Source organism: Theropithecus gelada, chromosome 18 (assembly GCF_003255815.1).
Source record: "Theropithecus gelada isolate Dixy chromosome 18, Tgel_1.0, whole genome shotgun sequence".
NCBI classification, from domain to species: domain Eukaryota; kingdom Metazoa; phylum Chordata; class Mammalia; order Primates; family Cercopithecidae; genus Theropithecus; species Theropithecus gelada.
This window is the reverse complement of record NC_037686.1, coordinates 62873433-63161790: the sequence shown is the minus strand read 5'-3', so window position 1 is coordinate 63161790 and position 288358 is coordinate 62873433. Positions and strand designations below refer to the sequence as shown.

The following is a 288358-nucleotide window of genomic DNA, read 5'->3' as shown; positions in this document are numbered from 1 at the left end:
AATGATAGATAAACGCTAGTTAGAAAAGCTTCTTCATGTAGATTCCTCTTATACCATCTCCAGATGGTTCAGTTCAGTGGTTCATCTTCATTCTCCCTGGTAGAAAGGAAGGCGGGATACCTTTGTCCTCGTAAGCCTATGTCCTGCTTTTAGGTGAATATGGGTGGCATAGGGAGCTTTGCTACATGGGCTTCTTTTTAATGGCCTTTAGCTCAACAATCTTTCATATTTTGGGGTGTCATATTCCACTCTCCCACATTGCTAATAATTATTTTAAAGTAGTTGTCCTACAATTTGCTATTCAGGCACATTCTTTTTTTTTTTTTTTCTTTTTTTTTTCTTTTTTTTTGAGACAGAATCTCTCTCTGTTGCCCAGGCTGGAGTGCAGTGACATGATCTCGGCTCGCTGCAACCTCTGCTTCCTGGGTTCAAGTGATTCTCCTGCCTCAGCCTCCTGAGTAGCTGGGACTATAGGTGTGTGCCACCATGCCGGGCTAATTTTTTTGGTATTTTTAGTAAAGACGGGGTTTCACCGTGTTAGCCAGGATGGTCTCGATCTCCTGACCTCATGATCTAGCCACCTTGGCCTCCCAAAGTGCTGGGATTACAGGCATGAGCCACTGCACCCAGCCTCAGACACATTCTTGAGAATGAAACTAGTCAGTCATAGATTATGAAATACTTTAAATCCAATGAAAGTCAGATTTATTTCATTAAAGAAGAACTATTGAAAGGAGCAGATATTGAAAATGGAACAATGTGATGTTATTTCGCTTAGTGAGCAACCCAGAATAAACATATAAGATGTAAGTAGTGATACACAGGCCAATCAATGATTACTGAGGCACTTAGATTAATAGTATAATTTATGTAGAAGTAACTTTACTCTCTTCAATTAATAGCATACATATCTAAGAAGTATGACATTTGTGCTAGGTCAGGCAAAAGTGCTGGTCATTTCAATGTCTTGTACAATAATAAACATACCTTAGAAATTGGTATGTATAAATTTCCCATCCTGAGTCACATTTTAGTAGTGGCTGACCAAATGACTTAAGATCAAAAGGTACTGTCTTTGAACTAAGTACTGCACAAGTGGTTTCAGTGTGTGAGACTTTCCCCTGCCAGGACCCATTTTACTGTCAGAGTTGGCTCAGAGTTTTGGCTGAGGTTGGGCGTAATAGGTGCTAAGTACCTTTATATTAAGTGCTTGGCTATCTTTGCCAGATTTGCAGAAGGCTTGCTCCACAAGCTATTCTGCTTGAATTGGCCCACCCACCTAACTTCCCATAGAAAACCGAAGTTGTGTGTCTCATTCTGTAATGAGGGAGAGGTGGAACTGTTTCCTCCCCATTTTAAGGCAAGTGACAAGAAGGCTAGAGAAAACAAATTTGAGAGCTTGACCTATGCCCATAGTGTCTGAGTGGTGCAGAGACTGATGTCAGACATATAAATCCATTGTAATAGTTGGTCTCCCGTGGTGCAGTAGTCACTCCCCCATTAGAGTAGGCAGATAGTTAGACATGAACAGGAAAGGAAGCCGTTGGGGGAGGAAGCTCTGGAAAATCTCAAGCCCCAGAGACCACCTGAAACCTGCATACTAAGTATGAGCAGAGATGAGGGGAGATATCTACAAAGAGAGAAACACCCTGAAACACCCCTTAGGATGTCCAGTCAATGCTCATTCTGCAGATAAAATTGTCAGAATCTAGCTAGCTACATGTTGATAAGAAGGGCAAAAGGGCAAAAGAGAAATTAATGAGATACGTGGGCGCAGTAAGTACAGACCTGACCACTATACGACCTTCCTGGGGTGGTGGTAATGAGCAATACCACCAGTAGGTAGGATTAGTGTTGATCACATGGTCCCACACATGTGCATCAACTGACAGGAAGGGAGAATCCCACAAACCTGAGCAGGGAATTAGGTGGGGTCAAAGGCGGAGACTTAATACAGAAGCAGGAAACTAGACAAAGACTTAAGACAGAGACTTAAGACAGAGGCAGGAACTTAAGGGAAAAGTCTGACCTCATGAAAACCGCAACACAGAACTCTCAGGGTTGTTCCTGGGAAGGTTAGCCCACTTCTCTCTTGGAGTGTACTTTTTTTTCCTTAATACACCTTTTTGCTTACTTTACTAATTGGTCTCTTGATTGAATTCTTTCCTTCAAGAAGGTAAGAATCAAAGATCCCCACACTTTCCAGTAATACCCCTATATTTGCAATAATGTTTTTGAATGAAGTCTTTCTTCACTAAGTCTGGATCTCTTTTTTATTTGCCAGGACTTGAAATAGCTGTATAAGATGGGGAGCAGTTCAGTGCATGTCTGGAAAGACAGGAGCTGATTGCAATTCTGAAGGTCAGTTGGTAGAGACATGCCCTGAATGAATCAAGAGAACTGTAGACAAGAGAACCCAGTTGAGTGAGGGAAGAGGAAGGAAGAAATATCTCTAAAGAACCACAAATGTAACCACCCAATGAGTTCATTTAACTTGCTGCCCAGATAGAGCCAATTTATCACGACAGAGTAATTGCAATAGAGAGAGTTTAATTCTTGCAGAGCCAGGTGAATGGGAGACTGGAGTTTTATTATTACTCAACTCAGTCTCCCCCAAAGTTGAAAATTTGGAGACTGGAGTTTTTTGAGGATAATTTGGGGGGCCAGGGGGACCAAGGAGTGGGGAGTGCTGATTGGTCAGGTCAGAGATGATCTTAGGAAGTTAAGCCTGTCCTCTTGTGTTGAGTTGGTTCCTGGGTAAGGGCTGTAAGACCAGATGAGCTAGTTTATCTATCTGGGTGGTGCCAGCTGATCCATCAGGTGCAGGGTCTCAAAAATATCTTAAGCACCAATCTTATTTTTACAATAGTGATGTTATCCCTAGGAGCAACTGGGGAGATTTAGAAACTTGTGGCCTCTGGCTGCATGACTTTTAAACCATAACGTCTAATCTTGTGGCTAGTTTGTTATTCCTACAAAGGCAGTCTGGTCCCCAGACAAGTAGGGGATTTATTTAGGGAAAGGGCCATTATTATCTTTGCTTCAAAATTAAACTTTAAACTAAGTTCCTCTCAAAGATAGTTTGGCCTATGCCCAGGAATGAACAAGGACGGCTTGGAGGTTAGAAGCAAGATGAAGGCAGTTCGGTCAGATCTCTTTCATGGTCATAATTTTCTCATTGTCATAATTTTTGCAAAGGCAGTTTTACAAAGGTACCTCATGAGAAAAAAATCAGCACTGGAGATCTGCTACATTGAGCTCACTAATGGCAGGTGACAACTTTATCTCTGGCAAGACCTTTCTGTCAATAATAATAACTATTATTATTTTTTCTTATACTAGTATGTCTCAAGACAGTAGCTAGAAAATGTGGGTTGACATGGAGGGAGGAAATGACCCAGAAGCTGACCACAATCCTGCCCTCCAAACCTGAAGCTCTGAGTGCTAGAGGAGTAGAGAGACATTTTACATTGGATAATGGTTCTGAGTTTTGATATTACCATGGACTGGCTTTTTTATTTTTAAGTCTAGAAGTGATTCAATAATTTTTTACTATCTGATAATGCCTGGAGTCAGGAGTGGGAACATTTATGTCCACTGAATGGTTTTGATGAGACAGCATTGGAAAAGAATAATGTCTTCTTTCTTAACAAATGCCTAAGTTTACATACAGGAATTCCTTAGTACCACACATTGTCAACTATGTTTTTTTGTGGTTAAAATGAGAAAAAAAGAAAAGTGAATGATCTGGTTTGGCTGTGTCCCCACACAAATCTCATCTTGAATTGTAGCTGCCATAATTCCCACGTGCCACGAGAGGGACCTGATGGGAAGTAATTGAGTCATGGGGGCAGGTCTTTCCTGTGCTGTTCTCATGATAGTGAATAAGTATTACAAGATCTGATGGTTTTATAAAGGGGAGTTCCCCTGCACACTCTGTCTTGCCTGTCACCATGTAATATGTGACTTTGCTCTTCCTTCATATTCCACCATGATTGTGAAGGCCTCCCCAGCCATGTGGAACTGGGACTCCATGAAACCTCTTTCCTTTGTAAGTTACCCAGCCTTGGGTATGTCTTTATTAGCAGCATGAGAACAGACTAATACAATGCATATATTACAGATGATGAAAATAAAGCTTTCCCCCATTGATCAGATATGTATTGATGGTCTATTTTGTGTTAGGCACTGGGAATACACAGCCATGTTTTCCTGGACTTCATGGGAGATGACTGTGATGATTAATTGTATGTATCAACTTGTACTGGAACAAGTGGTGCAAACATTATTCTATGTCTGTGAAGGTGTTCCTGGGTGAGATGTACTTTTGACTTGGTTGGCTGAGTAAAGCAGATTGCTCTCTCTATGTGCGTAGGCATCATCCAACCAAGTGATGTATTAGTCAGGGTTCTCTTAGAGGGACAGAACTAATAGGATATATATATATCCTTTATATATATATTTGTATATATAAAGGTGAGTTTATTAGGTATTAACTTGCATGATCACAAGGCCCTACAATAAGCCATCTGTCTGCTGAGGAGTAAGGACAGCCAGTCCGAGTCCCAAAACTGAAGAACCTGGAGTCTGATGTTGGAGGGCAGGAGGTATCCAGCATGGGAGAAAGATGTAGGCTGGGAGACTAAGCCCACCTCTCCTTTTCATGTTTTTCTGCCTGCTTTATATTCGCTGGAAGCTAATTAGATTGTACCCACCAGATTAAGGGTGAATCTGCCTTCCCCAGCCCACTGACTCAAATGTTAATCTCTTTTGGCGACACCCTCACAGACACATCCAGGATTAATACTTTGTATCCCTGATCCAATCAAGATGACACTCAGTAATAACCATCACAAGTGAAGACCTGCATAAAACAAAAAAGTTAAGACAACCACTATTGATGCCCGAATGCTTGAGCTAGGAGCTAGGATATCTTTTATTTTTTATTTATTTATTTATTTTTTTACTTCCTGACTTTAAAGTTGGACTCAAACTGAAACAGTGACCCCTTTTGGGTCTTGAGCCTGCCATCCTGGAACTTACACCATCAGCTCTCCTGGGTCTACTGATTGTGCATCTTGGGATTTTCCAGCCTCCATAATTGTGTGAGTAAACTCTTTATAATACTCTTTACAAATATACACAAATATATGCACCTATGTACACATATCCTATTGGTTCTATTTCTCTGGAGAATCCTAACTAATAAAATGTCACTATCGTAGAAAAATCACACAAATAAATGTGGGTGGTAGGTACTAAGAGAGCACATAATAAGCAGATTTAACCTAGTCAAGGAAAGCTAGAGTAAAGAAATATTGTGCTGCTTTCAGACTGAAAAATGGAGTAAGAGGAGGCAAAAGCAGAAGCAGAAAGTTAAAAGTTACTGCATTAGTACAAATGAGATGATTATTACATGAACAAAGGGAGTTACGGGTTTGGAAGAAGATGGGTTACACATGTAACTGGGTAGATGGATGGTGGTCCCTTTTGCTGAGAAAGGAGACAACTGGCTTATCAGGGATAATATCATGATCTTCGTTTGGTTGAGTTTAAGTTCTTTTGCCATTTCTAGGTAAAATGTTAAATATGCAGTTGATTAGATGCAAATAAAATATATAAGGGTGTAGCATGCTCTTTTGTTCTAATAACACCAATTAATGGGAAAGATAGTTGATTTTCTCACTGAACAGGCTTAGTTACGAAAAAGGAAAAGCAAGAATGAAGGAAGGTTAAAATTATAATAATATATAATAGTTGCTGAGTGCTTTACGTATTAGGTAAGCCCTAAATGCCTTACATACTAAATTAGTGAATATGTTACACATCACACTATGAGGTCTAAATACTATTGTCCCCATTTGGTAGACTGACTTTAAGATAGATGATCCTCAATGATCCCCATCTTCTGGTATTTGTGCTCTTGTGTCATCCTCTCTCACAGTGAGGAGAGCTGACTTGTGTAACCAATAGGATACTGCAGAAGTGATTGAGTGTCCTGACTTCTGAGGCCAGATCATAAGAAACATTGTGGTTTCCATCTTGTTCTTTTGAATTACTTGCTCTGGAAGAAGCCAGTCACCATTTTGTGAGGAAACTCAAGCAGCTCATGGAATAGCTCCTGTGGATAGAAACTCACCACATGAGTGAGAGATTTACCACGAGTTTTCACCACATAAAAGTTTGAAAAATTTGCAGCCCGACAATGTAGTAGAAAAGAAAACCTCATTTTCTGGGGAGAAATTCAAGGTGATAGCAGCCACCATGGAAACCCTGGCCCCAGACAAGGCTTTAAATGACTGAAGCCCAGCCCACATTTTGACTGCAACCTCAGAAGAGAATCCAAATCGGAACTACCCAGATAAGACTCTTCTGAATTCATGACCCAAAGAAACTGTGGGACAATACATATATATTGTTTTTGACCACGTTTTGGGGTGATTTGTTATGCAGTAGTAGACAATACATTTCATTTTATAAAGAAAATAAGTCCCAGAGAGGTTAATTAACTTGCCCAGTATCATACAGCTAAAAGTGGCAAAACCAGGATTTGAACTCACATTGTCTGGTTTGGCTCCCGTCCTGAACCATCACACCCTATGCCTCTGACGCTTAAAGAGAGTGAGGCAAGATGTTCAGCATGAGGAATGAAGAGGATTTCTAAGTGGCCAATAGGTACATAAGTATGCTCATCTGCAGAATTTTATTTTATTATTTTGTTTTCCAGAATTTTATATAGAGTTTATTCTTTAGAGCAGTTTTAGGCTCATAGCAAAATTGGGCAGAATTTCCATATTATTTTTAGTCATCAAGTCTTTGTATATACTTGAATTTACACAGAAGCTGATAATAATTTTTTTTTTTTTTTTTTTTTTGAGTTGGAGTCTTGCTCTGTCACCCAGGCTGGAGTGCAGTGGTGGGATCTCAGCTCACTGCAACCTCTGCCTCCTGGATTCAAGTGATTCTCCTGCCCCAGCCTCCCACGTAGCTGGGATTACAGGTGCTTGCCACCACGGCCAGCTAATTTTTATATTTTTAGTAGAGACGGGGTTTCAGCTTCACAGCAAAGGGGATGTTTTCTCTTTGCCCCTACATTCTAATATATCTCCTTGGTTTTCTCTTTACTTCTGACATCAAAATAATCATCTTTCCATGTCTATATTTTGTAGGGAAGAAGTGACCCACCAATTACATGAGAAAGGGGAACTAAACCAGTTTTTACTGCTGTCTCATCCCTAAACTTTATGCCTCACAATCATGGAGGAAGGTGAAGGAGGAATGAGGCATGTCTTACATGGTGGCAGGCAAGAGAGTTTTAGAGTAGAATTAACTTTTAATTTTTTGTTAATAATTGTCACAACAATCAATGCTAAGTCAGCCACCTATGCACCTCCTTCTTCTCTCTTCATTATCCCTGCATTGTCATTATGAAAAAGTTGACTTCAGATAAGACCCAGACACAGAATAGGCTGTGCACCAACTTAAGAAAAGTACTTGGCAAAAGACAAGTCTTCATTTCCTAAGGGAATAAGGAAATACCTATTGGAAGATTATATTTTATTGGCATATAGTATATAGTTCATTATAATGGCAAATTAACATCTATCAAAAATGGCCAATGAGCAATTTTTGACCAGTACCTTCTGGAATAGTCTTCTAGAAGATTCCTCTTTAAAAATATTGCTGCATCTGCATAAACTCAGGAAAAATCTGGCAACCCCAGGATTTAACTCGAAAAGATAAAACAACAAAGAGAGACCTGGGGAGCTATTTAGGAAACATCAGTGTGATTCAGATTTCCTTCTGTCATTAGCTATTTGCAGATTCAGTTTTGTGTGAAAACAATTTTAGGGTTGGGGCAAGGGGGATCTTGGAGGAAACAACTGTAGTCCAATTAGTTAACTTTTCAGAGGACTACCTCACTGGGTTTCAGACAGGTTATCTCTGTAAAGATACTGTCTCTCAACTGAGTTGCTGATAAATATTGAGTGGCAGCCAGATAAATCCCTTGATTCCTGACAAATGGCTGGCATATAAAATATTTAGTCTTTATTGCTGGCTGATGCAGAGCAATAGGTTTAAATTTTAGGCAGGCCAAGGATAGGCCACCAAGTTTGTAGATGCTGAGGAACCAGACAAGGATAGATCTGAATAGAAGATTCTCAGCTTGTCCCAGGGTGTTTCTGAGAGCAAGGCTAAGATACCTTCAAACATTTTACTTCTGTTCTGTCATACCAACAAGTAACACGAGTCTCAAAGTTCAAAGCCATGCCTGAATGTGCAAAAATGTTTACCCTCCAAATTTTAAAGCAGATGTAATATAAAACAGGGACGTTTTCTGTGAGATGAAATCAATTCCCTTTATGTTTTCTAGAACTTAATGCTTCTTAGTTAGTATACACTTTGGTTATTGTTATTTTGAAAGAAGAGATGAGGATTCATAAAGTAAAATTAATAAATAGAAAGCAGGTTTAAATTACAGTTAATCTTCAGAAATACTGGTATCAAACATTTTAATGTTAATACTACCGATTTAATCTCAACAAAAAGAGTCAAACTCTGTAAAATATTTGAAGAGATTTATTCTGAGCCACATACAAGTGACCAATGGCCTGTAACATAGTCTTCAGGAGATCCTGAGAACATGCGCCCAAGGCAGTTGAGCTACAACTTGGTTTTATACATTTTAGGGAGACATAACACATCAATCAATATATGTAAGATGTACATTGGTTCAGTCCAGAAAGCTGGGACAACTGAAAGTTGGGAGATTTTCCAGGTCATAGGCATATTCAAAGATTTTTCTTCTGGGTGCAATGACTAATACCTGTAATCCCAGCACTTTGGGAGACCAAGACAGGCAGATCACATGAGGCCAGGAGTTCAAGACCAGCCTGGCCAACATGGCGAAACCCCATCTCTAATAAAAATACAAAAATTAGCCAAGTGTGGTGGTGCACACCTGTAATCCTAGCTGCTTGGGTAGCTGAGGCAGGAGAATCATTTGAATGCAGGAGGCAGAGGTTGTAGTGAGCCAAGATAGCACCACTGCACTCCATCCTGGGCGACAGAGCAAGACTCCATCTCAAAAAAAAAAAAAGAAAAAAAAATTTTTTCTGGTTGACGATTGGTTGAGTTATTGTCTAAAGACACAGAATCAATAAAAAGGAATGTCTGGGTTACCATAAGGGTTTGTGGAGACCAAGGTTTCATCATGCATATGAAGCTTCCAGGTAACATGCTTCAGAGAGACTAGATTATAAATGTTTCTTACCAGATTTAAAGAGTCTGTTCTATCAGTCTTAAGTTCTGTGTTGATGTTAATGCTGGTAAGCTGGGCCTGAGCTCTAAGAGGGAGAAAGGTATAATGAGGCATGCCCAACTCCCCCTGTCCCATCATGGCCTGACCTAGTTTTTTCAGGTTAACTTTGGAATGCTGTTGGCTGAAAGGAGGGGTCCATTTGGATGATTGAGAGGCTTAGAATTTTATTTTTGGTTTACATCAGAATGACACATTGTCTCAAAATATTTTGGCTGAATTTTTGTTTTTATTTTTTTCAAATCAGGGAATAGAAGAATCCCAACATTATTTTCCTCCCAAATCGTATTTGTATCTTTCAGTTTCTCCTTTTAAGTCAATTACCTGATTAAAAAAAAAAAAAATCCATCTTGTAAATCAGGACTATTAAAAGAATGACGTATTTCCTAAGTAACTGCTCCAAGGGAAGAAAGAAAATTTTCAAATTATTTTATGTTAGTTAATACTTTTAAGCCAAGATCAGAGCTTTCCTGTTAATTTTTAACTAACCAAAAATTTTTAAAAATTTTATTACCAGGCAAAATTTTGTTGACTTTCAGTTTCTCAAACCAATGGAAATAGACACATTCAAATTGACATTCAGTTCTAATTAAATTAATTGGTACCAATAGCTCAGCTATGAGAAACATAGGTAGGTTGTAAAAATGCTTATATGAGTTCTTCTACTTTTAATTTTTTTTTCTTTTTTTTATTATACTTTATGTTCTAGGGTACATGTGCACAAAGTGCAGGTTTGTTACATATGTATACATGTGCCATGTTGGTGTGCTGCACCCATTAACTCATCATTTACATTAGGTATATCTCCTAATGCTATCCCTCCCCACTTCCCCCACCCCACAACAGGCCCCAGTGTGAGATGTTCCCCTTCCTGTGTCCAAGTGTTCTCATTGTTCAATTCCCACCTATTAGTGAGAACATGCAGTGTTTGGTTTTCTATTCTTGCAATAGTTTGCTGAGAATGATGGTTTCCAGCTTCATCCATGTCACTACAAAGGACATGAACTCATCCTTTTTTATGGCTGCATAGTATCCCATGGTGTATATGTGCCACATTTTCTTAATCTAGTCTGTCATTGATGGACATTGGGGTTGGTTCCAAGTCTTTGCTATTGTGAATAGTGCTGCAATTTTTTTTTCTTCTTTTTAAAGATTGGCTCCACACGGTGGCTCACACCTAGAATACCAGCACTTTTTGGGAGACACAGGTGAGAAGATGGCTTGAGCCCAGTAGTTCGAGACTAGCCTGGGAAACATGGCAAGACCTCATCTTTACAAATAATAATAAAAAAAATTAACTGGGCATGGTAGTGCACACTTGTGGTCCCAGCTACTCAGGAGTCTCAGGTGGGAGGATCGCTTGAGCCTGGGCAGTTGAGGCTGCAGGGAGCTGCAATGGCACCCCTGCACTCCAGCCTGGATAACAGAGCGAGACCCCATCCCTCCAAAAAAGGCAAGGGAGTTAATATTTGTCTAAGATCAATTCACATTATCAGCGTCACAATAAAATTCCAAACCTTAACATCTGGAAACATGTGAAATAGTGGCTTTTTTAGAGAACAGGAATTAAAACTTTAACTCTATAAAATATCTTCCAACTTTTTATCAGAACCAGGTTTGGTTCACAAGAATCCTTGTCACCCTATGACAATATTAGACGTATCTTGTTACTGGAAATATAGTCAGAAGAAAACATCATTTAATGCCTAATTAACAAATAGAAAATCCTGTCACCAAATTAGAGAAAAATAAAAGCAAACCAAAAACAATCCTTATCTCAAGGCCTATGACATTCAATAACTATGTTCCATTTCATGAATATTCACAAAAATTTCCAGTAACAAGGGGTAGCATCTCTTCAGGAAGTTGACCTCATTTTACTTACAGTTAAAATCCCTGAGAGAATTTTTAGGAAAAAAACAACAACAACTCTAAAGCCCTACCCTGGGCTGTCACAGTTGCCCATAGGCCCAACACCACATGTAAGCCGCCAAGGCTTGGGACTTGCACTCTCTGCAGCCACGGCCTGAGATATACTTTGGCCTCTTTTAACCACGGATGGAGCTGAAACAGCTGGGATGCAGGGCACTATGTCCCAAGGCTGCACAGAGCAGGGGACCCTGGGACTATTGCATGAAACCATTTTTCCCTCCTAGGCCTGCAGGCCTGTGATGGGAGGGGCTGCTGTGAAGGTCTCTGACATGTCCTGGAGACATTTTCCCCATTGTCTTGGTGATTTGCATTTGGTTTCTATTTACTTATGCAAATTTCTGCAGCTGGCTTGAATTTCTCCCCAGAAAATGGTTTTTCCTTTTCTACTGAATCGTCAGGCTGCAAATTTTCCAAACTTTTATGCTCTCTCACCTCTTGAATGCTTTGCTGCTTAGAAATTTCTTCCAACAGATACCCTGAATAATCTCTCTCAAGTTCAAAGTTCCACATATCTCTGGGCAGAGTCAAAATGTTGCTAATCTTTTTGCACAGCAAGAGTGACTTTTATTCCAGTTCCCAACAAGTTCCTCAGCCTGAGACTACCTCAGCTGGGACTTTGTTGTCCATATCACTATCAGCATTTTAGTCAAAGTCATTCAATAAGTCTCAAGAAAGTTTCAAATTTTTCCACATCTTCCTGTTTCCTGAGCCTTCCAAATCTCTAGGAAGTTCCGAACTTTCTCACATTTTTCCATCTTCTGCTGAGCACTCCAAACTGTTCCACCCTCTGTCTGTTACACAGTTCCAAAGTTGCTTGTGCATTTTTAGGTATCTTTACAGCAATACCCCACTACCTAGTACCAATTTACTGTATGAGTCTGTTCCCATGCTGCTGATAAAGATATACCTGACACTGGGTAATTTATAAATGAAAGAGGTTTAATGGACTCACAATTCCATAAGGCTGGGAGGCCTCACAATCATGGCTAAAGGCAAATGAGGAGCAAAGTCATATCCTACATGGTGGCAGGCAAGAGCACATGTACAGGAGAGCTCCCCTTTATAAAACCATCAGATGTCATGAGATTTATTCACTATCGTGAGAATAGCATGAGAAAGACCTGCCCCATGATGCAATTACCTCCCGCTGGGTCCCTCCCATGACACATGGGAATTATGGGAGTTGCAATTCAAGATGAGATTTGGGTGGGGACACAGCCAAACCATATCGTGCCCCTATGTTGGACTGTCAGCCTCGTGGTTCATTCATGGTGACAGGAGGGGAGGGAAGATCTGCCCACCCTCTTTCCAGGTATCTCGCTTGTTCCTGAATGGAAGTTGCAATAGCCTCCGGGATCACCGGTCTACTGTGGATGGTGTCACCAGGCCCGTGGGAAGAGGAGATGTTGACTCAACTTAACATCATTAGCTAGGGCAGAGGCATTGGTTTGGTGGGTGGAGGACCAGAGAGTGGGAAAGGGAGCTGGGACCCTACAGCTGGTGAGTTGCAAGCCTATCAAGCAGTGGGGAGGGTGCACTTGTAGAGTCTGCACTTGCTCACAAGTATTATCCTGGTGCCTGAGAGAGAATGACATTAAACAGCAAAGAAAAAACAATGAAACTGGTGGAGTGCAGACACTTTGGAACAACACTACATTTTGAGTGATTTAGTATTTCCTAGAAATTTGTCACCCTAAATAACGTTTACAAAATTGCATCATTGACTAGTAAGTTTTTCAGTAGAAGCAGCAAATGTCACTAAAAACCGTGTGTGCTTATGAAAGGAGGTCATTTTACTTGAGACCGATTGCCTGTGCTGCTTACTCTCAGTTTCTCACTCAAATCCACCCTTCACTCATCTCCCTCTACTCTGTGGTCTAGGAGGCTGCTGTCTACGGATGGCATTGTCTGGGGCTTCCTTGCCTGCTGGCGTCCGTGTGGGTTTAGCAATGATGGTAAACAGTACGTGATGGAAGATCCAGAGCAGAAAGAATTTGGGGTGTTTGATTCCCTTTGCCGCCTCTTTGTTAGGTGTAGTTGGACAGAGACTGCCTTCCTCCACTCTAGGCTTTGCTGAGATCTCCCTCTGTCACCCTCCATGGCTCACTGGAGCTGCTCTTTCCTCTTGTCGCCTGGAGCCTGTGAGTGGTAATGGCTTCCCACTGTTGCCAGTTCACGGGTGCTTTGTTATCCCTAGTTAGTTTCCTTATTTTGGCTCACCTCTGTGGTCGGCTGCTTTCCCAAACTTCTTTGGTTAAACACTTTGGGACTGCCTTCCATTTCTGCCAGCGCTCTGATTGACACAGCACCATTTCTTCATACAGCACGCAAGTGGATGCAATGCAAGTCTGTAGCTTGGAGTCATTTAATTGGAGTTTACATCTTAGAACCATGCTGTCATCTCATTTCCTGCTTAATCCCTAAGCATACTCTGATGGCCTGGCAATATGCTAACTTGGCTAGGCTGGACGACATTTTCCAAAATTCTTGTCCCTGTATGTTTCTAGCTAGGGTTGGTCACGGAGATATTTGAAAAGGGGAAGTAGAGTAACTTTTAGGCTCAAGGATCTGTGAAGAGGCACCAGATATTGTGGCAACTCGTGCCCATTGGCGTTTGCCTGCTGGCTGCCCTCACTGGTGTGGGCAGTACCTGGGCCTGCAGCTGTTGTGTTAACCCCAGATCCTCCCATAGCTTCTCTGATGCTTGGGCCACGTGTGTGTTCGGCTCCAAAACAAAAATGCCAGCTTCCCCTGCAGGACACCCACGTCATCGGCATTGGCAGAGACAAGACTCACCAGGCTCCAGGCTGTCTTTGTGGGCTCCAGCTTATGCCCATGGGTTCCAGTTTCCTTTATTCTTTTCCACTTTCCATCTGTTTTCCCTTCCTGCCTGTGGCCCCGCAGACTGAAGGTCAAACACCAGACAGAAAGACTATAGTCCTACAGCGACTGCCCAACCCTTTCCCATGGTGGTGTGAGGTCAATTCTTGTAATACACAATATTTGTATAATAAAGAATATGTAGAGTGGTTCTGTGTCTCCCATCAAACTCTGACATACTTACTTATACCATCATTCTTTTATCTTCCCATATGTACATTAGATGTTTTAATACTTTCTGCCATTGGTTTTTCTTCTTTATTAATGCCATTTGAGCTATAATTTCAGAGCCTCATTACCTTCTACAATATCTTAGAAGTAACACTCTGAAATTGTATTCCTTTGAGAACATAATTAACTAATTAACATCAATCTGGATGCCTGCTTTGAGGCCATTAGCATCCCACAGAGGCTATGATTTGTAAATTAAACTAAAATCAAATTGGCTTTTCTGTTATTTCTCAAACTATTGTATAATAATTACTAGGTTTCTGTGAAAATATTTAGAAAATATTTAAAAATCGTTTAACTTATAATTTTAAATGACCTGTACATTTCACTGATCCACATGAATTCCATTCTTTCTCTCCTTTTTTTTCTAACTACTCTTTCTCTTTCTTCTTTTTTCTTTCTAGTTAAATGAATGTCTAAATTGGTCAGAAAACTTCTTCTCTTATCTATTCTTCTGATAAACTACTCCTAGTAAGCAACTTCCTTTCTTTCCATTGTTTATCAGTGGAAAGTAATGACCTTCTTTCATTGGGCCAATAAAAATCCCCTCCACCTGACCCCATTTTTTATTGTAACATTTATTGCAAATAGAAATTTTTTCCATATTGTCTTTATATAAATTTTTTCCATAATTTGAAATCCATTATTATGCCATTTATTGTACGTGTGTGTGTGTGTGTATGTGTATGTGAAAGGATACTAATTAATCTAAATGTTTTTATATTCCAGAAATGGCTACATTCCTATTTTCTTTCTTACTTTGGAATGTACTTGTCAAAGCTAAGACTGTAATTCATGGAGTACATGCATTATTTGATATCTATTTCTGATAGAAATTGTGACATAATGTTAGATGTTAACATTCAGAACAAATTAGATCAGGATTTTCTTTTCCAGAAATATCTTTACTTTTATGGATCATTTAATATTGTGAATTATACACAAATATGTTTATATTAAAAAGGGGGGAAGTTTATTTTTGTAAAGGTAAGTAAAATAAACATGACCAGCATATCTAAGAATCAAAGACCTTCTGTTTATCTAAAAACAGATTAGAAAAAAAACTAGAATCTTAATTTGTGAAATTAATTTAGAACAAAATAATTATTTAGAGAGCAATTACATTTCAAAAGCCTTTTGTATTCACCAGCCTGAAAAATATTTTAACGTAACCATTAAAATCTGACTTTCTGTACTATGTGAACTCCCTCATATAAGATAAATAAGAACATTCATATTAATAAGAACATGCATTACCTTATTTAATTAAATGCCATCCACAGTGGAACTCATCAATCTGAGGAAGATAATGGACTTGGATTGTTAGGGCATTATAAAAGCTAAGCCAAGATTTTCTTCTAATTTTACAAATCATTTTCTAAATCAAATGCACATATTAGCACAGTGTTCATTTTAAAAGAGGTTTATTTTAAAAGTAATTGGCATGGAAACTGGACAGTGTTCTATTCCACTAATTTTATAGTCCTGGGTAACTCACTACAAATAGATAAAAAGCAGGATCAGTAATTTACTGAGCCAGAGCTCAGTTTGTAATTAACATAGAGTTTATTTAGACGGAGTGAAAGAAGGGAGGAGAAATAAATAAATTCATAGGAAGGTCAACTGAAATTAATGTTAAACTCTCCATAATAAAATAGATTTTGTGTAGTTTACTATTAACCAATTGGTTTCATTTGTATAATATATATCCCATAATTCCCTAAAATATAGGTTAGCATGATAAACAATAATACTAAATTATCTTGATTTTAAAATATATAGTGATTATCTAGGTTTTTAAAAATCACTGAAAAGAAGCAGACAATTTATATTCTGTTTTCAATGTGAAGAGAAGGAAATCATTTGCCTTCTGAGTTTTATTTCTTGATTAATGTAACAATTACAGTATTGGACATTTTAGAAAAAAGATTGATATTTCAACATAAGATGAAAATTACCAAGTAATATTTAGATTCTGAATCCCTCATGGAATTCCATGAAATAAATAAAAGGTAAAGTGCTCATTTCCTCTCGAGGAAACAAAGTAATTAAATTATCCTCTTTTAAATAGGGTTGAGGCTATTAGTTCTTGAATTGATGTAAGTTGATTTCAATGTTTTCTACTTTGTAACATTGAAATTATGCTTCCACATTTTGTGATAATACTAAGCATATTCTTTTTCTTGGATTAGATGCCTGACATTCTACTATTAAAGGATTATGTATTTTATATATATGATATATTACACTACTACGTGATTTACATAGTCACATTATGTCTCAAGATCCTTAAGCATGGGTGTTAGCTCTTTAACTGTCTTAACATCTTAAAATAAACAGAACAAACACTTCACTGCATCAGAATGAGGACATACACATGTCTCTAAAATTTTAATCACAAAACTTCTGTTGGGTTTCAGCAGCATTAACTCACCAGAGAAATCTGAGAATTGTGCTACAGACTGATTTTCCTACATAAATTCAAAGGCAAAGATAGTCTTGTCGTAGGTCTAGTAAAATGTATTGCCAAAAACACTTCTTTAGAGTTCTACGTTTATACAAAAATAGTCATCACACTTTTTCTCACTCGTATTTTAGTTTTATGAAATAATGCTACATAGATTCAACTGCATGAATTTCTCTCATAACCTCAATGCTAGAATTTTAACACAGATCAATCCATTTTCAGGATTGTCTGCCATAAAATTACTGATTGATCCCTTTGGTTGAACTCTGTTAACTGATTTCTCCTTTCTCTGTTTAGGTATATTTATAGACCTATCACACATCACATAAAGTTAGTAATGTTGGAATGTTATTTAATGAGGCTTTGTAGGTGGTGTTACAAACTAATGATGTAAAAATGTTAAAAGCAGGTTTGGAGAATAAAACTGACTTCAACACTTTATCCTTTGAAAAAAACTGTAAATCCTTTACAATAATGGGAATTTGTTCAAAATATATTAAAAAATTAAGACAGTGCATCAAAAACTTAAAGGAAAGATCTTCTTTTGGAATCAAGTAGGCATACTGCCATTTATTATATTTTCATAATTCTGTAACATTCATCCATGGTCAAAGCACAGTCGAAATTTTAAAAATTTTAAATAAGCAAGCATTATAAATTCATAGTTTATTCAAATTTTAAGGTAATTCTTCCCAAACATATTTCATTTTCACTTCTTGAAAACAGTTGCTTTTGTTGCCTTGATGAATGAGTTGGTTGATATTCAGCAGTTTGTGGGCTCCTTGAAAGTGAAGCCAGGATCACAAGGCTATGGGATGGCTTCACCAAAACCATGTGACGCCACACTAGCCAGTGTGACTAAAGGGGTAATTAAGAGGCAAAGTGTAGACTCAGGGTATTTGAACTTCAGCAAAGCATTTGACAAAGTCTCTCATATGATATCTTTAAGGATTAAAGGAAGAAATGTTAGCTGGAGGCAAGAACAGTGTGATAGACTGAGCCCTGGGTGAATGATTGTAATCAGGACATGTCAAAATGACCCTAATCAAGGGCAAGCTCTGTCCTTGGCCCTTTGCTGATCAAATTTATTAATGACTTAGATGACAATATGAAGCTCTGTAGATTTATAGCCAGCGTAGAAAACTGACTAACAGAAAGATCTGCACAATTGGGTTGAATTTACTAAGATGAGATTTAACACAGTAAGTTCGTGATATTTGGTCTTAAAAAAAATGAACAAGTGAAATTGAAGGAAATGCAGCTCAGTAATCATAGTGAAAATATGAGTCAACAGCAAGACGTGACTCTTAGCAAAGCTACACTGCCCTTGGGCTGCAAGACAAGAAGGGTAATGTCCAGGGTGAGAAAGGCAGTTTTCTCCATCCTTTCCATCAAATCCCATCTGAAAAATTTTATTGTCTAGGTGCTATCGGAGGTTACTCAAAATAAAGTGATCAGGACAGTGAAATGATTTTACAGCATGTGTTATGAGAAACAGTTAAAGAAATTGGGAGGCAAGAAGACTGAGGGAGTACAAAATCATGACTTTAAAACATTCGAAGGACAACCCCCAAAAGAAGGACTAGACTTGTGCCTAGTACAAAGGGTAATACTGAGATCATCCCCCATACGGAAGAGGAAAGACTGTCTGCAGACCAGTGTCAGCTTATAAATGTAGAAGGATTGATGGAATTAGAAAGTCACCATTTTGCAACTGCTACTGCAGTAATTGACTCAGACAGGGATAATCAATGGATGCTAAAACCAGTAAGAGAAAGGGTGGTGAGAAATAGGATATACATAGGGTGTCAAAGTATTAACCCACAGATTATGTTCTTCTACAGCTTGTTTTAAAACCACAGTTTACTTCTATATAAATATATTAGGGAACAATTTGAACACAATGCAGATTTTGCACTTGCTTATACCTGATTTAATCCAGAAGAGTCATCCTGTCACCTGCTTCTACATGCAAACTTCAGGTCTTTTCAGGGCAAAGTGCCCTATTCATATAGTTTACATGCATTTCTTTACCATTTTACATGTGTAAAACTGTACTGTCATTTTTACTGGGCTCCTGCTTTTTAAAAAAATGTGTCATTGATGAAGCTTTTGTGTGTTGTATCTTTAACCTGATTTTCCCCATAAACCCTGTGGTTTTTATTTTTCAATTTTTCATACCTGATGATTTTTAGTACCACATCTGCTAAATTATAGCTGACTCACTATATTTGCTAATCACAAAGTTTACAAGTACCCACAATAGAATGATCTTGCGGTCTCTGTCTTACATGAAATAATTGTCAATAATCTAACATTACAGCCTCTTGACGGGATGCAATATGATGTAGACACATAACCTATAAAATGGCCAGCAGTGTCTTAGTTGGATCTAATCAAGCCTTTATACATAAACAAAATAGGATATATATTTACATATTCACATAAAAGATTGGCTCAGAATTTTCACTTAGCACGAATATTACATTAAATTTTAAAAGAACTAACATAAAACCGGCGATGAAAAAATTTTGCAGAAAATTAAGGAAATCTGAAAATAGATTGAGCATTAGATGATAATAGGGAATTATTGCTTATTTTCCTAGGTATGATAATGGTATCATCATTATACAGAAGAATATCCTTTTCTTAGGAGATGCTTACTAAAATCAAGGTAAAATATCCTAGTGTGTGCAATGGGGGTGCTCACAATACTGTTCTCTTTTAAAATTAAGTTTTAAAGATTTAGCAATAAACAGTTGAAAAATTAATTAAGATATCATTAAAAAGTGAATGAGAGAGTTGGGAAAGGGATATTAGTAATAATGACATTTTCAGGTTAAATGCAATTTTTGTGGTCTAATCCTACTTGAAATATCTGTGTAAATTTTGTATGAGATATATATCCAGATTTGTTCACTGGAAAAACAATAGACTAATTACTGACAACTCAACATTAAAATGCCTGGTATTAAAAAATATAGCACCACTTCATTGGATAATGAACTTCAGGGAATTGTAATGGAAGACAATGAAGCAAAGAAATGATTTATTTATGTGTAACCTAAGATAATAAAATGACTTATAAAGGTAAGAAGGGTATTCTGGGGAACCACAGCATTGCTGTGAAAAAGCGAGCAAATACTTTTTAAATTTTTTAATGTTATTATTTTTTTGAGATGAAGTCTTGCTCTGTTGCCCAGGCTTGAGTGCAGTGGTGCGATCTCGGCTCACTGCAACCTTCACCTCCTGGGTTCAAGCAATTCTCCTGCCTCAGCCTCCCAAGTAGCTTGGGATTACAGTTGTGCACCACCACGCGTGGCTAATTTTTGTATTTTTGGTAGAGACGGTTTCACCATGTTGGCCAGGCTGGTCTTCAACTCCTGACCTCGTGATCCACCTGCCTTGGCCTCCCAAAGTGCTGGGATTACAGGCATGAGCCACCACACTTGGCTGAGCAAATACTTTTTGATAGAATTTGTTAAAGTAGAACAACCAAAAATCTATAAATGTTTGTATAAAATATCAGTTCTAAGAGAAGCATTGGGAAGTCTTTATGGCTTCTGGTCTTTTCTTAAGTGATAGTATATTAACCTTACCCTTACTTCTTTGCTCCTTAGACACCCTCCTCTCAAATGATTATGTCAAAGAAACTACTCTCATAGAAGTTTAAGTAAAAACAATTTCAAGCTTTTAATTCAACAGTATTTTTGACAGTAAAGAAAAATATCGGTAATGTGGCATCTATTATATGATTTTACATTCGTTTTAGCTTTAGAACCAAGTATGAGAAACTGTAATCACACTGCGGCCACTCATAGTTTTGTTAAACTCTTAACCCCTTGTAGGGTTTTGCTTTTTCTCTGCTTTGGCTTTCCTTCAAATCACTAATCTTTTATGTTTCCTCTGTGAATGAAAAGCACATTTTATTCTCATCAATCTGAGACAATTTAAGTATGATTATCTCTCAAACCTGAGAATTGATGATCAATATATCAAAATTATAAGACAGTTTGTTACATTGAAATGTATTTATTAAGAGCAAAACTTTCATTTAATTCACTTGACCTGTGTTTCATAGAGCCACAGACCTGAGCAAAATGATATTGTTATGGAGAAGAAGAATTTTTAAAAATGCGAATGAGGACTACCTCTAGATTCTCAGTACTAGTGATGGTGAATTGGGAAGTAGTAGGAAGCATGGTTGGGTTTTTAAAAAGCACTCTCCCGAGAAAGGGCTATGACTCGGGCCTGACATGTGCTTGCTGTGTCCAGGGTGCTGAGGGTGAAGGGGGAGAAGGTTAGGAAAGAACATCCAAAAGCACACGAAAACAAGTGCATTTTGTGAATTGATGCTTGAAAACATCTTGGAATAATTCTTTTGAACATTGTTGATGGTCAAGATACATCTATTATTTGCAAATTACCAACTGACTGGTCTCTTGCTCCCTAAAATCTACAACTACCGGAACCCTGACATCTGTTAAAGATTACAGCTGGTCATACTTTACAGTTTCCTGATTTCATGTTTGAGGTCATCTCTAGACCATAGATGGCATCAGTCATTTGTCTTAGAGGGGCTTGTTGTTGGAGAAATGCAAGAGAAAATAAAGAGGTTTATTTGATTTTTTTCTCTTCCTCTCCCTATTGGTTATTGCTACACTGGACAGCAATACCCTCACTCTACATTCTCTTCCCCAAATTTCTAAAGGAAATGAGGAGGCTATTCTTCCTTTGCCTTTTTGTGACCTTTCTTTTTTCCCCAGAGAGCCTTGGAAATTTATTTAACTAGATTTCAGCTGTATAAAATGGATTGTTAGGAAGAGAAGGAAGCATATAATGTGGTTATGTGTGCCCCAATACTTCCTAGAAATGACGCTGTGTGCCAAATTCCCCTAAGGAGATGCCTTGTTGTTTTATAATCCATGGAGCATCTTATAATTATACAACCATTAATTCCTTTTCCTGCTTCAGATTTCACTGATTTACTTATGTAACAGTGTCATTAAAACCCATATATCATTTTTCACCATTAATCCATTATTCATGAGTTTTATCCATCTCTGAAGTATGTTCATCAGGAAAAATAGCCTCAATTTGCATTTTAATTGACCAAATGTACAGTGGTATCTGATAATATAAATGGTCATTTCTGGTTAAGCAAAAGCTTATGTTTAGTGGGATTAAAGTGATCTTTATTTTACAGTTCTCTCTTCTGATGTGATTTTCATAAATGTGCTAAAGTAAATAAATAGAGATTGCTTGTATATTAACTGGTTTTACCAATAGCTATACAGCTAGAGTTGCCAGATAAAATATAAGAAGCCCCATTAAATTTGAACTTCAGATAAACTACTATTTTTCCTTAGTATAAATATTCTGCAAATATATGCATACTTATATATTAAATTATATGGTTTTTTTTGAAATTCAAATGTAACTGTGTGCTCTGTGTTTTTATTTACTAAATCTGGCAACCATACCTACATAGTAACAAAGTCAAAACAGCTAGATAAATCCCTACTATCGACATAGGTCTCCTTTATTACCATGAATAATTTAAAAAAACATGTTTTTGATGATTTTGATACTCTTAAATAACTATATTGTTAGGTACCAGGAAACAATATTGATTTGTATTTTTGACCTTGTGTTGAGATAATCAGGTTATATCTATTCAAATTCCCACTGTATAAAAATGTGTAATATTTGCTGTCCAATTTTATTTCTACCAGATAGTATTTTACACAAAATTTTGCATAGACTAAGTCTTCAACAAATATCTATTTTGCAACTCCTTTCTTTCTTTTTAAATTTATTTTTAAATAAATTTTTAATTTACTTAAAATTAAACTCCTTTTTAATTTATTTTAAACTCCTTTTTAATTTATTTTGCAACTCTTTTCTTGGAAGAATTAAACACTAAAAATCCATTCAATCAATTTATGTCTCTACTTCAGAAAAAAAATAAATACCAGTAAATAAAGGTCATGAACATATTGTGCCCCAAAGCAGTCAGCAGGTCAACCATCTTGACTTTTACTTCTCATTTTCCTTGACTTCAAGGGAAATATATTCGTTTCCTATTGCTGTTTGTAACAAAGTACACAAACTTAGTGGCTTAAAAGAACACAAATTTATTCTCTTATGGTTCTAGATGTCAGAAGTCTTAAATGATTTGCTAAAATCAAAGTGTTGGCAGGGCTGGTTCTTTCTGGAGGTTTCAGGGAGAATTCATTTCTTGGCCTTTTTCACCTTGTAGAGGCCATTTGTATTCCTTGGCTCAAAGCCCCTTCCTCATTCCAATTCAACTTTTTTTTTTTTTTTTTTGAGACGGAGTCTCGCTCTGTCGCCCAGGCTGGAGTGCAGTGGCCGGATCTCAGCTCACTGCAAGCTCCGCCTCCCGGGTTTATGCCATTCTCCTGCCTCAGCCTCCCGAGTAGCTGGGACTACAGGCATCCGCCACTTCACCGGGCTAGTTTTTTGTATTTTTTAGTAGAGACGGGGTTTCACCCTGTTAGCCAGGATGGTCTCGATCTCCTGACCTCGTGATCCGCCCATCTCGGCCTCCCAAAGTGCTGGGATTACAGGCTTGAGCCACCGCGCCTGGCCTCCAATTCAGCTTTGTGCTCCATCATCACGTCTACTACTACTTACTCTGATCACACTGTCTCCTTCCTACAGTGACCCCTATGATTATATTGGATTCACCCAGATAATCCAGAGTAATCTCACCATCTCCTTTACCACACCTGAAAAGTTTCCTTTACTATATAAAGTGACGTACACTCAGGTTCTGGGAATTAGGATGTGAACCTTTGGGGAAACATTCAACCTACCATAGAAAGGGATTGGCAAAGTGAACCTCATAATACATGTCTACATCTGTATTAGAAATAAATTATATACGTACACACATACCTTACGTTTTTTTAAACAGCAGTGCTTTTCACTTCCAAGAACTAATTTGAGTATTACTCTTAGAGTAGGTGGTGAGGCAGACGTGAACAGGCCAGGAGACAGCCCCTCACCACCAAGGGCGTCAGGCAACCATCAGGAGATGGTCAGGAGGTTATTAAACTGTCTTTCTAGAATAACAATTGGTCACAGCCAGCGCCAGGGAAAGGCAATCTCCCAATAGATAGAAAAAACCCTGCAACTGGTGATCAGCAGGTTCTCGATCAGATCTTGGGCGAGTGGGCTCAAGCACGCATAGTACCAGAAAAATGGCAGAGTTTAATTTGTACATAATCTTCCTCTAGGAACATTCGGTAAGAGAAGAACGCCTCAAGAGAGCATGTGCAAAGCTGCGCAAACACACTGCGCCTGTGGCCCCTCCCAGGGGTTGGCAGATCACAGCGCATGTGGACAGCCCATCCCAAAGGAAGAATCAGGGGAGAAGGGATGCAACCCCCTGGAAGTACTCCAAGCTATCAACCCCAAGTCAAAGGTCCAGCTGCACGCATTCTCTCAAGCTGCCTGCTTGGCCCTTTTCCAAGTGTACGTCACTTCCTTTTGTTCCTGCTCTAAAGTGTGTTTATAAACTTTCACTCCTGCTCTGAAACTTGCCGAGGTCTCTCTCTCTGCCTTATGCCCCTCCGTCGAATTCTTTCTTCCGAGGAGGCAAGGACTGAGGTTGCTGCAGACCCGCCGCCTGTCACATCACAACACCACGGTGGTGTAGACCAGACGGGTATTGTTTTGCTGCTTTTCTTTCTAAAATTTTTTTTTTTTTTTTTTTTAGACGGAGTTTTGGTCTTTCGCCCAGGCTGGAGTGCACTGGCAGAATCTCGGCTCACTGCAACCTCTGCCTCCTGGGTTCACGCCATTCTCCTGCCTCAGCCTCCCGAGTAGCTGGGACTGCAGGCGCCCGCCACCACGCCTGGTTAATTTTTTTGTATTTTTAGTAGAGACGGGGTTTCACCATGTTAGCTAGGATGGTCTCGATCTCCTGACCTCGTGATCCGCCCGCCTTGGCCTTCCAAAGTGCTGGGATTACAGGCGTGAGCCACCGCGCCCGGCCTTGTTTTGCTGCTTTTCATATGCTAATTAGTAATCACAACTGCAACCTTTTGAGTGTTTCCTATGCTGCAGTATGGGCTATAGGTATAATGCTGGGAATCTTTCATTTCCTTTAATTTTTGGAACCACCCTATGAGGTAGGTTTTATTATTATTCTCATTTCCAGGTGAAAATAATGGAGGATAGAGAGATTAAGTAAATGAGCAACAATTATTAAGACGTTTTTAACATTTAGTGTTTACTCAGGCACTGTAGTACTTCACGTACATTTTCCCATTAAATCCTTTCAAAGCTTCAACGAGTAGATAATGTTATTAATGCTCACAGTTCGGAAGAGGTTAAATAACGTGCCCAAGGTCACGCAGCTTGTAAATGGCAGAGCCTGGATGCACACCGGGTTGATTGGATTCTGGGAATCATATTAACCAGTCCACTCTATTGAGCTTGTCTACCGTTGCATGGCTCATACACAGCAGAACTAAAGTTACAACAAATAATGCCCATTTCCTAGGGTGTTGTTCTTTCAATCACAAAGCCATCAGGATGATGGTCTGTCTGGCATTCTAGTGCAGCCACAGCCCTCGGAGATACCAATTCTCTTAGTCTGAGGTGAGGCCCAAGCACTGGTATACTTTAAAAGCTGCCTGGGTGATTAAAATGTGCAGGCGGGATTGTGACCCACTGCACAAAGGGTAGATCCTAAGCTTCCAGGAAGCAGCAGGCTATGATGCATAGAAAAAAACCAGAAAAAATATAAATTGGGTTGGGCTCGGTGGCTCAAGCCTGTAATCCCAGCATTTTGGGAGGCTGAGGCAGTGGATCAGGTGAGGTCAGGAGTTCAAGACCAGCCTAGCCAACATGGTTGAAAACCTGCCTCTACTAAAAATACAAAAATTAGCCAGGCGTGGTCGTGCACGCCTGTAATCCCAGCTACTCAGGAGGCTGAGGCATGAGAATCGCTTGACCTGGGGAGGCAAAAGTTGCAGTGAGCCGAGATCATGCCACTGCACTCTACCCTGGGTGACAGAGTGAGACCCTGTCTCAATAAATAAATATAATTTTTTAAAAAAACTTGTTCTGGAGGTCAATTACGTGCCCTTGTCACCAGCCTTCAGGAGGTTTGCTGCATCCTACAGCCTGCATGAGGTGACAGAGAGCCTGCAGAGAGCTATTAACCATTTCTTTGTTCCTACTTCTGCTGACAAATACAGTGAATGGGAACCTCTCAGAAGCCAGAATTACATCAATGTAATCATTAGTGATTCTGATAAAAGAATAGCCAGAAGTACCCCAAACTGTGAATGTGCTTTCAGTGAGCTCACATTTTAAAAGCATGAATATAAAACAAATTTAAAAAAGGAAACCTAATCAAAAATAGATTTAGAAGGATAGCCCAGACCTGTAAAAATATTGTTAGAAAGGCCAATATTCAGAATGTGCTAAATTGCAGTAAGTCTGAAAACAAAACAGAACAAAAAAACAAAAACATTTTTAGAGATATGAGAAGCAAGGCCAGGCATGAGGCTCATGCCTGTAATCCCAGCACTTTGGGAGGCTGAAGCAGATGTATCACTTCAGCCCAGGAGTTCGAGACCAGCCTGGGCAACATGGCAACATCTCATCTCTACAAAAGAATACAAAAATTAGCCGTCGTGTTGGCACGTGCCGGTGGCCCCCGTGGAGGTTACAGTGAGCCAAGATCACGCCACTGCATTCCAGCATGGGCGACAGAGAGAGAGACTGTCGCAAACAATCAGAAGCCCACTCCCCGCAAAAAAAAAAAAAAAAAAAAAAAAAAGAGAGAGAGAGATACAAGGAGGAAGGATTTTAAAGAGCATAGGCCAAGATATCAGGAAACCCTCCTTTTAAAAAATCCACTGAAGTTTGTATGTTTTCCCTATCATTTAAATGATTCTCAGACTAGAAAAGATAAGACAAATATACCTTATTAAATCAGAATTTTAGAGCAAATTTAGAGAATCTAGCTTGTGCTCACTTCACAGCCCTTACCAAGCTGAAGTCTTTTTAAATTTCTTTTTTGAGAAGGAGTCCCGCTCTGTCGCCAGGCTGGAGTGCAGTGGCGCGGTCTCAGCTCACCGCAACCTGCGCCTCCTGGGTTCAAGCAATTCTCCTGCCTCAGCCTCCTGAGTAGAAGTCTTTTGAATATGTTATTAACTTGGCCGGTCAATAGACTTTTTTTTTTTTTCCTGTTTTCTTTCTTTCTTTCTTTCTTTCTTTCTTTCTTTCTTTCTTTCTTTCTTTCTTTCTTTCTTTCTTTCTTTCTTTCTTTCTTTCTTTCTTTCCTTCCCTCTCTCTCTCTTTCTCTCTTTCTCTCCTTCTTTCCTTCTTTCCTTTTGAGACAGGATCTCGCTCTGTCACCCGGACTGGAGTGCAGTGGCTCGATCTCGGCTCACTGCAACCTCTGCCTCCCAGGTTCGAGTGATTCTTGTGCTTCAGCCTCCCAAGTAGCTGGGATTACAGGCATGCACCATCATGCCTGGCTAATTTTTGTATTTTTAGTAGAGACAGCGTTTCACCACGTTGGCCAGCCTGGTCTCCACCTCCTGGCCTCAAGCGATCCACCTGCCTCGGTCTCCCAAAGTGCTGAGATTACAGGCGTGAGCCACCACACCTGGCCCAAAAGGCGTTTTTTGAGTGAGTGAGACTCCGTCCTGGGTTCCTGTGAAGGAGCACTCTCCCCTTGCCACATCTTCCCGTCTCCTCTGGGGCTTGGTCTAGTCCTAATGAGTTTATATTTAAGCAGCAATGTTGAGTTACTATTGAGGCAACAGGAGAATACAGAAATAGAAAGCTGGGCATGTATAAATAGTCTCATCTCAAAAATGTAAGGCAACATCTATGCACTCCAGACTTGCAAAGTTGGTGTTGATCTCTAGATAGCTCACAGGGCCTTCTGAGATAACATTTCTGCCATCCTTCTCAGCACATCAAGCAGATCCTAAATCACACAGGGTTTTGCAATTCCAGGTGAGGTTGCAGTGAAAGCCTAGAGAACTCCAGGGGAAGAGTGCATTCAGCTTCTTTTCATTCCTAATTGAATTTCAGACTAGGTTTATATTTCTAGACTGGAAATAATTTGCCCTCAAAAGCATGAAAGCTTTGCCCCATTGTCTTCAAGGTATTTGAATTCTCCTTCTGGAAACATATGACCTATTTTTTCCTTGTAGAAACATTTAGAGTCTTCTTTTTTATCCCTGTTATTTTGAAACGTTATAAAGATATTCTTTGATATTTGCCTTTTCCTATTCATTGTGCTGTGCCCTCAACAGGAAATTTTTGCTCTGAAAATTCTTACCTTTCAGTTTGGAGAGATATTCTTACATTATGCCTTTGATATTTCTCTCTGTTTTCTCTGTTCCTTGTTTCTAGAACTCCTACCAGGAAATTTTTATCTCTTTTCTGACTTTATTTTTGTATCCTTTTTTTCCTATTTTGCATCTCTTTGCTTTTTAACCTTATTCTTTGAGAGATGTCCCCAACTTTATCTTCCAATCCTTCTATTGCATGTTTTATTTTTGCTATCATAACATTAATTTCCCAGAGTAGTTTTAGTTACCTGAATGCTCCTATTTTTTTTAAGATCAGTTGTTTCATGGAGGAAATTCTTTTTGATAACTTTGAGAATATCTATCTATATATGTATATTTCCTTCTGCTTCCTGAGCTTTCTCTGTCCCTGTGAGTTTCTTTGTTTTGTTCTTTCATGTCTGGGTTTCTTCAAATGTTCAGTGATCCCACGTGGTCTGTTCCTATTTTAAAATGAGGCTCTGAAAGACTAATTTGGAAGCTCTGTGTGTTCAGGCAGCGCTTGGTGTATTGTGAGTATCATGTGGGGATATTGTGACAAGGCCTATCTTTACATTTGCTTTTTCTTTTTTGGGTGGTCAGTTTCCTTAGAAAGGAGTGAATACATGGCTGTCTGTGTACTCGGGAGTGAAACTGGGACACATTTGTCATCATGAAGACTTCCAGTTTTCTCCCTCGTTGCAGTTTGAGGAAAGTGTGCCATCTGTTTCCCGCCAAGAACCTGCCTGATAAGCTTTTGGCTATGCCAGAAATCTCTTGTCCAGAGCGCCTCTGGTTCAGTGTATTCAACGAGTAAATCACCAAGTCTTTGCCACAGATTAAATAAGAAAACAAATGTTCCAAAAAAAGTTGCAGAACAGTATATGCATAATATGATTCACGGAATTTAAAATAGTGTGCATGCACTCCACTTCCACATGCCTCCTGTATGCTTTGTGAAATAAAGTTTATGGGACGTCATTGTTTTGGACTGAGCTCATGCGCTAGACCCCAATAGACCAGACCAAACCAGAATGGGTCACTCGTGCCAAGTGCCATGTAATCAAACTAAACTTAGAAATGGGCGTTTCTGAAAAAACAGGAGAATAACAGCAACCAATCCAAAGGGGCCCAGTCTGATGTCCAGCTGCTTCTCCTCTCTGTTGGTTGAGTGTGGGGTGGGAGGTGGGGTGGGCCATGGGTAGTTCAGGAAAAGGCAACATTTGAGCAGGAAAACAAGGATGCAAGTTTTCACTTTGGGCTGCGGTCTTAGGCTTTTTGGCTTGAGTGTGGGGCTTTGCCAGGGACTCACCTTTTTCTGCCTAGAATTTCTCTGCTGCCTGTCCCTATCTGAAGGAGTACACTCTAAAACAATAATAAAAAATACAGTATAGTAAATACATAAACCAGTAACGGTCATTTATTGTCATTATCAAGTATTATGTACCATTCATAATTGCACATGTTATACTTTTGTACAACCGGCAGCACAGTAGGTTTACACCAGCATCACCGTAAACATGAGTCATGCATTGCACTATGACATTAGGACAGCTATGACATCATTAGGCTACAGGAATTTTTCAGCCCCATTATAATCTTATGGGACACCCTGTGCTACATCCATTGCTCACCGAAATGTAGTGATGTAATACATAACTGTACATTCAACTGTTAACAGGATTTAACTCTAGGAAATGGTTGTGGGGTAGAAGAAAGAAACAAAGAACTTCTCATTTTTAATTTTTACAATTCTCTACTCTTCCCCTGAATGACCGTATATAACTTTATAATGTTTTTCACAAACAGCTCCCAATGTAATTCTGATGCTCAGCTAGACTTGCAATCACTGGTTACTATCTATTTCTGTGTTCCCCTCTCAGCAGAATATTGGAATTAAAATGATAGCAAAGACTGAATGGCCAAATGATAGGAATTCTACAGCAGTCTTCCTGTATGAGGTTTGTGGGAATGTGGGTGGTACACAAAGAAAATGGTCAGCTTGGATTTTTTTTTTCATTTAATGCATTTTTGGTATAAAAATGTCTCAGCTTTTGTTGTTGTTGTTTGTTTGTTTGACATAGGGTCTCCCTCTGTCACCCAGGTTCAAGGACAGTGGCAGGATCACAGCTGACTGCACCCTTGAACACCTTGGCCCAAGCGATCCTCCAGCCTCAGCTTCCACAGTAGCTGGGAATACAAGTGCATGCTACCACACCCAGTTTATTTTTTAAATTATCAGTAGAGACAGGCTGGTCTTGAATTCTTGGGCTCAAGTGATCCTTCTGCTTCAGCCTCCCAAAGTACTGGGATTACAGGCATGAGCCACTGTGCCCAATTTGAGTATTTGCTTTATAGAGTAACTATGGACATCTAATAGATATTGATAATTATATCAATACTTTACCTGTGATTCTAAACGAGTAGGACTACATATGGTGCAATATGGCTTTAAGTTAAATGAATGATATTGTCTTAAATGCACTCCCATACTTAAAATATCCATATTAAAAATACTGATTTATATTGTTTCCTTTTCATACACACACATACATTACAGAATTTGTTTGTAAAAGGAAAGCACTAATTACCTAACCACCTTAACACAATGACTATTTAAAAATATTTCTTTACATTAGATTTCAAAAAAAATCTTCTATTGTTCACGTAAATAAATTTTCTTGAGTTTCTGATTTTTATAATTCTGAAAACGAGCAATACATTTCACTTTTCTGTACGCAGATATTTCTATAAACTGCAATGTGTTTGAAAGTATTTTTTTCATTAAATAGAAAAGTAGTATTATGTTTCGAAGTGTCTGCTGTTAGTTTCCACCCACTAAAAAAACATTCCATTGCTACCGAAAAAAAGGTCACTTTTTCCCTGCAAAACATTGTCAGAAATTCAGTGATAGTGTTTTCTTTTTATTTTATTTTTTTAATTCTTTGCTAGGGCGAAGGGGAGGGAATATTATGTTGTAGCTCATAGCCTTATGTACCCTTATAGTTAAATTTTGAGAAAAAATAGTTTTGAGTAAACAGAGAACTAAAGCACCAAATATTTTATTTGTAACCACAGTTTTAAATCGTGTGTGGATCTTTTGTTTCTGGCTATGGGAAAGGTAAATAGGGCAGTTCCTCTTACAATCATGAGCCAGATTCCATTACGTTTTCCTGCTTGCCCAAATTAGCAAACGATGTCATTTGTTGCTGTTCACTGCTAATTATCAGTCTTTCTACAAATTCAAGCAATTGTATTATTTGGAATTCCATGCTCCTTTCAGCCCCAGCAATGTTTTGTCTTGTATTGTAGTGCTCTGCAAATCTGTGTAAAGCAATATATCATTGTTAAATAGAGAAAGAGAAAAAAAGACCTTTCAGAAAGAATTACCTCGAAACTTTTAATAAGACTATTTTTTGTTGTTTGTGCCTGGCTCCAATCTGAATATCAGTGTAAACATCACACTGATTTGTGAGTTTTCCATTGTCTTTGACTGAGGTGCCCTCGGATGCTTGAGTTTTTCTAAGCCTTTGCTTTCACTCCAGCTATGGGTCCTGCCATGCCCTAGCCACATTTCAACAACAAAGGCACGCCTCTGAAAAGTATGCGGCACGCTCTGTCACTTTTTCTCCTTGTACAATCTTACCATTATCTTACCGTTGAGCAAATGATGTACTCGTTGTTTAAGCAATTAGATTAAGCAATGGTGAGTAAACAATAATTTCTTGTTTATTCTAATGAAAGAGTAGTGTTGAAAATGGCTGGAATATTCAAACAGGAGTTGTACGTAGCCAAATACCTTCATTTATTTACCGAATATGCCCTTCAAACAGATTTTTTTTCTTCTTCTTCTTCTTTTTGTTATACTTAAGTTCTAGGATACATGTGCAGAACCTGCAGGTTTCTTACATAGGTATACATGTGCTACGGTGGTTTGCTGCACCCATTAGCCCATCATCTACATTAGGTATTTCTCCTGATGCTCTCCCTCCCTTTGTCCCCCACCCCCCGACAGGCCGCAGTGTGTGATGTTCCCCTCCCTGTGCCCATATGTTCTCACTGTTCAACTCCCACTTATGAGTGAGAACATGCAGTGTTTGGTTTTCTGTTCCTGTGCTAGTTTGCTGAGAATGATGGTTTCCAGCTTCATCCATGTCCCTGCAAAGGACATGAACTCATTCTTTTTTATGGCTGCATAATATTCCATGGTTTATATGTGCCACATTTTCTTTATTCAGTCTATCCTTGATGGGCATTTGCATTGGTTCCAAGACTTTGCTATTGTGAATAGTGCTGCAATAAACATACATGTGCATGTGTCTTTATAGTGGAATGATTTATAATCCTTTGGATATATACTCAGTAATGGGATGGCTGAGTCAAATGGTAATTTTAGTTCTAGATCCTTGAGAAATTGCCACACTGTCTTCCACAATGATTGAACTAATTTACACTCCCACCAACAGTGTAAAAGCATTGCTGGAATACAATGGCGTGATCTCAGCTCACTGCAACCTCTGCCTTCTGGTTTCAAGTGATTCTCCTACCTCAGCCTCCCGAGTAGCTGGAATTACAGGTGTCTGCCACCACATCTGGCTAATTTTTGTATTTTTAGTAGAGACAGGGTTTCACCATGTTGGCCAGGCTGGTCTCGAACTCCTGACCTTGTGATCCACCCGCCTGGGTGGATCCCAAAGTGCTGGGATTACAGACATGAGCCATCGTACCTGGCTGCTTTTTTGTGACAGGATCTCACTCTGTCATCAGGCTGGAATGCAGCGGCATGATCACAGCTCACTGCAGCCTCGACCTCCTGAGTCCTTTTGCCTCGGCCTTCCAAGTAGCTTGGACTACAGATGCATACCACCGCACTTAGCTAACTTTTAATAGAGATAGGGTCTCCCTATGTTTCCCAGGCTGGTCTTGAACTCCTGGGCTCAAGCGCCTGGCCTGTATCCTGACTTTTTAAAGATCACCATTCTAACTGGGGTGAGATGGTATCTCATTGTGGTTTTGATTTGCATTTTTCTAGTGACCAGTGATGATGAACTTTTTTTTCACATGTTTGTTGTCCACATAAAAGTCTTTCTTTGAAAAGTGTCTGTTCATATCCTTTGCCCACTTTTTGATGGGGTTGTTTTTTCCTTGTAAATTTGTTTAAGTTCCTTGTAGATTCTGGATATTAGCCCTTTGTCAGATGGGCAGATTGCAAAAATTTTCTCCCATTCTGTATGTTGCCTGTTTACTCTGATGGTAGTTTCTTTTGCTGTGCAGAAGCTCTTTAGTTTAGTTAGATCCCATTTGTCAATTCTGGCTTTTGTTGCCATTGCTTTTGCTTTTGGTGTTTTAGTCATGAAGTCTTTGCCCATGCCTATGTCCTGAATGGTATTATAGCCTAGGTTTTCTTCTAGGGTTTTGATGGTTTTAGATCTTACATTTAAATCTTTAATTCATCTTGACTTAATTTTTGTATAAGGTGTAAGGAAGGGGTCCAGTTTTAATTTTCTGCATATGGTCAGCCAGTTTTCCCAACACCGTTTATTTATGTAATTAATTTTTTAATTTTCTTTTTCTTTTTTTATGATTATACTTTAAGTTCTATGGTACATGTGCACAATGTGCAGGTTTGTTACATATGGATACATGTGCCACGTTGGTGTGCTGCACCCATTAACTCATCATTTACGTTAGGTATTTCTCCCAATGCTATCCCTCCCCCCTCCTCCCCACCCCATGACAGGCCCGGGTGTGTTATGTACCCTGCCCTGTTTCCAAGTGTTCTCACTGTTCAGTTCCCACCTATGAGTGAGAACATGTGTCGTTTGGTTTTCTGTCCTTGTGATAGTTCTCTCAGAATGATGGTTTCCAGCTTCATCCATGTTGCTACAAAGTACATGAACTCATCTTTTTTTATGGCTGCATAGTATTCCGTGGTATATATGTGCCACATTTTCTTAATCCAGTCTATCATTGATGGACATTTGGGTTGGTTCCAAGTCTTTGCTATTGTGAATACTGCCGCAGTAAACACAGGTGTGCATGTGTCTTTATAGTAGCATGATTTATAATCCTTTGGGTATATACCCAGTAATGGGGTCGCTGGGTCAAATGGTATTTCTAGTTCTAGACCCTTGAGGAATCGCCACACTGTCTTCCACAATGGTTGAACTAGTTTACAGTCCCACCAACAGTGTAAAAGCGTTCCTATTTCTCCACATCCTCTCCAGCACCTGTTGTTTCCTGACTTTTTAATGATCACCATTCTAACTGGCCCAACAGCATTTATTAAATAGGGAATCATTTCCCCATTGCTTGTTTTTGTCAGGTTTTTCAAAGATCAGCTGGTTGCAGATGTGTGGTGTTATTTCTGAGGCCTCTGTTCTGTTCCATTGGTGTATATAACTGTTTTGATATCAGTACCAAGCTGTTTTGGATACTATAGCCTTGTAGTATAGTCTGAAGTCAGGTAACATGATGCCTCCAACTTCAATCTTTTTGCTTAAGATTGTCTTGGCTATACAGGCTCTTTTTTGCTTCCATAGGAAATTTAAAGTAGTTTTTTCTAATTCTGTGAAGAAAGTCAGTGGTAGCTTTATGGGAATAGCATTGAATCTAAAAATTACTTTGGGCAATATAGTCATTTTTGTGATATTGATTCTTCCTATCCATGAGCATGGAACGTTTTTCCATTTGCTTGTGTCCTCTCTTATTTCCTTGAGTGGTGGTTTGTAGTTCTCCTTGAAGAGGTCCTTCACATCCCTTGTAAGTTGTATTCCTAGGTATTTTATTCTCTTCGTAGTAATTGTGAATGGGAGTTCACTCGTGATTTGTCTCTCTGTTTGTCTATTATTGGTGTATAGGAATGCTTGTGATTTTTGCACATTAATTTTGTATACTGAGACTTTGCTAAAGGTGCTTTATCAGCTTAAGGAGTTTTGGGGCTGAGGCGATGGGGTTTTCTAAATATACAATCATGTCATCTGCAAACAGAGATAATTTGACTTCCTCTCTTCCTATTTGAACGTGCTTTATTTTTTTTCTTGCCTGATTGCCCTGCCAGAACTTCCAACACTATGTTGAATAGGAGTGATGACAGAGGGCCGGCTTTGTCTTCGGCCGGTTTTCAAAGGGAATGCTTCCAGCTTTTGCCCATTCGGTATGATATTGTTTGTGGATTTGTCATAAATAGCTCTTATAATTTTGAGATATGTTCCATCAATACCTGGTTTACTGAAAGTTTGTAGAATGAAGACGTGTTGAATTTTATCGAAGGCCTTTTCTGCATCTATTGAGATAATCATCTGGTTTTTGTCATTGGTTCTGTTTATGTGATGGATTACATTTATTGATTTGCATATGTTGAACCAGCCTTGTATTTCAGGGATGAAGCCAACTTGATCATGGTGGATAAGCTTTTTACTGTGCTGCTGGATTTGGCTTGCCAGTATTTTATTGAGGATTTTCGCATCGATGTTCATTGGGGATACTGGCCTGAAATTTTCTTTTCTTTGTTGTGTCTCTGCCAGGTTTTGGTATCAGGATGATGCTGGCTTCATAAAATGAGTTAGGGAGGAGTTCCTCTTTTTCCAGTGTTTGGAATAGTTTCTGCAGGAGTGATACCAACTCCCCTTTGTACCTCTGGTAGAATTCAGCTGTGAATCCGCCTGGTCCTGGGCTTTTATTAGTTGGTAGGCTATTAATTACTGCCTCAATTTCAGAACTTGTTATTGGTTTCTTCAGGGATTCGACGTCTTCCTGGTTTAGTCTTGGGAGGGTGTATGTGTCCAGGAATGTATCCATTTCTTCTAGATTTTTGTAGAGGTGTTTATAGTATTCTCTGATGGTAGTTTATATTTCTGTGGGATCAGTGATGATCTCAGTGATTATCATTTTTTATTGTGTCTATTTGATTCTTCTCTGTTTTCTTCATTAGTCTGGCTAGCAATCTATCTATTTTGTTAATATTTCCAAAAAAACCAGCTCCTGGATTCATTGATTTTTTTGAAGGGGTTTTAGTGTCTCTATCTCCTTCAGTTCTGCTCTGATCTTAGTTATTTCTTGTCTTCTGCTAGTTTTTGAATTTGTTTGCTCTTGCTTCTCCAGTTCTTTTAATTGTGATGTTATTATGTCAATTTTAGATCTTTCCAGCTTTTTCCCGTGGGCATTTAGTGAGATAAATTTCCCTCCAAACACTGCTTTAGCTGTGTTCCAGAGATTCTGGTATGTTGTGTCTTTGTTCTCATTGGTTTCAAAGAACTTATTTATTTCTGCCTTAATTTCATTATTTACCCAGTAGTCATTCAGGAGCAGGTTATTCAGTTTCCATGTAGTTGTGTGGTTTTAACTGAGTTTCTTAATCCTGAGTTCTAATTTGATTGCACTGTGGTTTGAGAGACTGTTTTTATGATTTCCATTCTTTTGCATTTGCTGAGGAGTGTTTTACTTCCAATTATGTGGTCAATTTTAGAATAAGTGCAATATGGTACTGAGAAGAATGTATATGCTGTTGATTTGGGGTAGAGAGTTCTGTAGATGTCTATTAGGTCTGCTTGGTCCAGAGCTGAGTTCAAGTCCTGAACATCCTTGTCAATTTTCTGTCTCATTGTTCCGTCTAATATTGACAGTGGGGCGCTAAAGTTTCCACTATTATTGTGTGGAAGTCTAAGTCTCTTTGTAAGTCTCTAAGAACTTGCTTTATGAATCTGGGTGCTCCTGTATTGGGGGCATATGTATTTAGGGTGGTTAGCTCTTCTTGTTGAATTGATCCCTTTACTATTATGTAATGCTTTTCTTTGTCTTTTTTGATCTTTGTTGGTTAAAAGTCTGTTTTATCAGAGACTAAGATTGCAACCCCTGCCTTTTTTTGCTTTCCATTTGCTTGGTAAATCTTTCTCCAGCCCTTTGTTTTGAGCCTATGTGTGTCTTTGCACGTGAGATGTGTCTCCTGAATACAGCACACCAATACATCTTGACTCTTTATCTTATTTGTCAGTCTGTGTTTTTTAATGGGGGCATTTAACCCATTTACATTTAAGACTAATATTGTTATGTATGAATTTGAGCCTGTCATTATGATACTAGCTGGTTATTTTGCCCATTAGTTGATGCAGTTTCTTCATAGTGTTGATGGTCTTTACATTTTGGTATGTTTTTGCAGTGGCTGGTACCAGTTTTTCGCTTCCATATTTAGTGCTTCCTTCAGGAGCTCTTGTATGGCAGGCCTGGTGGTGACAAAATCCCTCAGTATTTGCTTGTCTGTAATAGATTTTATTTTTCCTTCACTTATGAAGCTTAGTTTGACTGGATATGAAATTCTGGGCTGAAAATTCTTTCCTTTAAGAATGTTGGATGTTGGTCCCCACTCTCTTCTGGCTTGTAGGGTTTCTGCAGAGAGATCCATTGTTAGTCTGATGGGCTTCCCTTTGTGGGTAACCCAACCTTTTCTCCCTGGCTGCCCTTAACAGTTTTCCCTTCATTTTAACCTTGGTAAATTTGATGATTATGTGTCTTGGGGTTGCTCTTGTCGAGGAGCATCTTTGTGGTGTTCTCTGTATTTCCTGAATTGGAATGTTGGCCTGTCTTGCTAGGTTGGGGAAGTTCTCCTGGATAATGTCCTGAAGAATGTTTTCCAGCTTGATTCCATTCTCCCCATGACTTGCTGGTACACCAATCAAACATAGGTTTGGTCTCTTCACATTGTCCCATATTTCTTGGAGGCTTTGTTTGTTCCTTTTCATTCTTTTTTCTATAATCTTGTCTTCATGCTTTATTTTATTAAGTTGATTTTCAGTCTCTGATATCCTTTCTTCTGCTTGATCAATTTGGCTATTGGTACTTGTTTATGCTTCACAAAGTTCTTGTGCTGTGTTTTCCAGCTCCATCAGGTCATTTATGTTCTTGTTTAAACTTGATTATTGTAGTTAGCATTTCCTGTAACCTTTTGTCAAGGTTCTTAGCTTCCTTGCATTGGGTTAGAACATGCTTCTTTAGCTTGGAGGATTTTATTACCCATCTTCTGAAGCCTACTTCTGTCACTTCATCAAACTCATTCTCCATCCAGTTTTGCTCCCTTGCTGGCAAAGAGCTGTGAGCCTTTGGAGGAGAAGAGTTGTTCTGCTTTTTGGAAATTTCAGCCTTTTTCTGCTAGTTTTTCCTCATCTTCATGGATTTGTCTACCTTTGGTCTTTGATGTTGGTGACTTTCAGATGGAGTTTTTGAGTGGTAATCCTTTTTGTTGATATCGATGCTATTGCTTCCTGTTTGTTAGTTTGCCTTCTAACAGTCAGGCCCCTCTTCTTCAGGTCTGCTGGAGTTTGCAGGTGGTCCGCTCCAGACCCTGTTTGCCTGGGTATCACCAGCAGAGCCTGCATAACAGCAAAGATTGCTGCCTGCTCCTTCCTCTGAAAGCTTCATCACAGAGAGGCACCTGCCAGATGCCAGCTGGAGTGCTCCTGCTGGGAGGTGTCTCCCCATCAGGAGGCACAGGGGTCAGGGACCCACTTGAGGAGGCAGTCTGTCCCTTAGCAGAGCTCAGGCACTGTGCTGGGAGATCTGCTGCTGTCTTCAGAGCCAGCAGGAGGAAACGTTTAAGTCTCCTGAAGCTGCGCCCACAGCCACCCTTTCCCCCAAGTGTTCTGTCCCAGAGAGATGGGACTTCTATCTATAAGCCCCTGACTGGAGCTACTGCCTTTATTTCAGTGATGCCTTGCCCAGAGAGAAGGAATCTAGAGAAGCAGTCTGGCTACAGCGGTTTTGTGGCCCTGCAGTGGGCTCTGCCCAATCTGAACTTCCAGGAGGCTTTGTTTACACTGTGAGGGGAAAACTGCCCACTCAAGCCTCAGTAATGGTGGACACCCTCCCCGCACCGAGCTAGAGTGTCCCAGGTCGACTTCAGACTGCTGTGCTGGCAGCGAGAATTTCGAGCCAGTGGATCTTAGCTTGTTGAGCTCCATGGGGGTGGGATCCACTGAGCAAGACCACTTGGCTCCCTGGCTTCAGCCCCCTTTTCAGGGGAGCCAACGGTTCTGTCTCTCTGGCATTCCAGGTGCCACTGGGGTACGAAAAAAAACTCCTGCAACTAGCTGGGTGTCTACCCAAATGGCCGCCCAGCTTTGTACTTGAAACCCAGGGCCCTGTTGGTGTAGGCACCCAAGGGAATCTCCTGGTCTGCGAGTTGCGAAGACCATGGGAAAAGCACAGTATCTGGGCTGGAATGCACCGTCTCTCATGGCTCAGTCCCTTGTGGCTTCCCTTGGCTAGGGGAGGGAGTTCCCTGTCCCCTGCACTTCCAGGATGAGGTGGCGGCCCGCCTTGCTTCTGCTCATGCCCTGTGGACTGCACCCACTGTCTAACCAGTCCCAATGAGATGAGCCAGGTACCTCAGTTGGAAATGCAGAAATCACATGTCTTCTGCATTGATCTCGCTGGGAGCTGCAGATTGGAGCTGTTCCTATTCGGCCATCTTGCCCAGGAATCCTGAGATATATTTTTTTAATCTCAGATTCAGTTTTGTTTCTCATGAACTAACAAGTTGGGGTTATTTAAGATGGCCGAGTTGAATGGTTTAAAATTGAACTTACAAAGTTTTACCCTCTTTTAGATTTTGAGAAATGTGCTACACTGTCGTTCCTTTAACCCGGAGAGGGCAGGCAGGATACATGTTGTTGCCCATTGGGAGACATCTCAGGATTCAGGTGGTTCCCTCGCACCAGCAAAATACCCACTCACCTAAGATTCAGGCAGAGAGAGCCACCCCCTAGTTCTCCTTCATCATTTTATGAATTCCACCCAAAGGCCATTGTCACTTACACACAAACACACAGCAGAAGAAAGACAAAGCTACCCTCAAAGACAGTTTCCACAATTGGGAAAAATTAATGAGACAGCTACTAACTGGATGACCCAGCTGGGATCAGGAGTTTCTCCAGGATTTGCTTCTGAATTAAACTGTACTCTTCATCAGGAAGTCATGCCTTTTTTGATCACTGCTGGTATGTTTTTTCCTTTCAACTAATTTCCCCACTCACTTTTTATTGGGAATTCTGTGATTTGGTTTCCTTCCTCTGCCTACACTTCCTTTTCATCCCCATGTGGCCTAAATGGGGACTGTGAGTGAAAGGCATTCTGTAATTTTGCCCAGGGTACTACTGCTGGTGTGCTGTAGCGTGAGCGTTTGATTTGACCCTGGTGTGACTGCCCAGGCCTTCTTGTCACGGGGAGTCAGAAACTCCAAGGCATGGAGGCCCTGGTCAGGTAAAGGATGGAAGCAGCTGGCTGGGGAGTGCAAAGCCCTGGAAATCAACGGCTCCTCTGGCCTGGGTCTCCTGTTGAAAACCACCAGTGGCTTTTCACTCCATGAAGATTAAACCCAAACTCCTTCACCTACATCGGTAGGTTCAGTTATCAGGGTCAGAACAGAAAGCCAATCCAGATAAAGGAGGTGAAACTGGAGAGTGAAAACTGTGTGTCCACCAGATGCTAGGTGAGCCAGGATTCCCACTGGAAACAGACAAAGATGAATCAAAACGTCAGGACTAGCGCTGTGAGGTGTGTGCCTGGGGAGTCCACACCCAGCAGGAGGCCTCGCTCAGGGGACAGAGGCCTGCAGTTCCCCTTCTCTAGGACTGGGGCTATCAGTAGCACATCAGTTGCCCAATTACCTGCATGAAGGACTGACGTGGTTTGGAGGGGATACCTGGAAGGCTACGGAAGAGAAACACCCATTTCTACTTCCACTGCGTGGTAAAGGTTCCTGGTGTCTGTCTGTCTAGACTGGGTTCCAGAAAGAAGAAAATAATTTGCATAATGTCAGTTTGATGTTGTTAGAACTCGGACTGGCATAGGGTAATGATTTATCATTAAATTTGACTCTGAGCATTCTGGCAGTCAACTCCAAAAATCATGACAGTCAACTCCAAAAATCCATCAACTAATTGTGGTCTGTGTCAGTTATCAGCGATGATACTTTAGCTTGAAAATAACAGAACACGCAGCTTGAAAGGTCGGGGGAAACTCTTCTACAACAAGCAGTCTAGAAGGGAGGTTGATTCTGTGGGTCATCAAGTCAGAGGCTCAAGACATTATCAGGAGAAAAGATTTCCCATTCTTTCTGCTCCACCTCTCTCAGAGCATGTGAGACACCTCCTTCCTCCTCCCTATGGTCACAAGTTGACTGTGGCAGCTTCAGACATCATGTGCTCACACGAAAATATCCAGAGGCAGGATGGACAGTGAGGAGCACATTCCTGCTCATGCCCCAGTTTTAGAATCAGTGCCCTATGGATTCCTTCCTCCTCCTGTCTCATGGGCTGGAGCTGCATGCACATTCCACCAGTCTCCGGCCAGTAGAATGACTACCAAGGTTCAAGCCCCACTCACCTAGGACCGTGGAGGACTCATCTCACTGAGAACCAAACATAACCCCAGGACGGGCAGCAAGATGTGAATGGGGGAGGGGGCAGCCTGAACACCATTTGCCACAGTGGTTTATGCAATTCTTCTATCCGGTAAAAAGAATATATCAATATTTTTAACAGAGACTAATCAGCGTTGATATTCATTCAACAAACATATATGGGATATGTCCTTTTAGGTAAACACTGTAGTGCTAAGGTCCCACAGTAGACAAAATATACCAGGTCATTAAAATATACAGTTATTAAGTCTTATACAGCATGCATAAACCTAGCCAGCTCCACACAATGAACTTACTTTATTTTTACCATGTGTTCCCAAATTTAACTTACTACTGCAAAAAGGTTAACAATTTCCAAGTGAAAAATGTGTTTTCCTGCAGTAAAATAAACACACTACCACAAAAGTTTCCCCGCCCAAACTGATAAATATTTCCAAGTGGAAAACCTACTTTAGTGAAACAAATAGAATCACTGAAACTTAAAAAAGAAGATCATTACCCATCAACAAATACTTAATTGCAATTGAATTCAATACTGTTTTGAGAGACTTTTCAATTAAGAATAACACTTGTTCATTACCTTATGACTCTGTGTGCAGAAATGTGAATAAGCCAGGAAAAGTTTATCTGAAAATAGCCACAGGATTTTAGTGACTGTGAGTAGAAAATGCATGGGTTTCAGTTCTTTAATGTAAAATGACGCTGAGCAAACTATAGATGTTGCCATGAAAAAATTTATGCATTATTCAGTACATATTTACTCAGAGTTTAAAAAATGTTAAAGTCAATTTTTCGTTCTTGAGATATTTTCTGTGATTTAAAAAAAATCTGAAACTATAATATTGTGGAGAAAGCAGTAAATTAATCACATTGTCAAAACAATGCAATTTTTCATAAACTTATTTTCTTAAGATCTTTGGGAAGTCCAGAAGCATCTAAGAAGGTTACAACCATTTGCCTATATATGACAAAATCAGAATGAATCGGTCTAATGTTGATCATAGACTCAGACACATATATCATATTTTGCTCATCTTCTCTGTGATGATGAATTCTCAAAACTGGAAATTAGTATACTTCGCAAGCAGATTATCAACAAAACTGTCTTGACTTGTTCTTTCTACTGGTCTATTTTAAACATATTACTCTTCCTCTCTGGAAGATACACTGATAAATACTGAAGCACTATGTTTACCAGGCCTATTCTCATGCATCAGCCCTTTTGAGTACTGGAAAGCAAGGGGAGTTTGTTTTCATATCATTTTCACTCTACAGATGGATATGGAGGCACAGAGATGTGCTGTTTCTCAGCCCAAAGGTGGAATCTTGAATTCAGATCTCCTGACTTCAGCAGTTGGAGTGCTGAGGTGTGATCTTGGCTCACTGCAACCTCTACCTCCTGGATTCAAACGATTCTCCTGCCTCAGCCTCCCGAGTAGCTGGGATTACAGGTGCCTATCACCATGCCTGGCTAATTTTTGTATTTTCAGTAGGGACAGGTTTCACCATGTTGGCCAGGCTGATCTTGAACTGCAGACCTTCTGATCCACCTTCCTCGGTCTCCCAAAGAGCTGGGATTACAGGCATGAGCCACCAAGCCTGGATTCTGGTCTTTTTAAATAAGCAGCTGTGCTTCTGACAAGAAGGAATGTCAACAAAGAGAACAACAGTGGGTATATGGGTTTCTTTCTTAATCTGTAAATAATTGGCAGGGAAGGCAATGAGAGAACTTCTGGAACTTAGATACCTACCTTTGCTGGTCCGAAGGAGTTCAGGACATACCACCCAAAAATATGCCTCTTTGGCATAAGAATTATTTTGAGCTAAAGATACTTGAAAAAGCAGCAGGTGCAAGAGGGTCACTGTGACCCCCTTTTTCTTCCTGTGAGCAGGAGACAAAATTCTCATATGGAAAATGTTTCCCTATACCAGGAGGAAATCCCTACACCAGGAGGAAAGTAAGGTTCTTATTATCAAGGATGGGAAGGCAAAGCCAAGAGAAATCCACGGGAACAAACCTTGTTCAAGTAACTAACCCTTACCTTCCCAGTGACTTCACCGCCCAGTTAATTACCTTGCCCGAAGCCCCTTTGCCTTGTCATGTTTTTACAATCTACTACCCTTTGTCCAACTCAGTATTAAATGTTTGACTCTCACTGCTTTGTTGAGTCTTCATTTCCTTTGTCCCCATGTCATGCAAACCTTTTACTAAATAAATGTGTATGCTTTTCTTCTGTTAATCAGTTTTATGTCAGTTTAATTCTCAGACTTAGCCAAAAACCCTACAATGGTAGAGGTAAAATTTTGTCTCCCCTGCAGATCCTTATCTTCTCTGGTGAAGGCCTAAAAACTATCTTAGAGTTTTAAAAACTATCATACCTGCTGGGGACTGTGACTCATGCCTTTAATCCCAACACTCTTTGAGGCCAAGGTGGAAGGAAAAATTTACTGGGGGCAGGAGGTTGAGACCAGCCTGGGCAACACAGGGAGTCACTATCTCTACAACAACAATGGCAACAAAGTACCAGGTGTGGGCCTACTTTTAGATGAGTTAAAGTCAAAGAAAGTTATGGTTATCAGGAAAAGAATATTTTTATTCTTTTTGCGCCTTGGCAGTTGATTTTCCTCTCAGCCATTGTATTGGCTTTAATTAGAAGAATAATGACAGGCATGGTACATGATGGTGTGGATTAGACTATTCTCCAATGTGAAAGGAATGGGACATTTTAATTTTATGTTATTCACGAGGGGAAGAAGTCCTAAATAAGTTAAAATAACTAAACACACTTACTTCTTTTATAGTATGCTGTATGCGTTAGTCTGTTTTCATGCTGTTGATAAAGACAGACCCAAGACTGGGCAATTTCCAAGGGGAAAAGGTTTAGTGGATTTATAGTTCCACATGACTGGGGAAGCCTCACGATCATGGCGGAAGGCAAAGAGTAACAAGTCACGTCTTACATGGATGGCAGCAGGCAAAGAGAGCTTGTGCAGAGAAACTCCCATTTTTAAAATGATCAGATCTCATGAAACTCATTCACTATCATGAGAAAAGTCCGGGAAAGACTCACCCCCGTAATTCAATCACTTCCAACTGGGTCCCTCCCACAACCTGTGAAAATTGTGGGAGTTATAATTCAAGATGATATTTGAGTGGGGACACAGCCAAACCATATCAATGTCGAAAGATAACTCCTATGTAAAATACCCACAGACCAACCTTTGGGAACCACCAATAAAGAGAAGGCATGAGGAGATCTGGTTTCTAGTCCTAGCTCTGCCACTAACTCTATGACCTAAAGGAGTCACTTCTTGCTGGATCTCAGGTTCTTCTTGTAAGACACAGAAAGTACTGGATAAGTAATTCCCACAGGTATTTAGTTCTGAAATTTTAGGCTCTTCTATTCCTGCAGGAGTCTTCCTCAGTCTACACCAGCCCTCACTATGCCTTTACGACTCCCTGCCAGTTGTTAAGCATTTTCTAGCCATCACTGGTTAGAAGTGATTTGCTGAGTTTTTGTACTAACTCCCTGCTATGGACTGAGTCGTGTCCTCCACAAAATTCCTATGTTGAAACCCTAACCCCCCAGTGTGGCTGTATATGGAATAAGGACGTAATTAAAGTTAAATGAGGTTACAAGGCTGGAGCGGTGATTTGATTGGATCGGTGTCTTTGTAGGAAGAGACCCTACAGAGCTCACTCTCTCTGCTGTGTGAGGACACAGTGAAAAGGTGGCCATCCATTAAATAGCTCCCATCAGAAACCAAATTGGCTGGCACTTTGATCTTGGACTTCTAGACTCCAGAATTTGAGAAATGAATTCCTGTTGTTTAAGCCACCCAGCCTATGGTATTTTGTTATGTCAGCCAGATCAAACTAAGACACTCCCTAAATACTAGAAGCATATGTCTGTGGGGATAAGTAGGCAAAAAAGAGAGAGTTGGAGATGATTTCTTTGTCTTAGGGCCCCCAGCAGAACACTGAGCAGATGACCAAAAGGAGGTGAATAGTAATAGTGAAACCACCTTTGCAAAAGTATGACTGAGACAGTGAAAGAGGTCCAACTTAAACGACTCCATCTTGCCTCTAACCTCCAAGCTGTCCTTGTTCATTCCTGGGCATAGGCTGAGCTAACTTTGGGAGGAACTTAGTTTATAGTTTATAGTTTAAAACAAAGATGATAACAGCCTTTTCCCAAGACAAACCTCCTTCTTGCCTAGGGACTAGACTACTAACATTGGCCACAAGTTTAGATATTATGGTTTAGGAGTCACGAAGCTGGAGGTTACAAGATTCTGACCCTCCCTAAACTGCTCCTAAGATCAATGCTTGAGATGCTTTGCAGACCCTGCACTTGATGGATCAACCGGCACCATCCAGATGGAGAAACTGGCACATCTGACTTGTGACCTGCACCCAGGAACTGACAGCGCAAGAAGACAGGGATGCCCCATGATTTCTCCGACCCAACCAATGGGCACTCCCCGACTCACTGCCCCTCACTTCCCACCAGATTGTCTTTAAAAACTCTGATCCCCAAATGCTCGGGGAGACTGATTTCAGTAATAATAAAACTCCAGTCTCCCACGCAGCCAGTTCTGCGTAAATTACTCTTTCTCTATTGCAATTCTCCTGTCTTGAGAACTCAGCTCCGTCTAGGCAGCAAGTAAGGTGAACCCATTGGGCAGTTACAACAATGCAATAGAAATGGTGTTTCCCTTCTCTCTGACTTGTTTGTTTGTTTTGAGACAGGATCTTTCTCTGTTGCCCAGGCTGGACTGCAGGGGCGGGATCATGGCTCCCTGCAGCAGCAACCTCCTGGGCTCAAGTGATCCTCTCACCTTTGCCTCCCAAGTAGCTGGGACCACAGGCCTGCAGCATGGTTATTATTATTATTATTATTTTTGGTAGAGATGGGGGTCTCCTTATGGCTGGTCTCAAACTCCTGGGCTCAAGCAATCCTCCCACCTTCACATCCTAAAGTGTTGTGATTACAGGAGTGAGCCACTGTGCCCGTCCCTCCCTGTCATTTAACATATATATATTTACACACACACACACACACACACACACACACACACACACACACACTTTAAATATTTTTCTAGTCTTGATTGCCAGGGAAAACTTAGAGTAAATTTACAAATATCAACATCTCCTCTGTCATTGTAACACACTTTCTTTTATTCATTTATTTATTCATTAACACATTCTGCTTTGTCTCAGGTGCCAGTGGTTGACACTGAGGATACATCTAAAGCTTATCCAGTTTCTAGATTTTTGAGAAATAATAAAATTCACAGCCCCTAAATGACTGATGGGACCCTGTCTTGGCCACAGGGACCCCGGAAATGCCTTAGAAGCTGCATTTCCAGCCATGACAGGATGGAGGTCAGACATGCTTTGTTATACCCATTCCCTCAAAAATTGCCATTAGGATCTCTTCCCTAAGGCAAAACAGAAGTCAGACTTTTCAAAAGATTTCACGTTGATAACGTCAATTACCAGCTTATCTTCCCAGGCACAGAACAAAGACAAGGTGAGATTAATTGCTCCTTCACCCTCAGCTGAGACACCTGCTTCTTCTATTCTCTTTTTCTTCAAATGTTCATCTATATAAAATACAGATTTATTGGGGACTAACTAAAGTCTCACTAGTATGTAACCATTTGTCTCATTTCCCCGTTAAGGAAAATGCATATATACTAAACGTTCTAAGAAGCTCTTTGGAAAAAACAGCCACAGAGGACATCTGTGACTCATGCTTTTCCTGGGCGCACCCTCAAGATGGTTCAATAAACCTCAATTGATTGAGACACCTGCCTTCATCAGTCATTTTGGTTGTAACTTTCTGGATCTCTGAATGAGTTCATTTCATGAGCCAATAATAACTAATACTAGACAATATAGTTGAAACCCTAGCAGAGATTATATTGGCAGATGAAAGGGAAATTGGACATACAAGAGTTAGCTTCAGAATTTAAGAAGAATAAAAGGGAACATCTAAATGGAAAGGCCTTTAGTGTCAGCCTGAATTGAACATCTCAGGAGGTTATGGGTAGAAATGAATGGAGTTTTCTTGTCACTGGAAATGCCACATCAAATACATGAATTATTTTGGTCTTGCAAGTTATTGACTTTAGACTCACCAGCTTTAAATCAAGAGATTCTCTTGCTCCTTCAGTTTCTAGATTTTTACACAGTTTTAACTTTATGCAATGTCCCCTTGATACTGTGGGAAAATAAAATTATTCTCAGGAAAATCAGGTCTTTGGTAACTCAATGGGAGGAATGAAACTCTGTCATTTATTAGTTGTGAGATCTTACACAAATGCCTTTAGCCTTTTCATTCATTCTCCTCATTTGTAAATGGAGATTAATAACAATCTCCTTATAACATTCTGGCAATTAAGTGAGAGATTAAAAGATCTGCCTGACACATATACTAAATTTAAGTCATAATAGTTATTAAAAATAAGCATTTTCAAAATGGATATTCTTTTTTGCAAATTTAATAATCATTTCATAATCTTGAAATCCTAATGCCCCACTACTGAATAGAATATATTTTATGTATTCACTGTGCTATTATGATTAACTTGCACAACAATCAGCTGTCTAAAAGTTGCAAGAAATTTCTGATTGTAAGAGAAATACACTCTTTAAAGTATTCAAAATGAATCTTTCTCTACTGCTGGTACAATTATTGTGTATGCTTATGTCTTTAAACCAAAACTTAATTAGACTCAGTTACTGCAACCAGCAGTAATACATTCCTAGAAGTTCCTAGAAATAATGTAATTGCCCAGTGTGGTGCTTCTTGCCCATTGCACAGATAAAGCCAATGCACTGAGACAGTGGTGTTGCAGCAGAGAAAGAGTTTAGTTATTGCAAGGCAGCCAAGTGAGAAGATGGGAAATATTTCTTAAATTCACCTCCTTGAGAGCTCAGAGGCTATGGTTTTTAAGGATAATTTGGCAGGTGACAGTTTCTTGTGGGTGATGTCACAAGACTGATTGAGTCATGGGTCTGGGTGGGTCCTGGTGGTGTTCGTGGGTCTGCACCAATGCAATGGTCTGAAAAATATCTCAAAGATCAATCATAGGTTTGACAATAGTGACGTTATTTATAGGAGAAACTGAGGAGGTTACTAATCCTGTGACCTCTGGCTATGTGATTCTCAAGCAGTAAGCAATTACAGAAAGGCAAGCTATGGAACAATGGCTGATTTTTGTTTAACTGTGCCTACATCTTAGCAGAATTCAGGCCCCTCCCATAATCCTAACCTTGTGGGCTTTCATGAGACTTACAAAGGCAGTTTCAGTCCCTGAGCAAGGAAGGAGTTAGTTTCAGGAAGGAACTGTTATCATCTTTAATAAAGTCAGTTAGTTTGTGCTATTGAAAGCAAGATGGGGGTATTTATGTCAGATTTCTCTCAATTTCATAAATTTTGCAAAGGTGGTTTTGATAACCAAAAGCTAATTTAAATGAATGGATAAAAGAAAAGAGAAAAGTTTTCTTTCCTTCCATGGCTCAGTAGTATTATCAAGTAAATTATCTGGTAGATGTGATCTGATGAATTTGATCAATGATAGAGTCTCATCAAGAGATTCTTCTTTGGTTTTACTTGCCTGAAAAAGTGCTTTCACTTTTTATATAACCGTGTGTATATTCCATAAATTGTGGTTAAACAAGTCATTTAAATAGATAACATATTGTAGCTAAAACCAGATGAGTGCCATTGTAAAAAAAAAATTGCAAATATTACATTTCCATTTGAAATCAAGGACTTTCTCAGGCCAATAATTGTTTTCAAGGATTGCATTAAAAAAAGGAATTCACAAAAGGCACAGAACTAAAATCCTAAATTTTACTAAACTCTATGTTCCATTAGGGCAGGGGCAATAACCTATTTATTTTTGTATATCTTCAAAAAGATGTCTTGAATGGATGAGCTAATAAGTGCAGAGTGATCGTTAATTCAAATACACAAAATAGTTAAAATCTGGACAGGCAGATGTATCATTAAAATATTTTAACAAATGAAATTACCATTATTGGCTGGGCGGGGTGGCTCACACTTGTAATCCCAGCACTTTGGGAGGCCGAGGCAGGTGGATCACGAGGTTAGGAGTTTGAGACCAGCCTTGCCAACACAGTGAAACCCCATCTCTACTAAAAATACAAAAATTAGCTGGGTGTGGTAGTGGGTGCCTGTAATCTCAGCTACTCGGGAGACTGAGGCAGAAGCATCACTTGAACCCGGGAGGCAGAGGTTGCAGTGAGCCAAGATCATACCACTGCACTCTAGCCTGGGTGACAGAACTAGACTCTGTCAAAAAAAAAAAAAAAGAAATTACCATTATTTAATATCATTATTAAAACTATGTTCTTCATGAAAAAAACTCTTCCTGTGACTAACATTCTTGCATATTTTCTATTACCAAAAACGTTTTTAATTTTTTTTGTTAGCAGATATATAAAATTAATTAATGTAATTATTGATATTAATAATATTACTTTGGTTGCATTTTATAAAAACTGGAGTATCACGTTAATATCTCTTTGTGTTCAATCCCATGTGTGATTTTTACTTTGCTTTTCATAATATGATGCAAACCTGCTTAAAATTAAAACAGGGAAGATGCAACTTCAAGGAGTAGTGGGTGTTCCTCAACTCTGTTCTTATTTAGGTATATGCTTTTCTATACCCATGCTGTGTTATTACAAGTCACACAGAATATATTGGGTTTCATTAATATTGCATATTTCTGATTAATTATTAAAATTTCAATATAGACTTGAATTTCTACTGATGTTTAAAAACAATTCAAGTTGTATATCTGTGATTAATGATATGGGGATAATTCTCTTGATAGTTAAACTGAGATTTGTTCTTCAGAAATAACTAAACATAACCAGTATAATAGATGTTGAATTGAGCTCATTTTCATTTATAGTTTAAGTTCAGTAGGGGATGGGACTGATGAAAGAATTTCCAGCCAAATTTTACATCCTATGGAAAGGTTCACATGACAACTGAGTCATGCTTCATAGATTTGTAGGGAAATGGGGCAGTTATCCGAGGTCTGTGCTTATAAATATTGTATTATTGTACCCTAGCAGGAACCACCAAGTAGTAAACCATTCTGAAAGGCCGAAAGACGTATGAGTGATAAATTAAACATTTGGAAGAATAAAGTATTGACCATTTGCTGAAAATTCAGAATAGATTCCCCATTCAAGAGAGAAAAGATATGCTAGTCTTTTGGGGATATCCTCTTAGGCTTCACCTAGAATAGAATGCCACTTTGTCGCATATAGAAATAAAAATTGGCCCTCATGGCTTCGGTTCATACTGGAGCTTTGATGCCGGTGAGGAGTTGCCACCCATTTGTCAGTAATAATAGCACATACAAAAGGTGTCACTGCATTTGTCAGGGTTGCTGTGCCAGTTACTAAGCCACTGCCCCTCTACTTCTAACCACCCTTTGTACTGGACTTGGTGATGTTGGGGCCAAGTGTCTACAACCCACACCTACAACCCACACTTCTGGTCTACCAGCTGTTGGTCCTGTCCTTGTGAAGTCTTGGAGGGAGGCTCTGTGGCTGGGCAAGGAAAGGGCTTCTCCTTCGTGTCTGCCCCTGTGACTGTGAGTGTCACCTCAGCAATAACGCTGTACTTCATTAGCAGCAGCTGATTCCTATGGCACAGTTGAATCCAGTTTGCAGTTTTTCTTCTCTTAGAAGAACTAGACTCGATGTACCTCCTCAGGAACCACCAGTATCAGCCAGCTTTCAGAAGTCCAGATTCCAGTGCCATGAAGCCCAACTCTGAGCTCAGAGTCACCAGCACCAAGCAGCATCCACTTCTCAGAGGTCTGGGCTTCAAGCTTTCCTTAATTTCTTTCTCCTTCCTTCCTTCCTTCCTTCCTTCCTTCCTTCCTTCCTTCCTTCCTTCCTTCCTTCCTTCCTTCCTTCCTTCCTCTTTCTTTCCTTCTTTCTTTTCTTTCTTTCTTTTCTTTTTCTTTCTTTCTTTTCTTTCTTTCTTTCCTTTCTTTCTTTCCTTCCTTCCTTCCTTTCTCTCTCTCTTTCTCTCTCTTTCCTTCCTTCCTTCCTTCCCTCCCTCCCTCCCTCCCTCCTTTCTTTCTTTCTTTCTTTCTTTCTTTCTTTCTTTCTTTCTTTCGTTCTTTCTTTCGTTCTTTCTTTCATTCTTTCTTTCTTTCGTCTTTCTCTGTTGCCAAGGATGGAGTGCAGTGGCACAATCATAGCTCACTGCAGCCTCCAACTCTGGGGCTCAAGCAATCCTATGGCCTCAGCCTCCTGAGTATCTTGAACTACAGGTGCATGCAACCATGACTAGCTTTTTTTTTTCCATAGAGACAGTGTGTTGCTATGTTACCCAGGATGATCTTGACCTCCTGGGCTCAAGCAATCCTGCCACCTCAGCCTTCTGAGTAGCTGGAACTACAGGTTCGCACCACCACACCCCACTCCAATCTTCACTTTAATCCCCAAAGAGGAGGGCCCTCTGCTTCCCATAGTTTCTAGGGCGGTGGTTGCTTAATGTTCTATTTATCTTTTTGGCACTTTGAAATGTACTTACCAATTTCACATACCTAGTCATTTATTGTTTTTATTAAATTGTCTCTGTTAAAATAACTCATGATTTCTGTCTACTGGCTGATACACTTATAATAGGAGAAAAGGGATCAAAACAACTCAACTACAAAAATTAGTCAAATAATAGGGTTAGAATTTTACAAAGAACCATATTGATTTAGAAGATCAAATGGCTGTTTATAATATTTCAAGAAGAGGGAGTAATGTGAAAGTACTTTAAAATTGGCTGAATACAACAGCTTTTCTCAGTTCTTGTAATGTGAGTTTGCTGTATTATTTACAAATATTCAATTCTGCTACAGAAGGCAAGAGAGACAAATGGGTGGATGAAACACGTAAGTGTTAAAGTAGTAGCTAATGAGTTACAGGCAAAACTCACAGTTTGTGTTAAAGAATTAAAGCAAAACTGTGAGTAAGGGGGGACTACCATATTTTCCATTTTTTATAGACCTCATAGTGAGTGTGAAGTGATACCTCATTGTGTTTTGTGTCTTATTTTAAGAGACAGGCTCTCGCTATGTTTTCCAGGCTGGACTTGAACTCCTGGGCTCAAGTGATCCTCTCATCTCAGCCTCCAGAGTAGCTAGGACTACAAGTGTTCATTGTGGTTTTGATTTGCATTTCCGTAAACACTAATGATACTGGGTATCTTTTCACGTGTTTATTAGTCATTTGTATATTTTCTTTTGAGAAGTGTCTATTCAAATATGTTGCCATTTTTCAGACGGTTTATTTATCTTTCTATTGCTGAGTTGTAAAAATTCTTTATGTATTATGGATTCTAGATCTTTATTTAATTTGCAAATTTTTTTTTCCATTCTGTGGGTTGCCTTTTCATTTCTTGAAGGTGTCCTTTGACACAAAAGAAGTTTTAAATTTTGATGAAGTCCAATTTTTCCCATTTATTTTTTTCTTTGGATGCTTGTGCTTTTGGTGTCATATCTAAGAAACCATGGCTTCAGCCATGGTCACAAAGATTCACATCTATGTTGTCTTCTAAGGGTTTTATGTTTTTGATTTTTATTTCATATTTTGATATTTTGATATTTACGTCTTTGATTCCTCCCCGCCATGGAGTTAATTTTTGTATATGGCATGAGGTATGGACCAACTTCATTCTTTCCATGTGGATATCCACTAGTCTTCACATCATTTGTTGAAATGACTAATTTTATTCCCCATTGAATGGTCTTGGCAGCCTGTCAAAGATCAATTGAGGACATATTTATGTATTCATTTCTAGACTCTGAATACTATTTGATTAATCTATATTCGTCTATTCCTTATGCCAGCACCACACTATCTTGATGACGGTAGCTTTGGGGTAAGTTTTGAAATCAGAAAGTGTGAGTCCCTCAACTTTGTTCTTCTTTTTCTTTTCTTTTTTTTTTTTTTGAGACGGAGTCTCGCTCTGTCGCCCAGGCTGGAGTGCAGTGGCCGGATCTCGGCTCACTGCAAGCTCCGGTTCCCGGGTTCCCGCCATTCTCCTGCCTCAGCCTCCCGAGTAGCTGGGACTACAGGCGCCCGCCACCTCGCCCGGCTAGTTTTTTGTATTTTTTAGTAGAGACGGGGTTTCACCGTGTTAGGCAGGATGGTCTCGATCTCCTGACGTTGTGATCCACCCGTCTCGGCCTCCCAAAGTGCTGGGATTACAGGCTTGAGCCACCGCGCCCGGCCTTGTTCTTCTTTTTCAAGATTGTTTTGGCTATTATGGTTCTCTTGCATTTCATATGAACTTTAGGATCACCTTTGTCTGTTTCCGTAGAAAGGGCAGTTAGAATTCTGATAGGGGTCGCACTGAATCTGCAGATCTATTTGGGAGTATTGCCATCTTGACAATATTTAGTCTTGTAATCCATGACAGAAGATATCTTTCCATTTATGTATTTAGGTTTTTCAAAGTTTCTTTCACTGAGATTTGTAATTTTCAGTGTACAAGTTTTACATTTATTTTGTTAAGTTTATTCTTAAGAATTTTATGGGCTGGGCATGGTGGCTCATGCCTGTAATCCCAGCACTTTGGGAGGCCGAAACGGGCGGATCACCTGAGGTCAGGAGATGGAGACCATCCTGACTAACACGGTGAAACCCCGTCTCTACTAAAAATACAAATACAAAAATACAAAAATACAAAAAACTAGCCGGGCACGGTGGCGGCGCCTGTAGTCCCAGCTACTCGGGAGGTTGTCTCTCGTGGTCACTGAATTTGTGGAACTGATGCTGTGGAGAGTCTGGAGCACGTGGCATCTAATCTGGTAAATGCTACTGCTAATTAATTGAAAAAGGCTCTTTGCTGCTGACTACTGCTTCAGGCTGGAAGACTATGTGCCACAATTTAATTAGTGGATAATTCTAATCTACTAACCTAACTAACTCTTCTTTTGAGCATTGTGCCACTTAGCACAACATTTTGAGACAACAGAGAAGTGCACAGTTTCTGGGCAGTGTGCCTTAATTTACTGAACAACTATGGTACTTTCATATTTGATTTAAGTACTCTGCTCTTTGGTATTACAAGATTTTCAGCCAAACCTATTGATGTGTGCTCATTAAGACTAGTTGTCGACAAAGCACCTGCTTTCCTGTGAAAAGATCTTATTACTAAAACATAGTTAGTTCTTGCCAAGAAAGGGCTTAAATTTCTTTGGCTGGCTCGATGCTTTATCAGGCTGCCTGTTTGGTCTTTGTAGTCATTGTGCTTAGCCCAAATTTCTTCCTTCTCCTTTTGTTCTGGGAAGGTCCTGCTGTGAATCGCTCTCCATTCTCCCTCCTGGAGGCCAGATCGTGCTGTGCCCAGCCCTGCGTCTAGATTGTGCTGTGATATGAACACAATGGTTCTAGTTCCTGCTACCATCTCAGGGGAGTCGTTTAGGTCCAAGGACATCCAAAGAGTTACAGTCTGCACCTCCCCCTCCACCCGGCCCTGTCAGCAAATCCTGTTCCCTTCCTCTGCTTCTATTCTAGTCACCCTCCTCTTTCCCTTATTAAAGAACTCCCGTTGGAATCACTAAAGGCAGGGCCAGCAGAGAAAGGGGCTGAGATACAATCCCTTCCATTGTTCTAAGGACAGCTAGTTCCAACATCGCTCTCTTAAAAATGGAAATACTCCCGTGGGGGAAGCCACCTGAAACTTAAAATACCTTAATGAAAGGGAGAAGCAGAATTCACTAAAACTAGCTCTGTTCTAGGAATTGAAGCCACGTTTCTTCAGATGTCAGTTTCCACATCTGAAAAAGATGAGAGCAGACTAGATCCGTTTCTTTATTTTGTGCAGGTTGACAGAATGCTTTGGGAATGTGATGAAAGCCATAGACTTTCTCCTTAGAACAGCGCACATGTGCAAATATATGAAACAATTATGAACAGGCTGGGGACTGATTGACACTCTGGAGGTCCATGTGCACTGAGTTACAAACAAAAACAGAAAAGCAAGCAGATCCATGAACACAAACTCTAAATTCATTTTGAAGCCTTATAGTCTGTGATTCCAACTTCCCTGTCAAGGCTCTTGACCTGACTCAGAAAGTCCTCAGCACCAATGAGTCCCTTGTGCCTCATTCCCGTGACATTGTCAAAGTGTTTTGTTTCCTATTAGTTAACTGGAAAACGTCACCTTTGGGCAAAATCATGAAACCGTAATGAGACACTATAGGACTCTACCATTAGGCATTCATTTACACTTTTGAAATTTTTCTCTTATTAAAAATTGTGTTTTAAAAAAATTGTGATAAAATATACATAACATAAAATTTACCATCTTAACTTTCAGAGTTTTGCTTTTGTTGCCCAGGCTGGAGTGCAATGGCGTGATCTCGGCTTACCACAACCTGTGCCTCCCGAGTTCAAGTGATTCTCCCGCCTCAGACTCCCTAGTAGCTGGGATTACAGGCATGCGCCACCGCACCCTGCCCTCTCTCTTTTTAATTAATACATTTACATTTTGCTATGGACTGAATGTTTGTGTTCTTCCAAAATTCATATTTTGAAGCCCGAACCCCCAATGTTACTGTATTTGGAGATGGGCTTTTAGGAGATAAGTAGGGTTAAGTGAAGTCACAAGGGAGGGCTCTAATCCTATAGGATCGGTGGTTTTATAAGAAGACAGGCCAGGCATGGTGGCTCACGCTTGTAACCTTGGAGCTTTGGGAGGCTGAGGGGGATGATCGTTTGAAGCCAGGAGTTTGAGACTAGCCTGGGCAACACAGCAAGACCCTGTCTCTATGAAAAATTAACAGGTTAGTTGGGTATAGTGGTGTATGCCTGTAGCCTTAGCTACTCAGGAAGCTAAGGTAGGAGAATTACTTGAGCCCAGGAGTGTGAGGCTGTAGTGAGCCGTGTTTGTGCCACTTCACTCGAGTCTAGGTGACAGGGTAAGACGCCGTCTCAAAAAAAAGACACCAATGAGTTTTGTCTCTCTGTCTGCCACATGAGGACACAGAGAGAAGATGGCTGGCTTTAAGCCAGAAGAAAGGTCATCCTCAGTCTGGCAGCTTGCTCACACTATTTCCATACTCTCTCTTCTTCCAAGTGGTGTGAAAAAATCATTGATTATTTTTGGGGAAAATACCCTTTAAAATAACTCTCTTATTAGAATACAACCCATTGGTAGCTGATGTAGTTTGGCTCTGTGTCCCCACCCAAATCTCATCCTGTAGCTCCCATAATTCCCATGTGTTGTGGGAGGGACCCGGTGGGAGGTAATTGAATCATGGGGGTGGGTCTTTCCTGAGCTGTTCTAGTGATAGTGAATAAGTCTCATGAGATCTTATGGTTTTATAAATGGGAATTTCTGTGCACAAGCTCTCTTCTCTTGTCTGTCGCCATGTGAAACGTTACTTTTACCTTCCGCCATGATTGTGAGGCCTCCCTAGCCACATGGAACTGTAACTCCAATAAACCTCTTTCTTTTTTTTTTTTTTTTTGTTTTTTGAGACGGAGTCTCGCTCTGTCGCCCAGGCTGGAGCACAGTGGCCAGATCTCAGCTCACTGCAAGCTCCGCCTCCCGAGTTTATGCCATTCTCCTGCCTCAGCCTCCCGAGTAACTGGGACTACAGGCGCCTGCCACCTTGCCCAGCTAGTTTTTTTTTGTATTTTTTAGTAGAGACGGGGTTTCACCGTGTTAGCCAGGATGGTCTCGATCTCCTGACCTCGTGATCCACCCGTCTCGGCCTCCCAAAGTGCTGGGATTACAGGCCAATAAACCTCTTTCTTTTGTAAATTGCCCAGTCTCAGTTATGTCTTTATCAGCAGCGTGAAAACTGACTAATACAGTAAATGGGTACCAGTAGAGTGGGGCACCACGGAAAAGATAACCAAAAATGTGGAAGCGACTTTAGAACTGGGTAATAGGCAGAGGTTAGAACAGTTTGGAGGGTGCAGAAGAAGACAGGAAAATGTGGGAAAGTTTGGAAGTTCCTAGAGACTTGTTGAATGACTTTGTCCAAAATGTTGATAGCGATATGGACAATAAAGTCCAGGCTGAGGTGGTCTCAGATGGGAATAAGGAACTTGTTGGGAACTGGAGCAAAGGTGACTCTTATTATGTTTTAGCAAAGAGACTGGCAGTATTTTGCCCCTGCCCTAGCGATCTCTGGAACTTTGAACTTGAGGGAGATGATTTAGGGTATCTGGCAGGACAGATTTCCAAGCAGCAAAGCATTTAAGTTGTGACTTGGGTGCTGTTAAAGGCATTCAGTTTTAATGGGGAAACAGGGCAAAAACGTTTGGAAAATTTGCAGCCTGACAATGCAATAGAAAAGAAAACCCCATTTTCTGAGGAGAAATTCAAGCTGGTGGCAGAAATGTGCATAAGTAATGAGGAACCAAATGTTAATCCCCAAGAAAATGGGGAAAATTGTCTCCAGGGCATGTTAGAGACCTTTGCAGGAGCACCTTTCATCACAATCCTGGAGGTTTCAGAAGGAAAACTGGTTTTGTGGGCGGGGTCCAGGGTTCCACTGCAGTGTACAGTCTAGGGACTTGGTGCCCTGTGTCCCAGCCACTCTGGCCATGAGTGAAAGGGGCCAAGGTACAGTTTGGGCTGTTGCTTCAGAGGGTGCCAGCCCCAAACTTGGCAGCTTCCACATGGTGTTGAGGCTGTGGGTGCACAGGAGTCAAGAATTGAAGTTTGGGAACCTCTGCCTAGATTTCACGGGCAGTATGGCAACACCTGGATGCCTGGCAGAAATTTGCTGCAGGGGCTGGGCCCTCATGGAGAACCACTGCTAGGGCAGTACAGAAGGAAATTGTGGGGTTTGAGCCCCCACACTGAGTCCCCACTGGGGCACCACCTAGTGGAGCTGTGAGAAGAGGGCCACCATCATCCAGACCCCAGAATATTCAATCCACCTACAGCTTGCACCATGTGCCTGGAAAAGCCACAGACACTCAACACCAGCCTGTGGAAACAGCTGGGAGGGAGGCTGCACCTGCAAAGTCACGGGGCAGAGCTGCCCAGGATGATGGGACTCCACCTCTTGCATCAGCATGACCCGGATGTGAGACATGGAGCCAAAGGAAATCATTTTGGAACTTTAAGATTTGACTGCCCTGCTGGATTTTGGACTTGCATGGGGCCCGTAACCCTTCTGTTTTGGCCAAATTCTCCCATTTGGAAGGGTTGTATTTACCTAACGTCTACACCCCTATTGGATCTAGGAAGTAACTAATTTGCTTTTGATTTTACAGGGTCATTGGTGGAAGGGACTTGCTTTGTCTTAGATGAGACGTTGGACTGTGAGTTAATGCTGAAATGAGTTAAGACTTTGGGGGAACGTTAGGAAGGCATGATTGGTTTTAAAATATGAAGACATGAGATTTGGGAGGGGCCAGGGGTGGAGTGATATGGTTTGGCTCTGTGTCCCCACCCAAATCTCATCTTGTAGCTCTCATAATTCCCATGTGTTGTGGGACGGACCCGGTAAGAGAAAATTGAATCATGGGGGTGGATCTTCCCTGTGCTGTTCTCATGATAGTGAAAAGTCTCACAAGATCTGATGGTTTTATAAACGGGAGTTTCCTGCACAAGCCCTCTTCTCTTTCCTGCTGCCATGTGAAACGTGACTTCTATCTTCCGCCGTGATTGTGAGGCCTCCCCAGCCACGTGGAACTGTTAGGTCCAATAAACCTCCTTCTTTTGTAAATCACCCAGTCTCAGGTACATCTTTATCCCAGCTGTGTGAAAACAGACTAATACAGTAGCCATGCACTCTTACAGGACAATAGCGTTCAGTTTCTTCATTCTCACACTAAATATACTTATCCTTGCCTCCTATGAGTTCTGAATTTGGCTACCCTCTAGGTATAAAGTAGCAAACAAAAACAGAGAACTTCCTCTCATAGAATCTGCATTCTAGAAGAGATGCGGGACACTAATCAAATACATTTAAAATTGGAATTATAATATGTCACAAAGGTGAAGAATACTGCGCTTCAGGAGTGTATAACAGAGGTTTTTGAACTTAGTTGAAGAAGGCCTTTCTAACGAGGTTATGCTTGAGCCTATGAAAATATAAAGGGTAGAGAGGAGTTTATGAGTCAAATAAGGGAGAATAAAACATTTCAAGCAGAAATAAAACTCTATTCAAAAGCCCTGTGACTTAAAGGAACACAGAAAAACATCAGAGCTGTGAATCTGGCCAGAGTGAGTGGAGCACTGAGAGTGAGTGGAGCACGGAGAGTGAGTGGAGCACGGAGAGTGAGTGGAGCACGGAGAGTGAGTGGGAGCATGGCGTGAGATGAGATGGAGAGATGATTTGTTCCACACCCTGAACGTTGTGTTTAGTGCTTTCTTTACACTGAAAGTAATTGGAAGCCACAGAGTATATCAAGAAGTGAAGTGGGGAGGGGTGATGTTATCAGATTTACATTTTGAAAAGATTGCTCTAGCTGCCTGAGGAAAATCGATTTGAGGGGACATACATATGTATTTACGTAAATCGACAGTTTAGAAGGATAGATCGTCCCTGAAATAGTCCCTAAATGTTTGGCACCAGAAGTGTTTCAAATTTCAGATTTTTTTCAGATTTTGGAATGTTTGCATCCCAAATCTAAAATTCCCCAATCCAAAATGGTCCAGTGAGCATTTCCTTCGGGCAAAAACCTTTGAGTGTCGTGTTGGCACCCGAAACGTTTCAGGTTTTTGGAGCATTTTAGTTTCTGATTTTTGGATTAGGTATGTTCAACCTGTGTTGGGTTTGGAGATATTTTCTATATAGGAGTAAGGAAGGAGAAGCATGAGGGTCCTCCAGTGTCTGGCTTGCAGAAATAGGGAGCCGGCACAGCTGTTGACTGAAATAGGGAACACTGAAGGAATATGAGGTTTGGGAGAGAAGACCATGTGTTTAGATTTTTGTGTGTTGAGTCTGAGATTCCTCTGAGATGTCAGACTGAAGATGCTGAGCAGGCAGTTGAGTACCCTGGTCTGGATCTCAAAGGAAACAAATGGAGATATAAATAAATGTGTAAGTTGCTTGTGTTTGTGTTTAACTGTAACAAAAAATGTGAATGAGATTAGGGAGTGAGAGCAAATAGCAGGGGCCCAGGCTTGAGAATTTCAGAACTTCCAAGATTACTAGTTTGTGAAGGAGATTTACCCTTAGTGCTAGGATTTAGAGAAAACGCACATTAAAACAATTCAACTTTTTTTCCAGTTTCATAAAATCTCTTTTAAAAAGATTAAGTCTCTTCTGATTCATGACTTAATAACTCACTTCCCAACAGAAATGATCTTAAGCATCACCTGGAAGTTCGTTCATGTATTCAATCAGAATACTAATTAAGCAGGGCTGGGCACAGTGGCTCACACCTGTAATCACAGCACTTTGGTGGCCGAGGTGGGCAGATCACCTGAGGTAAGAAGTTCAAGACCAGCCTGGCCAACATGGCAAAACCCTGTCTCTACTAAAAATACCTAAGTTAGCTGGGTGTGGTGGTGTGCACCTGTTATCCCAGCTACTACTCCAGAGGCTGAGGTAGGAGAATCGCTTGAACCTGGGAGGCAGAGGTTGCAGGGAGCCGAGATGGTGCCACTGCACTCCCGTCTGGGAAACAGAGCGAGACTCTGTCTAAAAAAAAAAAAAAAAAAAAAAATTATGAAGCGGATGACATGGGTGGAGTCTCACAGAAAAGCAAAGATGGAGAGGTCTTCAAGTGACCAGCCGTAGGCCCCTTCGAGGGCCAGCCTGTCCTGGGCCCCATGAGGTGTGCAAAATTGCTCTAAATAAAAAGCATTATTATTAGGTTGTGGAGACTGGCCCCATAAGAAGAGATACTTTGGAATCCAAGGCTTGTGTTTTCATTTGACAGTTAACATGACACAACGTTTAAATCTGAGTGCTGTGCTGGGTTACCTTCCCGAATTAAGGAGGACTTCAGACGCTTTTATAAAAAAATGACCAGTGTTAGGCCTTCACTGCTTTTTTACATTAACTGTAACTGATTAACTGCCTTTTCCCCTTGGTGATAACTGGCTTTAAAATGGAGCTGGCACTGAAAAGTATCCACAGTATCAAAATACATTCTGCAGAAGTGACTAAAATCAGTATTTTATTTACGGACCTGACACACATTCAGCACAGATGTAGATAGAGCTGAGATCTAAGTTAGAGCTGAGAGTCAAGATAGAGCTGAAAGTCAAGGTCAGATTCTGAACTTCACCTAAATAGATCTGACTCAGTTGGAGCCCCAAAGGAGGCCATTATTGTTCAAGTTGGGTGGAGAGGGGCTGCTGGCAGGAGCTACCTGAAGATCACAAGAAACTGGATCTTTGTGTTCTGTATCTAAAGAGCTGCTTTTTTCTTTCTTTCTTTTTCCTGGAAATATGTCCTGCCCAGAATCGTATATATGACTGTAATAATGAAGTTATACGTCTTTATCTGTTGAAAAAATGTCTTAACATTATAATAATCTCACCTTGAACTTATAATGCACTCTTCACAGAAGGACTTTCCCATCTAGCTAATCGAATCTCACAGTTTGGAAATCAAAGTGCATACTTACCTCATTTTATCATAAAAGAAGGTTTGTGAGAGGTTAAATGGTAGAGTGATCAGTAACCCCAACTTGAAGGACAAAGGGAAATGGGGCAGAAACATCCTGCATTTGCTAAATAACGTAGATAACTGGCAATGGTGCTCGAAGGTTCACAAAAGGGCCAGCCATCTGATCTATCACTGTAGGAGGACTACATCTAAACGTCATCAGTAAATGGAAAATAATGCCCTCATAAATTCCCAGGAAAAGATACCGATTTTCCTTTGCAAACTTTTTGTGTCTTTACAAAATAAATTCTTTATGAAATAAATTCTTCTGTTTAACTTAATATCAGCCTGTTGCTTTTTTTTTTTTTTTTTTTTTTGGTACTACTTTATTAAGATATAATTCAGGTACTACAAGATTCACTAATTTAAAGTGTGCAATTCAGGCCGGGCGCGGTGGCTCACGCCTGTAATCCCAGCACTTTGGGAGGCCGAGGCGGGCGGATCACAAGATTAGGAGATTGAGACCATCCTGGCTAACACAGTGAAACCCCGTCTCTACTGAAAATACAAAAAATTAGCTGGGCGTGGTGGCGGCGCCTGTAGTCCCAGCTACTCGGGAGGCTGAGGCAGGAGAATGGCGGGAACCTGGGAGGCGGAGCTTGCAGTGAGCTGAGATCCAGCCACTGCACTCCAGCCTGGGCGACAGAGCGAGACTCTGTCTCAAAAAAAAAAAAAAAAAAAAAAAAAAATTAAGTGTAGAATTCAGTAGGTTTTAATATATTCACAGATATGTGTAACAATCACCACAGGCAGTTTCAGAACATTTTCGTTACCTCAAAAAGAAATCCCTTATGCTTCAGATATTACCACTCTATTTCCCCAATGACCCTCAAATCTAAGCAACCACTAAACTACTTCCTGTCTCTGTAGATTTGCCTTCTCTGGACATTTCATATGAATGGAACCATATACTGTAATATGTGTACTTTCATGGCTAGCTTTCAGTTAGCACAATGTTTTCAAAGTTCATCCACATTGCAGTATATATCAGTACTTCATTCCATTTTTAGCTATATAATATTTCACTGTATAGATATGGTTTATTTATTCCATAAGTCTATTTTTTATTCATGAATCGATGACCATTTGGCTTGTTTCTAACTTTCGGCTCTTATGATAATGCTGCTATGAACAGTTGTATGCAGGTTTTTGTGTGTACTTATGTTTTCATTTTGGAGAGCAAGTACCTAGAAGTGAAATTGCTTGGTCATATAGTAACGTTCTGTTAACTTTTGAGAAACTCCCAACTGTCTTCCAAAGTGGTTGTAACATTTTATATTCCTACTAGCAGCCTATGAGGTTTCTGATTTCTTCACATCCTTGTCAACACTTACTATTTTCTATTTTTTTAGAGTTTCATTTTTTTAATTGAGGGAAAATTCACAGAACAAAAAATTAACATTTTAAAGTGTACAGTTCAATAGCATTTAGTACATTCACAATGTAGTACAACCACCACCTCTAACTAGTTCCAAAACATTTTCATCATCCCCAAAAGAAGGCAGCAAAGCCAAGAAGAAGTCACTTCCCATTCCTGGCTTCCACCAATCTCTGTCAACCAATGATCTGCTTTCTCCATCTGTGAATCTACCTATTCTGGCTAGTTCATTTTGTTATAGACTGAATTGTGGTCCTCTCACCCTCCCAAATTCATGTGTTGAAGCCCTACCCCCCAATATGATTGTATTTAGAGATAAGGGTGTTCAGGAATTAATTAAGTTTAAATGAGGTAGGCCGGGCGCGGTGGCTCAAGCCTGTAATCCCAGCACTTTGGGAGGCCGAGACGGGCGGATCACGAGGTCAGGAGATCGAGACCATCCTGGCTAACACGGTGAAACCCCGTCTCTACTAAAAAATACAAAAAACTAGCCGGGCGAGGTGGCGGCGCCTGTAGTCCCAGCTACTCGGGAGGCTGAGGCAGGAGAATGGCGTGAACCCGGGAGGCGGAGCTTGCAGTGAGCTGAGATCCGGCCACTGCACTCCAGCCTGGGTGACAGAGCCAGACTCCGTCTCAAAAAAAAAAAAAAAAAAAAAAAAAGTTTAAATGAGGTAATAAAGGTGAGACTCTCATCTGATAGGTCTGGTGTCCTGAAAAGAAGAAGAGACAACAGAGATCTCTCTCTCTCTGCAGGTGCACAGAGAAAAGACCATGTGACACAGCAAGAAAGTAGCTATTTGAAGGCTACAAAGAGAGGCCTCCCCACACACCGAAACTGCCAGCATCTTAATCTTGAACTTCCCAGCCCCCAGAACTGTCAGAAAATAAATTTCTGTTGTTTAAGCCAACAAGACCATCATATTTTGTTACTGCAGCCCAAGCCGACTAATAGACATATAAATGGAATTATCCAATATGCGGTCTCCTGTGACTTGTTTCTTCACTTAGCATGATGTTTTCAAGGTTTATCCATGTTGTATCATGTCTCACTAATATATTCCTCTATTTATTGACATTTTTGTTGTTTACACCTTTGGCGACTGTAAATAGTGCCTCTATAAACATTCATGGCAATGAATACATTTGTTGGAACATCTGCTTTCATTTCTTTTGAGTATATATCTAGGGGTAGAATAGCTGGGTCATATGATAATTCTATGTTTAACTTTTTGAGGAGCTGCAAGACTATTTTCTTTTTTTTTTTTTTTTTTTTTTTTTTTTTTTTTAAACGGGGTNGCTCACTGCAAGCTCCGCCTCCCGGGTTCACGCCATTCTCCTGCCTCAGCCTCCCGAGTAGCTGGGACTACAGGCGCCCGCCACCACGTCCGGCTAATTTTTTTTTTGTATTTTTAGTAGAGACGGGTTTCACCGTGTTAGCCAGGATGGTCTTGATCTCCTGACCTCTTGATCCGCCCGTCTCGGCCTCCCAAAGTGCTGGGATTATAGGCTTGAGCCACCGCACCCGGCCAGCAAGACTATTTTCCACAGTGGCTACACTATTTTAAATTCTTAGCAGCAATGTATGAGATTTCCAATTTGTCCAAATTGGAAACTTGAAGTTTCTCCAAATCCTCATCAATAATGTTATTTCCCCTATTTTTGACTATAGCTATCCTAGTAGGTATGAAGTGCTATCTTATTCTGGCTTTAGATTTTCTTTTCCTCAATGACCAATAATGTTGAAGACCTTATCATGTGTGTATTGGCCATTTATATAGCTTCTTTGATGAAATGACTACTCAGATCCTTTGCCCATTTTAAAATTGGGCTGTCTTTTGTATTTTTGTATTTTTATTTTTTTGAGACAGGGTCTTACAATGTTGCCTACGCTTGAGTGCAGTGGTGTGAACATGGCTCACTGCAATCTTAACCTCCTGGGTTCAAGCAATCCTCCCACCTTGGTCTCCTGAGTAGCTGGGACTACAGGTTTGCTCCACCACACCCACCTAATTCTTTTATCTTTTATAGAGATGGGGTCTTGCTGTGTTTCCCAGGCTGTAGGTTGTCTTCTTATTTTTGAGTTGTAAGTTCTTTATATATTCTGGATAATAGCCTCTTACTAGAGACATGATTTGCAAATATTTTCTCCCATTCTGTTTACTGGCTTTTAATTTTCTTTTTTTTTTTTTTTTTTTTTTTTTTTGAGACTGAGTCTGGCTCTGTCGCCCAGGCTGGAGTGCAGTGGCCGGATCTCAGCTCACTGCAAGCTCCGCCTCCCGGGTTTACGCCATTCTCCTGCCTCAGCCTCCAGAGTAGCTGGGACCACAGGCGCCCGCCACCTCGCCCGGCTAGTTTTTTGTATTTTTTACTTAGTGAGACGGGGTTTCACCGTGTTAGCCAGGATGGTCTCGATCTCCTGACCTTGTGATCCGCCCGTCTCAGCCTCCCAAAGTGCTGGGATTACTGGCTTTTAATTTTCTTGATCATGTCCTTATGTTCACGGTAGAAGAGACCTCAAGTTACTGGCGACCTACCCTTATGGGTCCATAGCAAACTTCAATCCTTGCCTCCTCAGAACAAACAATTTGACTGAGGGGTGTAAAGGAGAAAAAGAGACTGAGGCAAGTTCCAGAGCAGGAATGGGAGTTTACTGAAAAAGGCCTTAGAACAGGAAAGAAAGGAAGGTGTGCTTGGAAGAGACCCACTGCTAAAACTTAGAAGTACAAAAGTTTTTAATTTTGTTGATGTCCAGTTCATCTATTTTTTTGCTTGTGTTTATGCTGTCAGACATAAGAAATCGTTGCTTAATTCACAAAGATTTATGCCTATGGTTTTTTTTTAAGTTTATAATTTAGCTCTTGCAGTTAGCTCTTTGATCTAGTTTGAATTAATTTTGTATATGGTGTGAGGTGTAGATCCAAATTCCTTCTTTTGCATGTGGATAGCCAGTTATCCCATTTGTTGAAAAGGCTATTCTTTCCCCAAGAGTTGTCTTGGTGCACTAGTTGATAATCAATTGACCACAAGTGTGAGGGTTTATTTCTGGATTTCAATTCTATTCCATTATCTGTCCTTATACCAGTATTGCACTGTTTTGAATACTGTAGCTTTGTAATATATTTTGAAATTCAGAAGTATAAATTACCTAATTTTGTTCCTTTTCAAGATTGTTTTGGTCAGTCTGATTCCCTTGACTTCCACATGAAGACGAGGACAATCTTATAAATTTCTACTAGAAAGGCAGGTGGGTATTTGATAGAAATTGCTTTAATCTGTAGTTCAATTTTGGGGGTATTGCCATCTTAACAATACTAAATCTTCCAATGCATGATACAGGATGTCTTTCAATTTATTTAAATAATATTTAATTGTTTTCCATAATGTTTCATAATTGTCAGTGCAGAAGTCTTTCATTATTGTGTTAAACTTATTCCTAAGTATTTTATTATTTTTGATGTTATTGGAAATTGAATTATTTTCTAAATTGGACTTTTGGATTGTTTATTGCTAGGGTATAGAAAAAGAATTGATTTTGTATATTGATCTTGCATTCTGCAATCTTGCTAAAGTCTTTTCTTTGCTCTAATAGTTTCTTTGTAAATACCTTAGGATTTTTTTTTTCTTTTTTTTGAGATGGAGTCTCACTCTGTCACCCAGGTTGGAGTGCAGTGGTACCATTTCAGCTCACTTCAATCTCTGCCTCCCAGGCTCAAGTAATCCTCCCACCTTCCACCTCAGCCTCCCAAAGAGCTGGGACCACAGGCACATGCCACCACTCCTGGCTAATTTTTTTTTTTTTGTATTTTTGGTAGAGACGAGGTTTCACCATGTTGCCCAGGCTGGTCTTAAACTCCTGAGCTCAGATGATCCACCTGCCTCAGCCTCCCAAAGTGCTGGGATTATAGCATGAATCACCATGCGCAGTCGGATTTTCTATATATAAGGTGATGTCAATTACATATATAAATTTTCTTTTTTTCTAAACTGGATGCTTTTTATTTCTTTTTCTTGTTTAGTTACCCTGGATAACACTTCCAGTACAATGCTGAATAGATGTGGTGAAAGTAGACAACTTTATCTGCTTCTCCCCTTTTATAATTAAGACAACTATTTTTTAAATTGTGAAAAGAAAGCAGGGCTCGAATCATGTTGCTCTAATTGAAATGGAACGTGAATATATCTTGTTTCAATCCTTCCACTTTAAAATGGCATAAAATATGTATTAACTTTCTATTTTGGTGTTGAGAGAATAAATTAGAATTTGATGATACCCTTAAAAATTAAATATGTGAATTCATAGGACAAAGTTATGGGGCATGATTAGGAAAATTCGTAAGTGAGGGATGAAACCTTGGGTCATTTTTCCTTCCTAGAGCTCAGAATTATTAATAAATCATGACCTTTATTCTGAAAGAAGTAAGACTGGGATGCCAGTGACTTTTCCAGAAGACACACAAAACGTATGCCTGCCCTGGGGACAATGAATAACTTCTACACATGTATTGGTTTGAGCCCCCTTTGTTTAGGAATCCTGCTTGCTTGCTCTTTTTTTTTTTTTGAGACAGAGTCTCGCTCTGTCGCCTAGGCTGGAGTGCAGTGGCTGGATCTCAGCTCACTGCAAGCTCCGCCTCCCGGGTTTACGCCCTTCTCCTGCCTCAGCCTCCAGAGTAGCTGAGACTACAGGCGCCCGCCACCTCGCCCGGCTAGTTTTTTGTATTTTTTACTTAGTGAGACGGGGTTTCACCGTGTTAGCCAGGATGGCTTGCTCTTTTTATACGACGTTTTCTTTTCTTTTTTTTTTTTTGAGATGGAGTCTCGCTGTGTGGCCCGGGCTGGAGTGCAGTGGCCGGATCTCAGCTCACTGCAAGCTCCGCCTCCCGGGTTCACGCCATTCTCCTGCCTCAGCCTCCGGAGTAGCTGGGACTACAGGCGCCCGCCACCTCGCCCGGCTAGTTTTTTTTTTTTTTGTATTTTTAGTAGAGACGGGGTTTCACCGTGTTAGCCAGGATGGTCTCGATCTCCTGACCTCGTGATCCGCCCGTCTCGGCCTCCCAAAGTGCTGGGATTACAGGCTTGAGCCACCGCGCCCGGCCTTATACGACGTTTTCATAAATAAATTATGATCCCAGTTAATGTAAAAGTAGGTTGTAAAAAGATTTCCCTCTTGGGCCAATAATCTCTCCCTTCTGAAGAATGAGAAAAAAAGTATCGGAGTGCTGCCTTCCCCCTTTTTCTGTTGCTGGAAATGTTGTTTGGATATGGCTGCACAAATAAATGGCAGTAAGGTTGTGGGCCCCTCTGCTCTGCAAGCCTCCATCACTTAAGTAGCAAAGTTGTGTCTGGGGTGTAAGATCCCTCTGATGAAGGGAGTGTCTACCTTGTAGTTACACTCACAGATAGTACTTGAACATGGTTTGACATTGCATTTGATTCCTAGAAAGGGAGGGACCTCCAAGTTTGACAGGTGTTAAAACAGAGCTATTATTTGTAGTAACTACTTATTACGGGAGGTCTTGGAACACATGCTTTCTCTAAATCATCTCCTTTGGCCCCCAGGCAGTCCTATTAGTAGGTACTATTATTAATCTTAATTTTTACTTGTGGAAGCTGAGGCTTAGCAGGTAAAGGCATATCAGCTTTTTTTTTTCTTCCCTCTGTGCAAGATTCTTTTCCCTCATTTTCGGTGAACAGCATACCTTTTTAACTGGAAGTCTTCTGCCCCACTTTCTGTAACTCTGATATAATTTTAATAATTATAATATCCTGCCCTGCTATTCAGAGAGTGTGAACAAATAACTTAGGATCCGGTAATCTCCTAATGGTGATTCTGATTAGGTTCTTATCATAGATTTTATATCTGGATGTTCAGAGAGAAGCTTTCTTTTTCTTCTAGAGTCGTTATATGGGAAGACGGAAGTCTGGACCACAATCTTCTCTTCCTCTACATTTTGAGGAAATTCTGCTTGTAATAGAAGAGAAAGATACAGACACACTGAAAAAATCAAAGCCGAGAGATGAATAAAAAATATTGGTATTCTTTTGAGTCTCTGAGGCTAGATCCACTTCTAGAGTGAGATAATAAGTAACCCATTTTTGCTTACTTGCTTGACTTACAGCTTTGTTATTTGCAACCGAGAAAGTTAATTAGCTTGCCCACAGTTGTGCGATTAGGGAAGGTGCAACGCTGCTTTTAAATCCATGTCTGTCTACCTCCAAAGCTTGTGCTCCACACAGTATTTTTAGCTTATACTGCTATGAACCAGATATTTCCAGTTGCTCAAATATTAACAGAAAGGGTATAAAATGCACATGATCACAACTGACAGACCCACCAAATATAACCACAAATATGAAAACTCATGTCCAAAGTGTGAGGAAGAGCAAAAATGTATGTCTTTTCCAAGAGAAAAAAAGCATTTCATTTCCCCACAGAATAAATTCCTACAGATAGTAATATGAGTTCTTAGGAGAGTTACTATTTCCTGTGACTCTGGGTATAAATATCTCATCTAATATAAATGATCTGATTCAGCACACTGAGGCAATGACTGTCAGTGATTTTACAGGTATGACCAAGAGGTTGAAGATGAGTCAGATTCAAGTGGAAATAGTGGAATCGGTAGATAACTAGATAGCAGAATTTGACCTCTGCCTTTGGGTTCATGTTTCCTTAATGTCCTGTGGCTTGTGATCATAGTGAATCTCAACATACAACAGCTCTATCCATGACCCCTTTCCCAATCCATGCATATATCACCAGTTGAGTGACCATCATTTATCATCATGTGAAATTCAACATACATTTTTATACATAGCATTTAAATAAATACAACAAAAACCATTGTAAATACAAGAAGAAAATTACATACAGTTTTCTGTACATCCACACAGATATCTATTGCCCTTTTTTTTTTTTAAAGTTCACTTAAAATCTTTGACCTTAACATTCAAATTACAAAAGGCTCAGCTGCTGACTCTGATAAAATAAAAGTTGAAATTAATAACTAAAGTGTATGTGAGAAAGACTTGGTGATTAAAGATCACCTTTCTACAGGGGATCTTGGGTGAAATAGAAAGTATCAACATAGCAGTTTCAGATTGGTTGAGAACAAAACTTTACAAATCGAAACTCATGATACATGATTAAAAGTTTTTTTACATGCAAATTCATGGGCTTAAAATTCTCTATAACTAAAGAAGAAAGAATGTAAAGTAAACAACAAGACCTTTAGCTTAAGAAGTTAAAAAAAGAACAGCAAAACACACTTAAAGAAGGATGCAGGCTGGGCACAGTACGTAATTCCAGCATTTTGGGAGGCCAAGGCAGGAGGATCACTTAAGGTCGGGAGTTTGAGACCAATCTGGCCAACATGGCGAAAACCCGTCTCTACTAAACATACAAAAATTAGCTTGGTGTGGTTGTGCATGCTTATAATCCCAGCTACTCGTGAGGCGGAGGCAGAAAAATCGCTTGATCCTAGGAGGTAGAGGTTGCAGTGAGCGGAAATCACGCCACTACACTCCAGCCTGGGCGACAGAGCGAAGTAATTGGTAAAAAATAATACAGTTAATACACTAGAATATATGTGTGCGTTTTTAAATAGTAGAATTAATAAATTGAAGATTTTTTTTAGGAAAAATTGCCAAATCAAGTCTAATAGGAGAATAATTTATTTGCTTTGAATGTAATGAATAGGATATAATTATTTTTGTCTAATTACAGGAGCAATATATGTTCAACAATGAAAATAAAAGAAAATAAATGTTTATGTTAACCTCGGGTGCAACATAAGTAAAACCCTTTCATAGTTTGATCCCCATTTTACTTGTAACATGATTATTATTATTATTATTATTTTTTTGAGACGGAGTCTTGCTATGTCGCCCAGGCTGGAGTGCAGTGGCCGGATCTCAGCTCGCTGCAAGCTCCGCCTCCCGGGTTTACGCCATTCTCCTGCCTCAGCCTCCTGAGTAGCTGGGACTACAGGCGCCCGCCACCTCGCCCGGCTAGTTTTTTGTATTTTTTAGTAGCGATGGGGTTTCACCGTGTTAGCCAGGATGGTCTCGATCTCCTGACCTCGTGATCCACCCGTCTCAGCCTCCCAAAGTGCTGGGATTACAGGCTTGAGCCACCGCGCCCGGCCGTAACATGCTTATTTTAAGTCAATGGATTTTTTATATTTCTTCCACAGTATTATCACCCCTTACCCACTGCATCTACAGTCTCATCATCTAAGATCATTCATCTCAGAAATATCATTGACAAGTCACTTCTATTATTTTTCTATACTGTTATGTTTTTTGACCTTGACACTTCAAATCTGTAATTAATACCTTCATTCCTGGATAACTACAGACACTTCTGAGCTGGTGTAACTGGTTCCGCAGCGCCCACTGTGGTATGCTATCCATCAGGAGATGTGGTCTTTGGGTCAAGGAATTCAGCCACTGTTACAATCCTGGCTAGGCAGGCTTAGGCATGGGCTAGTGGAATCTTGGTTTAATATCCGTATCTCTTTCCTCCTACTTTCCAATTTCCTGCTGATGTCTCCTATTGGCGGCAGCCAACTGGAAGCCAGAGGGCAAGGCAACCTGGATAGTGCGGTCTTTTGGCCTGTTCAGGTCAGTTGATGAAGAGCTGGAAGAGTTGGAACCACCAGAAAGTGGAATGGAGAATATCCAGCATGCTAGCAGCTCTCTCGCCCTTCCTCTCTTCTTCCTAGAGATAATATGGTCACCTTGAATTTTGTTCTTTTCCCGAATTTGACACACTCCCTCTCAGTTCTTGCATTTGCAAATACAGTTTTCTCTAGCAGGAATTCCCTTACCCAACTTCTTTGTGTGGCAAACTCCTACTTACTCTTTAAGATCCAACTCAAGTACCATCACTCTCTTATCTACACACAAGAGGAGGCAGCAGGGTACTATGAATAGAACAAAGAAACATCAGGTCAGGTCCTCAATCTGTCACTTGCTAGTTAACGTGACTTTGTGTGGGGGCACTTCTGTGATTCCTCTCCGGCAAAATAGGAATGGCAATACAGTAGGCCTTTGCTGTCCACTGGTTGCACACAGAGAATTCAACACACTGGGGATGGAAAATATTCGGGGGAAAAAACCCCACAATTGAAAATAACAATACAAAAATTAAAAAATAGTATGAATAAAAAGTACAGTGTAACAACTATTTACATAGCATTTACATTGTATTAGGTATTGTAAGCAATCTAGAGATGACTTAAAAGTATACAGGAGGATGTGTGTAGGTTATATGCAAATACTACACCATTTTATAAAACAGACTTAAGCATGAGTGGATTTGAGTATTTACGGGGGTCCTAGAACCAATTACCTAGGGATACCGAGGGCCCACTTTACCTGCCTTGACATCCCTTTCCCCGGGAAAGTGAAAGGATCAGAGCGAGAAAATGCTCTCTAAAATGCAAATCATTTTCCAAACGTAATTTTGTTGATCTTACCGCTGCTTAGAATTAAAAAAAAAAAAAAAAAGATTTGCTCAGCTCGATCACTGTGCACGGTGCAAAAAATCAACTTTGGTGGCATTCAGCAAATCATACACCCAAGTCCCGCCTTTATTTCTCTTTTTGCAGCCCGGTTTCTCTCTTCTGCTCACTCATACCCGCCCACCCCGCTTTTGTAGCTTGCTTGTTCATATCTGAACTTGGGTATCCAAAGGCACTGCTTGACTTTGCAGGTACATTTCACAGTTAAAGAGGGTCCGTCATTTAGTAGTCGGGGATGGGAAGAACTGTCACAAAGCAAAAGTCTACATTCTAAATCGTGAAGTTCTGGGAGCTGAGAATCAGACTGGCAGGGCCAAGAACGAATCCGTCGCTGAGCGAGAAGGCGGGGCTCCTGTCGGGGCCTCTTGCAGCCCGCCCTGGGTTCCCGAATTCCCGCGCTGTAAGCCGGAACCCCAGGCCAGCGGGCGCCGCGGCGGGCCCGGAGCTGGGTGCAGGACGCACGACCGAGCCAGAACTACAACTCCCGACGTGCGCGGCGGCCAACGCCGGTTCTACCCCTGCTTATTGCTTTCTTTCTTTTTTTTTTTTTTTCCTCTTCTTGCGACGGAGACTGCTGTCCAGGAAGTGCGCAGTAGTGATTCTAGAAAGGCTGGAAGCTCTCCTGGCGACGCGGGGGCCGCGAACGACTCACGGAATGCCTCCTACTCCTAGTGAGCGCAGGCGTTGCGGAACCCACCGTCCCACAGGACGTGTTTCCGGGAGACATTAATTGTGGCCGGACTCAGTGGGGCGGCAGTTTAATTCTCCGGCGGCTGCAGATTGATGGGACGAGATGGTCCTGGCGGGGCTCATCAGGAAACTCGGTAACTGTCAGGTTGCCCCTCGCCCAAGGCACCCTCCCCTGCCCTGGCCACTTGCTGAGAATGGTCGTGTCACGTTTCCGCGGCCGGCCACTCCGCGACCGCTGCTGCCTCTTTCGCCCCCGCTTTGTCAGGGTAGCCCTGGGGGACCCATCTCGGACTTTGTGTAAACTCCGCGGTTCGCGTCCCGAAGGCACCAGCGGCCTGCTTCTGAAAAAAACTGGTTTATTCCATCTTCACGCCGCTCCTGCTCACAGCATAAGTAACGTAGTTTTAGAATGAAATCTGGGTGGGCGTCTCTTTGCAGTGGGGAACTAAAATAGTTTTGTGCCGTTCGTTGACAGGTCATCAGCTGGCCGAGATCAGGGAGCGCGCTCTCAAGAGTATTCTCTGCAAGATTGAGCACAACTTAATCTGCTACGCTGATCTCATTCAGGAGAGGCAACTTTTTCTTCATTTGCTGGAATGGTTCAATTTCCCGTCCGTTCCAGTAAAGGAAGAGGTTCTGAACCTGTTAAGCAGATTGGTTAAGGTAGGCTCATTTTGAAATAAAATAATCAGACGAGTGACTGTTTCTTAGTCATTTAATTGTAGCGTTTATTGAAAGTTAAATAATTGGGGTTAAAGGTTTTTTTTTCTTTCTTTCTTTTTTTTTTTTAAACAACCAGAGATGTGTAATTCATCTGGGTATATATTGCTCATCTTTTATTTGTGATACTGAATCCCACATGGTCTCTGCTGTGCTCAGAAGTAACACAGAACTTCTTTTGAGTTTTGGTGTATTCTGATTTTTGGAGTTATCTTTGGAGGTTAATATTTGTATTCTGTTTTTATTTTCTGATATTTACATCTTAAAAATTAGATGTGTCAATATGAAAGGGAGCACGTTTAAAAATAATGTTACATAACCGTGATTCATAAATACTAATGTTAAGTTGCTTCCCCGTATGCTTTTAGATTGGTATTCTTATGCCTACCTCAAGAGTAGTTAGCTGTCAGGGTCAGATATCAAAGTGTAAGTTTAACCTTTCAAAACGAAATCACTGTACAACGGTAGAGGAATCTTACTACTTTGACATCCTGGTAACCGGTTGGGGCTGGGACCAGAAGGTGAGCGTCAGTGGAAAAAAGTAACCCATTACAAAAATAAGAGTAGGGATTGATAATGTGCATTTCTAGTGTTCAGTGTGTTGGCTCATCTTTCATAAACGTTATCAAGTGTGGGTTGTATGTCTCTATGAGTATGTACTCCTCATGGAAGTGCCTTACTTCGGGGCAGAGCCATGAAGGATTTGTTTTTCAGAAAAGGAACATCTGATATACCAAAAATGATTTTATGTTTTGATTGCTGTAAGTTAAAGTTTAGAGATTTTGATAGAGTTATTCTCAAGATCATCCTCTTCTTATTTTAGTATCCCCCAGCAGTCCAACATTTGGTTGACCTTGGTGCAGTAGAGTTCTTATCTAAGCTTCGGTCGAATGTGGAGCCGAATCTGCAGGCTGAAATTGATGGCATTCTGGATGGACTTTTCATTCTTCCTTCGGAAGTTCCTGCGCTGTCTTCTGCCTCATACCAAACCAATCAAACTGGTAACTCGTTGGAATCAACTTGAGGGATATCTGTTAAAATATAAATACATTCATTCTAATGGTAAATTTTAAGGAAAGCAACGTTAGATTTTTTTAAAAAGGATTTCTCCCACCTCCCTCAAACTTATTTTTCTTGTATTAACTTACATGATTTTGCCCTTTTTCCCCTCTATTGTTAGTCAAAGGATGGTACATTTGCATTAATTGCTTTTTTGGTCAGGCCTAAAGGATGCCAGTGACTTTGCTTTTATGAGACCAGTTTGACAGCTTATTTCTTTGACAGTAACAACGTATTTTTATTGAGCACAGGAGTGCTCAGACATTGTTCTTAGTGCTTTATATTTGTATTTTTGACCTTGTTCTTCATATAGGAGTGTAATGATACCTGTCCTAGTTCATGATTTTGTTGTGGGGACCAATCAAAACGACATAATGCAAGTATTTTTCTATGCTGCAGTCCATTATGATATACTAGTTAAAATCCAAGTCAAAGAGACATGGATTTAAGTCCCAGTTCTGCTGCTGGTTGTGTGACCTTGGCTAAGGTAATTAACCCCTGCAGGCTTCAGTTTTCTCATTCAAAAATTGGGATAATAAGAAAGAACACTGGGCCGGGCGTGGTGGCTCGTGCCTCTAATCCCGGCACTTTGGGAGGCTGAGGCAGGTGGATTACCTGAGGTCAGGAGTTCAAGACCAGCCTGACCAACATGGTGAAACCCCGTCTCTACTAAAAATACAATACACAAATTAGCCAGACATGGTGGCAGGCGCCTGTAATCCCAGCTACTGGGGAGGCTGAGGCAGGAAAATCACTTGAACCTGGGAGGCGGAGGTTGCAGTGAGCCGAGATTGCTCCATTGCACTCCAGCCTGGGTGACAGAGCAAGACACTATCTCAGAAACAAAACAAAACACCTTTCTCATAGAATTGTCATGAGATTAAATGAGACAGTGTCTGTAAAGTGCTTAGCACAGGGCCCAGCATGTATTAAATGGAGCGATGTTGGCCGCTGTGCTGCTGCTGTTGTGCTGTTGTTAATGCCTGGTACAGTGCCTTGCACATGGAATGCACTGGAGTTGATTTGAAGAAAAACATCTTCTTGCAATTTATGTAATGAGTAGTAAAAGTAAAAAAAAAAAAGTTTTGATGCTTAACCTGTTAGACCATATTTTCTTCTCTACCATTACCAGTTCTGTTGCACCTTCAGGTTTGGGTACTGCTGTTCACAACAACAATAGCAGCTGTCATTTATTGAGTTACGTTGTGGGGCGTTGAATAAATTGATTTAAATACTTCATCTTGTTAAATCTTAAAACAGCCTTTTGAGATGTTATTAGTCTTACTCTATAGCTGAGAATAAAAATATAAAGTACCTTGCCCCACAGTACCCAGCTCTCTAACCTGTAGCAGATGCAGGATTCTAACACTGCTTTATCTGGCTCCCAAACCTGTGATTTTTAACAATGTATTTCACAGTCTCTAAGCCATCACAAATAGAGTCTGACATTATGAATTTTTAATCTAATTCCTTGCAGGTGAGAGTAGAGGAATGGTTTAGGGCTAATTGTTAGTTTTCTTTATTAGTAGTAGGAACTACTGCCATGAAAACTTAAAATTACAAACTATAGTTTTAGCCTTTTCCTCATTCTCATTGCAGCTGAACTGCTGAACATATATAATCGCATGTTACAGGGAATTGTAAAGGTATTGAAAGATAATGTTTGACGCCTTTGTTTCTGACAACTTTCTTTTTAAGGTATGAATGAAAATTGAAGTGATCAGAAACTATATAATTGGAGTCAAGGGAGAGGGAGATGGATTAGGAAGTATAGAGGGATGGTCCTTGAATACTTTGTAGCAGATTCTTCCTGTACATTCTAACAAATAACTGTGTTTGGCTAACAGTAAAAGTGAGAGGGAAAGAGCTCCTTCACTGGAAGTGGGCTCAATGTGCACATTTTTTCCTCTTTAGGCAGATAGATCATTCAGAAAAAGAACTGGACTTTTTTTTTTTTTAATTTTTAAAATGATTCCAATACTTAAGAGAAAACATTACCATTTAAAGAAAATAAGTTTCACTTTTAGCAAATGAGGAATCGAGAATACAGTAATGTTTATTTTCTTTTCAGAATTGTCAAAAAACCCTGAAATCTTAACAGGATATTTTCCCCAAGACAAAAGTAATTTCCAGCAGATGGAAGTGCTGCCACAACCAGTGGGTGTGTATATGTCGGGAAGTAGATCCTGTTGTCTTGGGAAGTTGAAAATTAATGTGCTTTCTTCATTGTTGTGAGGATGTATTTTTACCAAACTTGAATGTTTCAGCACCAAACTACCATTAAGTGTTTTAGTTGTTTTAAGTTAGTTTAGGATATCGAGTCGAAATGGTAAAATTTTGTGTTATTCTAACCATGTTTGAGCAACTGTGTAGATGGATGGTAGTAATAGCAGTAGTGCGTCGTGCTTACTGAACATGAGTTTTTTGAGGCATTGTGCCCTGCATTACACACATGTCATCTCGTTTGTTCTCCAGCTTACCAATGGTACCATCTATCCAATTACACCAGCCAGAGACTGAAGATCATTTTAGTTTCCTTTTTTCCCATTTCCTCAACACCCAGTTAATTAAAAAGTTCTGATTTAGAGCCCTCTTTCTGGAATCTGGAATCTCATCTCCATCTTTTTGTATCTGGCTGTGTTCAGCCTCAGCTCACATGCCAGCCGCCTCATCAGAGAGACTTCCTGATGATTCTAGCCAGTGATCACTTCCTGTGTGTAGTTTTCTTCCTAACACATTATTTTTTATTATTTTTGTTTTAAGTTTGATAATAGCCGTGAACATTGCTTTATTTTCAGTGTCTGGAACAATGCCAAAAAATGTATTAGGCACGCAGTAGATATTCTTGGAAGGAATGAATGACTCCTCCTGGAGTCTCTCTGAGATTGGTATTATTAGTGACCACATTTTACTGATAAAGATGCTGAGACTAGAAAGGTTGAAAACTTTGTTCTTGGTGAGGCAGTTAGGAAATAGTTAAGTAATCACGTACTTACCATTTTCTTGCCTGCGTGGTTAAGATGAAAAGGCTGTGTTCAAGAGTATATCTGCCGATGTCACATATTCAAATGAACTCCATTTGGAAGCCTCTGTTATTAAAAAGCTTTCATGGAAACTCACAGGTGGAATAACAAGAAAGAATGGAAAACTTGTTAAGCCATTAGAATACTTTACCTTTTCATTCTGGAAAAGTTTTCTTTGGTGAGGCAGTTAGGAAATAGTTAAGTAATCACGTACTTACCATTTTCTTGCCTGCGTAGTTAAGATGAAAAGGCTGTGTTCAAGAGTATATCTGCTGATGTCACATATTTAAATGAACTCCATTTGGAAGCCTTTGTTATTTAAAAGCTTTCATGGAAACTCACAGGTTTCCATGTGCATAACAAAGAATGGAATAACAAGAATAACAAGACAGAATGGAAAACTTGTTAAGCCATTAGAATACTTTACCTTTTCATTCTGGAAAAGTTTTGTTAGGCTTGTAGCAAGCTTTGTTTTTGAGGCCAGATGGCTGAGAGGCTTAATTCCATCAAAATGAGAGACATCTGAAGGGAGGGGGAATCTCTAGGGTTGGTAAAGGATGGGTGTCTGAATGAAGCCGATGAAAACATGAAGGGGGATTGAGATTGTTACACTTTTATGTGAGTTGCAGTTTGTCTTGATTGACGGTCTGACTTATTTTGGTCACATTTTTACTGTGTGGTATAAGCCTGTCCTTCCCTCCACCCACCTCTCCTTATTTCCTTAGAAAGTAAACCCTGCTTTTATGTTAGCACTTTTGAAAGAAGTAACTATGCTATGTTTGGGAATTTAATAATACTGCTATCCACATTTAGCAATTCCATGCTCTTTTCAAAGCATTTGGCAGAAAGACTGCCATTTGGAAGGACTTATCTAGATGCTGTTTCTCAGTGTTGCCACCTTAACTTGTACTATATAAGATCTGTTAAAAATAACTTGCATGGGGATAGTTTAAAACTGTGTTGCTTTCTCAGATTTCTTTTAATCTTGTTTGAACACTGATATTTGTTTTTCGACCTTACGGTCTTCAAGTCATCTTCACAGAGGTTTAAAACACCTGACACCATATAGGATATTTGAACATGGCTAGATGTAGTGTATCATTATGTTTTATCATTTTTAATTTCTAAAAGTTAAGGTTTTCCCTAAATGTCAGTTCCTTTTATGTTGAATTTAAGTTTGATGTTCTGGTCAGCCACAGGGTAAAATAGAAAATTTAATGGAAACTTTATATGTCAGTCTGTACTGGATTGTGTTTAATGCTCTTCTTCTAGTACTTATTTTAATATAATATGAGTTCTGTTTAAATTATGAAATGAGAACTCTCTTATTTATCCTGTGATAGAACAAATTTCCTGCTGACCTTGTTTGGTATATTTTAGGTTACCGAGATGTAGCCTTTATTTTGGGACTTGTTTTAAAGGGAAAACTTACTCTTAACATTGTGAATCTGTCATCTCTTTATTCCTTGATACCTTAAGCTTTGCTATTCCATTGACAGTAAATCAGACTGTGAAGTGCTTGAAGTTTTCTACATTTCCTTGGCTACCCCTGACTACCACAGACAGACATGTCCTCTCCTCTAATGAAAGGTACGAAGCTTGATGTATTTTTCAGGTGTTTTTGTTCACTTATAGTCATTAAGTTTGATAGTTATTACAATATGTTTTACCAGGAAAAGATACTAGTGGCAGTGAAAATTAGTAATGGTCATTTTTGAATGATTTTTGTTTTTAAAAAAGCTAGCCAGAAAAAAATTCTTGTTTGCTTTTAATCAATCTACACATCAAGTTTCTTTTATTTTATTTTTGAGACAGTCTCACTCTGTCACCCTGGCTGGAGTGCAATGGCACGATCTGGCTCAGTGCAACCTCCGCCTCCTGGGTTCAAGTGATTCTCATGCCGGCCACAGCCCCCTGAATAGCTGGAATTACTGGCATGTGCCACCACGCTCAGCTAATTTTTGTATTTTTAGTAGAGACAGGGTTTCCCCATGTTGGCCAAACTGGTCTTGAAGCCTTAATCTCAAGTGATCCGCCCCCCTTGGCCTCTCAAAGTGCTGAGATTACAGGTGTGAGCCACTGCATCCGGCCCAGGTTTCTTTTTGTGGTTGGAATCTCGTGTAGTCCTTGGTAACAGGAGTTTTCTCTTATTGGCCAGATTCTCTTTTTGGCCATTACTTATGCACTTGATTAATAAAAATGGAAAATTAAACATAAATGTAGTCTTTTTGGCAGAATATATTTCAAAATGTGGGCTTCATTAGGAGACAAACTATGCCATGTGGATAAGGTTGGGTACCACGGATCCAATCTAATGTGATGACTACCCACAAGAGTAATTGTTAATTGATTGCTACCCACAAGAGTAAATAGCTGATACGTAGAAATTTGGAGAGTATTTTAATGTCCAGATTCACTTTGCGCAATTTCATAAATGTTACAATACACAAGTTGTCTGCTTTTTTGGGGTATAAATCTGGAAAATAAAGACCAGTTTACTAGGACTAGATCCAGATTACAGGTGGATGCCATTAAATGATTTTTAATGATGACAATTCTAAGAGCATCAGTGAATTCTCTTGGAACGACATATTCAGGAGGCAGAGTGCACATGGGAAAGGGTTAGGAGGTTGTATGATCTCTTAGTTTTGAGTCAGTCCCAAAGGCAGAGATGGTGATAATTTCTTATACATGCCTCTGGATAGTGAATGGTGTATTGTGTAATGGAACTGGGCTGAGAAAAGGGGTGTGATTTTTTGGGGGTGGGGAGTAAACAACTGCCAATCCTAGGTGGGCAGAAGTGGCTGGGTGTCCTCTGTATGGGATAAGAGGGGAGTCCTAATCTGATTCACCTTGAGTAGGGAAGATCAGTAAGGACTTTCATTCTTAGAATTTGCCTCTGTACTTTTGTTCTGTCTCATTTCTTAATTTAATTGGCAGATTTCCTAGAATTCTGTGCTCTTTGACCTCACTGAACTCATTTTGTAGCCTTAGGATAATCTCTGAGGGTACAGTGGTTAGTATGATGTCCTTCCTGCTCTTAAGAGGGTCTAGCGGGGAGTGCAGAATCAACAGGCAGTTATAATATCACAAATAATGGTCAAATGGAAGAAGCACTGCCCTAGAGTTGTTTATTGGTTAGGGAAAAGATCTAGGAAGGCTTTTCTGGAGAAGTGAGATCTCAGCTGAGACCCGAAAGATTGTTAATGGAGTCATTGTGTCAGTAGGCTACTTAGAATTTGGAATAGGTGAACTCTTCTTAAAAATGATTAACACTATGTTTTGTAGCTCTTTAAGAAGTAGTAACCACACTTTAATCTGGAACACCTGTGAACTATTGAAGGACGTTATCATGCAAGATTTTCCTGCTGAGATTTTCCTTCAAAGGCCAAAAATTGTTCAGGTCAGTGCCCTCTATAATTGTTTTAGATTTTGAACCAGAGAACTTTTTGCAATAAAGCAAATTTTGCAGAGTAGGAGTTCTTGGGAAGGAACTTGGTACTCACGTTTTAAAAAAGTGAAGTATTTGGCGATTTAAAACACGTATTCACTAACTTAGGTGGATAGTTATAGTTCTTCCAATAGTAGTAGTTTCATTTGACACTTGCAGTACAGTTCGGCCACCTTGAGTTACCATTTATGGATCACCTAAAGGGTAGAGTAGACTTTGGACATTGAGATTGTGCAGGAGCCCTTATTAAAAGTAAGAATAACATTGCTTCTTGAGTATCTAGTTTATTTAACGCACAGTGCTACATGCTGTAGCATGTATAACGTGAAAATACAGTAGCAGTGAATAACAGATGAATTCTTTTCTTTTTTCTAGTTTATTGCTTATATAGTAGAGAGAGAGGGATCCGGGGTGGGGAATTGTGGCATCTCCAAAGCAGCCAGTAAGGCTTCAGCGTTCTCGCTCCACACTGCCAGGGCTGAAATGGACTCCAGTGGGTGGCAACTGTTAATACATAGGATCAAAGCTGGCAAATGATAGCAGAGGAAAGCTGTTAATTCCCAAAATGTGGTCAAATGATTTAGATGCTTGAGATGAAAAGGGCTTGCTGTGATTTTTAAAGTGTTCTCTGTAATGTAATGTCCTGAGTGGGGAATAATTCCTGTCTTCTCTCAGAATAGTTACTCAACTAACAGATTTTAGAAATTAGGAAACACTGACTATTCTATTTAAATGTTGTCTTATTTTATTTTGACCCATCTACTTGCCTTATTTTGCCCATTTCTGTTTCTTATGTCTTACAGATATTTGGCAACTTATTTTACTTCTCTTGATTCTTCACTTAGGCTTACTTACTTAAGCTCCACATTCTTCTTTGAAGTTGAGCACTTTGTTCCCTTAATCATTTTCATGGCTCTTGTTGATTTCAGAGCCTTTTATCTCTGTTGAAACTGGCCTTTGGAGGAGATGGAAAGCATCGCCTGGCATTACAGTCAGTGTCCTGCCTGCAGCAGCTGTGCATGTATTTAAGAAACAGACTTAACTTTCACCGAGATCCCGGATTTTTCTCCAATAAACAGGGTATTTATTTTTATCTGTTCATTAGCCACTGGTGTTATTTGTAGATTTTTCTGAGAACTTTCCATTATAGTTACTGTTAGGGTTTATTGTGTACGCATTTTCACAACATAAACTCCCCACTCCTAAATGTATTCAAATGATTATCTTTACAGACTGCGTGAATGACAGAAACTGCCATGATCTCTTGAGCCTTTTTTTTTTTTTTTTTTTTTTGGATAACAGATACTTACGAGGTGTTTTTCTTTTTTCTCCCAGACTTGTAGAAATTCTATATAGTGTTGTTAGGATGTCGTGACTAGGATATTGGGTATGACTATTCATGTAGGACTTTGGGCATTTTAGCAAGTTACATATGGTGTTAATAAATTGTTTTGTTTGAAAAATATTGATTTGAATTTTATGAAAAGTATTTACATGCAACTTGCGATGTAGTCAAGTGTTCCAGCAATGCCAGACTTTTCAGAGAAAAAGCGCCACCTAATGGCCAAATAGAGTACCAGACTGGCTTCGACAAAACGGTACAATTGAGGATTTTTGTGTGCTTAGTGCAATCTGCATTGAAAGTCAAATATAGTCATTTGTCATCATGTTTCATAGTTAATCTCTATTTCATTGGGAGTTTCACTGATCTTGTGCTACTTGAATATTTATGATTTACCTTGGTTTTATTCTAGATTTTAGAGTAATGGCATTGTGCAAATGACTGATAATAGAGAACGTTTGGCTATCCCATACTTCAACAGAAAAAGAGTTATAATGTTGATTAAAAATAGTTGATATCTCTGAATAATTGTTAATGTATTTAATAAGTATGTATTTATTATCTATTATATGCTGCTGATAGTCTAGCCTCCAGGGAAGTGTAACACTGAACAAACGAGTAAGATCCATGCCCTTATGAGCTTCTATTTTAAAAGGCTGGGGACAGATGATAAACAAGTAATCAAGTTTGCTTGAGATAAGAAGTACTTGAAGGAAATAAAAAGGGTGATGTGACAGAACGTGGCTGGGTAAACATAGCTTCATTTAGGATAGTCAGGGAAAGCCCCTGAGAGGAGGTGACCTGAAGGGTGACAAGGAACCGTCACTCGAAGAGCTGCAAGAATAGTGTTCCAGGGAAGGCAAGGCCTCAAGGTAGCACTGAGGGTGATGTCCTTGAGCAACTGAAATAAAGCCCATGAGAGTAGAGTGCAGTGAGCTGGGCAAGAGAGGAGAATGAGGTGCCATCAGAGAGGTAGTCAGGGGCCAGAGTATATTGGGGCTTGCAGATCTTTTTAAAGGTTTTATATTTTCTTTGAAGTGTAGTGAGAAACTCTTGGAGGGTTTTTTTTCCCCTCCTCTCTCTGACTGTAAATGCTTTTATTACCTAATTCTTTTTTTAAATTGGGGTAAAATATATATAATATAAAATATGCCATTATAAACATTTTTAAGTGTATAATATGGTGACATTAATTACATTCACATTGTGTGCAACCATCACCACTACCTGGTTCTAAACCTCTTCATTATCTTAAACAGAAACTCTAATCATTAAGCAGTGATTCCTCATTTTTCCTTTCCCCAAAGCTCTTGATAACCTCTAATTTACTTTCTGTCTGATTTTGTCTATTCTAAGTACCCCATCTAAGAGGAATCATACAATATTTATCCTTTTGTGTCTGGTTTATTTATAGTGTTTTCAAGCTTCATCCACATTGTAGCATGTATCAGAACTTCATTCCTTTTTATGGCTGAATGATATTCCATTGCATGTATATCCCACATTTTATTCATCTATGCATTTGTTGATGGACATGTGGGATGTATCCACGTTTGGCTATTGTGAGTAATGCTTCAGTGAACATTGGCATGCAAGTGTCTGTTCAGTGCCTGGTTTCAGTTCTTTTGGGTAATACCTAGGAGTGAAATTGCTGTATCATACGGAAATTGTATCTTTAACTTTTTGAAGAATCGCCAAACTATTTTCCACAGCAGCTGTACCATTTACATTCCCATCAGCAATATATAAAGCTTCCAGTTTTTCCACATCATCACTAACTTGTTCATTTTTTTCTTTTTTAAAAATAATTATAGTCATCCTAGTAGATGTGAAGTGGTATCTCATGGTTTTGATTTGCATTTCTCTAAAGACCTAGTGATTAATGACCAGTGAATCTCTAATGACTTTTCATGTGCTTATTGTTTGCTCATATATCTTCTTTGGAGAAATGTTTAATAAAGTTCTTTGCCCATTTTAAAAATTGGGCTGTTTTCTTTATTGCTGGGTTTCAGGTTACTTAGATATTCTGAAAATTAACACCCTTATCAGATACATGGTTTGCCAATATTTTCTCCCACTCTATGGGTTATCTTGACACTTTCTTGTAATGTTCCTTGGGGTACCAAAGTTTTAAATTTTGATGAAGTCCTGCTTATCTGTGTGTTCTTTGGTTGTTTGTGCTTTCGATGTCATATTTAACAATCCATTGCCAAATTCAAGGTCATGAAGATTTAGACCTACTTTTTCTGCTAAGAGCTTTATGGCTTTAGCTTTTATATTTAGGTTGTTGATCCATTTTGAATTAATTTTTATGTATCGTGTGAAGTAGCCATTCTTGGAGAGTTTTAACAGAGAGTGCATGATCTAGTGTTTTCTCCTTTGGTAGTCTCTAATGTTGTAATTGAGTACCATTGACTAGAAGGTCCCATGTAATCAAATCAGTTAGATATAAACCTAAATGTGCTAAGTGAATACTTATAGAAAAGTTTGATCTTTGCTTTTGTTTTTACCCCTGTAAAAGGATTCCTACTATCTTAATTTGTTAATGTTTTTGGAAGAATGATACATAAATACTACATAGTCAGAAGTCTGTTTCTACTAAAGGATAATTTTATTCTCTCTTTTTTTCCCCAGATACAGTTTCCCAAAATTCTTCTTTATCTTATTGTCATGAAGCAAGAGGTACTCATCATTCCCAGAACCCTTCCCCGGGAAGCAGCAGCCCTCGGCCTTCTGTGGTTGGGCGCACAGGCCAGCGACCCAGAGGAGATGGCCAGGATTGGGATGCAGTGTCCTCTAGGTATGCAGTGTCTCTGGGGAAATTAGAAATGCTGGTTAACTTATGTGTGTTAATTTCAGAAGGAGATAATTATTTTTCTGTCCTTTTTTTTTTTTTTTTTGAAACATTAACACAGGTATAGGCCTTGTGTTAAAACCTGGCTTCATACTTTTTTTGACCATGATCCACAGTAAGGACAGATAAATAATACTACATCCCAACTCAGCAACTCAGTGCTCAGTACGTGAACATATACTCTGTTTATGTATATATGTGTGTGTATGTGTCCCCCAAAACAAAATGTTCACAAAATAGTAGTCTGATACTATATTCGACACACTGAACTATATTTTCAGTTCTGATTTCATTAAAAAATAAATGATTCTGACCCACTAAGTTGTTTTTACCAGCCGCAAATGGAATATGATCTAGTTTGAAAGCATAGCTTTAAATGATAGATACACTTTTGATAGTATTTTAAACACATTTTTGTGTTATGACAAATGCGTAAGTGTTTATTGTTAAAAGGAACGGTTGGAGAATTTTATAAAATAAGGACTCTTTCAAGGTGAACAGTTTATGGTATTTGTGTAAATACAGATTTTTTCTTTTTTCTTTTTTTTTTTAAGACAAGATCTCACTCTCTTGCCTAGGATGGAGTGCAGTGGCCCGATTATAGCCTTGACTTCCGGGCTCAAGTGATCCTCAGCCTCCCAAGTAGCTGGGATCACAGGTGTGCACTACCACACTTGGCTAAGCCTTTTATTTTTTGTAGAGACGAGGTCTCACTATGTTTCCCAGGCTGGTCTCAAACTCCTGGGCTCAAGTGATCTTCCCATCTTGGCCTCATAAAGTGTTGATATTACAGACATGAGTCACCATGCTTGGCCCCCAGTGCTTGGCACCCAGATTTTCATGCACCAACTTTGCTTAAAAGGATTGGTGTGGTATTTGTATGTTACCTTATCCTTGGGCTGCGAACATGTTAAAAACATACTAGCCTCTTCTTTAGTGTCATTCTAAAAAGTGTTCAGTAAGTTGAGCATTAGTCTGTTGGCTTGATTATTTTCTTGCAATACTGCTACTACTGTTAACAAGCTAATACCATTTCATACCTGCTGTGTGCATGGTGTTATGCCCTGTGCTTTGCATACTTTATCTCCTTTAGTTGTCTTAGAATAGGATTGATATTATATAATGGGATTGGTATTATTATTATCATCCTCATTTTACAGAAAAATCTGAGGTTTAGAGAGGTTAAGAGCATGACAGTTGGTAAAGAGCAGAGCTAGGGTTAAATAAAATGATAGGAGAGTCTGTGCTCTTAGTTCTTATATTGTAGTTGGTTGATCAGTCACGTTTTTCTCTTTCTCCTTATAAAGCCTTTCTGCCTCATTCTCTTGTGTGCTTCATGGTTGTAAGTTTTCACTCATGAGTGAACAGCTTCCTCACGTGGCATTTCAGAGTTACACAGAAGCCCTAGTTGTTTCCAGATTTTGGGGTGCTTGGTTTCTTGAAATTGAAGAAACGACAAAGTTGGTATATAATTCGGGCAGATTTAAATGTTCCATAGCATTAATATATCTCTTGTGATTCAGCTTCAATTGTGGATAACATCAAAAGACAAAATTTTGAGGCTCTTTGTAAATGTGAGGCTCTAGCCTTTCTACACTTCTTAAATCCTTACTCCAGCACTTTGCATCCAAGGTAAGAACTTTTTAATGAAGAAAGCCAAGGACGATGGGATGTTCCTTTTTTTGGGGTGCATTTTTGAAGTCACTACATGATGTCGAATGTGCTAAATGAAGTAATACATTTCCCACGATGTTTTTCTGGAAACATCCTTCATTTCCTAACATTGGCTTACTTGGAACAGTGGTGAAACTCAGAAAATCTAGGAAACTGTATGAACTGTTGGTTTGGTCTTTACAAGTTGAATACAGAAGAGCTTTCCTATAAATCTGCTTGTTTTCTTTTAGAAATGAATGGGTTGGCCGGGCGCGGTGGCTCAAGCCTGTAATCCCAGCACTTTGGGAGGCCGAGACGGGCGGATCACGAGGTCAGAAGATCGAGACCATCCTGGCTAACACGGTGAAACCCCGTCTCTACTAAAAAAATACAAAAAACTAGCCGGGCGAGGTGGCGGGCGCCTGTAGTCCCAGCTACTCGGAGGCTGAGGCAGGAGAATGGCGTAAAACCCGGGAGGCGGAGCTTGCAGTGAGCTGAGATCCGGCCACTGCACTCCAGCCTGGGTGACACAGCGAGACTCCGTCTCAAAAAAAAAAAAAAAAAAAGAAATGAATGGGTTATCAGTGCTAATATTGATGGCTACTATAGGAATGTTGACATACTTTGGGATATCAGCCTGAAAAGCAAAATATAGATGCATTTTTGGCTTCATTTACAATTTTGAGTCTTTTTTTTTTTTTTTTTTGAGATGGAGTCTTGCTCTGTCGCCTAGGCTGCAGTGCAGTGGCGCAATCTCAGCTCACTGTAACCTCTACCTCCTGGGCTCAGAAGATTCTCCTGCCTCAGCCTCCCCAGTAGCTGGGGTTATAGGCGTGTGCCACCATGCACAGCTAATTTTTTTTTGTATTTTTAGTAGAGATGGGGTTTCACCATGTTGGCCAGGCTGGTCTTGAACTCCTGACCTCAGGTGATTTGCCCGCCTCAGCCTCCCGAAGTTCTGGGATTACAGACATGAGCCACCACTCCCGGCCTTGAGTCGTCTTTATGGAATTTAATTTCGTAAATTTGTCAAAGTTTCTCCAAATCTGACCAGAGTTGAATGAAGCAATAGAGTTGTGACTTGTATGAGGCTTCTAATATGCCAGGCAGCAGATATGCAGTAAATCTGTTTGGGGATTGTTTCTATATGCAAGGTTTATCATTTGTTTATTTTGCAGTGGAAGTAGTAGTCATGCTCATGTAAACTCTAGGATATCCGTTCATTCACCTTTGGATATGGGACACATAGATCTGCCAGAGCTGGAAACTGAAGACACATTGGAACTACAATTCCAGCAGCTCAGTCTTCCCCAGTTTTGTGTCTCCGTTCTGGAATCAGCTGTTCCTCTCTTAAGAACAGGTTAGTTGTTTTTGAAATCATAATCCTGATACAATTTGTGTTTTTTTGTGTTTCGTTAGGATTTTCCTTTTTTTCTCTTCTGTGTTAGGGCTTTTGCAATCTATATTTACTTATCTTTTGAGATATAAATTTTTAAAAATGTAATAAAGTCTTTATTATTTTTAAATTAAATGTGGATGCCATGGAGGGCTATTCAGCTAGCCCTTCCATTTTATGAGTTTTTATTGACTTTCACGCCTACATTTTTTAGAATTTTTATTTTTTTGCATTTATTCTTGCTGTCATCTTATTTTTTTCTTTTTTTTGGGTTATATGGCTATTTTAAATTTGAACAATGACAACATAGAGCAACTGGAATAAGTTATAAAAGGTGAACTGGCATGAATAGACCAGAATAAAAAAATCTTTGGCTTTTGCTCTTTGGAAACTTTTTGAATAGCTGTCAGTTGTTCACTCTTCCCATTCATTTCTTACTACTTAAGCCACTTAACATGTTAAAAACAAAACTCCAAAACTGGATTCTTCCCTTTGTGGCAATTATTCTTAAAAAAACCCACAAATATTTTCAGATTACATTTTTGTTCAGATGTGCTAGGAAAATTTGAAGAGGTTTACTGAAATATACACTGGTATTTAATTGTAACTGTGCTGAACAACGGTGACAGCAATAACAATATGGCGGATGTCTACTGAGTCTAGAAATGAAACAGTAGTTACCATGTATTGAGTCCTTACTGGGTTCTGCCTTCATACTTTGGTTTTGTGTTCATTATTTCATGCACTCTTCATATCAACCCTTTCTTTCCTTCCAATAGTGGTAGTTACTAATTTTATCTCCATTTTTACAAGTGATGAAGCTGAGTTTTAGAGTGGTTTAGAAACTTGCCTGAAGTCAAACAGCTAAAAGCAGGGACTTGAACCACGATTCTTCTGAATCTAAAGTCCATGCTCTTAAATACTTTAGCATTTTGCAAGGTAAAGAAAGTTTTAGAAAGAAAGCAGTCATGATTTTTATTCTCAAAATCTATACATTTTCAGCATTTGATAAACTCATTAGGATATAAATAAGATAAGATAGTTTTGCCCTTTTTACTTTATACTGGCAAAGTAAAAATATATATTCCAAGTTAATGGTTCTTTAAGTCCTATGTCTATTTTTTGCCACTTGGAGGTGATGGAGGAGAAAGAAGCAGGAAAGTATGTATTTGGAAAACATTTAAAATGTTTTTATCCTGAGGAAAACTGTGTACCCATACTTTTTACTCAGTAAGTGCTTCTACTAGCTGGAACTATATATTAATTCATATACTAATAATCTGAAATGAAGGAAGAACTGAACTGTGGCATCATAAAGTACATATGTTTATCTGTCTGGTAAGCCGAGAAGAACAGTTTTAGACTTTAATGATTTTGCATTTAACCTTTTCTTAATTTGCTTTAAAAAGTCAGATTGATAATTATAAAGCTATATCTTGGTACATAAAAACTTCTAAATGTTCTCCTGCCCTTTTGTGGTAAATTATGGCATGATTTGTAACTGTTCAATATCATAAGAGATTTCTAGGAGAATTTGCTCCAGCTGTTCTAGTAAAAAAATTAATCTAGATCCTTTCAATCTGGTAGTTTGTTTTACTTTGATTCATTAGAACTTAACCTTTGGGATGCGGGGTGGGAAGGTCTAGTGTGAATCTTCGTCTCACATAGGATAATGGAAATGGAGTCTGTTATTCTGTCTCTGCGGAGAAAGGTGGTGTGACTTCGGGAAGATTTTTTTTTTTTTTTTGCTCTGGGGGTGTGACTTTGGGAAGATTTTTTGAGTTTAAGGTGAGTGCAAATAGAGTTTCTTGAAGTTTCTTTAGCAAATGTCAGCATGTTCATTTATTCCTTTAGTTGCTCCAGTCCAAGCTTAGCTTCCCAGGCAACTCCTGTGTGGGAAAATATTAATTTATGAGAAGACTCAAGCCTTCTAGTACTAAGTAGAAATTATTGGAATATGTTTCCTAAATCTTTCTGGTGCTTTGTCACATATTACGTGTAACATGGATGGTCCCTAAATTTGAAAAATTATTTTGATCTATCTCACAGTACCTGTTAGATTATTGCTACTTTCAATATCTTTTCCAATTATAAGTGTATTTGGTGTTGTGACTGGAACAGAAGCCTTCAATGTGATTGTAAATTGTGATTTCTCTACAGTTCTAAGAACATTAGAAAAGAGAAAATGTTGGAGCATGACTAACTAGAAAATTGAGCAATATGATATTCAGCTGATTATTTTAAAGTTAAGTAACTTTTTCTCCTTTACGTTTTTCTGTTTGTATTCCTAGGTAGCAGACAAATGATAATAAGAGTTCTGGAATTGCTTGCAGAGGATATGACACTTATTGGTGAAGCAATTTCAACAGATATCTGGGATGACAGCAGCCTTTTTGGTATAGATATGGTGAGAATCAATGTTTTCTTTGGGATATAGAGAATAGCATATTTTAAAAGATTTTGGTTCTTTTAAGCTGGTTTCATTGTCTCATTAGTGTTCAAAATCTTTTTTCTTTTTGACTCAATATGTCCCATGCTTATTGTATAAATAGCCTGGAACAGGCCTATTTTTCCAAAGGTTCTGGTTACTGCTAATAGGGGAAGGTATATTAAGACCAAAACCAGGCCATTAGAAGTGGTTATAGCTACTGTGATATCATTCTTTCCTTTCAGGAACATTTAAGAAATACATATTTTTAAAGATTATGAATTTATATTGTTATTTTTCTTATTTTAAATTTGTATTTCTTATCCTTGCGCTTGCTTGTAGAAAGTCTTTGTTCCTAGCAGTATCAGCATAATTACTTATTAGCTTTGACCTTAAACATACATAAGATAGTTTTGGAACAGCAGTATTAACATTACTATGAACAACTCTACTAAAAAGTTCAAGATTTCCTGGCAGTTCTTTTTGACATAGACTAATCTCACTAAGGATATACAGTCAAAATACTGTTCCATAAAGCTACCGTTACCAATTCAGCATACAATTAGATTTGTTTTCATTTGTTTCACTATTGGGAATTGTTTTTTCTTCATGAAAATGTAGCTCAGGGATGCCTCCCTCCCATTCAGTTACCTTGAAGATGTTTTCCTTATTGGTAGTCATTTTTATTTTCTGGCTATTTTTTTCTATTTTTTATTTTATTTTTGCAAATGTAAGCAACTAAGTATGTAGATTCTTTTTTTTTTTTTTTTTTTTTTGAGACGGAGTCTCGCGCTGTGTGACCCAGGCTGGAGTGCAGTGGCGTGATCTCGGCTCACTGCAAGCTCCGCCTCCCAGGTTCACGCCATTCTCCTGCCTCAGCCTCCGAGTAGCTGGGACTACAGGCGCCCGCCACCACGCCCGGCTAGTTTTTTGTGTTTTTAGTAGAGACGGGGTTTCACCATGTTAGCCAGGATGGTCTCGATCTCCTGACCTCGTGATCCACCCGCCTCGGCCTCCCAAAGTGCTGGGATTACAGGCTTGAGCCACCGCGCCCGGCCCATATGTAGATTCTTATCCTCTCCCCTTCCTGCATAAAAGGTGGTATATTATGTACACTGTTTTGCACCCTGTTTTTATAACTTAAGAATACGTCTTACGTGCATAGAGTAGTAGGTATGGGGATTATTCCCTATCTATCTAGACGTGAGATTTTCTCATTCTTTTTTATAGGTAGCAAATGCTTCGTTGTGTATTTGTTAACCCAGTCTCTTGATGGATATTGTTAATATAAATTATGTACAATGAATAATGTGTTTATGCTGTTTTATAAATGTACAGGTGTGTCTTTAGGGTAGATTTATTTAAGTGGGCATCCTCTTTTTCTAAAAAACTTTTATTTAGCTTCAGTGGTACATGTGCAGGTTTGTTATATAGGTAAACTGTGTGTCGTGGGGGTTTGGTGTACAGATTATTTTGTCATCCAGGTCATATGCATAGTACCCGATAGGTAATTTTTCTGATCCTCCTCCCACTCTCCACCCTCGAGTAATCCCTGGTGTCTGTTGTTCCCCTCTTTGTGTCCATGTGTTCTCATTGTTTAGCTCCCACTTATGAGTGAGAAAATGCAGTATTTGGTTTTCTGTTCCTGGATTAGTTTGCATAGGATAATGTACCTCCATCCATGTTGCTGCAAAGGATATGATCTCATGCATTTTTTGGCTGCATAGTATTCATTGGTGTATTTGTACCACATTTTCCTTAATCAGTCTGCCATTGACAGGCATTTAGGTTGATTCCATGTCTTTGCTATTGTGAATAGTGCTGCAGTGAACATACACATGCGTGTGTCTTTATGGTAGAATGACCTCAAGTGATCTGCCCGCATCGGCCTCCCAAAGTGCTGGGATTACAGGTGTGAGCCACTGCACCCGGCTGAGCCATGTTGTTTATGTAGCAGAACAGCAGTTCCTCCCTTCGCATCATAGATAGGTTTTCGGAAACTGACTTTAAGCAAACTGACTTATAACAAACCCAGTTATTTTTTCTCGTCAGCACTTAGTTAAATGGCATGGAACTTGTAATGCTGTTTCGTTAAAGTCAGTTTCCAAGAACCTGTTGAACATGTTAAGTGACAACTTACTGTAGTTTATTCATTTTATTTCTGAGTAGTATTACATTGTGTGGACTTGCCACAATTTGTTTATCAATTCACCTATTGGTGGACATTTGGGTTGTTTCTAGATATTACAAATAACATTCCTGTGGACATTCCAGTTGTTCCACATCTTCAACATGTATTATGTTCAGTTTTTTTTTTTTTTTTTTTTTTTGCGGAGGGGGAGGGCATCCTGATAGATGTGCAATGGTGTCTTATTGGGTTTTAATTTGCATTTCCCTAGTGACTGATGATATTGAGCATCTTTTGTCATTTTTAGAGAGCAAGTCTAGGTCTTTTTAAAACACTAATTCTTAAGTATTTTATTCTTTTCAATGTCATTGTGAATGAAAATTTAAAAAATTTTTGAATTGTTCATTGTTAGTATATAGAAATACAATTGAGTTTTGTGTATTGATTGTTTATTTGGTGGCCTTGCTGAACTTACTAGTTCTGCTAGTTTTTTTTTTTTTTTCTTCTTCCTTTTTTTTGTTTTCTGGTAGATCCCTTAGGATTTCCTACCTATAAAATCATGTTATCTGTGAATAAAAACGGTTTTAAGATCATCTTGTCTGTGAATAAAGGCAGTTTTATTTCTTTCTATTCACTCTGGATACCTTTAATTTTTTTAAATTGCTGAATTGCCCTGGCTAGAGCCTTTAGTGTAATGTTGGATGGATGTGGTGAGAGCCTTCTTCATGATGTTAGAGGGGAAGCTTCAGTCTTTCACCATTAAATGTAATATTAGCTCTAGTACGTTTGTATTTTGTAGATGCCTTTATAAAGTTGAGGAAGTTCCCTGTATGTTGATCGTGAATGATTATTGTATTTTGCCAAACCTTTTTTTTGTCTCTATTGAGATGATCATTTAGCTTTTTGAAGAGCAGAAATACTTAATTTTGATGAGGTTCAGTTTCTTAATTTTTCTTTTATGGATCATTACTTTTGATATTTTACCTAACAAATCTTTGCCTAACCTGGGATACAAAGAATGTTTCCTATGCTTTCTTTTAGAATTATTACATAATGTTTTAGGTTTTATATCTTTGATTTTGAGTTGATCTTTGTATATAGTACAAGGTAAGGAATGAACTTTTTTTTTTATGGATATACAATTATTTTCTCAGCACTATTTGTTCAAATGCCTATCCTTTCTTTCCTGAATTCCTTACCAACTAACTCTATACGGGTTTACTTCTGGACTCTATTTGATTGATCAGTTTTCTCTTATGATGCCAATACCCAACTAACTTAATTATTGTAGCTTATAGTGAAGGCCTGTAGTGTAGCTATAGTGAAGCTTACTGTAAGTCTTGAAATAAGGTAATGTAAGTCCTTCAACTTTGTTCTTGTTTTTCAAAGTTGTTTTGGCTATTTTAGGTCCTCTGTATTTTCAACATCAATCAAATTTGTCAATTTCTACAAAAAAAAAAGCCTGTTGTGGTTTTGAATGGAATTGAGTTGAATTTGTAGATCGATTCAGGAAAAATTGACATCTTAATAGTATTGAGTCTTCTGATCCATGAATACCATATATATGCCTTCACTTGTTTAACTTTTTATTTTTATTTTTATTTTTTTTTGACGTGGAGTCTCATTCTGTCACCCAGACTGGAGTGCAGTGGCATGATCTCGGCTCACTGCAATGTCCACCTCCTGGGTTCAAGTGACTCTCGCTACAGCTTCAGCCTCCCAAGTAGCTGAGATTACAGGCATGCGCCACCATGCCCAGCTAATTTTTTTGTATTTTTAGTAGAGACAGGGTTTCACCATATTGGCCAGGCTGGTCTCGAACTCCTGACCTCAAGTGATCGACCTGGCTCGGCCTCCCAGAGTGCTGGGACTACAGGCATGAGCCACTGTGCCCAGCCTTATTTAGCTCTTTAATTTGTCTCTGCAAGGTTTTGAAGTTGTCAGTGTATAGGTCTTCTACGTCTGAGTATTTCAGTTTTGGGTCTTGTCCTCTGGCTGGTTTTTCTCTTTATGGATCTTAATATTGGATATGTGTAGTAATTTCTGATTGGATGCTGGACCTTTTCAATATTACTATGCTGAGTGTCTTGATTTTTTATTTTGCCCTTTTAGAAGCACTTTGGGAGGGTTCGGAAGCACTTTGGGAGACCAACATGGGAGCATTACTTGAAGCCAGGAGCTTGAGATGAGCCTGGGCAACAAAGCAAGACCTTATCTCTTAAAAAATTAGTAACATTAGCTGGGCAGGGAGGTGCATACCTATAGTTCCAGCTATTTGGAAAGCCGAGGCAGGAGGATCACTTGAACCCAGAAGTTTGAGGCTGACAGGTGGTTATGTTACTTGTAGAGCAGTTTCATTTTCTCAAGACTTTAAAAAATTTGGTAGAGTGGGTCTAAAATAGTGGTTTTCTACTGGGGGTAATTTTGCTCCCCAGAGGATGTTTAGCAATGTTGGGAGCCACTTTTGATTGTCACACCTGGAATGGTGCTACTGGCTTCTAGTAAATAGAAACCAGAACAGCTCTCCACAGATAAGAATTTTTTGGCTCAAGATGTCAAAAAACCTTGAGGAAGTGTTGAGATTGAGAAACCCTGATCTAGAAGAACCTTTGCTTGGGGTTAAACTCTGCTCCTGAGGTGTGATCCTTGGGACCTCTATTGAATGTTCAAAGTGATTATTGATGCTGTCTACTCTGCCTGGCTAAAGATTGAGTTTTGTTGTCTTGTGTGAGCCCTGGGACTTGTTCAATTTAAATCTCAGTAATCATCTTTGGCCTATATTTACAGAGTATCTACGTATAATATAAGCCACCTAATGTCAGCATGGACTAGATGGAAACTTGTTTAGGTCTCTGAAACTCTTTCTTTGCATAGCTCTCCCACAATTCCTAACCATGTCAGCTTCCACAAGCATCTTCGTCTCCTAACGTCATTGAGACTGTCAGACTCTTTGGATTTCTCTTGCCTGTGTTTGCTGTACAGTAATTGTTTTCAGGTATAGTAGGACTGTCATTGCTTATTTTCCTTCTCTGTGGCATCATAGTCCTGCACTGTCTACTGTGCCACTTTCTAGTTGATTTCTGGTGAAGGACAGGAGAAGTCCTTGTTATTATTTCATGGCCAGAATTGGAAGTTTTACATAAATTTTTAAATTAGGCCATTTAAGCAACTGGTGTATCTGTGAGTTATTAGGGGCTTAAATGTACATTTATCTAGAGTGAAAATTCTGGATCAACTTTAGAATAATCATTCAACGTGTGGAGAGATCAGGATACCTTGGTTTTTGCTGTTCGTATTTCAGTAGAGTAGATAATTTTAGAAAATATGGCATTAAATTTTATTTTTTTGCAAGCAGTGTTTTGATAAGTAATATTTTGCATGAGTAATCAACACGTGTACAGTAGTAGCCTTAGGAATGTTATATTACAACATAATATTTAAGAGATCTATGGAATACCAGAGTATGTCTCCATGTAACTGGAAACCATATCTTTTTTAACATTTCAAAATATCATAAATCATTTGTCATTTTATATCTTTCATTTTGAAATTGTCATCTGATAACCTTGCCTTCCTTGAAGATTTGGCATTCTGTGTCTTCTGTTAATGTGAATTCCTAATGTCCGGTCTTCCTTCCTCTCCCTTTCTTCCTTCGCCTCTCCCTCCCTCCCTTCCCTTTTGCTGCCTTGTCAGGGCAGTAGAATCAAAATTTGTTACTCATAAAAGTATATATTGAGTCTTACAGTTATCAGGTTTTTTTCTCTTTATGCTATTTTGATGTAAGTCGGTCTGTATTTAATTAAAACATTGTTACAGGCTGTCTGAAATCCTTGTGAATAGAGGTCTGAACATAAAGTACAGATATTTACATAGTAACAATACCCATGTAAGAAAGAAACCCAAACTTGTATTTTTTTCATAACATGAGCCTCTTTTTTTTTTTTTTTTTGAGACGCAGTCTCGCAGTCTCGCTCTGTCACCCAGGATGGAGGGCAATGTCGCAATCTCACTGCAAGCTCCGCTCACTGCAAGCTCCGCCTCCCGGGTTCACACCATTCTTCTGCCTCAGACTCCTGAGTAGCTGGGACTACAGGTGCCCACCACCACGCCCGGCTAATTTTTTTGTATTTTTAATAGAGACGGGGTTTCACCATGTTAGCCAGGATGGTCTCGAGCTCCTGACCTCATGATCCGCCCACCTCGGCCTCCCAAAGTGCTGGGATTACAGGCTTGAGCCACCGTGCCCGGCAAGCCTCTTAAAAAGGGAAACAAATTGCATGTTTTAAAATGGGTATATTTTCAAGTCTTTAGTTTTCAGATAATAGTTCTGAATCTTGGTGTTTCTTTAGTCCTTAAGGTTATCACACTATTTTGTAGTACTTTTAGGAGATTTTTCACATATTGAAGGTTTTCTACAAGTAAATTTTTCCTTTGAAGTGTGAGGAATGCTTTATCAGTTGTTTCTGAAATTAACTTAAATTTTCTTGGCCAGAACATTTATCTGTAAAAGTTAGTCATTCACTTTTAACTTTTGGCTGCTGGTACTTTATGATTCAATGAATTATTTTTACTTTAAAGGTTAATTCTGTTGTACAAGTGCCAGTTGGTATGTTAGAAATGCTAAATAAAACAGAAGTACTTGAGATTATATTTGATTTACTTTTACTTATTTAAAAAGAATAAATGTCTCTTTTCTTTGGCTATATTTTAAAAGAAGCAAACAAATAAAATATCTTAATGTTCATACTTTTGCCAATTTTCAAAAGAAAGACAGAAGCAGTATTTTTGTTGAGTCATTAAAGGAACAAAATAATAAATGTTGCTATCAATTTAGAAATTAAGTACCTGAGGATATATAATCAAATCTCTAGGTGTTTCCACACAGTGCTAATGTCAGTAGCATCAATTGTGTCTGGAACTTTGTAACTCAGCATGGAAGGGAATTTCAATTTCCCCCCTTAATTGAATACTTTTATATTACTTCTTTTTTTTTTTTTTTTTTTTTTTTTTTTTTGAGACGGAGTCTCACTGTGTCTCCCAGGCTGGAGTGCAGTGGCGCGATCTCGGCTCACTGCAAGCTCCGCCCCCCGGGTTCACGCCATTCTCCCGCCTCAGCCTCCCAAGTAGCTGGGACTACAGGCGCCCGCTACCGCGCCCGGCTAGTTTTTTGTATTTTTAGTAGAGACGGGGTTTCACCATGTTAGCCAGGATAGTCTCGATCTCCTGACCTTGTGATCCACCCGCCTCGGCCTCCCAAAGTGCTGGGATTACAGGCTTGAGCCACCGCGCCCGGCCTATATTACTTCAAGTAAATAAAAGAAAAAATATTTTCACCAAAATTAGTTATGCTGACCTAAAGTATGTCATGTGTCATTCCCCCTAGTCCTCCATCATCAAATCAGGTCTGTTTTTTCCTTATTTACATGCTAAGTTAGGTTCAGCATGCAAGGAGGAAGTAGCCTTCACCTCCTACCAGATAACCTAGACTCTTAGGTCTATATTCTGTTTCTTTTCCACATTTCTTCTGTGTCATTCCTGTCATTGCAGTCATTGGAAAGCAGTCTTTTCATCTTTATGACTCACTGCTTCTATATTCCCATCTGACCTGCTGTGAACTGGTAACTTCAACATCAAGGCATGTTGGTAGAATTCTAGAATGTTGGTAGGACTTCAGGATGGGCTAAGAGGATTGTGAAAGAAACCAAAGATAAGGGCTTTGTATCCAGTAAGGGCTCATTAAGGATATTTGGACCAGATTGTGAATTGATAACTGGGGTAATGGGATCTCTAATTACATAGACCTTCCCTGCTGCTGCCACCATTCCAAAGACAGTTATTTTAACTCACATTTCCTGATTGCCTATTATTAATATATGCTAGGCACTTGGGGTATCAAATAAGATGTAGTGCTTTTTATGCCCGTGGGTGATAGATACTTTTAATGTGACATTAGTAAAACAGATAAGCATACAGGAATAACACTTAAACTAAGGTAGTTTAAATAAAACACTTACTATATATCAGACACTAAGCACTATTTATGAAGTCATTTAATTATCATGCCTTCAGAGGAAAGGCAGGACTACTCAGCACCACGTCAAAAAACGCCTACCAGCAGACCCTCATTTATCCCACCAGTCTCTCTCCACTATCTGCACCTCACATTTCATGCTCTAGGTGCTTGTGTTCCATCTACCACCAGCCCCATCCTTTATCTCCGATCAGAACTATCCACGCCTCTTTGTCATGGCTCATGGTTCATTCTCACTCTCCGCCAGATTAAAAAAAAAAAAAAAGTTATTTTATTTGGTTGGCCAAATCCTACTTATAATTTAAAACTTAGTTCATTCAGATCTACAAAAAGCCCTCACTGAGGCCAGGCACAGTGGCTCACGCCTGTAATCCCAGCACTTTGAGAGGCTGAGGCAGGAGGATCTCTTGAGCCCAGGAATTTGAGACCAGCCTGGCCAACATGGCGCAACCCAGCCTCTGCTAAAAATACAAAAATTAGCCGGGAGTGCTGGTACATGCCTGTAATCCTAGCTACTTGGGAGGCTGAGGCACAAGAATTGCTTGAACCTGGGAGGCGGAGGTTGCAGTGAGTCAAGATCACGCCACTGCCCTCCAGCCTGGGCAACACAGTGAGACTCTAAGTCTGGGGAAGAAAAAAAAAAGCCCTCACTGACATCCCAAGTTCATAGCTCATAGTGTTTTCAAAACATCATTGGCAACAAAACATAATGGCTATAAATACAAAACCTCAAGTAACCCTGAAAAAGAAATTGTGCCTCAGTTATATAGTTTTACTTTTGTATTTGGCTTATTTGGCTTATTTTATTTTATGTTTTAAAGATTTACCCATGTTGTAGCATGTGTCAGAATTTAATTCCTTTTGAATGCTCAACACCCTTTTTTTCTTTTCTTTTCTTTTCTTTTTTTTTTGAGATGGAGTCTTGCTCTGTTGCCCAGGCTGGAGTACAGTGGTACAATCTTGGCTCACTGCAACCTCTGCCTCCCGGGTTCAAGTGATTCTCCTGCCTCAGCCTCCTGAGTAGCTGGGATTACAGGCACGTCCCACCACGCCCAGCTACTTTTTGTATTTTTGGTAGAGACGGGGTTTCACCATGTTGGTCAGGCTGGTCTTGAACTCCTGACCTCGTGATGTGCCTGCCTCGGTTTCTCAAAGCGCTGAGATTAGAGGCATGAGCCATTGTGCCCGGTCTCCTTTTCTTGTATGTATATACAACATACCACATTTTGTTTCTGCATTTATTGGTCATTGGCCACTTTGATTGTTTCCACCTTTTGGCAGTTGTGAATGGTGCTGCTGTTAACCTGGGTGTGTATACATCTCTCTTTGAGACCCTGCTTTCAGTTCTTTTGGGTATATACCCAGAAGTGGATCATATGATAATTCTGTGGTTTTTGAGGAACTGCCCATTATGGTTTCCACAGTGGCTGCACCATTTTACATTCCCTCCAGCAATGCACCAGGGTTCCAAGTTTTCCATATCCTTGCCAATGGCTTGTGATTTTTGGGCCTCATACCTTTTAGTTGTTCCCTGTATAGTCATCCTTGAATTGAAAAAATTCTGGTATATTAGATTTTTGTTGTTAGTTTGCAGGTATTTCTCATTCTTATTTTCATATGTTTTCAATGGAAAATTAAAGTAAGTACTTCAGTTTTTTTTTTTTTTTTCCTGTCTTACTGAGGGTGTCCTTTTACCCGCTAGTTTATGGGGGCATATCAGTATATCTGGGATACACTTTGTCTATATTGATGTGACTTACAAGTCAGTCTATTATGCGTAGGTTCTTCTTCATATTTAATGTATACCTTTTTAGTTTAAAAGATACGATTTCTCTTGAAGTAGTAAATTATTTAAATTTATGATGGCATAACATTTTCCACTTGAAACCTTATCTAAAGAGAGTTTATACAATTTGATATTTAATTGCTTTTTAATTATTTGACTTTCCTTGATTCATTTCTTTAGAAATGTTGGTATCAGTTTGAGGACAGGGATTATCATGTCTCTTGTACTAATGCATTTTTTTTTCCATTATGCCTGCCACTGTGTTAGGCGTAAGCATAAGAAATAGTAAGCATAAGAAATACTTGACGAGGGGTTTATGCGTTAATTGTTCCACATTGGAACAATTAAGCACTAGAAACTAGGAGGAATTTATGGTTCATTTACCTTTTGTATTTTATTGTTTATACTTATTCATTGTTAGTTAAGATTCATCATATTAAATACTTACAGATTATTGTATTTTTAAAATGTAGGTGGTTTGCTGATCATTCTTTTGTGCTTTTTAAATTATATCAGCAGGTATTGGTAATTCTCAGAGAGAGGAATAAATTTTGTTTTGGTTTCTTTTCCTATTTAATGATAATGATAATATTTTAATCTGTTCTCCATGGCTTTTGTACACTGGCCCGTAAAATTGGTTGTTTTCTTCTGTTTCGTGTTGTGTAAATGTTTTCAGAAAGAGAAACTGCTCCTGGTGTTGGGAGCCCTTGGAGAAACCATGTGCTACCATAAAAGTAGTATCAGTTTGGAGCAACCAGAGGTGATGCTTGTGCACCACAGAATGGCCTTTATCAGCATTTCCCTGTTTGCAGTTCGATTGCTACAAACGCTTCTCCCTGTTGAAAAGGTAAGGCAGGCAATGCCACTCATTTGGAATTTACTGACTATTCTAAATAAATGCTCTGTTGTAAATTGCTGCTGCTCTTTTCATGGTGTGAAGGTATTGTGCTTTAGGCCATTTTCAAAATAAGTGTAACAGGTTATATGGGAAATGTAGAAATTGAGAAATGGCTAACATTTTGAACAATTTTGACAAAACATTTGATGGGAAATTATTTTTTAATCTTGCTGTTGTTTTTATTGCATATGTTTTACTGCAGTCTGTACATTTGTTTGTTTATTCCTTGTTCATTCAGTGAATAATTTATTGATTGCCCACAGTGGGCTAGCAGTATTACTTGCTGGATGTAAAACTGAATAGGTTAGAATTATTCCCTGGCCTTATAGAACTTAGTTTTGTAAAAGACAAGACTTGCTGTTATCTGTACATATACATATACGTATATGTATTCATATAGAAGACATAATCTCTTCCCTCAAGTGATCCCAAAGTCATTAAAGAAATGAAACCAAATAAGTCAAACAATAACATATAGATGTATATGTTATTTGGTCTCATTTCTTTAATAACTTTGGGATCACTTGAGGGAAGAGATTATGTCTTCTATACGAATACATTTTTCCATACATATATACATATATAATTGGTACACTTGATGTATCTTTTAATTGATTGGAGGGCATTGAAAGCCTACTGATCTTATCTCTGCAGTGTGTGTCTTGGTTCTTACCATTAATATCAAGAGTAGCCTTTCCTTCTCTTCAGCTAGGTACATGTTGTCAGAGTTCTCTACTTATTCACTATTTCCCAAGTTCCTTGACACGTAGAATACAAACAATAGTTCCATTACTGCTTCAGAAATTATTTTGTAGTTAGCATATCTTAATGTCCTGGAACCTTTTCTTTTTCTTGTTTTATCTATTAAAAATAGTGTTAGCAGTGCTTTAGTTTCTAAGTGTTGATGAAGTTGATTTCTGAGGACTCTCCTATTGTATTTGTTGTATTTCATGTAAATTACTGGTGTGTGGTGTATTTTAGTAACTTAAGGGAATTTTTTTTTTTTTTGGTCACATGTGTTTCTCTTTCCTTTCTGCCAGCAACTTAATTGCTTAATATTTTTATTTTAGCACCTGATCAAAAGAATTTCAGAAGATATCTTTGGTAGGATTAAATATCCTGGTTTTTATTTGATTCACCTAGTTAATATTTGGTAACTTGTTTTATGTCTAAACATATTTGTAGTTTGAGTTATGTAATATATGATTTCATACCTTAATATGTCTTTTGAAAGTTGTTTTTTGATTAACATGTTGCTTTAGGTGTCTTTCACAAAGCTGCATTTCTGCCCATGATAGCAATAAACTATCTTTTGTGCTAGTCTTTATTCTAGTACTTTTTTTTTTTCCTACTTTTCTATTTTACCTAGCCCTTTCTTTTCTTTGGTGTTTTCAGTTTTTAACTTTTACTCAGAAAATAAGATGTTGATTTAAAAAACATTTTGATGTATGAAGAATAAAAATTCATTCATAATTTCAAGTTAGTTTTGAGGCTTTTTTCTTTTCTGCTTGAAGTCCAATTGACAGCATCCATAAAAATTATTTATTTTTAATTTTTGGTTTTTGTTTTTGTTTTTGAGACAGTCTCACTCTGTCACCCAGGTTGGGGTGCGGTGGCACTTTTTTGGCTCACTGCAACCTCCACCTTCCAGGTTTAAGTGATTCTCCTTCCTCCGCCTCCCAAGTAGCTGGGTTTACAGGTGTGAACCACCACACTCGGCTAATTTTTGTATTTTTTTAGTAGAGACGGGCTTTTGCCATGTTGGCCAGGCTGATCTTGAACTCCTGACCTCAGGTGATCCACCCACCTCCGCCTCCCAAAGTGCTAGGAGTATTGGCGTGAGCCACTGTACCAGCCTATTGATTCTTTTTTTTTTTTAAAAACCATTTCTTATTATCTAATATATATTTTCTGTGTAACTAAACACTTCATAAATTTTAATGGCTGCTGCTAATATTTTACCAGAAAGATGTTCTATGATTTCCACAGGGACTCCAGAAATTAAGCTTTTATGTTTCTTTTTTTCTTTTTTTGGTATTTTGATAAATAACACTATGTCGAATTGCTACTTACACATGTTTACTCATATTTTGGATTCTCATATTCCTAATAAGGGCATTACTAGATCAAAGGCTGAATGCTTAAACATGTGCTTTTATTATAAGCATAAGTTAAAAATATTATAGTTTCACAAGTTTTATTGTTTTTAGCTAAAGAATGGATAAAAAGAGTAGTACATGGAAAAGATAATTGTGAGAATATATGGCGGGGAAATTATTAAAAAGAAGCACTTTTTGAAAGTGCCCAAGGCTGGTGTCTCTTCTGTGTGTTTGCTAATTGCTGTTTCTGAAATTGTGCACTGTTAGTTTAATCAGAACGCTTAAATTTTTAAATTATTTTTAAAATGCTATCAGGAAAAATACATTAAATCTGTAAAGGCTTTTTTTTTTTTTTAAACTTTCATATACATTCCGAAAAGTACATAGTTCTGTGCTTTTTCTACTTAAGTGAATGTATCTGTCTTTAAAAAGTGACCAACCTCATAACAGAAAATAGAATGTTACCAGCATTCCAAAGGCCCCTTCCCATCTGTTACCTCTCCTTCTTTCTCTGAGCCACACTGCTTTCTGACTTCAGTCACTGTAGATCAGTTGGCCTGTTTTGAATGTTGTTTAAATGAAATTATAAAGTAGGTACTCTCTCAACTCCTTTTCGAGGTTCATAACTATTGTTGCTTATAGCATTAATTTAACTTTTATTACAAAATATTCCATTGTATGAAGTCTGTTAAAGGTGATTTTAATATGTGTAAATATTTCTTTAAAATATTCTGACTGTATTTTTAAATGTGAGGTTATCTCTGAATTTGAATGTTAGTGGTAAAAGTATCTAAGATCATTCAGACATCAGTATTTTGTGGTGTTCTTGTTACAAAGACAAAGGAGTGGCACACTAAAATGCAGGTGTGGGAGAAATTATGAAAACGAGAAAACTATTCCTTATGCCTCTTTGTTGCCCTTAGTTATTAAACATTTGCGGCTTTGTTTCCTAGAATTCTGTAGAGCATATAGTCCAAACTCTATTTTCTTTTATTTTTGAGACAGAGTCTTGCTCTGTTGCCAGGCAGGAGTTCAGTGGCGTGATCTCCGCTCACTGCAGCCTCCGCCTCCTGGGTTCAAGCGATTCTCCTGCCTCAGCCTCCTGAATAGCTGGGATTGCAGGTGCCCTCCACCACTCCCAGCTAATTTTTGTATTTTTAGTAGAGCTGGGGTTTCACCATGTTGGCCAGGATAGTCTCAATCTCTTGACCTCGTGTTCTGCCTGCCTTGGCCTCCCAAAGTGCAGGGATTATAGGCGTAAGCCACGGCGCCTGGCCCAAAGTCCATTTTCTAAGTATCACTTATATACACAATGTATTATCAGGTGATCCAGGAAAACAATACATTTTAAATACAGTATTTTGCTTTAAGGAAAATAACATGACTTGTGTTACTTTTAATTTCTAACTTGTATTCACTAGTCATTATGTTTCTGCAGTCCTTTTTTGTTTTGAAGAGTAACAATTTTTCAAGGCATAAGCATTAAGAATGGAAAAATTCCAGTCTCTTAAGACAGGAGTTGAATTTAAAATATGGGTGTCTTCCTTAATATTATATAACTGAAAAATTAGTGGTGCTACAATTGCTTGTTATTAAGTATTGCAAATGATCAATCTATCTATGGGTTGAAGTATTGATGGAAAACTTATCCTATCAGTTGCATCATGTAGTTTATTTTTGGTTGTATTTTTTCATCAAGTGCTTATTTGGACCGGAACCAAAATAGAAATCAATAATTTTACTTAGTGCTAGAATAATGTAAAGTTAATTTTCCATGCTTTTTTTTTTTTTTTTTAAAGAAAAGGTAGTTATTGTTGTATTGTTTCCATTTTTAAAAACAAATCAATATCTAATTTTTGGTAGTTATTTTAAATATATAGCTTGGAACTTTATTAAAACAACTTTGATCATTGTGGGAGATTGTAATTAAGGTATTTGTTTTTAGATGATTATATTTGTTTTGATTAATTGGCTAAGTACTTTAAAGTGAGATCTAAACAAGAATGTTATTTCATTGCTGTTAAATTTCTTCTTTGGTTTATATAAATGTAAGGTTCTGCTGCCCTCTGTCTGTTGCTAGCCCACTAACAATTGAAGTAGAATTTGGACTCTGCCTTTAAAGTGGTTTTTTTGAGTTGCCACTGACCAAATAGGTAATTTGAATGTTGGAAAATAAATATGAATCTATGTAGAGATTTCCTAAGTTTGACAAAATGTCCTGTTTTGAAACTGGTATTTGTTGATTTTAAATGATTTTGGAGAATGCTCATGTATAGGTTAAAACGATACGTTGGTAATCTTGTGACAAATATTGTGGTTGGTAAAACAAATGAAGGTAATTTCGTTTGGGGAAACATCTGGGAAGTAAGAGGTAAAAGTACTAGCCCTGTTCTGGAAGCAGAAGCACAGAGCATCCTAGGAACTGCTGTTACTCTTCCTTAGCTACTGATGCTCACCGAGGGTAAGGAAGAACGCCATTCTCCTGCCTCAGCCTCCCGAGTAGCTGGGACTACAGGCACCCGCCACCTCACCCGGCTAGTTTTTTGTATTTTTTAGTAGAGACGGGGTTTTACCATGTGAGCCAGGATGGTCTCGATCTCCTGACCTTGTGATCCGCCTGTCTCGGCCTCCCAAAGTACTGGGATTACAGGCTTGAGCCACCGCGCCCGGCCTAACACAAGGTCTTTAGCTTTTCAGGGAGGTGTATAAAAAGATCTAATGACCTGGTGAAGCCAGTTGAGTGACTGAGAGCAGTGCTTTTCAAAGGGTAATGTGCAGACAGATCACTTAGAGATATTCTTAATCACATCTTGCATATTCTGATTCATCAGGTAAAGGGTAGGGCCTGAGAGCTGGCATTTCTAACAAACTCATAGAATTATGCCATGGCTGCTGAGTGGCTAGGTTTAGAGGAAACATTTATAGCCCCTCCTCCCAATGTACATGAGATGATGTTGCTGATTATTTTTTATCTAATGGGGTGATGGATTTAAATTGAAACATCTTCTCTTTTAGTTCCAATGCCATGTGACTAATGCTTATATATGCAGTACAGCTATCTTAGATCGGGGGTGTAAATTGTGATTAGTCCATTGGGCCATGTAAGGATTAGCCAATGACATTAGTATGAGACTTTGAGTTGTTGAGATAGCAAGAGTTTTAAATACGAGTATGCGGGGTGAAATGTTGGAATTCCTTTGTGGTGAAGCGAGAACAGGAAATTAATATTTATTGAGTGCTACATGCCATATACTCTGCTTAATGCTTGTTTAATTCTCACAGCAGCTATTATTTTTCTGACTAGAGTCAGAACTCTCTTAAACTAGAATGCGGTGCCTTTAGAGTTAGATCCACTAGGATTTACTCTCTTAGCACAGTACCCAACTCACTAAATCGCCTTTGCTAATTTCTCCTCATCTTCCTAACTCTTTAGGAGTAGAACCCTGGGACTGACTGTAGCCCTCAAGAAATACATCCCATTTGTGATTATTAAATGCCATCTGTTTGTTGATGCCTTCCAAATTTATACTTCCAGAGCAGACATATAACCTGAACTCTGAACTTGTCTATACCCAGTATCCTTTTTGATGTCTTCACTTGGATGACAATAAATGTCTCCAACTGAACATGTCCCAAACTTCATTCTTTGCTTCCCCTTCCAAATATGTTCTTCCTATAGTCTTGCCTGTCTCAGTAAATGGCAACTTCGTTGTGCAAGTTGATCGTTGATCAGGCAAAAACCTTAGGAGTCAGCCTTGATTCCTTTCTTTTGCTCATATGTAGATATAATCCCTGAGCAAAATTTGTCATTTCTCCCTTGAATACCTATACAGAATCTGAAATACCTGAGTTAAGCCCACCATTCTGTCGTGCCTGGATTGCTGCAGTAAAGTCCTCTGTCTCTTAGCTTCCACTTTTGCACATTATCATCTGTTCTCTACAGACCAATTTTGATACTTGTTTAAAATGTTCCAGTGGCTTCCAGCAGAGGACAAGTCCTTCTGATGACCCAAAGCCTTAACTCATCTGGCCCACCTCTCCTTTCTGACTCCATCCCTCAGAACCAGCTACACTGGCTTCCTTGCTACCAAATATAGCTTTTGTAATTGCTCTTCCCTCTTCTATAAATGCTTTCCCTCAGATAGTCACATGGCTCCTGACCCTTCCGGGGCTCTACTTAAATGTCACCTTATTAGCGAGGCCTTCCCCTACTACTTTGGAGAAGTAGCGTTTCCCTGCCTCCACTCCACATTACTTCTCTGTTCCTCTCCATCTTTCCCATCCTGTTTTAAAACACTTCTCAGCCACACCTAACATCTTAGGAAGTTTATTGATTTACGCTCTACTTTCTTCAGTGGGATGTGAGCTTCATGCAGGCGGAGGTTTTATTTTGCTCTCTCCTGGGTTCCCAGGACTGGAGAGGTGCCTGGTGTATAGTAGAGGAACACAGTAAGGCCCAATTAATATTCGCTGAGTGAGTGAGTCATAGGTGAGCAGGTAACTGAGTTTCTCTTTTTCCTCCTCCCCCCACCCCAAAAAAGGATAGTTCTTCACAGAATAATGAAATTTCTCTTTACTTTCTAATAGCTGCTGTTTTACTAATCTGGAGGTTTGTCGTGTCTGTGTAATCTAAAATTTTGATTTTTGTCGTTTCTGATCTTCATTTAGCAACTATATTCATTTAAAGGTATTATCGTTTAGCTGATTCAGCTTTTAGACTTTCAGGTAGTTAATGATTATCCTTGAAATAGGTTATCCATGAAATAAATCACGACCAAACCCACTTTTGTAAAGGCAGCATTTCAACTGTAATACTGAGCCTTGTCAAGAGATTTTCTCTGAACATCGAATTTTTAGTCCTTTTTATTTCTTTAATTTATATTTATAATCCTGTCACAAAACTAGAACCATTTTTTAAAAAACCATAGTTCTTTCAGTTTTAAATCTATTGATTTAAGGTTATAATGTGTATAATATTTCATTTGGGCAAATTGATTTTATACTAATTAAGGGGCTATCTTCTGTGAATATTTTAGAACTATTTAAAATATTATATTGAATTTCCGCTATCCCCTCTAAAAGACAAAACCAAAGAAAAAAATCCATTTCTGTTCAAATCAATCTGTAGCTATACTTGATTTCATGTTATTAATATGTCATTAATAAGCTCTGTCATGTTCAGCTATGGGATGGCTGAACATCTTCAGTTTAATGGGTTACTGTGGAGATTTGTGTACATGTACAGAAAATACTTAGAGAAAAAGGCCTCATGCCTTAGTTCAATAGCAGAGGTATATACAAGGTGTAGGGCTCAGGGAGAGAAGAAGTTGGTTTGGGGAAGAAGATAGTTAGTATCCTGGTCTTTGAGGAAGAGTTGGTATTTGGACTTCAGACATTTTGTATTGAGCAAAGACAAAGAGGTAGAGGTAAATGATGTGTTGGGAAATGGGATTTTCTTTGGAAAAAGCTTCAGTTTTTTGACAAAGAATTGCAAAAAAAGGAAGTTGGGTTAGATTAAGACTATAACCCACCATGTTTCTCTAAAATAAGTTTTTTTTTAAACAAAGTTTTAATTTTTTTTTTTTAAATTCATCAAGGCAAGCGAGTTTTTACCAGAGCCTATGTCAACAGCATTATTTCTCCTTTCTTTGGACATGCCTGTTTCTTTGGAATATCCAAATATTCATGAAGCTGTTGTGGCCTATTTGGAACAGCTGAATTCTGAAAACTACAGTATTTATAAACGAACTGCAGAGGCTGTTTATTCAATTGAATGCACCTGTAACTTCCTGTCTGATATTGAGAAGGAGGTAAAAATTTTGATTTTGATTAGTATCTCTTTCAAATCCCTTTGACATATTTAGAAAATTTAATCTATGCTTTTCAAATTGATGGACATATAATTGAATTGTCACAGGAGGGATACATTATTCCTGAGTGGGCCAGTTATAAATAACCTGTTATTTAACAGGTTAAAGTAAGGATATGATTTGTATAGAAGTAAAACAAAGACTTTAGATTAATTAATGATGTATATTCCTAATATCAGTGATTTGCAAAAAAGCAGTGGTTATTACAAATGTCTTGATGTTTAATATTGAGTACCTCTATGAAGTGACTTACTGATATGAAATGAATGACAGTTGATGTAACTAGAATTATAAGGGCTATTTTAGTGCTTGTAGACATGTTTTTGCCTTAATATTTTATAGATACTTATATATAAAGCCTGATTTTTAAAAAATATTAAGTACAGTCATGAACTACATTGTTTATAATGTGTTAGGATGACTTTACGGCAGTGTTACAGCAATAATTATGTGTCAGTATTTATCCCTTTTAAAAATACTGTTAGAATATTAGTATGTTATCAATGAAAGGGTTAATGGCTCTTAGAGGCAGACATTGATACAATAGTTGTTTCTTGTTTGAAAATAAGGACATGGATCTTGAAGATCTTGAGGAATTAGGGATAAAATTCTTATTCATTTTGGCGCCTACAGTAGAATGTATCTGAACCTATTTATTTTCTTTGAAATTTTTAAAATTTTTATTTTGACAGCCTCCTCTGTTGCCTAGGCTACAGTCTTGATCTCTTGGGCTCCAGCAATCCATCTGCCTCAGCCTCCCAAGCAGCTAGTACTATAGGCATATGCTACCACACCTGGCTAATTTTTAAACTGTTCTATAGAGATGAGGTCTCATTGTGTTGCCCAGGCTGGTCTTGAACTCCTGGCCTCAAGCCGTTCTCCTACCTTGGTCTCCCAAAATTCTAGGATTAAAGGTGTTAACCACTGTGCCTGGCCTTGAACCTGATATTTATAATTTTTCTTATTTACTGCTATAGTTTAGTTTTTTTCTTTTTCTTTTGCCACATGTTAGTACCCCTGGCTTCTTGTTTTGAATTGTGTCTTTAAGTTGAAGTATTTCTGTGGCTTTTTTTTTTTTTTTGAGATGAAGTCTCACTCTGTTTCCCAGGCTGGAGTGCAGTGGTGCAGTCTTGGCTCACTGCAACCTCCGCCTCCCACCTGAGCCTCCCAAGTAGCTGGGATTACAGGCGCGTGCCACCACAACCAGCTGATTTTTTGTATTTTTAGTAGAGACGGGGTTTCGCCATGTTGGCCAGGCTAGTCTTGAACTCCTGATCTGACTCAAGTGATCTGCCCGCCTCGGCCTCCCCAAGTGCTGGGACTACAGGTGTGACCCACTGTGTCTGGCCTCTGTGGCATTTTGCATGGTCAGTTAATCACACGTGTTGAATGTCCTATATGTTCCTAGTGGTCAGGCTGTTACAAGAGGCAGGTTTATAATAAATACATTAGCCCTACTTTTATTAGGGGAGGTAGAGCTACAAAGAAGTAATCAATGAACCAGGCAGTTTGATTGTAACTTTAAGCTTACTTAGAGTTAAATAATAGAAAGTCTCATGTAGCATTTAGCTAGGGAATTTTCGTACATTTCTCCACCTAGGCTGACATTTTTAGGTTGCTTGATGAGCAAGTGGACATAAACAGATGTAAACAATCTCATGGTCTTGGAATGGTCTAGTTTCTTGAAGCTGCTTAGTTAGCTGTTGAGAATTTTATTGCACATGAACTTGACATTTATTGTTCCATTCTGCTTCTTTTTTAGGGAGAGAAGAATCTCTTAGAATTAGTGGAGCTGGCAGACCAAGCCTTGCGTAGCTTTTCCTATCATCAGCATTTCCCCCTAATAAAGGAAATCATCAGCATTTGTTCAAAGATGTAATATTTTCTTTCTTAATGTGATTATATTATTATTGGACGCTTAGGGTGTGTGTAAACTTAGAAACAGTGAAAGTGAAGCTGACCTTATGTCTTTGTTATTATTATTTTTTAGTTTAATTGCTTTTATACGTGTCTGACTTTTAAAGGGTATATGTACAGCTGCATTAGGAGACGTAACTGTTATTTTCAAGATTAACTTCAAAAATGTCATACCCGCAATCAAAATGAATGATCTTTGGATTTTTATACATTTGTTTTTGGTATCCATCCAGACTATTCACACACATTGTTCATTTATCTTTAAAGTTTTAATTAATAATTTGAGAGTTTTGTAACTTTTATTACTTTGTACTTTTTTCTTGTGTGGATTTTTAGAAAACACTGTGTATTGGTTAATTTATTTTGAGGACATCAGCAAATTTCTATTTAGAACTTAGTGTCTTTATTGCTTTTGGAAAGAATAAATTCTGTGATGTGATAAACATCAACTGAGTAGGGGATTTTAAAGACATTTTGGGTTTTCAAAAATAGTCTTAAAAACAGAATCTCCTCTGCCCTGAAACAAATAAGTGCTTAGGTGGTAAGTACTTGCTAATATCAGTTATTTTTAATAAGATCTCAGTTTGAGGAATTGGAGTAGGAAGAAATCCCTTCCAGTTAGCTTTGCAGTCTTTTGCTTAGTAACTGACTTGCCTCAGATGTCTTGGTGGTTTTACTTTTTCACTAGCTGGAAATCTGCGCAGGCCAGTCCATTACTACAAGGAGAAAGTCAGAAGGCGCTTCTCCATATGTTGTCTCACCCGTTGCCACAAGTGAAAGCCGAAACTTACCACTGCTGTCTGGAAATCACGAAGGTGAGGTTTTGTTTTTTGTGTGTTTTGTTTTTGAGAACAAACAGTAGACTCTCTTGTTATGCCTTCAAACTTAAATTACTTGACCTGTTGTATGAGATATAAGAACTATATCCCATAAAAATAGATGATAATTACTAGTCAGTTCTGGAAAATTTGTACTATTACATTCTCTTAACTTAGTAAGTCCAGCAATTTGAATTGCTTTATTTGAAGTTTTATTAAGAATTACATTTATGCTGTATTAGTGATGGAAAAATTATAAGGAAAATTGATTTCCAGGTATTCAAAAGTGATTTCTACACCCAGGAAACCTTGTAGGTTGTTATTGCCTAGATTTTATGGTTTTATTTCTGTTTTCTTGATGTTATTTTTTATTTTTCTTTTCTTTTGAAACATTTATATTTCTGTCTTCTTAAATGATAAAATATTTAGGCATAGAATATTAAATATTTCAATATTGAAAAGAACACTGTACATAGGGCAGTATTTAAAAGTGTATGTATTCCTATGTACTCTTGAAGGTGTCCTTTTGTATTTAACACTCTCGTAAGTACTGTTTAGTTATAATAAGTATATTTATAAAAATTTATTTATAAATTTATTTTATAAAAATTTATTTATAAATTTATTTTATAAAAATTTATAAAAAATTTTGCCATTTTTACTTCTGATTCATTTTTATTCAAAGAAAAATACCAGTTATAGAGGAAGCTTCTTTGCTTTCTCTTCTCCCACCAACATAGCCTAGCCACTCTTACACAGCTGGTGTGTCTTCTTCCCATCCAGTTGGTGTACGTTATTTATAAAGCTGTATCTTTAATAAATAATATGGAGAATTTTATATACAGCATGATTAGCATATATAGCAGGATTTGAGATTTACCTAGTTCATTCACCTTAATTGCTATTAAGTTTGAATATGCTTCCTTTTATTAATTGATAAATATTTAGGTTCAGTCTCCTTTTAATTGAAGTAAGTTTTTCAATATTTTCAGTGACAGTCTGTGACTGTGTACATATGTTTGCAAATGTCATGATTTCACTTTATTTTGAATAGTAATTTGACTGCATATAAAATACAGGTTGACTGCTAGTTTTTATTAGTACTTTGCCAGTATTGCTTAATTCTTATTAGGCTTCTATCATTGTTGAGAAGTGTGATATCAGTTAATTATAATTTCTTTTAATTTTTTTTCTCTAGTTTGTTTTAAAATATTTTCCTTTTCTATGGTGCCCTGCGGTTTCATTAAAATGTGTCTCCATGCATACATGATTTTCCATTTATCTTGCTTAGGACTTTTTGCTTTGAACACTCAATCTGCCTTTACTTCTGTATAATTCTTGGTGATGCTTATTTTGAATATTGCTTTTCTCTTTATCCTTGCTGTTTTCTCCAAGTGGAACTCTTTTTAGACCTGTGTTAGACCTTCTTAGTTTACCCTTTGTGTCTTTTAAGCCTTCTTTCATATTTTCCATATCTTTTTAGGTTTTATTTGGGTAGAATTTCTCAGTGGTTTCCTTTCAGAACACTAATTCTTTCCTCAGCTTTGTCTAATTTCCTTTTTTTTAATGGTGAGATATATAACGTAAAATTTATTTTAGGCCAGGTGTCGTGGCTCATGCCAGTAATCCCAGCATTTGGGAAGGCCAAGGCAGGAGGATCACTGGAGCCCAGGAGTTTGAGACCAGCCTAGGCAACATAGGGAAATCCTATCTCTGCAAAAAAAAAAAAAAAAAGTAGCTGGGCATGGTGGCATGTGCCTGTAGTCCCAACTACTTGGGAGGCTGAGGCAGGAGAATTGCTTGAGCCTGGGAGGTTGAGGTTACAGTAAGTTGTGATCATGCCACTGCACTCCAGCCTAGGCAACAGGGTGAGACTTCATTTCTGAAAAAAAAAAAAAAAAAAAAAAAAAAAGAAAAAAGAAAAACAATTTACCATTTTAACTATGTTTAAGTGTACAATTCAGTGGCATAAGTACATTCATATTGTTGTACCATCATCACCATTACCCGTCTCCCAAAGTGAAACTTTATAGTCATTAAACAGTAATTCCTCATTTTCCCCTTCTCCCAGCTCCTGACAGCCACCTTTCTACTTTCTGTCTCTATGAATTTGGCGTCCCTGGGCAACTCATATAAGTGGAATCATACAGCGTTTGTCTTTTTGTTACTGGCTTATTTCACTTTATATAATGTTCTCAAAGCTCATCCATTTTGTAACATATATCAACATTTCATTCCTTTTTAAAAATAATAATCTAATGTCTGTATAATTGCACACCCCAATTCTGGAAATCCAAAATCCAAAAGGCTCCGCAATCTGACACTTTTTGAGTGCTGAAATGTCACTTAAAGGAAATGCACATTGGAGCATTTCCGGTTCTGAATTTTCAGATTAGGGATGCTTAACTGGAAATTATAATGCAGATATTAATAAATCTAAATAATTTCAAAATCTGAAAGACGTCTCGTCCCAAGCACTTCAGATAAGGACACTCATCCTATACTACATTTTGTTTATCCATTCATCCATTGATGGGCATTTGGGTTGTTTCCATCTTTTTGTAATTGTGTATATACCCAGGTGGAATTGGTAGATCACATGGTAATTCTGTATTTAATTTTTGAGGAATTGCCATACTGTTGTCCACAGTGGCTGTACTATTTTATGTTCCCACCAGCAGTGTCCAAGGATTCCAGTTTCTCTGCATCCTTGGCTATACTTATTTTCTGGATTTTTTTTTTTTTTTTTGAGATGGAGTTTCGCTCTGTCACCAGGCTGGAGTGCAGTGGCATGATCTTGGCTCACTGCAACCTCCGCCTCCCTGGTTCAAGTGATTCTCCTGCCTCAGCCTCCCGAGTAGCTGGGACTACAGGTGTGCATCACCATGCCCAGCTAATTTTTGTATTTTTAGTAGAGACGGGGTTTTACCATGTTAGCTAGGATGGTCTTGATCTCTTGACCTCATGATCTGCCTGCCTCGGCCTCCCAAAGTGCTGGGATTACAAATGTGAGCCACTGCACCCGGCCTTTTTTTTTTTTTTTTAAATAGTAACCATCCTAATGGGTGCAAAGTCATTTCCTGTCATAGTTTTTTAAAAAATATATTTATCAAGTTTTGATTATCACTTATACTGTTTTTCATGTCTATACCTTTGCTTTCTTTAATTGACTTGTTCCTTTTTCATGTAATCTTTCATTAGTTTCTGGTTTTTTTTTTTTTTCTTTTCAACTTTTATTTTAGGGTTGGGGGTACACGTGCAGGTTTGTTACATGGGTAAATTGTGTGCTGCTGGGGTTTGGTGTACAAGTGATTTTGTTAGCCAGGTAGCGAGCATAGTACCCAATAGGTAGTTTTTTGATTGTCACCCTGTGATATGGTTTGTGTCCCAACCCAAATCTCATCTTGAATTGTAATTCTATGATCCCCACGTGTTGTGGGAGGGACCCAGTGGAAGGAGGTAATTAGAATCATGGGGGCAGTTCCCCCTTCCTGTTCTCCTAACAGTGAGTGAGTTCTTATGAGATCTGATGGTTTAATAAGCATCTGGCCTTGCCTCTGCTGGCATTCAGTCTCTCCCCTGCCGCCCTGTGAAGAGGTACCTTCTGCCATGATTGTTTCCTGAGGCTTCCTCAGCCGTGCAGAACTGTGAGTCAATTAAACTTCTTTCCTTATGTATTACCTAGTCTCGGATATGTCCTTATAGCAGTGTGAGAATAGACTAATACATTCTCTTCCCACCTTCCCTTGTCAAGTAGGCCCCAGTGTCTCTTGTTCCCTTCTTTGTATCCATGTGTATACGCAGTGTTTGTTCCCACTTCTAAGTGAGAATATGCCATATTTGGTTTTCCTGTGTTAATTCACTTAGGATAATGACCTCTGGCTGCATCCATGTTGCTGCAAAAGACATTATTTTATTCTTTTCTATGGCTGAATAGTATTCCATGATGTATATGTACCATATTTTCTTTATCCAATCCACTGTTAATGGGCATCTAGGTTGATCGCATGTCTTTGCTATTGTGAATAGTGCTGCAGTGAATATCTGGGTTCATGTGTCTTTCTGGTAGAATAATTTACATTCTTTTGGGTCTATACCCAGTAAGGGATTGCTAAGTCAAGTGGTAGTTCTATTTTAAGTTCTTTGAGACATCGCCAAACTGCTTTTCACAGTGACTGAATTAATCTACATTCCCACAAGCGATGTATAGGGCTTGGAGTACTATGTTCCCTTTTCTCTCCAACCTTGCCAACACCTGCTATTCTTTCACTTTTTAATAGCCATTCTGACTGGTGTGAGATGATATCTCGTTGTGGCTTTGATTTGAATTTTTCTAATGATTAGTGATACTGAGCATTTTTTTCATGTGCTTGTTGACCGTGTGTATGTGTTCTTTTGAGAAGTGTCCGTTTATGTCCTTTGCCCATTCGTAATGGGGTTGTTTTTTACTTGTTGATTTAAATTCCTTGTAGATTCTGGATATTAGACCTTTGTCACATGCATAGTTTGCAAATATTTTCTCCCATTCTGTAGGCTTTTTACTTAGTTGTTGGTTTCTTTTACTGTGCAGAAGCTTTTTAGTTTCATTAGGTCCCACTTATCTATTTCTGTTTTTGTTACAATTGCTTTTTTTGGAGACTTCATCATGAAATTTTTTCCAAGGCCTGTGTCCAGAATGGTATTTCCTAGGTATTTTTCTAGGTTTTTATAATTTTAAGTCTTACATTTAAGTCTTTAATCCATTTCGAGTTGATTTTTATATATAGTGAGAGGAAGGGGTCCAGTTTCAATCTTTTGAATATGCCTAACCAGTTATTCCAGCACTGTTCACTGAGTAGGGAGTTATTTCTCCATTGTTTGTTATTGTTGTCTTTTCAAAGATCAGATGGTTGTAGGTGTGTGGCTGTATTTTTGTGTTCTCTAACCTGTTCTAGTGGTCTGTGTGTCTGTTTTTGTACCAGTTTTGGTACCAGTTTTGTACTGTTTTGGTTACTGTAGCCTTGTAGTATAGTTTGAAGTCAGGCAGTCTGATGCCTCCAGCTTTGTTCTTTTTGCTTAAGTTTGCTTTGGCTGTTCGGACTCTTTTTTTGGTTCCATATGAATTTTAGAATAGTTTTTTCTATTTCTGTGAAGAATGACATTGATAGTTTGATAAGAATAGTGTTGAATCTGTAAATTGCTTTGGGAAGTATGGCCATTTTAACAATATTGATTCTTCCTATTCATGAGCACAGAATGTTTTTCCATTTATTTGTTTCATCTCTGATATCTTTCTGCCATGTTTTACAATTCTCATTGTGATTTGGCTCTGAGCTTGGACGTTATTAGAGTATAGAAATGCTACTGATTTTTGTACATTGATTTTGTATCTTGGAACTTCACCGAAGTCATTTATCAGTTCTAAGAACCTTGGGGCAGAGAATATGGTTTTTTTTTTTTTCAGGTATAGAATCATCTGTGAAGAGAGATAGTTTGACTTCCTCTTCCTATCTGGATGCCTTTTATTTTTCTTGTCTGATTGATCTGGCTAGGCCTCCGAATAGTATATTGAATAGAAGTGGTGAGAATCGGCATATTTGTCTTGTTCTGGTTCTCAAGGGGACTGCTTCTGGCTTTTGCTTGTTCAGTATGATACTGGCTGTGGGTTTGTCATGGATGACTCTCATTATTTTGAGGCTTCAATGCCTAGTTTGATGAGGCTTTTTAACAAGAAGGAATGTTGGATTTTAGCAAAAGCCTTTTCTGTTTCTATTGAGATGATCATGTGGTTTTTGTTTTTGGTTCTGTTTATGTGATGAATCACATTTATTGATTTACATATGTTGAATCAACCTTGCATCCAGTGGATAAAGCATACTTGATCATGGTGGATTAACTTTTTGCTGTCCTGCTGGTTTCAGTATACCAATATTTTGTTGAGAATTTTTACATTTATGTCCATCAGGGATATTGGCCTGAAGTTTTCCTTTTTTGTTGTGTCTCTGCTAGGGTTTGGTATCAGGATGATGCTGGCCTCATAGAAGGAGTTAGGGAGGAGTCACTCCTTCTTCATTTTTTGGAATAATTTCAGTAGAATTGGTACCAGCTCTTCTTTTTATATTTGGTAGAATTTGGTTGTGTGTTCATCTGGCCCAGGGTTTTTTTTGGTTGGTAGGCTTTTTTTTTTTGGATTACTGATTCCACTTTGGAACACATTACTGTTCTATTCATGGTTTTAATTTCTTTCTGGTTCAATCTTGTAAGTTTGTATATTTCCAGAAATTTATCCATTTCTTCTAGGCTTTCTATTTGGTATGCATAGAGTTGTTCTTAATGGTCTCTGAGGGTCTTTCTGTGGGGTCAGTGATAATGTCACTTTTGTCATTTCTGATTGTGTTTATTTGGATTTTTCTTTATTAATCTAGCTAGTGATATATCAATCTTGTTTATTCTTTTGGAAAACCAAAATTTGGTTTTGTTGATCTTTTGTGTGAATTTTTGTGTCTCAGTTTCATTCAGTTCAGCCATGATTTTGGTTCTTCTGCTAGCTTTCAGGTTGGTTTGCTCTTGCTTTTCTAGTTCCTCTAAGTGTGGTGCCAGGTTGTTAGTTTGCAGTCTTTCTAACTTCTTCATGTAGGCATTTAGCACTATATAGTTTCCTCTTAACACTACCTTAGCTGTGTTCTAAAGACTGATATGTTGTGTTTCTGTTTTTGTTAGTTTCAAAGAATTTTATGATTCCTGCCTTAATTTCATTCTTTACTCAAAAGTCATTCAGGTGCAGGTTGTTTAATTTCCCTGTAATTGTATCATTTTTTGAGAGATCTTCTTGTTAATAATTTCTGTTTTTATTGCACTGTGGCCCGAGAGTGTGGTTGGTATGATTTCCGTTTTCTTGAATTTGTTGAGAATTGCTTTACAGCTGAGTGTGTGGTTGATCTTAGAGTATGTGCTGTGTGCAGATGAGAAGAATGTGTTTTGCTTTTGTTGGGTGGAGTACTCTGTAGAGTCTCCTAGGTCCATTTGGTCGGGTGTTGCGTTTAGGTCCAAACTATCTTTGTTAGTTTTCTGCCTCAGTGATTTGTCTAACACTGTCAGTGGGGTGTTGACGTCTCCCACTATTATTTTGTGGTTGTCTAAAACTCTGTAGGTCTCTAAGAACATGTTTTATGTCTGGGTGCTCCAATGTTAGGTGCATATATATTTAGGATAGTTAAACTTTCTTGTTGAATCGAACCCTTTATCATTATGTGATGCCCTTCTTTATCCTTTTTGATCATTGTTGGTTTAAAGTCTGTTTTGTCTGAAATAAGAACAGCAACCCCTGCTCTTTTTTGTTTTCTGTTTGCTTGATAGATCTTTATCTCCATTCTATTACTTTGAGCCTGTGGGTGTCATTGCATGTGAGATGGGTCTCTTGACAGCGTATGGTTGGGTCTTGGTTCTTTATCCAGCTTGCCACTCTGTGCTTTTTAAGTGGGGTATTTAGCCCGTTTACATTCAAGGTCAGTATTGATACGTGAGGATTTGATTCCGTCGCCGTGTTGCTGGCTGGTTGTTACGTAGACTTGATTGTATTGTTGCATCATAGTGTCAGTGGGAGATGTATTTTAGTGTGTTTTTGTGGAGGCGGATAATGGTCTTTTGCTTCCTTTCTTAGCACTCCATTGAGTAAGTCAGGTCTCATGGTAATGAATTCCCTTAGCGTTTGCTTCTCTGAAAAGAATTTTGTTTTTCCTTTGCTTGTGAAGCTTAGCTTGGCTGGATACGAAATACTTGGTTTGAATTTCTTTAAGCATGCCGATTATAGGTCCTCAGTCTCTTCTGGCTTGTAAGGTTTCTGCCGAAAGGTCCGCTGTTAGCCTGATGGAGTTCTTTTTATATGTGACCTGCCCTTTCTTTCTAGATGCCTTTTAAGATTTCTTCTTTCCTGATGACCTTGGAGAATCTAATGACTATGCATCTTGCGGGTGGTCATCTTGAATAGTATCTCACTGGGGTTCTCTGAGTTTCCTGAATTTGCTTATTGACCTGCCTAGTGAGGTTGGAGACATTTTTGTGGAAAATATCCACAAATATGCTTTCCAAGTGGCTTGCTCTCTCTCTTTCTCTTTCTGGAATGCTGATGGGTGGTAGGTTCGGTTTGTTTACACAATCCCCTATTTCTTGGAGTTTTTTTTTTTTTAATTTTAAAATTCTTTTTTATTTCTGTCTGCCTATGATGATTCTTTGAGCTCTGAGATTTTTTCCTCAGTTATGTTATTAATGCTTCCAATTGCATTATGAAATTCCTGTCGTGCATTTTTTGTTTCCAGAAGTTCAGTTTTGTTCTTACTTAAAATGTTCGTCTCAGATCTGATCATGGATCAAACCACCATTTTACTGGTTTCCTTGGGTGGGGCTTCAGCCTTCTGCTGTATCTTGTCGAGCTTCCTTGCCTTCCAGCTTCTCAATTCTGTCATTTTAGCCATTTCAGTTTGGTTAGGAACGATTGTTGGGGAGCTAGTGCGGTTATATAGAAGTAAGAAGACATTCTGGGTTTTAGGATTGCCAGAATTCTTACACTATTTTTTTCTCATCTGTGTGGGCTGATGTTCCTTTAATCTTTGAAGTTGCTGTACTTTGGATGGGGTCTTTTGCTTTTATATTATTTGATGCCGTTGAGGGGTTTCCTGTGGAATAAGTCGGGATTAGTCAATTGGCTTGGTTTCTGTGTGCTTTCAGGGCCAGAGCTCAGCTCAGCACCCCTGGGCTGTGTGCTCTAACCCTGGGGGTGCACCGAACAGGCCAGTGGCTTTGATTTCTGGTCCTTTGAGGTCAGACACCTGCTGCACTGGAAGAGCTAAGATGTTCCCAGTCTGCTGGCAACAACTTTCCAATGGTAACTGCCCAAAAAAGTGCTCGGGGTGGGGGGCGTGGGGCGGTGCTTTGGGAAAAAGTGCGCTTGTGGTGGGGTGACCATGGCGAGTGGCACCGGCAGGGGAGGCTGCAGGCAAGTGTGCACCAGCAGGGGATGGCTGTGGGTGGCTGTGTGCCTGCAAAAGCGCTCTGACAGGAAGGCAGAGGCTGTTGGCAAAAGACCTATGGTGGTGGCTGTTGGCAAGCATTTCGGCAGGGCAGCTGAGGCTGTGTTGCAAGCTAGTAAGACAGACTAGCTTTTGAGAGGCCAGCAGACAGGGTGGCATTCAGATCAGGTCAGTCCAATCTTGTGGGAAAGATAGCTCTGCTCTTTCTACTTCTGGCAGCCAACTAAGGCTAAAACCACCTAGAGGAGTATGTCAGGCTTTGGGTGATGGGCACCTATGGCCTTGCCTCAGTGCAGCCATTACTGCGCCAGACCCTCTGGGCTCTGCAGACTGGGGTTCTGTCTCTGGCAACTCTTTGGGCAGTTCTCCCTTGCAACTCAAAGGTCTGTGCAGGTCATGGGGTCTCCCATAGCTAGGATCCTAGAGGATCGCTGCAAGAGTGGGCTGCTCCATGCCTGTTGCACTCACCGTTTCCCTAAGAGCTGCTCGAGGCCAGGAACGAGTCCTCTGGTTTCTTCTTTTGTGTTGTTGTGAATTTTAAACATATTTACTTGATAATATTGTTTAGATTATTGTATTAGAATTCTCCCACGTGTTAGGGCTATTGAATCTTCCTTATGTTGTTTATTTTAGCAGATACTGTTAGTTTTGATTTTCAGGTCTTCTTTGGCAGGGTGGCTTTTTCTTGTGATCTCGTATTCTCTAGATTGTGGTTATACGTTTGTTTCTGCATTGCCTTTAGAGATTTGACAGTTAATGGTGACATAGCTTGGAAGGGTAATGAAGGTGTATTTTCATTTGTATATGCTGAAATAATAAAAAGAATCAGAGGAGGAAAGATTGAAGATAGTGGGTAGCAAGTAGCTAATTAAAGGAAGCTAGTGCCTCTGAGAGTTGAAGGCGGTGGGACCTTGAACATGATGGCTAATTGGGGTTAGGTGGGCTTAGATATTACAGGAAGTTGCAGGAGCCTCCTTCTATTGAGTCTGTTTTCTTTGAGATTGAAAGTGAGATGTTCATTGTGTGAAATGGCTAATATGGGTAGATACTTGGTAATATCAAATAGTAGCATTTTGGGGCTGCATACAGAACTTAGTTGATTGTGTCTGTAATCTTAGCAGGGAGACTATTCTACTTTGCATGCTTATCTTTGGCTAGCTGGCGTGGTTTTTGGGAACGTGAACATTGGGATCGATCAAGGGTTGGGATATTTCCTTGCTATTGTGAAGAAGGGAACGCCTGTGGTGCAAGTGAGCTGAGTAGTTGAAATGACAGACTGTAGAACCAAAGGCCATAAAGACTACAGGGAAGAAAGTAGAAGGGTTTATGGACTGGAGGTCAAAGAAGGACTATCTTTCAAGTTGAGTAAGAAGATTAGAAACCTACGTTTATGATTTTAGTGGTAGAACAAGTGAAAAGAGAAGTGTTCCTAAGTTATAGGGCAGGTGAGTATCATTGAGATAAATAGGTCAAGAAACTAAGATACCTGTATTTGGGATAGTTATTATACCCTGAAATTTAAAATGGTGGAATACGATTTGATGTCTTTCTTGAGGCAGATTTTAAGTAATTATTGGAAATAAAAATTTGGCAGATAGGAAAAGATTTGGTGTAAATTGAATTATTGATGTATATGATCATTTTGGTATATAATGAATTTCAAGTAGGAATTATCTGGATGTTAATTTTTTAGAGGAGTTCTAAAAAATTAACATCCAGATAATGTTTCCTGTCATAGAATGATAGGAAAAAAGGAATGTCAGAAATAAATATGTATGTGTCAGTCCCAAATTTGTTTTTTAAAAAATACACTGAATTTGTTAGTAATGTAGAAAATTCTAAATTTTAATATACTACAGTTTTTATAACCAAGTCTCATGCATTTTGTTGCAAAAATTTAAACTGAGAATATTTTTTGTTAGAACTCACTTTATTATCCTAGTTGTAAAAGGGGAGAAAATAGAATGTGAACTTTCATTTAATGTTTTATTTTCTTGTTAACTATTTGGAAATTTATATTAGTTGACAGTGTTCTTGCAAAATATAATTGTGATTTTTCTTTTTCACAAAAAATAGTCATCTGTATAGTGTAATTTCAAAAAATTGATTTTTTAAAAATCAATTTGTGGTTTTAAAAAATTGATACGTATTTATTATCAGGGAGTTATAGTAATCCAAGTCAAAAGCTCCAAATGATGAGATTTCTTGTAGTTAGCCCCTGTGTCATAAAGATATAGTATCTTGGTTTGGATATAAGGATTTGGAAAGGCATTTCACTTTAATTGGCTATGTCTGTCATGTGGTATTATTCCAGTGTCTTCTGGTAAATCTCCAAGGCTTTGCTGCAGCTTTACCTAACCTAAATGTAGGAGCATGCTAGTAATTTGTAGGTTACTTTTCCTGAAGAGGCAAGTTAGCTTTTTATTGTAAGACTTAACTTTGAGGATGGTACGGTGAGGAGTTAAAATAACTTTTAAATTTAGGGATGATTAAATGACCACCACTTCCATGTTACCTACATCTGATATTCATTTAGCAATATTTACTGGACACTTTATGCTAGACTGTAGTGATATAAAGTACAGAAAAGAGCCTTATCAGAGAGCTTACCTTCCGATAGGGGAGAGAGAGAGAAGTATGTAATAATTTAAAAATATTCTTTAAATACATAAAAAGTATATATGTACATGTGTGTGTATATATGTATATATAGTTTTCTTTATAACACTGTATATATGGAATATGTATATATATAGTTTTCTTGACAACACTGCATATACATTCTATGTATATAGTGTTTTAAAGAAAATAGTGTTGTAAATAAAATGAAAGGATAAAAGAATAGAGAATGACTAGTAATGTGGACTAAATTTATGTAGGCTGGCTAGGGAGGGAGGGAGAATTTCCAGCTAGAGGAAACAACAGGTGAAAAGCCTCCGCTTTTCAGGTGATAATGTACTTTGCGTGGTTCACGAACACAGAGAAGAGCGGTATAATGAGATAACAGAAAAATGGTACCAGATTGGGTCTGAAAAGTAGGCAGGGTGTCAAACATTATAAAGCTGTGAATTGTATTCTAAGTACAGTGAGATGCAACTTGATCTGTTGATCTTTCTGAAAAGATCACTCTCGCATTGTGGGGAGTGGATTGTAGGTGGTCAGGATGGAAGCAAGAAGACCAGTTCCACTGTAGTAGCCCTGATGAGGTGTGGTGGTGTAGTGGAGATGAAGAGAAGGAAATGAATTTAGGATGTATTGTGGACATGGAGCTAATTGGTCTTGCTGATAATGGGAGTAGGAGATAGAGAGTGATCAAGGATGAATTTTAAGGTTTTGGATTTAGCAGTTGGATTGATGTCCCAAATATGGGATTGTGGATTGGGTAGAATTCTGTTTTGAACCTAAGTTTGACATGCCTTTTTATATTAAATGCAGGTGTTAAGTAGACTGTTAAATATAATAATGCTAATGCTAATAATTTCAATAACAATGATAGCAGCTAACATTTATGGAGCATTTGCTCTATGTATCAAGTACTTTTATAAGTATATTATCTCACTGAATCCTCCTAACAGCTCTGTGAGCTAGGTACTACCTCTTTCTGAAAATGGAGATACTTTGAATTTGTCCAAGGTCGTTCAACTAAAAGTGGTAAAACTGGGCTTTGAACCCTGATAGGCTCACTCCAAAGCCCACATTCTTAAGCATTGCACCACACTACCTTTGGCATGTGGAGCCCAGATTAGGTATAAAATTTTCAGTCATCCAGCGTAGAGACGATATTAAAGCCACAAGCCTTGATAGGATCAACTACTGAGAGACTAGGGAAGAGAAGGCCGTCTAGGATCTAACCAGTTAGAAGTTGGGAACAGAGGGAGCCAGGAGTGGAGACAGAGGTGAGAAGGAAGAGTCAGATGAGAACAGAGATGAACACGTTGGATTTGGCATCACTGAGGTCATTGGTGTCCTCAACAAGAAGCTCCTGTGGAATGATAGGAACCTAAGTCCTGCTGATGTGCATTGAAGAGGACCTGACAAATGAGGAAGTACTGACTGAGGACAGCGAACTCTTGTAAGGACTTGTGGTGGGAAGGAGAGCTGAAAAATGAATTGTTATCAAGAGGGGGAAGCCAGGGCCAGAGACACATTACAATGTGTCATACGGTGATTTGAATGATCATGTGAAGAAAAATAAAGGCGCTGGAGAAAAATAAGACAATTTTAGGGAGTAAATCTTGATTTCAGAAGGGGATAGTCACAGTTTAGATGGTAGGTAAGTATCTTAAGGAAGTAACTGACAGCTGTTGCTAAACTTTAGGGCTGAGGCTTTAGATCTTTGAAAAGCTTGTGATACGAAGTCGCTGTCTGTGGCATGAAGTTAATAGTTGAAAGAAAAAAAATGTATGCAGATGCGTATATGAGTGTATGTATGTAACTTTTTGGCCTTTGAATTGTTGGTAATAGGAAGTAGAAATTTGCAGAATGAATAAAAGTAGTATTCATGTAACTCGTTATTGTATATTTACCTTCTATATTGTATTTAAATTCTATTAATATTTCAAGTAGCTTTTTTTCCCCTCTCACCTTAAATAGCTGCTAACAAAATATTATTCTCCATCACATATTGAGAAAAAAATTTCTGATAGTTACTCTAAGTGATGCTTCCAAGTAATTGTATTTTAGGTACATAGCTGTATTGATGATAACTTTATATAATCATATATATATCACATATACAGAATACAAATATATAGTATATAAATTATATATAAAATGTATATTATCTATAAAATGTATAAAATATATATTCTATATATAGAATATAAATATATATAGTATATAAAGTATGTCTCTCATAACTTGAAGTCCCTGAAGTCCTTTCATGTTGAATTTTTCTTTCCCAACCTTTGTAAGTAAAATGCAAATACCTTAGGATAAGTTTCTTATTGTGTTTATGTCCTTGGTGTCTATCATGAAGAATAACTTTAAGAGATTATAGTTGTCTCAGCCATTTGTTTACTTCATTTATCATGATTATGCTTGTTGGCAGAAGGTAACATAATATGTATCTCATACAAACTAAGAAACTGTTAGGAGAATCTTTTTCATTCTCTATTGTTAAAAAAAAGTTTCAATGAAGTAAAAACGAAAATAGAAATTGGATTGTAAACAGAAGAAAGATGGATCTTTTGGAAAAATCAGTGTTGCTAATTTAAAAATACTTTTTAATATTATTTTACAGGAATGTTTAGGTGTCCATAATGTCACTAAATCTGTGTCTTCACTTTGCAATGGAATTCATTTTCTACTTCATCCAAAAGTTCTGTATGAAATCTCTGTATTTGGTATGCAAGACCCCAAAAGTGAGGTATGACGTTAAAAATAAGTGAAAATACTCCTGTAATTTAGATACTCAGCTAAATCAAGGTGATATGCTAATACAGTTTAGATAGCATGGTGAGAAACTGAAAAGAAACCTGTCTTTGGTACATTGGTTCACTCGAAGTGTTATTTAAATAAAAATAAGTGTTACATAAAATGTGGCAATAAAAATACAGGACACACATGATTTCAAAAAATTCAGATCAGTTTACTTACATTTTTCATCTAAGATGTAGAGAACCATGCAGTACAGGTAGTAAGCAGATTATTTCAGTTAGGGAAATTTTTACTCAAGGGACAAATGTACATTAAGGTAAGAAAGTAGAAATCATTAAGGAAGAAAAACAGAACAGAATGTAAGATGATGCTATGGAAATATGAACTTTTGAAAGAGATGTTAATTATAGCATCTTTCCAGATGTTATAAAATGTTACAGGTGTGTCAGGTGACCTAGTGGGACATCTCATTTGACTGGTTTGTCGCGTCTGTGTTGTTGAGCAGGTGAACACTGCTGCCAAGGCCATTCTGTTATACCTGCTTCAGGGACGATTGATGATGACAGCCCTGACCTGGAACAAGTTTATTGAGTCTCTGTGTCCTGTCATTCCAATACTACAGGTATTCTGTGAAATTCACTTTTTATGATACCATTTATCTTTGGCTGGGTGTCATTGATTTAAACTCATGCAAACAGCAAAACTGTCATGTTGTGAGAGAAATGAAGAGAAGCTGTGAAGGCGCTGGGGATAAGTGAACAGCAAGTGGGTGGCTGTCTTGTTTCTGGCAGAAAGTTAAACAAGGATAGCCAATTTGTCTGTATATATTTTATATATCTGGGTGGGAGGTTAAAAAGTGAGGTGCATTCACAGCATTGACTGTGAAAAATAGAACTCAACCTTATATAAAGGCCTTTAGGCAGAGCTAACAGTGCTTTTTAAGCAGACCTTACATAACAACTAACTTGCCTCATGAATTCTATCCATGCATATATATGATTAGATTGATACCTTAATTAACATGCTCCTGGAAACAGCTTTTTTTTTTTTTTAAAGCAATCCTTCTGGACGTTAAAGGAGTCAGGTTTCTGTCTCTTTTGGATGAAAAGGTGGAGTTCAGAGGTGCCATCGTAAGCACAGTCCTCTTTTAGAAGAGAGAGCCTGGACCTTGTGCCTTGAGACTCACAGGGTCCTATTCCATGCGTGTAGCCTTTAGAGCACTCCATCTTCTTAGGGTGGGGATGGGCTGAGGATCTGCGAGGTGCTTCACTGAGGAGAGGTGCTGCTGTTAGAATCTTAGAAAATAGAAAGATCAGCAAGTGTCAAGAAGGTTGGCATGTTTTCCTGAAGTTCTCCTGTATGTATGTGTATTTTCTTTTAAATACCGTTTTATTTAGGCTCCTTAGCTCATAGAGGTTATTTTAAAAAATAACTATTCAACTGAATCGACAGACCTTTATGAGTTGCTGATAGGACAATACAATTCTTATTTTCAAGTTGAAAAGTTATGTATATAATTAGACAATAACTTCTCTTTAAAAACAAATATATTAGGGCTATGCCGACACAGAAGATCCTTTGGGTAACTGCATTCTCCTTCTAAGCAAAGCAAGTTCTGACACAGAAGAGATTCTTCCGTGTACTACCCGATTAAAGTCCATGCTGCGACTTTTGCTAGTGAAAAAGCCATCGTGAGTACAACATAATCTTGTGAACATCAAAGATTAATGGAAACATGCTAAGAAAGTATAGTAACTATGTATAATTTGAAACAAAACTAAATAATTTTTAAGGAGGGTGGTACTCCATTACTAGAGGAAACTAATGCATGAAACTAAGCAGATACAAGGTCTTTTTTGTACTTGCTGACTTTCTTCCATTTTACAGCCAAGTTATTCCTTGCCAGATCAGCCTATGTTATAGGACTGCTACTAAGTGCTGCTCAGTAGTGCCCTAGGCAAGTTGGAGAGCCATGGAGATAAATAGATGGTAAAAATTATAGTGCTTTCCCATCTTCTCTTTAGAAATTGTTAGTCTCCCAGAGTGATCCTTTTGTAAAAATCTGTTCTGAATATTAAGTTTTTTGTAAGTGTCTCATATACCAGAGTTATGTAGATATTTTAATCCCATGTAGCTGTGTTCTTACTTGGGAAACTGAAAATGAATCCTTTCTTTGACCGCCATTAATGTAAGCATTGTTTCAGTTAATGAAAAGAAGGAGAATGATACTGTTTTTTTTTTCCTTCTCTGTCATTGCAACATGAATCTTTTCTATTATTATTTTTAGGTAACAGTGGTTAGATTTTCCCTTACTGAAAAAAGAAAAAAATGCTTAGAGTCGAGATGGATAAGCAGGGCTAAAGAGGAATAGTTGGTTGAAAAGGCTAGGAAGAATGGACAGACATTCTTCTGACAATGGATAATTTGTGTTTCCCAAAGCTTACATCAGGAAAATACAGCAGCTTATTTATAGAGAGATCATTGGACTGAAAAATAAGGAAGTAGGTGGAAGTTAACTAAACCATTAAGAGAATAGAAGAAGGAAAATTATAGAGTCTTTAAAATATCTCTGCAGTATAGAGAGTAGTGTTATGGGTGATACAGGAAGAAGTAGGGCAGAGGGAGTTAATGTGCTTGTGTTCTCAGGGGTTGTCTTCTACACGTGCAGAAAGGCTCTTCCCTGTTAATTAACGTGCTAGTGTGGTACTCTTGACTTGAACAAACCCCCAATTTGGAGAATTAACACAATGGGGTCATATCTTGTTTGCTTTTCAAGGAGCTCAAGGTCCTCAGGTTAATAAAGACATTCTAAGGTAGGACATCCCCAGGAGTGTAGTGCAAGGCAAGGCCAGATCTTTCTTTGGGTAAGATAATTCTCTATTATACAGAACTTAAAACAATTCAAATGACATATTTGTTTTCCTTATTGTATTAATTCTGCCCCATCCTACCAACCCATCCATAAACTCCATGAAGACAGGAACCCTGTCCACTGGCTAATCTTGTATTCTTAGAACTTCATAGAGTACCTTATACATAAATACACAGTCATGCGTTGCTTAATGACATGGATGCATCCCGAGAAATGCTTTGTTAGGTGATTTTGTCCTTGTGTGAACATCATAGAACGTACCGTACACAAAACTAAGTAATAATAACTTACTACATACATACCTAAGCTATATCACATAGCCTATTGCTTCTAGGCTGCAAACCTGTACAGCATGTTACTGTACTGAACACCGTAGGCAGTTGTAACACAGTGGCATTTGTGTATCTAAACATAGAAAATGTTTAGAAAAATATAGTAATGTAATCCTATGAGACCACTGTTGTATATGTGATCCACTATTGACTGTAACATTGTTATGCAGGGCATGACTGTACTCAAAAGTATTAAAGAATTATATACATATATAGGAATAACTGAATTCTGGCATCCTGTGCGAAACCTAAAAAGATGCTAAATGTATATACCAGAGAACAAGATGCACAAATACATGCTTTACATACCTCATCTCTAGCCACATTTACTAGGGGTGATACCTGTCTCTCAACTGACAACCCCAGATGTGAATATAGATATCATTGACTTAGAATGTAAGGAACAAAGGAAAACTATTAGGTAGGTGTTTAGCCTTTCTAAGCTCTCTTGAGGTAACTCAGGAAATGGAGAGGGAGAAAGTTTGCCTGACTTATTAGTCCTCTGGAGATGATATCAGTTAACAGTATTGCAGTAAATATCTACTTTGTGTTAGATTCAGGAAGTATTTATTGGGTGTCTTACTATGTATCTATGAGCTGTGGAAAGGTAGCAGCACACCACGCAGACATGGGCCCTGCCCTTTCAGCATTTAGCGTGTAACTGGGAATATAGCTCTTATTAGCAATTATTCTTTATTATTAGTTGTCATAAAGTGAGATAAAAGTTATGATGCAGGGGCTCAGGGTGGCAGGCCTACATCCAGAAGGCAGCCTGCTCTCGTCTGGAGTAGGAGGGCCACTCTAATGATGCGTGTTTTAATCGTTGTCTTATAGGTAGTTCTTAAAACCTGGCAACTTGTATTATTGCTTAAAATTTGTCCAGTTTCTAGGTAGTTCAAGAACCTGTCAGAGGAGTGACGGATACATGGTTGTCTCAATATCTGCCGCCTCAGTGACCTTTGTCCACTCGGTGGTTTTTCTGTTTCTCTATTTCATTGTTCAGTGGCATACAGTATTTAAACTTTTCTTGAAAAGTCTCCCACTTCGCCACTCAGCTGAACTTATTCCTGATCCCTTCCAGATAAGGAAAAGGTGTTTGTATTTTCATTTTTGACAGGAATCTGTTTGACCCCGATGTAAGAAGATTTTGATACATTGTAGTGTTATCACACTTCCGTTATGAGCGTCATTACTCTCCTGAGGGTTCATCTTAACGTTTGGACTCTGGTCGGCAGTCTGTGATACTTTTTATGGTTGAGAATAGATCACTAGATTTGAAGACAGGAGTTATAGATTTAATTCCCAGATGTACTTATTGAAGTTTACTCAATAAGTGAGTCTGTCTCATTTGTAGTTATTGATTATTTTTTGTTTCTGATGTTTATTTTATAACTTGAATAAATCATTATAGTTATATATGCAAGATTTTTTAGAAGTAAGTTATTACTAGTAATGGCAGTATAATTGTGACTACTTATTATACTTTGTTGATATATAATTACTTGTAATTACAAGCCCTTTTACGATAGACATTTGTGTATCACGAAAGTTCGACTTCAGTACTTTGTGTTCTTAGGGTCCGCTCACAAGCGTTAAAGCTTTTAGCGTTCCATCTTACCAGTGAAGAAGGGGCTGACACAAAGCGTCCTCTGATAGACGCCAGAGTTCTCTCCAGAGTTACGAATTTATTCATTGTGAAGAAACCTATCGAACTCAAACTGGATGACAGAAGAGAACTGGTTATTAAGGTGACTATAAATTTTGAGTTTCTTACTGGGTGGTAATTTGGTACATTTTTATATCTTGTATTTTATGTGACATTCTTCAGTTTGTGTATGTCCTGGGGAGGGAGAGAAGTGTGGGGATTCAGGGCTGATTGGAAATTGTGTTCTGGCTGTATCTGGCTTCTGGATATGTTGATTCATTGCAGTGGTCCCAACCTTTTTGGCAGTAGGGACCAGTTTCACAGGACAGTCTTTCCATGGATCGGGGCAGGAGTGTTGTTTTGGGATGATTCAAATGCGTTATATTTATTGTGTACTTTATTTCTATTATTGTTACATTGTAATATACAATGAAATAATTGTATAGCTCACCATAATGTAGAATCAGTGGGAGCTCTGAACTTGTTTTCCTGCAACTAGACAGTCCCATGTGGGGGTGATGGGAGACAGTGACAGGTCATCAGACGTTAGTTAGATTCTCGTAAGGAGCAGACAACCGAGATCCCTCACACACCTAGTTCACAATACGGTTTGCACTCCTATGAGAATCGAATGCCGCCACTGATCTGACAGGAGGTGGAGCTCAGGTGGGAAGGGGAACGATGGGCAGAGGCTGTAAATACATTTCCCTGTCTTTAGCTAGGACTGTACCTATAGCATGCTGGACTGATGCAGAATTCTATAAAGAAAGCTGTCCACTAGTCCACTGTTTTCATAGATTCATTCCTGTGTTTTGTACTTTCTCATTTCACTTCAAGTTTGCAATCTGTCTGTTTTATTTTAGACTAACTCGCCAAGTCCTGTAGTAGTATGGTAGAGCCACTTGTAATACAGTAGGTTTGTTTGTTTGTTTGCTTTTTAATGGAGAAACACATTATGTTCCTCTAAACTGAATGTTCAGGGCTGTATGACAGTGCTGGCGGGAGGATTGGAGAGTCTTCCACTGGCCACATACCAGGTCTAATTGGGACTTCCCTGAGTACCAAGCCATTGGTAGTCACTCCTGTGTCCTGATGTGTGGAGAAAGGCGGGGAGGGGCCTTTCTAACACGTCTTCTGTGAATCCATGTTAGGACTGGAAGATAGCAGTGAGTGGGAGAAAGGAGCTTCATCTTTGTTACTTTCTTGTCCCTTTTTCCTGATGCTGGTTTTGCCACCTCAGACTCTGTTCTAGCATGAAGTGACAGTAAGGGACTTGTCTGGGGTAGCTTTGAAGGGGTGCTGGACAGCAAATCCCAGAGTGCTGTTCGCTCTGGGGTCTTCTAAGGGAAAGAATGGAGAGGTCCATGGGAATACCAGCTAGTGGCTTCTGGGAGCAACAGAGAAATCTTGAGTCACAGGTCTGGGTTGCTTTTCTCAGGTTAGCCTGGTACTACCTATAAAGATGTTAGGGAACATGGATGTTTTCTGTTACCTTTATAAGGTTGCTAATGGATTATTGGGTTATGAGTAACTTCCTAGCAAAAATGTATGTTAAGAAGAGAGGGGCTGGGCACAGTGGCTCATGCCTGTAATCCCAGCACCATGGGAGGCTGAGATGGGTGGACCACTTGAGCCCAGCCTAGGTGATATGGTGAAACCCTGTCTCTACTAAAAATACAAAAAAATTAGCTGGGTTTGGTGGTCCATGCCTGTAGTCCCAGCAACTTGGGAGGCTGAGGTAGGAGAATCACTTGAGCCCAGGAAGTCGAGGCTGCAGTTAGCTGAGATTGCACCACTTCACTCCAGCCTGGGTGACCAGAGTGAGACCCTGTCTCCAAAAAAAAAAGAAAACTTGTTTAACACGATGACTCTTTATTTTAGATCTTAGGTTCCTTCCTGACCTACTGCATCATTGTTGCAAATTTTATTTATTTATGTATTTATTTTAAACTTTTATTTCAGGTTCGGGGTACATGTGCAGTTTTGTTATATAGGTAAACTCGTGTCATGGGGTTTGTTGTACAGATTATTTCATCACCCTGGTACTAAGCCTAGTACCCAATAGTTATTTTTCAGATCCTCTCCCACCTCCTACCCGCCATCCTTAGGTAGGCCCCAGTCTCCGTTGTTCCCCTCTTTGTGTCCTTGTGTTTTCATTATTTAGTTCCCGCATATAAATGAGAACATGCAGTATTTGGTTTTATGTTCTTGTGTTTTTTTTGCTAAGGATAGTGGCCTCCGGCTTCATCCATGTTCCCTCAAAAGACATGATCTCCTTCTTTTTTAAGGTTGCATAGTACTCTATGGTATATATGTACCACATTTTCTTTACCCAATCTGCCATTGATGGGCATGTAGGTTGATTCTGTGTGTTTGCTATTGTGAATAGTGCTGCAGTGAACATACACATGCATGCGTCTTTATGGTAGAATGATTTGTATTTCTTTGGGTATCCAACATCCATAAGGAACTTAAACAAATTTACAAGAAAAAAGCAAACAATTCCATTAAAAAGTGGATAAAGGACAGAACAGACATTTTTCAGAAGAAGACATACCTGTGGCCAAAAGGCATATGGAAAAGAGCTCAATATCACTGATCATTAGAGAAATGCAAGTCAAAGCTGCTATGATGGACCATCTCACACCAGTCAGAATGGCTATTTTTTTTTTTTTTTTTTGTGAGACGGAGTTTCGCTCTTGTTGCCCAGGCTGGAGTGCAGTGGTGCGATCTTGGATCACTGCCACCTCCACCTCCTGGGTTCAAACGATTCTCCTGTCTCAGCCTCCCGAGTAGCTGGGATTACAGGTGTGTACCACCATGCCCAGCTAATTTTTGTATTTTTAGTAGAGACGGAGTTTCACCGTGTTGGCCTTTTGTATTTTTAGTGGAGATGGGGTTTCACCATGTTAGCCAAGCTTGTCTCGAACTCCTGACCTCAGATGATCTGCCCAGCTCAGCTTCCCAGAGTGCTGGGATTGTAGACATGAGTCATCGCGCCCGGCCAGAATGGCTATTATTAAAAGTAAAAAATTAGCAGATACTGGTGAGGTTATGGAGAAAAGGGAATACTTACACACTGTTGATGAGAGTGTAAATTAGTTCAACCATTGTGAAAAGCAGTGTGGCAATTCCTCGAAGATCTGAATACAGAACTACTTACTCAACCCAGCATTGTGTGAATTTACATGTAAATACATTGGTTATTTAAATAAGTTGATTTTTTGAGCTTTTGTTCATAGGGCACAAACTGTAAAATCTTATTGGAGAATTGGAAGCAGAAAAATGTAATTTTGGGTTTTTTTTTTTTTTTTTTTGGTTTGTAGTCGGAGACTGTTGAAAAGGTGTATGAAATCTTCACCTCAGATGATGTTGATCTTGTTTTGAGAAAGTCAGCTGCCGAACAGTTAGCTGTGATTATGCAAGGTAATGCATCCTAAGGAAAATGATTGCTGTACTGCTGATAATAGAATTTTAGATTGCTGTGTGGTACTGGCAGGAGTTGGCAACTATGGTTTATGGGCCAGACCCAGCCTGTGGCCTTTTTTTTTTTTTGACAGCCCTCAAGAATGGTTTTTGCATCTTTAGAGTTGTTAACAAAACCAAACCAAAACCAAAGAATGTGCAAGAGACCATATGTGTCTGTCTAACAAAACCTAACAACATGCTTACTACCTGGTTCTTTATAGAAAAAGTTTGCTAACCCCTTATTATTTGACCTGTAAAATGCCATTCGATAGAATTATCTTCTTTCTAAAATATTAGTATATTTCCAATAGTGAAGTGCATGTTCCTTCCTCAGTTTACTGAGTGCATGCGTCGTATTTTTGATTTGTACCATCTTGCTTAGGGAATTTAATTAAATAATACTTTTGTGGTAGGTAAAATAAAAATAATACACTGTAGCTATGCCTTTTCTTTAAAGGTTTTTTTTTATTTTTTAAATTATACTTTCAGTTCTAGGGTACATGTGCACAATGTACAGGTTTGATACATTGGTATACATGTGCCATGTTGGTTTGCTGCACTCATCAACTCATCATTTACATTAGGTTTTTCTCCTAATGCTATCCTTCCCCCAGCCCCCATCCCCGAGACAGGCCCGGGAGTGTGATGTTCCCTGCCCTGTGTCCAAGTGATTTCATTGTTCAATTCCCACCTATGAGTGAGAACATGTGGTGTTTGGTTTTCTGTCTTCGTGATAGTTTGCGGAGAATGATGGTTTCCAGCTTCATCCATGTGCCTGCAAAGGACATGAACTCATCCTTTTTTATGACTACATAGTATTCCATAGTGTATAAACGTTTATTTTTAAAAACAACTAGTGTAATACACTGTTAGCTTTGTTTGTAGTGTTGTTATTCCATAGGTTTTTCTTCTTTGGGTTAGTTTTGAATTTTTCCCCATATGTGATGTATGTACTTTAATATTTATGAGAAATGAAAACTTTGAGTTTACATAAGAAGATGCTTATGGTTAGCACTTCTTGTCTTGACATTAGTGGAAACTGGGATGAGAGAGTAATTTGAAAAAACATATTCCACGTATTTGTAGTTTTAACAACAATAACACAGACTACAGAAAATAAGACTAGAAAATGAGGAAAGCCCTGGTTAAAAAAAAAAAAAAAAGAAAGACTCATTAAAGAGAATTCCTTCAATATTGTTAACATTTCAAAAGTATGCCTTATAATTTTGGTATGCACTATATTGGGGGGCAAGTAACAGCTAAAGATCATTATAGTGATAGCTACCCCTTCAATATCCGTGTGTGTGTGTGTGTGTGTGTGTGTGTTTTTCCTAATGAGAATATAGGAGAAAATTTGTCTGCAAGTTGTTAAATACTTGTAACGAATATATAAGCAATTATAGTTTTGGTTTCTGGTAACATTTGTGTGTGTGGATGTGCATATCTATACATAAATTTTTTTCATGTGTATACAAAAACTTTTTTATTACAAACATGATATGTGAATATATGCTTATTAAAAAGAAGCTCATGTTCTCCAGAAATATGTAGTGTATTATAATCTTGTTCCTTTTATACTTGCTATTAATAGTTTGAAGTTAGAGATTTTTTATTGATAGAAAAATGTTCATGTTGTAAGTCATATTTTACACATGAGCTTGTGGAGAATTATAAACATTTGAAGGTGATAAATTTGGAAGAGTCAATGAAATAATATAAAGAAGAAAATTTGCCATGTATAAATATAAGCATTCATTTATGCACTCAGAAGTCTCGTAGTTTTCAGAGTCTGAACTAGTTCCATAATTCTTTTTTTATAGTTTTGTTTTTTATGTTACAGAAGTAAGATATGCTTTTTACTTAAACGTTTTCAAATTGGACAAGTGTATATAAAGTAAAAAGTTAAAAGTTTTGTACTCCAATGTTAACCCCAGGTCTAAGTGTTTTTAATAGTTTGGAGGTTGTGTGGATATCAGTTCTGAGTATTTCAAAATATGTTTTTTAAACTACAAAAAAAATTCTTTAACTTTTAGTAACTTTTTTTTTATCTACAGATATTAAAATGCATGCTGTGGTGAAAAAGTTATGCTTAATTGACAAAATAATTGAGTATTTAAATGAATGTGTGAGTCAAGATGGCAAGGTAAGGCTAATGTGCATCTAGACATTGTTTTACAGGCTGTTTTTATTAATCAGATCTGAAATTGAACTGAGCAGAGTTTGGATGAGTACTTGGATTTTAAATCCTAAGTAACACCTCCTATCTCATTCATTTTTTTAAATTCTAAAAGTGGAGTCTCTATAAAGGAAAACTAATTTTAAAATTTGCATAAGATGGGCAAGCAGAAGTATATACAAAACTTACTTTCAGTGGAAAGTAATTCCTAGTATTTCTTTACGTTTCAGTTTCAGGTAATTTGATGAAAAAGCATAAAATTTAGAGTAAGATAATATTATGGTATGTTTGATCTCACCTGATAATTGGTGAAAATAAAATAGCTGTGTTTTTCCTCCTGGCCCAGGTTGTAGAATGTTTGGTACAACCATGCCTCACACTCTTGAGGAAGGTTTTATGTGGCGATCCAGTCATGCGTGTTTCCCTCTCACAACAGCCTTCTCTTTTGACCCTGTTATTCAGAGGTAAATAAAAGAAAATCTGCTAATAATTAGATTGTTCTTAAGTTTTAAGTGTTTCTTCTTTAATTGTAAGTCACATTTACTTTTTATTTTACTCTTAGAACATCAGCATTTATTACTGAACACACTACTAAAAACTAATCACAGTGGAAAATGTTTAATATTTCTGTGGAAATTGCTTTATAATCCTGTTACTGAGTGGAGCCTAGAGCTGAGAAAGGGTGAAACCTCTGATTGTTCTTTGTACCTTGATGTAGATGTCATCTGGTGCTCAGACAGTAAACTATTACCTATAAACTGAGAAAGTTGCAGTTGCTGTTATTACTATCTTTTTTCCAATATCTCTTTCGTCTTTCTTGTTTTGCTTGTACCTTTGGATCTTGGTACATTTTGTCTGATTATTTCATTTGACAGATGTTAAGAGTATAGACTCAACCTGTGTGGGCAGAAACTAGACCATCCTAAATGACTCTGAGCCTAAATTTATTACATTCTACAAAGTGTGGTTTTAAAAACCCATTTTAATTTGATTCTAATTTAGTAAGGTGTTAGATGAACACATTTCGTGTTGTTTTGTCCTGCCTGTCTTCTTTGTTTTTTTTTCCTCAATGGAGACTTTGGTAACATTTTGTACTATTTTCTTTCTTAGAGATTTAGGCCACTGCTTTTTAATATTCTACAGGAGTCATGTAGGCTGAGCATCTGAATGTGCTTCATCTTGTCTGTTATCAGGCATATAGGAGATAAGCGAGATTTATGTTCAAAATATGTTATTGCAATATAGTCCTTTTATTTTAGCATTTTTTCCTCCTGTTGACTTCTGCTTGCCAAGTAAGATGCAGTTTATTGAAGTAGCAGCAGTAAAACCAGGTAAAGCTCTAAACGGATTCAGTGTGTTTAGGCTCATAACATTTTGAGTAGACTATAACGTTTTTATAGGATTGTTGTATAGACTGATCATCTGAAAGAGCAGCAGTTATAGATTTTTAGTTTTCTTTAATCCTGTTAATAATTGTCTTATTAACTTCATTCATTTGAATGTAGTTCCTAGTTTACCTTTTCATTTATAATTTTCATTTAAATTATTCAAGCATGGAGCTTATTATGAACACCTACTGGATTCAAAAGCATGTTCCAAGGCAATATAATCTATACCCTTTTCAGTATTTCAGTTTTTCTATTTCATTGCTGTTTGTGGAAATTACTTTCAATGAGTCTGAGAATGAATATAGTATCCCCCATTAATGGATTTAGTTTCAGGAAAAATTTTACTTATTTATTTATTTATTGAGACAGAGTTTCACTCTTGTTGCCCAGGCTGGAGCGTAGTGGCACGATCTTGGCTCACTGCAACCTCTGCCTCCCGGGTTCAAGCATTTCTCCTGCCTCAGCCTCCCGAGTAGCTGGGATTACAGGTGCTTGCCACCATACCTGGGTAATTTTTGAATTTTTAGTAGAGGCTAGGTTTCTCCATGTTGGCCAGGCTGGTCTCAAACTCTTGACCTCATGTGATCCACCTACCTTTGCCTCCCAAAGTGCTGGAGTTACAGGCATGAGCCACCATGCCTGGCCGAAAAATGGATTTTTAACCTGCTGCTTAACCAAGAAAACCCATTTCTCAGCAAACGTTTATGAAGTACATGCTTTGTGCTAGGTGCAGTGCTAGGCCCTTGGGTTATATTGCTGAGCATGGTAAATGACCCTCTTGGCGCTTACAGTAGAGTTGGAGATGTTGACAAGTAAATATGCAGTACACCACAATAATACTTAGAGTTGGGGATTCCTGGTGCCAGAGGACGTGCTGGCCAGATTGGTTGGTGATAAGTATCAGAGATTGTTTCTAGGGAATGTGGCATCTAAGATGGAATTTCAGAAATGAGTAGGAGTTCAAGTAGGCAAGACTGACTTCTAGATAGAGGGAGCCATGGTTATGTGTATGAGAGACTGATGTGTTTGAGATGGAGCTGGCTGGATTTGGGGAATGTGGAGTGAAGGGGAAATGATGGAATGAGACAGGGAGGGCAGTTCGTGCAGGGCCTGGGAGGTCTTATTAAACAGCAGTGAGGAGCCGTTTAAGGTGGTTAAACAGGGGAGTGTGTTTTAGGAAGATTATTTCTGTAGCATGGATAGTGGATCAAAGGAGTAGAATAAATAACTTCTCAGATAACACTGCTTTGATTATAAACTTTATGTTATGACAGAATTCTATACTGTGTTTCAGGGTTAGAAATTAACTTAGAAATCATTTACTATACCATCTCAGTGTGAGGTCTAGAGAGATTTAGCAGCTTGGCCAAGGTTATAACCAAAAAATGGTTATTGGGTTATTTACTTTGCTACTGAGAGAGAATCTAAACTTCCTTACCTTTGTTTTTGTTTTAAATAATCACAGACCTATACATACTCTGTAAAAATTCAGGCAATATAGAACTATACAAATTCTAAAAGTTTACATTTTCTTCTCTTTCTCAATTTCCCCAAAAAAGACTGTTCTAGTTATGATTAGGAATGTATTATTCCGAATGATTTTTTCTACACACACATGTAGTTTTCATTCTATATATTACAGTATTGTGTTGCTTCCTTTTTTCAACTGGAAATGTAACTTGAATGTCCTTCCATGTTATTTTATGTGAGTATACATTCTTTAAAAAACCCTAAGAACAACTGCATTGGTGTTTCAGAATTTCAGTTTGCTGTGTTACTGGGTATTTGTTTTAGATTTTTCACCATGACAGTAATCATGTTGTGTGATCATCTTTGTGCATTCTGTGTTGCAATTCCTACGTCAAAGAGATTTTATAAGTTAATGGTTAAGTTCCTTTCCAAATCACTCTCACCAAAGGTGTTTAAAAATGCTTATTTTCATTACAACTTTGCTAACACTGAATATGTCTCATTAAAAGTTTTTAATCTTACAGGTAAAAATATATAATTGTTTTATTTTCTTAGTTTTAGTGAAGTTATCTTTTCATATATTTTATATTCAAATTTCATAATCTATGGATTACCTATTTTTGTGTTGTATTTAATTTCCTTTTAGTGACTTGTAGGGTGTTTTAATTATAAGATAGACACAATCCTTATGCTTGATTTTACGTGATTAATATTTTCTTTCAACTTTTCTGTCCTTTAAATTTATTATTTTTAACCTTAAACTTAAATATTTTATGGAAATATATAGAGCTTTTCTGTTATGGCAGTTGGGCAATTTTTCATCATGCTCTTCAAGTAGGACTTTCTCTAGTTTCAGATTGAAAACACTTTTCCTGTGTTTCAAGTGTTGTTTAAAAAAATTAAATTTTAAATCAGGCAAAGACATTGCTGTAATTTCTTATTTATTTGGAAATATTATGGTTCATTCTCTTTATCACTGATGTGAAATGTCTATTTTATTATAAGTTAATTTTTACATGTTCTCTGTTTCTTTACTTTTTTTTCCTATTTTTAATCATGTCAATTACATAAGGATGATTTTCTTTTCAAAAATATCTTCTTTCAAAACTTATTTCTTATTGCTGCTTCCCTGAATTTGCTAACTGTGTATTATGTTGTTATTCCTGTGAGATAACATCATCCTTCTTTGTTTAGAATTTCATAGGTTTCAAGCATTGAGAAATTGTAGCATTGGGATCATTATAGAAGTGGGAACTTATACTTAATGATAAAGAATCGGACCAGGGCACTTAGCTAAGTAGTAAGTAGTAGAGCTAGTGTTAAGTCTATCCGTTCAGAGCACTTCCCTTTTCCATCATCTTGTCATAATTAACAGGAACCAAAACAACGACACAGCCCAAGGATAACATATTAAAGTCAAATCCAAGTTCTATGATCACATGTTTGTAGTAAAGGGCAAAAGTTGTAAATTAAGATCTCTCGGTGAGGAAACTTTAGCTAAAATTACATGACTCGGCATAACCTTTTAGAGGCTGTATCAGTTCATTTCTCTACCTAAAACTAGACAGTGTCTAGTGAGTGTATCTACAAGTGTCACTCCTGGATTGGTAGCGTCTGCGTCCTCTGAGAACATATTAGAAATTCATATTCACAGGCTCCACCCTAAACCTATCCAATCAGAAACTGTTTTTACAAGCCCTCCAGGTGATTCTTGTACATCCACAGGTTTGAGATGAAAGCCTGTGTTTTAGTGTCACCTTATCTGGGTTAATGTTGCATTTCTTTTCTCTTCAAATTAAGATATTTTAAATTCGAAGTTTGTTCTTTCTAGACATACAAATATTTCATAAAGTTGTGCTTCTTTTTATTTAGTTTCCTTAATATTTCATGAAGATTGTACTGTCGTGACTGAAGTTGGAGCACTATTTTGTCTTCTATTATTTGATGAAGTATCAAGAATGGATATGTGGTGAGATAAAATAATTTATAAGTTTTTTACTCTTAACTGTTTGTCTCAGGTATCTGATGCAATCTTACAGCAATGCGTGGAAATTTCTGGTTTATGAAGCTTATGCTGTCCATGCTACACCCATATGTGGTATGAATTTTGATTTGAATAAACAGTATTCAAAAGCCTATTGGCTCAGAAAGTCTATCTCAAATTTTATTTTTAAACATTACTAAGTGTGAAATTTAAAATTACTGCAGTAATTTTTGTCTTTAATGCATTTTTAGTACGTACCTTCAACTATATGTTTTTTTCTTAGTATTTCATTATTTTTTAAAAAACTCGGAAGATGTTTAGGACAATAGTATATGATTAGTACTGATCTTGAGCAGGATCCGTGGGCGGAGACACACAAAGTCCACCTGCCATTACCACCAATGCACTGAATCATTTGTTATGTGGAATTTTTTTTTAAAACATGATTTACTCTTCATAAGCACATCTAGGAAGTAGCAAACATGTTGTTACTGTACTAAATGATAGACTCAATTGCAGCGCTTGCTTTCATTTGCAGTCAGTGAAGTGAGGTAAGTTGTATTTGTTAGACAAAACTTGGTCTACTCAGTTGCTTCTTTGTTTTTGTTTTTCTTTTACGAAACAGGTCTGTTAATCCTTCCAATAAACCTTCTTTGCCGTCAGTCTTCAGTTTGCCTGTTTCAGTTTTTAGAAGGTAAAGGATTTATTTCTCTGATTTTCTTGAAGGATGAAATGTTACAGAAAGGGAAATCAAAATCTACAATTTCTCACAATTTTCATTTAGCATTTAAATCCCATAACTTGGGCTTTCATGGTTCCTTCATGATGGTGCTTTGAAGATTTCAGTAAGTATATCTCCCTACCACCAATTTTTTATTTTGGTATCGTTCAAATTTACAGGAAAGTTGAAAGAACTATACAGTGCATACCTGTATGTCGTTCAGCCTAGAGTCATCAATTATTTACATATGAGTCTCTTTGCTTTCTCTCTCCTAATATGTATTTTTATTTATATTTAGTTCTCCCTCACCCTCCAATTGGGAATAAGTTTCAGACATAAATTCACTCCCTTCCTATATATTCCAGCATGCACATCCTTAGGTTAAGGACATTATTCTATATAACTGCTACAATATGATCACATCTAACAAGATTACAAATAATTCTATAACATGATGTGGTTTCTCCAGTTATCTCCAAGTATCTTTTGTATATATTTTTTCATAATGCAATAACAAGTTAAGGTCCTACATTGTGCTTGGTTTTCATGTCTCCTTAGACTTTTTAAAAAAGTAAATTGTTTTTATTGACATATGTCGTACATAAAGCATACAAGTCATAAGGGTACAGCCCTTGAATTTTTCCAAGTAAACGTACTTATTTATGTCACACAGAAATCTGACATAGAATATTACTAACAGACCAGAACCCCTTTTTGTGCTCTCTCATTACCTTCTACCACCCCAAAATGTAATCCTATTTTAATTTCTATTGCCAAACATTATTTTTGCTGGTTTTTGAACTTTATAAATAGAGTGCATTATTATGTTGGCTTTTTGCTCAACTTGGAGAGATTTGTCCATATTGTTGCATGAAGCAGTAGTTGGTTCATTTTCACTGCTATGTGGTATTCTGTCTAAGAATATACAACACTTTTATTTACCATTCTATTTGTAGATGTTTGATTTGTTTTCTGTTTTGGACTATTATGAATAAATGACTGCTAAGAACATTCTTGAACATGTGTCATTGTTGGAATATAGGATATTTATGTTTAGCTTTAGTAGATGCTATCAAACAGTATTACAAAGCGGTTGTGCTGATTTACATTCCCACCAGCAGTGGAAAAGTACTAGGTGCCCCACATCCTCACCAGCCTTTGGTATTTGCATTACCAGTCTTAATTGTGTGTAGATTTGGCTAAATAATAAAACTCACATGACTGCAGTAGTCGTGCTTAGAATGAGATCGCATTTGTGGGTGCTGGGAGCTGTCTTGGCTTAGAAGCCTTGTGTCCCAAATAGAAAATACATTCTCTAGTGAGCGTGCTGTAGGCATAGTTTCCAGGTTGCTTGTAAGAGCCACAGCACTCAAGATTGCTCAGAGCTGTGCCGTCCCATCATGCGTTTGTAGTTTATTCCTAGATGTCTCAGTCCAGATGTGGGGAGTCATTTTCATCATAAGCAAAGCAGCTTAGTAAATTCTTGACATTCCATATCTATCTGATTTTACTGGGTAAAGGGAGAGAGTTAGCTCAAGATCACGTTTGTCCATAAAGAGGAGAAAGGGTTTTATTTTTCCTTTACTCACAGTAATGTTGTCATTTAAAAAAGTGTTGCCCATCTGATGGATGTATAGTGGTATCTCAAAGTGGTCCTGATGTATTATTCTCTGCTTTTTATTATTTTCTTCCTTCGATGTTCTTCAGACTTAATTTACTGTTCATTTTCTAACTTACTGGAAGATTGGCCATTGATTAGCCGCCCTTTCATTTAAAGCTATCAATGTTTCTAAGTATGGCTTTTGGTATATTCCACGAATTTGATATGCCATATTTTATTATTTAGTTCAAAATATTTTCTAAGTGTTTTGTGATTTTTTTTCTTTGATCCAAGGGTTGTTTAGAGTTATTGGGGGTAACTAGTGAAGATTTAGTTTATTAGGTGTTCTAGTTATTTTATTACTAATATTTAGCTTAATATTGACATTAGAAAATATTTTCTATGATTCTAATTCTTTAGAGTTTGTTGAATTTTACTTCATGGCCCAGCATATGGTCAGCTTTTTAAAATGTTCCATGTGTAGTTGAAAATAATAATGTATATGTAGTAGTTGTTGGATATACTGTTCTGTAAGTATCAAAATATATCAGGTTTATTGATAGTGGTCAGATCTTCCCTGTGTCTACTTTATTGTATGTGTGTGAAGTTCTTTCAGGTAGCAGAGGGGCATGTTAAAATCTCCACTATGACATTGTCAGTTCTGGCTGACAGCGTGTTTTGAGGCCATGTAATTTAGTTTGTAAACATGCTGGTGGGTTGTCTCTATCATTATGAAATTATTTCTTTATCTCTAGCAGTGCTTCAGCATATAGAATTCACTTGATCCGTTATTACTGTAGCTTCACCAGCTTTTATTTGGTTAGTGGTTAGTATGATATGTATTTTTCCATCCTTGTAGTTTTAACTGTTTTGTGTCCTTAAATGTACTTTTTTTTTTTGTAAGAAGTATATAGTTGAGTTTTTTTGGTCCAATCTTACAGTATTTACAGTTTTAATGGAATATTTTAATGAATTTTACATTTACTAGAATTACTTATATTTTTGGATACAGATTATTAGCTTGCTGTTTTCTATTTGTCCAGTGTCATTTTTTTTTCTTTCTTTTTCCTCTCTGGCTTATCTTGATTAATTTTTAAAATTAATCCATGTTTTTCAGCTGTTAACTTGTAGTTATACATACATTAAGTATTCTATTTATTTATTTATTTGTAGCAACTGGGATCTTGCTCTGTTGCCCAGGCTAGTCTTGAACTCCTAGCTTCAAACAATTCTCCCACCTCAGCCTCCCAAAAGTGTTGGGATTACAGGCATGAGTCACTGTGCCCAGCTAAGTATTCTTCTATGTATGTTATTTCTATATATTTTATACAGAGGATTATTTTATAATATAGAGATTATAATTTACTTTCTTGACTGTGAATTAGTATTTTTACCACATCCCAGACAATGGGAGGACCTTAGAACACATTAACTCCATTTAATTGCTCTTCTTTTTTTTTTTCTTTTATTGTCAGGTATTTAAATTCTATAAGATGTTATTATAATTATTTTATGCAGTAAATATTCAGTTAGGTTTGTATACCTTGGTCGTTTCTGTTACTTTTTATTGCTTTTTTGGTTTTTCTGCCTCCATCTGAGAATTTTTTTTTGAAGAGATTTTTATTATTTAATGTAGTACACTTACATTAGCAATGATTTCTGTCAGTTTTTTTTTAATCTAAAAATTCTGTTTTAAAAAATGTTATCACTTGGTATAGAATTCTAGGTTGGCAGTTAGAGTCCATTTTTTGTAGGAACATTACTGTCAGTTTTATTGTTGCTTCTTTGAAGGAACTGTGTTCCCCATTCCCTTAGGAGTTCCTTTAGCTGTATCCCATAGCACTTTGCTTGCTTGCTTATTTATTAGGGAGAGTTTATTTTATTTTTATGGGTACATAATAGTACATATTTATGGAGTACGTGTGATATTTTGATATAAACATATAGTGTATAATGATCAAATCAGAGTAATTAGGATGTCCATCACCTCTAATATTTATTGATTCTCTGTGTTAGGAACATTTTAGATCTGCTCTTCTAATTATTTTGAAATATACAACAAATTGCTGTTGACTATTGTTACTCTATGGTGCTATGGAACACTAGATCTTATTCCTTGTATCTAAATTTTTATGTACCCATTAGCCATCCCTTCTTAATTACCCCCTTTCCCACCATCCTTTACAGCCTGTGGTAATCATCATTCTACTCTTTAGCTCCATGAGCTCATTTAAAAAAAAAAATTTTTTTTTTTTAGCTCCCACATATAAAGGTGAACATGTGATGTTTGTTTTTCTGTGCCTGGATTATTTCAGTTAACATAATGACTTCCAGTTCCATCCATGCTGTTGCAAGTGACAGGATTTCATTCTTTTTTATGTCTGAATGATACGCCATTGTGTATTTATACCACATTTTTAAATCCATTCATCTATTGATGAACACTTAGGTAGATTCCATATCTTGGTTATTGTGAATAGTGCTGCAATAAACATGGGAGTGCAAATATCTCTTTGACATACTGATTTCCTTTCTTTTGGATATATACCCAGCAGTGGGATTGCTGGATCATATGTAGGTTCTGTTTTTAGTTTTTTGAGGAACTCCATAATGTTTCCAATAATAGCTGTACTAATTTACATTCCCACTAACGGTGTATGAGCATTCTCCTTCCTCCACATTCTTGCCAGCATCTGTTGTTTTTTTGTCTTTTTGATAAAAGCCTCTTTAACTGGGGTGAGATATCTCATTGTGGTTTTGATTTGCATTTCTCTGATGATTGATTGATTTGCATTCCTCTGATTATATGAGAATTTTCTCATATACCTGTTGGTCATTTATATGTCTTCTTTTAAGAAGTTTCTATTCAGATCTTTTGCCCAGCTTTTAATTGGATTATTATTATTATTTTGCTGTTAAGTTGTTTGAGTTCTTTATATATTTTGGTGGTTAATCTCTCACCAGTTGAATAGCTTACAGGTGTTTGCTCTCATTCTGTAGGTGGCCTCTTCACTTTGTTGACTGTTTCCTTTGCTACACAGAATCTTTTTAGCTTGATATGATCCCATTTATTTATTTTTGCTTTGCTTGTCTGTGTTTTTGAGGTCTTACTTAATAAATCTTTGCCCAGGCCAATGTCCTGAAGCATTTTTCTGATGTTTGCTTCTAGTAGTTTCATAGTTTCAGGTCTTACATATATGTCTTTAATTCATTTTGATTTGATTTTTGTATGTGGTGAGAGACAGAGATCTAGTTTCGTTTTTCTGCACATGGATATCCAGTTTTCTGAGTACCATTCATTGAAGAGACTGTTCTTTCCCCAAAGTATGTTCTTCGTGCTTTTGTTGAAAGTTGACAAAATATGTGGATTTATTTCTGCATTCTTTATTCTGTTTTGTTGGTCTGTATGTCTGTTTTTATGCTAGTATCATGCTGCTTTGGTTACTATAGCTTTGTAGCATAATTCAAAGTTAGGCAGTGTGATGCCTCCATCTTTATTCTTTTTGCTCAGGATTGTTTTGGCTGTTTAGGATCATGTTTTGTTCCATATACATTTTAGGATTTTTAAATATTTCTTTTTGTTCCTTCTAGGATGCAAATTTACATGCATGTTAGATTATTTCACCATGTTAAAGGAAAAACTTGAGACAAAATATACATGCATGTGTCTTTATGATAGAACAAAATTAACTTTGGTTTAAGAGATATTGCTGTTGAATCTGTTTTTATTTCTAAACATATTTTTGGTTCTTGTTGAATTTATTGATGATGAAACCATGTTCTCAAGTGAAAATAATAAGTTGGAATTCAGTCACTTAGTGACCTCTGTGATCATAGGCAATTCACATATCAGCTTTAAGCCTCATTTTGATCATTTGTAAAATAGGTATCATAGTGCCATACCATCTAATTGTGAATGAATGATACAAAATAAGCAGTGTTTGGCATAAAGTAAATATCAGTGTTTTAGCTGAACACCTTTTATGTTTGGTTCACTATATTATTGGGCCCTGACTTCAACGCATGTTAGTTATCTCCGCAACAACTCTAATATAGCATAGAATGTGGTAAGTCCTCAAGAAAGGATTTAAGTATTCTGGGGAGTTTAGAGGAGATGAAAAGAATAATTGAAATACTGTATAAATTATGATAACTGTTTAAAATAGGGACTAAGAGAAACCTTTGCATTATTGTGGGTTGGGAGGCATTGAACTAGCCCTCATTTGTGACTCTGTTTTTGAGTAGCATTTAAGAATTTGAAAGTTTGTAATTATTTGTACACATTTTCTTTAGGTATCATCTACCTGTTCATGTAATCAGACACCATGCTGTGAGTCCTTACTCCATAGTTTTGCCCTTATCTGCTGATTGTTTGGACTTGAAGCCGGTGTCAGATTTGCTGAGAATAGCTTGGAACCTGTCATGGTATCATGGGAGTGATAATCTGTTGAAGCAAATGAACTCTGAAAGTAAAACGCAAGAGTAAGCTCTTCCTTTGTTGAAAAAGCATTTGCAATTAATTAATTGTAATTAATTAGTTAGGTTTTACTTTTTCCTTAAGTCTGGTAGCTTTTTCCCTTGATATCATCTGATTCTGCTTTTTAGCAGTTATAATTTTCACTTTCTTTTAAAGATTACATGTGTTTATTACTTTTCATCTATTATACAAGAAAATTTTAAGTGAAAAAGCATTTTACTCTGTACTGTTATAGAGGTTATTGTCTGATTTGTTCATAGATATGAATCACTAGGAAATTTTAACTAGAATAAAATCTCAGTAAGTATATGCATGAGCGTTATCATTAGTGTGATGTTGATTACTTTTGAGTATCTTAATATTCTAATATGTCTGTCTTATGTGAATAAAAATTTTTATGAGGAAGAAAAGTCATTATAAACATTTGGGGTGCCAATGTAAAATCCTAATATTGGCAGATATGTGTCAGTTTTTCTTTTGGCTGTAAGTCAATCTTTTGTTAAAAGAAAATGAAGATAAAACAACTTTTGGGAGAGTTTATAATAGAAATAAATGTGAGATTTCATTTAAATAGCTTTATGTTCCTCCTTCTTTTTTTTCTTTTTGTCTAGATTTTTAGATGCATTGAAGTTATCCACAGAGGACGTCCTCACTCTGAAGATAACACACATGGCTAGCGGGCTGCAGGACTGCCTCCATTCCATTGTTCAGGCTGCAACCCACAGGGAAGTTAGGGCTGCTGTCACTAGGATGAGTTTTTATCTTCTGAATGACAGATTGTCTTTAAAGGGTGGCCCTGGTCCCTGTGGGGTTACCTTGAAGTCCTTGGCTTGGCACACAGCACTGAACAGGTCAGTGTAAGGTCAAGGCTGCCAGTTTCAAAGACCTGGATTGTATTGCATTTGTGTTCATCTCCTAACCTTTGAAGATAAGAGTCTATGCCCTTACTGCTGCTATCATAGAAAGAAAAACTCCAGGATTTGTATCATCTGTAAGAATAGCCAAAGAGAAAATTTTAATTTAGGTATTGCATTGTTGAAGGGATTATTAATAAACTTACAACAATTTATTATCGTTAGAAAATTTTACCTCACAAAAGTAAATTATTAGGATAAGACATGGATGAAACAAATTGAATGTTTATTTCTATCCATGTTATAAATGAGTTGAGACATCAGTGAATTGATTAATAGGTGTGGTACACCTGCCACAGGCTGTTTTGTTTTGTTTTGCTTTTATTTTGTTCTTAAGTAAATTATATCATTTTTCTTTTTACTCTCAATTTCATGGAGTTGATTGCCATGTGGAGGTCCTTTATAGCAGTTAATTGGGAAGGCTCTAGCTTGTCAGTTTAACATGCTTAACTTGTAGCAGATGGTTGCATTTGCAAGAAGACTGATAAGCAACTGCTGCAAGCAGGTTTTTATTTTATTCTTCATGCGACTTTAGTATAAAATGTATAACTTTATTATTTAACATAAAATGTGCAGTTTTTAAGCTGCTAGGTTAAATGAGTTCTCAAAATATGAATTCCTTTATTAGTTTAGCTTTAAAGATTAGTTTATCTGATTAGGCTTTCCAGTGGTGTGCTGGTGCCCACTAATACAGCCTTGTGAGAGAGCTGATGTTTGAATTTTCAGGATTTTTGTAAGTTGATTGTTAAACACAGCCATTCTTAACAATCATATAAACTTACAATTAAATAAGTTATATGAAAAATAAAGGTAATGAATATGCAAACATCACTTTCTATTATGTGGCAACATTTTACTGTTATCTTTGTTCTTAGGTTATGCATACATGTACACTACAGGGGTATGTATTTTATGGAAATAACTACAGTGGAATGCCAGTGTGCATCTCTTCACAACTTCATGTTACATGGGTGTCTCCAAATTGTCTGGAGTGGGTTATTTACACCATGGAAATTGACAAACACAATAAGTCAGCACTCTACTTCTGTTAGACAGTTACATATTTATCAGCACGCTCCGGCATTTAAACAGTCTTGCCAGTTGAAGAATGCATAAATCCTTCACTTTAAATAAATGTAATATGTCCCTATTTGTCAAAAGAAATTTTAACATAAAAGCTGATTGTATTCATTGCACTAAGTTTTCTTTCTCTTGTGAATTAAAACCATAGAAATAGTATGCAATACCACATTACAGGAAAGACTCTCAAACTGTGGGTCAAGGAAGCCTTTAGAGTGTTTCAGATTGCCCAGTAGCAATAACTATATGTGAGCATCACATTTTTATTGTTAGTTTCCTCAGGACTAGTGTTAAGTGGAGAGCATAGACTGTGTGTATGTTTTTTATATATATATAATATTCATCTCATATTTGGTTTTTAGGTCTGTGCTTGATCACGGCAACACAGACACTACTGCCTAATTTATAAATATTCATGTGTTTCTGCTGTATTATGTTTCACTAAAGAATGTAGAAAAAATTTATATCACAGAATCCACCTTTTTTCATGAAAGCTTTTTAAAAACTTTACTTCCAGAAATATATGTACTGATGAGGCTTTGGGAAACTTTAGTTTTGCTTTCACTGAGTTTAATGATAGAAAGGAACATCACCTTTTTGACGAATTATCTAAGATGAACCAACAACTTAAATGGTGCTTGGAGATAGAAAATTCCCATAAATTATGGCTGTATAAAGTATTGAGATGTTGAGAACATTTTTATAAGCTTAGTTTAATATTTTTTTAAATACAGTTATTTCAAATTGTATCATTCTAGACAAAACAAAATATAGAGAAGCATGTTCATACCTGTGTGAATGGTTTTTAATTGTATTTTAAAAATAATGTTACTTTTTAGACATTTTCCATGTCAGTAAATATACTTTGAGGCTAATTTTTCAAATATGTGCTATATCCAAATGAATGTTCCCCAAAAGGGGTCCTTTTAGGCGTGAGTGTATATGTTAGAATAATTCTGGCTTTGCTTAGATATTTTGAACTTGTACTCTCAGGTCATTTAAACAACAGATGTAAGGAAGTCTTACTATATTTTGAAGTCATACTTAATTTTTTACCAAAAAATGATATTAGCAAAAACTCAACTATCCAGAGAAGGGTAAAAATGATTTTTACATATATACCGAAATGAACACCACCCTAAACGATGACTATTTATCACTATTAACAAAAGTATATTTTGGTTTGACAACAAAAAATGGTTTCTAAAATCTTTTTACTTATGGTACTATGGCTTCTAAACATAACTTTCCAAGCTGATTATTTTAACAGTCCCACATTAATTTATGCGTATGTTTATATGTGTATGTTAACACACAAGCATACTATTATAATCTAATACCATTTTGGAAACTTATTTTAAGAAAACAGATGATAGTCATGGTTCAGTAGGATTACAAGTTGTTAGAGGTATCTAGATTCTTCTTTCAACTAGTTTCTGTTGAGTTTGCGTGTTTAATGCCTCTCTACTCCTTTCCTACTGAAAGTCCTATTGCTACTGTTTTTCTCCATTTTTCACCAGACTGTAGACTGACTAGCGAATTGATTTTTCTGCTTCTAACCTTATGCCACTCATTTATGTTGCTTCCTCAATGATCCTTCTGAAATACATGTCACCTGTGGGTTCTCTTCCATGGTGTGCTGGATATTGATAGAATTCCAACCCCTTAGCATGCTGTAGAAAGTTCTTTTTGATCTGGCTCTTGCTTACCTTTTCAGCTGCATTTTCCACCTCTGTCTCTAACATATACTGTGTTTCTATGAAGTACAAATATTGGGGTTTTATGAAACTGCTTGATATTTTAGGGCATACACTTCTGTTTTATACCTCCTTGCTTTTACATAGTTAACTCCCTGGCTGCCTTGTGAATATCTACTCCTCCTTGAGCTCCAAGCTCTCCTTCCTCTGTAATGTATGTAGAATTGTAGTTACCATGATTGTCACGTGGCTTTCCTGCATTACTTCTACAGTTGTTTAAATATTTGTCTTCTCATGTGCCTTGGGTTTATTACATTCCTTTTTATGTCCCTCACATATGGCATAAGTCATAGTATACAGTTGGCCATGCAGCCTCAGCATGAACACCTCCTTTGAAGGATATTCATTCTGTTTTTGAGCTGTGATTATTAGTAAGTTTTTTGTTCTTTTGAACTGTACCTGGTCATTTCTACCTATTCTGTCCTTCAGACTCACAGAATTCAATACTGTTCACATGTGACAACTCTTCATTTAAACATAACTATAATTTCTTCTCTATTCCCCCCACCCTGCTTTAAATGATTGTTTTTTTTTTTTTTTTTTAAGATAGACTTTAAAAGCCACAGTGTCCAGACTTCTCATTTGTTCATGCTATTTTACAAGGGTATTGTGTTTCTTAGGACTCTCCCTAAGATCTGGACATGGTGCCTTATATGGGTGTGGTGCTGTGGTGTGGGGTGAATAGGAAGAAAGGGACTACTGCCTTTCTTTTCCTACTGCTTTTCCAGTACTCAACAGACATTTATTGATCACCTACTAGGTGTCACTCTTGAAGGAAATGTAGCCGTGAGCAAAATTGATAGGGTCCTGCTCTCATGAAACTTGCTATTAAGACAGCTAAAAAGTATAATAAAAAGTAGAAATGCTTCCAAGCAGACTATTATGAAACTGTATTAGAGGAGCATCTTATCCCTTTTCAGTAGAGAGAAAGTGGTTCAGAGAATGAAGCTTAAGCCAAGACATAACAGGTAGAAGGATGTTAAAAACCTATGGGATTGGAAGCCGAAAAGATGCCAGGCACACAGAGAAACAAATACCACATGGTCTCTCTCATATATGGAATCTAAAAAAGTCAAATTTAAAGAAGTAGAGAGAGGAATTGTTACCAGAGGCAAGTGGCAGGGGTATGTGGGTAGAGAAAAGGGAGATGTTGCTGAAAGGTTACAGAATTCCAGTTTAGACAAGAGGAGTAAGTTCTGGTGATCTATTATAGCATAGTGACTATAGTTAATAATAATACATGTTTCAAAATAACTAAATTAATGGATGTTAAATGTTCTCACCACAGATAAATAAATATTTGAGGTGATGGGTATGTTAATTAGCCTGAGTGGATCATTCCACAATGTATATGTGTCAGAATACCACATTGTACCCTAAAGATATATACAATTATTACTTGTCAGTTAAAAATAAAACAATAAATGGAATATAGTTTGGAGCATGTTATGTGACAGAAATTTGATACTTTGAATCCATAAGTGGATGATCAGTTGACTCACAACCACTTATATATTATTTCTCCTCTAAACTAAAATGCCATATTCAACCAATATTATAAAAATTAATTTTTTTTTTAAATGCCAGGCATAAGGCCCTGAGTTAGGAAAGAGTATCTTGTGTCTTCAAGGGGAATTGAAAAGAGGATAGTACACTTAGATTTAAGGGATATGAGGGCAGATATAAAGTGGGATTACAGAGGTGATATCATGGAAGACTTCTTATAATCTTTATGTTTATGATTGTTAAATCATTAATCTCCCAAAGATCTATGGTTGTTAGAATCATCATTTCATTCCATCCTTTCAGAGTATTTTTCTAATCTCAATTTTCATAATCCGACACTTGCCATCCTACGCAGCTGAATGTCATTTTGGGGATGTGGGAATTTTAAGTAAGGAAAAATAATAATGAGACAAACACAACATTACTAAGAAATATAGCATTATATATCCCTGGTGTTGGACTGCTTAGTTTAGTATTCATGTTTTAAAACTTGCTAGCCGTATGACTGTGGAAAAATGACTTAACCATATTGTTGCTTGAGTCTTCTTGTCTTTGAAATAGAGGTACTTACTTCACACTGTTGTTATGAAGTTTGACAAAAACCCTGCTCTTAGAGCATAGGCTGGCACAAGGTTGGTGCTCAATAAATGCTGAATATTAAGATTCGTATTATTGTCACTCTTATTAACATTTTGATGCAATTGCTTTAGATTTATAAAAAATAAAACATTACAGATAAAATTGAATCTCATATATCTTCCTGATTGCTTTTTAAAAAAATGATTTTCCAAACTACTTGTCCCTTTTAAATAAACGTTTTATTGTCTACTAATCTTTTAGCTCTCTTAAACCAGTTTTTTTTCTTTTTAAAGAAATCTAAGAAAATTGGCTCATATCCTTTTATTCCAAACTTACATCCTAAGTCTACCTTCTGTGTTTTCCATGCCTCTTACAAACTGGTAGCATCCTTGCAGGACTTTTTTTCCCCCTCACTTTATTACCTTATTTTTTCAAGTTGGTCAGAATTAGGTTTGAAGTACTAATCCTTATCAGTGAAACATGGCATTCCCAGTATGAAAAAGCAAGTTTCATTGGACAGTTAGAGTTAGTATTTTTCCCCTTAGTATTTTTTTGGTACTTTTCCTGAATTTGTTATTTTTCTCTTATGATATTTGTCACTTCTAGTTATTTCAGTTACTTGTCCACATGTTTTTTCCACTATAAACTCATGTTCTTGAAGGCAGATACCCAGTTTGTTTCAACTTTGCATTTTTCAAAGCATTTAGAACAGTGTCTCATAAAATAGCGTCCTCACAAGGCACCTGTTAAGTCCCCATATCTGTGATGAACAGTGGTATTGTGTATTTTAAAGCACTAGAAACCATGATTATTGTCTTTTCATTGTAGGTTTTTACAAGTGCTTCCTGCTTGCATTGAAGATGAGAAACTGCTAATAGATATCGTACATTTTTTAAATAAATTAATAAAAGAACAAAGAAAAAATTCTTCACTAGAACTTCTAAACTGGATTCTCGAATTACTTCTTAGACATGTAAGTGGTGTTATTAAGGAATTTGGATTTTAAGTTTGGGAAGTAACTTATTTGTAGAAATCATTAGCATTATATTATGGAAAAGTTACGGTAATTTTATATTGCCTGCGCTCGGTAAAGTCGTCCTTATGTAACGAATGGCTCATAACAACATGCCTTTCCTGATGCAATTGTGAATGTGTTTATTAAAATTCTGTACAGTGAATGGGACCTACAGTCTTGTGTTTAATCAAACCTGTTCTGCATGTGACCTTTCTGCTGCAACTGTATTTTTAAGTGGGAATTTCAGTTCAGGTGGCAGGGGACAGGGTGGATGTCCAGATAAGCATGTTGAGAGTTGGCTAACAAAGCCAACTGAAGGCAGGAGGGGTATAGTGATGGTGAAGTTGTGAAGAATGAGTAAAGTGTGCTCAGGCTTTAAATAACGGCTGCTGGAGTATTTACTCTTCTAGCCCCCACTGCTCTTAGATTTTTAGCTCTTCTAAAAATTCTAAATTTTTTTTTTAAGACGGAGTCGCACCCTGTCACCCAGGCTGGAATGCAATGGCGCAATCTCGGCTCACTGCAACCTCTGCCTTTTGGGTTCAAGCCATTCTTCTGCCTCAGCCTCCTGAGTAGCTGGGATTACAGGTGCCCGCCACCATGCCTGGCTAATTTTTGTATTTTTAGTAGAGACGGAGTTTCACCATGTTGGCCGGGCTCGTCTTGAACTCCTGACCTTCAGGTGATCCACCCACCTCGGCCTCAAAGTGCTGGGATTACAAGCGTGAGCCACCGCGCCCAGCTCTAAAATTTTTCTAAATAGCTATTCTAAAAATTTTGGCTATTCAGATTTCTTATTCTAAGAAGTCCGCGAAGAACCCAAGAAGCCAGGTCCCTATTGTTGGTCTATCTGTCTGTTTATGTATTTATTTGCAAATACCATATGAATTTACTCAACTTAGGTAAGATAAAGCTTTATACAAATAAAAAAAAAAAGCTAGAAAAGAGGGCCTAAACTGATAGAGGAGATAGTGGATCTTATAAGGCAAATATGTTTCTTTATATATTAATACATTTGCAAAATTTAGAGATAATTTTCTGTAAAAATATGAATTCCTGTTTTGTTAGACATGCTGATATAATGTTTGTGTGTATATAAAACTTATTTAGATGTTTATTATTGCCTTAGGCTATTTTCTGTTGTTTCTAACATAATACCAGAAACTGGGTAATTTGTAAAAAACAGAATTTATTTCTTATGGTTATGGAGTCTAGGAAGTCCAGGTTTAAGGGGACACATCTGGTGAGAGCCTTCTTGCTAATGGGGACTCTCTGAAGAGTCCCGAGGTGATGCAGGGAATATATGGTGAGGGGGCTGAGCGTGCTAATGTGCTATCTCAGGTTTTTCTCTTCCTGCAAAGTCACCAGGTCCCCTTCCATGATAACCCACTAATCCACTGCTCCGTGAATGGATTAGTCTATTCATGAGAGTAGGGCCTTCATGATCCAGTCACCTCCAAAGGCCCCACCTCTCAATACTATTACTTTGCGGATTAAATTTCAACACGAATTTTGGAGGGAACGTTCAAACCATAGTAATTATCTTTTCCTTTATTGTAGACTGGTGAAAATTGGGACTGTTTTGTTCATTATTGCATACTCAGCGTTTACTATAGTGCCTTGCCCATAGTGAACTCTGAATACTCAGTAATAAGCTATGTAGTTAATTACAAGAAGCACAGAAAACCTTAATTTTGTAACTTGTTAAGATTTAACAAAAATGGAAACCATGTATTATGTTCAAGGTTACTTATATATGCAAGTATATTTATAGAGTGAATTTCTAGAATTGTAATTGCTGAGTCAAATTGTAGAGGTGTGTGTGTGCTGAGGTTTTGTGGTTTTATAAATAGATAACTTGTTTTGAATTAGATGGAGGTTTTTTCATATTTGGTCTCTTTGTGAATTGTATCTTGATGTCCTTGCTGGTTCTCCTCCACAATTGGGTTGTTAGTCTCCTTTGATTTCTTCTTTCCTGTCCTCTTTCTTTTCCTCCCTTCCCTTCTCCCTTCCCTTTCTCCTTCGTTTTTTCCTTCCCTTTTCCTCTCCCCTCCCCTCCCCTCTCCTTGGGGCATGATTTCATTCTGGTACCTGCAACTTGGACATTAGTGTAGAGATCTTTCATGTTTTGATTAAATTTATTCCTAAGTATCTTAATTTTTTTTGGTAGCTATTTTAAATGAGGTTTTTTTTTGGGGGGGCGGTTAGTGTATAGAAATGCTACTGATTTTTTATATGTTGATTTTGTATCCTGCAACTTTATTGAATTCATTTTTAAGTTCAAAGTTTTTTGGTGGAGTCTAGGTTTTTCTAGATTTAAGATTATATCATCAGCATAGAGGGACAACTTAACTTGCCTTTTTTCTAGTGTGGATGCCTTTTATTTCTCTATAGACTAATTGCTCTGGCTAGGATTTCTACTACTGTATTGAATAGACATGGTGAGAGTAGACATCCTTATCTTGTTCCTGATCTTAGAGAAAAAGCTTTAAACTTTTCGCCATTGAGTATGATGTTAGCTGTGGGTTTTTCACATATGGCCTTTATTGTGTTGGGATTCCTTTTCTACTTATTGAGAGTTTTTATTATGAAAGGATGTTGAATTTTGTCAGATGCTTTTTCTGCATCTGTTGGTATAATCGTGTGGTTTTTGTTCTTAATTCTGTTAATTTGTTGTATCACATTTACACATTTGTGTATGTTGAACCATCCTTGCATCCCTGGAATGAATTCCACTTGATTATAGTGAATGATCTTTTTATTGTGCTCTTGGTTTCAGTTTGCCAGTATTTGGCAAAGGGTTTTTATATCTGTGTTTATCAGGGATATTAGCCTGTAATTTTCTTTTCCTGTAGTTCTCTTGTCTGGCTTTGGTATCAGTGTAATGCTGCCATCATAAAATGAGTTTGGAGTTTTTAGAAGAGTACAGAGATTAGTATTAATTCTTCTTTAAATGTTTGGTGGAATTCAGCAGTGAAGCCATCAATCAGGTGTTGGGCTTTTCTTTGGTGAAAAACTTTGTATTCCTGCTTTAATCTCCCTGTTATTGATCTGTTGAGATTTTCTGTTTCTTCATGATTCAATCTTGGTAGCTCTATGTGTCTAGGATTTTTTCCATTTGGTTGTCCAATTTGTTGACATGAAATTGTTAATAACAGTCTCTCATGACTTGTATTTCTCTGGTATCGATTGTAATGTCTTCCCTTTCGCTTCTCATTTTGTCTGTCTTCTTTTTTTATTAGTCTAGCTAAAGATTTGTCAATTTTGTTCATCTTTTCAAAATCTCAATTCTTGATTCTGTTGATCTTTTCTATTGTTTTTCCAGTTTCTATTTCATTTGTATCTGCCCTGATCTTCATTGTTTTCTTACTTTTTACTAAGTTTTAGCTTCATTTATTCTTCTTTTTCTAGTTCCTTGAGGTTGTTTACTTGATATCTTTCTTTTTGACATAGATGTTTATTGTTACATATGTCCTTCTTAGACCTGCTTTTACTGCATCCCGTAAGTTTTGGTTGGTTTTGTGTCCATTTTTGTTTGTCTCATGACGTTTTAAAATTTCCCTTTTAGCTTTTTCTTTGACCCATTGATTGTTCAGAAGCATGTTACTTAATTTCTATGTATATGTGAATATTCCAGAATTCCTTCTTTTGTTGACTTCTAGTTTTTTATCATTATGGTCAGAAACAATATTAGATATTATTTCAATCTTGTTATATTTGTTGAGACTTGTAACACCGTACATGTAAATTACTCTTAATTTTGTAGTATGTCGTGTTGATGTATATTTTATAATTTATTCATAGTTATGAAATTAAAATTCCTACAAGAATCTAGATGATTGTACTATAATTTTAATGCAGTTTTTGAAAAGGATTTTTGGTCCAGTTATGTTTACTTATTTGACTTTGTATGGTATTAAACCTTTCTTCGGAAAGCTTCTACTTTATCTCATATATTATCACCACAAGTGTTATAAATAATAATACTTTTAAGAATGCACAAAAGTGAACTTAAGTATCCGCTGTCAGGTGGGTTTACTCCCTAAATATTATGCTACGAGATAAATTAATATGTGTTATATAACTATCGATGTTTAGGATAAAGGGAACCTGGAAATAGAAAATCAAGTACGTTTTAAAGTTTATCCTTTGAAGTGAGTGAAATAAGTGAGAAATGATTTAAGAAGTTCAGTAAAATAACATTTCCAAGTAAATTGCTTTGAATGTATGGACATATGTGAAAAGATATACAAAAGCTGTGGTTGCAAAAACAAAATTAGGCAGATATGAACGCCTGATTAGTCAGAAGAATGCTAAGAGGAAGTGAAAAGAAAAATCAGCTAACTTCCTGAGGGAAGATAGGAACTTTCTCTTTTGAAAATTTTTTCGATGTGTTTTATCAAGACAGTCATTTATTACAAACATACTGTAATTCTCAGGCAATTTAGGAGTTTATTGTACCTCTAATCTGTTTTTAATATGATATTTTGTTTATAATAACCTAGAAGTGCTGAATTTGAATACCTTTCTTTTTGGAATGCATTTTTTTGATGGAAATTCATAAATGTGGGGCTCTTGGTTTTTTTTTTCTTTTGGTGAAGCTCAACAGAACTATATAGCATATATATTTTCCTTGGCTGACTTTCCCATAACAGGCTCATGTGCAATCAGACTTTATTGAGGGTCTTGCACACACTTTTGGCATAGCTTGTTGATGGATGTAAAATTGGATATGAGGAGTGGTAACTGTGTGCATAAAGAAAATGAGCCATCATTATAGCAATTGTTGCCTTTTAGAGGTCAACAGTGACAAAATAATGGCCCAAGTAGTTGGTTTAAAATTAGGATTGAATACTAATGTCTAAAGACAAAAACTTCAGATATGATTAAGCACTTGACATCTGTAGGCATCATTAGAGACATCTTATTCTACTCTGTTGTCCTTGAGAAATGGTAATTCACCCTATATTTTAGAACTGTTACTTGCTGAGGTTCACTGAATTTCAGTGTTAACATGTAAATCAAAGGTAAAAAGAGAAAAAACCCTCAGGAATCTTCAAGTGGAAACAAGTTATTAATAGGATGAGATTCTTTGGGAGAATCTTAATTTTTAGGTGTACACATACCGTATCAGTATATTCATGTATTAATGGTAGCTGCTACTCAATTTTTATCAGCATATCAAAATTAATAATTCCTGATAATGAAAATATGTTTTACAAGATGGAGTTTGCATCTTGGTATAAACAGTTTGTTCATTTTGCCAGTAGTTTTGGGAGTCAGAAGGCATGTTAGTGTGAGTCAGCTTTTGGATCTTTAGGGCTCAAAACACTGTAGAAAATATATTTTTATGGTTTACTAAATGTGTATCTCGATTCTTTTATTCATATATGAAACATAAAAGTTGCAATTATGTCTTACGCAATTTTAATTTATCCAAAGACATATATTGCTTAAGATAAAAGAAAAAGTTGGGAAAAAAACTATTTAGATGTTAAAACACTGTAAAATGAGAGCAAAATGTCTCTACTAAATAGTTTCCAAAAGCTCTCAGTTATATTACTAATAATTGTATGTATCTCTATATACTATAAGAAATTTAGAGGTTTCTTTACATATTTTCATTTCTTTTCCCTAAAGAGAATGCAGTTAATTTTGAATTGAGTTCTTTAGGTGAAGGATTTTATAAGAACAATAGTTACATTTTGATTGTATCTCTTTTTGTATGTTGTTATGTGCACTAGTGATGTGACACTGTGCTGAGGATGGAATATTAACTAGCTTTGGAGTAAGATGCTTCTAGCTCTGCCCTTGTGTGTCTATGACTTAGATAGTTATTTAACCTCTTTATAAATCTGTGTTCCCATCTGTAAAACAGGAATGAAAATGCAAATCTTCTAGTTTAGTCAAAAAGTCAAATGAAATCTTACTATCTTTTTTTTTAGCACAGTGCCTGAGACATCATAGATGATTAATAAATATCCCATCTGTGTATTAATGCTTCTGATTAATGTAACATTTTCTTTTGTCAATATTATTAGAAATAATCCTTTATCTATTTTTTTTTTAGTTGGGAAAAGAGGAAAGATTTTAGAAAGCACTAATATTTGTTTACTAGCCTGTCAAGTTGGCAAAGATTATTGCAGTAATAATTCACATAGCATTGGCTTGGGCTCTCTGGGTCTTTTCACATCCTGTGTAATTGTATGTATTGGTACAGTTTTTACAGGGACAGTTTGGCAATATATATCAAAAAATTAAAACTAATATAATATTTTGATTTAGTAGTTTTATTACAGAATTCATACATAAGATAAAATCCAACTTGAGTACACTGTGTATTGCAGCTTAGTAAATTTATGCATCATTGATTATCCAGGAGTTAGTGTGGTAAATCCTTATTGTTGAAAAACAATCAGATATTAAACTAATGTTTTTGCAGAAATATTGTTAATAGGAAGTAGGAAAAAATGGTTACAGTAATATTTTTTTCACTTGATATAGGTTTGTGAAAAATGTATAGTTTTAATTCTGTTTATATTTTCGGAAACAAAAAGGAGAGTTATATATCCATATATAATAGTGGCAATTTCTGTGTGGCATGATTATGTGTGGTTTTGTTTTTCTCATTCTCCTTTTTTTCTATTTTCCATGATAAATATGTTTTTCTTTTGTTGAGAACATATTAAACATCTTTTGAATTTAGAACATCTCTACTAATGCAGTAGAGGCCCACACCTACTAGTTAGGTAATATAACTCTTAATCTAGAACGTGGTTAGCCACAGAAACCTTTATGGGAAACAATATGTAGTTCAATTAGTAAATATATTTTTTACAAATTTCCTTTTTTAGAATGCAAACCCACTGTTAGACCTCTTGGTTCTGACAGAGTCACAGGCACGAGAAGAAACAGATGATATCCGGACTGCTGTCAGGCAACAACTTCAGAAAGAACTGATGGCTCTTTTTGATACCTTGCTGCTCAATTCCATGGAAGTTACTGACAGGTACCATTTGTAACATTGCAGGTTTAGGTGCATTTATATAGAACCTAATTTTTCTTTGATTTTCAAAGTTTTACTTTGTACTTCTTTAAAATTAAGGAATACTTCTTTCAAATACTTAAGTAATAATCAGTTGTAGTGTTCTGTTTGTTTTTGTTTCAGTTTAATCTGTTACAGCCCGATTGTACATGCTTGGTCTCCTTCACTACATACATGCATGCATGCACTCACACATACGCACACACACAGCGTTTTGTTCTCTAGAGTTTAAATTCTGGTTCTCTCTTAATTATCTACAAATCTACTTGAGCAGTCATACCTATGCCTGTGACCTTATGATTATCCTTACACTGACTTTCAAATACGTAGCTCTACTTATGAATTCTATTTTTAAAAAATAAAAAGTTAAGGTGAAAGTCACTATGTTAACCATTTTAAAATGTGCATTTGAATGGTTTTTAGTATATCCATAATGTTTTGCAACTGTCACTACTACCTAATTCCAGAATGTTATCATCACCCCCAAAAGAAACCTTGTATCCATGAGAAAGCCCCTCCCTATTCACACGTTCCTCTAGGCCCTGGCAGCCACTAGTCTTCTTTCTATGTCTGTGGATTTGCCTATTCTGGATATATCACATAATGTGACCTTTTGCATATAACTTCTTCACTTAGCATCATGTTTCCAAGGCCTTTGCATGCTGTAGCAAATATCACTACTTCTTTCTATGACTGAATAATATTCTATTTATAGATATGCCATGTTTTGTTTATCCATTCATTCCTTGGTGGACATTTGAGCTGTTTCTACTTTTGGCTATTATGAATAGTGTTGCTGTAAACACTCATATACAAATTTTTGTGTGGACATGTGTTTCAGTTCTCTTGAATATATAACTATGAGTGGAATTGCTGGTTCATATGGTAACTGTAATGTTAACTCTATGTTTAACTTTTTAAGGAAATGCCAAGCTGTTTTCCACAGCAGCTATACAATTTTACATTCCCACCAGCAATGTATGAGTGTTTCAGTTACTTCATATCCTCACCAACACTTGTTGTTATAGCCATCCTAATGGGTATAGACTGGTATCATTTTGGTTTTTATTTGCATTTCCCCAGTGAAAAATAATTTTGAGCATCTTTTCATATTCTTATGGCTATTTGTGTATCTTCTTCAGAGAAATGCCTATTCAACATCTTTGAGGATTTAGCATCAATGTCCATCAGGGATATCGGCCTGACATTTTCCTTGGTTTGTCTTGTTTTTTGCTTTAAATATGTCCCAGAGATTCTGGTACATTGTGTCTTCATTCTCATTGGTTTCAAAGAACATCTCTATTTCTGCCTTCATTTCATTATTTACTCAGTAGTCATTTAGGAGCGGGTTGTTCATTTTCCATGTAGTTGTGTGGTTTGGAGTGAGTTTCTTAATCCTGAGTTCTAGTTTGATTGCACTGTGGTATTAGAGACTGTTTATTATGATTTCCGTTCTTTTGGGTTTGCTGAGGAGTGTTTTACTTAAAATTATGTGGTCAATTTTAGAATAAGTGTGATGAGGTGCTGAGAAGAATGTATATTCTGTTGATTTGGGGTGGAGAGTTTTGTGGATGTCTATTAGGTCTGCTGGGTCCAGAGCTGAGTTCAAATCCTGAATATCCTTGTTAATTTTCTGTCTCGTTGATCTAATATTGACAGTGGGGTGTTGAAGTCTCCCACTGTTATTGTGTGGGAGTCTAAGTCTCTTTGTAGGTCTCTAAGAACTTGCTTTATGAATCTGGGTACTCCTGTGTTGGGTGCATATATATTTAGGATAGTTAGCTCTTCTTGCTGCATTGATCCCGTTATCATTATGTAATGCCATTCTTTTTCTCTTTTGATCTTTGTTGGTTTTAAGTCTTTTGTATCAGAGATTAGGACGGTAACTCCTGCCTTTTTTTCTTTGCTTTCCATTTGCTTGGTAAATCATCCTCCATCCCTTTATTTAGAGCCTATGTGTGTCTTTGCATGTGAGATAGATTTCTCGAATGTAGCACACTGATAGGTCTTGACTCTTTATCCAGTTTGCCAGTCTGTCTTTTAATTGGGTCATTTAGCCCATTTACATTTAAGGTTAATATTGTTATGCGTGAATTTGATCCTGTCATTATGATGCTAGCTGGTTGTTTTGCCTGTTAGTTGATGCAGTTTCTTCATAGTGTCGATGTTCTTTACAATTTGGTATGCTTTTGCAGTGGCTGGTACCGGTTGTTCCTTTCCATATTTAGTGCTTCCTTCAAGAGCTCTCGTAAGGCAGGCCTGGTGGTGACAAAATCCCTCAGCATTTGCTTGTCTGTAAAGGATTTTATTTCTCCTTCGCTTATGAAGCTTAGTTTGGCTGGATATGAAATTCTGGGTTGAAAAATATTTTCTTTAGGAATGTTGAATATTGGCCCTGACTCTCTTCTGACTTGCAGGTTTCTGCAGAGAGATCTACTGTTAGTCTGATGGACTTACCTCTGTGGGTAACCCGACCTTTCTCCCTGGCTGCCCTTAACATTTCTTCCTTCATTTCATACTTGGTAACTCTGATGATTATGTGTCTTGGGGTTGCTCTTCTCGAGTATCTTTGTGGTGGTTTCTGTATTTCCTGAATTGGAATGTTGGCCTGTCTTGCTAGGTTGGGGAAGTTCTCCTGGATCATATCCTGAAGAGTGTTTCCAACTTGGTTCCATTCTCCTTGTCACTTTCAGGTGCACCAATCAAACGTAGATTTGGTCTTTTCACATAGTCCTATGTTTCTTGGAGGCTTTGTTCATTCCTTTTTATTCTTTTTTCTCTAATCTTGTCTTCATGTTTTATTTCATTAATTTGATTTTCAATCACTGATATCCTTTATTGGTGACCTTCGGATGGGGCTTTGAGTGGACGTGCTGTTTCTTTCTGTTTGTTACTTTTCCTTCTGACAGTCAGGCCCCTCTGCTGCCGGTCTGCTGAAGTTTGCTAGAGGTCCATTCCCGACCCTGTTTGCCTGGGTATCACCAGCGGAGGCTGCAGAACAGCAAAGATTGCTGCCTGATCTTTCCTCTGGAAACTTTGTTCCAGAGGGGCACCTGCCAGATGCCAGCCAGAGCTCTCCTGTATGAGGTGTCTGTTGGCCGCTACTGGGAAGTGTCTCCCAGTCAGGATACACGGGGGTCAGGGATCCACTTGAGGAGGCAGTCTGACGTTAGCAGAGCTCGATTGGTGTGCTGGGAGGTCTGCTGCTCTCTTCAGAGCCCTCAGGCAGGGACGTTTAAATCTGATGAAGTTGCGCCCACAGCCACCCCTTTCTCCAGGTGCTCTGTCCCAGACAGATGGGGTTTTTTTTAATCTGTAAGTCCCTGTACGGGGCTGCTGCCATTTTTTCAGAGATGCCCTGCCCAGACAAGGGAAATCTGGCAGTCTGGCCACAGCAGCCTTGCAGAGCTGCAGTGGGCTCTGCCCAGTTCGAACTCCCCAGTGGCTTAGTTTACACTGTGAGTGCAAAACCAGCTACTCAGGCCTCAGCAATGGCGGACGCCCCTACCCCCACCAAGCTTGAGCGTCCCAGGTGGATCTCAGACTGCTGCTGTGCTGGCAACGAGAATTTCAAGCCCGTGAATCTTAGTTTGCTGGGCTCGATGGGAGTGGGACCCGCTGAGCCAGACCACTTGGCTCCCTGGCTTCAGCACCCCTTTCCAGCGGAGTGAACGCTTCTGTCTCTCGGCCGTTCCAGGTGCCACTGGGGTATGGAAAAAAAGAACTCCTTTAACTAGTTTGGTGTCTGAAACCCAGGGCTCTGGTGGGGTAGGCAACCCAGGGAATCTCCTGGTTTGTAGGTTGTGAAAACTGTGGGACAAACACAGTATCTGTGCGGGAGTTCCTCAGGCTCAGTCTGTCATGGCTTCCCTTGGGTGGTGGAGAAAATTCCCCGACCCCTTGCACTTCCCAGGTGAGGCAACGCCCCACCCTGCTTTGGCTCGCCCTCTGTGGACTGCACCCACGGTCCAACCAGTCCCAATGAGATGAACAGGGTACCTCAGTTGGAAATGCAGGAATCACCCGCCTTCTGTGTCCATCTTGCTGGGAGCTGCAGACTGGAGCTGTTCCTATTCGGCCGTCATGCGGGCAATCCCCCCTGACCCTTTTTTTTTTTTTTTTTTCTTTTTTTGAGACGGAGTCTTGCTCTGTCGCCCAGGCTGGAGTGCAGTGGCGCGATCTCGACTCACTGCAAGCTCCGCCTCCCGGGTTCACGCCATTCTCCTGCCTCAGCCTCCCGAGTAGCTGGGATTACAGGCGCCCGGCTAATTTTTGTGTGTGTATTTTTGGTAGAGACAGGGTTTCACCTTGTTAGCCAGGATGGTCTTAATCTCCTGACCTCATGATCCGCCTGCCTCGGTCTTCCAGAGTGCTGGGATTACAGACGTGAGCCACCGCACCCGGCCTTTTTTTTTTTTTTTTTTTTTAAAAGAGATGGTAGTCTCACTATCTCACCCAGGCTGGAGTGCAGTGACACATTCTTAGTTCACTGTAACCTCAAGCTCCTGGGCTTAAGAGATCCTCCCGCCTCAGCTTCCTGAGTAGCTGGGACTATAGGCGTGCACCACCACACCTGACTAATTATATTTATTTATTTTTTTATTTTATTTCATTTTTGTAGAAATAAGTTCTCACTGTGTTGTGTTGCCCAAGCTGGCCGCGAGCAATCCTCCCACCTCAGGCTCCCAAGGTGCTGGGATTACAGGCGTGAGCTACTGCCCGCGGCCCAGTGTAATTGTTACTTGTATTGTGTATGACATTCTCTAGTTGGTATTTTATGCTTTCCTTGAAAAGTCTCGTTTTGATAGAGAATATTTTCTGCCATTTTGTCTAGTTCATTTTTTTTCTATTACTGTGAGTTTAAGTAACCTTTTATAGCCAGTAAGATAGCCCATTAAGCCCATTATACTTCCTTGGTGGTTGATTTTCCCTCTTCTGCGTACATAGGAAATGCTCGGAACTTCTTTACGTTTTTCAAACACAGCTGGCTCTGAAACTGCTCCAGTGTCTGAAAGTGACGGATGCGCCTCATTTCTATGGCCTGCCGTCCCTTGAGCGGACCTTACGAGGGATGGCTAACCTCACTGCGTTTCCGGGGTGGAGCTCACACTCCCCTCTCACAGAGCCTCTCGATATCTGTGTGAAGTACTTGTCAGGTCTCCTTGAGGTAAGTAAAAATAACGCCCCCACGCCCATGGTACTTATTTACTATTTATTGATTGCTTTTATTTTGTGTCAGACCACAAGTGCATTTTATGTTACTCTATTCAATGTAGAATATTATGCATTGTTTATATAAGTCATAAATAGTGAAATGTTTTAGTGATTTTTATTAATTGATAAGGAAGGTCACTTTTATAAATACCCTGATTTTCAAAAAAATAAATGGAAACTTTTGACGCTCAAAGGAAGTGTTCACTAGAGCATTTCAGATTTTGGATTTTTGGATTAGGCCTGCCGTCCCTTGATGCTCAACCAGTAAGTATATGATACAGTATTTCAAAATCCAAAGAACACAAAAATTCAAACACTTCTGGTCCCAAGCATTTGGTATACGGCAAACTCAGTCTGTACAATGTTTTTTTTTAATTTATTTTATTTATTTTATTTATTTATTTATTTATTTATTATTTTTTTTTTTTATTTTTTTTTGAGACGGAGTCTCGCTCTGTCGCCCAGGCTGGAGTGCAGTGGCGCGATCTCGGCTCACTGCAAGCTCCGCCTCCCGGGTTCACGCCATTCTCCTGCCTCAGCCTCCCGAGTAGCTGGGACTACAGGCGCCCACAACCGCGCCCGGCTAATTTTTTGTATTTTTAGTAGCGACGGGGTTTCACCGTGGTCTCGATCTCCTGACCTTGTGATCCGCCCGCCTCGGCCTCCCAAAGTGCTGGGATTACAGGCGTGAGCCACCGCGCCCGGCCAGTCTGTACAATGTTAAAGGATATTTGTTGTTTCTTTTTATTCCAGTTTGTGCAGTTTTAGATGCTACCGCTATGAACATTCTTACCTTTTGGTGAAAATGAGCATCTTTTTTGAAATTTTATCTTCTGTTACTGAAATATGTAAATACAGCCAATTTTTATACATTGACCATGTATCCAGCAATTCTTATTTCCAATATCAAAACAAAAACCTTTAATTTTTCACCCTTCAGTATGCTGTTTATAGTTTTTTTTTTGTCAATTAAGAAAAATCAAATAAAGGAAGTTTTCTTTTGTCCTGTTTTGCTAGGAGCTTTGTTTTTTAATTCATAATTATATATTGCTTTTTTCTGTATCTTTTAGGATAATCACACGATTTTTCTCTTATATTCCATTATTGATTGATTTTAAAATGTTAAACCTTGCATTTCTGGAAACATTTCAGTTAGGTTGTGATGTATTATTCTTTTTATATATTAATGGATTTATTTTCTCAATTTTTTTAGAATTCTGAAGTTTTTAGAATTATTCTACCTATTTCCTCATGTAAAAATGTTTTTCGAATTTTGCATCTTTTTTCTCTTACAGAATTTGTTAAGTTTTTAATATCAAAATCATTCCATTCTTATGACTAAAATGGGAGAATGACGAATTAATGCAGCAGGGAGATTCTAAGAACATGACCTTTTCAACCATTTTAACTCTTTTCCTTTATATAACTTTTTTTTTTTTTTTTTTTGGAATAGCTGATTTGCATTAATATGATTTTGTTCTCTAGTGTTAGATAGAATTTGATTGTGAAACAATCTTGGCTTGCAGTTTTCTTTTTGGGAAGATAGTAAATTATGAAATGACTTTTTTTTTTTTTTTTTTTATAAAGACAGAATCTTGCTCTGTCGCCCAGGCTGGAGTGCAATGGCACGATATTGGCTCACTGCAACCTCCGCCTCCCGGGTTCAAGTGATTCTCCTGCCTCAGCCTCCCAAGTAGCTGGGATTACAGGTGCCCACTACCACGCCCAGCTAATTTTTGTATTTTAATAGAGAGTGTTTCTCCAGGTTGGCCAGGCTGATCTCGAACTCCTGACCTCAGGTGATCCATCTGCGTTGGCCTCCCAAAGTGCTGGAATTACAGGTGTGAGCCACCCTGTCCAGCCTGAAATGACTTTTTAAATAGATCTAAAATCATTCAGAGTTCTCCTTGGGGCATAACTACAGGTTATAAAACTGCTTTACTGCAACTTGGCATGGGCTTCTCAGCAACAGAGTGTCCTACATCTGTGTTATAGTCATCTGGCCCCTTTGTTTCAATGTCATCCTGTGCAAGGGATACTAGGAGCTGGCACCTTTGACTATTTTTGCTTTTGCTGTTTATGTAGGTAATAAACTGTCTGAATCTAAAAAGTACTCATTGTTTTCTTCCTGGACAAATCTGTCAGCCTTGTTTTGATTGTTAACCGTGTTAGGACCTCGAGAATAACTCTTGTAGGAAGCATTGTAGAGTTAGATTTTGAAAGATAAGTAAATTGATAGCGATAGGAATAGACATTCTAGACATGGAATTCTCTGATAAAATTGTATCTGTAACCTCCTGTTTTTTTTTTTCATGCTGTGGGTGCCTTCTTGCCATTATATAGTCTCTACCTACTGCCAGATTATTTTTCAGAAACGTAAATTTTTCAGTCCAGACTTCTTTTCAAGAGCGTAAGTCTCAATAATTTTGCATTTTGTGTTTTGTCTCCATTGTAGTTTTTTCCCATGTCTCTGAATTTTCAGTTATATCTGGCTGTTTTTCCAAAATAAAAATGCGTTTTAAAAAGACTACTTCTCTCATATAGTTTCCTCTCTTTTAGGGGTGGCAATCTGTACAAAAAATTTAAGCTCTAACTTATTTATTTCCTTTTTAAGGAAAAGGCTTCCTTTTGTAAACCTTTTCTTATTCTTCCAAAGTTGGATTCTTACCTAATATTGTTTGGCCTTTCCTGTAGGTGATATACCTGTAACAATTTATATGTGGCTATTACTTAATAGATTTTATTTTTATTTATTTTACTTTCTTTCTTTGAGACAGGGTCTTGCCCTGTTGCTTAGGCTGGAGTGCAATGGCACAATCACAGCTCACTACAGCATCAACCTGCTGGGCCCAAGTCATCTTCCCACCTCAGCCTCCTAAGTAGCTGGGGCCACAGGTGTGCACCACTACATCTGCCTGTTTTTAAAATTTTTTTGTAGAGACGGGTCTCACTATGTTGCCCAGGTTTGCCTTGAATTCTTGGGCTCAAAGGTTCTTCCCACTTCGGCTTCCAAAAGTGCTACTATTACAGGCATGAGCCACTGTACCTGGACCTTTATTTTGTTTTCTGCATTGCTCTAGTAGACTGTGAGCTTATAAGTATCATCTTTGGACTATTTCTGCTATCCCATGGCTACTTCATTGACCTAGCATAGTCATTTGCTAGGTCATGTAAAAAAAAAACCATTTTTACATAGTGGTTAATGAATCAGTTAATTAATATAAATGCTACATAATACATATATATTGGGTATAGTTTTTAAATTAAAATACAGTTTGAAAAACGTTTTGGAAATGTGACATAAATGATTATAAAAATGTTTTATTTTTGTATTTTTATTAAATAATGATTTAAATAATTAAATAATAAAAAATTTTATTTTATTAAATAGTGGTTTAAATAATATATATATACACACACACACACACATTCAGTGTAAATCATACTTTGGTCTTATCTAGAACTTTTTTCCAAAAACACATATTGTATTTTAAAACAGATTTAAAGGTTATAAATACTCTTTGCTGTACTATAAAATTTAATATGAATTTTACTGGAGTCCCTTTAATAAAATAAATTTCATTTTTAAAGTATAAATATTGAAAATGGATCAACTCTCAGTATACCAATTAGTTATTTTATGCTGTCTATGATCAGAAATGTATGAATTTTTAAAAACTGGTGTATTAAAGAGTTAATGATAATATTTCTTAGAAAGTCAGCCCCTCTAGTGCATTTAAAATATAATTCAGTTAGTCTAGCTAATGGCCTATCTCATTAGGTTTTTCAAAAAAACAACTCCTGGATCCAGTGACCTTTTGAATGGTATTTCTATCTTGATTTCCTTCAGTTCAGCTCTGATTTTGGTTATTTCTTGTCTTCTGCTAGCTTTGGGGTTGATTTGTTTTTCTCTAATTCTTTTAGTTGTGATGTTAAGTTGTTAATTTGAGATCTTTCTGACTTTTCGATGGAGGCATTTAGTGCTATGAATATCCCTCTTAACACAGCCTTAGCTGTGTCCCAGAGATTCTGATGTGTTGTAACTTTCTTCTCGTGAGTTTACCTGTGTAACAAACAATTCACATGTACCCCTGAACCTAAAAGTTTAAAAATTGAAAAAAATATATAATTCAACCTGTAACTACCTAGTTTATAGCATTTTTTGTAATGTAATTTATAAATACTATACTTACAAACCTTTTAAGGCCGGGCGCGGTGGCTCAAGCCTGTAATCCCAGCACTTTGGGAGGCCGAGACGGGTGGATCACGAGGTCAGGAGATCGAGACCATCCTGGCTAACACGGTGAAACCCCGTCTCTACTATAAAATACAAAAAACTAGCCGGGCGAGGTGGCGGGCGCCTGTAGTCCCAGCTACTCGGGAGGCTGAGGCAGGAGAATGGCGTGAACCCGGGAGGCGGAGCTTGTAGTGAGCTGAGATCCGGCCATTGCACTCCAGCCTGGGCGACAGAGCGAGACTCCGTCTCAAAAAAAAAAAAAAAAAACAAACCTTTTACAGAGTCTGTCTCCTCTAGAAAGTGAGTTTTACTGTTTGAAATCAGGAATAGGTGAGGACTTGCCACAGCGGTAACTAAAGAAGCAGTGAAGTGTTGCCCCATTTATGTTTAGAAACTATCAGAAGTGCTTTTGTTTTAAAATTATGTGCAAAGACTTTAGATCACACCTATGTTTCAAATACCAGAAATTGAGAAAAGGGCTTAGTTCTAAGTAAGAAGTGTAGTCAAAAAGGCAATAGTCCATTCTGTGTTCAGTTGTCTTTGAGGTAATACAACTTAGTAACAGTTTGTTAGCTATAGGATACATAAAAAGCACAGTCCCTGTTATGTAATGTTTCGCAGTTATAAAAATTTTGATTAGCAAATCTTGCTTTGTTTAAAAAGGAGTTTGTTTCATGCTTCATAAACCATGTCGAGCAGAAAATCTTTATGTCTTCATGTTAAATGGCAGTAAAATATTAGGAAGAAATCTGTTGCTTTTGTTAGCAGTTGTAGCAGGGTAACATTTACTCTTGGGACTATCTGCTTAATTTATTAATTACATAAACAGGTATCCCTATTGTACTACTAATGACTAAATTCATCTTTTAAAGAATAGAGTAAGGCTTATTGAGCGAATATTGAAACAAAGTCATTGTCGGTCCAAATGATTTGCTTCATAGTTACGTAGTAATTAAAGCTGTTTCCTTTTTGGGAGGGAGCTGTATTTCTAATAAAAGATTAGCTTGTTTCTGCACAGTGAAATTTGAATATGAGTATTTACTTTTTGTAGCTGTGAAATGAGACTTTTTAACAAAGCATGATTAATTATGATAGGTGAATAAACTATGATAATTAAACCTTTAAATCAGATACATGATGTATAATTCCAGAGGTCTGACAAAAATATCAAGTAGAAAAAAATATTGGCAAAGTTCTTGACTTGTCATTTATAAGCTAGAATTAAAAATCATTACACAGATGACAGATGTTAGATATCTGCAAAGATGACTTGGAAGATAATAAGGACCTGATCATTTAGATATTTTATCTTTAAAATAGTCACTTAAAATTTTAAATTTTTGACCTTGGGGAAGGGGCAGCTGTGGACGCAACTTCATCAAACTTAAATGTTCCTCCTGCCGGCTCTGAAGAGAGCAGTGGATTTCCCAGCACAGCACTCAAGCTCTGCTGAGGGACAGACTGCCTCCTTAAGTGGGTCCCTGAACCCCGTGCCTCCTGACTGGGAGACACCTACCAGCAGGGGTCGACAGACACCTCATACAGGAGAGCTTCCCTGGCATCTGGCAGTGCTCCTCTTGGACAAAGCCTCCAGAGTAAGGAACAGGCAGCAATGTTTGCTGTTCTGCAGCATCTGTTGGTGATACCCAGGCAAACAGGGTCTGGAGTGGACCTCCAGCCAACTCCAGCAGACCGGCAGCAGAGGGGTCTGACTGTTAGAAGGAAAACTGACGAACAGGAATAGCATCAGCGAAAAGGACTTCCACTCAGAGGCCCCATCCGAAGGTCACCAACATCAAAGACCAAAGGTAGATAAATCCATGAAGATGAGGAAAACCCAGTGCAAAAAGGCTGAAAATTCCAAAAATCAGAATGCCTCTTCTCCAAAGGATCACAACTTCTCGCCAGCAAGGGAACAAAACTGGACAGAGAATGAGTTTGATGAATTGACAGAAGTAGGCTTCAGCAGGTGGGTAGTAACAAACTCCTCCGAGCTAAAGGAGCATGTTCTAACCAGATGCAAGGAAGCTAAGAACCTTGAAAAAATGTTAGAGGAATTGCTAACTAGAATAACCAGTTTAGAGAAGAACATAAATGACCTGATGGAGCTGAAAACCACAGCATGAGAACTTCATGACACATACACAAGTATCAATAGCTGAATCGATGAATCAGAAGAAAGGATATCAGAGGTTGAAGATCAACTTAATGAAATAAAGCATGAAGCCAAGATTAGAGAAAAAAGAATAAAAGGGAACGCACAAAGCCTCCAAGAAATATGGGACTATGTGAAAAGACCAAACCTGCATTTGACTGGTGTACTTGAAAGTGACAGGGAGAATGGACCAAGTTGGAAAACACTCTTCAGGGTATTATCCAGGAGAACTTCCCCAACCTATCAAGACAGGGCAACATTCCAATTCAGGAAATACAGTGATCACCACAAAGATGCTCCTCGACAAGAGCAACCCCAAGATATATGATCATCAGATTTACCAAGGCTGAAATGAAGGAAAATATGTTAAGGGCAGCCAGAGAGGTCAGGTTACCCACAAAGGGAAGCCTATCAGACTAATAGCAGATCTCTCTGCAGACACCCTACAAGCCAGAAGAGAGTGGGGGCCTATTCAATATTCTTAAAAGAATTTTCAACCCAGAATTTCATATCCAGCCAAACTAAGCTTCATAAGCGAGGGAGAAATAAAATCCCTTACAGACAAGCAAATGCTGAGAGATTTTGTCACCACCAAGCCTGCCTTGCAAGAGCTCCTGAAGAAAGCACTAAATATGGAAAGGAACAACTGATACCAGCCACTGCAAAAGCATACCAAATTGTAAAGACCATTGACACTATGAAGAAACCGCATCAACTAACGGGCAAAACAACCAGCTAGCATCGTAATGACAGGATCAAATTCATGCTTAACAATATTAATCTTAAATGTAAATGGGCTAAATGCCCCAATTAAAAGACACAGACTGGCAAATTGGATAAAGAGTTAAGACCTGTCAGTGTGTTGTATTCAGGAGACCCATCTCACATGCAGAGACACACATGAGTTCGAAATAAAGGGATGGAGGATGATTTACCAAGCAAATGAAAAGCAAAAAAAAAAAAAAGCAGGGGTTGCAGTTTTCATCACTGATAAAACAGACTTTAAAGCAACAGAGATCAAAAAAGACAAGGGCATTACATAGTGATAAAGGGATCAATGCAGCAAGAAGAGCTTACTATCCTAAATATATATGCACCCAATACAGGAGCACCCGGATTCATAAAGCAAGTGCTTAGAGACCTACAAAGAGACTTAGACTCCCACACAATAACAGTGGGAGACTTTAACACCCCACTGTCAATATTAGATCAATGAGACAGAAAATTAACAAGGATATTCAGGATTTGAACTCAGCTCTGGACCAAGCAGACCTAATAGACATCTACAGAACTCTCCACCCCAAATCAATAGAATATACATTCTTCTCAGCACCACATCACACTTATTCCAAAATTGACCACATAATTGTAAGTAAAACACTCCTCAGCAAAGGCAAAAGAGTGGAAATCATAACAAACAGCCCCTCAGACTACAGTGCAATCAAGTTAGAACTCAGGATTGAGAAACTCACTCCAAACTGCACAACTACATGGAAACTGAGCAACCTGCTTCTGAATGACTACTGGGTAAATAATGAAATTAAGGCAGAAATAAATAAGTTATTTGAAACCAAAGAGAACAAAGACACAGTGTACCAGAATCCCTGGGACACAGCTAAAGCTGTGTTTAGAGGGAAATTTATGCCACGAAATGGCCACAGCAGAAAGGGGAAAGGATCTAAAATCGACACCCTAACATCACAATTAAAAGAACTAAAGAAGCAACAGCAAACAAATTCAAAAGCTAGCAGAAGACAAGAAATAACTTAAGATCAGAGCAGAACTGAAGGCAATATAAACACGAAAAACCCTCCAAAAAAATCAATGAATCCAGGAGTTGGTTTTTTGGAGAAGATCAACAAAATAGTTAGACTGCTAGCCTGAATAATAAAGGAGAGAGAAGAATCAAATAGACACAATAAAAAGTGATAAAAGGGAGATCAGCACTGATCCCACAGAAATACAAACTACCATCAGAGAATGCTATAAACACCTCTATGCAAATAAACTAGAAAATCTAGAAGAAATGGATAAATTCCTGGACACATACACCCTCCCAAGACTAAACCAGGAAGGAGTTGAATCCCTGAATAGACCAATAACAAGTTCTGAAATTGAGGCAATAATTAATAGCCTACCTACCAAAAAAAGGACCAGAGGGATTCACAGGACCAGAGGGATTAATAGCCGAATTCTACCAGAGGTACAAAGGGGAGCTGTTACCATTCCTTCTGAAACTATTCCAAACAGTAGAAAAGAGGGAATCCTCCCTAACTCATTTTTTGAGGCCAGCATCATTCTGATACCAAAACCTGGCATAGGCACAACAACAAAAAAGAAATTTTCAGGCCAGTATCACTGATGAACATCAATGCAAAATCCTCAGTAAAAGACTGGCAAACCAAATCCAGCAGCACATCAAAAAGCTTATCCACCATGATCAAGTTGGCTTCATCCCTGGGATGCAAGGCCTGTTCAACATACACAAATCAATAAATGTAATCCATCATATAAACAGAACGAATGACAAAAACCACATGATTATCTCAATAGATGCAGAAAAGGCCTTCGATAAAATTCGACATCCCTTCATGCTAAAAATTCTCTATAAACTAGGTATTTGATGGAACATATCTCAAAATAATAAGAGCCATTTATGACAAACCCACAGCCAATGTCATACTGAATGGGCAAACCTGGAAGCATTCCCCTTGAAAATGAGCACAAATTATTTATAAACTCTTTAAAAGGATGCTATAACATTTTAAAAAATACTATAAGCATATTCTAAGTTACAACTGTGTACTAAGAGGGCACTGCACATCTTTTTTTTTTTTTTTTACAGACTTTAAAAGGAAAAATATTGAAACTAAGAATTTTTGTTTTTGTTTTGAAGAAGTACAGGATCTCACTCTACAACTTAGGCTGAGTGCAGTGGTGCAATCATAGCTTACTGCAAGCTCCAACTCCCGGGCTCAAATGATCCTCCCTCCTCAGCTTCCCCAGTAGCTGGGACTACAGGTGTCCACTGCCATGCCTGGCTAATGTTTTTTTTTTTGTTTGTTTGTTTTTTTTAAGTAGAGACCTAGGTCTTGCTATGTTATGCAGGCTGAAGAATATTGTCTTTTAACACTGGCAAAATACCTGTAACGTAAAATTTACCATCTTATTCATTTTTAAGTATATAAACTAAAAATATTACAACTTTATAAGATAAGGATTCAATTCATATGAGTCAGTAGACAGTTATATATTTATCTTTATATACCATTAAGAATAAAGCCACCATGAAATTGTTTTCATTTGTTTTTCAGGTCATTACTTCTTTTTATGTGGAACGTGGAGGAAATGCTATGTCGTTCATGGGAAAAGGTGTTACAAAGAGCACAATTCTTTGCTTGCTTCACTTATCCCATGAGATGATGGCCCAGGCTGGGAGCTCGGTGAGCACATTAAAGCTGTCTGTCTTCTGAACAGTTGCTTGAAAGGGAATGTGCTGTGTCCAACACATTTCAAGCATATAAACTTGCTACATGAAAATGTCTCTTTTGACTTTTCTTTTTAGGAAACAAGAATGATTTTTGACTAGACTATTTCTTAGAAGTTGTATATTAGCAAATCTGAATTTTATTTGACATTGATTAAAATCTGCATTCACTGGAAAACTACAGTTTGTGTAAATCATGGGAAAAATAGCTTCAAAAAATTGTTATGTTTAACTTTTTAAGGAGAAACTGAGATTTTTTTTGTTTGCCTTGTTTTGGCTGAATAATGGATTAAAACCAAGTCTAAAATACATTTTTATGTTGTTTTCATTAAAAATTCATAATTGTTTTAACCTTCCTGCGTTTTATTTTTAGAAACTCACCTAGAGTATTTCTGTTTCCCTTTTTTCCCTCTAGGAGTGGGTGTCACTTTGGTTCTTGCCTTTGGGTAGTCATAGTGAAGAACACATTCCTACTCAACAAGGATTGGCTTGGTTGATTCCATTATGGGTTGATCGGGACCCAGAGGTGAGTGTGAAGGAGAAGCAAGTGTATTGTGTTCAGATTAAAACACAAATGACACGGGGCCGGGCGCGGTGGCTCACACCTGTAATCCTAGCACTTTGGGAGGCCGAGGTGGGCAGATCATGAGGTCAGGAGATCGAGACCATCCTGGCTAACACGGTGAAACCCCGTCTCTACTAAAAATACAAAAAAATTAGCTGGGCATGGCGGCGGGCACCTGTAGTCCTAGCTACTCGGGAGGCTGCAGGAGGAGAACGGAGTAAACTCGGGAGGCGGAGCTTGCAGTGAGCCGAGATCACACCACTGCACTCCAGTCTGGATGACAGAGCGAGACTCCATCTCAAAAAAAAAAAACAAAAAACCATGACATAAAACATATATACATATACATGTTTATATTATGGTATTATTGTAGTGACTCTACCTTATGTTTTATTTAAGCCCTGTTTTAGCTTAGGCTGCCATAACAAAATACTACAGATTGGGTGGCTTAGACAACAGAAACTTCTTTTCTCATAGAAGTTTTGGAAGCTGAAAGTCCAAGATCAGGGTGCCGGCATAGTCAAGTTCTGGTGAGGGCTCTCCTTCAGGCTTGTAGATGGCTACCTTCTTGCTGTGTATTCACGTGGCCTTTCCTTGCTCCATGCATGTGGAGCATGGGAGGGAGGGGTGGTGGAGAGACAGATTTGTCTTTTTTTTTTTATTATAAGGTTACCTGTCTTATTGAGATAGGACCACTCCCTTATGACCTCACTAAACCTTAATTATCTCCTAGAAGCCCTATCTTCAAATGTAGTCACTTGAGCATAAAGGCTTCAACATACGAGTTTTGGAGGGATGCTGTTCAGTTCATAGTTTTCTACCCCTGGGCCCCTGAGCTTCATGTTCTTCTTCCATGCAAAATGCTTTTATTCTCCCTCAACAACTTCAACAAAAGTCTTAACTTATTCCAAAATCAACTGTAAAATCTAAAGTCCAAAATCTCATCTAAATATCATCTAAACCACATCTGGGTAAGTCTCCAGATATAAACCTTCCTGAGACAGAATTCTTCTCCAAGTGTGAACTGTGAACCCATGCAAGTTATGTGCTTCCAAAAGATGATGATAGGATAGACTTTCCCATTGCAGAGAGAAATAGGAAAAAAAGAAGAAGTAATGGGTCCCAAGCAAGTCCAAAGCCTAACAAAGCAAATTCCATTAGATGTTAATCCTCAGGGATAGTGTTCTTTGGCTGGATGCTGTGCCTTACAGGCCCACCAGAGTGACAGAATCTAGATGGCTCTATGAGATGACTCCATCCCTTTGGCTCTCTTGAAGAGCCCCACCCATAAAGCTGTCTTCAAGGGCAGCCATGCCCCGGAAGCACTGGGCAGGGTCATCATCCTGGCCCACCGAAATCAGAGAGATCTTTGAAACTAAGGAGGAAAAGCCAACCCCTAGTCCTGTGGTGGGATTGGCAGCCTGGTGTTTTCTGAATAATTTTTTAGGTCATTCTTACTTTTCATTGAAGAATACAGTAGTCTTCCCTTATCAGAGGTTTCATTTTCCAAAAGCAGCCTGAAGATCAGAGTAGCCAAGCACTCCCTCACAATGCCTGCATTATTCACCTCACTTCATCTCTTTATGTAAGCATTTTATCATCTCACATCGTTATAAGAAGGCTGAGTGCAATACAGTAAGATATTTTGAGAGAGAGACCACATTCATATATTTTTTATTATAGCATATTGTTGTAATTGTTCTAATTTATTTTTAGTTATTGTTGCTAATCTCTTACTGTGCCTAATTTGTAAACTTTACCATAGATATGTATGTGTAGGAGAAAAGATAGTAGTTACAGGATTCAGTACTATCTGTGGTTTCAGGCATCCCCTGGGGGTCTTGGAATGTATTCCCCATGGATAAGGGAGGGACCACTGTAACACATATTTGCTTACAGAATCCAGGAAGTCCAACAGCTTTCCTTCATTCTATGCATCTTTCTCTGTCCTCTTTAGTTCAAATTGGCAATGTCTTTGCTGATATAATCCCATCTCTATTCCTGGCTTCTGCTGAGATGTCTGATTAAGTCCATGAATTGCACCCGTGATCTCTTTCTTAAATGGTTATTCAGCCACATCCTCCATGTTCTCTTTAGAACAAGCTCTCATTTTTTTGCACGGATCGGCTGAGAATTTTTCAAATCTTGTTCTTGTTTCTTTTTGCTTACCCATTCTTAATTCCTTCTTTAATTCATCTCTCTCTTTTTGCATTTTGCTATAAGCAATCAGGAGGAACCAAGCCACTTTTTCAACACTTTGCTTAGAAATCTCAGTTAAATATCCAATTTCATTGCTCACAAGTTCTGCCTTCCGCAAAACACTGGAACATGACCACAGCTCAACCAGTTTTCTTGCTACTTTATAACAAGGATTGCCTTTCCTCAAATAACCTTTTTTAAATAACACTGTCCTCATTTTTTTCTGAGATCTCATGAGAATTACCCATGTCTACGTTTCTGGCATCCACCTCAAAACTCTTCTAGTCTCTAACCCATTACCCAGTGCCAAAGTCACTTTCATGTGTTTAGGCATTTGTTTCAGCAGCATCCCCACTCCTTGGTATAAAAATCTGTATTAGTGTGCTCAGGCTTCCATTACAAAATACCATTGTCTGGGTGGCCTAAAAACGGAAATATATTTCTTATGCTTCTGGAGGCTACAGGTCCAAGATCAGAGTGTCAACATGGTTGGTTTCTGGTGAGAGCACTTTTCCTGGTTTACAAAGGGCTACCTTCTCACTGTGTGCTCACATGACCTCTCCTTGGAGCATGCACATGGAGAAAGATTTGTCTCCTTCCTGAGGCCACCATTCCTAGTGCAATAGGGTCCCACCCTTATAATCTCATTAAACTATAATCACCTAATAGCTCTCTCTCCAAATACAGTTTGGGGATTAGGGCTTCAACATATGAGTTTTGAGGAGACACAGTTCAGTGCACAGCACCCTCATTTTCAGTCAAATTTGTTCGAGTATAGATTGAAAATATAAAAGAGAAAAGGTTATAGTATCTATTACCTTCAGAAGAGTGGAAAATTATTGGAGAGGCTTAGCCATTTTGAAACAGTTGAAAAGGATCTGGAAATTATAGACATGCAAATTTAAGTGTCATGTAATGAAATTAAATTAAATGCAAAAAATTGCATTTGCATTACAATACAAAAATTTGTATTATTTATTTCCAGTTTTAGCCAATTGTTTACTTTTTTCAAGCAAAGTGTGCTATTATAATAAAACCTTATTTATAGAAACATTTGAAATATATTTTTTAGTCACATTGAACTTGAACTTACTACTTGACTTTTATGACTGCATTTTTTTTTTAAAACTCCATAGCTGTCGTTGAAACTATATTTTTGGGTTAGAATTCAGAAATTTACCAAAACGTGTGGCTTGAACAGCAGTGGTTCTGCAGCAAGCATATTATACCACATCAGTCTTACTTGGAAACATTTTTCTCTTGAAATAACTTTTGAGGAAAATATGAAATGCCTTGTAAAATGGTATTTTCCTCTTTGTTTAGAAGTTTTAAGAAAGTTAAAATCATTTATTTGGAAGAAACACTAAAAAATTAAGAAAGGTAGAACAAAGAATAGCTACCTTTTTTAGAATGAGGAATACATTGAAATTGTGTTCATAAAAGGTAAGTGCCCTGTGCTTTCCCTAGAAAAAGGCTTGCGGACTGTAATTTTTATGCATCTTTTTATACTCAGTTTTACTGTGCTTTGAAATTTGCTTATATTTAATTTTTCCTATATTATTTCTTGAATCGTGGAATGGAGGACACTGTCTTCTATAGATGTCTTTTATAATTTAGGATCATAAAACCAATGGCATATTTTTTTAAAGTATGATATTTATGTACCAGAAAAACTAAGAATTCATGTTAGGAAAAGGGCTTATTTGATTCAACTGCTTTCTCTTTAATTTGAACAGGTGAGATTCACTTCGCTGGGGTTAGGATCAGCACTGACCACCCTTGAAACTGGCTGTGTGGCCTTAGCAAACAGTTGTCAGAATATTTCCGGTGGGCTCTGGGGAACTGTGGTGAACATTCTTCTGGACCAGTCAGAATGTAGTATGGTGCGCCGGGAGGTATGTTTGTCTTTTCTCGTTTTTTCCTTAGAAATTCTTTGGGATAGCATCCATAAGCGATACTTGACTCCTGTTCAACGTGGTGGACTGACCGCTGACTGTGACTTCTTCTGCCTGTGAAAACCCAAACAAAATGACAGCAGAGGGTTTAGAAGGTTTTCATGCAGAGGAAAACCTGGAGTCCTTCCTTCCGATGAGATACAGTCCAAATATACTACATTTTAATGTGAACTTTTTTGTTATGCATTGAAAAGTAGTTCATAGGAAAAATTACTTTTATATTATCTCAGCATTTATGGGTCTCTAATATTTCTGAAGCTTTAGTGTAGATAAGAGGCTGTCAAAATAACTCTCTTTGTAGTATTTATCATATAACATGAGAGGGAAAAATAAACCCTGTTTTAATGCTTTCTAAATAGCTTGTGATTTGTTTTATTGCTGCTTTTATTAAGGTAATGATTCATGTAAATGGTTTTAAAACAATAATCAAATTGTACTTAGAGGCTTGTGGAAAAAACAGTAGCTCCTGGGTCCACCATTAGCCAGTCCCCAGTTCCAGGTTCAAAAGGCTAGTTTTTTTGCTATTTGCCTTCATGTTTTTAAGTAGTAATGTTTATATTTATGGCTGCTTCTTGATTGATCAACTTTAAAGCTTTTCTCTCACTTCGAGTTATCATGGTTGGAAATGTCAGTTTCTTAGAATCCTCCTATTAATCCTGTCATTCTCCCATTATACTTATATCATCTTTCATTAAGTAGACAACCAATGCTCCTATTCGTATGATTATTTAATTTGATCATCTTCAGGACCTAGTCAGTCAATTTGGACATTTGTGGTTTGTATTTCTAGTTAGCAGGTTTTTATTGAAAGGAGTCTGTATGAGAGAAGGGAGAAAGTGGGGGAGAAGGGTGTGTGTGTGTGTAATCTGAAAGGGGATAATAGAAACCTAAAATTATGTTTCTGAAATGCTACCAGAATTTATGTTATACAAATCATTTTTTAATAAAGCTGAATTCTGAAATAGGAAAAAATATATTTGCTGATGAAATAATTTCGTATACTGTTAGGTCATTACCTAACAAGAAATACGGTTTGACAGTTCTCATAATGGCCTCTCAGCATGTGCAATTGACCAGAGATATGTCTTTTGCTATTACATTACAATATATTGGTTATTTCAGAGATGACAACAAGATGGCAGTATTGACCTTTTTTTTTTTTTTTTTTTTTTTTACATTTTCAGGCTGCATTTATTCTTCAGAATCTCCTTGTAATTCCAATGCCTACAGAAATTATAAAGGATTATACTTGGCAGGTGGGTAATTTTAAACAATTATCAACCTAGTAGGTATTTAAAATTAATTGGTGATAAATTTTCAGCATAAGTAGTATATTTAATTACTGATGAAAGTATATACAAGACAAGGACCTCTTAAAATAGAATGTAGAATTTTTCTTATGCTGACCATACTTAAAAATTCTTCTCTATAGTGTTCAAAATAATTTAAAACAAATAATAATAGTTAACATATGTTTACTATGTTTTAGGCACTCTTCTAGAAATGTGAGACATAGTAAGTTGTATAGTTGTTTGACTTGTGAGCTGTTACCATCTTCATTTTCTAAACTTAGGAACTTGTGCACAGAGAGTTTAAATAGTCTGTCCTAAATCACACAGCTAGTCAGTGGTACTCCTTTGCTTTGAGTCTAGGCAGTCTCTTACCCACTTTGCTGTATTACTTCTCTAATTTAGTAATAATAGGCAAATTTGTAGATAGTTAAATATGTGTTGATGTTAGCATCTTGTTTTCCTTTTCTAGTTTAGTGCACAGTGCGGGTTATGGTTTATCTTGCTTTGGTTTCTGTTGGGTTAACTTTCTGTTTCATGTTCTGAACATCACATCAGTAAATAGTTACCTAACATTTTATAGCTTACATTAAAAAAAAAATTCTGGCTTCATGGGATACATGTACATGTTTGTTACATAAGTATATTGCATAACGGGGATTGGGCTTCTGTACTCCTTACCCACATATTGAACACTGTACCCAGTGGTAATTTTTAACCTCAGCCGCCTCCCCTACTCCCTCCTTGGGAGTCTCAGTGTCTGTTATTTCTATCTTTATGTCTATGTGTACTCATTGGTTAGCTCCCACTTACACGTGAGAACGTGCAATATTTGCTTTTCCATTTTTGAGTTAGTTCACTTAGGATAATGGCCTCCAACTCCATGCATGTTGCTGCATTTTTAGATAATTTGGAAGGTACAAAAGTATACTCATTGGGGAGATGAGATGTGCTGTTTCTCTGTTCTTTTACCCATCCATGTATTTTCACCTTATACATGTATATTATCATACTGCTGTACCTCACTCTTCAGAATCCTGTATAAATCTAAGGGTTTTTTAAAGTTTTAATTAGACTATACTCTTAGAGGAGTTAGTGAAACAAGCTGAGCTGTAGCAAGGGCAGGTTTCCGCGCATGACCCGAAGCATGAATCCAGGTGGTTGTCAAGGCCCAGGTAGCATTTAACTCTTGGAAGGCTTACCTCTCCAAACTTTACAAACCCAGGGTAACCCTACCAGTCATTGTAAATCCCAGGCTTGTAATTTGCTTGTAATTTCTTTAACACTGCCTTCTGATAATGGCTGCTTGTCTGCTTTCCATGTTGTAATAAAACCAGGAGACAAAACTGGAGGGAATGTGCAGGATTAATAGTTATATTAATAGTATAGTAGTTTTGGTACCTGTTATCCGGAGACTACATTTTAAAACATGTTTTTGGCTCAAATACAAATCATCTCTGCTCCCATCGTTAAACTAGTGACCCATGTACATGGATATAGTTGGTGATGTACTACCAATGAATTTTTAATTGTTGAAATAAGTATAAAGACAGAGTATCTTAAAGTTATATTAAAGTTCCTGGGACATTATGTTATAATACAGAACTGTATGTAGCTGTTCATATGTTTCTCTTACAAATTAATTAGTGAAGTTCCTGTTTGTTGCTGGTGGCATGTTTACTGCAGTTGGTTGGTTTTGTTATTCTCCAGTCTTCATCATGGAAATCATTTTCTACTAAAAAGTGGAAAATAGTTATTTAAGTTAGCTTTTGGAGTTTTGGCCTTGCCAAGTTGGCCAAAATAAAAATGTTGGAGAGCCACTGCAGTCACAAACAATACTTGATTACAACTTTTGCTAGTCTTAAGAAAAATTAGAGAAATAAGGACAATCTTGTATGCTTTTTAATAAACTCAGATTTTTCTTCCTCTCTTTTCAATTTTTTTTTTTTTTTGGTTATTTTTGTTTATTTACGTGTCCTTTCTTGGCAGTGAAAATAGTTGACTTAGTGTATCTGTCATCCAATTTTAAGAAAGTTTAGTGGGGTCTGAAATTCCAAAGTAGAAACAGCTGCTGCAAGAAGGGAGCAAGACGGTTGTCTCTGGGTGCAGCTAGTGGGGCACATAGTTTTTTGCAACCATGAAAAAGGGGCCACGTAGCCAGTATTTTAAAATTCACAGTCTTTGGTGGAATTATGAATAATAATCTTATTCAACAAAATGTTTCATTTACTTATTTTGGTGTACCTTTCATAGTATTTTGGAGGATATAGCATGAAGCAGCACGTTTAGGAGCCTTGTTAAAATTTTATTTTGGTTGAGGTAAATATTTGATTTTTTTTTTTTTTAACAAAGAGAATTGCTTCTATTGCTTTGCACTTTGTTTTCTTGCCTGCTAGTGCTCTTGTTTCATAGGCTTTCTGAAGCATTCTCTTTATAATTACTACTCCTTTTCCTCTCCTTCCCCTGCACACTAGCGTAAATTCCTGCTTCATGTCATGATCTAGAATTGTTGTACTTGTTAGTAGTAGTAATATGCATATATAAATTATGAATGATTTTATAGCCAAGTTTCCCTTTTATTGTTAGATGCCAGAAAGTAGAGCCTTTTTTATCAATTGTGACTTTTTCTGTATGTACTTAGAAAAAAAAAAAAAAGATGGGATCTCACTGTGTTGTCCAGGCTGGCCTTGAATTCCTGGGCTCAAGCAATATGCTTGCCTCAGCCTCCTGAGTAGCTGGGACCCCAGGTGTGTGCTGCCACACCCAGCTTACCTTCTAAGCTTTATTCATGGTTGCACTTTTTTCATATCTCTGGCTTTTTTTCTTTCTTTTATCCCTAGTATGCATTTACTATCATGTTACAATTGACCTTTTCTTGTAATGGTCCTTAAATCTTTTCTTGGATGAGATGGGAAGTAAATAATTTAAAGCAAATTTAATTTTTTAAAGTATTAAATAATTTTACCAACCACTGCAGTTCCCATTTTAATCCTCCTTTTAAAGACACTAACATTTAATGTCTTACCACTAAATTATTTTCCATATTTGCATTATTTCTTACCATTTAACTTAATCTTTCTATGTAGAATGTTTGTTTCTGACAGGGCTACATTTTTTATATTTTTAAAAATGTTTCTCCCAACCCCTACCACAGAGAAAGTGAGTGCTCTGTCTTGACTGATTCATTAAAATGTGCGAAACATTTGAGTTACCCTTTTGTTCTTAATATCGTAAGTAAATACAGTTAGAAATAAACCTTAATTTTTGTAGCATAATTCCCCTTTTATTTTTCCGTGGATGCAGAAGCATACTGCAAGTGGGGTGGTCACCAAGAGGGGGAGCAGATGAAGTATCTCGGCCTGGCTTCCTTTGGCATCCAGCACTTCTACCAGGGGCCTTGATACCAGCCCCCTGCTGGATATGAGAACCCAGTTCCTGCTGTATTGGTGTATCATAGCTCTTTTATATTCAGGACACTAACTTTTCAGAGGGATATTTATAAACATTGGTCTTGTTCTTGAGTCAAACTCAGCCTCATTCAAAGCTACATCCCAGCTGGACGTGGTGGCTCATGTCTGTAATCCCAACACTTGGGAGGCTGAGGTGAGAGGATCACTTGAGCCCAGGAGTTTGAGACTAGCCTGGGCAACATAGTGAGACCCCATCTCTAAAAAAAAAAAAAAAAAAAAAAAATTTTTTTTTAAAAATTAGCCTGAAGTGGTGGCACACACCTCTAGTCCCTAGCTACTCAGGAGACTGAGGCTGGAGGATTGCTCGAGCCCAGGAGTTTGAGGCCACAGTAAGCTATGATTGTGTCACTGTGCTGCAGCCTAGGTGACAGAACAAAACCCTGTCTCTAAAAACAAAAACCCTACATCCTACATTCTCTGTCAAGGAGAGAAAACAGAGCCAGTATTCAATTGACACGAAACTGTATTGTGGCTCCCAACTGTCCAGTGGTTTTCAGACCAGTTTCCCAGAGTCTGACTAGGAGTTAGGACTCCTGAATGTGGATGGTTTCATAACTGGGTTTACTTTGAAGAGTAGTGTCACAAATCCGTATCCCTGAAACTTTAACAACCAATTTTAGAGTTGATTATAACAAGAAATCTATTGATTAGAGATGGATCATTGATGTAATTTGTCTCAGTTCATTTCTGTAAACATTTGTTGAGTGTCTAAATATTGGAGATTCATAGATAATCCAATTTAGTACTCTTGGGCTTATGGCCTAATAGGGGATGACATGTACCCAGGAAACCTTGTTGTAATTATTTTATGCATGATGATGGTAGCTTATGCATAATTTTAGTAATATTTAAGTTCTTTCCACTTGAAAATGATCTCACATTTAAATGTAAAAGGTAATGTCATGCACTTAAATAACGTAACAGGTTGTCAGTTTGTGATTTTAAATAAACTTGTTCATGCTTTAGTTACTTTCCATGTTTGTGATAGGACTTTGAATTGGTACATAGACTTTTTAAACTTTATTTTGAAAAAAAAAAACAGATTTATAGGAAATTTGTGAAACAATACAATTTTTATATACTCCACCCAGATTCCCCAAATGTTATTTTACACATTTACTTCACCTCTCTCTAGTGTCTTCTTTTTAAACTGTTTGATAGTTGTAGACATAATGCTTCTTTTCCTCTGAACACTTAAATGTGGATTTCCTAAATATAAGGATATCCTCTTACATAATCACAATAATAATTATCAAAATTAGGAGATCACTCAATGTTTTTCAGTTGTCCCACTGCGGTGTTTTATAGCCAAAAGAAAAAAAAAGAAGAAGAAAAATCCAATCCTGGATCCAAGATCCAATTCAGGAATACACATTGCAAATACTTGTCTTACATATTTGCTTTTGTTCATTTGAAATAGTTCAAAATCTTAAATATTTATGATCTTAACATATTTGAAGAATGCAGGCTACTTAGTTTTTGTAATATCATTCAATTAGAGTTGTCCTTTTCCCCAGGTTTACATTTGAGTTATGCATTTTTGGCAGAAAAACCATAGGAGTGATGGGTTCTCAGTGCATCGTGTCAAGAGATATTATATTGCTCTTTCCCTTTGTTGGTGATATTAACTTTGATTACTTAGTAGAGATAGAATCTGCTTGTTTTTGTCCTTTGTAAAGTTACAGTTTTTTCTTTTGGAAGGAGGTGCTCTGAGACTGTAAATATCTGTTTCTCATCAAACTTTCTTTCACTAGTTTTTTGTTTTGTTTTATTTATTTTTTCCATAGGTTATTGGGGAACAAGTGGTGTTTGGTTACATGAGTAAATTCTTTAGTGGTGATTTGTGAGATTTTGGTGCACCCATCACCTGAGCAATGTACACTGCACACAGTTTGTATCTTTTATCCCTCACCCCATTCCCACCCTTTTCCCCCCAAGTCCCCAAAGTCCATTGTGTCATTCTTATGCCCTTGCATCCTCATAGCTTAGCTCCCACTTATGAGTGAGAACATAGGATGTTTGGTTTTCCATTTCTGAGTTTCTTCATTAGAATAATAGTCTCCACTCTCATTCAGACCACTGCAAATACCATTAATTCATTCCTTTTTATGGCTGAGTAGTATTCCATTGTGTGTGTGTGTGTGTGTGTGCGCGCGTGCACGCTGCCATTCGCAGAAACTGTGTTGTGTGGTGTCACATACACACACACACACACACACACACACACACACACACACACCATAGTTTCTTTATCCACTCATTGATTGATGGGCATTTGAATTGGTTCTACGTTTTTGCAATTACAAATTGTGCTGCTGTAAACGTGTGTGCTAGTATCTTTTTTGTATAATGACTTCTTTTCCTCTGGGTAGATATCCAGTAGTGGGATTGCTGGATCACACTGGTAGTTCTACTTTTAGTTATTTAAGGAATCTCCACACTGTTTTCCTAGTTTTAAATTCCATTCATGATTCTTATCTGAAACAGTTATTACAGAATTGTTGCCAAATGATTTTCTAATTCCATCATTTATTTCTATGTTTATTACATGCTACTGTAAGGAAGAACTTTTCGTTCTTCCTTGCTTACTTAGTGAGTCACTTATTTACACCAGCATGGACTCAAGATTCTTAAGTTTGTTTAATGGGCTATAATCTGTTTCTATCATTATTTGTTTTAATGTTCAAATCATTCTAGCTTTGGCCAGGGGGAGTTTCTTCATTTTGGTTCTTGTGTCTTTATCAACATTTGAGCCATTTCCTTACTTTCTGGTACAGCAAAGTGTTCTAGACTGTCCCAGCCCCATCCTGGAATTAGATACTTGCTCCAAGGGCTCTGATTTCTTTTCATGGAGAATGGTATTTAGAAACCAAGATCTGGGTTCTAGATGTATTCATTGTTCTTGGGGTGTCATTGCTTCTATATCTTGTCAGTGAACAAAGCTAGTAATTGTCTGTGTATATGTTTTAAATAGTCAACTCATTTATAGTTATATATTATTTTGGTATTTGATATGATTAATATGTATGATTTTTATCTTTTATTATGTTCATTATGAAGCTTCATGAGTATTTCCAGAAGACAATGGGTACTTGGTAAACTGATATCATTGTAATGATATTCATATTTTACATGTAGTTTCAGATTTCTAATGTATTTAGGGTCATTTTTTATAGTCTTTGGATTATATTATAGCATTTTTGTTATATATCAAAATAGTTCATTTTTCTTCTTGAAAATATCTCTTCTTAAATGTTATTCTTTGCTTCTAGTTCCTTTTCAATTATAGCTAATGGGTATGTTAGCACTGACACTAGGAGTATAATATGTGTTTTAAAATTAATATTCTAATTTATTGCATTCTTGATAAAGATGTTTTCAAATCAATTGGAGCTTGATATGACATAATTAATTTGCAGTTTTCTTTGTAAATGTGTTTATAATGGCATTCTGGTAATTTGAAGAGCTTTCTTACTTTCCTTCTCAGCTCTCCCTGGCAATTCAGCAGATGATCTGGCAGACCCAGAACTCACCTGAGGGCAAGGCTAGTGACGATATAGGCATCTTGAGACAGAGATTAGACCTGATTGTGCTAATTTCCCCACTATGCTAGAAGATAACCCCATCAATTACTGATGGATGTATGGAGCAAAGCCTAGTGTGTGCATGAAAGACTTCATTGTTCTGGCCCTTGAACCACTAGTTATCTGTGAAAGCTTGAGTCTGCCCGTCTTTTGTGCATATCCTGGGCTTGGCTCCATTATAAAGCTCTCTTAATAAGTGTAGAGAATGGGGATTCAGGCTTAATGCTTAGTTAAATAAAAAATAAAATAGTTTTTATGTGATATGTGCGTATTTCAGATTACTTGGTTTTGTTTTGAGCAGTTCAAAAATATTTTGAATGCACTAATTGAACTTATTAGAAGAACATTTTTTTCAACTAATAAATACATATGTTTAAAAAAGCTAATAGAGCTTATAGTGAGATTCAGTATCCCTCTCCATTCACTGAGACAGTTTTACCTCTGATTTTAATTCTTCAGGAAGTTACCTCTGTATATCTAAATAGCATGTTTGCAATAATATATTTATTCATATACTACTTAGTACCTAAGGATTTAGCTAATGTACACAATTTCCTGCAGATACCACAGTATCTCACAGTACCATAGTGGTATTACTGCTCTTATTTCTCCACAGGTCACACTTGCTCTTCCTGGTTTTGTTACCCACGCATCATATCTTTTGACGCCAACCCATTTGGAGATGAATAAGACATGGCTGAGATGTACCTGTCCTTTCTTCAGTCTTTCCTCTTCCAATTCTAATACTCATCTTTAATAGTTTTATTTTTACTTTTGCTTTGTGAGGGTTGATTAGGTTTACATTCTCACCTGCAGTCTCAGTTTTATCTGTAGGTTGCTTCTAAAAGTTGAAAACCATAACTCACTACAGAGCCACTTAGTGGACTGTGATTACACTTTCTTATCTCTACTTCCAGGACCAACTCATCTAATACTAGGAGGAAAAGTTTTCTGGTGTTTGTATGTATGTATACATTTATATGTACACATATACGTGTATATGTGTGTGTATATGTATATATAAAAAATATAATTTAAAAATTGATTTGGGTGATTTATTTTCCCTTGAGGTTCCTGATTGTTTTCTCTTATATTGTGGGTCCATATCATGTCTCATGTCTTAAGTTTTTCTAAGCTCTTAATCATCCTTTCTCTTCTGTTAGAACTTCTTTTCCTAGTCATAATTCTCAAAATGATTGTACTGGTACCTAGTAACAAGTACATGAGAGAGAAATATCACAAGTTCTTGCATATTTGAAAGTATCTTTAAATTGCACTGGATTGAGAGTGTGGTTAGTTACCATATGTTTGGTGAAAATTATTCCTCCCAAGAATTTTGCTTCACTGTATTCTAGCATCCAGTGCTATTGATGAGAAGTTGAATTTTCATCTCTTTTTACTTCTGTATGGCTGATGTTTTCTTTCATTATCATCTCTTTATCCTCAATGTTTTAGAATTTTTTTTTATTATGTATCTTTTTTTCCATTTTTCTTGCTTGATATTTATTAAGCTCCATAATTTGAAGATTTGGATCTTCTGTATATTTTTTGGCTCTGTCAAATCTTTTCATATTTATTTCTTTTAAGATGAATTTTCCTTTTGTTGTGTTGTATTTTATCTTTCCAGAAATCATAAGTCCCTTATTAGGCCTCGTGATTTTATTTTCTCTATTTCCTTTTGTATTTCCATATCAAACCTTTTTGTACCATTTTCTATGATATTAAATCTTTTGTTCATAAGCTAAATTAGCTTCTTCAATCTTGGTAGGCTAAATAATTTTTACCATAATTTATAAACAGGAAAAATAGAACAGATTCTAAACTTTATTAGATAGATTTAGTTATATGTTTGTGTCTCTTATTATGACTTTCTTTGTTATCTGTATTTTCTAAGTCTGTGTTTATATTAATAGGAACTAGAAAATGAATTTTTAATTTATTGAAGGGAAAATATGATTGAACTAGGTTCTTTATGACTGTGACAATTTTACATATTTAGAGAATAATTACAGAATTTCTAATATCATATTTACATGTATAACTTCTCACTTCTAAACTACTTAAAAACTAAAGAAATGTTGGATTTTAGAAGACAGTGGGTTTGTAACTCTTGTCTTCCTAACAGATGGTGTAGCCATCAGCCTCAGTAGGCCTTGAACAGAATAAAGAATCAGCAGATTTAAGAGCTCTCAGAGAGCTGTAAATGCTCGTTTTTTTCTGTTTTCAAGATTTATACAGCTCACATTCTCTTCTCTATCTTCATTAAACTTTTGCAAATTTGGGGTTGTGGTAACTGATAGAGGAAGCATTCATGTAGACCTAATTTTGCAAAAGTAAGAAAAATTGGGTACTTTTATATAATCTGTATTGCAAAATATTTTTAAGTGGTTCTGTGTATCATTATAAAATATATTTTGAAAAATAGTTTTTGTACAACTTTGATTAATCACTTTTGATTTATTGAACTTTTTAAATGGAGTGAAGCTAGTGAACTTAGTTAAACTACAATTCTTGTCTTGTTAATTCCTTCCCTGTGTTATTACAACGAGGGCTCTAATTTGTGATGTTAAGCAGTTCATTGCAGATCTCTTGGGTGTTTGGCATGTTTTATACATTTTAAGTATGTTATAACTTGCCTAAAAGATAGAATTTCTTAAAACTGTGAATGTTAAGATTGACTCTGTGATTTTGGATGAATACTTCATTCTATATAATAAAACAAGGCAATGCATTAAAGGGCGCCAGTACCTGTAACATATACCTTGGTTAATACACAGGAGCCACATAACCCCATTCTCTTTGTATTTCTCTCTCTTTTACCTGATTCTTCTAGACCTCTACATTTAAAATAACAACAGTGACCACCATGTGCTGGCTGTTCTTTACAATAGTCTTATTTCTTATATAAATTGCTCTGTTTAGGAAGAGTAAGCTGACAGTGTTGGTAGATTTATTACAACACAGCAATAACAACTTCCTAGTCATAAAAGACATTGAATATTGAAGTAAGAGGTTTAATTTATAATGATGTATATAAATGTCCTTAAAAAGAAGTGTGAATAGAAATAACCTTGTTAGTGTAATTATGCCTTTAACTTGTGAATTCCTTTACCTTCCTGAAGAGTAAGTTAAAATATCCATCTTCTCTTGGTGATGGGGAGGGTGAGAGAAGAGACACACACACATCTTATGGTTAGAGGTCAACTTGGAATATGTTTTGAACATATCTTTCCTGTTGGCTCTTAGATTTCTTTGCTGTCTTACTTTGCTCTCTCTTACGGCCTGTTTTAAAATCTTAACTTTATTATAATTTCCTAGAAAACAGAAATACTTATAAACTGATGATAGGATTATTTGCAAACTTCAAACCTATCCTCATTGGTTGCTTTTTGCTATTAGATATTCCAGGAAAAGTAGTAAGTGACAGTGCAAAAAATTGTTTGGGAAAAATGCAAGGAGAAAAATTGTGTAATAGCAGATTCTTTTCAGCCTCCTGGTGGCAGTTCGTGTGTGTGTGTGTGTGTATGTACATGTGTGTTTTTTTCCTTGTCAGGATTAATTCAGTGGGAAGTAATGTGGCAGGTTTTGCCATATGGATATTGATGGACCTTTGTATTTTACCTGGCTTAGTGATAGGTATAAAAAATAATTCTGAACATAATATATGAACTACCTTATTTCATATATTTTAACATCTATTATTTTACTATTATATGTAGGTTGAAAAATACTGCTTTTGTTGTGTTTTTGGCTCAAGTATATGATTTCTTGGTTAAAGCTGATCATTCCATAGAAACATTTTAAATGAAATGGCCCCTCGAGAGAGAGATCAGCTTTGTCCCTTCACGGGAGTGTTTAGGCAGCAAAGACCTAGAGTATTATGGAAGAATTTGTCCTAGGTCAGGCTGCTATAGTTATAAAAACTCTGTTTTGTAAGGACAAAAACAGAGTGGAAGGAGATGGGAGTATCTGGGACCCATTCGTTTTCTCAAGAGGAGACAATGGATCTTTTTTTTGTTTTGTTTTGTTTTGAGACGGAGTCTCGCGCTGTCGCCCAGATTGGAGTGCAGTGGCCGGATCTCAGCTCACTGCAAGCTCCGCCTCCCGGGTTCCCGCCATTCTCCTGCCTCAGCCTCCCGAGTAGCTGGGACTACAGGCGCCCGCCACCACGCCCGGCTATTTTTTTTTTTGTATTTCTTAGTAGAGACGGGGTTTCACCGTGTTAGCCAGGAAGGTCTCGATCTCCTGACCTCGTGATCCGCCCATCTCGGCCTCCCAAAGTGCTGGGATTACAGGCTTGAGCCACCGCGCCCGGCCAATGGATCTTTTTAATGAAATTGTTGGATAAATCAGTGTCTCCTTCTTCTTTCCTTCTTTTCCTACAGGGGCCCTGTGTCCATGATGAGGACTCTGGCCTATCGCTCATTGGAAAACCTGCCCTTCAGGCTCTTTTATATCATTGCCATTTTTATGAACATTTGAATCAGATGGTAAAACATTGTTACCTAGGACGGTGTATGTTTGATTTGAATTTTTCTGCTTTTGATAGAAATTTAGAAGGCAGTGATTTAAATGGTAAGTACAATACCTTTATATTTTTATTTTTGTAATGTGCAACTTTTAAAAACTTAAAAATACATATATTTGTTTTCAAAATTTGAAAAGTGAAAGTATACGGGGAAAACATTCATTTCCAGTTCCACCGCCCGGAGAGGTGTTTTCTTCCGGTCTTTCTCTCTATCTAGCCTTTGTTTGTTTTATGTGATTATGTTTATATCTTATGTACATTTTTGTATTTCTTTCTTTCACTGAATATTCTGCAAGCATTTTTCTGTATTATAAATTCTTCATGGAAATTATTTTTGACATCTTATTAATATTTTATAAGTTACGTTATGCCCATCAGTACAGTTTTGTAGTTTCTTTCTCTATTAATGTCTTAAACTTTTTTGGAACTTTCACTTCTAGACAATGTACAGTTTTTTCATCCTTCTTATGAATGAGACTTTTTCCCACTACATGTTCTAATTCATTTTGCTCATGTATCAAAAAGTTATTTATTTTAGTATGTTACTTATTTGTCACAATAGTTTCCTGAAACCTTTTTATTCCTTTTGTTTGTAGGTTCTCATAGATTTGCCAAGTATAAGATCTGAGCACATAAAAATAATTATATCTCATAATAAATAGTAATTTAATAATATAAATAGCTTTTATTTTTAAATTCATTTTTATAATAATTTTTTAGAATCTTGCCATAGTTTCAAACTTGCAGAAAACCTTCAGGAATAGTACAAAAAATTTCTCAAATCTTAACATTTTACTGTGTTTACATCCTACCACGTGTGTGTGTGTGTATAAATAAACAGATATGTATGATCTATATATATTCCTTCTGAGCCATTTAAGAGTAAGTTGAAGACATGAAGTTCCTTTATCCCCAAATTGTTAAGTGTGAATTTATGATTCACTTTTCTGTTTAGTTCTTGGAGGAATCAAGAAAATGAGATTTGATGAAGTTTTGAACATTTTAAATATCCCTATTAGAACAGTGACTCACTTAATTGTTTAGATTTCTCTGAATCTCTGAATCAGTTACTCAGAGCATGGCCCTTAAACTAACAGCATTGGCCTCTTCTGTGAACTTGTTAGAAGTGCACGCTCAGGGCTTCCACTCTGAGCTGGGGTATTGGAGCCTCTGGGACTGGGGCTGAAGCAGCTGCCTTAGCAAGCTCTCAGTGATTCTTATGTACATTAAAAAACCTCTTTCCTTAGATTTGGTTTTGTTTTTTTTTAATAATGGTCTATCTCAGAAACCAGATCCATATAAGTTTTTTCTTTCTTTAGTTTTGAATTGGTGTCCTGTAATGAGTACTCTTTTAGTTAATTGTTACAGTTCCCAGGAGGGTGTCCATGTTAACAGTTTTCTCGTTGTTGCAGGTTTAGATGACTCATTCAAGTTTTGGAGGGCCCCATCTAGGATATGTCAGGATCGAGATCCAAGTTCTCTCTCCACCTCAGAAACAACGGTACTTGCAAAGAATGCATAAGTCCTTCATTTTGAATCTCTGAAAAAATTTGAATTTGCGTAGTGGGAGAGAGAATACAAAGTGTAAGGTTATAACAGCTGTGATTTATTCGAAGTGCTGCCTGCAGAGTTTTGCTAAATTATTGTATTCAACCTGCACACCAGCCGTACATCATAGATACTTATCTTGCTTTTCTGTGTGCTCAAGCCACTCTGAAGTAAAGAAACTCTGTGATCATTAGTGCTATAGGGAGCAGAACTGGAGTTTGAACCAGGGTGTGCCTTGCTCCAGTATAGCTACACTGAGTATCCCTTTAGTTGAGAATTTTCAACCTTTCTTTCCTACCTTTTTTGATAGTACAAAAGTGTGAAAATGTGTTTATCATTAGTATTAGAAGAGAACAAATCCCACATGATTAAAAATGGTTGATTACCCTGAAATTGTGCCTAAGGGCAGGGCAATATGAAGAACATTCAAATGATTCTAGTGTGGTGCTGACAACTTTAAACACATTTCTAAATACTTGCATCACATAGAAGTTTATCTGGAATACCTGACATTTATATATGCCTGTCTGCATGCCTTCTTTCCTTCCCCTTTCATTCATGCATTAGTTGCTTTTTTTGCAGACAAGTTTGAAACACTGGGTATTTATAAGGAATGATTGATACTAGGTTTCAGTTATTTACAAACATACAGAATCATTTATTCTCAACTGGGAAACATTACCTTAATTTTAAAGTGTTTTTTGGAATAATTACTGTGTTATACAACATATCAGGAAGGCAAAGCTTTGATGCACCTGTTTCCAGGAACAAAAATAATATGGGAATAATAATTATTATACAGACATTATAATGTAAAGATTATGTTTAATCTATCTCCTAGTTTCTCAAAAGACTGATACTTTTTGCTACAGTTTTAAGTCTTTTTTCCCCTAGATTCAAGAGAAGTATTTGTGTTTAGTGCTACATTGGACCTTCATATGGAAAAGTAAGATAATTACCCGAGTTCCACTAGATGTCATGCTTTCCTTTCCAAGGTGGAGATAGTGTGTACCTTTGTCTCAACAAGAGCAATAATATGATAAATGCCAGAGTGAATTTTATTAATTGGTTATTTAGTTCATAGGAGGACAGCATGAATGTGTGCTTAAAAGTAAATTTTGTTTGGTTAGCCTATTTGTCAAAAGGGCTATAGACTAGCCTTGAAATTTTGATACCTACTTCAGTTTTTTGCTTCTAGTAGGTACTCAGTAAACAATAATTGCTGTAATTAACTTTGAGTTATCTTAGCTGTTTTGTGGTTAGCACTCAATTTGTATTTATCCTATACAAGAAAACCTAAATACAAAAAGCAAAAGCATATCAACCTTTTGAATTTCTCTATTTTATAATAATACGTAAATCTTACAGGTTAGAATACTAGATTCTCTGAGAAAATTTGGAAATATGTTATTTATTGTCATTATTAAAGAAAGAAGCACCCCAATTAAAGTTAAGGTCTTTAACTTGTTTGTGTTTGGATGTAACACAGACTTTTAGAAATATATACCAATGGACTCTTTTGTTGTTTTTTTTTTAAGAATTTTGTAATATGTGTAAAATTTATTTCTTATTATTTTCCTTAAAGACTATTATATTCTGTTAGAATTTTTACAGAGTCTACTTTTTACTTTCTTTTTTGGGGGGTTTCAAACAGAATTTTTAGAGTGGGTGACTTTTATTTACAAAAATAGTCTTAGTACCCTATTTCTACTAGTTGTTATATTTTCTTTACCATGCCCAAGATGATGTGTATCTTTGTCCCAACAGGAGAAAAATCTGGAGAGTGTTTTCATTATGACATTATTACTTTAAACCAAAGCTGTCAGTACTTAGACCAAGTCGTACTTTCTTATGTATAAGAAAATGTTGAAGTTACAAATTGAGGTGTGAGTTGAGTGGATGTAAATCTTATTAATCAGCGTATCTACTTATTTATATCTTTGTTTTGTGTATCTCAGAATTGAGGAAAAAAATGCAATATTTTATTGGTTGGTTGACTGGTTTTTCCATTTTGTCTTTCCAAGGAAAGCATCATCTTTTTTTTTTTTTTTTTTTGATTCATAAACAATAGAAATTTATTGGTTGAGCACCTCAGCCTCCCAAAGTGCTAGGATTCCAGGCATGAGCCACCGTATCTGGCCAGATTTACAGACTTTAAAATTATCTTTATTTTTTCAATTATAAAATTATTAACCCACTTAGAACAGACGGCAAAAGGAGGAAAGAAAGGTCTTCTGTACTTGGATGGGGCCAGGTTTGGGGCAAGGAACTGGCACTGTGGAGCTTGGTGCTCGCCCACAGGACCAGCAGGTTATGAGGCAACTGACATGCCCCAGGGAAAGTCATCTTGAGTTGTGTGTTGACGATGAGGGGGTTACGGGTCCAAGCTGCAAACTTCTTAAGCCATTCTCTAAAACATCCACACTCCGGGACTTTATCCTTTCAAGCCGTCGCTTTATGGCTTGGCTGTTTTTATCTAGCTCCTCTAACTTCTCAGAGGGGTTGAAGGAAGGCGGTTCCTTGTGGTCCACAAAGTTTTCCCAGCAGTCACTGGGAGGCCCATGACCTCCACTGGGACCTGGGATCCACACAGAAGCAGCAGCCCCTCCTGATAGTTCGGGCGCCAGTGGTAGTACAGGCGGGAGGCGAAGATGCGCAGGTTCTGATTTGGGTCGTGTCATCCAGCATGCTGCTTCTGGGTCACTATCCATTTTGTGCTCTTAATGCCAAGTTAGGGACTTCCGTGCTGTTACCTAATGTATATTAGTTCAGTTGTTTGGCAAGCTTTGTAAGGATTGTTGGGTCCCGTATGTTTTATCAACTGCAGATAGAGTAAGCAGAGTGTCATTGTTAGCTTGGGGGCATCGCCCTTGTAAATGCTTCCTCAGGAGTGGCCTCTATCGAACTCGGTGTTCTCTTCCTCTGGGGTAGGAGGATTCAGCCATTAGGTGTTGTTTTTCTTCTTGAAATCACATTTATATCCAAGATGGATAGCGTTTGTGCCTCTTACACACCTGCGTGCAGCAACAGCTTTATGACCAAAATTTGGTCTTTTCTGTTGTTCCTAAGCAGAACTATGTATTTTTTTTTAATTTATCAATTGTCAAAATAAAATATGTGGGAAATGTAATTTCTTTTTGAGCCTTTCTTTGTGAAATATGTGATACTTTCAAACTTTTTCTGGAGCACAGATTTAAAGAAAACTGATTTTAGTTTTTCTAAACATTTAAAGAGAATTTTTACACTTCATAGTCTTAAAAAAACTGAAAAGCATTGCCACTATTTTGCAAAAGAGGAAATTAGGGCATGGAAATTAGGGCACTCCATGGAGTGGATGCTTGTTCAAGTTCCTAGCATGGTAACTGGTAGACCATTCTTTTGAGTACAGAAGTATGTTTGCTTCTTCCTTCACTCTAAAGCCAGATCTGATTGATCCCATAAAAGATGGTCTAGTCAAGGGACAGTGAGGTTTCTTTAGAAGGAATGATGAAATGAAAAGTGATTTTGTGTAGAACGTGGCAACTGAAATGGGCTTTCAAATATTATCGCCTTCTCCTTTATGTGCATACAGACATTTTCAAGGGGCTGAAAAGATTCAGATATTCTTTAGGATTCAGTGACCACTTAACAAATGACGAAAGTCTACTTGAGAACATAAAGCATACTTAAATATGTATGCTTTAGAAAGTAACTAAATGTGAAGTTGTGTGTACTGAAGGCATTAACATCCAGAAAATGCAAGAGGTTGTTTGGAGTAGAATGTAGGATGGAAAGCTAAAGTTTGAAGACCTGTCTAATCAGATAGGAGTTAGTTAAGAAAGCTGAATTGATTTTTGGGTTTGAAGAGGTAAGATATAATAGCCATAAAGATAAAGACATAACGATATTTCAGCAGCATGGAATGGCATGAAACATGACAACTGATATGACAGAAATAACCTGTTGACACTCATTTGGTGGTAGTTAAAATTGTTTTATAGAAGGAAGAGTAGACAGAGAACAGTTTAAGCAGGGATGGATCCAAAAGACTTTCTAAAAGAAAAATAGTTTTGACATAGGCATCACTGATAGGACACATAAATACCTGCAGCATGGTGACTCCAGGAAAACTTGAGGAGGTGGCAGTTTGTGTGATGGTGGAGAGAGAAAGAAAATGTTATACTCTGTTTAAATAAATTTCAGCTACCTGTGGATTATCCAGAGTCTTAACAACCTTGTATATTTAGTCAGGAGGAAAATACAAATGAGACAAGCTCTTGGAAATTTGTGCACTTAGGTTACACACAGGACGGCACAGGGACTGTGACTATGTTGTGATGATAATCTGTCTCTTTAAGTGGTCCTTCAGTTAGTCATGCAAGAATCGTCTATCTTCTGCTCATTCCTTCAGAGGAACTTTCTGAGCTTTCTTTTTTTAAAGTATATTGTACATAATCCATTTGAATTGTGAATCTATTAGTTGAAATAATTTAAACTTCTTGTTATAATTTGGTTAGAATTAATTATTACAAATTAAGAAGCATGCCAAAGCTTTCCTGCTCTTGGGCATATAGAGAAAGGTATTATTTATTAAAATGAACACATGGAACTTAGAATCTCTTAGAAACCCTTCATATCTTGTATTTTTCCAAATTTTCAAAACGTGGCTAGACTTGCACTTTATTTTTTTCACACTACAATCCTTATTTTCTCCCTTAGTACCTTTTTAAAAACAATTAAATAAACTGTTTTGGCACCAGTACTGCTTTTGAGGGAAGATGATGAAACTATTATAAGATCATTTTGACAAATACAATATTCAAGTTCTGAATTAACTTTCAGAAAGTGTTAAAGTGTCCAGTGAAATCACTTGTTTCTGTAAGGCAGATACAAAGAAAATCACTTTTGTACATTGATGCATTTTTGCTTATATGACAGAAATTGTTTTTTACACTGAAATTCTACTTGGATATGGCAAATGACTTTGCTATTTTCAGTGATTTCAAAGGGACTTTCTTAGTTTTAGCTGCTTATTTTACACTGAAGCATAATTTAGAAACCTTCTTTAGTTACCAAATCTGCTTACAAACACACTGAAGACAATTTTTTTTTTGGTTTTTATAAGCAGGATTTGAGTTCATTTTATTTTTTATTTTCCCCTAGTTTTGAGCTAAAATGACAAATAAAATTGTATATATTTGAGATATACAGTGAGATTATTTGATATATGTATATGTGATGAAATGATTACCACAGCCAAATTAGTTAACACATCTGTCACCTTAGAGTTAACACTTTTTTTTTGTGGCGAGAACACTTACGATCTACTCTCTTAAGAAATTTCAAGTAGACTGTGCAGTATTATTAACCATATTCACCGTGCTACACATTAGATCCCCAGAACATACTCACCTTATCTGAAAGTTTGTACTGTTTGACCAGACATCTCCCCTTTTCCCCAGCTCCTATCCCCTAGCAACATCCATGACATGAATCTGAGTCTGTTTGACGACACTACCTTAAAGTAGCATCAACCAGCTCTAAAAAGCTTGGGTTGTCTTTTGTAATATCTGTAAAGTGATAAGGCTAGAAATATATTCAAATTCAGGGTTCTTTTTTGTCTTATTGAGGGATTATACATTGAAGATCTCAGGATATGTCATGTGGCAGATGTGAAAGCGAGGGAAAAGTCTAGATTGTGATTTTGCCCTTAGCCCATTTTAATGAATTGAGCGAGTGATAGATACAAGAATTAGACTCTCGCTGTTGTAAGAGGACAACCCTAGTTATCCTACTTACTGTGAGGTAGAGAGCAGCAAGAAGCTTGACAGGAAGGGATGACTTAAGCAGACTCAGTTTGCTCTTAAACTAAGCCAGTTCCTCTTCCTTCACTGGGATGGGGCAGGTGAAGTTAGTCTAGCTGAAGTTCCACGGGGACACAGGGGATCAGGGAGAAAGAAGCAAGCCTCTCCTCTCAAAGATGTCTGGCCAGCTTTCTGAAGAGGTACATCTGAGGACTTGCTCTGATTTTAATGCATTTATGCTGTCATGAATGCAGTCCTGGACTGAGAATCCTAATCAGTCTCAACTCGGACAAATCCATTAACTTGTGGTCTTTTCTCTAAAGGAGGACGTGGAGTAGATCAGGCTTTTTCTACCTACAGCTTCATAGGCTCATACTGCACCTTCCAGTAGCTAATACTTGAATGCCGAAATTGTCTAGTTATTACCTGGATTTTAAGGTCAAAAGTAACATATTTATATATCGATGTACTTTATCAAATGTAACCAAATACTATCTATTGGAGATTATTTCTAATCAAGGATTTGAGCATAGAACTGGGACAATTTGCTTTAATACTTTTTTGCTTTTACATATTAAAATGACAATGTTAATTTAGCAAACTTAAAAAATAGAGGCTAGTACACATATAAATCATCTATAATCAATTTTAAAGCAGCATATAAAGCAATCATTGTGTTTCCCCAACTACATGGGGTAAGTTATAATGCAACTATAAGGTACTTTCTAAAAGCATCTTTTCTAAGCTTGTGTATCCCTTCTGTGGACTATACTAAGGAAAGTCGCATCTTTATTCATGCCTGACCTTTGTCATGAATCACAACTTTGCTTTCTTCTAATGAGCCACGTATTTAGTGGGACCTTATAAGCTTTCTTTTCCCACACTGATCGTTGAAACTGCAAACCAGGTACCTACTTCTATTTATATCATTAATAAGGCCTTCTTGAGTCTTTATCAATTGAAAGAATGTTCAGTGAAATGATGAATGATTTCAGCATCATTATCCCCTTAACTTTTCTTATACAACCAAAAGAGTTGTGGCAGAAACCAGATATATTAGTTTGTACATAGTTTGTGTTAGCAGTCTTGGCATAGGATTATTTTCTTCACAGAACTGTAAATGTCTTGATATCTGTTGACAGGAACATTTTTTCACATACCTCTCATTGCCAATTGTAGGCAAATATAATTTTAAAAGCAAACAAGCTTTAGGTTATTTTTACCTAGTATCTGGATCTAATATTGTATAAAATAAGGCATTTAATGTTTGTTTATGATTAACTTATTTAGACTGAACTTTTTTCCAGAGTTACTTTTTAGATTACTTTATGTGCTTAGCTTACATTTTTTAGCTGCAGCTTTCTCACTTATTCCTTGGCATCATGACTGTTATACTTACTTAATATGAGGAAAGATGGTCAAGGGCTCAAGTTAAAAGGGAAATTTAAAAAACTGTATATTCCAATTTTAGTAATTTCTTCAAATTTATATTCTCTTTACTATTAGAAACTGCAAATGAAAATAACCTTAGTTTTTGCTTTCATTTCATCATGGTAACTCTAAGGTACTCTAAGTGTTAAGATATATACACAATCAGTGTACAAATACTGTGAGCTATATAGGATCTGAGTCTGGAATAATGGTTTATAACTTCTATGGATAGCTAATGTTGTGTTGCATGCATTGGTATGGAGGCTACTCAGGTATGGGCACTTCATAATATTTCACAGAAGAGAAATTGATGGTAAGGCAAAGAGTTATCTGACCTCACTACGTAAGTGTTTTTCATCTAAGAGGTGCCAAACACATCGCTTTGTGCTTTTTCAGTCTTAGAAGGTCGGTCTGCTCGTTATAAACCTGTAGGTGAAATTGTACTTGCTTTCCACAGATTTTGTTATGTTTAATGTTGTATTCTGAAGCAATCTCAGCATATTAGCACAATTTTTTAGTGTTCTTCCTTGATATGAGATGAAGTAGAGAAAAATCTTTTAATACTTCTAATTTTTTAGGCACTATTAAAATTTATGTGTGCCATTTGGAACATTAAAAATATCTTTATTATGAATCAAGAAATGCAAAATATCACAATGAATTATAGTTAAGGTGGTATATTTTAGCCTTTCTAACATTTGGGCAATGAGGGAATTGGCCTTATGGGAACCTTAAACTCCTAAATGGGCCTCAAGTCAATACTTTGCTTCTTTGAGTTACTGATTTATGTAAATGGTAACAATTCCTTTAAGAAGAAGTGGAAATGCCATTTAAAAAAACTGCTGTAACTCCCAAGATATGGAATCTTTTCTAGTTATCCTGACTAGTATAATTTTGTTATCAACCTCCTTGTTTAAGGATATCTTGTGTGTATGTTGCCTGTGTTTCATTTTCCATACTGTAACATTAATAAGTAAAATAATTTACTGATTCATAGGTGGCACCTTCATTGGAGAGTACTGAATTTCAGCCACTTGTGCAGTCAACAACACTTGTGCCTGAAGCTTCCCATGACCAGTTTGTGGCTCAAGGTATCTTTTTAGCAAAGACATTCTACCTTCAAAAAGAAAAATGACAACTTGGTCCAGACAGATATTTTGAATGTAAATGTCTGAAGAACAAAATTTTAATGAAATAAGTTATAGACCGTTACGAAATACATTTAGAACCAATATATCAGAAATTAATAAAACAAATGCTCTTAACTAATAAATGGAATTTGACTATCAAATAAATAGCCCATTTCACATATGGCTCCTTATTAGGTTCTTATAGGTATTTGACATTTGAATTTGGGAACTGATGGGTATAACTTAACTTTATTTTTTCCCTTCTTTTGAGAAAACACTTTTACTACAAGTAATCCACTTGAAAGTAAAGAGATTCTGGTCTTAAGTATTTTCTAAGGCTGTGCTTCCATTTAAAGGCACGTAAAATGTATTGAGTCTTTATTTTATTAGAAATGCGCAATACACGATTTGGGGCTTATTTTTATTAATGGCAATATATAAATTTTGCTCCTTGTACTGGGAACTGCTTCCAACTCTGCTGTGCTTCAAATTTGCAACTTTGCTTTTTTTTTTTTTTTTAAATTCTAGAGAGTATATAAGCCTTATTCAGTAGCATTAAATGCCTGACTTGAAAGGACTATACTACCTAAAAAGAAAGTAATTTTAAACACTGGCATACATATAAGTATATGCAGAAAGAATGCTTTCTAAAACATTTAGAAAAACTTGCTGAATTAAAACTTTGAACTTTCCTTACAATATTTCTTCCAATAATTTCCTAAACAGTGTTCCATTTTGGTTTTTAGTAATTCACGTTCACTATATATAAAATTATTTAACTGTAGAAAATACTCATTTGATCTTCTTAAGAACAAAAGGAGCAAACTCAGTTTATTTAAATGGCTAAGGACATAGGGCATGAAATGAAATTTGATCATGAATTTCATGAACATTTATCTCTAAAAGCATGTTGCCTTATTCTTATTAATAACAGCTTTATTGAGATATAATTCACATACCATATAATTCACTTGTTAAAAGTGTATAGTTTATTGGTTTTAAGTATATTCAGAGTTGTGCAACTGTCACCATGATCAATTTTAGGACATTTCCATTATCCCGCAAAAAAACCCTATACCTGTTATCAGTCACTCCCAGTCTCCCCCATTCTTGGCACTCTACGGAATCACTAATCTACTTTCCTTCTTTATAGATTTGCCCGTTTTGGACATTTTGTATAAATGGAATCATATAACATGTGGTCTTGTGTGACTGGCTTCTTTCACTTAGTGTGCTGTTTTCAAGGTTCATCCATGTTCTAGCATGTATCAGAACTTCATTTATTTATTGACGAATAATGTTCCATTGTATGTATATATTACATTTTCCCATTCATCATGTGATATAGGCATTTGTGTGGACATACAGGCTTTCTGTTTTTTGTTTGGATTACCCTTGATTTTAAATTTATTTTATTATTTTTATTTTTATTTTTATTTTTTTAGGCAGTCTCACTCTCTTGCCCAGACTGGAGTGCAGTGGTGTGATCTTGGCTCACTGCAGCCTCTGCCTCCTGGGTTCAAGTGATTCTTCTGCCTCAGCCTCCTGAGTAGCTGGGATTACAGAGGTGCAGTGCCACACCTGGCTAATTTTTGTATTTTTTGTAGAGCCTGGGTTTCACCATGTTGCCCGGGCTGGTCTCGAACCCCTGACCTCAGGTGATCTACCTGCCTTAGCCTCCCAAAGTTCTGGAATTACAGACTGAGCCACCATGCCCGTCCACAAATAGTATGCTTTAAATGTATATTTATGCAGTTTCACTGTTTGCCAATCATTTCAGCACATATATATGACCAAAAAAAAAAAAAAAACAAAGAAAAAGAAAAGAAAGCATATAGAAGAAAGAATACCCACAGAAAGGGGAGGCATGAACAGAGGATTAATCCTCACAATTTTGTGGTGATATATGACACTGTCAGGTATATTTCTTTTTTTTCAAAACCTGGAAATAAGATATCAGGGCATCAAATGTCCTCCTTAGTTTTACAAAATAAATTAGCAAGAAAATTGAAAAAAGATATATCAATTTATATTCTGAATTAGCTGTCTTTATGGAAAAATTCAAAAAAGATTTCTATATGCTTGCTCTGAAAGTGCTGAAGATATGTAATACATATTTTATGAATACTGAAAGATTTCCCTTGAAATCATTTGGACAATTTTCATTAGAATTATCTCAATTGAATTTTTTCCACTTTTATTTCCAAAGATTTATTATTATTTTTTAAGAGACAGGGTCTAGCTCTGTCACCCAGGCTGCAGTGCAGTGGCATGGTCATAGCTCATTGTAGTCTCCAATGCCTGGACTCAAGTAATCCTCCTGCCTCAGCTTCCCAAATGGCTGGGATTACAGGCGTAATATTTGAGGGGAAAAGAACACAAACCTGCATGTAAAAGTAAGCAGAAAACATGAAAAGATAATTCACAAAAGACCTAAAAGTAGCCTTTATCTTTGGATAAATATTATACAAATTAATACTACCCGAAGATACTTTTTTATTTATTAAATTGCCAACAATTAAGTATTGGCAGTACATTCTGTTGGCGAGGCTGTGGAAAATGAGCACTTTCATACATTGTTAGAGAAAATGCAAATTAGTATAATTTTGGAAGGGAATTTGGCAATAGATAACAGAACTATGTATTTACCTTTGATTAAACAATTCCACTTCTAGGAATTCTCTTTTATTTATCTCCAGCAATATAAAAATATATATGCACTTGATAATTTAGCAAGCATTGTTTGTAATTATAAAACACAGAAACAACACAAATGCCTGTAAGTAGAAGGATAGTTTTTAATAAATGTATAACAATATACAGATAATGGTAAACATATAATAAAATTATTTATAAATTTATTTTTAAAATAACAATGGAGAACTACAGCTATTAGAAAGAGGGGGCTGGGCACAGCAGCTCACACCTATAATCCTAGAACTTTGGGAGGCTGAGGTGGGAGGGTCACTTTGGGCCATGAGTTTGAGACCAGCCTGGCCAATATAGTGAGACCATATCTCTACAAAATATACAATAAGTTAGCCGGGCATGGTGGTACACACTGTGGTCTCAGCTAGTCAGGAGGCTGAGGTGGGAGGATCACTTGAGCCCAGGCTTTGAGGCTTCAGTGAGTCATGATTGCACCACTAGACTCTAGCCTGGGCAACACAGTGAGACCCTTTCTCAAAAAAAAAAAAAAAAGGAAGGGAGGATATCTTCAAACAGATATGGAACAAATTTTAGGAAATATTGTCAAGAAAGAAGCACAATGATAAAAGAGTATGTATAGTTTATGATATTTACAGTTTTCTACTTTTGCATATGAAAGAAGGGGAAATTTAAAATACATGTATCTATTTGTGTAGAAAGAAAACAGGAAGGCACTGCTGGAAATGAATGAGATTAATTATGAGAATGGGTGGGAGTTAGGTAGGAAATAAGAGAGAATGGGAACAGTGTAGAAGAGATTGAGGGGTGGGGTAGTGACCCTTCTTTGCATGTATTTTCTTGTATAGGTTGACTTTTATAACCACGTATGTTTTACTTGCTGAAAAGAAAAATAAAATCAACAAAAATGGGAAACGATAACATGGAATACAAACAAATTAATCCAGTTACATTTCACATGAATAGCGTTGAAGTGAGAGAGTAAGTGACCCCAGTAACTCTCAGACATATTCTTAGGACTTTAGTTCTCAGACTAATGGCAAAAAGAACTGTAACCAAGCATTGAACTCTAGTTACTAGTTTTATTTTTTGCAGTATTATTAGTTAGAAATTCTGAAACTGCTTAATGTGTTTGTAAGGCAAGGCAAATAAATAAATGTATTGTATGTAGATAATGAAAGCCAGATTTTTTACTTTCACATAAGGGAAATTACAAATATGGAAGGAGGAAGGTGTTTAATGTTGGATTATATTTGGAATATTGGATTATATTTGGAGCTTTCAGTATGAATCAATTATTTTGTTTTTTAAGAGGTGGGGTCTCGCTCTGCCATCCAGGCTGGAGTGCAGTGCTGTGATCATAGTTCACTGCAGTTGCGACCTCCTGGGCTGAAGCGATCCTCCCACCTCCTCCCCTGAGTAGCCAGGATTAAAGGAATGTGCCACGATGCCTGGTTAATTTTTAAATCTTTTTGTAGAGAAAGGTTTCTCTATGTTACTCAGGCTGATCTTGAACTCCTTGCCTGAAGTGATCCTCCTGCCCCAGCCTCACAGAATTCTGGAATTATATGCAAATGATTTTTATTTCATAGAAAAAATATATGTTTATGTGCCCAGGGGTACGTATGTGCATGCACACATATATACACACACATTTTCTAGCTTAGAAACAATGACACGCCAAATAGCAATGTATACATTTAGTGCCCAAATCTTGTTTTCCAAACTCTGTTCTCCACTTTAGGGAATTGACACTTTGGAACAAATATCCAATTTTAGAGCTTGGGCTAGGAAAGAACAAGATGAACCTGGAACATCTTGCTGTGCCAGAAAGTAAGGGAAATGCTCAAAGGTTAATGGAGGTGTTAACTAATGTAGGTGCAGGTACCTTATTACTGTTCTAAAGTCTGAAAGTATTTTGGAGAAAAGGGAGCTCTCATACAGTGTTGTTGGGAACCACTGTGGAGAACAGAATGCAGGTTCCTCAAAAACTAAAAATAGAACCTACCCTCTCTGATCCAGCAATCCAGCTGCTGAGTATATATCCAAAAGAAAAAAAAAAAGCATATCGACGAGATAGCTGCACTCCCATGTTGATTGCAACACCATTCATAATAGCCAAGATAAGGAATTAGTCTAAGTTCCGTCAGCAAATGAATGGATAAAGAAAATGAACCATATATGTACACAATGAAATATTACTCAGACAGAGAAAAGAATGAAGTCCTGTCATTTGCAGCAACAAGGATGGAACTGGAGGCCATTGTGTTAAGTGAAATAACCCAGGCACAGAAAGACAAATATTGCAGCTCATATTTGGGAACTAAAAAAAAAAGTTGAACTCATGAAGGAGATAGAGAGTAGAATGAGGGTTACCAGAGGCCAAAGTGTGGAGAGCCAGGGATAAAGACGGGATGGTTAGTGGGTACAAAATACAGTTAGGAGGAATAAGATCTAGTGTTCAGTAGCACAACAAGGTAACTATAGTTAACAGTAATTTATTGTATATTTCAAAATAACTAAAAGAGTGGCGTTGGAATGTTCCCAACACAAAGAAATGATAAATGTTTGAGGTGATGGATGTCCCAGTTACCTTGATTTGAGCATTGTACATAGTATGCCTGTATCAAAATATCATCTGTACCCCATAAATATGTACAATGATTATATATCCATAATTAAAAATTAAAATATAATAAAAATAGTAAGATTTTACTCTGAAAAACATCAAAAGATATTTGAATTTGGATACTCTTCTGGCCCCTCGAGTTTCAGAAAAAGGATTGTAAATCATCTATTTGTTCCTCAGTGTCTGAATACTTGGGGCATGAAGTCATGTTCTACCCTTTCTGACTTGTCTCTTCTGCATATGACAATATTCGTGTGTACATATCTGCATCCACACATGGTGGAGGTTGGAGGTCAGGAGTAGCAGGGGTAGCCTGACCCCTAGCCTTAAGGTTAAGATGATCCAAGCAGCTAAGGCAATTCCCTAACTATCCATTATCATTTTCAGGAACTTTCCTATGATTATAAGAACTCTTGAGTATTGTACATAGCTATAAGGTAAATAAAATAGTAATTCTTATGTTTATTTTCAATAATAGGTCACCAGGAAAGTACATCACCACGGCCACCTCATGATTCATCTCTTTCTGCCCCCCTGCCCAAACTGTGTGTTTTTGTTACTCCATCTCTTCTTTCAGCAATGTGCAGCCTCTTGGACAACCTCTTGACGATTGCTCCCAGAGACACCGCAAAGGCTTTTCGACAAGCTCATCTCATAGAACTTCTCTGTAGGTAAGAGATTAAATACTCCTAGAGAGGCATGTTAGTAGAGATAAATTTACACAAGCTATATTCATGACTTAATATAAGATTTCTTGTGACCTGGGAATACAGCTTTATTCTTTTTTAGGCTCATTGAACTCTAGGAGTTTGCTTTTGCCAGAATTGTCTTGATAGTTTTTATTTTACATCTATTAAAGCACTTGTATTAGTTTGTTATCTTGACTATTAAGGCCAAAGAAAAACTCTTGCTTTCTAAAATTCATGGATTCTAAACCTTATTTATCCCCCAGCACACTTAAGGAATATGGTGCTATCCCCTATTCTTAATGGATGTGAGGGAGTTTGGGAATTCATCTTTTTAGTGGTCATATAAGAATAATGTCCCTGGGTTGAAAAATTATTGGTTAAATTCATTTGGAGTTATTTTGTTGTGGGAAATTAAACTTTTCATCAGAAAGTATTCTGATAAAATTTAGGGAAATTAAATTCAAAGAAAAATTCTTTGAATTTTTATTACTCACTTATTTGATATTAATCAGTCTGTAACATATTTTTTCTGAATTTCTAATAAAGTATAGTAGAAAAGGACTAGATATTGAATTCAGGCTGACCTAAGATCTAATTGTAGTTCATTCACTCAGTAGTTTGCAGCCTTGGGAAATTAATCTCTACTGTGTCATTAACACCTATTTAATGGGGTTAGTGTGAGAATTAAAAGTGATGGTATCTAGGATACCCCCTTATCTACTAGTAAATGTTACATCTCTTTTCTTCTGGTGTCCAGTTTATTCTAGCCAACCATACCCACCTCCTTTCGACCACATGTTTATTTGCATCTCTCTGTCTCTCTGTCTCTTTACCTTGGAACATTCACCATCTGAAATGTTTTCTGTCTTTTTGCCAAATCATAGTGCCTTCTCTTTGTTTTGGGGATATTAAAAGAATTCTAAAAAATATAAACTCTAAAAGAAATATTCCTTGTTTCACCTCATTCAATTGTAATTATTCCTTTAACATGTATGATATGCAATGAGTTTGTTCTGGCTTTGATATTTATTGGTCATATTTCTACTGTGCCTACTCAGATTGGAAAAGTAACTGCTAGTCAGTTGGCTTTCCTTCCTGGATGCTCCTGCTTGAAGATGACCAAAATAGAGCTCTAGGGATAGGATATTCTTTGCGTCTTATGAGTCAGCTAAGAGCCTGATGTGGCATTGAGGCCACAGGGGCATTAAAAGACCTTTTATGACAAAGGCTTATATTTCCATACCTGTTTTTCATTTTTGACTTAAAAAAAAATCCTACCTGTTTTACTTTATTTTTATTATTATTATTTTTATTTTTTTGACACGGAGTTTCACTCTTGTTGCCTAGGCTGGAGTGCAATGGCATGATCTTGGCTCACTGCAACCTCCGCCTTCTGGGTTCAAGCGATTCTCCTCTCTCAGCCTCCTGAGTAGCTGGGATTACAGGCATCCGCCACTACACCTGGCTAATTTTTGGTATTTTTAGTAGAGACGGGGTTTCACCATGTTTACCAGGCTGGTCTCGAACTCCTGACCCCAGGTGATCCGCCCACCTTGGCCTCCCAAAGTGTTGGGATTACAGGTGCGAGCCACCGCGCCTGGCCTGTTTTACTTTATTTTGTTTTTGTTACTTTCTAAATATGAACAGTGGTTTTGCTATTTTAGCCAGTATTTTTGCTATTAGGAAAGTAACCACCAAGGTTCCTGTTACTCATTTGCTTTCTTCCTGAATGGGCTGTATTGTATTTTATTCTGCTTTTAATTAGGTTTCTTTAGATATTTTCTTCACAACTCTTTGCTTCTCACTTTTCTCTGACAAGATATTTTCCTGTTTGAAGGTAACCCAGGATACAATTTGAAATTCTTTGAGATATATTTTTATAAACATTTTCTTTACTTATAAAGATCCTTTCTCTTGAATTGTATTCGAGTTACCTTTAAACTTCAAATTCTGATTTCTTAATCGTTAATAAAAAGTATACTAATCTTCTGAAGGATTTTCTTTTTCCGATTGTCACAGCATTGCAGATGCTACCCTCATACAGACATGTGTCCAGGAACTCAGAGCCCTGCTGCCTTCATCACCTCCAGCTGAACACACTCAGGCTCAGGTAAGCGTCTCAAGTCTGTTTGTGGGTTTGTTTATGTTAGGTGTCAAAAGTAAAAATCTTGTGAGGAGATACTAGTCATAGGAGAAGGATGAAAACTTCTCAAAATATACATGGTATGATGAGATTATTTGAAATATGTGACTTAAAATTTTAATATGGGACATGTTTGGATGTTAGAAAAGAGAGGTGGGGTTTGAAGACTTGGATTCTATTCTTGACTCCATCATTAACCAACTTTAAATGTATGATCAAGTGTCTGGATATCTTGGAGCACCACTTTAATAAAGAGGGACATTGGTATAGTTCACCTCCTGCTTCTGTGATTTTAGACTATCTCTGTTATGTCTGTTATTTACACCAAAGTTAAAGTTGTTAAAATATTTGGTGGCTAAGTTATATGTGTTTTCAAAGCCCAATTTGATAAAAGTGATGTATTATTGTTCCTTCACAGATATTTACTGTTTTAAATTCTTGCCTATAGCTAGAATCTATTTATAAAACATGCTTAACAATTATTCATGTAGCTGTTGCTAACAAAAATTTTATTTCAAAATCAAATTTTAAGAAGGGCTGCAAGATTTTTTGGGAGGTGATGAATTAAAGATGAAGTAGACCAGTATCTCTTGCTTTGAGATGTGTTCTTTGAACTGAATAAGACAGACCCCATTACAAAGTTTGGGAACGCTACACACATGGTCTTTGAAGCACTTGTCCTGGTGCAGTGTTTTCACCCGAGCATGCCTATTGCATAATGACTGTCTCCTCCATTTTTCTGCTCTCCATCCAGCAAATCTTTGTTGAGTACCTGTTGTGTGCCTGGATATTCTCCAAGTGAATAAAACAAAGACCCTTCCCCAAGTTGGGAGAATAGATAATTAGAAAATCCATATATGCCTGATGATGATAGACATCTCAGAAGAAAAATTAAAGTGATGGCAGAGTTGGAAGGGTAGGGCTGTTCTGCTTAGGATGATTAGTCAGTGACATGGGACCCGAAGTTAGTGAAGTTAGTCCTATGGTCATTGCAAGACCCCTGAGGTTGGGGTATGCTTGGCCTATCCAAGAAACAGCAAGGAGGGCAGAGTGGCTGGAGCAGAATCTATGAGGGCAAGATGAGACCACAGGGGCACAGTCAGCTCCATGAAGTCAGGGCCTTGCTGGCTGTTACATTCCGTTGTGTTCTGAGTGTCTGGCGCAGGGCTTGTCTCAAGACAGCTACTCGCTTGATCCTTGTGCGATGAGTGAATAATAGCAGTAGCAACAATTTATGGGTATTTGTTTTTGTTAATTCATGTAATCTTCACAATAATCATGAAGTTTCGTTAATGTCATAAAGGAAATGCCTGAGGCCCAGAAAGGTGAGTGACTTGTTCAAGGTCTCTGACATAGATTCCAACCCATGCAGGTCAGTTCCAGGGCCTACATTCTTAACCAGTGCACTAGCTGGTCTTACGTAGATTAAATGCTTTTGGGCTCTTGGTATTAATATAAGATTATTCACTCATTCCAGAAATTTCTTGAGCCTCTGCTTTACCAGATTCTGTTCTAGGTGCTAGTGATACATCCTTGAACAAAGCAGACGAGCATCTCTGCTCACGTAGAGTCTGTCATAAATGCAGGAGACAGTAAGCAAGTACATAAAATGTATTTTATCAGATAGTCACAAATGGTGTGAAAAAAGTAATTGAGGATGGGTAAAAGCGGTGTGTCAGCAAGGGGAGAGGTGGCTATTTTTAGGTAGTGTGGTCGGAAAAGGTCTCCTAAAGGTGACACTTAAGCAGAAAGCTGGGGAGGTGAGGGAGCAGGCTGCGAGTGCCTGCAGCAGACGGCGTGGTCAGAGCCCTGGTGGCGCGGTTATACTCTGCTAAAGGTATGATGTATTAAAGTTTGTGGTTGGTTGATTGGTATTTTTTTTTTAAGAGAGCCATACATAGAAAAAGAGTTACTTTATTAACTACTCTTAATACATTAATATTTTATTTAATCTTGAATGTGATCATATACAAAAGAATCTTTAGCAATTCAGCTTTTTCTCTATAACACTTCTTGCCTCACCTGGCATGGTTTATCTATTTATGGTAAGATTTCATACATCCAGAGGTCAGACTTGCTGTAATTTCAGTAGTGTAGAATATGAATGTAATATGAAGTCTCAAGACTTCACAGCAATAAACAAATTAAATTTCACAAACTGAAGAGTTTGTGTAGTCTAGAGCCACCTACATTTTTACATAAAGTAAGTTGGCAGATTAGATAAAGGGAGGATGCATTCATCAGGAGAAGTAGGACAGAACTATTTGTAAATAGTCTGAGACCGTTGACTTCAGAGACACATACTCCACAAATTTACAACAGGCCCTTGACTCTTCATTACCCTCTTACAACCCCAGAATAAGCTGAGAGGAAGAAGTGTGTGTGTGTGTGTGTGTGTGTGTGTGTGTGTGTGTGTGTATACAGAGAGATAATGACCGATTTCAGAATATCTTTATAAAATTCACTTATATGTAACTGGCTCATTGCTTGAGGGTAGTGGACAAATGAGACATCACAGCTCATTCTTTAATTGTTACATATTCAGAGGATTATTTTTCTGAAAAGTACTTTTGCCAGTTAATACTTAACAATATTAGCATCAGGCAAATTCCAGAGATGGTTTTGTTGGTAATATTGAAGATGATTTAATTTTTTCTCTTATAGTTAATAATAGTATTTTTATACTGAGGGCAAAAATAGAACATATTTGCATTTTAGTTGTAGCAATTAACTAGGCTATTAGGCTAGATAGCCCCCACCCCCACTTATGCACTTTGAAGGGTATTTTTGTAATCTATCTTTCTTTACAAAATTATAGACTTTATGGCTTTATTATATACTTTTCTACTTCTTCCAGAATATTGATTTCATAATTTGACTACTTGAAAAATATGGAGACTTTTTTTTTCTTTTCAAACAGAGTTTTGCTCTGTCACCCAGACTGGAGTTCGGTGGTGTGATCACAGCTCACTATAGCCTCTACCTTCTGGGCTCAAGTGGTCCTCCCATCTCAGCCTCCCAAGTAGCTGGGACTGCAGGCATGCACCACCATGCCCAGCTAATTTTTATATTTTTTGTGGAAACAGGATCTCGCCATGTTGTCCAGGCTGGTCTCAAACTCCTGGGCTCAAGCCATCTGCCCACCTTGGCCTCTCAAAGGACTGGCATTACAGTACGAATGTGTTGGCCACCACATCTGGTCAAGATTTTACTTTTTAAATGAAATTTAAAACTTGACTTGGAAAATATTGCTTGTTTGGTGTATAGTTGACAGTATTAACAGGGCTGTTAATGACATGCTTATGAGAAAAATAATGCTTTGTCTGCTATGTGTTAATTTCAGATCTTGAAAAATTATGATTAATATTTTATTTTTTATTAACTTGTGTTCCAAAAGTAAAATACTGTATCACTGAGATGGGCTTTTTATATGGCATGTTTGATTTTACCCTATCTCTTTTTCGAATAGGTTTCCTTTCTCCTGGAATACCTATCCTCTTTGTCCAGGCTTCTGCGGTCATGTTTGTTGGTGGAGCCTGACCTTGTGATTCAGGATGAGCTTATGAAACCTCTTATCACCAATATCATTGGAATTCTCACCATATGTACCAAAGATGTATTAGGTAAGCTTAATTGTTTTAGTTTAGAATGTAAGTTAATAATATTGAGGAAAAAAACTTACTCTGTTCCAGAAATTCACTTTAAGGTTACTTTTCAGTTTCTTTTTGCTAGTATTTTGGAAGGCTTTGATAATATGTTTCATAGTTTGGATGTCTTTTAATGATACTACTTAAGACAAGTGTATAGTATAATAATGGACTACGCTTGAGTTTTAAGAAATGAGAGCAAAGCTCTCTATGTGATGTTAGAAAGTACAGTGAGTTCTGGGTATTAATTATTCTTATAAACTATGGCTAAGGCTAAAAACCTGATAAATCATTCCCAATAACAAGTATAAGCCAATCTAGAATATATCAAACATTTTCTAAGGTCCTAAATTGTTGAAATGTGTGTATATTTTGTGATCTACTGTTATCTTCAGAGAAAATATTTTATGATGAAAAGTTAAATGTAATGCTTAGTGGAGAAAATTAAAGCAAAGTAGGATCTTTGTCAAAATCTAATATAATTGTTTTAAAAGTGGAAATAATCATTTATAATGAAGTAATTGACCATTTGGTAATTCTCTTTACCTTTCAGTTCGTTTTTATTTGAACTGTGGATTTACTTGGTTTTAGATCTGGAAAATGAAGTGTGTTATGATACCCAGCAGAGCCAGTTCTCAGCATCTCATCAGTGTTAAAATGATCTCGATGTTAAAGGAATAGTAATTCCTTACTTAGAAATTCAACAAGTGGCAGTGATATCCTAACTCAGCTTATTAGGTTAGACTGGACAAGCTCAGCAAGATGATACCACCCCCAGTTCCTAAGGAGTGAAAATTGATTCTGGGGAGAACAGGGTGAGGCAAAAACATCTTAGAAATTACAATGGTTTGTAGCCTCCCAAAGCTCAACTCTACCTGAGACAATCTTATTACTTAGTATTTCTCTTCTTGATTTTTCTTGAGAATTCCTTGAGAAACATTGATGTTGAGTTCATGGAAGATACACAAGATGTTTGCAAGACTAGTGCCACAAAACTGTGGTGAATAGATGATAGCAGCTGGAGGACCTTTGGTTAATTGTTCGATCCCAAGGTCATGTAGCAAAAGATGGTCTGTGTATCTTGGCTGCTATTGACTGCCTTGTGAATGCTTTTTATTGATCCTCTTGCCTTTCTGTATGATTTGGGCTTTGAAAATTAAATGGAAGTAGTATATATTTATTTAATTACATAAAAGTTGTTTAACCCATCATTAATTACATCAAGCGCTGAAAGGAAAAAATATCAACAATGTCTGAATGTACATCTATTAGCTGGTTAAATTAAAAATTGTTTTCTCATATCTAGCAAAATACTTTAAAAGTTCACTAAAAATATTTTTTAAGAAGTTTTTAAATTTTTTTCTGGAAAAAATAACTTTTAAATGATTTTATAAGAGTTTATTATATTGCTATTATGTATTATGAATTGTTTATGTATGTAAATTGATACATCGTGATATATAAAAAATAAATTACATGAAAAGTTATTTAGCAAGTATAGGTACAAAGCTAAATTTGGTGTTAATAGGTCTTTAATTTTTAACTTAATTTTCAGCTTAAATGTTTTATTCAGCTATTCTTAAGCCTGTATTGAATAAAAACAGTAAGCTCTATACTTAGCCTTTTTATGTACAAAGTACAGATGTACATATAGTACATAAAGAGATATACAGTATATCTGGGGAATTAAAACCTTATGGGGATGGCAATGAGGAAACATATTTCTAAAACAAATTCTTTAGGGAGCCACTAATGGCAAAAGGGTTGAAAAACACCAAGGATTGTCCTGGGAAGGTGCAATTTTCAAGTACCTCATAGGAGCTCAGTACACCTAGATGGATGTCCTCTGGGTTAACGTCCTATAAAGTTTACATTATAGTGGAATTTGATAAAAGATGACAAATCCTCCTGATGGCATGGCCAGAGAGAGTCCTCGGCGACTGCTCTACAGCTTCCATTTACCTGAGTGCAGAGAAGGGAAAATGTGTCCTCATCCTAGAAGGTTAATTGCTACATCCTTAGCCATAGGAAGAGCTGCAGAATCTTCTTTTGTGTCGTGCTTTTCTTTGTGGGATGATACTTTTCTTGGTTCTTCAAAGAAATTCCTTCTTTTCTACTTTGACCTTGGCACACTGTGCTTTCCTTTCACCCCTGCACAAAGCTGCTGGAGGGGATAAAGGAAATAGGGGAAAACTTACTCTGACAAAAGTAGCACAAACAATGACATGTTTTGATAATGTGCCAATATGTAGTTCTGCAGTCATGGCTTAATATTCAGTTTGTCACACCTTCTGATTGTTCTTGAGTATGCTTTAATAAGAGCAGAGTTCGTGAGTGTGGCTTTATATGCAGGAGGGTGGAGGGGAGATATCTTAAGAAGCAATGGAAAAGAGAAGTTAATTGAAATAACTGTTGGATAATGCTGAATTAGATTTGTCTTCATTTGATAAGTACACACCCCTCATTTTAAGTGTAATGAAGTGTCTGTGTTAAGTTTCATATCTTGAAAGGTTCTTTTCCTTTGTGTTGATAACTTGAAGTGTTTTGATTAATTTTGTAGATAAAGAGTTAATATCAGCTTTTTATCACACATGGACACATTTATTTAATCTTCTGGCCACGCTCCTGAGGAAAGCTGGTGCCGTCACACTCCCGTCTATTACCGTGGCCCTGGCCAAGCACTGGACAGCAGTGATTGGTAAGAAGATACTTGCATAATCTTGGGGGCGTTCTGCTAATAAAATGAGATAATTATTCTGCCTGTTTAGATATGTAAATTCACTAAAATTAAGTAATTATGGCGTGCATATAAAAGAGATATCAGGGTGCTTGCTTTGAAAAATTTGCAGTGTTCTTGAGCGCCCCCAAAAAATGCATTTTTGAAAAATTGAAACACGTTTTAAGATAACATAAAAGTGAGTTAGAAAAGCCTGTGGTTTTATTATTTTTTTTATTTTTAAAGCTTTTTAAAGACATCATCCCTGAAGCTCTCTTTTATTGTATTGGCCACTCTTGGTTTTTTAAAATTTTACTTTGAGTTCTGGGATACATGTGCAGAATGTGCAGGTTTGTTACACAGGAATACATGTGCCATGGTGGTTTGCTGCACCTATCAACCCATCATCTAGGTTTTAAGCCCCGCATGCATTAGGTATTTGTCCTAATGCTCTCCCTTCCCTTGCTTCTCACCCTCTGACACGGTGTTTGATGTTCCCCTCCCTGTGTCCATGTGTTCTCATTGTTCACCTCTCACTTGTGAATGAGAATATGCAGTGTTTGGTTTTCTGTTCCTGTGTCAGTTTGCTGAGAATGATGGCTTCCAGCTTCATCCATGTATCTGAAAGGACATGAACTCATTCTTTTTTTATGGCTGCATGGTGTTCCATGGTGTATGTGTGCTGCATTTTCTTTATCCAGTCTGTCACTGAAGGGCATTTGAGTTGGTTCCAAGTCTTTGCTATTGTGAACAGTGCCACAGTAAACATACATGTGCATTTGTCTTTATAGTAGGATGATTTATAAAACTTTGGGTATATACCCAGTAATGGGTTTGCTGGGTCAAATGGTATTTCTGGTTCTAGATGCTTAAGGAATTGCCACACTGTCTTCCACAATGGTTGAACTAATTTATACTCCTACCAGCAGTGTAAAAGCTTTCCTGTGTTCTCCACATCCTCGCCAGCATCTGTTGTTTTCCTGACTTTTGAATAATCACCATTCTAACTGATGTGAGATGGTATCTCATTGTGGTTTTGATTTGCATTTATCTGATGACCAGTGATGATGAATTTTTTTTTTCATGTGTGTGTTGGCCACATAAATGTCGTCTTTTGGGAAGTGTCTGTTCATATCCTTCGCCCACTTTTTGATGGGGTTGTTTTTTTCTTGTGGATTTGTTTAAGTTCTTGTGAATTTGTAGATTCTGGATGTTAGACCTTTGTCAGATGGATAGATTGCAAAAATGTTCTCCCATTGTGTAGGTTGCCTGTTCACTCTGATGATAGTTTGTTTTGCTGTGCAGAAGCTCTTTAGCTTAGATCCCATTTGTCAGTTTTAAGCCTGTGGTTTTTTAAAGGTACGTATGATACGATTATAAAACAATGAGATAAATTTTCTTGTATTGGTATAGAAACCAGTATCATTTCTGACATATGTGCATTGTATGCAGATACATCTTCATATATAAAATCCTGTATACGTGATAACATGGAAAGTTGTGATAACTTTCTCATGACATCAGAATTTTCTTAGAGTACAGAAATGCCAAGAGTATAGTATAATTATTTTTATGTTTTTCATATGATAGTTGCCCACTAAAATAAACATGGTTATCTTAAAACAACTAATCTTTAATTTTTCATGAAGCCTCCTAAATTTTAGCATAGCGAAAAGCTGTTTTTTAACATAAATATTCATAACTAACATTTATGTAACCTTTTTAAACAACCTGCTTAAATGTACTCAAAATTGAGTTATTTTAAGTTTCTAAAGTACCTGCTAAATCAACTGACTGATTTTTTTTTAACATTTATCATTTGATCATTCAGTAAAGTTAAATGCATGATACAATTTTTAACCAAAGCGATAGTAAGAATTATGGCAAAATGCATGTTTAACAAGGAACAGAATTGTTAGTTTTCTGGATATGGGAGTTCTGAGTCTACCATGGAGTACAGTGTCCACACAGGATATCATTATTTTGTTTAAAATATAATAATTGAAAGAGATTGACTGATTAAGACGTTGGGATTTTCTTCTTGTATTTATTGAGGGAAAATTAGTTTATCACCTGAATCGCCAATATTATCAATAGAAAGCATGATGCTACCCACATTAGATAAATCTGGCCAGCAGCTTGTTTTGGTAAATAAAGTTTTATTGGAATATAGCCACACTCATTTACATATTTCATATGGCTGCTTTCATGCTACAACAGTTGAGGTGAATAGTTGTGAAAAAGCCAGTTTCCTGCGGAGTATAAAATACTTGCTAGTTGGCCCTTTACAGAAAAAGTTTGCTGACCTCTGACTTAAACTTTACCTGACACTGTTTCTCTAGTGATAAATACATATTAAATTCAAAACCTTCCTTCAAAATATGTGTACAGTTTTATGTAATAGTAGTGCTAACCAAAAGTAACTTACTGCATAAATGGTTTTAATAATAGTAATGTTAATGAAAACATTAATAACAATTACTGATTTTTTTGCCATGGTTTTATTTTTGGTTTTTGTTTTTGTTTTTTTAATCAATTTCCATCTCATATGCCCATATACATTTAAAACATCTCGTGGTCACTCCATAACTTGTGTTATCTATAACAGTCTTTTCTCAGACTTGACTAATATTTGGACATCATTTAAATGAACATAATTCTTATGAAACCCCACTGCTACTTTATTTTTCTTATGTAACTTTAATTTGTACATGCCAAAATCTAAGCAAAAATTTTTGTGGTTATAATTCTCACACAAGCATAAATCTAAAATATAAAATCAAATAAAATTATAAATCCAATTTTTCAAGTTAATAAAATGTAAAACAACACATATTATTTTGATTAAACAACATCAGTGTTCACAATAGAAAATTAATAATGACTGTTTCAGTGTAAATTCCTTTTGAGTTTGGCCTGTTCTTTCTACTCTGTATTAAGTTTGTGAATCATCAGTTCATGACCACTCATGTGCTGTCTGAACTGCTGTGAAATATTTGTTTGTACATTGTGCCAACACTGCATACTAAGTCTTGCTTTTAAGTTCTGTTTGGCATCAGCTCCTTTAAAAATTGCAACACAATCACATAAGTTGGTAATCTAGATGATCCAGAGTATAGTTACTTTAAAATCAATTTGATTTCCTTCTTTGTTTAATTTTGAAGAAATTTTCAAACATTCACATCTGAAATTATCCTTTTAGATATGTTCTGCAAATGTGCAGGCTTGTCTGCCACGTGTCCTGCCCTGTATACTGCCAGCCTGCAATTCCTTTCTATTCTCTTGACTGAAGAAGCGAAAGGGCATCTCCAGGCTAAGAGCAAAACAAATTTATGCCATAGTCCAACAATGGCTTCACTTCTTGATGAGACTCAGGAAAATCAGAAATCTCTAGAACGACTTAGTGATGTAATTCTTCAGGTATGTCATTTCTTGGTTTTTCAGAAACTTTATTTAGCATTTAAATGAATTGACTTTCAGTCATGTTCTTGTTAAAAGCTTTCTCAGTCATTTAAATTAAGAAATAGTGATGCTTATTATGACTGTTTAAATGATACAAAAGTTTATCAAGTTAAATTAACTGTCTCCTCCTTAGCCCCACCTGCTTATGTTGACCAGTTTCTTCAGTGAGTATGATGTAAAAATTTGAAGTGAAATATTACTAATCTAAATCTAACAGTTGATCAAAACAGTGTTTTATATCATGACCAAAATGAATATATTTCAGGAACGCAGTTATAGTTCAAAATTTATTGCAATTTTAAAGATACGTCTGTGTCTCTGAAAATATATTCTAAGTGACATTTGTTTTCTATAAATGGACTACAGAATTTTGGGGTTGGTTACATGCATAGGTAAGTGGACTTGTCTGGCACATTTGGAAGAAAATGCCCCCTTTCCAAGCCCTGTTGCCTGTTTTATCTTATAAAATTATGTTTACAGTCTAAACTGTGAATCAAGAATTTGACTCATCAGAAAACATTCTAAAATCACTAAAGTATTATTTTATGAGTAGATTAGTAATTTTTTAAAAACTCTGTGTTTTTAGACAAAGTTTGTGTATTTAGACAAAAAACTGTGTGTTTTAAACAAAGTTTACATTGTTTTTTACAAATAGGAATATTTTCAGTTTTTCAGTGTTTAAAATTATTCTTTTTAATCATATGGTTTTATGATTTTGTCTTCTCACTGAAAGGTGGAAAAGTAGTAGAATTGTTTATTGAAGAATTTGCTTCAGCTTCCCAATCAGCCAGCCACATTTGGCAAAGAGAAGATTGTTTCTGTGCTGATTTGTTATAGTTCCTTTGTTGCTTAGAAGATTGTTCCTGTGCTGATTTGTTATAGTCCCTTTGTTGCTTAGAATTTGGAGATTTTCACCCACTTCTTTGCCTGTGAGAGTCATAGTATGCAGATATTTCTGGTATGACTGCTTGTGCATTTTGGGCACTAGGCTTGATTATGTTGAGATGCAGAAAGGATTGCCAGTAAGAAAGGAGAAGATGCTTCCTGATCCACCCAGGAGCTGGCCTGTGGAGAGTGTCACAGGGTTCCTCGGGGACTTTGTCTCTCTTGTGCTCCAGAATCTGGTTGCCTTTCCAGCATAGATAAGAAGCCTGTTAAGGCATCCCCCATTTTCTCATCCATCTCCAGCAGCAGCTTCAGAAGCCTGGATAGAGCTTTAGGGGAGAAGATTCCTCAGAGCATTTCTCTAAAAGCCTCTTATTCTTGGGAGGCCATAGCTTTCCTGTACCTACTACCTCACTGTCAGTTCACTCAAATTTTCTTAGTTGAAAACAAAAACTGGACATTGTCCCAGTTTTCTCATTCTCTGTCAGAACAACAGACTTTATTTCCCAATGATTAACTGAGTCTCCAGTTTTGCACTTTAAAGAATGTTGTAAGGAGGAAAATTCAAACCTTTTCAAAAGTCTCCCAACCACAACCCCTGTCTAATTTAATTATAAATTTTCTAACTTCGGCTTTGGTTGGAGCACTGTACTGCTTGGGGAAAGGCTTTTGCTCTTGCTGACACACTTCTGATCAGAGAATTTCAGTGACTTCACTCAGAGGAGAGTGGGGTGAGGGCAGTGTGCTGGGCCCCACCCTTCTTGCTGAGGCCAAAATGGCAATAGCTCTGGGAGCCCGGCTCTGCATGGATGACTGTGGGTGTCCTGCAACCAATCCTCCTGGACCTGGTGAAATTTAAAGACTTCCAGCCAGGCAAAGCCAGGGCTATTTTATTTCCCAAATCTTTAATCTTGTTTGTGGTGCTGTGTTTGAAGGATCCGTGATGAGACTCATGATACATATGGATCCATGTAGGGTAATGGATCAGTTTATAATAGTATACACAGGAAAAAAAAATCTGTGCTAGAGGAATTTGTGCAATTTACCTTGCCCTTAGTTTTAGCTAATACTTTGTAATATTATTCATTATAAAAGCTTTTGTTTATAATTTTTTATGTTACCTTTTTGGACAAAGAAAATGAGATAGCCTACAGTCACAGAATATCTCAACGATTTTCCTAATGACTAGCTAATTTTCCTCTTTATTTCTTCTAAATTACAAAAAATGTATTTCGTGAGAGTATGGGTATATTAACCAATTATTTAAACCACGTTTCCTAATAAATCATACTTCTTGTGTTCATGTAAGCAGTAGAATTTGGATACATGACATCTGTTAGAAAGGCATAGGCAAGTTTAAGACAAAGAAAGTGAAGAGAGAAAGTATACTTCTGGCACACTTTTGACAAAATGTGTAATTAATGTAAGTCGGGACAGTTAATGGGCCTGTTAAATTACAAACACTGTTTTCTTTGCCCTATAGAAATAGGGTATGTGAATTAAAGTATTATTAGAATACACTCAACAGCAAAACGTTTTGATAAGTAATAAATATGGCTTACTATATGTCCATGGAGGCTGTGGGTTAGGCCAAGTGCTATATGAAGCAAAGTAAACTATAGTCTTTAAATTATCCAAAGAAATTATATTCTAAAATTGATGTCTTTCAAAGATCCTTATTTAAGTTTTCTGTAAAGCCATACTCAAGATACATTTGATGTGGGATGTTAGGCAGATCACTTCTTATGATTCAGTTCTTCAAGTGCAAAATGATAGGATTTTACTACATTATTACTAAGTTTCAGCTGCCTCTAAAATCTCCATCCTCCTAACAAATATTGTTAGTTCCAAATATTGGAACTTCAATTAAAATGTCTGGGCAGAGTTATCTTTTAAATAGTGCTTTATAGCACTGTCCCATAGGGGATACATGTTGAAAGTATTCATACTTACATCTTCAGTCATGTGTAAGTGTTTTTTTGTAAGTCCATGTTGAGGTGGTTTCAGACTTTGAACATTTTCTAAGAAATATTTAGCTGTCTTTTGTCCATAAAATACTGAACACATTTGACTTAGTGGAGATTTTACCTTCCCTAGTTTATGAAGATACAGTAGTCTCCTCTTATCTGTAGTTTTGCCTTTTGTGACTTCAGTTACCCATGGTTGATTGTAGTCCAAAAATATTAAATGGAAAATTTCAGAAATACACAATTCTTAAGTTTTAAATTGCATGCCATTCTGAGTAGTATGATGAAATATTGCTCTGTCTCCCCCGTGGGATGTGAATCATCCTATGTCTAGCTTACCCACGCTGCATATGATACGTGCCCATTCATCACTTAGTATAGCCATCTTGGTTATCAGACTGACAAATCACAAGATGAAGAAGGATGAGTGCATTGTAGTAAGATACTTTGAGAGAGAGAGGCCACAATCACATAATTTTTATTATACTATTCTGTGTTATTGTTTGTTATTGCTAGTCTCCTACCTGCCTAATTTATAAATTAAACTTTATTGTAGTTACATATATATAGGAATAAAACTTAGACTATATGGAGTTGGGTACTATTCATGGTTTTAGGTATCCACTGGGGGTGTTGGAATGGATCCCCCAAGGATAAGGGGGCCTACTGTGCTCAGTATGTTTTATTTGCAAATACATAATAGATAACAAGATCAATACAAATCTCTCTATATGTAGTAGATTTTGTCTATAATTGATATATTAATTGAGATGTTGAATTAATTTTGCTCCTTATATTTGATCTGATATCTAAAAGTAGTAATGCAAATGAGGAACTCTTGCGTCTTGTTTTAGATGTATTTTGTGCTCACATGTAGTAAATGGTGAAATTCAAGGGTAAATCTGTTGTTATATATTTAAGATACCGTTGTGTTGATGAATGTTCACTGTAATTAAAAAGCCTATTTTTACATTAAGTACTTTTTGGAAAGAAAGCAAGAAAGTCTTGACCTAGAATAGCCTCCATCACTTAAGTGTACAGAAGGGATTAATCTAGAAAGAGCATGACATTTAAAGGAATTTTGGTTGATGAGAAGACATTATTTCTTGCTCTGTATCTTCTTCATTTTTCTTTTTTTTGTGTATTTGCATCATCTGGCAGCTAGTTACATGTTGCTTGAGTTTATTCTCAGCCTTGCTGCCTCCAGGCTCCTCACACTTCCAGTCGTGTCCACTTGCTGTGTCGCAGAGATGCTCAGGCTGCTTTTCAGTCTGCAATAAGTACTGTATGGAAACTGATAGAAAGTCAGTCCTTCACTCCAGCCTTTCCTTCAGTATATGTTGGAAAGTATATGAATTTACCATAGGTTAATCCTGTTTGTTTCCTTTTTGTTTGTTTGTTTTTGGGTTGGGACTTTGATTTCAGTTTTACTGTGTACACATTTTAGAGAACCAAACAGTTCTATCTGTAAGTTTTTACTAAAGGTAGGAGATTTTTGCCTTCATTCCTCATTTTCTCAGAGGTGACCACTTATACCTCATTTAGCTACTTTTTATAGCTTCTCTTTCGTGTCTCGAAATAACATGCTTATATTTTTTTGTCTTGATTATTCAGTTTTAGATATTATCTGTTGAATTCCTACTATGGAAAATGAGCCTTTAGCTTTTTTTTCATGCCCCACCCACCTACCCTACCAAAATGGGTTCCCTTCTCATTCTCCTAATATTAATATACCATAATGCCAATTAGATAATAGGCAGCATGAATGGTATTAAATTTGTGACAGTGTTACACACAATTGAACCGTGTTGCAGACAGTGTTTAACTTTCTTTTCTTGCACAGCTTTTGTTTCCCTTAGAGGTAATTATTGCATTATTTTAAAATGTGCTGACTTTTATCACTCAAACTCCATGCTCTTTGCCAGAATTAAATATCCTGTCAGTGTGTTCAGAATTGTCAGAACTTCATCGCTTCATCTTTTGAAATAAATCTCTTCCCAATTCCTTCTGACCTACTTGGTGTCTGTTGTCATCCTGGGATATCCGTTCACCTGTTTCTGGGAATTCCTTTACCTCTGTGCGAGGTGCAGTCTCCTGTCATCCTGGGATATTCATTCACCGGTTTCCGGGAATTCCTTTACCTCTGTGCTAGGTGCAGTCTCCTGTCATCCTGGGATATTCATTCACCGGTTTCTGGGAATTCCTTGATCTCTGTGCTAGGTACAGTCTCCTGTCATCCTGAGATATCCATTCACCTGCTTCCGGGAATTCCTTTACCTCTGTGCTATGTCTCCTGCATCCCACATGCTGTCTCCCATCTCCTGTGGCCTTCTCTCCTGGTTAATGCTCTTCATTTTTGCTTAGAGTCTCTTCTCCCTTAGCTTTCAGAGAAAAGGTACCGAGGAGGTCTTTTGAGATCTAAGTGTCTGAAAGTCTTTATCTCCCTTACATGTAATTTATAGTTAGGCTAGTGGGAATTCTGGATTGGAAATCATTTACTTCAGAATTTAGAAGCCATCGTCTATTCTTTTTAATTCCAAATGTTACTATAGAAAATTCTGAAGCCCTGGTCGGGCACGGTGGCTCATGCCTGTAATCTCAGCACTTTGGAAGGCCGAGGTGGGCGGATCACGAGGTCAGGAGATCGAGACCATCCTGGCTAACACAGTGAAACCCCGTCTCTACTAAAAATAAAAAAAAAAATAGCCGGGTGTGGAAGCGGGCGCCGTTAGTCCCAGCTACTCAGAAGACTGAGGCAGGAGAATGGCGTGAACCCGGGAGGTGGAGCTTGCAGTGAGCTGAGATCACGCCACTGCACTCCAGCCTGGGTGACAGAGCGAGACTCCGTCTCAAAAAAAAAACAAAAAAAGAAAAGAAAATTCTGAAGCCCTTAGAATTCCTGGTTTTTCTCTTCCTGGAAGTTTTTAGAATCTTTCCTTTTTCTCTTGTATTCTAAAATGTTTAGATGAAGCATCCAGGTGTGGATCTGTTTTAGCCATTGTGCTGGGCTCTCTTGAGCAATCTTTCCATCTATAAACTCATGCTTTCTGAATTACTTCAGAGGCATTCCTGGTACTTTGTATGCTCTGTACATTTGGAGCTCTTATTAAGTTTTTTTTTTTCTGTGTAGTCTCTCTCTGCTGTCTTTTCCTCTATTTATTTTAGTCTCTCTTTTCTGTTTAGCAGCTTTTCTTGGTGTCTGGTAATCTTGATTATGTGCTGTATTTAAGACTGGGAAACTCAAAGCAGATTGACATCCCTGAGCATGACAGTGCGACTTTTCAATTGCTGTGCAAGGGGAGCAACGGGAGTTATTTTGCAGGCTTGTCTTCTGGGGCTTATCAGATTCCCTGGAGAATGGTCTTCTGATCTCTTTCCTGGAGGTGAAAACTCAACTGCCAAATGTTACGTAGCCAAGTAGGAGATGACAGCTGAGGTCTCAGAATTTAGTTTGCACAATTTCACTTAATCCTTCAAAGGTTTTAGTAGAATAGTCTTGCCCACAAATGTTCCCGTGTCTGCCAGTTCAGAATCCTAATTTATCCTTTCCAGAAACTAAACATCCAGGATTTTGCATGGGCTGGGAGGAAGAGTGGATTAGTTACATACAAATTGGTGGCTGGCAGGCAGGATCTGGGCATGTAACTACTTTTTAGAGACTTTAAGCAATCTTCCTTTGTCCTCACATCCAGGGATACCTGGTGCTAAATTTCTTCAGCCTTGGGCAATTCAGTGGATAGATTGGGGTAGTTTTCAGCTTTCCCCACTCACCACTTAGAATTCAGGGTTCCCAAGCCTGATACACTTGCCACTCATCCATCCGCTTTCTAGTTTTCAGGCTTGTGTGTGTGTGTGTGTGTGTGATCTCATTTTTGTCATTTTAGTGGGATTTCAGGAAGGAATAAAAGACATATCTGTGCACACAACTATTTCCTTAGGAGTCTTAACTCTGACACACCCCTGTCCCCAATTGCTACATATATTTTTATTTATTTTTTATTTTTATTTATTTTTGAGACAGAGTCTCACTCAGTCACCCAGGCTGGAGTGCAGTGTGGCATGATCTCAGCTCACTGCAACCTCTGCCTCCCGGGTTCAAGCGATTCTCCTGCCTCAGCTTCCTGAGTAGCTGGGACTACAGGTGCCCACTTTCATGCATGGCTAATTTTTTTTGTATTTTTAGTAGAGATGGGGTTTCACCATGTTAGCCAGGATGGTCTCGATCTCCTGACCTCGTGATTCGCCCACCTTGACCTCCCAAAGTGCTGGGATTACAGGCGTTTGCCACCGTACCCAGCTAATTTTTATATTTTTCGCATGTTGGTTGGCCAGGCTGGTCTCGAACTGCTGACCTCAGGTGATCCGTCCACGTTGGCCTCCCAAAGGGCTGGGATTACAAGGCATGAGCCACCACACCTGGCCCCATTATCATTTGTTTCAAGAAATGTTTCGATTTTCTTCTTAATTTTTTCATTAACCCACTGGATATTCAGGAGCATATTGTTTAATTTTCATGTTTGTATAGTTTCCAAAATTCCTCTTGTTATTGATTTCCAGTTTTATTCTACTCTGGTCATAGAAAATGCTTGATATTATTTCAATTTCTTGAATGTTGTAAGACTTGTTTTGTGAACCTAACATATGGAATATGCTACAGAATGATCCATGTGCTGAGGAGAAGAATGTGTATTCTGCAGCCGTTAGATGAAATTTTCAGTAAATATCTATTAGGTCCATTTGGTCTTTAGTGCAGATTAAGTCCAATGTTTCTTTGGTGATTTTCTGTCTGGAAGATCTGTCTGTTCAATGCTGAAAGTAGGGTGTTGAAGTCTCCAGCCATTATTTGTCTTGAGATCTCTCTCTTTAGCTCTAATATTTGCTTTGTATATCTCAGTGCTCCAGTGATGGGTACATATATACTTAGAATCATTATGTCCTCTTGCTGCATTGACTCCATTATCATTATATAATGACCTTCTTTGTCTCTCCTTATAGTTTTTGTTTTGACACCTATTTTGTCTAAGTATAGCTACTCCTAATTTTTTGTTTGTTTGTTTTCATTGGCATGGAATATCTTTTTCCATCCCTTTATTTTCAGTCTGTGTATATTTTTATTGGTGAAGTCTGTTTCTTGTAGGCAACAGATACGTAGGCATTGTTTTTTCATCCCTTCAGCCACTCTGTGTGTTTCTATTGTAGAGTTTAGTCCATAGTCCATTTACATTCAATGTTGTTATTGACAAGTAGGGACTGCCTTCTGCCATTTGTTATTTGTTTTCTAATTGTTTTGTGATCCTCTCATTCGTCTTTACTTCCTTCTGTCTTTATTTTAGTGAAGATGATTTTCTGTGGTGGTATGTTAATTTCTTAGTTTTTGTGTCTGCATTTGTATTGTTTTTGTAAGAGGTTACCATGATGAGGCTTGGAAATACTTTCTTAGAGCCCATTATTTTAAACTAATGATAACTTAATGCTGATGGCATGAACAAACACACACGCAAAAGAAAACTAATAAAAATTCTACACTTTATCTCCCCTGCTTTTTAACTTTTAGTTGTTTCTCTTTATGTCTTATTGTACTGTTTTTGTCTTAAAAATTTGCTGTAGTTATTATTTTCGATTGGTTCATAATTTTGACTCTCTACTTACGAATAGTTTACACAACACCATTACAGTGTTATAATAGTCTCTCTTTTTCTGTGTGCTTACTATTGCCAGTGAGTTTTGTACTATGAGATTATTTCTTCTTGCTCATTAACATCCTTTTATTTCAGATTGAAGAACTCCCTTTACTATTTCTTGTAGGACAGGTCTGGTGTTGTTGAAATCCTTAGCTTTTGTTTGTCTAAGGTTTTTATTTCTCTTTCATACTTGGAGGATAGTTTCGCCATATGTACTGTTCTAGGGTAAAGTTTTTTTTGTTTTATTTTGTTTTTTTTTTTTTTTCTTTCCTTCAGCACTTGAAATATGTCATACCACTCTCTTGTGACCTGTAACATTTCCAGATATATTGGAGCTCCATTGTATGTTATTTCTTTCTTTTCTCTTGCTGCTTTTAGGATCTTTTCTGTGTCTCTGGCCTTTAGGAGTTTGATTATTAAATGTCTTAAATGTCTTCTTTGGGTTAAATCTGCTTGGTGTTCTGTAACCTTCTTGTACTTCAGTATTGATCTGTCTCTAGGTTTTGGAAATTCTCTGATGTTATCCCTTTGAATAAACTTTCTACCACTATCTCTTTCTCTTAAATTTGCCTGTTTGAGGCTATTTTTTAGATTTTATGGGCATGCTTCATTCTTCTTTTTCTCTTTTTTCTTTTGTCTCCTTCTCCTGACTGTGTATTTTCCAATAACTTGCCTTCAAGCTTACTAATTCTTTCTTTTACTTGGTCAGCTCCACTATTATGAAACTGATGTATTTGTCAGTGTGCCAGTTGAATTGTTCAACTCTAGAATTTCTGCTTGCTTCTTTTTAATTATTTAAATCTCTCTGTTAAATTTATCTGATAAAATTATGAATTCCTTCTCTTAGTTTGAATTTCTTTGAGTTCCCAAACAGCAATTTTGAATTTGAATTGAATTGAATTTTGAATTCTGTTTGAAAGTTCACACATCTCTGTTTCTCCAGGCTTGGTCTCTGATGCCTTTTCTAGTTCATTTGGTGAGGTCATTTTTTTCCTGGATGATCTTGATGCTTATAGATGTTCATCAGTATCTGGGCATTGAAGAGTTAGGTATTTCTTTTAGTCTTTGCAGTCTGGGCTTGTTTGTGTGTGTCCTCCTTGAGTAGGCTTTCCAGGCATTCCAAGGGAATTAGACCTTAAGCCCAATAATACTTTGTTTCTTGCAGACTTGTAGAGGTACTGCCTTGGTGGTCTTGGATAAGATCTGGAAGAATTCTCCAGATAACCAGGCAGAGACTCTTGTTCTTTTACCTTTTCTCCCAAACAAACAGAGTCTCTATATATATACTGAGCAGCCTGGAACTGGGGGTGTGGTGATATTAGCACCCCTTGTGGCTACCACCACTGGAACTGTACTGGATTAGTTCTGATGTCAACACAACACTGGGTTTCTCTCAAAGCCCACTGCAGTCACTACCTGCTTACTACCTGTGTTCACTCAAGGCCCTAGTGTGTTCCTTCAGACGTTCAGATATGTCTGGAGCTTCTTCCTTCTGGTGGGTTTGTGGTCTCGCTGTCAGGAGTGAAGCTACAGACCTTTGTGGTGAGTGTTACAGCTCTTAAAGGCAGCACGTCTGGAGTTGTTCGTTCTTCCTGGTGGGTTCTTGGTCTCGCTGGCTTCAGGAGTGAAGCTGCAGACCTTCGCGGTGAGTGTTACAGCTCATAAAGGAAGCGTGGACCCAAAGAGTGAGCAGCAGCAAGATTTACTGCAAAGAGCGAAAGAACAAAGTTTCCACAGTGTGGAAGGGGACCCCAGTGGGTTGCTGCTGGCTGGCTCCTGCAGCCTGCTTTTATTACCTTATCTGGCCCCACCCACATCCTGCTGTTTGGTCCATTTTACAGAGAGCTGATCGGTCTGTTTTACAGAGAGCTGATTGGTCCGTTTTGACAGAATGCTGATTGGTGCGTTTACAATCCTTGAGCTAGACAGAGTCATAGAGTGCTAGTTAGCTAGATACAGAGTACCAATTGGTGTATTTACAAACCTTGAGCTAGACACAGAGTGCTGATTGGTGTATTTACAATCCTTGAGCTAGACAGAGTCACAGAGCACTAGTCCTCCAAGTCTCCATACAGAGTACCAATTGGTGTATTCACAAACCCTGAGCCAGAGTGCTGATTGGTGTATTTACAAATCCTGAGCTAGACACAGAGTGCTGATTGGTGCACATACAATCCTCCAGCTAGATATAAAAGTTCTCCAAGTCCCCATCCGGTTCAGGAGCCCAGCTGGCTTCACCCAGTGGATCCTGCACCAGGGCTGCAGGCAGAGCTGCCCACTAGTCCCAAGCCGCGCCTGCACTCCTCAACCCTTGGGCTGTCCAGAGACTGCCACAGAGCAGGGGGTGGTGCCCATGGGGGAGGCTCAGGCTGTGCGGGAGCCTACCACAGGGGGAGGAGCTCAGACATGGTGGGCTGCAGGTCCTGAGCCATGCCCTGCTGGGAGGCAGCTAAGGTCCAGTGAGAATGAGTGTGGCCCTGGCGGGCAGGCACTGCTGGGGGACCCAGCAACCTCCACAGCTGCTGGCCTGGGTGCTAAGCTCCTCACTGCCCTGGGCCTGCGTTGCTGGTTGGCTGCTCCCTATGCGGGGCCTGCCGAGCCGGTGCCCAGGCCTGCTGGAACTCACACTGGCCCACTAGCGCAGCCCTGGTTCCCGCCCGCGCCTCTCCCTCCACACCTCCCCGCAAGCAGAAGGAGGAGGCTCCAGCCTCAGCCAGCCCAGAGAGGGGCTCCCACTGTGCCGTGGCGGGCTGAAGGGCTCCTCAAGCGCAGCCAGAGCGGACGCTGAGGCCTGAGGCCGAGGAGGGGCTGAGAGTGAGGGCTACTAGCACACTGTCACCTCTCAGTAGGCCTTTATGATCAGTAGGTAGCAAAGCCAGCCAGGTTTCTGTCCTTCCCTTCAGAGCGGTAAGTTTCCCTAGACCCTGAGCAGGTCCAGAGTTGCTATCTGTGAGCCAGGGATTAGAGTCAAAAATCTTAGAATTTTGCCTGATGTTCTATTCTAATGCCGCTAACCTGGCACTCAAACCACAATACAGGGTCCTTTCTGCTCTTCTATCCCCTTTCCACAGGAAAAGGAGATTCTCCTTTTGGCCACCACTACCACGGTCCCATAGGAGTTCTACCAGGCTGCTGCTAATGTTCACTTAGAGCCCAAGGGCACTTCTGTCATTCTGTGATGAATGCTGCCAGACCAGGGGCTCATGTGTAGGTTTGTTATATAGGTAAACTTATATCATGGGGGTTTGGTGTATCGATTATTTCATCACCCAGGTACTAAGCCTGGTACCCAATAGTTATTTTTTCTGATCCTCTCCCTCCTACTACCCTTTACCCACTGGTAGGCCCCATTGTGTATTGTTCCCCTCTTTGTGTCCCAGTGCTCTCATCATTTAGCTCCCACTTATAAGTGAGAACAAGCAGTATTTGGTGTTCTGTTCCTGCATTGTTTCCTAAGGATCTTGACCTTGAGCTCCAACCACGTTCATGCAAAGGACATGATCTCGCTCTTTTTTATGGCTGCATAGTATTCCATGGTGTATATGTACCACATTTTCTTCATCCAGTTTTCCGTTGATGGGCATTTAAGTTGGTTCCATGTCTTTGCTATTGCAGATGGTGCTGCAGTGAACATTTGTATTCGTGTGTCTTTATGAAAGAATGATTTTTGTTCCTTTGGGTGTATACTCTGTAATGGGATTATAGGGTTGAATTGCAGTCCTGTTTTTGGCTTGTTGAGGAATCACTGCCTTCCACAATGATTGAACTAATTTGCCTTCCACAGTGGTTGAACTAATTTACACTCCCACTAACTGTGTATAAGCATTCCCTTTTCTCCACAACCTCATCAGCATGTGTTATTTTTTGACTTCTTAATAGCAATTCTGACTGGTGTGACATGGTATCTTACTGTGGTTTTGATTTGCATTTCTCTAATGATCAGTGATGTTGAGCTTTTTTTCATATGCTTGTTGGCATTGTGTATGTCTTCTTTTGAGAAGTATCTGTTCGTGTCCTTTGCCCACTTTTTAATGGTTTTTTTTTCTTGTAAATTTACATTCCTTATAGTTGCTGGATATTAGACCTTTGTCAGATGCATAGTTTGCAGATATTTTTTCCCATTCTGTGGGTTGTCTGTTTACTCTGTTGATAGTTTCTTTTGCTGTGCAGACGCGCTTTAGTTTAATTAGATTTCATTTGTCAATTTTTGCTTTTGTTGCAATTGCTTTTCACGTCTTCATCATGAAATCTCTGCCAGTTTCTGTGTCCGGAATGATATTGCCTAGGTTGTCTTCCAGCGTTTTTATAGTTTTGGGTTTTATATTTAAGTCTTTAATCCATCTTCAGTTGAATTTTGTATATGTATAAGGAAGGGGTCCAGTTTCGATTTATGCATATAATTAATCAGTTATCCCAGCACCATTTATCGAATAGGGAGTTCTTTCCCCATTGCTTGTTTTTGTCAGCTTTGTCTAAGGTCAGATTGTTGTAAGTGTGCACCCTTATTTTTGGGATCTCTATTCTGTTCCATTGGTCTATGTGTTTATTTTTTATACCATTACCATGCTTTGGTTACTGTAGCCCTATAGTATAGTTTGAAGTCAAGTAGCTTGATACCTCCAGCTTTTTTCTTTTTGCTTAGAATTGCCTTGGTGTTTTGGGCTCTTTTTTGGTTCCATATGAATTTTAAAAGTTTTTTTTTCTAGTTCTGTGAAGAATGTGATTGGTGGTTCGATAGGGATAGTATTGAATCTACAAATTACTTTGGACAGTATGGCCATTTTAGCGATGTTGATTCTTCCTAGCCATGTTCATGGAATGTTTTTCCATTCATTTGTGTCACCACTGATTTCTTTCAGCAGTGTTTTGTATTTCTCCTTGTAGAGATCTTTCACCTCCCTGGTTAACTGTATTCCTAGGTATTGCATTTTATTTTATTTTATTTTATTTTGGTGGCAGTTGTGAATGGGATTGCATTCCTGATTTGCCTCTTGGGTTGATTGTTGGTATATAGGAATGTTAGTTACTTCCGCACATAGATTTTGTATCCTGAGACTTTGCTAAAATTGTTTATCAGCTTAAGGAGCTTTTGGGCTGAGATGATAGGCTTTTGTAGATATAGGATCATGTCATCTGCAAACGGGAATAATTTGACTTCCTCTTTTCCTATTTGGATGCCCTTTATTTCCTTCTCTTGCCTGACTTCCCTGGCCAGAAATTCCAGTACTGTGTTGAATAGGAATGGTGAGAGAGGGCATCCTTGTGCCAGTTTTCAAGGGCAATGCTTCTAGCTTTTGCCCATTCGATATGATGTAGACAGCGGGTTTGTCATAGATGGCTCTCATTATTTTGAGATATGTTCCTTCAATACCTAGTTTGTCGAGAGTTTTTAATATGAAAAGATGTTGAATTTTACTGAAAGCTTCTGTTGCGATAATCATGTTATTTTTGTTTCTGTTTCTGTTTATGTGATGAATCATGTTTATTTATTTGCACATATGTTGAACCAACCTTACATCCTAGGGATAAAGCCTTCTTGTTCGTAGTGGATTAGCTTTTTGATGTGCTGCTGGATTCAGTTTGCTAGTATGTTGTTGAGGGTTTTTGCATTGATGTTCATCAAAGATATTGACCTTTTTTTTGTTGTTGTTGTGTCTCTGCCAGTTTTGGTGTCAGATTTTCAGCTCTGTTTGGTCGGTTACTTTCTTTCCTTGGCTATTTGGCTGTTAGCTCCTGTATTTTTTTTTTTTTTTTTATTCTTAGTTTTCTTAGATTGGGTTTCAATATTCTCCTGAATCTCCATGATCTTCATTCCTGTCCATATTCTGAATTCTGTTATTTCAGCCATCTCAGCCTGGTTAAGAACCTTTGCTGGAAAATTAGTGTGGTCGTTTGGAAAAAAGAAGACACTGGCTTTTTGAGGTCTTAGAGTTCTTGCGCTGGTTTTTTTTCATCTTTGCGGGCTGATGTTCCTTCAAGTCGTTAAAGTTGCTATCCTTTGGATGATTGTCTTTTTTTATTTTTTATTTTTTTCCTTTTATCCTACTTAATGTCCTTGGGCATTTCATTATGATATAAGGTGTATTCAGTCGACTCATTTTAGGAGGATTTTAGGGGGCCAAGGCTCAACTCAGGACTCCTGGACTGTGTGCTCTAACTCTTGGGGACTGGTGTCTGGGCAGGGCTTTGATCTCTGTTTCCTCAAGGTTAGGAACCTGTGCTCTGGAGGGTCCAAGGTGCTCTAGGACTGCTGCTCATAACTCTCTGATGGTTGGTGCCAGCCAAAGCACTTCATAGGAAAGTGGCAGTAGGATCTGTCCTTGTTGACACATGTCAGCAGCAGGGTGCACACTCGTCAGCTGCAGCAGGGTGCCGTCAGGTGCCAGGGTGCCAGCCTTGATGCAGGTGTCTACAGCAGCTGTGGTAGCAGCACAGCTTGGGGATTTGGGAGCCCCTGCCTGAGGACTGTGTGCACATTCATACTGGTGGTAGTATTAGCATGAGACTGGGCAATGGTGGACGCAAGACTGTGTGCGCCCTTTGTGCCCATTCATTCTGGTGTCGGTGGCTGCTCAGGGCTGGGGGTGGGTTCGCTGCTTTTGGTGGCTAGTTCTGTGTTGGCAGCCCCAGCGCAGGGATGGGGTGCTGGCAGGCCCCATGCCTGCTGACTCTCTGAGGACAATAGCAGGGAGGGAGGATGGAGTGCACTCACGGCTGGCAGCAGTGACATGGCAGGGTGCATGTGCACACATGTGCTGGTGGGGAAGGGAAGGCAGGTCCTCCTGTACATGCCCACAAAGCATTGTGGTGGGTGGCCAGTGGGTGAGTGCCTGCAGGCAAGGCAGCATGAAGGAGGCTGCAGTGGGGGAAGAATGCTGCTGCATGTCCAACTAGGGTCACTCTACTAGAGCACTCTGCTAGTCAGGCACAGTCTGCCAGTGCAAGAGCTACCATGTAGGCCCCCAGGAAGTACCTGGGAGCTTCACTCCAAGCAGGTGTGGCTAGGCTCGGGCCCAGGGAGAAGCCAGCAGACCAAAGGGTGACCCAGACTGGCCCCATCTCATGGGCAAGACCACCCTGCAGAGTTGAGGTCCCACAGTTCCCCTAGGGATAGAGTCTTCTATGGGAGCAAGTCTAGCCTAAGGGGGTGGGTGTCCCTGGCAGTGTTATGCTATAGACACTCCCATACAAAACTCTCTGGGCTCTGCCCCAGCTGGAGTGCTGCTTCTACTGCTTCCCTAAGCAGCTTTCCCTGACAACTCAAATGTCCATAGTGGTCCAGGGGTCCCTTCCTACCATGATTCCAGAGGCCTGTGGTGAGAGTGAATTTTTTTCCTTGCCTTTTCAACTCACCCCCTCTGCAGGAGTGGTTGGGGGCCAGGAACAAGTTGTGGTGCTTGGTAGCCTCGAGCAGGGTCCCCAGCTTCCTCCCCCTTCAGCCCCGGCTCTGTGTTTTCCCTCCATCTGTTCTCAGTGCCCTCCCTCTGAAGATCTAGGAGTGTGCCAGTCTTCCTGATGTCCCGGTCCCTCAGTAGGAGATGTTCCTCCTGGCTGTATCTAGTTGGCCATCTTGGAGCAGAAATTTCTAGGTTTTTTTTTTTTTTTTTTAAATAAAAATGTATGGAATCTGTTATTGTGTCTACTTTTGTACATATTAGAAATTTTTAAGTGAAAATTTTTCTAACTCATAAATTTAAATGTATAAAGGAAATATACCGAAATAGTAGTTTCAGAATTACAAATGATTTTCCATTTCTCTGAAAGTCAAAAAAGTTATGCATTATTTTTTGAGAAAATGTTATATGACAGGTGCATGTTACCATAGAAATGAAAGATGGAAAGAACCAAATCACCTGAGATATAGGGGTAGTTTAGGTAGAAATGGAGAGAGGGTAATGTGTCCCCAGAAGGAGAAAGGAGGACATTGATGACAGTTCTCCTGCTCAGCAGTTTTACAAGGACTCATTTTAATAAGCTACACATAGGTATGTATAGAGTATGCTCTGGTGAATTTGAGTAAGTATGTGAGCTTGCTATGTAAAAGCTAAATAAAGCTTTCTTCTGTAGACGATGTGTCTTTAAGAATGATTGTTGTTCTCTTCCATATTATAAACAACTTATACAGTCTTATCCACACAGAACATTCTCAAATATTAATGATTTATCAAAATCCAGTGAATTTCACATGATAGTTGAAACGTAGCAATATCTTTTAAGTAGAAAATGTTCTTTATTCACAACGGTTTTGCTGCAGATTAAATATTTCTTCAAGGCAGTTTGATTTGTATTCTCTGCAGTGCTATGAAGGGAAATCCTCCAAAGATATCCTGAAAAGAGTAGCTGCAAATGCGTTGATGTCACTTCTGGCTGTCAGTAGAAGAGCACAGAAACATGCTTTGAAAGGTGAGCTATGTAACACGTCAGCTGTGTTGATGGCATTATCAGCAGCTCATATGTTTTGTTGCTTGTTAAAGTTAATTTTCTTTAGACTCAAAATGTAAAAAACTTACAGTATAGTCTTAGTGTCAGTAAAAATCATTTTTTCATACAGAAGCAGTAAATATGCATTACTTTTCAAATAAACAGATTAGACGTAGTTTTTTGTTTGTTTAATATGTGAGGTTCTTGCTCTAAAGGACCTATATGTAAATATTAGAGAAGCTAAAAGGTAACACATTGAGTTTCATTGTAATTAAATATTACTATCCAGAAGCACTTACTGCATACCTGAACAAAACCCACATAGTTTTGATGGTAAAAACAGCAACAGACAGTTCCATGTTTTCTAAATTTCTCCTCTTGAGTGTTGTAATTTCTCATTTGGGAATCGGAGAATATAGATCTGAGAATTAAAAGAGAATAATGGCAACATCAAGTCCGTTAATATCAGTTGTGATTTGCTACTAAAACAAATGATGTATTCCTCAAGTTGTAAATTGGATTTGGGGAGTATCTTACTAAAAACTGAAAACAAGTGGCCTTCAGCATTTTAGTCCTCTTACTTTTCCCCCCTCTGATTCATTAATCTCTTACTGAAAATTCTAAAATGAAGTGAGTCAGAAATAGAGAATGTTACCTTTTTGAGAATCTGATTGGTATATGTGGTTTTAACTTAACTTGGAAATAGAGTATCCTTTTGACTGCTATAGATTTTGTCTTTCAGCCAATCTTATAGACAATTGCATGGAGCAGATGAAACACATAAATGCACAACTGAACCTAGATTCTCTGAGGCCTGGGAAAGCAGCATTGAAAAAAAAGGTAATATTGTGGGATAAATGAATGGCTATATGTAGAGACCATTCTCCAGTCCCCTTGTGCCTAGAAATGAGCACGAGCTTGAAATGAGTATCTCATTTAGAAGCAAGGTAGAGATGGATGAATTAATGAGATTTCTATGTTAGCAGATTGTTGACTTGTTTTGGTCTTAATTCTTACTTGAAGATCTTTAGACAACATCTGTTTATTATGTACTGTTGTTATTATAAAACATTGGAAATATCCACATATACATGATACTATGCCAGATAAATTTTTTATACTACAAAAAGAAAATCTTTATCTCAAAACAAGCATAGGTTAACTAGGAATGAGATCTATAACAACTATAATTTATTAAGAGTTTTCTATATGTCAGCCACTATTGAAACCTTTAATATTTATTATCTCATGAACAAACACTCATTACAGCACAATCACACAGTTGGTAATCGTTGGAGCTAATATTTGCCCCATATCTGGGTGGTTGAAGAGCTGGTATTCTTCATCTCTGTTTATCTCCTTCTGTGCCTTCTGAATATCTCCTCTAGCATTGAGTCTGTTGGACTCATGTTTAAACTGCATGCTCAGATAAACTCAAAATAACATAGTTATTATATAATAGCTATGGTTAACAATAACTACTGTGGTTAACAAGATCTGCCACCCACTTATTCAGCAAATGAAAGTGTGTGAGTAGTATAAATATATAAATATACATATATGTGTGTAGGTAAGGCCATTATAGCAGCACTCTATGTAATAACTAGTTTCTACTTAATAAGAAACCAAGACAAAGTCTTATTTAATAGTGTAATTGATTCAGGAGATTGATTGTATGTTTATCAGTTCTTTTTTTTTTTTTTTTTTGCCTCTTTCCCTCTCTAGCCAAAGGCCCTTCATCATTGAGAAAGTCAGCCAACACCTGATATGATTGAAAACCTGTCAGTATCTGCCTCACTTTATTGAGATGAAACATGGAGGCTATCATATATCCGAGTTCCTCCATGCTTGATAGAACAGAAATAGCTTTTTCGTGGTGAATGTGCTTCTTGAGATATGGTCATCTTTCAGAGATCATTAGCCTGTCAGTTCCCTCAAAGTTACAGTGGTCGGGCATGATTAGAGCACACCTGCATTGTACTGTGACCCAAAGGGGAGGGAATTACTATACACAAAAACGGAGTATGCTGTTGCATTCACAGTTTTCAACTGCTTTTTGTTTAAATAGGAGGATGGTGTTATTAAAGAGTTAAGCATTGCCATGCAGCTCCTAAGAAACTGTCTTTATCAAAATGAAGAATGTAAAGTAAGTAGAGCTACTTTTCAAAATTTTAGTAGAAGTACTGGTATTAAGCAGTTTAATTTTTATATGAGATAATGTAGTAGGAAAAATGGAAAGCTCTGACTTTTAAATTTTTAGACACACGGTTGATTGGTCCTCAAACTCAGTGTTAATTGTCAGAAATGTGGGTATCTAATCTTGTTATTCATCACTGATTACATTTCTTGTGTTTATCAGTGTTTTATCATTGAAATTTTAACTTCACAAACCTCAGCCTCATTCTGTACTCTTAGGCATTTTAAGTGTTGGTTTCCCACCTATTTTAGGTATGGAATGAATGGCTGGGTGTGTCTTATAAGGTAGGTTCTTTCAAAATGGGTTGTCAAAACAACTCTGCAAGGAAATAAATGAAACTATCTGTATCTATAAGGAAATAAGAGTTTCCTGCTTCAAAGGAGAAGAGAGTTAGAACTGCTACCTAGTGTGGCCACATCCACTGAGAGGAAGTTGCTTCTAGCTCTGCTGACTCCCTGTGACCATTTACACAGCCCCTCTGTCTAGAAATCACTGAGATATTTTGCTTTGTCTGTAAGCATTGATGATATTTTAAACCATTGTATCAGTACTACTATAGAGGATATAATCTTTTGAACACTATGATTTGCTTTGTCTATAGTTTTACAACACTTTTGAAATACTAGATTAATGCTTTAATGCAGAAATACTAGATTATTCTTTATAAGAGCTGGCCATGAAAATAAAAGTAAAAAAATACTAAATTAAAGCTTTAATATAGAAAGCAAAGATAAATTATAGAAACTTTTATTGCCTTTTAAATGTTTACCTGTTTTGCTCTTGTGGTAAGAGCACAACTGGAAAAACCATACCACATCTGGAAAAGGGACGTGTTGAACACACTTACTCCTTACCCGATGTTAAAAAGCCAGAGCCATGACTCACAATTAATATTTCAGAATAGTTTGATGGAAATTAAGTATTTATTTATACATTTTATTAAAATTCCCCATATATGAATTTATATGAACTTTTTCTCAAAACAAAAGTGCCATTAATAAACTTATGATTCCTTCATGCTTATGATATTATGCTTGTGACTGGATGTACAGTCAGTATTCATGTGTATATGTAAATATATAAATTTCATGTGTGTGTGCAGTTAATATTCATTCATGACACCTTATTCAGGGAAATACTCTGGAATACTTTACATGTAGGATCTACCTATAAAGATTTATGAAATGCTAACCTGGCTGCTAGTTATAAATATTGTGCTCAATTTGTATCACATTAGGCATTTATAAAAGTCTAGTATCTCAATAAGTCAAAGCATTTCTGTATTTCTAAATTGTTTAATAAGAAGTAAATCCAAAGAATACTTAGATTATCCTTGAGTATAAATATAATCTTACAGAGGTAGAGATTCTTAATTTCAATTTCAGCTTTTATCAGGTGTATGGCATGTTCTCATTGTTAATAGTTGACCACTATTGGGTAATTCACCAGGTCACCCACTGCCACCCCACCCTGCTGTCTGCATATGCATAACATTAAGGGGTTTTCATACTGGAAGGATCATGGTGGCTGTGAGGTAAATGAATTAAACAGTGGATAAGGTTAGACGGAGGGGACTGTCATAGTCCAGACAAGAGATGATGACACCTTAACTTGAGCAGGTAGAAAGGAGAAGAAGGGTAGGGAGTAAACTGGAGGCATTGAAAAGAGGAGGAGGGATGTAGAATGACTTCCAAACTCCAGTTTAAGCTGCTGCATTATGATGCATTAAGAGTGCATGATAGAGCAGAGCACAGGTGTGAGAGACCCGACATTCCTGCTTGCACGTGCTAGCCTCAAGAGTCTTACGGGCATCCAGGTGAAAAATGGCTTGTCAATGTGTAGATGGTGTTTGTGGTCCTTGCTATTGTTGAAATTTCCCAAGAAAGTATGTAATGAAAACCAAGGTCGTATCTTTGGAAAATAGGAACATTTAAGAGAGGGCAGAAAACAACTGAGAAAGGAATACTGGAGAAGGGATTTGGAGATTGCATTAGGCCATTCTTGCCTTACTATGAAGAAATATCTGAAACTAGGTAATTTATTAAAGAAAAGAGGTTTAATTGGCTCACAGTTCTGCAGACTATACAGGACGCATAGTGGCATCTGCTTCTGGGGAGACCTTAGGAAACTTGCAATCATGACAAGAAGGCAAAAGAGGAACAGGCACATCACATGACTAGAACTGGAGCAAGAGAGAGAGAGAGCTGGCGAGGAGGTGCTTGGACACTTTTAAATGACCAGATCTCGTGAGATCACTCACTGTCTTGAGGCAAGCACCAAGCAATGAGGAATCCGCCCCCAAGATCTAAACACCTCCCACCAGGCCTCATCTCTAGCACTGGGGATTACAACTCAACATGAGATTTGGGCAAGGACAAATATCCAGACTGTCAGAGATGATCCAAGATAGAGCAGCAGCATGGAAATTAAGAAAGAAGAGACATACAGCAAGTGCCACAGTGCTTAAGCGTTGTTGGCAACCACAAAAGTAGGAGTGGCCTCAGTAGAATCTTTAGGGCAGAAAATAAATGGAAATGACCTAAGATTAAATGTGAGACGGGGAAATTATAGCAATAATGATGTAGAAGTTTGGTCATGAAAAGTGGCATTAATAATTTAGAACATATAGGATGAAAGGAAATGAGTATGTTTGTTTCTCTTAACATGTAAACTGCTTGAATACAGGCACAGAAATGAGCAAATTGGGGACGAATTGTTTAAGAGATAGCAAGAGGAGAACCAACTGGTTAAGATCCCTGAGGAGGCAGGAAGAGCTGTGCTCCAGAACACAGTTGAATGTATGAATTTCTGGCAGGCAAGAAGTGGAGCACCTCTTTGTCACTGCCAGGCAGACAGGAAGGGTGAATGGATGAAAATACAGATAAACTATGTGGACAGAATGGCAGAGTAGATAAAGGAGTTTGTACTTAATCGTTTCTGTCTTCTCTATGAAATAGTAAACAAGGTCGTCTGCTGCAGATGGAGGGCTGTGTGCCACAGAGAGTGGTGAACGTGGGAAGAGCTTCAGGGAGAGCACTGGGAATGACCTCAGTGCTTACGGGGAGTGTCAAACATTGGGACTCACTTCTCCTATTCTGCCACTTGATGCTATGTGAAATTGTGTAGGGTGTATTTATGTGCATGCTCACATGCATAAACATGGGTCTACGAATTACCTCAGGATTCTTGTTCATTTAAAACAGATATTGCTGCACTTAAACAGCTATATTTTATCTGCAGTATTGTCCTGGGGTAACTGATCTTTGTAATAAAGACTCTGAGTTACTTCGGAATTTATTGATTTATCATAATATTTAGACTGAATTTTATATATTCAAATTACTCAAAAATTGTGATTTACTTTGAGTATATACACACACACACACACAGAGAGAGTGGGGGAGAGGGAAAGAGGGCAGGCAAGGAGGACTCAGAGTTGATCAGAAAGTTTAACCAGAAATTCTCACTTCTGGCCATTTCATAGCATTTACAGGAATTTATTCAGTGTTGTGAGTTATCACTCTGCTGTTTAATTTACATGTTACAAAGGCTGTTTTCTATGCGTCCTACCTTAGTGGCACATCTTAACCACCCTGGTGTTGAAGGGACTTCCTGAGATTGGTCAGGCTTGTGGTCAGGGCCACCATATGTGGAGCCCAGTGGGGGTGTGGCAGGATGCTGAAGACAGCCACAGGATTCTCCTTGTGTTTTACGTTGGTGGCTTTTTGTTGTTGTTTTGATTTTAATGTTATATTTTCATATATTCAGACTAATGCTGTCTTTTTCCCTTCCTTCAACAGGAAGCAGCTCTTGAAGCTCACCTTGTGCCTGTCTTGCACTCTCTCTGGCCTTGGATTTTGATGGATGATTCATTGATGCAAATTTCTCTGCAGCTCCTTTGTGTCTATACTGCAAATTTTCCAAATGGTAAATAGGATCCAATACTGCCTTTCAATAATATACCAAAATACTAGTTTTATAAATGTCGTTAAGGTGGACTGGAAAAACTAATACGTATTTTGAAGTATTTCTCTGATTTATTGAGGATATGATGGGCAAAGGCAAGCTTTCTCGTAGGTATTATGAGAGCAGACAGATATTTTAGTGTGTTTGTTGCCATGAGAGAGTCACTGGCAGTGCGGGGAATAGAGAGAGAGGATTGGTCTGATTATCTGGCAATGGGAAATTGAGTTTACTAGGAAAATTGAGAGGATAAAAATTATGATGTAAGACCTCAAAAGCCAAGTGAAGGTTAGAACTTTTTATAGATTCTAGAGCAGGAGACTGGCATGATGAACGTTAGTTTTCACAACAGTTGGTCTGATGATACATGATATCACTAGGGCTCCTCTTTCGCTCATGCACTTGATAGACATCTTATCAAGAGCCTGCGGTGGGCCATGCATTGTGAGTTCTGGTGAGAGTGATCTGAAATGAGATAGGAGGACAGGTCATGTAGGGCCTCAGGGGCCACAGTAGGGAGTTTGGATTTTTATGTGAGTGTAACAGGATTTTTATGTGAGTGCAACAAGATTACATTGGCAGTTGTACGCATGATTTAATTTGTGTTTCAGAAAGATTAGGCTAGGTGTGGTGGCTCACGCCTGTAATCCCAGCACTTTGGCAGACCCAGGCAGGCGGATCACTTGAGGTCTGGAGTTTGAGACCAGCCTGGCCAACATGAGGAAACCCTGTCTCTACTAAAAATACAAAAATTAACCAGGCATGATGTTGCATGCCTGCAGTCCCAGCTACTCAGGAGGCTGAAGCAGGAGAATCACTTGAACCTGGGAAGCGGAGGTTGCAGTGAGTCAAGATCACGCCACTAATACCCCAGCCTGGGCAACAGAGCGAGACTCTGTCTCACAAAAAAAAGAAAAGAAAAGAAAAATTACCCTGTGCGATATGTGGAGAATGGATGATTGGGAGCAAGTCTAGAAGCAGGGAGACTTCTCATAGAGATATAATGGTGGCTTGGGCTTGAGTGGTAGCTGGAGAGATTGAGAGAAGTAGGCAGATTCAGTATATAGCTCAAAGATAGAGTCAAGGATACCTGTTGTGGGAGGTAGGAAGGAAAAAAAGGTGTCCGGGGTGAACTTCATTTGGAGAAATGAGCCTGAGCGCACAGTAGAGCCATTTACTAAAATGGGGAAGATTTGAAAGAAGCAGACTTGAAGTGAGAAAGAAGTAGGAATCAGGAGTTCTCTTTGGTCTTGTTTAGTCTGAGGTGTTGATGTTCACTGAAGTGAAAATAGTAAGTTGGAGTTGAATTCAATGGAGACTAGAGGTAAGTTTGAAGATTTAAAATGTTGGGAATATTATTAGTTATTTATTGCTGCAAAAGAAATTACTTTAAAATTTAGCATCTGCAAACATCAATCATTTCATTATGCCACGGCTTCTGTGGCTCAGGAATCTGGGAATGGCTAATCTGGGTGGTCCTCGCTCAGAGTCTCTGCAATCATCTGTTTTTTTTGTTTTTTTTTGTTTTTTTTTTTTTTTTTTGAGACGGAGTCTCCCTCTGTCGCCCAGGCTGGAGTGCAGTGGCCGGATCTCAGCTCACTGCAAGCTCCGCCTCCCGGGTTCCCGCCATTCTCCTGCCTCAGCCTCCCGAGTAGCTGGGACTACAGGCGCCCGCCACCTCGCCCGGCTAGTTTTTTGTATTTTTTTAGTAGAGACGGGGTTTCACCGTGTTAGCCAGGATAGTCTCGATCTCCTGACCTCGTGATCCGCCCGTCTCGGCCTCCCAAAGTGCTGGGATTACAGGCTTGAGCCACCGCGCCCGGCCAATCATCTGAAGCCTTGACTGGGATAGAGGATCCAGTGTGACTATGGGAGCCTCAATTCCTTGCTACTTACAGCTGTCTCAAACGACCCAGAGTGAGTAGGCCGAGGGCAGAAGTTATAGTTTCTTGTAATCCAGTCTCAGAAGCAACTGAACAGCACTCCTAGCTCCTGTGGGTCACACATACCAACCCTGGTACAGAGGCAGGGGCCACTGGGACCATCTTGGAGGCTGGCTACCACAGGAGTCATTGTTGTATAGATTGTATTTAAAGCCATGTGGCTATTTGAGATTACCCAGGGAGAATGTGTAGATGGAGAAGCAGAAATCCATGACTGAGTTCTGAGGCACATTAACATTTGGAGTTAATCAAAAGATGAGAAACCAGCAGAAAAAAAGAGAGAAGGAGCAGCCAGTGAGATAACCAGTGCATAGTCACAGGAAGTCAGAGAAGGGCATGCTCAGTTGTGTGGAATGCCGTAGAAAATTCTACTAAAGTGAGGATAGAAGCAGTGGCCATTGGACTTAGCAGTACTGATGTTCTTTTGGACCTTGAGGGTAATTTTAGTGTAGTGCTGGAACAGAAACCTACGTAGTGTGGGTTGAGGAGAGAAGATGAAGAAGTAGAGGAGACAGCTTTTCCAAAATGTTCTACTCTTAAGAGGACAAAGAAATGGAGCAACAGCAAGAAACAGATGTGGAGTCAATGGAGGAGTTTTTGCTCATTTTAAAAAATGTATGTTTTTATGGCATGTTTATTAACTTAAGGGATTGGGAGAATGAGGTATAGGAAAGAGTACAGGTAAGAGCCCAGCCTGAGAGGATAAGAGAGGTGACAGCTAGAGCACAGCAGACAACAGAAGCAGAGGGAAGGCTGAGAGGAAAGATGTGGATTTAGGAAGGCTGGTAGACTTGATGGGAATGATGAGAAAATTCCCATTTTGAATACTTCTGCTTTCTTCATTTAGGAGAGAACATTGACCACTAAGAATGAGCAAAGACAAGGAGTAGAGGTGATGTGAGAAGAGGAGAAAGTGTGAAGTTGCTGTTTTTAGAGGAAGGAAAGTAGGATTGCTGGCAGTGTTAAGTACCCATTTAAAATGTATGGTCATAAATTTAAGATTTGACTAGTTAGCAAGTTTTTGTGCTTTCTTCTAACAACACTCAGTGGGGTCTCTAAATATCAAAGGTTATACAGAGAAGGAACTGGAACTCAAAACAGTTAAGAGCCCATCTAGTTACTGCCAGATGCTGATGATGGCTTATTCTTTGAATAATCTCACACCTCTGGAGCTGTCCATTTCGATACCCAACTCAGATTGTCTGCAGTCAGCACAAAGAGACAGAAACAGACCTTCAGGCTCTTGAACTTGAATTATTATTGAAGCATATGTATACAGGATTGTCCTTGCCTTCATTCTGTGCTGTTAACTTTCTCTATTCCTTAGGTCTGGTGGGAATGTCTCCTTTCAGTGCATTTTCCAGCTCTACTAGTGTGTCTTTTGTTTGTTTACTCATCTTTTGTGAGTTTCTTTTACAGAATGTATTGGATTCTGATCAATTTATGCTTAAGTTGGCCTCCTTGTATGAACTTTCACAAGTCAGTTATACCTTAGGTTTACATATAATATAGTCTTATTGATTTAACATTAAAATGTATTTCCAATTTCTTTTTTCTCCCTCAGTAAGTCTCATTCAGTTACTTAATTTCCTGAGAAACACTGGACCCTGGAAAACCTGTAGATGCCACTGCTGGCTCCTGCCATTCTAAGCTATGTGACCTTGAGCAACAAACTGGCTTTTCTGAGCTCCATATCTTTGTTGACCAAATATAGAAAATAGTATTTGTTCTGTCCCCTTACCCAGGGATATTATGTTCCTTATTTGTATGTTATGTAAAATGAAGGCATTAGACAAGTTATCTCCCATTTCTAAAATTCTGTTCCTCTACACAGGCCTTTATTTAGATGTTTTCTTTAGGAACTATTAAAAACTCTAGTATGCTTATTTCATTCTTTTTTAAAAAATAAACCTGGTGTCTTAAAGTGCTTTGTTGAGATAATTAGGCCCTCATTGAGACAGTATATCTATTAGGTTGCATGTAGACACCAATATTAGTCTCTATTGCTAATTTGCAGTTCACAGGTTAATGGCCAAGTCATTTTGATAGACAGATACGCTTTGCCACTTAGTGTCTTCAAAAACTAAACAGGGAAACTGAGAAGACATTGTGATAGGCTGTTATTTTTGAAGGTTGCAGTTCTCTTTGTTGGTCAAGTTGTGGACAACACCCTGTTCAAGCTACACATAGAGGAGCCCTGAGCAACTCTCTGATGCTGTGTGTCCTCAAGCTGGCTTCCCAGATGCCGCTGGAGAACACCACGGTTCAGCAGATGGTTTTTATGCTTCTTTCAAACCTGGCCTTGTCTCATGACTGTAAAGGAGTAATTCAGAAGGTAAGCACTTAAACTCCCCTCATATCTTAAAAGGGTACTCAGTGAAATAATCTTTCCAATCAAAAGTTTACAACTCAGTTTCTAAGATTAATATATTATGATTTTGAGGCATTTTATTTTAAAGGATTATAAAAGGGTTAAGAGGTTCACTTTGTTTAAAGCCAGTTGATAGATGACACGTGCAGAGGGACAGGAGCTGGAGTAGAGTCATGCCATTTCCTTCTCACTGATCTTCTTAGCTTTCGGATTATATTTTATCATTCTCAAAAATGAGGGTTTTAGAACGATAGCTGTCTTACATTTATTGGAGATAATAAAAGTAATATATTGGTCTTTAAACAGACCAAATTGAGCAGTAACAATTTCAGTTTAATTTCATTGACAAAATGGTTTATGAAATCACAGCCCACTTCCCCCAGTTAGACCTTAACTTCCTTATGGCATATTAAGCAATTTTATGAGTTCTCTAGGACTCCAGTTCCCAAACTAGACTCCTCATCACTGATTTTAACTTAAGGTAATTTAAAAGGGATGTAATGAGTTAAATAAATTCTGGTACAGATGTGCACTCAGATTCTGTATTTAGATGTGTATAAACAGAATCCCTAATTAGGAAAATCCCTTCAAATTTGAGTGTAATCAGATTATATATTACTTAATAGTATTGTAATTTGGGTGCTTCCATTTCTTTTACTTGAAGGCCAAGATAAATTGTAAAAGTTGAGAAGATTTATAAGAATTGAGTCTCGTTTTCCTCCACTGTTTCTTCTCCCTGAACTCCTCAGAAGATATTTTGTTATCACCACATAAATAGAAAGATAGGTTTTTCTAAGGAAATGGAAAGATCAATCTCACCAAGGAAAGATGTTTTCAGTGGCGCGTTGGAGCCAGCCTCCTACTGACTCATGAGTGTCATCTTAAATTTGCACGAATTTTATAAAAATTCCAGTTGATGTTACATTGTTATTTTGAAATCAGCCGCAGTGAGAGTGTCACACCATGTAATTCTGTGAACTGTACAAATCGTGGATCTTTTCTACCCTCACCACAATCAGTTGTTTATTTACCAGCGCATGGCTGGATATTTTCTTCATGTATATGTTCATGTATGTCATATATGTATATATATTTGAATATATTTTCTTCATATATGTATTCATATACATACATCATTTCCAAAATGAGACATTCTCTTGAACTGGATATATGTGATTAGCATCCATAAGAAAGAGATTCTGCATATGTGAGAGAAGAGCGGGGGCAGTGTTTCCCACCACTTCCTTATGGAGCATGTTAGTGGGAAGCTAAGTGGGAGCCCCAGAAGGAATGTAAGTACCAGTCTCAAGTCTGGTCTCTGACCTTGAGCTGGAGACCTATTCTCTTTCAGCTTCGTTTGGGCTAAACAAAATAATCTCTAAGATATGTTCAACTCTTAATCTGTTATTCTAGTGCTATACTTAAGAATATTTTGATGAAGTGTGATCAGACTCTCCTTCCAGGGACAGATTAATGAAGTCTTTTTCCTCTGCTCTAATTAGGAAATGCCTGAGACTTCCTCTGCTGCATTAAGTAATAATGAGCCCAGACGCTTAACACTTCTACTTCTTCATTACTCATCTGTAGGACATAGAAAATGCAGCAGGTGCTGTTGTACAACTCAGGCTCTGAAATATCCTGTTTTGTTTTGTTTTCTACCATGGTATACATATTCTACCTGGTGTAGGAAATTGTCTGAAAACATCTTTAGAAGCAGCAAAAAAAAAAAAAAAAAGGAGTGCCCACAGCACATTTACATTTGAGAGGACTGACATCTACTCTGTCACCCTTGTCAGTCCCAAATCCAGCAAGAGTTGAATCTAAAAACTATCAATTTGGCTGAGAGTAGGTGTAAGTGACAGCAAATGCAGCTGAAAGTGGGCATGTAATTTTACAGTTTACTTATTGTGTGGGTAATGTTGATAATATTTCTGTAGCTCATTTCATTCTTAACACTCAGAGTCCTTTTGTATAAAAACGTTAAGTTTATTTTATAGATTAAAGCCAACATCTTGATTTTGGTCTAGGAAAACCTAAGAGATAAACTGGAGTAGATTTAAACAGAGAGAAAGAGGAGTTATTCTGTGTGCAATCATAAAAGTTAAGTGATTGCATTTCATTTCTAAAATGTCCACCTAACTGTGGTTTCCATGCTGCCATGGGCTGCAGCTTGACGTAGCACTTTTATACTTTGCGTATAGATTAGTCTAAATAATTTATTATCTTTCTTATAGTTAAGGGTTTGGTGGGGTTTTGTGGAAGAGGCTTTATTTGGAGGCTGCAAAGACTCTTACAGTGCAAATAATAGAGCTTTCTCATCTGTAAGCGTAATAGAATGACATGTAGCCATCAGAAATTCTTACTTGTAATGATAAGTACCTGGGATAAAGTGAATGTAAGATGTATCTATAGATGTGATAAAAACAACAACACCTGTAGCTACAATGATTCAAAATGCCCTCACTACTTCCAGAGTTGTTAACTAGTATTCAAGACTGATTTGGATTTTTTCCTTTTTTCCTTCCTTAGGGTAGCTTTTAATGACGAGCAAAATCACCAGAAGGCAGAGAAAAGAGAAAACTCAAGAGGCCTGAAATAATCTCCAAACTTAATTATCAATTCTAAATAATTAAGAGTTAACTATAGTATACTTCATCCATCATGAGGAAAAAATTAGCAGGAATTAAAACTTGAGCACTATTTTGTTCTTCTTACCTTTTTCACTTGGAAATAATATAGATGGAGTATTCAGAAGGTATTAGAAAGGATAAATTAATGTAGGGGAAGAGTATATCAGAATGTTAGTTAATCGTTCACCAAGGGACTAGGAAAATAATGAAAAACATGAGAAGAAAATAATATTCTCTCTATTTATCCACAGAGTAACTTCTTACAGAACTTCCTCTCTCTAGCATTGCCAAAAGGAGGAAATAAACATCTCAGTAATCTGACTATTCTTTGGTTGAAGTTACTTCTGAATATATCATTTGGAGAGGATGGGCAACAAATGATTCTAAGGCTTGATGGCTGTCTAGACTTACTAACAGAGATGAGCAAATATAAGCACAAGAGCAGCCCTTTATTGCCTCTTCTTATCTTTCATAATATTTGCTTCAGTCCTGCTAATAAACCCAAGATCCTGGCTAATGGTAAGTATTCACGCACGCATATGTTTATATATGTAGTTATTCATTTTTGGTGTTCAGATCAACGCCAAATAATTTTATAAATAATTTTCTAGGTTTTTATTAAGCACCCACTGTGTTCAAGGCACTGTGGAAGGCATGGGAATGAATCAGGCATGGCTTCAGCCTTCCGTGGGCTGCCTGGAGTCTCCTGAGGTTAGCAAGTCATGTCATTCCAGTGCACATACTGGACACCTGGAGGAAGGGGAGTCGTGGACGAGGGCTCCCTGGCCTTACCTTCTGCTCGCTCTCCTCTCTCCTTGCTCTTCCTCTAACTCCCCCACCCCTCCTCTGCGTCTTCAAGCAAATGCTACTGTGTCAGTGAAGCCTCTCCAGAACCACGTGTTAATATAATAGCCCCAACCCCTTCTTTCTGCCTTCTCTTTCCTCCTCCTCACTATGTCCTTTCCTGGTTTTATTTCCCTCCATAGTATTATTGCCATCTGATAAGAGTATGTGTTTCATGTATCTGTCCATCTGTCTATTCCGAGTCTTCCCACACGAGAAAGTAAGCTCTTATGGGGTCAGGAGGTTTTTGTCTGCTTTGTTTGTTTATGTGTAGCACCTAGAATTGTGCCTACAACTAGCGAGCACTCAGTAAATATTTGATGATTGAGAGAGATGCTGAGCAGACCAGAGTTCAGGGCTTGAGATCAGATGGTGCAGTTAGCCTTGCAGAGACTCCGTTCTCTGAGACGTAGGACAGATGGAGGCAAGGATTGGTAAGGATTCAGAAAAAAATTGAAGCAAAAAGAATTGGAAAGATCTTTTTCTGCAACCATGTGTTATCGCTGTGAGGAGTATGTGAATTTCACGGGGAGTGAGTTTTATAAAAGACACGTGTTCTAGTGAAAAACAGAAGGTGGGCTGCAGACCCCTACGTGCCTGGTCTTGAATGCCAGCCCCAGGGCATCACTCCAGGGTCACCTGGCACAGCCTTGCTGGGCCCAGCTTCTTCATCTATAAAAGAAGCCCACTATTCTTGGTTTGGTTAAGAATCAGTTTATAAACACACATTAAGTGCCTAGCACTATTTCTGGTACATGATAAATGTTTAAGATAGGTTCATTCTCTTGTTCTTTCATGTTTTTCACTTAATCTTTTCTGAGGCATTTTTCTGTGAAATCAAGGGTTTTCTAAGTGTACGAAAATGATTCTTCTTACATTTTGTGTATATAGTTGTGATTCTATTTTTCTGATAAGCATTCTGATAATCAGCTGCTAGATATGATATGGAAAGATGTTTAAAGTTCAGTTAGCTTGTACCAGACCTAACATTACTGTGGATTTTGCACTCTGCCTTCCACTGGCTGCTGTGCTGATGCTGTGCTCTCTGTTGCTGCGTGATGTGCATCACTGGTTTTATTTCCATCCTCTCCCACTGTATCTGCTTCAGCCCTCACATTTGTAAAATGAGGGTAATGATAATCCCTCCTCAGGGCAATGAGAGAGCCTGTGAAGTGTCTGTGGCCATTCTTGGTATATAGCAGCGACTCAGTAACATCTGATACTGTTTATTCGCCTTTCTTAGAATGATTTTTTTCTTTGGGGACTACTTACTCCAATTTATTATTGAGAGTTGGAAAAAGGTCAAGCTTTTTGGGAACTGAAGGAGATAAGTATGCATTTTCCACTTCTAGATCCCTCTAGAATTATTTTTACCATTTCTTTGTAGTCAGCAATGCTTTTTCTCCATTAGCTTAAAGCAGATGGACAAACTTTGGTGAGAAACTTCCCCTACCCTCACAGACTAGAGATCAGTGGGCTTGAGGCAGGGGTAAGATAATAGACATCAGCTGTGCAGTTTCTGTAGGCACTATAAAAGGATGTCACAGGCTATGCCTCCCTTTCCACTTGGGGATCTACAGAGGAGGCCTAGCAGAGTCAGCCAGCTTAAAAGTCTCCCAGGAAAGGCTGCCTCTGGTTGGTAGCACCCACACATCTGGTTTAAATAGTCAGGAGTGGAGTGTGCAGTGGAGCTTGACCTTGCTGGTAAAAATTGATCTGGGGCTGGGCACAGTGGCTCACAACTGTAATCCCAGCACTTTGGGAGGCTGTGGTGGGTGGATCATTCGAGGTTAAGAGTTCGAGACCAGCCTGGCCAACATGGTGAAACCCTGCCTCTACTAAAAATACAAAAATTAGCCAGGCATGGTGGTGGGCACCTTGTAGTCCCAGCAGGAGAATTGCTTGAACCAGGGAGGTGGAGGTTGTAGTGAGCCAAGATCATGCCACTGCACTCCAGCCTGGGCAACAGAGTGAGACTCTGTCTCCCAAAAAAAAAAAAAAGATCTGGAACATTCCTTGTTTCTGATAATGCCACACTAAGTCTCCTCTGAAAACAACAGTAACATGCTGCTAGAGAAGCTGTATTGACGTGTGCCTCAAAATAATAAAAAAACTGAAAAGATACTGAGAAACTTCCAGGCCAGTTTTGATTGAAAGTCTTGCCCAGACAAGTAAGAAGTATATAGAAAATTATTCTGCCCCAAGTGCATTGGCCAAGATTGTGTGCTTGGCTTTTGTTGAGGAGTATTGAGGGGTGAGAGAACGGAAGCCGCGATTCCCCACAGTGGGGATTCTTACTGGCTATCCTGCTTGTATTAAGCTGGACCTCCAAAGAATCATTCTCTCAATAGATAGATGAGCCAGAAATACGTTGGTTTCCCAAACTTCATGAAGGAGACTGTAAAGAAGAGGAAAAAAAATGTGAGAATGGGTACTACAGACTGCTTCTGACAGGGCTCTGCACCCAAATTTGGCCGTGAACTTGGCTTGAGGTGCCTTCGATTGATGGTGCCTCTGGGTACTTAGCAAAAGCCAACTGCCTTAGTGTTGGATGAAAGACAAGTTCATACTGGGCCTCAGGGAACCTCTACAAATAATTTTTCAAAAGCATTAACCAGTACAAAGTTAGAGATAATCAAGCACATTAGGAGACATGGCAACATGTAGTAAGAAACAGCAGAGGGATAAAAATACCAGCCTATCTGCCCAGACTTTGAATATGGGAATTACAAAGCACGGGTTTAAAAATAACTTTAATTATACCATATTTAGATAAATAAATGACAAGCTTGAAAATTTTAGGAAATGGGAAACTGACAAGTTGAAATATTTGAAAAGAACTAAACAGAACTTCAAGAACTTTACTGTGCAGTATGATAATCAGCCACATGTAGCTATTTAAATTTAAAATTATTCAGTTTTACTCACTACATGTGGCTAGTGGCTATCTTATTAAATAACACAGATATAAATATTTCCATTATTGTAGGAAGTTCTATTTTACAACAGTAACCTAGAACTTCAGTAGCCAAAACTGAAAACTTAATATACATGTCTGACAGCAAGTTAGGTATAGCAGAGAACTTAGGAATTAGAAGATAGTTTAGAAAAATATTATCCAGAATGCAGCAGAGAAAGCTAAAAAAATGAGAAAGGATTACAAGAATCACAGGTAAGTGACACAGCAGATATATCAACACAGTCTGTGTGTTCAATGAAGTGTCCTAGGAGAATGGGAGAGGAAATATTTGAAGAAATGATGGGTAAAAACTTTAAGAACTTTTCTAAGACACTAATGTCATCATAACTGACAACTCACTGTAATTGCCAAACTGACATCCCTAAACTTATAATTAAACCAATTATATTAAGAAGGTAATATTCAAAACTCATTACTTTCTAATTATTTACAATTTACTACTGTATATTTGCTTGAGGTTATTTAAATATTTATATGAGAATTCAGACCTACTTGTTAAACCCAAAATTGTTTTATTGCTTTGTAATATGCATGTTTCACAATAACATTTGTTTTGTTAAAAAAGTCAGTCCACTTGCATTATCAGAGGGGCCCACCACATTAATTGACCTATATATATATACACACACACACAGTACTTTATTAAAAATGCTTTAAGAGATAGCAGCTGGTTGAAGGAGTTATAAACTTACTTAGATCATAGGAGTTATATATTCTGAGTGTTTGGGACAACATTTAAAAACATCACTTGATGCTACGCAGATAAGTGGACATTTGATTAGTAAGGGGACATTTGATGTGCCCTAATGAGTAGCACTTGCAGCTATAACCGCACGTGATAAATTGCGTCTGCAAGCTACTTACATGGCTTGTTTCTGGGTAGGTGATGATACAGGAAAACCAAAGGGCGTCAGATAGTGCAGATGAGGTGTTCAGGGAGTCGGCTGCAGTGTGCCCGAAGCATCACTGCACCTGCCTTTCACATTGTTCTGCTGTGCGTTTCCAGTTCACGTTAGAGAGCAGCTTTTTTTTTATTTGTTTTGGTTTTTGTTAAGTATTTAAAATCCCTTAAAAAATGAATTATGTAGACAAAATTTTTGTTTATTTTATTCTGGAATCTTTCATGCAACAAGTATTTATTGAGCTCCTAAAATACACTAGCATTGTGGTTGGTCTAATACCAGTGAGCAGACAGTGCTCTCCGACTAACACCAGTGAGCAGACGCTGCCCCCTAACCGATGCCAGTGAGCAGACGCTGCCCCCTGATACCAGTGAGCAGACGCTGCCCCCTAACCGATACCAGTGAGCAGACGCTGCCCCCTAACCGATACCAGTGAGCAGATGCTGTCCCCAACCGACAGCAGTGAGCAGACGCTGCCCCCTAACCGATACCAGTGAGCAGATGCTGCCCTCCAACCGATACCAGTGAGCAGACACTACACTCACAGACCCTGCCCTTGAACCAGTTACAGTTTAAATACATGTATTTTGCAGGTTTCGGGGTGTCGAATGTATATATGGAAAGGATTCGCAGTAGTAAGTGTTTCACATTTAAGAATGCAACACATTCTTGAAATCACAAAATTTAGAGGAAAAATAGTTTGATAAAATTTAATGATATGTAAAATAGGTAATAAAATAGGTTCAAATGTTGTTCCAAAACACCCTGACAATTTCCTTGGAACTAGACTTCTGGAAATCTTCACTTAGTGAGCAGATTGCTGCAGATAATTAGTGAGTCTTGATTTACTACTCGGGCTCACTTTGCAAAAAGAGTATATCTTGTGTGTTGATATAACTTTAAAACACTTTTTTCTCTGAAACATAAACCCACAAATTTCTCTAAAATGTTTAGTCATTCCTTTTTGTATTTATTATTCTTTTATTAAGATAAATTAATGCTTAAGGGAATTTTGTGCATTTGTCTTTCTATCCCTTGATCATTTTTCTGCTTTATTATTATTATTATTATTATTATTATACTTTAAGTTCGGGATACATGTGCAGAACATGCAGGTTTGTTACACAGGTATACACGTGCCATGGTTATTTGCTGCACCCATCAACCCATCATCTACATTAGGTATTTCTTCTAATGCCATCCGTTCCCTAGCCCCGCAACCCCCGACCGGCCCAGTGTGTGATATTCCTCTCCATTTGTCCATGTGTTCTCATTGTTCAGCTTCCACTTATGAGTGAGAACATGCGGTGTTTTGTTTTCTGTTCCTGTGTTAGTTTCCTGAGAATGATGGTTTCCAGCTTCATCCATGTCCCTGCAAAGGATATGAACTCATTCTTTTTTATGGCTGCATAGTATTCCATGGTGTATATGTGCTACATTTTCTTTATCCAGTCTATCATTGATGGGCATTTGGGTTGGTTCCAAGTCTTTGCTGTTGTGAATAGTGCTGCAGTAAACATACATATGCATGTATCTTTATAGTAGAATGATTTATGATCTTTTGGGTATATACCCAGAAATGGGATGCCTGGATCAAATGGTATTTCTGGTTCTAGATCCTTGAGGAATTGCCACACTGTCTTCCACAGTTGTTGAACTAATTTACACTCCCACCAACAGTGTAAAAGCATTTCTGTTTCTCCACATCCACTCTAGCATCTGTTGTTTCCTGACTTTTTAATGATCGTCATTCTAACTGGTGTCAGATGGTAGCTCGTTGCGGTTTTCATTTGCATTTCTCTAATGACCAGTGATGATGAGCCTTTTTTCATATGTTTGTTGGCCATACACATGTCTTCCTTTGAGAAGTGTCTGTTCATAACCTTCGCCCACTTTTTGATGGGGTTGTTTGGTTGTTTTTTTTTTCTTGTAAATTTGTTTAAGTTCCTTGTAGATTCTGGATATTAGCCCTTTGTCAGATGGATAGATTGCAAAAATTTTCTCCCATTCTGTAGGTTGCCTCTTCACTCTGATGATAGTTTCTTTTGCTGTACAGAAGCTCTTTAGTTTAATTAGATCCCATTTGTCAATTTTGGCTTTTGTTGCAATTGCTTTTGGTGTTTTAGTCATGAAGTCTTCGCCCATGCCTATGTCCTGAATGGTATTGCCTAGGTTTCCTTCTAGGGTTTTTATGGTTTTAGGTCTTACGTTTAAGTCTTTAATCCATCTTGAGTTAATTTTTGTATAAAGTGTAAGGAAGGGGTCCAATTTCAGTTTTCTGCATATGGCTAGCCAGTTTTCCCAGCACCATTTATTAAATAGGGAATCCTTTCCCTGTTGCTTGTTTTTGTCAGGTTTGTCAAAGATCAGATGGTTCTAGATGTGTGGCGTTATTTCTGAGACCTCTGGTCTGTTCCATTGGTCTGTGTATCTGTTTTGGTATCAGTATAATGCTGCTTTGGTTACTGTAGCCTGCCTTGTAGTATTGTTTGAAGTCTTGTGGTGTGATGCCTCCAGCTTTATTCTTCTTGTCCAGGATTGTCTTGGCCATGCAGACTCTTTTTTAGTTCCATATGAAATTTAAAGTAGTTTTTCCAATTCTTTGAAGAAAGTCAACGGTAGCTTGATGGGGATAGCATTGAATCTGTAAATTACTTTGGACAGTATGGCCATTTTCACGATATTGATTCTTCCTATCCAGGTGCATGGAATGTTTTTCCATTTGTTTCCTCTCTTATTTCCCTGAGCAATGGTTTGTAATTCTCCTTCAAAAGGTCCTTCACATCCCTTGTAAGTTGTATTCCTAGGTATTTTATTCTCTTTGTAGCAACTGTGAATGGGAGTTCACTCATGATTTGGCTCTCTGTTTGTCTATTATTAGTGTATAGGAATGTTTGTGATTTTTGCATAGTGATTTTGTATCCTGAGACTTTGCCGAAGTTGCTTATCAGCTTAAGGAGATTTTGGGCTGAGACTTTGGGGTTTTTAAAATATACAATCATGTCATCTGCAAACTGAGACAATGTGACTTCCTCTTTTCCTATTTGAATACCCTTTATTTTTTTCTCTTGCCTGATTACCCTGGCCAGAAGTTCCAATACTATGTTGAATAGGAGCGGTGAAAGAGGGCATCCTTATGCCGGTTTTCAAAGGGAATGATTCCAGTTTTTGCCCATTCAGTGTGATATTGGCTATGGGTTTGTCATAAATAACTTATTTTGAGATATGCTGCATCAATACTTAGTTTATTGAGAGTTTTTAGCATGAAGGGGTGTTGAATTTTTTTGAAGGCCTTTCTGCATCTATTGAGATAATCCTGTGGTTTTTGTTGTTAGTTCTGTTTATGTGATGGATTACGTTTATTGATTTGTGTATGTTGAACCAACCTTGCATCCCAGGGATGAAGCTGCCTTGATCTTGGTGGATCAGCTTTTTGATGTGCTGCTGGATTTGGTTTGCCAGTATTTTATTAGGATTTTCGCATCGATGTTCATCAGAGATATTGGCCTGAAATTTTCTTTTTTGTGTGTGTCTCTGTCAGGTTTTGGTATCAGGATGATGCTGGCCTCATAAAATGAGTTAGGGAGGATTCCCTCTTTTTCTATTGATTGGAATAGTTTTAGGAGGAATGGTACCAGCTCCTCTTTTTACCTCTGGTAGAATTCGGCTGTGAATCCCTCTGGTCCTGGGCTTTTCTTGGTTAGTAGTCTATTAATTACTGCCTCAATTTCAGAACTTGTTACTGATCTATTCAGGGGTTCGACTTCTTCCTAGTTTAGTCTTGGGAGGGTATATGTGTCCAGGAATTTATCCATTTCTTCTAGATTTTCTGGTTTATTTGTGTAGAGGTGTTTATGGTATTCTCTGATGGTAGTTTATATGTCTGTGGGATCAGTGGTGATCTCCCCTTTATCATTTTTTATTGTGTCCATTTGATTTTCTCTCTTTTCTTCTTTATTAGTCTGGTTAGCGATCTATCTATTTTGTTAATCTTTTCAAAAAGCCAGCTCCTGGATTCATTGATTTCTTGAAGGGTTTTTTGTGTCTCTCTCCTTTAGTTCTGCTCTGATCTTGTCTTCTGCTAGCTTTTGAATTTGTTTGCTGTTGCTTCTCTAGTTCTTTTAATTGTGATGTTAGGGTGTTGATTTTAGATCTTTCCCCCTTTCGCCTGTAGGCATTTTGTGCTATAAATTTCCCTCTAAACACTGCGTTAGCTGTGTCTCAGAGATTCTGGTATATTGTGTCTTCTATTTGGTTTCAAAGAACTAATTTATTTCTGCCTTAATTATGTTATTTACCCAATAGTCATTCAGGAGCAGGTTGTTCAGTTTTCATGTAGTTGTGCGGTTTTGAGTGAGTTTCTTAATCCTGAGTTCTAATTGGATTGCACTGTGCTGTGAGAGACTGTTATAATTTCGGTTCTTTGGCATTTGCTGAGGAGTGTTTTACTTCTAAGTGTATGGTCAGTTTTAGAATAAGTGCAGTGTGGTGCTGAGAAGAATGTATACTCTGTTGATTCGGGGTGGAGAGTTCTATTAGGTCTGCTTGGTCCAGAGTTGAGTTCAAGTCCTGAATATCCTTGTTAATTTTCTGTCTGTTAATGTGTCTAAAATTGACAGTCGGGTGTTAAAGTCTCCCATTATTATTGTGTGGGAGTCTAAGTCTCTTTGTAGGTCTCTAAAAACTTGCTTTATGAATCTGGGTGCTCCTGTATTGGGTGCATATATATTTAGGATAGTTAGCTCTTCTTGTTGCATTGATCCCTTTACCATTGTGTGATGCCCTTCTTTTTCTTTTTTGATCTTTGTTGATTTATAATCTTTTTTATCAGAGACTAAGATTGCCACCCCTGCTTTTGTTTTTCTTTTTTGCTTGCCATTTGCTTAGTAAATCTTCTTCCATCCCTTTATTTTGAGCCTATATGTGTCTTTGCACATGAGATGGGTCTCCTGAATATAGCACACCAGTGGGTCCTTGACTGTATCCAATTTGCCAGTCTGTGTCTTTTAATTGGGGCATTAACCCGTTTACATTTAAGGTTAATATTGTTATGTGTGAATTTGATCCTGTCACTATGATGCTAGCTGGTTATTTTGCCAGTTAGTTGATTCCGTTTCTTCATAGTGTCGATGTTATTTACAATTTGATATGTTTTTACAGTGGGTGGTACCAGTTTTTCCTTTCCATATTTAGTGTGTCCTTCAGGAGCTCTTGTAAGGCAGGGCTGGTGGTGACAAAAATCTCTCAGCATTTGCTTTTCTGTAAAGGGTTTTCTTTTTTGCTTATGAAGCTTAGTATGTCCAGATGTGAAATTCTGGGTTGAAAATTATTTTCTTGGGCCAGGCGCAGTGGCTCATGCCTGTAATCCCAGCCTTTTGGGAGGCCAAGGTGGGTGGATCATGAGATCCAGAGTTCGAGACCAGCTTGGCCCATATGGTGAAACTCAGTTTCTAATAAAAATACAAAAAAATTAGCCAGGTGTGGTGATGCCCACCTGTTTCCCAGCTACTCGGGAGGCTGAGACAGAAGAATCACTTAAACCCAGTAGGCAGAGGTTGCAGTGAGCCGAGATCTCACCACTGCACTCCAGCCTGGATGACAGAGCAAGACTCCATCCCTCTCCCCCTCCAAAAAGAAAAGATAAATTCTTCAAGAATGTTGAATATTGGCCCCCAGTCTCTCTTGGCTTATATAGGGTTTCTGCAGAGAGATCTGCTGTTAGCCTGATGGGCTTCCCTTTGTGAATACCCCGACCTTTCTCTCTGGCTGCCCTTAACATTTTTCCTTCATTTCAACCTTGATGAATCTGATGATAATGTGTCTTGGGATTGCTCTTCTCAAGGAGTATCTTTGTGGTGTTCTCTGTATTTCCTGAATTTGAGTGTTGGCCTGTCTTGCTAGATTGGGGAAGTTCTCCTGGATAATACCTGAAGAGCGTTTTCCAACTTGGTTCCATTTTTCCCATCACTTTCAGGTACACCAATCAAATGTAGGTTTCTTCTTTTCACATAGTCCCATATTTCTTGGAGGCTTTGTTCATTCCTTTTCATTCTTTTTTCTCTAATCTTGCCTTCATGCTTTATTTCATTAAGTTGATCTTCAATCTCTGATATCCTTTCTTCTGCTTGATCGATTTCACTATTGATACTTGTGTATACTTCATGAAGTTCTCATGCTGTGTTTTTCAGCTCCATCAGGTCATTTATGTTCTTCTCTAAACTGGTTATTCTAGTTAGCAATTCCTCTAATCTTTTTCAAGGTTCGTAGCTTCCTTGCATTGGGTTAGAACATGCTCCTTTAGCTTGGAGGAGTTGGTTATTACCCACCTTCTGAAGCCTATTTCTGTCACTTTGTCAGACTCATTCTCCGTCCAGTTTTGTTCCCTTGCTGGTAAGGAGTTGTGATCCTTTGGAGGAGAAGAGTAAAATATTTTCTTTTCAACTATTGTTATTTTATTTTATTTTTATTTTTTTATTTTTTTTCTTTTTTTTTGAGATGGAGTCTCGCTGTGTCGCCCAGGCCGGAGTGCAGTGGCCAGATCTCAGCTCACTGCAAGCTCCGCCTCCTGGGTTTACGCCATTCTCCTGCCTCAGCCTCCCAAGTAGCTGGGACTACAGGTGCCCACCACCTCGCCCGGCTAGTTTTTTTTTTATGTTTTAGTAGAGATGGGGGTTTCACTGGGTTAGCCAGGATGGTCTCGATCTCCTGACCTCGTGATCCGCCCGTCTTGGCATCCCAAAGTGCTGGGATTACAGGCTTGAGCCACTGCACCCAGCCCCTAGTCATTTTTAAAAAAGATCAACCAGTATGATATTTGATTATCGTTTTTATATAGTAGCTCATTCTATTGATATGTTTGTATTATAGTCTATAATTTATCATGAAAGCAGATCAGTTTTTCTGCCTGCCAAAATGTTAGCTATAATTGAGTAACTCATTAATATAACTAATTGTATACTTATTTTTGCATACTTGTCTTTAAATGAACGTGCCTTTTGTTGAATTCAGGCCAAAAAGTGAGGCAACCTCAGTGTCTTTGATCCTTCTATGCCTGACATGAAAACAATGTTTTGAGGTTGTCCTCCCAAATACCACATGACGTAAAAGATTGGTTTTGCCATAGTCTAGTGATACCAACTTTGTGCATGCATTCTAATGGGAAAAGAGGCGGGTGTCTGACTAGTCCAAGATAAGAATACAATGCAGTGTCTGGGACTGAACTTTTTAAAAATATATGTTCATTTTAGAAAAAGTCATCACTATGCTTGCTGCCTGTCTGGAAAGTGAGAATCAAAATGCTCAGAGGATTGGAGCAGCTGCGCTTTGGGCTCTGATTTACAATTATCAGAAGGTCAGTTTTAAAAATCATTGTTACACCTGGGGAGCAGACAACCAGGTATAACACCTTTAGAATACATCCAAAGGTGTCAAAAGAGTTATAGCAAAAGAAAAAAGACATAAAGTCAAAGACCTGTGTTCCCTCTGCTCATTCATACAATTAGTTAAACCATCAGTTGAAATCTTTTTATTTAATCATTTCCACAGAATGTCTCAGTTTAGAAGAGAATCTCTGAATTTTTTCCTCTCAATTTAAATTGATTTCCTGTAATATTGAAATTTTAGTATAGATTGTTTCTTCTAAAAGATGTATCAAGGGAAAACACATCTTAAAGTAAAACCGAGTAACAAAAGTTTTATCCAATTGTATAACTCCCGTTTCTCTGGCTCAGTTCTTGTAAGACTGCAGCACAAAGCCTGCTCTGAGAAAACAGCAGGCAACGTGGAGATGTGTGTTCCACTCTTTCTCTGGCCTTTGGACTTCTGTTTTATTGCAGACATCTCATTCCCAAGAGAAATACCCATAAGTATCTAGTGATTAAATAGCCAAATGACAGTAGGATAGACAACCATTCTAGAATGGTGTTCTCTCAACTGACTATCTCTGCCTGGGCTAGTTTTCTCCTTGCTGGCCAGAGTCACATACACAGGACAGAGGCTGTTGCTGTCATTCTCACGTGGGTATCCCCAGAGTTTAGCACAGGATTTGGCACTTTGTAGTCGCTCCATAAATATTTGTTGGCCAACTGCTAATATTTGGTATACGTGATCAGAAATCTAAGGTTCGAGGGAATATGAAAAACTGAAACAAAGGTTGACTAGTTTAAAATAACAAATTGAGATTAGGGGAGAAGGAGTAAAAGAGAAAGGAAGAAAGAAAATGGGAATAGAGAAAGAATCAAGTTAGATAAGAGGATATGGGCAAGACTTCAGAATGTGCAAGGGGATTAGCTCAATAGGATGTATTATACTAAGATAGAATTCTCTAGTCATATTATTCTATTTCATAATATTCTGTCTAATACTCTAGTTAGCAATGGGCAGAATTAGTGTTTTGCTATCATGATCGATAACACATGGCAAGAAACCTAATTAATGGATTGTTCTATATTATCTCTAGGCAAAAACAGCTTTGAAAAGTCCATCAGTAAAAAGAAGAGTGGATGAAGCATACTCCTTAGCAAAGAAAAGTAAGTTGCAATAAGAAAGAGATTATAGTTAAACTTGGAAGCTGTTAAGTGAATTTTCTGATTAATGAGATATTTGGACAGGCTACAGCAAAATGGCATTGTAAAATGTGCCAATATTCAGTATGTGCTTTAATTATATCATTTTAAAAAATAATAAAATAGATAGATGAAGGTTTAAGATGTGATCGTTTCTAAAAATGCATCTATGATCTTCATCTTATTTTTGTACTAAATTTTCTTTGCCAACAGTGACCGCTGTGCTGAAGTATGTTCTTAGTGATGAGAACTGGCCCAATTAGAATTAACTGTGAGCAGAAAACTTGGATCTAACATCAGGGAACTGGAGGACAGTCTTCTAAGAATTGATCCTATTACCCCTATATCCATGTTTCCCTGTGATGTGGTCACAATACTAGAGATGGCTTTCTTTTCAAAGCACATTATTCATTTTTAGCTACACCAAATTTCAGTGAGCGTTATTCTCTGAACATTTTTTGTGCTAAAACACTGAACTGTGTCTTCCCTGTACTGTAATATATCTGTTTGTTATTTGTGTTTTTATAGTCTGATTTTTTTTTTTTTTTTTTAAGCAGGGGAGGATTTAGTTTGTTTTAGCTGTGACCATGAATTTCTGGAGCTAGTGAATAATTGAGTTAAAGTTTGTGCTTTAGGAAGGATGGTACATAAAAAAGAGTAATGGCATTCATATGGAATTATAGTTAATGGTATCCATTATGGGGGGTACTTTTTAAAAAATACTCTGGGTAAGCTATTAATTTAAAAAACGTATTAATTTTGTAACTCATTTATTTTTTTTTAAATGCAAAATATTCTGGAATACTATTACATCAAGAACTTAAATAGAGCTTTAAATTATATATAAATCCTGTTCATATATATTTGTTTATGTGTGTGCCTGTAAGTATAGTACCAAGCTTCATGAACTAGTATTTCTGTGCTCTTATTTTTCTGTTTCAGCTTTTCCAGACTCAGAAGCAACCCCTCTGAATGCCTATTATTTGAAATGTCTTGAAAACCTCGTGCAGCTCCTTAACTCTTCCTGATTGCCATGAGATGCTACACCTTGAAGCTGATAGCCAGCAACAGAGGAGCTCAAGTTGAAGCCAGCTGTGTGTGGCAGCTGTTACCTGAAGACATGCTACCTCTCTACCAAGTGTTGATCCCCTTCTTTCCCATGAGAGAGAGAACTGGTGATACTCCAACACCGTCTGGTCATGGCAGCTCTCCAGAAGTAATAGCAGCTGACAACTATCTGTGCCTTTTCCTTTCTGTTGAAAAGGCATATAAAGTTCTGGGAACATAAACATTTTTACCCTTTTCTATGCCATTTATTTTGTAAAAATCCTATTTAACAGTTATTTAATAAAATAATATTTTTAGAAACTAAAAATTGACTAATAATTGCTGTTTACAGACTTTTATCAGTCTCATGAATATTAATTTTAAGAGTTGAAAGAAGACATTGTGTCCTGGTTTTTTCTCTCTTTTTTTAACATTTTAACTGATATAAAATTTGGCTCTGTCAGTACAAATCCTTATTTTCAAAACTTTCTGTTATCCAGAGCATCCACACTGGAAAAGGGCTATGTAGAAGTTAAGTGTGCATTATTTGTAAAGGGCTGTGTGGAAGTGAGTGTACCTGATTTGTAAGTAGCTTTCTTAGGCAAGTTTTAGTGATGTTACCTTCTTTCTAGATGACTCTTAAATCATTACATTTATAATCTTCACCTTTGGCTTCTGCAAGGCTGTATAATAAAGACGAACGAAATAGAGTTGAGGTTATATAAGCCTGGGTTCAAATTTAGCTCAACCCAAAACATCATGAAGAATAGAGTAAGACTGAAAAATGCAGAAGACGGCCAGGCGTGGTGGCTCACTCTTATAATTTCAACTTTTTGGGAGACCGAGGGTGGATCACTTGAGGCCAGGAGTTTGAGACCAGCCTGGGCAACGTGGCAAAATCCCATCTCTCCTAAAAATGCAAAAATTAGCCATTCCTGGTCTTGAGCGTCTATAATCCCAGCTACTCCAGTGGCTGAGGCATGAGAATCTCTTGAACCTGGGAGGCAGGGAGGTTGCAGTGAGCTGAGATCATGCCACTGCATTCTAGCCTGAGTGACAAAGCAAGACTCTGTCTCAAAAAAAAAAAAAAAAAAGCAGGAGGAACAAGCTCTGTAAAGTACTCTATTACATAATCTTACTTAACCTGTAGTTTTGAATTCAGCACTTAAACCAAAATCAAATACTAATCACTTTCAGCAACTTTCCTAACACTTTTGAAAGTGAGAAAATTGTGTCTAAGAGAAATAAAAGGTGAAATATTAATATATATATATGTTTGCATATACATATGTCATATACATGTATATTCATTTAGGATAATGTTTTCAGAAAAACTAAAAATCATATTTTAAGTGCGGTTAAATTGCTAACAGCAATAAAATAAGCAATGATGTTATTTAAGCTGGAAGTATGTGGACAAAATTTATGTTAAATGCAGAAATAATAGAGTTAAGTTTGTAATGTCTGAGAATTATTGATTCGAGATCTGAAAACTAAGACTAGGAAGCTCAGAAGTTTCTGGGCCGCCCAAGTTAATGTGTAGTGGAAAATTCGCCAATTCTGAGAGCAGGCGTCTTGGGAATGATGTTTCCCTTTTCTCCCAGTGTCTTATATTCCTTGCCTTTTTTCTGGAATTCTCTAATCAGCCCTCACTGATAAATAAATGAATTTCTAACTTCCTTCATAACTCCTTTATAACTAACTCCTCCTTCTATGTCCCAGGTACTGTTCTCGGAACTTTTATCATTTAATCTATCTTTTTCTAAAATACTACTAATGTCTTTTGTGTTCCAGGTGAATAAGCGGAGGCGCAGAGCGGTAAGTAATGTCCTCATTGACTGTGGTTGGTTATCAGTGAAGTGGAGGTTGGAACCCAGGATAACTAAGAGTAAGTTTGGCTTTTCTTTATAAAGCATTTATTCTGCCCCTCTACCACCCCCTCCCCCACTGAAATATCTCCTTTTGTATTTGAATCTTATAGGTAAACACCATTTTTCAACAAAAATTTATTCGGGGAAATGATACTATGGTTCATTGATTGACTGATTCACGTATCAGAGTAGGCACTACCTCATCTTCTTGGAACCAGGAAGGGTTGTTGTAACTGATCATTTTCCCTAGCAGTTCACAGTAGTGCCAGAGGGAGATCTGTAGCCTAATAGTCAGAACCACCCAGAGATGTTACCTGCCAAAGCCCAGGGGGGACTGCAGACCTTGGAGAAAGGAGAGGGCCCAGGGCTTTAGGGGAACTTGCATTTGCCTCTCTTGGTGTCCAGGAATGTGAAGCTCAGGTACACGCTGTGGTCCAGAGCCTGGGGGTCAGTCCTTGCAACTGGGTCTCCTGGGATTATGACCCATCAGCCAGTGGGGACCTTTCAGCAGGAGCCTTGAGGTGACTGGCCCACTGCTGTAGCAGCTGCCCTGCCTCTCCCTTGGGGACCAGCATCAGAATCCTCAAGTGTATGCGCTGAAATGCAGATTCCTGGGCTCAATGAGGCAGGCCTGTGTCTACGAGAATTTTTAGCAAGCTCTCCAGGTTCTGCACACCACAGTTTGAGAACCACTGATTAATCCCCATGATTACAGAAAAGTGCCTAGAACACAAAAATTATTTCATATAACTTAACTGCTGCCTGATGAAATCAGGTCTTGAATCTGGGTCTCTTGAATGCGAACCAAATGTTTTTTCTTTCACACATGCCCAAGGTTAAGCAAGGATCCAGAAAATAGGTGCAGGGGACTAGTTCGTACCTCATGGTGTCCAATTTCTCCATATCCTAGCATTTTTGGTGGACTGAGTTACTGTGTGTGCTATGGAAGCAGAAAAAGGTAGTGCCACATCACACTTGAAGTGCAGACATTGATGCTGAGGCTTCTGGACTGAAGACCTTGAGCAGTTTGAGGGAGGAGGCAGCCATTAGTTTTAAAAACAGGAAGCTAGTAGGAAAGTAGTGTTAGCAGACCTGGCTAGACCCTTTTTCCACTCTTCCTAAAAACATTCAGAAATGAATAGTTGAATGTACCTTTTTTTTTTTTTTTTGGTGTTCTATAAAGAATGGAGAAAAAAAAAATAGAATTTTGCCTATTTAACTCCAGATCACCAGTTTTCCTTTGTAGTGTTAAATAGACTCATCATCCGTGGTCATTTTGCATCATCAGCCTTTGGGGCTGCACCTTGTGTATTCCCCATTTCTTGAGGTTGCCAGAGCCCCAAGTCTGCTTCTTGACCCATGATGTTCCTTGGATTTGGCAGAGTGATGGGTAAGAGTAATGACTGGCATCCCCGCTTCTGCATTAAGCTCTGCTTGCAGTTATCTCAGGGAAGGAGAGAGCATAATAGAGCAGTTGAGAGTAGAGGGCTCTTGAGTCCTGTGGACCACGAATCAACCCTGGCCTCACCACTGCAATTGTTGGAACCCTGGAACAGGCTCAAGGCTAACTGGGGACGAGAACACCTACCTTGTGCAGTTGGTGAGAGGACTGAGTGCTTAGCCTGGTTCATAGTTATCCTTTAGATGTTATCAGTGATTTATTATTCTTACAGAATTCTCAAAAACATCTATTTCAGCAAAAATTTTAAATCTTTTGTGTCCTTGCAAACTTTCCCCCCATCTGGGAGGGGATGTGCTGGGAAGTGAGTTGGGCTGTGAAAACTAAGGTTCCAGGTTCCAGCATCGCAAAAGGATTGTTGGTTCCTGGTGGAGTGCACGTCCACAGTCCTGGGGTGACTGATTGCCCAGACACTTGGCAAGGCGCCACTGAGAACCCGAGTCTCACAACGCACCGCGTACAGGCATTATATACACCTGGGGTGGGCACATTTTCTTCTGCTTGTCATGTTGTCTTGATTGAGTGTCGGTTGGCAAAATATTGCTCTTTTTCCATCTGACTTGTGTAAATGGAAGATTCAAAAAATTACAACCTTAGTAACCAAAACAAAATCTTAGCTTAAAAGAAATCCTTCAATTTGGGAGTAGCCATTTTTTTTTCTTCCCATTGATCATTGTTGTCCAAAGACTAGGGGGCATGGATGATAAAATGCTATTGTTTTGGTGAATTAGGAAACTTAGTTTTGGGGAACATAGAGTTTATTCTTCCTAACTTAAAATTTCTCATAGGAAATTCATTATACAACTCAAGTTTCCTTATACAACTCAAGTCCCGCACCTGGGTCTGTGTGGGACTTTGCTGGGCCTCAAGCCTCAGATGTACGAAAGACTATGCCAAGACCCCGGGATTCTGAGACTTGGCAGCAACACAGAAGGAGCTCAGTGTGATCCTACTTTAAATGTTTCCGACAATGTTCATTTTTGTATTTTGTTTGCTCCTTCCACATTGGAGGAATCTGCTTCAGAAAATAATAAATCTTTAGACCCATGTTTTACAAAATACCCATATGGTAACATTTGATCAATTTCTTTTTAACTAATTTTGCATGAAAGCTAAAAAAAAAAAAAAAAAAAAGTGTTTTAGTACAGACTCCAAGGTAATGTTCTTCGACACATTTCTACTTTTCAGTGGCATCCTTACCTCACTTTGGCCTCTGCCTATGCTTGTGCCTTCGGAGTATCTGCACCCATTTGGGTTCTTCTGGGCAGCGATACTTGGTAGTCTGGTAGCAGATTGCTTGCAGTTCCGTGTAAAATCTGAAAACATTATTTCTTCAAACAGTTCATTGGAGCATTCTTTCTTTGGCTTACCATGGAAGTAAACAGATTATAAAATGGGAACTTACTGTTTTTAATTGTTTTCTGGTCATACTCATAAAGATTGGATTGCAGAGAATCCGTTTATGGGTATAATACCTGGTTTAAAGTTATATTCTGTATCTGCTAGGAATAGCCACAATTTCATTGAGTAGAAACTCCAAAATAATAATGGCTTCAGTAAGAGAGGAGTTTCTTCTTTTTACTGTTTTTGTTGTTGTCCCAGGAAACGCACACATGGGCAGTCTTAGTTAACAGTGTCCTCAGGGACTCAAGTGCCTGCTTTTCTGCTCTGCCTTTGCACGTTTCCTTTAGGAAGTTACCTCATGGACATCAGGAAGGAGAAAGGCTGGGAAAGGACTTCCTCAGCTGTGTTTCCCTTTAAGGAGCCTTCCCAAAAGACAGGTCCAATAATTAGAGCTCACATCTCAGGCAGAAAAGCACATGGTCACTCAAAGCTTCAAGAGAGGCCAAGAATTATAGTTCCTTATTTGGGTGCATCACCAGATCCAGTAGCACAGGTCTCTGCTAATAGAGAAGGGGAGGAGGTGTTTGGTTCGGCAACCACCAGTGTCCACCAATGTTCTTGATTTGAGAGAAAACTGATATAATTAGGGGGGGAAAAAGTATTATCTTCCCAAGTAAATAAGATTAGATGCTTATTGAATTTATTCAGCCTGCATTTAGACTTTGTGATTAGTTCTAGCTGCATTCAGAGCTAAAAATATTAGTGTCAGAGAAGGAAGTCAGATGCCTTTCCAGTGGAAAGCCAAATGCCCTCTGTGGAGTTTATGCCTATGAAATGCAGCCATCAGCTGTCAGGATCCACCTTCTCCTCAGGGAGAAATGAGGCTGGGAAGATAGAATGGGTGGTGTGAACAGATTGCCAGCATTTTCACAGACAGTAATTTAAACCTGGCTATTTGAAAAATAAGATTAATCTTAACATTTTAAATATGTACCTTTAACACTTTAGGTATGCAAATATATACATATATGTATCTAAATATATATTATATATGTATCTAAATATATATATTTTATGTATGTAAATATATATTCCACAAACTTTTGATTAAGGGCTGAGGCCTTTTTTGAGTATAGTTCCCTTATTGGTGTTAATACTGTTATTTTTTAAAAATCATAAATCACACCTAATGCATTTGGACAATTTCCAGTTTCAGTTTCTGAAAGTGGAGCGAATACTAAGGCACATATTTAAAGCAACCCAAACTAATGTCTTCCAGATCTTTTTTTTTTTCCTCTAAGAATTCTTCCAGATTTCTACCATGTTTTACTTTATTTTGTAGTTGACTTACCACACCAGATTCAATAGCAATTTTTAAGTGACTCCTTGTTACCAATTCTTTGCAAATCATTCAACTTAGTTCTTTCAGTAACAATTATTTTTCTGATCACTTCTGTCATTAAAATTTCACCAAATTCTATAATTCCAGTAACAAGTCTTAAGTGATGTAAATGGGTTGGGAGCAAGCACAGCCAAATCTCCGTAAGCATGAAACTCACCTAGGGGAAGCCAGAGAGAGTGGCACTAATGCCCACCCCTTTTGTCCCTCCCCTGCTCATGTGCTCTGGCATCAGCCAGGATGTTTTATTGGGAGAATGGAGAGAATTCTTTAACCTGAGCAAATCTGTTCTGTGGTGGCCAAGTGAGAGAGGCTATGCCATTCTATGACCTTTTGAGATTTCTTCAAACCTTGAACTTCCTTTTGTTTGTTTTTGTGGTTACTCCTTTGCCTGGCTCCCTATTATTAGAACAAAGATTTCCCAAGGATATGTGTACTTGCCTGGAAGTTATTTTCAACTCACCTTGTACCCTAATGCCCTCTTCAGATTTTCTGGCTTGCTCATCCTATGCCTGTTCTTCTCATACCTCTTCAATTCTTCAACTTTCCTCGCCCAGAGTGTGCCTCCACCCACTTTCACATTTACATTTCTGCCTGTTGTAAAAGGCCGAAACGTCACCTCTCCCATGAAGCTGTGTCAGATTCCTCACCTAGGAAGAAATGGTTTACTCTGAGTTTCCACAACTCTTTTAGATTTTAGTTTTCTTGTTGTTTTAAATCTTCATGTCCCTTAGCCCTTTTGCCCTCATACTATGTTGATTCTCATACATAGTTCCCATTATCTCCATAAAAACATGACCTTTGATTGAGTTTGTAACTCCCCGCCTCTCAGGACGCCTTGCACAAAGCAGGTGCTCAATATATATCGAATGAATGAATATGACTTTATTAGACAAAGCCACAGAATTTCACAGTGTAAGTTAGGTTCAGAATTTATTGACTTTTTCAAAATTTGCAGAACCGTAAGTGTTTCTTTTATGGAATAGATTTCTGTTGAATACATTACTGAAAAAAGTACAGCTGAAAACACTTAAAATTCTTAAACTATCTTTTAGTTCAATGAAGAAGGAGAAAAAACAATATTTTTGCTAGGATTTGAAAACACTAGCACCCACATGAAACAGATGCCAATCTAAACTTTAAGGATCTTTTTTGTTTTTTTGTTTTTTGTTTTTTTTTTTAACTAGGAATCTTACTTGGTACATCCTTTTGGGGAATAGAGTGTAGGCATCAGCTTTTTGAAAACAACAGTAAATTCTGAAAAATGTGTAAGCTGCAATGCCAGCAGTGTGGGAAAACAGAAGCAGGCAATTTGCATTACCCATGCTGTGTGAAAGGTACAAATCAACAGATCACCTGTCAGCTTCCTTCCAGGCCCTGCTTCTTAGTGTGCAGCAGCAGGCACTGTAAGAACCTGACTTTGACTAAAATAAACATGACAGTATTTTCTTTGCATGGAAAGAGAGGAGGGGGCAGCGGTAAAGGCTGAAAGGGAACGTAGTAACTCGCCTTAATGAAAACTGGTGAAAATGCATATTCTCTTGGTACCATCACAATAGGGAATAACATCTCATTGTATCACTTTAAATCTTTCTTAGCAGCAGCTGCTATGTGGAAGAATGAGGATACTGCATCTCTCATTTGGTGATTCTGAGTTTTGACCCAAATTAAGAAGTTCTAAATACAAAGTATGATTCACAATTGGTAGATCCAACATGTATAGCATGAGCTAGGGATGATTTAAAGCCTTCAAATGGTTAGGGAAATAGGGCTAGTGCTGACCAAGATGCTGACCTATCAGGACTGCTGATCTTTCTCCCAAAATTTCCTTTAGGATGGAGACAGAATTGTAAGAAACCAACTGAGTCATGCGGGAACTGTTGGAATGGCTGTGTTGGGGGTGGGGGATGTATCTTTCTTCAGGGGCCGTGGACAGCCCAGCAAGACCATGAGAGGGAAGACAGGTGTGAGAGGGGTAGTCGGTAGTGGGGGCTGTTCTTCTCCCATCCATTGCCTTGGGGAAAACAGTGCCTGCCTCTGGCAGTTTGGATTTCTGGTCCAAGTATGCTCATGAGCAAACTCTGGGCAGCAACACAGAACCTCTGTGCTTATGAGGAGCCAGGAAGAAGCGTGGGTCTCCCTGATCTCATTAGGCTCTTCTGTTCCCTGCCACTTGAGACCCCCACAGACCTAGGCACCACAGTCTCAATTCCTAATGCTTCTCATTGGAGGAGCAAAGGGTGAGGCCCTGACAGCAAAGGTGTTTTGGGAGTGGGGAGTGACTGATTGAAGCGTAGAACTAGTTATCCATTATAGGCTTATGCACCCCTTGATCTGTCTTGGACTCATACAAACTAAGAGCTGGCCTTCCATTGTATCTGCCTGATACTCCAGAGGAAAATGAACTTATCGGGCAAAATAACAGGACATTTGAGGAAACAACAGGTTTTCAAAAAGAAGCAGAAGCATTAAAACAGATGAACCAAGAATTTAAAATCAGTCAAAGTCATTGAAAGAAATGAGGAAAGAAATTAAAAATATAAACCCCAAACAAGAAAACATGGAGAAGAGCAGAAAATATGTGCAACAAATATAAAAGTTGAAAGACTACAATAGGTAGAACTAATAATAGATACAATTGAGTTATGAATTAATGAATTAGAAAACAAGATTGAGGAATCTCCGAGAATAGATGTATACTAAATAGAAAGGATACTATAATAGTCCTAAGCCCCAGATTTGGGAAACAACCCAAATGCCTATCAAAAGAATGGATAAATAAATTGTAATATATTTAAGCAATGAAATACTGTTCAACAATGAAAAATAAAATACTGAGAAATACAACATTATTTGATCAGAAACTGATCAAAAGAGGCTTGACATTAATAAAAGTTTATACATACTTCATTTATATGAAGTTCAATAACAGGCAAAACTAATCCCTGGTGACAGAAGTCATGATAATGGTAACTTAGAGGTGGAGTATTGACCCAAAGGTACAAAGCAACCATATGTCTTCTATACCTCGATTTATAATGTTCTATGCCTTGATTCAGGTTATGGTTACACAGGTATATGCATATGTAAAATGTCTTTAAAACTGTGCATGTTATATGTACATTATAGTTCAATAAGGTACTGAAAGAAAATTAACTAGATAATATCAACATGATGGACATTGGAAAGGGAAGAACAAAAGATGTAAGAAAAATGCTACATTGTTATTGAGGTGGGTTTTTATTTTTTAAGAAAAGATGAAAAAACGGACAGATTAAAAGAATAAATATGACGGAAGCATAAAACCATATCAGTAAAAGTAAATGGACTAAACTTATAAATGAAAGATAAACTTGATTTTATGAGTTTAGTCCATTTACTAAACTTATTTGAAAGACTGAGTTTTAAAATCTAAATATATATTATTTAGATTATTTACAAGGGTGAAATGAAAGAGTGAAAACAAGTAACCAAAATAAAATTGGTAAGTTACTGTCAACTGATACTAACATGAATAAAATTAACTTCAAGATTTTTTTGAAATGGAGATGAGAAAGATCACTATAATGATAAACGATTCAATTCACCAAGAAGATGTAACAATTTTAAACATGTATGCATCTCATAAAATAACCTCAAAGCATATGAAACAAAAAGTGGTAGAAATACAAGGATGATTTGATAAACCTGCCATCACAGGGACTAGCTTTCTGCACATGCTCATAGGTTAAGCAGGTAAAAACTCAAAAAGGTTATAGAAAATCTAATACAATTGATAACCTTGATCTAATGGGTATATACAGAGTTCTGCAACCAAGATTTAGAGAAAACACATTTTTCCTTGTTTCATATGAAGAATTTACAATTATCAAGTATTAGGCAACAGAGTCTCAATACATTTCAAAGAATAGGTCCATATAGGTGAAGAAGTCTTACCACTATGTGAGTAAGTTAACAATAAGATAGTATCTTCACATATTTGGAAATTAAAAGACACACTTCTAAATAACCCAAAAGTTAAAGCAGAAACCACAATGGAAATTTACTGCATGATAATGAAAACACCACACTTAAAGACCTGTGGGATGCAGTAAAAGTGAAAATGTTCTCCCTTTTTAAAATCTTCGTGGGAAATTTTTAGCTTTAAATCTATATAAAAGAAGAAAGCCTCAATGAACTACATTATGTCTATTTTAAGAAGCTTGAAAAATAATGAAAGATTAAACCTAAATTAAGTTAAAGCGAGATAATGAAAAAAACAAGAGCTGAAGTCAATGAAATAGAACCAAAGACATAATATAGGAAATCAACAAAGCAAACAAAAAAAGGATCAGTTATTTGGAAAAAAGAGCAGTAAGTAGTCAGATTTCTGCCAAAAATGATCAACTGAAAAAGCAAAAAGATACAAATAATACAATGAAGGTAAATGTGGACATACATACATACAGAGATTAAAGAGATACTACTAGGATATTATCAACAATTCTATACTAGAATATTTGCAAGCATAAATGGATGAGTTCTTGGGAAAATATAATTTGCTACATATGGCCTCAAAAATAATAAACTTCAGTAGTCCTATAGCTATTAAAGAAATCAAAGTCATGATTATAATCTTCCCATTAAAAACAAGACAGATTGTTTTTTGACATGGTTAGGCTTTGTGTGAATAGAGAGGGACACTTAGATTTTGTTTTCCAAAGATGGCCAGGACAGTATTTCCTATCCACTTACTTTTCTTAAAAAGTGACTTTGATACTTCCCCACTCCAGAGGAGGGGTCTGTAATTCTATGGCAAAGGTGATACGATATAATTTCCAAGGTTAGATGATAAAAGATGATGAGGCTTCCCACTGGTTCCCTTGGAACCAAGCCACCGTGTTGGGAGAAAGCCATGCAGCCACACGAGGAGGCCATGAGTTCTGCATGACAGTCATGACTGAGTTTCAACCCCAGTTGTGAGTGAATGAGCAGATGACTTCAGCTCCCAGTCATTGAGTCACCCCAGCCTTCGTCTTCCCAGCTGAGGTCCCAGATGTCATGGTAAATGGAAAACCATTGCTGCTGGGCTTTTGCTCAATCATGGCCCACAAAATCATTGAGCATCATAAAATGATTGCTCTTTTACATCATTAAATGTCAGTTCTTCCCAAATTGGTTGATAGATTTAAAACAATTCTAGTCAAAATGTCAACAGTATATTACTATAGAGTTTTATGCAATTATTCTGAACATTATATGAAAGAATAAATATCTGAGAATAGCCCAGACATTTTAGAAAGGAATTTTGAAGAGCAGCGGTTTTAGAACTTAATATTAAATTATGGTAATTAAAACAGTCTGATATTGGGGCGGGGATAAGAAAAACATATATGGAAATTTAATACATGACTAAAATGGTATGCAATCAGTAGAGAAAGGAGAGACTACTTAATAGGGTAAGAAAAAATGCTATTCATATGAGAAAAGATGAAATTGGATTCCTTCTTTACAACATATGCAAAAATCAGTTCAAAACGATTAAGGCCATATATGTCAAAAACAAAATATTAACACTCTTATTAGAAAAACAAGTTTAGACCATGGGCTAGGAAAGATTTTTTCAACTAGATTTAAAAAAATGCATTGACTATAATAGACAAGATCGACAAATTTCAATATATAAAAATTAGGAACGTTGTTAATTGGAAAGCACCATAAAGAAATTTTAAAAAGTAAGTTATAAATTGGATGAAAATATCTGCAATATGTGTTACTGACAATGAATTAGTATCAACAATCTATAAAGAACTTCTACAAATCAATAAGTGGAACATAACCCAATGGAAAAAAAAAGGAATCATGAGCAGGTATTTTCAAGAAAAGGAAACTCATAGACCAATAAGCACATAAAAAGGTCTTCAATGTAATTTTCATTTAGGGAAATAAGAATGAAGACCATAGTGAGTTGCCTTTACACTCAAATGATGGCAAAAAGTAAAAGACTGATGGTAATAGATGTTGGAGAGTATATAAATTCATGGGAGTTTTTATGCATTCCTGGTGGAAATGGAAGTAGTTGCAACCACTTTGCAAAACAATTTGACGTTACTTTCTGGAGTTCAACATTAAGATACACTATGATGTAGTAGTTTTAGTGCTTGGTATGCATCCCCAAAATATTCAGGAGAATATGAGCATCAAGAGGCATGTAAAAAAGTGTTAATAACACTTTTTACAGTGATGACCACCTGGAAACATCCCAAAAGCCCATCAATCGGATAGTTAATGAATAAGCAGTTTACGTGATTCAGTTTACTCAATGGAACACTATGCAGCAGTCAAAATGAATGAACAATAACAATATCCAACAGTATGAATGGATTGTAGTAGTAGAATCTTTTATTGTGGTAAAAAAATCATACCATAAGAACTTCCCTTTCAAATAATTAATTGTGCAGTGTGGTATTGTTAACTATAAATATAATGTTCAATAGCAGAGCTCTAGAATTTTATACCCATTGAATAGCAACTCCCCATTTCTCCCTCCCCCAGACCCTAGCATCCAGCATTCTGCTTTTTGTTTCTATGTATTTAACTACTGTAGATACCTCATAAAAGTGTAATCATTCAGTATTTGTCCTTCTATAACTGGTTTATTTAAATTAGCATGATATCCTCAAGGTTCATTCATGTTGTTATATACAGTAGAATTTTCTTCCTTTTTGAAGCCAAATAATACTCCATTATGGTCACCCAGCCTGGAGTACAGTAGTGTGATCTCAGCTCACTGCAACCTTGGCCTCCTGGGCTCAGGCAATCCTCCCACCTCAGCCTCCCAAGTAGCTGTGCCACTATGCCTGGCTAATTTTTGTATTTTTTGTGGAGACAGAGCTTCATCCTGTTGCCCAGGCTGGTCTCAAACTCCTAAGCTCAAGCAATCTGCCTGCCTCTACCTCCCAAAGTGCTGGGATTACAGGCATGAGCTACCACATCCGGCCCACATTTTCTTTATCCATTCATTTGTAGATGGACATTTAGATTATTTCCACATCTTAGGTATTTTAAATAATGTTGCACTGAACATAAGAGTGCAAACATCTTGGAGATCCTAATTTCAATTCTTCTGGATAAATACCAGAAGCAGGATTTCTGGATCATATGATCATTCTATTTTAGTATTTTTTTGAGAAATCTGTGTACTGTTTTCTATAGTAACTGCATCATTATATATTGCCTCTAACAGTGCACGAGAGTTCCAATTTTTCCACACTTTCACCAGCACTGTTTTTTTTTATAATGGCCATCCTAATGAAAAGGTAATATGGTTTTGATTAGCATTTTCCTGATGATTGATGCTGTTTGATCACCTACTTCTGTTGGCCATTTGTATGTCTTCTTTGAAGAAATGTCTATTCCAGTTTTTTGTCCATTTTTTAATTTTTTTTTTGATTCTTTGCTATTACATTGTAGGAATTCGTTCTATATTTTAATTATTAACTCCTTAACAGATACATGGTTTGCAAATATTTTCTTGCATTCTGTAGGTTACCTTTTCACCGTTAGTTGTTTTCCTTGCCATTCAGAAGCTTATCAGCTTGATGTAATTCCACTTATTATTATTATTTCTTTGCTTTTGTTGCTTTGCTTTTGTTGTCATAGCTGATAAATCATTACCCAGACCAGTGTCATGGAATGTTTCTCTTACGATTTTTTTTCTAGAAGCATTACATTTTCATATCCTACCTTTAAGTATTTATTTATTTCAATTTCATTCTTTTACATATGGATATCCAGTTTTTCAGCACCATTTGTTGAAAGGACTAATCTTTCCCCTTGGCATATTCTTGGCACCATTTTGAATATTGGTTGACCAGATATGTATGAGTTTATTTCTAGTCTCTTTATTCTGCTTCATTGATCTATATGTCTGTTTTTATGGTACTACCATACTTTTTGGATTTCTGTAGCATTGTAATACATCTATTTTGAAACCAGTAAGTTTGGTTCCTCCAGCTTTGTACTTCTTTACCAAGGTTGCTTTGAATATTCAGGACCTTTGTGGGTTCCATATGAATTTTAGGATTTTTTTTTCTGTAAAAAAAAAAATGCCATTGGAATACTGAGGGGGATAGCATTGAATTTGTAGATTGCTGTGGATAATATGGAAATTTTCACTAATTAAGTCTTCCAATTCATGAACACAGTATATTTTCCCATTTATTTCTATCTTCTTTAATTTCTTTCATTAATGTTTTGTAGTTTTAGTGTATAAATATTTCACCTCCTTGGTTAAATTTATTTCTAAGTGTTTTATTATTTTTGATGCTATTGTAAATGGGGTTGTTTCCTTGATTTCTTCTTTAGATGGTTTATTGCTAGTGTATAGAAACACTACTAATTTTCATGTGTTTGTTTTTTATCCTGCAACTGTATTAAATTCATTTATTATTTCTAATGTTTGTGTGTGTGTGGAGTCTTTAGGATTTTCTACATATAAGATTATGTAGTCTGCAGAGACAATTTTACTTCTTCCTTTCTAATTTGAGTGCCTTTTATTTCTTTTTCATGCCTAATTTCTCTAGTCAGTACTTCAAGTACTATGTTGAATAGAAGTACTGAGAGTGGGCATTCTTCTTGTTCCTCATATTAGAAAAAAAGCTTTCAGGCCAGGCACGGTGGCTCATGCCTGTAATTCCAGCACTTTGGGACGCTGAAGCAGGTAGATCACCTGAGGTCAGAAGTTTGAGACCAGCCTGACCAACATGGTAAAACCCCATCTCTACTAAAAATACAAAAATTAGCCAGGCATGATGGCACATACCTGTAATCCCAGCTACTCAGGAGGCTGAGGCAGGAGAACTGCTTGAACCTAGGAGGTAGAGGTTGCAGTGAGCCAGATTACACCATTGCACTCCAGCCTAGGCAACAGAGTGAAACTCCATCTCAAAAAATAAAAAGAAAAAAAGCTTTCAGTACTTTACTGTTGAGTGTGATGTTAGCTGTGGGTTTGTCATGCATGACCTTTATTATGTAGAGGTAAGTTCCCTCTATGCCTAGGTTGAGATTGTTTTTATCAGAAATAGTGTTGAATTTATCCAATCATTTTTCTATGTCTATTGATATTTTTGTGATTTTCATTATTCATTCTATGAATCACATTAATTGATTAACTTGTGTTAAACCATCCTTGCATCCCAGGTGTAAATCCCACTTGGTTGTGGTGTATGGTCGTTTTATTATGCTGTTGAACTTATTTTGCAAGTTTTTTTTTTCCTTTTCTTTTCTTTCTTTCTTTTTTTTTTTTTAGAGGATTTTTGCATCTATGCTCATCAGGTATATTGAACTATAGTTTTCTTTTCTTGTATATCTTTGTCTGGTCTTGTTATCAGGGTAATGCTGGCCCTAGAAAATAAGTTTGAAAATGTGTCCTCTTGTTTGACTTTGTTTTCTGGAAGCATTTATGAAAGATTGAAATTAATTATTTAAATGTTTGGTAGAATTCACTGGTGAAGTCTTCTGGTCCTGAGCTCTCTGTCTGGAGGTTTTTGGTTGCTCGTTCAATTTCCCTATTGCCTCTAGATATGTTCAGATTTTCTATTCCTTCATGACTCTGATTATAATGTGTCTCTGTATAGACTTCTTTGGGTCATTCTATTTGAAGACATTTGAACTCCTTGAATCTGGCTGTTTATTTCCTTCTTCAGATTTTGGAAGTTTTCAGTCATTATTTCTTTAAGTAAGCTTTCTGCCATTTTTTTCTCTTTCCTTATGAGATGCCATTGCAATGTACTATGTATATTATAGTATGTACCATTGGTCCCCTTAAGTTTTTACTTTTTACCTTTTTTTTTTTTTTGCTCCTGTAACTGAATAATTTCAAATGGCCCATTTTCAAGTGTGCTGACTCTTCCTCTACTTCTTCAAGTCTGTTGTTGAAGGCCTTTAGTGAATTTTTTGGTTCATTTATTGTATTCTTCAGCTCCAAAATTTTAGGGTTTTTTTCCTTCAATTTTCTATCTCATTGTTGAAATACTTATTTTGTTCATGCATCATTTTTCTAAGCTACTTGAGTATATATATATGATGATAATTATGAATTCTTTGTCAGGTAATCACATTAATTGATTTACCTGTGTTAAACTATCCTTGCATCCCAGAGATAAATCTCACTTGTTCATGGTGTATGGTCCTTCATTTCTGTATTCACCTTCATTTCTGAGGATTCATTTTGTGCCTTTGGGCCATGATTTCCTGTTCCTTTGTGTCTCTTAACCCTTTATGTTAGGGTCTGTGTATCTGAAAAATCAGCTGCCTCTCCCAGTCTTTACAGCCTGACTTTGCATAGGCAATGACTTTCGCCAGTTAGCCTTGCTAGTGATTCTGTGGTCCTCTTAAATCTTTTCTATGGGTATGACTTCCTTGGACTTTTGTATCTAGATCATAACTAGAAGGATTTCCCAGTTTCTTTTTTTAGAAGTTCATAATCTCTTTTCTCTCTGCTCTCTGTCTGTTGTACTGCAGTCCCCTGAAGCACTAGCATACCACCCAGCTCTTTTTTTGTTGTTTATCTCAGAAACCCTCAGATATCTAAAGTTTACCAAGTCTCATCAGTGCTCTGAGCCAGGATAAACGGAAGCTAGTCCCTCAAACAGCCTTCCAAAAAGTCTGAATATTGGAAGTATATTTCGGTCTTCTCTTTCCATCCTAAGGGAGAAGCCAGGGGCTGTGTGTTTCCATGATCTTGCCTTGCTGAGTGCTATGGTTTCAATGTATGCGGCCCTCCAAAATTCATATGTTGAAGCCTCATCACCAAGGTGATGGACTTAGAAGAGGAAGCCTTTAGGAGGTTATTAGGTTATAAGAGCTCTGCCCTCATGGACAGGATTAATGCCCATATAAAAGAGGCTTCAGAGAGTATTTGTCCCTTTTGTCCTCTTCTGCCATGTTAGGACGCAGCAACAAGACATCGTTTTTGAAGCAGACACTGAATCTGCTGGCACCCAGTCTACGGCATTTTGTTATAACAGCCTAAACGAACTTAGAAATTGGTACTGAGAAGTAGGGTGTGGCTATAACAGATATCCAAAAATGTGGAGGCAATTTTGAAACTGGGTAATGAGTGGAAGCTGGAGCAGACTAGAGAAAGCCCATATTGCCATGAGGGGACCTTAGAGGGGGATTCTGGAGGGAAATCAGAAAAGGAGAGCTGTAGGAAGAGTCTCAGTCTTCTTGGAGATTAAATGGTTGTGATCAGAATATAGGTAAAAATATGAACAGTAAAGGTGTTTATTTATTTATTTATTTGAGACAGGGTCTCACTCTGTCACCCAGGTTGGAGTGCATTGGTGAGATCACAGCTGACTAATCTTGAATTCCTGGGCTCAAGTGATCCTCCTGCCTCAGCCTTCCAAGGAGCTGGGACTATATATGCTAATTTAAAGTTAGCACTTACCTAATTTAAAAAATTTTTTGTAGAGATGAGGGCTCACCTTGTTGCCCAGGCTGGTTTGGACCTCCTGGCCTCAAGCAATTCTTCAGCCTTGGCCTCTGAAAGTGCTGAGATTACAAGCACGAGCCACCATACTCAGTCAAGTAAAGGTGCTTCTGATGAGGTCTTAGACAGAAATGAGGGATGTGTTAATAGAAACTGGAGGGAAGGCCATCCTTGTTACAAAGTGGCAAAGAACTTGGCTGAATTGGTTCTGTGTCCCAGTACTTTGTGAAAGTCAGAACTTAAAAGCAATGAACTAGGATATCTGACGGAAGAAATCTCTAAGCAAAGTATTGAGGGTGTGGCATGGCTTTTTTGACTGTAGTAAAATGTAAGAAGAGAGAAATGAATTAAAGATGGAATTTCTAATGTAAAAGGAAGCAGACCTTAAGAGCTGAAAAATTCTCAGCCTGGCCAACTTGTAAAGAATAAAAAGACATGTTCTGTAGAGAAGTGAATTTCTCTCCAGGGGGTGTGGCCCAGTGACTGTCAGGAGATTAGGATGGATAGAAAGGAGCCACATGCTATTCATCAGGACAATGAAAGGATAACTCCAAAAGCATTCTGGAGATCATGGCCAGAGTGCCATGACCTTGAGAGCAGAATGGTTTTAAGGGAAGACCCCAGGTACCTTTGGGACCTCAGGGCTCACTACCCATAGTCACCTCAAGTCTCTGCTCCAGGCATTCCAGCACAGAGTTCCTTAGCTCCCTGCTGTGGTCAAGTGGGCCCAGGTACAGCTTGGGCCACCACTCTGGAGGGTATAAGTGATAAACCTTGGCAATGTCCTCATGGTGCTAACTCTGTAGGCACATAAGAGTATGCAAGGTGTGGAGACATGGCTTTCTAGCTCTCAAAAGTTACCTCAGAGAACCTCAGGGCCCACAAGAAGAACTGTCACAGGCATGTGCAGCCACAGAGAGCCCCCTGTCAGGGCAATGGCCAGCAGGGCCATGTGTTGGGGCCACCTCTGAGACCCCAGAACTGTAGCACCACCAGCAGACCACTCCAGCCTGGGAGAGCTATAGGCTTGCAACTGCAATGTGTGAGAGCTGCCATGTGGGTTGCACCTAGCAAAGCCATGGGAGTGGGGCTGCTCAGGCCTGGGGGCCCAACACTTGTCCCAGTATGTCTGGAAGGCAGAACGCTGAGTCAAATAAAATTGTTCTGAAGCCTTAAGATTTAATGTTGGTTTGCCCTGTTAGGTTTTGGACTTAATTTGGTACAAGTTACCCCTTTCTTCCTTTTTATTTCTTGCTTTTGGAATGAGAATATCTATCTTACATCTGTCCCACCATTGTATTTTGGAAACATGTAACTTGTGTGGTTCCACAGTCTTACAACTTAAGAGGAATTTGCCTCAGAATAAACTGTACGTTGGCTGGGCACGGTGGCTTACACCTATAATCCCAGCTACTCGGGATGCTGAGGCAATAGAATTGCTTGAACCCTGAGGCAGAGGTTGCAGTGAGCCAAGCTCACGCCACTGCACTCCAGCCTTGTTGACAGAGCGAGACTCCATCTCAAAAAAAATAATAATAAAATAAAATTTAAAAATAAATTGTACGTTGGGTGTCAACCATTATCTGATTTAGACAATATTTAGATGAGACTTTAGACTTTAAAGTAAGTGCTAGAACAAGTTAAGACTTTGGAGGGCTTTTGTGATAAAATGAATGCATTTTTTTGTCCTTTGTGAGAAGGACATGAATTTTGGGGAGCCAAAATTGGGGGTGGAATGCTATCGGTTCAATATATGTGGCCTTCCAAAATTCATGTGTTGGAACCTAATGCCCAACGTGACAGTGTTAAGAAGTGAGGCCTTTTCAGAAGTGATGAAGGCATTAGGGCTTGTTCTTATGAATGGATTGCTGCTCTTACAAAAGAGGTTGAAGGGAGTGCCTGGGGTGCATTTTGCCCTCCTGGCTTCTGCTGTGTAAGTACCCAGCAATAAGGCAGAGAGTTCTCGGAAGCAACATACGAGCCTCACCAGACACTGGATCTGCCAGTTCCTTCATCTTGGACTTCTCAGCCTCCAGAAATATGAGAAATAAATTTCTGGGTTTATATAAATTCCGCAGTCTAAGGTACTTTGTTGGAACGATACAGATGAACAGAAACACTGAGCACAGGTGAGGGGCTGTGGCGGTGAGTGTGTGCTTGTCCAGATGGTGGCTT

At 37.9% G+C, this 288358-nt stretch overlaps 1 protein-coding gene across 2 annotated transcripts; it reads left to right on the top strand.

Moving 5' to 3' along the window:
* The first annotated feature begins 73171 nt into the window (after positions 1–73171).
* On the top strand, positions 73172–268962 carry RTTN (rotatin). 2 transcript variants are annotated; one of them, XM_025365662.1, is made up of 49 exons: positions 73172–73960; positions 74302–74489; positions 75370–75547; positions 77677–77766; positions 80128–80218; positions 81917–82031; positions 83009–83159; positions 86056–86221; positions 89107–89288; positions 91616–91731; positions 102374–102544; positions 110292–110504; positions 112327–112439; positions 113170–113296; positions 127547–127672; positions 128189–128305; positions 129238–129374; positions 132464–132635; positions 135859–135958; positions 138055–138143; positions 138523–138640; positions 142907–143003; positions 143644–143712; positions 149633–149821; positions 150428–150667; positions 156481–156625; positions 163522–163676; positions 168660–168879; positions 178633–178761; positions 179221–179331; positions 183306–183464; positions 184709–184780; positions 196253–196442; positions 197808–197896; positions 206155–206248; positions 212062–212254; positions 214292–214382; positions 217885–218038; positions 220623–220760; positions 223981–224198; positions 241071–241176; positions 241937–242034; positions 243263–243340; positions 247192–247318; positions 251430–251632; positions 254550–254817; positions 266271–266374; positions 267482–267551; positions 268530–268962. In XM_025365662.1, the coding sequence occupies exons 1-49, from the start codon at positions 73930–73932 to the stop codon at positions 268613–268615; spliced, it is 6684 nt and encodes a 2227-aa protein (XP_025221447.1). In that variant the 5' UTR covers positions 73172–73929; the 3' UTR covers positions 268616–268962. The 2 variants fall into 2 exon arrangements, with proteins under 2 accessions (XP_025221447.1, XP_025221448.1); XM_025365663.1 differs by lacking the exon at positions 138055–138143 and having other exon boundaries at positions 73862–73960; positions 110386–110504.
* Positions 268963–288358: the final 19396 nt, after the last annotated feature.

What these genes read in the sequence shown, in the direction of transcription:
- RTTN (XM_025365662.1), top strand. Translation starts at nt 73,930, where the DNA reads ATGGTCCTGGCGGGGCTCATCAGGAAACTCG. An exon ending in CCTGTTTCAGTTTTTAGAAG is followed by an intron (nt 143,713 to 149,632) that starts GTAAAGGATTTA and finishes CATTTTCTTTAG; the next exon opens with GTATCATCTACCTGTTCATG. An exon ending in GTAAAGGAGTAATTCAGAAG is followed by an intron (nt 251,633 to 254,549) that starts GTAAGCACTTAA and finishes ATTTATCCACAG; the next exon opens with AGTAACTTCTTACAGAACTT.